Below are 287403 nucleotides of genomic sequence, written 5' to 3'. Positions count from 1 at the left end.
GAACTGGGTATAAGGGGACTGGCTGGGGAAGGGGCCAGGGGGGCTGGTGGGGCTCCCCTGGGGAAGGGGGAGCGCAGGGCTGAGCCTCTCCTCCTGTCCCTGGCCCAGACTGCCCTGTGGACCTATTCTTTGTGCTGGACACCTCCGAGAGCGTGCCTTGAGGCTGAAGCCCTATGGGCCCTGGTGGACAAGGTCAAGTCCTTCACCAAGCGCTTCATTGACACACCTGAAGGACAGGTAGGACCTTGTCCTCTTCCTCCCGTCCACCATCCTCTTGGAGGGCGGGGAGACAGGCTGGTGTCTCCCCTGCCGCAGCCAGTGGGCAGGGCTGGGCCTCAGTGTCCCCATCTGAGAAGGGCAGTGTTGGCCAGGCCACTCGAGTCCCTTCCCCTGGGGCTGTGTGGTTCAGATGGGCTAGAAAAAGACTGAGTTGAGATGGAGCCGGCTGTTTAGCCAGGAGGGCCAAGGGGGACAGTGCTACAGCCTGGGCTCCCAAACGCAGTGTCGAACAGCTCCCCTCCCCCACCCTGAGCCGGCTTGGGAAGCTGGCCTGAGGCCTGTGGGTCTGCCTGGTACCTAGAGGGGCGCCCCTCACCAAGACCACCTGGACACTGACGGCTGCCCAAGTAGACGGTCACAGCCCAAGTCCCAGACCCGAGGTCTCAGTGTCCCCCGTGTCCAGTGTCCTGGTCAGAGGGCCCCAGCCTGGAGGTTGGCTTTGGGGGCAACACGCTCCATCCATCCATCCATCCATCCATCCACTCACTCACACATGGGGAAGCCCTGGCAGCGGTGTGTGGCGGAGGACGGGACACGCCTGCAAGGAGGCGGGGCCGGGCCAGGGGCGGGCTAAGCTCAGAACCAGGCTCCACCCCATCTCCCTCACCCTCACAGGCCCCGCCCTCCTCCCACTCTGACCCACTGACCGGCTGACACAGCCCCCAGCCCCACCCACCAGAAGAGGCTGCAGGGAAGGAGGAACATCTGCCAAACGCAGGGCACGGTGGGACGAAACCCAGACCTCCTGAAATGCCCAGGTTTATGAAGGCCAGGGAAGGCCCAGGTGTGGACAAGTTTCGTAGAGTGGGCACGGGCAGCCAGGTGACCCAGCATCCCACTCTGGGGGCTTTGGCCCTGTACCTCATTCACTCCAATTGTGAACTGGGGCTCTTCCTGCCTTTGGGGCTGTTGGCCCCACGGAGGCCTCTGTCACCTGTCTGCTGATGGGCTGGAGGGCCTGGCTACCCCTGAGATCCTCGGCCAAAGTGACCAGGGCAGAGAGAAGAAGCCACTCAGATCCAGGGGTCCTATCCCCTCCCTCCCTCGTCCCCTGTCACTGGCTCCGCTTCTCTCTATGCAGGGTCTGTCCCCCACTCCATGGCCCTGGATAGGGTCTCGCTCACGGCTCCTCATCTGAGGCCTTGGAGATCAGGGGATGTGGTGGTCACTAGCTAGCTGGGCCCGCCCTTCTGGCCACCGCCATCTATCCGCCATGTGCCCTGGCGCGGGGACCAGTGTCTCAGGGCTGCTTACGGGGCACAGGCTCCTCCCTCTCGGCGTGAGAGGGGACCGGCATCTGTCCACCTGTGACCCTGCTGAGCAGGGGAGGAGAGCGGGCCGGGGGTGTGCGGAGGCCCGCTTACCATCCCGGGCCCGCAGGTACTCCGCTGTGACCGCAACCTGGTGTGGAATGCGGGCGCGCTGCACTACAGCGACGAGGTGGAGATCATCCGCGGGCTCACGCGCATGCCTAGCGGCCGCGACGCGCTCAAGAGCAGCGTGGACGCCGTCAAGTACTTCGGCAAGGGCACCTACACCGACTGCGCCATCAAGAAGGGTCTGGAAGAGCTGCTCGTGGGGTCAGTGCCTGCCTCCCTGTGGCGCCGCCCCCCACCCCCGGATGCCCCGTAGCTCTGCCTGGGGAGTGCCCAGCGCTGCCTTGTCGCTGCCTGCTGGCCGGCGGACTTTGGTGCCTGAGGTTCCCAGAGCAAACCTATGCCCAGGGGGTCATGCTGGTGACCACCGCCCAGCCTGCCCCCTCACTCTCCACCAATCTGTCCCTCCCTCCAGCTATCCGCTGTCTTCTCAACCACTGAAGGCAGAGAGGACCTGAAGTGTGATCCACAGAACTTTATTTTCTGTTTTAATATCCTTTCCTATGTTGTTGAGTCGCTCAGTAGTGCCTCACTCTAGACCCCATGGACTGCAGCCCTGCCAGTCTCCTCTGTCCTTCACACCTCCTGGAGCTTGCTCAAACTCATGTCCATTGAGTCAGTGATGCCATCCAACCATCTCATCCTCTGTCAACCCTTCTACTCCTGCCCTCAACCTTCCCAGGATCAGGGTCTTTCCAGTGAGTCTGCTCTTCGCAGTCAGGTGGCTAAAATATTGGAGCTTCAGCTTCAACTTCAGTCGCTTCGACATAGAGTACTTCAAGACTGATTGGCGCCCTGTCAGAGGTAGACCTTGGTTTGATGCTTGCAAAGTCGCAAGGGACTCGCAAGAGAGGCGTCTGTGGCGCGGGACGCCACAGTTGACAACGAGTGCAGGCCCCAACACTCCTGAAAGAGCAAGGAGACGTTTCTCATTGTGTTTCCAAGTTGAATTTGAAACTACCAGGGAGGGGCTTGACCTTCAGGAGAGGGTGGGTAGGACCAGGTGACCGTGTTTCCTGACTGACCACCAGGAAGGAATCAGAAGGAGCCGATGATGGAGGCAGTGGGGGTGCAGTGCCCGCTGAGGACAGACACTCAGGGGACACAGGGGCTGAGACCTGGTGAGGCCCATCCTCCTCCCCAGGGTCCCCCACCAGCTGGGCCGCATCTAAGCGCTTGAGCATCCTGGCAGGGGCCGGGGTCCCCTGGACCTCACACCGGATGCGTCTGGTCCAGGCCGGCCTCGCCCAACAGACGCGGCAAGTCCACTCACCCTGGAAGGCGATGGCCCTCGAGGCCACGGTGTCGTCCTGCGCGGAGGCCCAGCAGGCCTGCAGCAGCAGGGGCAGCAGAGCGCGGGGCAGCCTCATGTCACCGGCCTTTCGTGCCGACCATGGAGCAAGGGCCCGCCGGCAGGGTGGGCTGCAGTGACCGTGATGCTGGCCGGGCAGAGAGAAGTCCTGTCTGCTCTCGTTCCGGAGTTTCAGCCCAGGAGGGAGGGAGGGGTGGAGGGAGGAGAGGGTGGAGGAGGAGCCTGGTGGGGGGCGTCTCTCCCAGCTCTGGGTGAGTCACTCCCTCTCCCCTCCCACTGGAGCCCTGGCTAGAGGATTTACCTCCCTGGTTTATGAGGACTTTTATTTGCTTACAATTCTCATGTTGAGTTTAAGAAGTCTGAAAAAGAGTGCATAACCCAAGATGAATTTCCCTGAAACATGTTTTGGGCGTTTCCAGTCTTTGCATGGGATCCACCGGCCTCTTCACCTCCCCCTCACTAACCAATTTCTACAAAGTGGTGCTGTTTGTTTAAATGTTTCAGCTCCGTGAATCTGTCTGACTTTCGAGCTGTCGTATAAATACCTCTTCACGATTTAGTCACATACATATTGACAAAAGATCTTCCGCTTTTGCTCTAGGGAAGCACAGAACAATAAGGACACACACATTTGTGTGTGTGCGTGTACTCGGTTGTGTCCGACTCTTTGTGACACCATAGATTGTAGCCCCCCTGGCCCTCTGTCTGTGGGATTTTCCAGGCAAGGATACTAGAGCGAGTTGCCACTTCCTTCTCCAGGGGATCTGCCTGACCCAGGGATCCAACCCACGTCTCCTGAGTCTCCTGCATTGGCAGACAGGTTCTTTACCAGCTGAGCCACTGGAGAAACTGGAGAGCGTGTGTAGACAGAGACACAGGGAGGAGCCGAGGCCCTGCTTCTGGGGACAGGTGTGAAAGCCCCACCCTGGGGCCTGCTGGGGGTGGGCTCTGGGCGAGGCCACACCCACCCCAGCCCCAGAGAACATTCTAGATCTTCCCCAGAGCTGGCGCTGTTAACGCTGGTCTAATACCAGCTGAAATGTTTTATAGTTTAAGACATGCAGAAATCGTGTAACCGTAAGAAGTTTGGGAGAACTTTGGAAACCGTGAGTCTCCGTGGCTGCTGTAGCGTCTCTTCCAGCGTCTCCCCGTACCTACTTTCTGAAACTTGTGGCCTGACTAGGGTGGCTTCTCCTGCCCCGAGCCTCACCAGCCCTGCTGGTAGGCCCTTCTCTCTGTGCCTTGGGGTCTGCCACAGGCGCCCAGCTTCCAAGTCAAACAAAGGGCCTCAGCTCCTCATGCGAGGCTGTTACCTGCCATGGCCTCTCCAAGTCTGAGCTGTTTTACCTGCAGAGATAGCAACTCTTAGGTTCTTGCAGGTTTGGAGAAGAAATCGAACCATATTGTACAAAACCAGGAACCGTGAGTCTGGGCGGTTCTGAACACACGAGGTGGACCGGCCTTGGCAGCGTCAACACCCCCACCCCCAGGGCCCAGCCAGGCCCCTGCCCCATCCCTGCAGGGCTCCCGGGAGCCAGGCAGACAGCACAGCTGCCCTGAGGGACTGTCTGCCAGGGTGTAAGGGAGGAAGTTTGGGGCTCAGGGCTCTGCGGTCCCCCTACTTGTTGAGAGGAGAGAGGACAGGCAGCTGGGTACTGCTGTCTCTTCCTCTCGCTCCCCCAGGGGCCTTGCTGACCCCTCCCCAGGGTTGGGGTGTCATTCATGTGAAGTCTGAGAGGAGCCTTGAGGGCGCAGGCCTTCCCCACAGCACTACGAGGACCACAAGGGAGGCTGCCAGGTGGGAGCACCAGAATCCCCCAACTCCAGGGTCATGAGGGGGGTGCTACAGGGACATACACGGCCCCAAGGATGCAAGCACCGCCCCCCCTCAACCCGCCCTCGAACTGTGCCTGGCATCCAGCATCCGTGAGAGGTGAGCGACAGACAGGTCGAGATCCACTGGGACCAGGGGCGGGGTGGGGCAGGTAGCAGGGCTCCTGCAGGTTTGAAGGGATCCACCCACCACCCCGTGACCCTGTTCAGGCGGCCGAGGTCTCCAAGGGGGACTCAAGGCCCTGGAGAGGGGCTAGGAGGTTTCGGGGCGGAGGCTTGGGGACAGGGCTGTCCCCAGGAAGGGCAGGGTGGCGATAGGAGCTTTGAACCCAGGCTGGGTGGTCGCTTCAGGGAAGCATGGGTCACTAGCCCCAGGGTGCGGCCTGCAGTGTCCTGTGCCCCTTGGTGCCCAGCGGCCGCGCAACTCACTCCCTGGTCTCAGGCCTGGAGCACTGGGTCCCGGGCCCTGACAGGAGCCCTCTGGGAGACCCTCCGAACGGACTCCTGCGCCTCCCCGATCCCTGAGTCACCAGAAGCCTTCAAAAGTAGGTGTGAGGCAAGAGGAAGTCCACCAGGGCGGTCGTTGGGGTTAAAACCCAACGATGGAGTGGGTGGAAGCTGGGAGGAAACGGCTGGCGTCCGCAGCCGCAGTGCAGCCGGGAAGGGCCTGCTGCCCAGGCCGTGCTGATGGGGGTGGTGGGGGGCGGCGGCGCAGCAGACCTCCCCGCCCCCTCCCTCCCCTCCGTGGAGCAACAGCGCCCCCTCCACCCTGCGGACGTCTTCACCACAGCTCAGGGCAGGCCTTTTTCTAGGGAAGTGATTTTGCTCAGTCGTGTCCAACTCTTTGTGACCCCATGGATCACACAGTCCATGGAATTCTCCAGGCCAGAATACTGGAGTGGGTAGCCTTTCCCTTCTCCAGGGGATCTTCCCAGTCTAGGGATCAAACCCAGGTCTCCTGCATTGCAGGCGGATTCTTTACCAGCTGAGCCACCAGGGAAGCCCAAGAATACTGGAGTAGGTAGCCTGTCCTTTCTCCAGATCTTCCCGACCCAGGAATTGAACTGGGGTCTCCTGCATTGCAGGTGGATTCTTTACCATCTGAGCTTAATACTCTTCTTTTCTCCTCAGCTATCTTCCTTCCCCTCTCATTCCACCCTTTCAGGCAGCAAGTATGGAGGTGACCTCCTGCAGCCCCTCCAGCCACAGTCAGGGCCCGGGTCGTGCCAGGATCCCCAGGGCACGTTTCCCCACCTACCCCAGCTGTGGGACCCTCTCCAGGATCTTGTGGGGTGGGGGGAGGCTACCAGCTTGCCCCAGCCAGGGGTCAGGCCCCATAGACACAGAATCACCCCCAGGAAGGACAGCAAAGCAACAGCCCAGGGCCTTTATGAATGGAGGGTGAGAGGGTTACAGGGGCAAGGAGGGGAGAGCAGAGCAGACCACTTCCCACTATGGTCTCCACATGGGTGCATCAGTGGCGATGCCCCGCAGATGGGTGATGCTCCCCATGGGTGACATCCCAGATGGGTGATGCCCCCAGATGGGTGATGGCCCCTAGATGGGTGATGCTCCCCATGGGTGACATCCCAGATGGGTGATGCCCTCCAGATGGGTGATGGCCCTAGATGGGTGATACCCCCAGATGCGTGATGTTCCCAGATGGGTGAAGCACCATCTGGCCTGGGCAGGTGGGGAGTGTGGACATGCTTTGTGGGCTGTGAGGACACCCGTCAGGCCTCAAGGTCTTTGCTCCTCGGCTGTTAGAACAAGTTCACACCTACAGAGGATGAGACAGGCAGCGTGCCTTGCCATGGGCAATGTATCCCCCAGAACCTCCTCTCCACATGCTCACAGCACTGTGTCCACACGGTGAAGGTGGCCAGCGGGTGACCCCATGTTGTGCCCCAAGCCACCAAACAAGTGGTAGTTCTCTGGGAAGACTGTTGGTGTAATGTCCAGAACAGGCAACTGTTTCAGGCCTGGCTCTCACTCTCGGTGCCCAGGACCTTCGTGGGGGCTAGTCCTCCCTGGATGGTCTGTGCAGCTCCAGAGCCCCCACCTGACTCCCTCTTGTCCACCTTCTACCTCCACCTGCCTCTGTGCAGGCCCAGGGTCCAGGCCACGTGCAGTGAGGTTTCTGGTCTGAAGCAATCATACGGATGGAATCCAGAGGGCCTTCCTCTGTCCTATACTGGGGTGAGAGTCCCCACGGCCACGGTCAGCTGATGGGTCGGATGGCACTGCCCTTGGGAGCAAAGTCCACTTTGCTGAATGCTGGTTCTTTGGTCTGAAATGGTGCTTTCTGGGAAAAACTACATTTATAATTGCAAACACTATTTTTCAAGGCAGAAAGGGCTTTTCCCTATGTCTCCTGGTTCAAGGCTTCCTCTGACTCGGGGTAGGTAGGCAGAGATTACCCCCATTGTCCAGGTGGGGAAAGTGAGGAGGGGTGTCTCAGCCATACGGTGGATGAGAAACCCACGGACACAGACCCAGGCCGCTGCCCACTGCTGAGCCCTCACTGATGAATGTACACCGTCCGGCCCCACCCAGGGCCACTTGGACCCACACCAGGGTAAGCCATCCTTCACAGTCTCCAAAAATTCAGATTCTTCCTGCTAGAACTTTCTAGACCAGAAGGGCCCAGAGGATGGGTTGATGGGGGCTCTAGAGTGATGTGAAGAGTGTCCTAGGAGCCTGGCTTCCTGAGCGATGATGGCGGGTGTTTCCAGAATGTCCTGCTCCTTCCTGGGCGTGGGTGATGGAAAGCTGCCTTCATTTATAAACACCAAAGACTCAAACCCTCTTAGCATCTGTTGAACAAAACCCTTTTGATTTCTTTTTAATGCCTCAACTATCGAGTGAATTCCCTCCCAACTTAGAACATGATTCATCAAGGAAAACGTTTTCTGCAGCTACACATGTGGTTTCCATGGTGGTGCGACTGAGCAGAGGTTGGAACTGGGGGCACCAGACTGGCCCGGCTCCTGTCCCCACCCCCAGCATGGAGCAGCCTCTCCCTCCAGGCTCCTGGGGCTCAGAGGTGTGGACCAGTTACGGCCAGGCTGCCTGCCCAGGAGGAAGCGCTGGTAGATGGGGCATTTGAGTCACGCTGCCCTGCAGGCGGAACCCCTCGAGGAGTGACTCACATCCTAACTGACAAGTGGCTTGTGCTAGCCCACTGATGCCGATGCGTGCTGGCCACTCTGGATGACAGGAGGCCCCCAGGGCCTCAGCCTGCAGAGTGGGTGGGGCACACCCGCAAGGGAGTGTGAATTAGAGCCATTTCATTGCCAGGAAGACATCCTACAGACATGTTTGTAAAACCAACAGAAAAACGATGGGTTTTAATTGAAAAAATGTGGCAACATCTCCAGAAAAATCAACAATAGGGATTGTTCAGAAAATTATGGGGCCCTTCACTGTCTGAGGTCCACCAGCTGCAGAGAACGGAACTGGATACTCAGGCCTGGTGTGAGAGGCTCAAGAGGAGGGTGAGCAGTTGGGGGGGTGTTGGGGCACAGGGGTAGGGACAGCAGCCCCTTTGTGCAGATCCAGCAGGGCTCCTCACTTGTCAGGGGAGGCTCTGGACACCCAGCCTCTGGCCAACGGGGCCCTGGGCAGGAGGGGCTCAGCCTCATCTCGCCTGCATTCACGGCCCTCTGTACTGCCCTGTTCATCGTGAGTATGGGGCTGTGTGCTTCCCTGTGAAACCGTGCCGAGGGGCTGTCACCAGGCTGCCCCACCCCTCCCACCCCAGCTGCCCCGAGAAAACCCATGAGTCTGACTGGCCGGCATCCCAGAGACATGCGTTGGCCTGGCCTGATTTACTCTGTCATGTTGCTCAAGAGCCAAGAGTCGGGTCCTCTGGTCGGTTGGAATCAGATAGAGGCTGTGGTTGTGTTTGAAAAAACAGTGAAAAGGCAAGGAAAGAGAGAGAGGGGAAGGGGAGAGGGAGGTTGTGGAAGGGAGAGGGAGGAGAGGGAAGGACCCTCCAGACTGTCTGCGATGGACTCTGTGTGGGGGCTGCCCCCACGTCCTGGGGGGTGGGGCTGGGACCATTGGCCATCTGATGGACCTGTGGCTGAGGGTCACCCCCCTGGGTCGCACTGTGGCACGGCTGTGACAGTGGGGGAGTGGGCTGGCATGGGGGACCACGGGGGACCCCGTCCGAGGCTGGTTGAGCACCCATAGCCGTCTGTTTCATAAAGTTCCCAGGGGCTTCGGCTGGGGTGCTTCTTGTCTTTGGGGAGGGTGCCCCCCGCCCTGCCCTGAGTGGGTTGGGAGGGTAGACATAGGACCTGGAGGACAGGCTGAGACATAGGACCCGGCTGCAGGTCTGGAGGGGTTAATCTTCCCCCGGCTACCTCATGCTGGCCTCTGGTTCTGTGGAAAAAGCAAAACATCTGGCAATAAAATGTCTCTAATGGGCTCTGAGGCTGCGGGAGAAGCTTGGCCGCCTGCCTTGGAGACGGCCAAGGTTTAGACAGAACTTGGGGGCCTGTGGGAGGCCCAGCCAGGACCCAGGGGGAAGGGGCTTCCCAGGCAGCGACGGACCCGGCCGCCCACCACCGTCTCCCACGGGCCCAGAGCCCACCCGCTAGGGCCCCGGCTGCCAGAACATTCCTGCAGACAAAGGTCACTCCTGCCCTGCTGGTATTTGGGCCAGGGGTCCCAAGGCAAAGGCCCTGTGGGGTGGCCAGCCCTGTCCTGGCCTCTTGGAGGTGCAACCAGGCTCCAGAAGGGCGAGGCCGCCATATCCATGGTCCAGTACACAAAAGAGGATCCCAAGGAAGGAGGGAGCCCCCTCCATTGGCCAGGCGCAGAATGACCTCCGCCCTGGGTCACCGTGGCCCCTGGCCAGCAAGCCCCTCTCCTTGCTTCCTGCCCTGATAGTCCCAGGACCAAAGCATCTGCAGAGGGCCACTGAGCCCTTTCGACCCTCAGCCTGACCGAACCACAGCTCTAGGAAGCTGCTGGTGTCCAGCCAGTTTACCCCAAGGTCCAAAACCCCAGGAGCTGGGACAGTCAGACTGGAGAGGTCCAGCCCTGTCCGCTGCTGGACCTCAGGCCAGCCACATCAGCTCCAAAAATTGCCCAGAGAAATCCCGCCTCACTCAGGGTGGGAGCTGGGGGGTGGGGGTGGGGCATGGTGCTGGCCTGGAGTCTGGCTGGCGAGCTCCCCACGAGGCTGGAGAACGTGGACACTGCTCCAGTGGTCTAGTGGGCCGCCATCCTGAGCCTGAGTCCACGTTTCATCTCCATTTTTCCCACATTTGCTTCACCTCTGGGATGAGTGGTGCTGAGCGTGCGTAGGGGGACAGATGTGTGCTTGGGGTGAATAGCTGGGGTTCTCTGGAATACGTGGGGCCTGGTTGGCCTCTGCTCATCCTCTGCTGTCCAGCCAAACCCCAGAGACAGTGTACAGAACAGAACACTGATGTTCCAGGGAAAGGGGCCTCCAGGGGCCATGGCTTTAAATTATTCCAAAGAAGCATCATTAAAGCCTCTACTTCCCACTACGTGTCAGTGGGCCCAGGTGTGGGGCAGACGGGGAGCGCTAGTCTGCCTTGCGCTGGGCAACGGGTGTGTGCAGGGTCTGGGTTCCTCTCCAGGGAGAGGCCGAGGGAGATGAGGCTTTCTGAGCCTCAGCCATGAGGCTGACACCCCCAGGCTTCAGCACCGGGACCGAGGGTCTCTATGGGCCATGGGCTGGCGCCAGTGTCCCCCACACATGCGGAAGCAGGCGCTTACATCTGACACTGGCTGGAGTTGGGGGGTCTCTGTCTGTGGACCCTTCTGCTCCCCCCAGGCCCTCTCCCTGGGCGTGGTAGGAGGGCAGGGGCCAGGACTCCCTCCCTCCCACCAAACCGGCTGGACACTCAGGATGACGCGGGATGCTTGGAGAAATCATACATGGTCACTCGGGACGGGCGAGTGTGCTGGGCCTGGGGCGCCCTCTGCTGCCCACCGGGGACTCATGCAGACGCCCCCCTCCCAGCCTCGTCCAGGGCCTGAGCCTGAGGCCGAGGCCCTGGTTGTGGGGGGGCAGATGGAGCATCTGCATCGAGGTGTGGGGGCCCAGGGGACGACCACAGGCAGAAATGTCAGGGCAGGCATGGGTCTTTTCTCACATGTTCTGGGCAGCCCTTGTTCAGTGTACGCTGATGGGTCTATTGTTTCACTTTATTCTGCTCTGTCTTAGGTTGTTTTACTCTTGCAAGCGGGGTCATCTCCCCCCACACTGAGTTCATAACCTGACACTTGAGAATGATTTTCTGCGGTGGTTTATCCTGTGTCCTGGGGGGTTTCACAGGCGCAGTCCGGTCGGGTGCGGTGCCCTCTTTTCCAGGAGTTGTGTCTCTACAGCTTTTCCCAGCCATCCCGTTGGCCCCCTGCACACGCCAAGTAGTGTCCATGGAGGGCCTGGCAGCGCCCTGCTCGGACCCCGTCAGGGGCCAGCGCGCCATCCCCAGCACTGGAGGCTCACGTCTGCACCTACTTGGGAGGACGCCCTGACCACTGAAGTAGCCTTTATGGACACCTGGGAGGCGAGGTCCACCCCGTGGGGCAGCCGCAGCCCCCACGGATGGATGGGCCCAGGAGCCACAATGGCAAATGCTGTTGCCTCCAAGAGACACTCACCCTCAGGGCTCTGTAGGGTCAGGTCAGTCAGTCTTGCCTGCATGTTCCTGATAATCGAGGGCAAGCAAGTATCATAATTAGCATCAGAAACTTAACATTGGCCAGATAACACTGCCTAATCTACAGAGCGTATTCAAGTGCTTTTAATCATCATGGTAGCATGCTTTACAGCAAAGAGGAAAATTTTATATTTACACACACACACCTACTGCCTGGGTCAGCCCGGGATGACATCTTAGGTCTGGCTGTCAGACCTCTTCAACCTCTTCTTTGCCTTTCCTGAGTTGACTTTTTTGAGGAATCAGGACACTTAGTTTGTAAAATGCATCTCACTTTGGGTTTGCCTGATGTTCCCTCCTGGTCAGCTTCAAGCTGTATGTTTCTGGCAGGAATTCTGAGCCCTTCTTAGGACATGGGGTCAGGAGCCTCCTGAGGTCCACGTGTCCCGCTGGGAACATCACGGCTGATCAGCTCCCAGGTGAAGGGACATCAACCAAGATTTCCACTGAGAGGTTACCATCTTCTGGGCATGTTCTTGGAAAACATGCTTTTCTTATTTCTAAGAAATTAAATTTCTTATTTCTCATTAAACCCTCACCTACAAGTGTTTAACATCCTTTGATGATTCTTGGCAAAAACAACTCTGACTCTGACTTCTGTAATGGTGGTTTTTGTAATTTCCTTGTTCCATCTCCAGTTGTTTGCTTTCTGCTCTAAGGGAGAGTTTCCTCCTGCACCCCTTGACTTTTCCTGCATTTATTGCTGTGGGTACTCACAGATTCTCCTCTTGTCCTGTAGCTCGTGGCCTGTGACTGCTGAGACTTTATTTGCTCACGCTGGCCTCCTGACTGCCAGCAGGACTCGGTGGAACCAGCCCTGTGTCTGTGCTTCTCTGAGCACCAGGCTCCAGCTCACCCTCTCTGTGCTCTGCCCTGGACTAGCCACGTCCCCAGGGAGCCGGATTCCTTCTGAAACCTGCAGAGATGGTTCTAGAACCAAGGTCTGGAGGGATGTGCATTGTGCTCATCTAGATGCCTGTGCCTGACCAGGGCCAGCAGCCGTGTCCCTGGGGCTCCAGCAGTGCTGCCCAGGGACTTGGCCCGACAGCTGCGGCTCCTTTCCCCGGGGTCTGGTTTGAGTCCATCAGGGCCTTTGGCTGTAAATTCGGCTCCATTTTCTCCTGTGTGATTACATTACCTAGGATTGCTATAACGAAGTACACACACTGGGCGGCCTAAAGCTGTAGAAGTTCATTTTCTCATAGCCTAGAGGTGAGTGCCCTCTGGAGCTCTGGGGGAGGATCCTCCAGCCTCACTGGCTCCTGGTCTCCCAGTCCACGTGCCGCACCCTGGAGGGTCTCCCAGTTAGTGTACAGGTCCTTGGAGGGTCTCACATCAGCACTGAGACAGTCAATTCCTAGGCAGGTTGATAAGAAGTCCAGGGTCCCTGAGAAGGAGAAAGGGGTCTGGGGCTCTCAAGGAGGAGAGAGGGATCTGGAATTCTCAAGGAGGAGGAAAGCACAAACTTTTTTTTTCTACATTCCTTAGTAAGGATTGTATAACAATAATGTATCCTGCTTAAGGACATGTTTCTCCTTCCTGAAAACCTCTTGACTAATCCTGTTATCTTAAAATGTATATTATGGGAGTAGGTCTAGTAAGATCCTTATAATCTTGAGACATTCTTTTGATTTATTGTAACAATCAATTAAAAAGTATATAATTCCCTTGCTAAGACTAGGGATGGGGCATTCTCTGTCCCCCTTCTGATATCTATGTCAGAAGCTCTCTCACTTTAATAAAACTTTGCTACACAAAAGCTCTTGAGTGATCAAGCCTGGCCCCTGGTCTCGAAGCTAAATCTTCTTCAGAGATCACGAAGCGGACACCGTTCACCATAGGCTATAAGCATGCAGTGCCCTGGAGGGTCTCCCAGTCAGCGTGCAGATCCTAGTGGCAGATGTACCCTGATGGGGCTTCCCTTGGGCAGCCCAGTGGGGCTGCAGTGACCTCCGCCAAGGCCTGCTGCCTCTACCATGAGTGTCCTCACTTGCCGTGCATGGGGGCTGTCCAAATCCTAGTGTTTCCTGTGAAATACAAATACTTGTGTGAGGAGACCCCAGAAGAATGTTTACAGCAGTGACCTTTATAACAGCAGTGACCTTTATAACAGTAAAAAGCAAACAGAACTGCAAATAACCCCAATTCCACTTGCAATGAGCAGACACATGTGACCAGAATGCTGTTTGACCCTAAAAATGTTTGGGTCACAGAGTCAGTGGCCACACAAAAACCACATGACAGAAACGCTTGTAATAGAAAATGCACTTAGCACGATTAAACTTATCAGCATTAAAAACTGTGCAAAATGAAACACTGTGCAAGGAGGTAAAATATATAGGGCAGGCGATAAAACAGTCAAAGTCCAGGTGTGGCTTCCAGCGGGTAGAGAAGGGGGGCTGGGAGGAGGACCCCCACCTTCAGAAGACATGTAGGAAGCAGATATGTTTATTGACTTTTATATTAACCCATGTATTTATTATTTTTAAGTTTCATTTCCCCCTGTGGATCTGAGGTTTCATCTGCTGTTGTTTCCAACATAGCATCAGTCTTACCCCCTCCTTGTGACAAAAGTCAGGTGTATTATAGGCCCCATGATACAATTTTATAGATACTATTTTCTACAATTGTTTTTTAAGTCAGGAAAAAAAAAAAGAAATATGTAATTGTGCTGCCTCTATAGTTAGTAAATACTAACTTTACTGGTGCTTTTGGTTCATGAGTTTGTGTGGACTTGAATTGCTGTCTGAGGTCTTGTGCTTCTAGCTCAAAGAAATTCCTGTAATATGTCTTATTCAGGAGGCCCACTAACAACAAACCTTCTCCGTTTTTGTTTACCTGAAAGTTTCTTCATTTTACCTTCATTTCTGAAGGCTGCTGCTGCTGCTGCTAAGTTGCTTCAGTCGTGTCTGACTCTGTGCGACCCCATAGCTGGCAGCCCACTAGGCTCTGCCGTCCCTGGGATTCTCCAGGCAAGAACACTAGAGTGGATTGCCATTTCCTTTTCCAGTGCATGAAAGTGAAAGGTGAAAGTGAAGTCGCTCAGTCGTGTCCAACTCTTCACGACCCCATGGACTGCAGCCTACCAGGCTCCTCCATCCATGGGATTTTCCAGACAAGAGTGCTGGAGTGAGTTGCCATTGCCTTCTCCATTCTGAAGGATAGTTGTGCTAGATATAAGAGCCTCAGTTGACAGCTTTTTGCTTTGAGTACTTGAACATGTCATCTGCCTATCTTTGATTATGATGAGAGGTCAGCTGTTACTATGCTTGGAGTTCCCTGTGTGTGGCAGGTCACTTTTCTCTTACTGCTCAAATCTTTCTGTCTTTGAACTCACCTCAACCCAGTCCAGCCATGACCATGGCACTTGGACAACCTTCTCTTTCCTAGAATCTACTTGTGTCATCATCTTATGACATTCTAGCCCTGTCTGGGTACATGGCCTGCAGATGGCTATGGCCTGCAGCAGCACTAGGGACAGAACCTTTGCTCTAAGGTCAGGTTCCTGCCCCTTTGACATAGCCTCCCCTTCTCTCAAGTTAGGTTTACAATTAAAGCATTTTCTTTTTAAAAAAAAATTGAGAGGGCTTCCCTGGTGGCTCAGCGGTAAAGAATCTGCCCACCAGCACAGGCATGGGTTTGATCCCTGATCCCGGAAGATCCCATAGGCCTCGGAGCAACTGAGCCCATGAGCCACAACTACTGAGCCTGTGCTCTAGAGCCCATAACTACTGAAGCCCAGTGCCCTAGAGCTCACGCTGCACAACAATAGAAGCCGCGGCATTAAGAAGCCCGCACGCCACAACTAGAGAGTAGCCCCCACTCTCCACAACCAGAGAAAAGCCACTGAACAGCCAAAAATAAGTAAATAAATAAAATTATTTTTAAAACTGAGGTCCAAAATATTGGACTTCAATATTTTGACTGTGATGTGTCTGGGTGTGCATCTCTCTGTTTTTATCCTATTAGAGATTGTGAAGTTTCCAGGATACATAGATTGTTGTTTTTCATTAAATTTGAGAAGCTTTCAGCCATTATTCTGGTGGATTTTTTTTTTCCCCACTGTCTTTCCTTCTGGCATCTCATTATGCACACGTAGGTGTATGAACAATGCCCCACAATTCCTGGAGGCTCTGGTCATTCTTCTCTCCCCTTTTTTTCTTTAAATCATGAAGTTAAACCATCTCTTTTGATCTACCTTCAAGTTCACTGATTTTTTTTTTCTTCTGTCAGCTCAGATCTACTATTGAGTCCCTCTAGTCAATTTTTCAGTTCTGTTATTACACTTTCCAATTCCAGACTTTCCATTTGGTTTTTTTTCAATCATGGACTTCCCCAGCTGCCAGGACGCTCCCTGCGGAGTAGGGCCTGTGGAGGTGGAGTTAGGGTGGGAGTGTGGGGTGCCCCTTTTGGCTGCCACCCTCCACATGGTAGGTTCTTCCGTGGTGCATGGCGGGGACACAGGACCTGCTGCCTTTTACCAGCTGCCACGCTGCCTCATCCACCCAGAGCCTGGGGAGACAGGCTTGGCTTCTCCATGCCCCACGCCTGTGCGGCTGTGCCCCGACCTTGAGAACCATGGCCTCTGCTGTCTCCCTGAGTCTCCACGGGTTTTGTGGAATGAATGTTTCTTCCAGTGGCTCCTTTGCAGATTCTGGCTGATGCTCTGACTGCCTCCTTGGGGGAGAGGTTCTGCCGAGCTCCTCATATTTGACTATTAAAGTGAGCATATGCTTCAGTTTAGTTCAGTTCAGTAGCTCAGTTGTGTCTGACCCTTTGTGACCCCGTGGACTGAAGCACGCCAGGCTTCCCTGTCCATCACCAACTCCTGGAGCTTACTCAAGCTCATGTCCATCACGTCAGTGATGTAATCCAACTATCTCATCCTCTGCCGTCCCCTTCTCCTCCTGCCTTCAATCTTTCCCAGCATCAGGGTCTTTTCCAATGAGTCAGTTCTTCTCATCAGGTGCCCAAAGTATTGGACCATAAGCGTCAGCTTCAGCATCAGTCCTTCTAATGAATATTCAGGACTGATTCCATTTAGAATTGAATAGTTTGATGTCCTTGCAGTCCAAGCGACTCTCAAGAGTCTTCTCCAACATCACAGTTCAAAAGCATCAATTCTTTGGCATTCAACTTTCTTTATGGTCCAACTCTCATCCATACATGACTACTGGAAAAACCACAGCTTTGACTAGATGGATCTTTGCCAGCAAAGTAATGTCTCTGCTTTTTAATATTCTGTCTAGGTTGGTCAGAGCTTTTCTTCCAAGGAGCAAGCAACCCCATGGACAATACAGTCCATGGAATTTTCCAGGCCAGAATACTGGAGTGGGAAGTCTTTCCCTTTTCCAGGGAATCTTCCCAACCCAGGGATCAAACCCAGGTCTCCCACATTGCAGGTGGATTCCTTACCAGCTGAACCAGAAGGGAAGCCCAAGATTACTGGAGTTGGTAGCCTATCCCTTCTCCAGCAGATCTTCCTGACCCAGGAATTGAATTGAGGTCTCCTGCATTGCAGGCAGATTCTTTACCAACTGAGCTATCAGGGAATCCCGAGCATATGCTTAGACAATAGGAAATAAACAATAAATCTCACTTATGTGAGAACATGTGATGCAGAACAGCCAGCTCTGGACCCACCATCCCCACTGTGGAACTTGGGATTCCACACCTGACATCTGTTCCCACTCCAGACCCATTGACTGTGAGACTAGGAAACTCTCCTTGTAATTCCTTCCCCACCAAGTCCTGTTTTCCTTGGGGGTCTTTGTGTCAGAAGGTGGGCCTCTCAACACCCTCCTCCTCCCTGGTGGACCTGAGGCCAGGGTGACTGTCTCTACAGCTTGAGGTGTGATTGGTGCTGAAACATGAGGTGCATGCAGGAAGCACCCCCTTTCTGGGCGCCACCATGCACCAGGGCAGGTCTCTCGGGCTGGAGCATCTGTCTTTCTATGTGTGCAGCCCCTTTCCCCATCTCTTGTTACCCAGGAGAACAGGGGGTCTCCAGGTTCTCAGTTAACTGGCTGCCGGGCTTAGAACTTGTCAAACTAGCCCTCAGCCTCTGTGGGAGAGAAAGCTGCTGGAAGCTGGCTCTGAGACCTGTCTAGCAGCCGAGGCTGGTGGGCATCTCAACCATCCAAGGAGAGGCCCTGGAACAGCCTGGCTGCCCCCTCTAATCTGTCTTCAGTCTGCTTCTCACTGGATTATTTGTAAAGTGATGTTTTTTCCACATGCTCTTCAGCCCTTGTTTAAATGAAGATCAGAAGCACACACAGGAGACGGGGCTGGGGAGCCGCCCTTCCTGGGGTCAGCACCCACGCTCCTCTCTGAGCTGCACAGCTGAAAGGGGATGAGGGTGGGGGGTTGCCAGATTTTCAGACAAAGTCAGGCCCGGTTTTACATGCTGGCTGGATCTTGCTTTAAATAAATAGAATAGATCTTGTTTAGGGCATAAATAGAAACTAACAGAGCCGAGAAGGCTTGTGGAAAAGGAATACAAATGATCCAGGGATTAAACAACTTATAAAATTCTCTGTTCATGGTCTCCCTGAGTTAACTAGAAACACAAGGGGAGTCACATATCCGGTCAGGAGCTGAACAGCACCTCCTGGATACTGGTGACCTAACTGGAAGCCAGAAGCAGGCTGGATGCTGGAGGGGCCAGCACGCGCTAGCCCTGCCCCATGCCATGAGCAGACTCCTCTGGGCGGAACCCATCCTGGGCTGACCCTGAGCAGAGAATGTTCCACCCACATGGGGAGCAAGCTTGTCCTCCTCAGGGGGAGAGCAGAAACCACGTCCACCTACCTAGCTGCCCTCCCACGAGTGGGCTGGGGGGGGTGTGTGGGGGGGTCCTTGTCCTGCTTGTTCACTGGGACCATGGGGTCCCTGTCTTCTGGCAGCAGAGAGAGTTCAGAAGTCTCGGTGATGGGATACGGCTTGACCCTATGTGGGGCCACTGGCTCAGCCCAAGCTCAGGGTGAGAGCGGCAGATGCCATCAGGCTGATACCCACCCACCTGGTATCAGAGCCCACCTGGGCCTGGTGGTCCTGCCGGGGGGCTGGGTGGCCCCCTCGGTAAAGTTGGTGGGTGGGCTCTTGTTTCTGGGCTTGTCTGGCCTCAGTATATGGTTCATCTGTGTCTGAAAGGAGGTCAACTTGCTCTGAGCCAGGATAGGTGGACATAGGGTCTGCTCTGAGGGCTCAGCCAGCTGGTTCCCACACAAGGCCTATGGCTGATGGTGCAGAGGTCCCCAGCGTCCACCCCCTTGTGCAGCAGGAGGAGCTCTGTGTGTGTTAAAGACCAGACCCCAAGGTCACAGGGAAGCAGGAAGTAGCTGGAGGTGGGCTGACGGCTGTGGCTGATCCTGGAGGCAGCGAGACCACAGCATTGGCCTGACTCAGCAGGTTTGCTGAGAATCCCATCTCAGGCCCCCGCTGCCCCAGATTTTCCCTCAGAACCCCCAAGCTGGGGCTTCTCCTTAGCAGCTGGGGGTTCGGCAGGCCTGGGCACCCGGCCTGCCCAGATGCGGGTGGGGCCATGTCCCAGTGCCTCTGCCCCTCCCGGGCCAGCCTCCCAGCCACGGCACCAGCCCCGCCCACCACTGCTGTTTGGGAACTGGCCTTGTCAGCTGCTCGGCCTCCACTGCCCCCTCCCTCCCTGGAGCCCTGGCCAAACTGCCCAACTGGTCATTTCCAGAGTCGAACATGGGCTGGATCCCGGTGCTTCTCCAGAGGCCCTGCTGGGTGGGGGACTGGTTGAGACTCACAGGCTCCTCCACGGACAAAGTCCCTTCATGGCAAACCCCAAGGGACACTGAGGCCTGTGGGGAGACTCCATGTGGACATGGGTCCGGTCTCACCTCATGTCAAGTGAGTTCCTGAGAGGCCCACACATCTCCAGCCCTGGTCTTGAGGAGGGTGTGGAGCCTTTAGAACAGATGTGGCCCCTAGGTGGTACCAATGTCAGTTTTCACATTAAAGTCCAGTCTCCAGGAAGAGACTGTGTGGCCTCTGCCCAGGGTGCACGTGTGCTCTGCGCATTGAAAACATGTGTTCTGCTCAGTAAACACTTGTGTCCTGACACCCGGGTCCCACCTGCTGCCACACCTGAGCTGAGCCTCCTCAGGCCAGGACAGCTGAGTGGGCCTCACATCACAGCACGGGCTCCCCCTGCCGTCGACTTTGTCCCCAGGGGAAAAACAACCAAGTCATCTGTAATAGTAATAAAAAGAGAGTTTTATTTGAGCCAAACTGAGAATGATAGCCTGGACGACAGCCTCTCAGATAACTCTGAGGAACGGCTCCAAGGAGCACGGGTTTCAGCAGTTTTACATCTTTCAGAACAAAGAGCATTAATAGGTCAGGGTTACCTTCCTTCAAGCTTTCAAAAAAAGACTAGCAAGTACCTAGCAAGTCAGTTTACATCTTGGAAGAAAAGCTATGAAAAACCTAGACAGCATATTAAAAAGCAGGGACATCTCTTTATCACCAAAAGTCCATATAGTCAAAATTATGGTTTTTCCAGTCATGTACAGATGTGAGAGTTGGACCATTAAGAAGGCTAAAGAATTGATGCTTTTGAACTGTGGTGTTGGAGAAGACTCTTGAGAGTCCCTTGGAGTGCAAGGAGATCAAACCAGTCAATTCTAAAGGAAATCAACCTTGAATATTCATTGGAAGGACTGATGTTGAAACTGAAGCTCCAATAGTTGGGCCACCTGATGTGAAGAGCCAACTTATTGGAAAAGACCCTGATGCTGGGAAAGATTGAAGGCTGGAGGAGAAGGGGGTGATAGAGGATGAGATGGTTGGATGGCATCACCGACACAATGGACATGAGTTTGAGCAAACTCTGGGAGATAGTGAAAGACAGGGAAGCCTGGCGTACAGCAGATACAGCATGAGGTTGCAAAGAGTTGGACATGACCTAGTGATTGAACAACAACAACAAGCGAGTCAGCATAGCCTTGGCACCTGGGAGGGAGTCTTATCATCAAAGACCAGCACTGACATCCCAGGAAAGGAGGCATTTCATCTTTATTTTTAACATGAACACTCTTTACTTCTAGACCATGCACCCTTTTCCATTAATAATTAAAGTAGATGTACAGTATAAATTTGACAGGCCACAAACAGGCTGTTTCACTGGCGTAAAATTCAAGTGAACTCCTGCATGAGCCAGAAGACCTTCCCTGCTCCTCAGTGTGAACTTTCCTTGCATGAGTGGCCTCAGGCCAAAGTTGAAGGCTCAGGGCTTGGGAACCATCACCCAAATCCCCACAAAGCCCTGTCCTCAGGGCGTCCATTGGTCTGCAGCAGGGGGTTGTGAGAACAGACAGGCATAGGCCTGGGACTGTTGGGGGCCAGGTGGGAATAGGTGAGGCCAGATGGGATCAGATAAGGCCAGGTGGGGACAGTTGGGGCCAAGTGGGGACAGGTGAGGCCAGGTAAGGTCAGGTGAGACCCAGTGGGGCCAGCAGGCTAGCGCTTAGACACAAAGGCAGGAGGTTCTCCTTCCCAGGCAGGGAACTAAGCTGACTTTCTTCCCAGATGGCTGCTTCTCTCTCTCAGGCACCCCCAGGAGTGAATATAATTCTCATGGGGCTGGAGGGGTCTCCAGAACTGCTTTCAGGCACTGGCCCATGATGGGGATTGAGAGTGTGCTAACCTGGATGCTCAGATGTGCCAGGTTGGGTGGGGCTGAGGCCCTGGGTTGAGATCTGGGTTTCAGGTGCCCCAGCTGTCCCTGTGGATCCTTCTCAGGCTGTGGGCCCTGTCCCTGCTGACTTTCCTCATCCTGTTCACCTCTCGATAGAGAAGAACATTCCTCAGGGTGTATGGGGGACATCTTTCTACAGGGAGCACAGCTGCCGGTACAGGTGGAGGTTGGACCTGCCATGACGACAGATGCAAGAGGAAGAGCAGGTGACGGTAGCCGGGTCCCGTCAGGGAGACTGGGGGCCGCCCACAGGTTGGGGAACCTCCCGCTGGTCAGGGAGCTGCCCACCTGGTGAGAGCGCCCCCAGGGGGAGATGCAGGGCCGGAACAGGCCAAAATGCAGAAAACAAAAGCAGCAGGTGCAGAGGAGACACAGAAGTAACAGAAGACTCAGGTCCCTCCTCTTGGTTGGGGCAAGTGGTGAAAACCAGCAAAGTCTAAGCCATGACCCAGTGGGTCCCTCTGGTGTCGTTACCAAGGGCAACAGGACACTGTGCTCTTACCTGAGTGGGCCCACAAGGCCTTTGTGCTTAATGGCTTCATCTGAAAATTTCTCACCCTGACACAGAGGGGACGTTTTCCCCTTCAGGTGTTCAAGGAGACAAAGGAAACCTCAGTATATTGAGAGATCACACTCTCTAGTTGAAGTGCAAAAAATTTTTTAGACATTAATAATGGAAATAGGAAAAAAATACTACCAGGAAAACCCCCCCAAACTCTCCAATAGCCACTGGTTCTAAAATGAAAGAAAGCCTCAAAGATAGGCTATTTAGAAAACAATATATAAGTAATAACACTAGAACCTATGGGATATGGTTAAAATATAAAATACAGTTAAAAATAAAATATAAATTTAAAAAGCATATTTAAAAATATCTATATTTAAGTGAAAACAAATGGACATACAATTGGTTTTTAATGTGATATGCAAGAAAACAAATTTTAAAACGAAAGAAGACCAGAAGAAAAGAATTACTAAAAGTAAACATGGAGTAATTGAAATAGAAAAGTAATAGAATCATAAACCCACAAGCAGATCTTTGAGGGAAAAAAAAAAACCCTATAAAATAGATAAAAACACTAGATAATTCCATCAAGAATAATAGAAAGAGAAACAAACACAGAATTTTAAGAAGAGAACAGGAAATAAGCAGAGCAGCAGAGGAAATGAAAGGATCCTCTCAATCCAAGACAAACAAAGGGTGAAGCAGATAATCCTCCAGGAAGCACCGGCTGCCAAAGCTGGCCCGGAGAGCAGCATCTGAACGGGCCGCGTCCCCGGGAGCCCTCCAGTGCCCGCCCCTGCCCACTCGGAGCTTCTCCTCTGGGGGGCCACAGTCCTGAGTCTTCAGCCTGTCGGGGGACCAGCATCCCTGCTAGGTCAGCCATGTCAGCACAGGGACCTGGACATAGACCTCGGTGAGTCCGCAAGGGACGCGGGTTGGGCCTTTATGGCCATGGAGAGGAGCTGGGAGGACAGGACACGCGAGCCAGTTTCCGCCTGAGTCTTAGTCTTGCTCTGAGGGTTGGAGGGCCGCCAAGTGGGAAGACTGTCTTTCATTCTATGTCTTTTGGTCCACCTGAACATTTGAAACCCTAAGTACCTGTGTTACTTTACCAAGAAAAGATGGTGTAATGTAAACTGACAAGTGCTCACTGGTGGATGATGGATGGATAGAGCGTGAGCCACACAATGGAGTCCTCAGGAAGGAGGGACGCCGACAGGTGCTGCCACCGGGTGAACCTTGAGGATGCTGTGCTCAGTGACACAAGCCAAATGCAAAAGGACAAACACTGGGCAATTCCCTTACCTGAGGTCCCTGGAGGCGTCAGATCCATAGCGACAGAAGGTGGGGTCAGGGGCCAGGGGCTGGGGAGGGGCCAGGGAGTCAGTGTCTTGTGGGCAGAGCTTCAGTTCAGGAGATGAGAAGGCTCTGGAGGTGGTCCACAGCTGGGTGAACGTGCTTCATGCAGCTGAGCTGTGCTCTTAAAAATGGCCAGGATGGCAAGTTTTATGCTATATATGAAAGTGAAAGTGTTAGCTACTCGGTCGTATCCAACTCTTTGTGACTCCATGGACTGTAGCCTGCAGCCCGCCAGGCTCCTCTGTCCATGGGATCCTCCAGGCAAGAATATTGGAGTGGATTGCCATTCTTGTCTCCAGGGATCTCTCAACGCAGGGATCAAACCCGGGTCTCCTGCATTGCAGGTAGATTCTCTACCATCTGAGTCACCAGGGAAGCCCTACATTTTGCCATAAAAAGGGCACATAAAAACTTTTTATGTGGATGACACCACATTTATGGCAGAAAGCGAAGAAGAACTAAAGAGCCTCTTGATGAAAGTCAAAGAGGAGAGTGAAAAAGTTGACTTAAAATTCAACATCCAGAAAACTAAGATTATGGCATCCAGTTCCATCACTTCATGGCAAATAGATGGGGAAACGATGGAAACAGAGAGACACTTTATTTTGGGGGGCTCCAAAATCACTGCAGATGGTGACTGCAGCCATGAAATTAAAAGACACTTGCTCCTTGAAAGAAAAGCTATGACCAACCTAGATAGCATATTAGGAAACAGAGACATTACTTTGCCAACAAAGGTCTGTCTAGTCAAAGCTATGGTTTTTCCAGTAGTTATGTATGGATGTGAAATTTGGATTATAAAGAAAGATGAGCGCCAAAGGATTGATGCTTTTTAACTGTGCTATTGGAGAAGACTCTTGAAAGTCCCCTGAACTGCAAGGAGACCCAACCAGTCCATCCTAAAGGAAATCAATCCTGAATATTCGTTGGAAGGATTGATGCTGAAGCTGAAACTCCAACACTTTGGGCACCTGATGCGAAGAACTGACTCATGATGCTGGGAAAGATTGAAGACAGGGGGAGAAGGGGACGGCAGAGGATGAGATGGTTGAATTGCATCACTGACTCAATGGACATGAGTTTGAGTAAGCTCTGGGAGTTGGTGATGGACAGGGAAGACTGGTGTGCTGCAGTCCATGGGGTGGCAAAGAGTTGGACACGACTGAGTGACTGAACTGAACTGAAAAACTTTTTGCATGAAAAGTAAACTACTGCCAGGGCAGCCTGGACAGTGACTCTCCCAGGAGCCTTGCTGGGTGCCCCCTGGTGGCCAGGGCACTGTGGCCTGGCAACCTCCCCTGGCGTGACTGGATGCCCAAGGTGAGGGCCTGTGTGGCCCAGGGGGACAATCATGGTAGTGGTACACAGGTCCCTGCTTGACAATCTGTTCTCTGGGGGACAAGCTTGAAGGGGGCATTTCCCTGATTCTGTGATGTAAACGCTGCATGGTAGAATGTCAGACTAATCACGTGCGTTCTCAGGGTGTGGGACTGGGGAGGGTCACCGAGCTGCACTGACCGCCCTGCTGCCCAGCATCCATCTGCCCCCGGTTGCACCACCCACTCCGGAAGTAGCTCCCAACCCAGCTCGCTCCCCTCCCCTGTCCTCTTGAGCTACCATCCCCACTGCATCAGGGACCAAAACACACAATAAGTTTTGAATGTGAGTTCTTTTTGTCATCTTTGGCTTCAATGTCTGCATTTTAACCATATGGAACAATCAGGTTGCGAAAAGAAAAGCAAAATGGAGTCAGTGATGCTCCAAGAGTTTCTCAGATGGAGACAGAGGCCTCTGAGGATGGGAATTATGTAGTTCCAGCCTGGATGGACTCTGAACCCATTACTCAGTAAAGTCACCCAGAACATCTCCAGAACCTGGTGACAGTCTCTCTACTTACCGGGCCCCGGCCCTAAAATGACTCATGGTCCCTTTCAGTTCAGTTCAGTCGCTCAGTCGTGTCCGACTCTTTGCGACCCCGTGAATCGCATCCCGCCAGGCCTCCCTGTCCATCACCAACTCCTGGAGTTCACTCAGACTCATGTCCATCGAGTCGGTGATGCCATTCAGCCATCTCATCCTCTGTCGTCCCCTTCTCCTCCTGCCCCCAATCCCTCCCAGCATCAGGGTCTTTTCCAATGAGTCAACTCTTTGCATGAGGTGGCCAAAGTACTGGAGTTTCACCTTTAGCATCATTCCTTCCAAAGAACACCCAGGGCTGATCTCCTTTAGAATGGACTGGTTGGATCTCTTTGCAGTCCAAGGGACTCTCAGGAGTCTTCTCCAACACCACAGTTCAAAAGCATCAATTCTTTGGTGCTCAGCTTTCTTCACAGTCCAACTCTCACATCCATACATGATCACTGGAAAAACCATAGCCTTGACTAGACGGACCTTTGTTGGCAAAGTGATGTCTCTGCTTTTGAATATGTTATGTTGGTCATAATTTTCCTTCCAAGGAGTAAGCATCTTTTAATTTCATGGCTGCAATCACCATCTGCAGTGATTTTGGACCCCCCAAAAATAAAGTCTGACACTGTTTCCACCGTTTCCCCATCTATTTCCCATGAAGTGGTGGGACCAGATGCCATGATCTTCATTTTCTGAATGTTGAGCTTTAAGCCAACTTTTTCATTCTCCTCTTTCACTTTCATCAAGAGGCTTTTTAGCTCCTCTTCACTTTCTGCCATAAGGGTGGTGTCGTGGTCCCTTTAGGACAAGTGTATTCCATCTCCCATCAGTGTCAGGCCAGGCAAGTTTGAACAAAAAGGCCTCATGGCTTTTTGTCTTCAGCGGTCCCTGACTCTCTTCCCTGAACACCCTTCCCAGGTCACCTGAATCTGGGTCTCCTAGACTGCAGTTTTTAAGACCCCAAGTAAACTCCTTTCTTTTGTGCTGCCACTCGATTATTTTGGTTGATAAGATCTGGGATATGGACTATTCCACAAGATACTTGTCCTGGAGTCAAAGTTACAGAATTCCACACGAACCACCAAAAAGGATGAATTCTGCATGAACTACTACCCCAGCCTGACACCAGCCCCAGAGTTGCAGCCTTGCTGTGGAGACTCAAACAGAAGAGCAAAAGCTCTGGAAGCTGAGCCGGCACTGGATTCACCACACAGCAGGGGGATCGGGACTCCAGCAGGTCTTGGGGCAGAGTGCGTCCATCCCCGCTGGACAAGTGCAAGCCCCCAGTGGGTGCTGGCTCCACTTGAGAGACTCTTGGAGCATCGCTGATTACTTCTTTCTTCCATCAAAATCGAACACTTGAAATGAATGGAATGAAATGAATGGAAAGACAGAAGTTCTTAGCAGAGAAAGACAAATTATAAAAAGAAACTAATGGAAATTCTAAAATTCGAAAATACAATGTCTGAAAAAGATTTCACACTCAACAATAAGAAAACAAACAGCCCAGTGAAAAATGATCATCAAAGAAGATGTATGGATGACAAGTGAGCACAGGAAAAGATGCTCATCAATAGTCAATAGGGGTTTGCAATTTAAACCTTAAGCTATGCTAGGAATCTTCTAGAATGCTGCACACAAAGTCTGTAGCTGCTGACCAGGGTGCTCGGTCCCCTGCAGTGTCGCGAGAACCCGTACAGCCACTCCAGACATCCGCCCATAATTTTTTTAAAAATTGAACCTATACCTACCATATGCCCCAAATCGTGTCCTGGGCATTTCCCCTAAAAGAGTGAAAACTTAACTGCACACAAAACCCACACGTGGATACCTGTAGCATCTTCATTTATATGACCAAAGGCTAGAAACAACCCACTGTCCTTCAGGGGGTGAATGTTGGAACAGACTGGTCCGAATCAAAAGATCAAACTGTGAACAAGTGCAGCAGCTCTGATGGACCTCAGTGGTTTCAAGCTGAGAAGGAAACCTTTCGAGGTCACATGTTGTTTGGCTCCACACCTCCCTTCACTGTACTTGTCTTCACCCCACTTCCCAGACACCGCTTTAAAAAAAAATTGTGCCGTCAGATAATGGTTTGCATTTTTAGCAATAAAGTATTTATTTCATACAGATTGTGGACTTCCCTGGTGTCTCAGACGGTAAATAATCTGTCTGCAATGCAGGAGATCTGGGTTTGATCTCTGGGTCAGGAAGATCTCCTGGAGAAGAAAATGGCAACCTGCTCCAGTATTCTTGCCTGGAGAATTTCATAAACAGAGGGGAGCTACAATCCAAGGGACTGTTAATACATAGTGATGAATACTATGTACAGTATGTAGGCTGCTTTTTAGAGATCATGTCATTGAACCAAACTCAGGTCTGCTCACCAGCTGCTCGACGAGGCCCACTTACGGCCCCTGGGTGGTGGTGCGGAAGAGGAGAACATTAAGTGTGAGGTGCCTGGTATGGGGTCAGGCACCGAGGACAGGCAGCTCAGTCTCTAAAGACCCAAACTCCCTGATGGCTCCTGGGGAAGCTTTTAAAGGCCCTATGAGGAGAGGGTCTTGGGGTGTGTGATCAGCTTGTGGTTGTTCCTCTGATTGGCTGGTTGTGAAGTAAGGGGGAGTAAACATCATCGGCCTTCTGGTTCCAGCCATCTGAAGGCTGCAGGCTGGTGGGCAGCACACAGTTAAATTCTTCCACCTGTGGTGAGGGGGTCTCAATATCTGCAAAACAGTTCAAGAATATGGCTGAGAATATTATCTATATTCTATATCCCAAAGGAATCAACTCTGAATACTCATTGGAGGGACTGATGTTGAAGATGAAGCTCTGATACTGATGCGAACAGCCAACTGACTCATTGGAAAAGACCCTGGTGCTGGGAAAGATGGAAGGCAAAAGGAGAAGGGGGCAATAGAGGATTAGATGGTTGGAAGGCATCACTGACTCAGTGGACATGAACTTGGGCAAACTCCAGGAGACAGTGAGCGACAGGGAAGCCTGGCATGCTGCAATCCACACGGTCACATAGAACCAGACGTGACTAGCAACTGAACAACAATAACAACGATTATCTACAATCCTTGAGGAGGAGCTAAAGGCCCTTGACTTAGTTTAATGATTACTTTTTTTTTTTTTTTTGGTCTAGCTTGACTGTTTTCCTTTGTTTCTGCATATTCTCACTTCTGATTAAATTTGCTCTTCGGAACTCAAGGAGAGTCTAGGAGGCTAAGTCTTTTCTAAACAAGAAGCAAGGGATATGGTGAGGGGCCTGTTCCTACAAAAGGCCTTTAGGGTCCTGTTGGGTTTAATTGCACAAGTAATAGACTACAGTATGGTATAAATCTAACTTTATATGCACCAAGAAACCAAAGAGTTGCCGTCTCACTTCACCGTGAATTTTGCTTTATTGCTGGAACCAAACCCAGGGCTTCCCAGATGGCTCAGTGGGTAAAAAATCCTGCCGTGTAGGAGACCCCGGTTTGATTCCTGGGTCAGGAAGATTCCCTGGAGGAAGGCATGGCAATATTCTTGCTTGGAGAATCCCATGGATGGAGGAGCCTGGAGGGCTACAGTCCTTGGGGTCACAAAGAGTCAGACACGACTGAAGCTACTGAGCATGCAAGTAAGCGTGGAACCAAACCCACAGTATCTCTGAGGTCTGCCTGCAGATGGCCTTCTTTTTTCCTATTGCAGTATAGTTGATTTACAGTGTGGTTTTAGTTTCAGGTGTACAGCAAACTGAATCAGTTATCCATATACATATATCCACTCTTTTTTAGATTCTTTTCCCATATAGGTCATTACAGAATACTGAGTTGAGTTCCTTGTGCTATACAGTAGGTTCTTACTAGTTATCTATTTTATATAAAGTAGTATGTATATGTCAATCCCAATCTCCCAATGTATCCCACCCCCTCCATCCCCTGGTAACCATGTTTGTTTTCTACATCTGTAATTCTATTTCTCTTTTGTAAATAAGTCCATTTGTACCCTTTTTTTTTTAAAGATTCCATGTATAAGGGACGTCATATGTATTTGTCTGTCTCTGCCTGACTTACTTCACTCAGTATGACAATCTCTAGGTCCATCCATGTTGCTGCAAATGGCACAGTTTCACTCCTTTTAGTGCCTGAGTAATATTCCATTGCATATATACATCACATCTTCATCCATTCTTCTGTTGATGGACCATTAAGTTGCTTCCATGTCCTGGCTTTATTGTAAATATTGGTGCAATGAACACTGGGGTGCAAGCATCTTTTCAAATTAGAATTTCCTCTGGGTATATGCCCAGGAGTGGGATTGCCAGATCATATGGTAGCTCAATCTTTAGCTTTCTGAGGAAACTCCATATCATCCTCCATAGTGCCTGTACCAACATGCATTCCCACCTTCAGCATAAGAGGGTTCTCTTTTCTCTACACACTCTTCAGCATGTATAGTCTGTAGATTTTTTTGATGACGGCCATTCTGACTGGTGTGAGGTGATATGTCATTGTAGTTTTGGTTTGCCTTTGCATTTCTCTAATAATTAGCTATGTTCAACACCTTTTCATGTGTTTATTGGCCATCTGAATGTCTTCTGTGGAGAAATGTCTGGTCTTTCTGCACACTTTTTAATTTTTTTTTTTTTTATATTGAGCTACATGAGCTGTTTGTATATTTTGGAGATTAATCCCTTGTTGGTTGCTTCATTTGCAAATATTTTCTCCCAAACTATGGGTTGTCTTTTTGTTTTGTTTGTGGTTTCCTTTGCTGTGCAAAAGTTTTTAAGTTTAATTAGGTCCCATTTGTTTATTTTTGTTTTTATTTTCTTTACTGTAGGCAGTGGATTAAAAAAGATTTTGCTGTGATTTATGTCAAAGAGTGTTCTGCCTACATTTTCCTCTAAGAGTTTTATAATATCAGGTTCTACATTTAGGTCTTTATTTTATTTTTGTGTGTGGCATTAAGGAGTGTTCCAGCTTCATTTGTTTGCATGTAGCTGTCATTTTCCCAGCACCACTTATTAAAAAGAGACTATCTTTTCTCCATCATATATTTTGGCCTTCTTTGTCATAGATTATGTGACCCTAGGTGCATGGATTTATCTCTGGACTTCCTATCCTGTTCTGTTGATCTTTATTTCTGTTTTTGTGCCAGTACCATACAGTTTTGATGAATGTAGCTTTCTAGTATAGTCTGAAGTCAGGGAGCCTGATTTCTCCAGCTCCATTTCTCTTTCTCAAGATTGCTTTGGCTATTTGGGGTCTTTTGTGTTTCTGTAGATGACTTTCTGGCAAAGACAGAACCATAAGGTAGAGCAGATTCATAGGTTCTGTGCACTGAGAGCAAGGGAGGAGCTGGACTGGAAGAGGCAGCAGGAAGGACTTTTCAGGAGTGATGTTCTGGTTTGAATCTTGCACAATGATGCATTTGTCAAAACTCAGAATTGAACATCACAAAGAGTAGATTTTAAAGAATAGAAACTAAAAATAAAAAATTAGAGAGCCACTGCTCTGGAGGAAACATCAAGAGAGCTGCTCCAAACTGAAGGAGACGAGGAAACATGAGACTATGTGATAAGTGGACCCAGAAACGTGGCTACACATGATATGCTCAGGGTAACCCTGGAAGGGGAATGTGGAGCAAGGGCTGCACAAGCTTATATGCTTCTGAGCTGTGATGACCCTCTTGCGGTTTTGTAACAGGATGCCCTTGTGCTTAGGAGAAAAGGAAATTGATAGTGACACATTTGGGGAGCAGGGTTGACGTGTTGCAAATCCCTTTCAAATATTGGGAGAGAGACATTTGGCTGGCATGATGGTACCTGGATTTTCACTGCTTAATTTTTCAAAATTTCTGTGCATTTTCAATTTTGTAATAGAAAGCACATATATATTTTTTTTAATGTCATGGGGAAAATAACTCTAGACATGTCTTAACATCTGGGACTGAAATTAAATTCTAAATTTCTAAGCCAAAATAATTCTACAGCATTTTCCAGTCACGCCTTCCAAACTAGATGGATGTGTTTATTGTTAATAGACTCAGCATCTGCTTGGAAAGTTCTAGAAACCAAACCAAGAATGTATTTTGCTCACAGACTTGCTTCCGTCCTTTGAAGGGGCTGCAAGGCACTGAGCAGGGAGCTCCCTGCTACAGGGCCTGGTTGCTAGGCTCGCTGGGGGAGGACCCACCAGGCCAGTGCCCCTAACCAGGAAGCAGGGGTGCTCCCCTCTCTCCCATGGAATGGATCCTGGGGGGCTGCAGGAAGTGGGCAAGGTGGGAGCTGTTGTTTTCATCTACTAGGTTAATCACTAGACGCTAGCCTTCCACTTGGATTCACCTTCACTTGGTGCTTCCAAATTTATAATGATTTTCTTTCTGAACTTTAAATGCCTGGAAAGAGCAATGATTTTACCATTTTATTTAAATTTCACCAGTGATTCCAAAGCCAGGAACACATAAACTACTGTCATCTCAAGTGAGCAATTTGCAAATTTCTTTTTCTTGCAAACCATGATTATCCATCAGAAAATATGGGGACTTTTCTCTAAATGACCTCCTTTAAACCTTACACACACACACACACACACACACACACACACACACACACACACACACACACACAGAGAGGTCTTTTGGAGGCATATTTATCAATAAACAGACACTACTTGAGCATCAGGGTTTGAATAATTTGAGCTGCACCCTCAGAGTCCTGGAGGCCCTGCCCAGATGGCTGAGAACCTGCTTTCTGGACCGAATGGACCCTGGCATATCTTTTCTTGGCTCCCAGAGTAAACGTCATGGGGTGAAATAAATTCACTTTCACTGACTCTCCTCTTTGGATTCTCTGTCACTGTTTTTGCTTTTGGTTCTTGGCCAGGTTGGTTGGTGTGGGTGCCAGCTGGGCTCAGCTGAAACACCGAGTGGCAGCTCAGGACCCTTAGGTGGTGGGGGTGTGAGGGCGGGGAGGGGGGGAGGAGCGGGAGGAGGTAGACGGTGGGGGGAGATGGTGCAGGTGGGGGACGGGGGGAGACGGTGCAGAGGTAGATGGTAGGGGGAGACGGTGCGGGCGGGGGGCGGGGGGCGGGGGGCGGGGGGAGATGGTGAGGGGTAGATGGTGGGGGGAGACGGTGCAGGTGGGGGGCGGGGGGCGGGGGGAGACGGTGAGGAGGTAGATGGTGGGGGGAGACGGTGAGGAGGTAGATGGTAGGGGGAGACGGTGCAGGTGGGGGACGGGGGGGAGGCAGTGTGGGTGGGGGGCGGGGGGAGACGGTGTGGGCGGGGGGGGCGGGGGGAGACGGTGCAGGTGGGGGACGGGGGGGAGACAGTGTGGGTGGGGGGCGGGGGGCGGGGGGCGGGGGGCGGGGGGAGACGGTGTGGGCGGGGGGGGCGGGGGGAGACGGTGCAGGTGGGGGGGCCGGGGGAGACGGTGCGGGCGGGGGGGCGGGGGGAGACAGTGAGGAGGTAGATGGTAGCGGGAGACAGTGCAGGCGGGGGGAGACGGTGAGGAGGTAGTTGGTCGGGGGAGACGGTGCAGGCAGGGGATGGGGGGAGATGGTGAGGGGTAAATGGTGGGGGGGAGGAGCAGGGAGGGAGGCAGCCGGGGGAGGAGGTACTGGTGGGGAGGTACTAGGGTGCCTGTGAGAAAGGGATGGGGAGAATTTTAAACAAATGGGTGAGGGACGGAGCCCAGCTGAGACTGTCCAGACACCAGGGCTCCTGCCCCTCTGACCAGTTGGGGCCTCTCTAGTGGCTGGTGGCCTGTGGTGCCTTCTCAGGGCTGCTCTGGGAGAGGGACTGGCTAGAGAAACCCTCCCTGCTGCTGCTGCTGCCTGAGGGGCCAGTCAGGGGGTGAACTTCCTCCTCCAGGGTGGCCCCCCAAATCCTCTGGGAACAACAGTTCCTCCAAGGCTGAAGTGCGTCATCCCCCCAGGCCATAGTCCCTGGAGCACCACAGCTGGATCACCAGCAACATCAGAACATTGGGCCCTCTCCCTTCCTCCACTGCCTCTGTCCCCTGGTGCTCCCAGCAGAGCAGCCAGGCCACTCCGTCCAGCCATGAGGACATGAGGCCACTCTGTCCAGCTGTGAGGACGTTTGGTCACTCCGTCCAGCGGTGAGGACATGAGGCCACTCCGTCCAGCCGTGAGGACATGAGGCCACTCCGTCCAGCTGTGGGGAGGTGCGGCCACTCCGTCCAGCCGTGGGGATGTGTGGTCTCTCTGTCTAGCTGTGAGGACATGTCCCTCTTGGGGCCTCACCCAGTGCCAGGTGCCTCCCTCTCTCCCCAGAACTACCCCCACCTGAGAGCCTCCTATTCCACTGACTTGCCCTGTGAGGGGTGTGAGGCTCCTCACCCTGGGTGGAGACACTTGCTTGCTTTCAGAACAAATCCAGGCAATTTTGGGAGTTCAGAAGAAGGTGTGAAGTGTGATGTGAGTAATGTAAGTGCATTAACACATTTCCAGTTTGATATGGAATTATTTCTCTGATACGTAACAACAAGCCAATAGGACCAAGACTCATTGGCTGCGGGCCCAGTTTGTGTTCACAGCTTACAAAAACGCTTGCTTTCCTTTAACACCCAACAGCGTCTCCTGTGTTTGAATTCATTACTTTCATAGGAAAATTGGGCCACAGCCCAGCTCCGCAGCAGACTTCTAGGGAGTACTTCACACTCTGTTCTCCTAAAGCAGCTGGATTCAGCCACTAAACTCGAGTCCCAGGAAGGAGCGCCATGCAGAGATGAGTGCTGACCTCATGAGCAATTCCAGGTCCATTCAAGGGGAGGTTTACTCACTCCTCACACTGAAGACCCGACACAGCAGCCCGTGGTCTTCTTGTTGGTCTCCTGCTTTGTTGAGTTTTCTGACGCAACAGCAAGTCTGGACCAGGGGGCATCAAGCCCCTTTCTGTGACCCAGCCCAGGCTCCGCTGCAGCCAGGAGTGGGTGTCGCCCTGGGAGAGGCCTGACACTTCTGTTTCCTGGAACTGAACTGTCGCCCACACTCAGCCCACTCCCTTTCCAGCTCTTCCCCTCTGTTCTGCCTCCAAGTGCCCCTGTGTGATCCCCCAGTGCTCCAATCAATTCTTCAGCCAACACCATCCTGTTTTGGGGCCTGTTCACTCTCGCTGGCTAATATCCAGCTACTTCTCATGGTTTCTTGCTCTTATTCCACACTGTGAAGGACCACCCGTGAGTTTTCAAGTATATTTCCTTCCTCAGACTTATATGACCTTGAGATCCAGGAGGGTAGAAGAATAACAGAACTATCTGAGGAAATAAGGAAAACACACTTGCTCAGTTCAGTTCAGTCGCTCAGTCGTGTCTGACTCTTTGCGACCCCATGAATCACAGCATGCCAGGCCTCCCTGTCCATCACCAACTCCCGGAGTTCACTCAGATTCACGTCCATCGAGTCCGTGATGCCATCCAGCCATCTCATCCTCTGTCATCCCCTTCTCCTCCTGCCCCTAATCCCTCCCAGCATCAGAGTCTTTTCCAATGAGTCAGCTCTTCACATGAGGTGGCCAAAGTACTGGAGTTTGAGCTTTAGCGTCATTCCTTCCAAAGAAATCCCAGGGCTGATCTCCTTTAGAATGGACTTGTTGGATCTCCTTGAAGTCCAAGGGACTCTCAAGAGTCTTCTCTAACACCTTGCTAGAACTACAGAAAGGTGAACGTCCTGCCCTCACAGTGTGCGTAGAAGAGCCAGTGGCATGTAGAATGACGTGGTCATGAGGGTGCTTGGGCCTGGATATTTTGGGGTGATGTGTGGACATTCCAGAGGGAGAGAGCAGATTCTCCGAACAAACAAGAGCCAGGTTCACAGCATGGTCTGGCTTATGACCATGGTCAGATCAGTGCAGCGGACTGATCTGACTTCTATGACCATGAAATGATCATCACAGTAAGTTTAGTGACCACCGTCATCTCATGCGTGTGTGCGTGCTCGTCACTCAGTCGTGTCTGACTCTTTGCAATCCTGTGGACTGTAGCCCGCCAGGCTCCTCTGTCTATGGGATTCTCCAGGCAAGAATACTGGAGTGAGTTGCCATGCCTTCCTCCAGGGGATCTTCCCCACCGAGGAATCAAACCCACATCTCTTATGTCTCATACAGACACAATTAAAGAAATGGAAAAAAGGCCCAGCCGCAGGCTGTCTCCAGCAATGCGGGATGTAGCGCTGGGTGCACAGCCCCCAGTAAAACCCTCTGCCCACCTGTCTCCCACCACAGGGAGCTCTCTGCCCCTTGGGGCTGAGAGACTCCACCCTTTCCCCAAGCTGAAGCCGGAGGGCTCTGAGGCACCAGCCAGATGTCGTCTCACAAGGGATCCTTGGTGGCCCAGGGCAACAGGGCTCCTGCTGGCAACAGGGCAGCTGACTCAGTGGAGCTGGCGGAGCTGGGAGCCCGGGGAGAGAAGACGGGCAAGCGGGCAATCAGAACCCAACCAAAGCTGAAGAGGAGCAGGCATACCCAGGGCCTCAGGAGGCGGGGGAGGAGGTGTGGGCCCCTGCAGGCCCCCCATGCCATGGAGAAGGAGGAGGAGCTTGTGCACGAGGTCTGCGAGGGGTGCTGGAGGGCCATCCCATACGACGCGCTCCGGACTGGCTGAAGGACAACAACTACCCGCTGCACGGCCGCTGGCCGCCCATGCCCTCCTCCTGGGCCTGCTTCAAGAGCATCTTCTGCATCTACACGGAGACTGGCAACATCTGGACCCTCCTGCTTGGTTTTGTGCTGTTTCTCTTTCTGGGAATCCTGACCACACTCAGACCAAACATGTACTTCATGGCTCCCCCTTCAGGAGAAGGTGGTGTTTGGGATGTTCCTCCTGGGAGCGGTGCTCTGCCTCAGCTTCTCCTGGCTCTTTCACACCATCTGCTGTCATTCAGGGACAGTCTCTCGGACTTTCTCAGAACTGGATTATGCAGGGATTGCCGTACTGATTATGGGGAGCTTTGGACCCTGGCTCTGCTACTCCCACCGTTGCTCCCCACAGCCACAGCTCATCTGCATCCGTCGTCTGTGTTCTGGGCATCTCTGCCATCATCGTGGCACAGTGGGACCGGTTCACCACTCCCAAGCACCGACAGACAAGAGCAGGAGTGTTCCCGGGGCTTAGCTTGAGTGGCATCATGCCTACCACGCAGTTCACAATCACAGAGGACTTCATCAAGGCCACCATGGTGGGCCAGACGGCTGGTTCCTCCGCATGGCTCTGATGTACATCACCAGAGTCGGCTTCTATGCCGCACGCGTTCCCGAGCACTTCTTCCCCAGAAAATTCGACATATGCTTCCAGTCTCATCAGATCCTCCATGTCCTGGTAGCGGAAGCTGCCTTCACCCTCTTCTATGGTGTCTCCAACCTTCAGGAGTTCCGATACAGCTTGGAAGGGGGCTGTACTGATGACTCTCTCCTCTGAACCGCCCCCCAAGGGTGCAAGAGAACTTCCCAAGCACTTTTAAAATAACTTCTTTGCTTAAGTGAGAGGAAGAGTCTGAGTTGTCTGTTTCTTAGAGAATTCTGTACCAACCAAGCTTCAGCCCACTTCACACTCACTGGGCAATAAACTCTCCATTTCCTCCCTGAGAAAGGTGGGGGAGAGCAGGCGTGGCCAACCTCCCCCCGGCCGCCCCCTTGGCCAGGCACCTGCTGTCCCCTCCCAGAGACCGGGCTGTGAAGCTCACCGTGAGCTCTGACGCCTCCTCCCACCATTCTGGGGAAAAGCGATGGACTGGGACTCTTCAGAAATTCTGTTTCTGGAAGAAACTGTCCCTCCCTCACCTCTGACCTGATGTTGTAACCTGGTTTATAACAGGCCATCCATTTTTGCAGCATACTTTTCAAAAACAGTTATAACCTGGTCCCATCTTTCTAGGGCCTGGGCCTGCTCACAAAGCAGGAAGGACAAAGCCACCAACTTTGACACTGCCTGGCTAATCATGGAAGTGTGTCCAGGCTTCAGATAACTTGAGTTTTAATTTCTTTTTCTTGGCAGAGTAGTGTAAAATTAAAGTGGGGAAAGATACTTAATATTTAATACTAAGCTTTAAAAAGAAACCTACTATCATTGCTATGCAACTTGATGCAAAGAGTACGATGATAATAAAAGTACAGAAGGCAAAAAAAAAAAAAAGGAACAGAAAACAAGTTTCCTTGTGATAAGAACTCTTAGGATTTATTCTTAAAGAACTTCCATTATATAATGTACAGTAGGGTTAACATGCTTCTCATGTTGTCCATTACATCTCTAGTACTTATTTGTCTTATAACTGGAAGTTTGTACCTTTAGACCACCTTCATCCAATCCCCCTTCCCCGCCCACCTTGGGTAACCACCAACCTGATCACTTATCCTTGAGCCTGTTTGTTTTTGAAATACAACTGACCTACAGCACTATGTTAATTCCTGTTAACATAAAAATAGTGATCGATGTTTCTATATTTCAAACTGATCACCATGATAAGTCTAGTAACAATCTGTCACCATACAAAGATACTACATAGTTATCGACTATATTCCCAACACCCTACATTTCGTTGTTGTTATTTAGTCACTAAGTCATGTCCAACTCTTTGCAACCTCATGGACTGTAGCCCACCAGGCTCCTCTGTCTGTGGGATTTTCCAGGCAAGAGTACTGGAGTGGGTTGCCATTTCCTTCTCCAGGGGATCTTTCTGATCCAGGGATCAAACCTGGGTCTCCTGCACTGGCAGACAGATTGCTTACTGCTGAGCCACCTGGGAAACCCCTACATTTCATACTGCAACCCATTTATTTTGCAACCAGAAATTTGTACCTCTTAATCTCCCTCAACTCTTTCTCTCCTCTGCCCACCTCCCCAGCCCTGGCAACCACTTGCTTGTTCGTTGTGTCTATAACTCTGCTTCGCTTTTGTTACGTTTGGTCATTTGTTTTTTAGATTTCACATATAAGCAAAATCACATGATATTTGTTTTTCTCTGTCTGCCTTCTTTTACTTAGCAAAATATCCCCAAGGTCCTTCCATACTGTGGCCAATGGCAAGTTTTCATTCTTTTTTGTGGCTGAGGAATATTCCATCACACACACACACACATACACACCACACATTCTTTATCCATTCATCTGTTGGTGACCACTTGAGTTGCTTCCATAACTTGACTATTGTAAATAACGCTGCAATAAACACAAGGGTGCATGTGCCTTTTCGAATTAAGTGTTCTTTTTCTTTAGATAAATACGGAGGAGTAGAATTCCTGGATCATATTCTAATTTTTAAAGGACCTTCCCTGCACTTCTCTGTGGCATTTGCACAAACTGACACCCCCATCAACATGTAGGAGGGTCCCTTTTCTTCACATTCTCACCCACACTGATATTTGTTGTCTTTTTTATGATAGGCATTCTGACAAGTGTGAGGTGGTGTCTGGTTGTGCTTTTGATCTGCGTGTCTCTGATGATCAGAGATGAGCATCTTTTCCTGTGTCTCTTGTCCATTTGCATGTCCTCACTGGAAAAATGTCTATTCAGATCCTCTGCCTGCTTCTCAACTGCGCTACTTGCTTTTTTGCTATTCAGAGGTATAAAGTCTTTGTATATTTTGGAATATTAACCCCTTATTGGATATATTGTTTGCAAATATCTTCTCCCAGTCAGTAGGCAGCCTTTTCATTTTGTTGATAAGTTTCCATCATTGTGCAAAAATTTTTTAGTTTGATGTGACCTCATTTGGTTCTTTTTGCTTTTGTTACCCTTGCCTGAGGAGACATATCAAAAAAAATTTTTTTCTGCTAAAGACCTATGTCAAGGAACATTCTGACTATGTATTCTTGTAGAAGTTTTCCGTTTTCAGGTCTTACACTTCAGTCTTTAATCCATGGAATTTACACAGTCCATGGAATTCTCCAGGCCAGAATACTGGAGTGGGTAGCCTTTCCCTTCTCCAGGGGGTCTTTCCAACCCAGGGATCAAACTCAGGTCTCCAGCATTACAGGTGGATTCTTTATCAGCTGAGCCACAAGGGAAGCCCAAGTATACTGGAGTGGGTAGTCTATCCCTTCTCCTGCAGATCTTCCCGACCCAAGAATCAAACTGGGGTCTCCTGCATTGCAGGCAGATTCTTTACCAACTGAGCCATCAGAGAAGCCCCTTAATCCATTTGGGGTTTATTTTTTTTAATATGTAGTGTAGGAAAAGGTGCTTCAATTTGATTCTTTTGCATGTAACTATCCAGTTTTCCCAACACCATTTATAGGAGAGGCTATCTTTTCTTCACTGCATACTCTTGCCTCCCCTGTCAAAGCCTAACTGCCCATAAAAGCATGAGTTTGTTTCTGGGCTCTCTATTCTGTTGCACTGATCTATGTGTCTCTTTTTGTGCTGGTATCAAACTTTTTTGGTTACTGTAGCTTTGTAGTATAGTTTGAAATCAGGGTGCCTGGTTCCTCCAGCTTTGTTCTTTCTCAAGATTGTTTTGGCTGTTTGGGGTCTTTCATGTTTCCAAACAAATTTTAGGGTAATTTTAGTTCTGTGAAAATTGCCATTGGCGTTTTGCTAGGTGTTGCACTGAATCTGTAGATTGCTCGGTAGAATGGGCATCTTAACCATATTAATCCCTCCAATCCATGAACACAGTGTGCCTCTCCATCCGTTTGTGCTGTCTTCCAAGTTTCTTTCACTAGTGTCTTTTAGTTTCCTAAATATAAGTGTTTTATCTCCTTAGATTTATTCCTATGCTTTTTATTCCTTTTGATGTAAATTGTAAATAGGATTGCTTTCTTAATTTCTCTTTCTGATAGTTTGCTGTTAGAATATAAAGTATAACTGATTCTTATATATTAATTTTGTATCCTGAAACTTTACTGATTTCACTGATGACCTCTAGTAGTTTTTTGGTGGCATCTTTAAGATTTTCCATATATAGTGTCATTTCATCTGCAAGGAGTAATAGTTTTACTTCTTTATTTCCAATTTGGATTCATTTTCTTTCTTTTTCTCATCTGATTGCTGTGGCTAAGACTTTCAACTTTATGTTGAAGAAAAGTAATGAGACTGGGCATCCTTGTCTTGTTCCTGATCTTAGAGGAAGTGCTTGCATCTGAGTATGATGGTAGCTGTGGGTTTGACATATATGGCTTTTATTATGTTGAGATATGTTCTCTCTATACCCACTGTGCTGAGGGTTTGTTAAATCATAAATCATTGTTGAATTTTGTCAAAACCTTTTTCTGGATCTACTGAGAGGATCATATGATTTTTATTCTTTAGTTTGCTAATGTGGCATATCATATTAATTGTTAGTAGATATAAAGACATCCCTGCATCCCTGGGATAAAGTACCCTTGATCACTGTGTATGATTCTTCTCATGTATTTTTGAATTTAGTTTGCTAGTGTTTTGTTGAGGATTTCGGCATCTATGTTCATCAGTGAGATTGGGCTGTAATTTTCTTTTTTGGTGATATCTTTGTCTAGTTTTGGTATCAGTACAACATTGGCCTTGTAGAATGAGCTCAGAAGCATTCCTTCCTATGCAATTTTTTTGGAAATAACTTGAGAAGGAGAGATACTTTCTAATGTGTAGAGGACCACCTGTGAAGCTATCTGGCCCTGGACTTCTGTTTGCCGGTTGTTTGTTTGTTTTCCTGATTCTATTTCATTATTGTGGGACTTACCTGGTAGTCCAGTGGCTAAGAATCTGCCTTGCAGTGCAGGGGACACTAGTCAGGGAACTAAGATCCCACATACTGCAGAGCAACTAAGCCCCCATGCCACAAATAAGCCCCCACAAAAAATAATTAAATACTCAAATAAGTAAATAAATATTAAAAATTTCATTATTGGTTATTTGTGTGATCATATTTTCTCTTTCTCCTAGTTCAGTCTTGGGAGGTTGTGTATTTTTAGAAATTTGTTTATTTCTTCTAAGTTGTCCATTTTATTGACATATAATTTTATCACAGTAATCCAATACCCCAACCACTAAGGCCAAAGAAGCTGAAGTTGAATGGTTCTATGAAGACCTACTAGAACTAACGCTAAAACAGATGTCCTTTTCATCATAGGGGACTGGAACGCAAAAGTAGGGTCAAGAGATCCCTCCAAGTTTTGGCCTTGGAGTACAAAATGAAGCAGGGGAAAGGCTAACAGAGTTTTGCCAAGAGAATGCACTGGTCATAGCAAATACCCTCTTCCAACAACACAAGAGATGACTCTACACATGGACACCACCAGATGGTCAATACTGAAATCAGATTGATTATATTCTTTGCAGCCAAAGATGGAGAAGCTCTATACAATCAGCAAAAACAAGACCAGGAGCTGACTGTGGCTCAGATCATGAACTCCTTATTGCTAAATTCAGACTTAAATTGAAGAAAGTAGGGAAAACCACTAGACCATTCAGGTATGACCTAAATCAAATCCCTAATGATTATACAGTGGAAGTGACAAATAGATTCAAGGGATTAGATCTGATGGATTGCCTGAAGAAATATGGATGGAGGTTTGTAACATTGTATAGGAGGCCGTGATCAAAATCTTCCCCAAGAAAAAGAAATGCAAAGAGGCAAAATGGTTGCCTGAGGAGACCTTACAAATAGCTGAGAAAGAAGAGAAGTGAAAGGCAAAGGAGAAAAGGAAATCTATATCTATCTGAATGCAGAGTTCCAAAGAATAGCAAGGAGAGATAAGAAAGCCTTCCTCAGTGATCAATGCAAAGAAATAGAGGAAAACAATAGAATGGGAAAGACTAGAGATCTCTTCAAGAAAATTAGAGATACCAAGGGAACATTTCATGCAAAGATGGGCTCGATAAAGGACAGAAATGGTATGGACCTAACAGAAGCAGAAGATATTAAGAAGAGGTGGCAAGAATACACAGAGTTCAGTTCAGTCGCTCATTCGTGTCCGACTCTTTGCGACCCCATGAATCGCAGCACGCCAGGCCTCCCTGTCCATCACCAACTCCCAGAGTTCACTCAAACTCACGTCCATCGAGTCGGTGATGCCATTCAGCCATCTCATCCTCTGTCATCCCCTTTTCCTCCTGCCCCCAATCCCTTCCAACATCAGAGTCTTTTCCAAAGAGTCAACTCTTCGCATGTGGTGGCCAGAGTACTGGAGTTTCAGCTATAGCATCATTGCTTCCAAAGAACACCCAGGACTGATCTCCGTTAGGATGGACTGGTTGGATCTCCTTGCAGTCCAAGGGACTTTCAAGAGTCTTCTCCAACACCACAGGTCAAAAGGATCAATTCTTTGGTGCTCAGCTTTCTTCACAGTCCAACTCTCACATCCATACATGACTACTAGAAAAACCATAGCCTTGACTAGACGGACCTTTGTTGGCAAAGTAATGTCTCTGCTTTTGAATATACTATCTAGGTTGGTCAAAGATGGACACAATAAAGGATAGAAATGGTATGGACCTAACAGAAGCAGAAGACATTAAGAAGAGGTGGCAAGAATACACAGAAGAACTGTATAAAAAAGAGCTTCATGACCCAGAAAACCACAATGGTGTGATCACTCACCTAAAGCCAGACATCCTGGAGTGCAAAGATGATGCTGTGAAAATGCTGCACTCAATATGTCAGCAAATTTGGAAAACTCAGCAGTGGCCACAGGACTGGAAAAGATCAGTTTTTTATTCCAATCCCAAAGAAGGGCAATGCCAAAGAATGTGCAAACTAATGCACAATTACACTCGTTTAATATGCTAGCAAAGTAATGCTCAAAATCCTTCAAGCTAGGCTTCAACAGTATGTGAACTGAGAATTTCCAAATGCACAAACTGGATTTAGAAAAGGCAGAGGAACCAGAGATCAAATTGCCAACATCCGTTGGATAATACAAAAAGCAAGAGAATTCCAGAAAAACATCTCCTTCTGCTTCATTGATTACGCTAAAGCCTTTGACCATGTGGATCACAACAAACTGTGAAAAATTCTTTAAGAGATGGGAATACCAGACCACCTTACCTGCCTCCTGGGAAATCTATACAGGTCAAGAAGCAACAGAACTGAACATGAAACAATGTACTGGTTCCAAATTGGGAAAGGAGTACATCAAAGCTGTATAGTGTCACCCTGCTTATTTAACTTCTATGCAGAGTGAAGGGGATGACAGAAGATGAGATGGCATCACCGTCTGGATGGACACAAATTTGAGCAAGCTCTGGGAGTTGGTGATGGACAGGGAAGGTTGGCATGCTGCAGTTCGTGGGGTCTCAAAGAGCAGGACATGACTGAGCTCCTTAGGTCCCCTGCTGGCTCGGACAGTAAAGCATCTGCCTATCAATGTGGGAGACCTGGGTTTGATTCCTGGGTCGGTAAGATTCCCTGGAGAAAGAAATGGCCACCCACTCCAGTGCTCTTGCCTAGAAAATCCTATGGACAGAGGAGCCTGGTGCAGGCCACTGTCCATGGGGTCGCAAAGAGTTGGACACGGCTGAACGATTTCACTTCACTTCAGAGCTCCTTAACTGAACTTATTGTATTAATCCTATGACCTTCTGTATTTCTGTGGTATTGCTTGAAACTTCTCCTTTTGAATTTATGATTTTATTGATTTGGACCCCCCGTCTTTTTCTGGATGAGTTTGGCTAAAGGTTTATCAATTTTCTTTATGTTTTCAAAGAATAAGCTCTTAGCTTCACTGATCTTTTCTACTGTTTGCACAGATTCTAAGAAACTATATATACATATATATATATATATATATATATATACACAGATTCACTGTATTTCTATATACTAGCAATGAAAAATTATAAACTAAAGTTAAATATTTAAAACAGTATGGAAAATATGAAATATTTCAGGGTAAGTCTGACAGAAGTTTGATACACCTGTACACTGAGAACTATGAAACATTTTGAAAGAAATTAAACAACTCATAAATAGATGGAGAGATATACCTTGTTCACAGGTCAAATGACCTGATATTGTTAACCTGTCCATTATGTTCAAATTAAGCAATAGATTCTACACCATCCTAATCAAGCCACAGCACACTTTTGGTGTGTGTAAATTTATCAGCTGACTCTAAAATTCATATAGAAATTGAAAAAGGACTTAAATATTCAAAACAACTTTGAAAAGAAGAACAATGTTGGAGGACCACCACAACTCTAAGACATGATAAGGCTACAGTCATCAAAACAGCATGGCATTGGCATAGAGATAGACAAATAGATTAGCGAACAGACTAGAGAGCCCCCAAATAAAGCTGCACATATAGGGAAAACTAATTTTTGATAAAGGAGCAAAGGCAATTCAGCGAGAAAATAGAAGTACAAAATGTCTAGAAGAAAATACATGAGGAAATCTTTGTGACCTTGGTTTAGTCAAAGATTACTTGATATGACATTAAAAGCTCAATCCGTAAACAAATCAATAACTTGGACTTCATCAAAATTAAAAACTTTTGCTTTTCAAAAGACATTACTGAGAGAATGAAAAGACAAGCCATAAGATGGAGGAAAATATTTACAAAGCATATGATGTATCTCATAAGGTCATAGTAAGAAACAGGCAAAAGATTAGAATAAACACTTCAGGAGAGAAGAGATACTCAACATTGTGCCATAACGGAAATGCTAGAATCACGAAGAAATGCCATTTCACACCCCATAAAACGGCTAATATTAAGAAGCCCGAGCACACCTCACGCTGCTGAGGACACGGAGCAACTGGAGCTTTCATGCAACATGGAGAGAACAAACAACGATCCAACCATGTCAGACGACAGCTCGACAGTTTCTTAGACACACACGGCATGAGCCCCAGTCACTTCACTCCTAGGTATTTACCTCCGACAAAGACTCGTACAGGAACATCCACAGCAGTTGTATCTGTGAGCATGGAGGTGTGAGCCTGCTCTGCAGGCAGGCCTGCCCCTCCAGGTGCCGGGCATCAGCTGGGGTTGGCAACACGCCTGGTACACCGGCATCTCGTTTGGGCCTCACACTGGGTCCCACGCCGGGTGGCACAAGTGAGACCCTGCTTCTTGATGCCCAGGGCGTGTCCTGTGTGGTGCCCCTCAGGGCTCCTCCTGTGGCACCTGGCCTGCCGCTTCCCTGCCTCTCCTGCCTGGACGGTGGGGCTGGCGTATCTCAACCCCGGCATGTCCCCAACCATGCTCCCATCTCCCCCACCCTCAGCTGCAGTCTCTACAGCTACTGCTGTTTGCCTCAGGGTGAGGGGCTCCACGCAAGCAGCCTGGACCCTCTTTCTCCCACAGCACACTCAGGATCCAAAGGGAGGACTGTGTTCCTCCTCCAGAGCCAGTGCCCTGGCCCAGCCCCACCCCATCTTTCCTGTGCCCCCTGCCCCCCTGAACCAGCTCCTGCTGCCCTGGCTGCCCCTCGACTTGCTGTTCTCCTCCATTGAGTTCACTGCAGGGCCACATCTCAGCTCCCCCTCGGCCTGCGGCTTCTCGAGCCCCAGCATTGACACAGCACTTCCTACATTCCCCCCACCCCACGCTTGGCTCTGGCTCTCTAAGGCACTCCTCACCCTGTCCACTGGGCACACACCGCTGACTGAGGTCCCCAGAGGAAGGCTGATGCCCACCTCATCCCTGTCGCCTCCAGGCCCCGAATTGTGGCCTGCACCTGGCCGTGTCCAGTGGGTGAGTGAGCTGCAGCCCTAAACGGCTGGGCTTGCAGTATAGCCGGGCGCCTCTATGCTGTGCACCCAGCCTCCACCAGTGAACTGCAGGGAGGGCGGGGCAGGCTGCCTGTAGGGCCCGAGCACTGGAGGCCTGGCCGGCGTCTGAGGAGCAGGGCAGCCTCCTCACGGGGCAGACACAGAGGGGCTCCTGCCGAGGGGTGGGCACCGAGGAAGAGCCCCATGGGCTGCTCGGACTCTCGGTCATGCTGGTGCCTATGGCAGGGGCTTGGCCTCGCCTCACCTCCAGACCCTCACCTGCCACAGCACCCGTGAGCCCAGATCTGGCCCAAGGAGGCGGTGCCCATGCGGCCCAGGGCCACATAATAAGGCAGCCCTCTGCCTCAGGCCTGGGTCCCCCAGGCTTCAGCACAGAGAGGTATGTGGTGGGCTCTGTGGGTGAGCACAGGTGGGCTAAGCTGGGGTGGGGCAGTGGAGAAGGATGGGCTCCCACTGGGAAGCTCAGGGCCACTGAGTGCACAGTGTGACTAGGGGAAGGACGGGGAGGCCTCACCTGCAGACACTGGATTTGGGGTTACATCTCTGCCATCCAAGCAGCTTTGCAGAAGTAAGATGAGCAAGACTCATACAAGCCAAACCCTGAAGGTGGGAGCAGGTGGAATCTCACTTTGTCTGAGAAGGTGGAGCCGCTCCTTGACATGTTTGGGGTCTGAGCATGGTGGTGGGGGGAGGGGTGGGGAGGTCACAGAGAGGAGTCCAAGATGAGGGGCAGCGCGCATCATTTATTGAACTGGCTCCCAGTGCAGAGGTGCCTCCCAGCTGGTCCACACTCTCAGCCCCAAGGACAGATGCCTGGGGCCCAGCAGCCCGCTCCATCCTCCCCTGTCACGACCCCGAGCCCTCCACTCTCCTGCCCACCGGGAGGGGCGGCTTCCTGCGGCCACAGCTTTGGGGCCTCGGAGACAACGTCCACATGTCAAACCAAGTCTTAAAAAGGTACACGGACACTAAGGAACGACATTTCTAGAGCGTCATGGATGGGAGTGGCCACAAAGCCTTTAACATAATGGACATGGCATGCCAACGCGTGAGTAGCAGGCGTAAATGAACTTGGAGCAGTGTCAGGGTGGAGCCGGGGGGCCCCAGACACACTTGGAGCACTGTGGGCAGAGGTCTAGGGCAGGCACAGATAGCTTCTGTTGGTAAAGAAACCTCTACATCTGCGGGGGGTGGGGGGCAGTCTGCACAGGTGGTGAGCGTAGGGGCGCAGTGGGGTTAGAGAGCGCCCATTCCGGTGACCTCGGATGTCAGCCTGGAAGAGACAAGGGCACAGGTCAGGGGTCACCGTGTTCTCACGGTTGAGGTGTCCTCAGAGTCTTGACCCCTCCTTCACAGCCTGGGGCCTGCATGCCAGTCACCACACGGGGTTGGGGTGAGGGGGATGTGACAGGCCCAGGCTGCCACGGCCATTTCTGCTGCCACTGTGGGAAGGGGTGCAGGAGTCACCGTGCCAGGGAGGCATGGACGTGGGGCTCCCCACAGCGTGCTATGTAGGGTGTCAATGCCCAGCGACTCGTGTGGGGCCATGTGGGCACGGCTGGAGGGTGGAAGTTAAGGGTGAGAGGACAGAGGAGCGTGCGGTCCTGTATCACCTGGAGACTCCCCAAGCACGTCCCACCCCAAGAAGAGAACCCCGGGAGGCAGGCCAGTCCAGGCCCCACCTAGGTCCTCACCTGGCGTTGATGAGGTACTGGGCAAGGCTGATGTTGGCTGGGGTCCCCGTGATGGTGATCTGGCGCTCTGATGACCCCTCCGTGGCATTGGCGATTTTGATCTGTGCTCCAGACATCTGTCGAATTTCATTGATTTTGGTCCCTTGGCGTCCAATTATGCAGCCTATTAGCTGGAAGAAAGGATGCAGGAGCGTCTTGGAGAGAATCCACTGCGGCCTGAGTGCAGCCGAGACGTAAGGGGAGCTGGGGGTCCCGCGGCCTTGGTCCCTTCCCCGGTCCCCCCGAGAGGCACGCCCCCACTCCTGCTGGAGGATGGGAGCTGTGAGGCCTCGACTGTAGGACGTCCCGTCAAATGAAGAGCCTGCAGTCATGGAGACCCCTCACCGGGCTCAGTGTCCTCTGCGGGCCTGAGGCCACAGTGGCCCCTCTAGGCTGCACTCTTGGGCTGGAGGGATGTTTGAGTGGACACAGGAGCTGGAGAGGCATGTCCCTAGCCATCGCCATGCCCCCCAGGCTGCTGTCCCTCCAAGGACACCAGATCCACACCTGCCCTGGTATCTTGGTTTGGGGACTGGAGTCGGCATTCTTAGGACGACTCGAGGGTCCAGAGGATGGCTGGGAGATAACTGAGTGTGTGAAGGAGGGTGTAACAGAGCGTGTGAGGGAGTGTGTAAGGGAGGGTGTGAGGGGAGCGTGTGGCGGAAGTGTGGATAGAGGGGGTGGGAGGAGTGTAAGGGAGACCCTGTGAGGGATTATGTCGGGGGCTGTGTGGTGGAGGGCATGGGGAGAGCATATGGGCGACATGTGTGAAGGGAGTGTGTGAGGCCCTGTGAGGGAGGCATGTCAGGGGAGGGTGTGGGGGAAGTGTGGGAGGCCCTCCAAGGGCCTCAGGGGTGCTCTGCTCCACCTGTCCCCGGGGTGACCCTGAGCCAGGGCAGGCCCTTCGCCGGGCAGCCAGGACCCCCAGGCAGCCAGGCATCTTCAATCTGAGTTCACCCTGATGCCCCCATGGCTCCTCCCCCATGGTAACTTGGGGGTGACGTCATCCACCCCCAAGGGCATTCAGCTGCTTAACGGGGTGGGGGCGCAGGTGGGCTCAGGCGGGTGAGGCTGGACGTACTCACATCATTGGGAATGGTGAGCTCATGAGTGCTGGCCGGGGGGCTGGCGTCCAGACCTGGGCACAGCGAGAGGACAGGGTTAGGCGGGTGAAGGCTGGGGGAAGGCTGTTCCCACCGCGCGGGCACCTGACCCCGCTCCCCACTCGGCCACAGGCAGGCAGGGCTGGGGAATGCCCAGGGCAGGGTCTGCACAGCTGGGGGCTGGGGCCTGTGAGCTCTGGTCCCAACTGCCACCCTTCTCCTGACCCAGCATCTCTCAAACAGGGAGGAGGAACCTGGCAGGAGGCGGCTCCCGTTTTCCTCCTGGGTACAACTTGCATCACTTGTGTGGACAGCCTGAGACATCGCTCAGAGCCTCTGGTGTCTATACCTGGTGTGCAGACCACACTGGTCACACCAGCCCTGGGTGCCCCAGACTTGCCAGCACAGCCACCTCTGCTGCCCCAGCCTCCCCCACTTCCCTTGCAGGCCCCGTGGCTCTTGCCCCCAAACACTTCCAGTGTTGGGGCAGGGAGGCTGGCCCGAGAGCCGAGCTGGGGAAGATGTGCCTTTCCACAGGGTGTCTGGGGGAAGATGAGCGCCCAGGCCCAGCTCCTCACACGTCGCAGCTTCCATCTCTACAAATCCCAGCTCAGGACCCACTAAGTCAGAGCCAGCCTCTCAGGATCAAGGACAAGTCCCACACTTGCTTCAGAAACAGTGACCACAAAACGGGGGCCTTGAGGGGCCCCGAGGGGAGGGAGGCAATCACCGGGCAGAGTGCTCCTTCATACCAGGCACTTCTACCCTGTCAGGAGGCAGCTCAAGCTCCAGCCTGTGGCTGCGACCCAGCGGTCCTGCCTCGGCCCCACCCCTCTCGCCCCTGCAGCCAGGCATTGCAGGCGTCGCTCTCTGGAACATTCGAGTTCAGAACATTCCGGGACCTGAGCCCTTTGCCCACCCCCTGCTCCTCCCTCGCTGGTCCCTGCCCCTCAGCCTGATCCCCACATGCCCAGGGGCTCCTGACAAAAGGGGCCGGCCCAGTCCTTGCCCACATGTCCTCCTCCATGGCAACCACGTCCCTGGAACAAGACGTGCAGGGGCCCCTGGTGTCTCAAGCACAGGGACCTAGCGAGGCGGAGGCTGTTCTGGGGACTGTGGAGCACAGGGCTCAGCTGTGCCGAACAAACCAACTCACCCCAAACCATCCGCCAGTTTCTCTTACGCAGCTAAACCTGGAGCTCCTGTTCTTTATCTCCTTTTATAAAGGTATTTTCAATACAATTACCAGTCCCTCGTCCATCTGTACGCACATTCAATCGACAGTGACATTTAAAACGTCACCTGAGACTTCCTTGGTCCTGAATACCATGCAAGGACTCCTGGTTTGGGGATCACACCTGCTTCCCTGGCTTGTGTTTTCCAAACCAGGGGGCTTCGTTGAAAAGGTGCTAAAGCCATCCCAGGGGTGGGCTTCCTCTCAGGAGTCACAAGCACTGCCTCTCCCACACAAGTCCCAGATGCTGGGGGGCACGTGACACGGCCTCAGGGTGAGACAACCCGTCCAGCCTCCTGACCTGCTGCCATGGCACGTGTGTGTGCATGTGCACTGGTGTGTGTGTGCGCGTGTGCATGGGGGGGGTGCATGTGCATGGGGGGTGTGAGTGCATATGTACATGGGGGTTTGTGTACCTTTGTGCACATGTGTGTGTGTGCATGTACGTGGGGTGTGTGTGTGTGTATGGCGGGTGTATGTGTGCCCATGTGCATGGGGGTGTGTGTGCCCATGTGCATGGGGTATGTGTGTGTGTGTGGGGGGGGTGTGTGTGTATGGGGGGGTGTATGTGTGCCCATGTGCATGGGGGTGTGTGTGCCCATGTGCATGGGGTGTGTGTGTGTGTGTGCATGGGAGGGCATGTATGCATGTGCAAGGGGGCATGGGTGCATATGTACATAGGGGCATGTGCGTGCGTGTGCATGGCGTGTGTGTGCCCATGTGCATAGATGTGTATGTGTGCATATTCATGGTGTATGTGTATGCCCATGTGCATGGGGGGCACGTGTGTGCGTGTGTGCCTGCGTGCATGTGTGCGCGTGTGCATGTGCCTCGTGCGGCGTGTATGCATATGTACATGGGGGGGTGTGTCCATGCACGTGGGGTGTGTGTGTGTGTGCGTGGGGGTGTATGTGCACCTGAGTTCTAAGGGTCCCAGGGGCCCTGAAGAGGGAGATCATCACAGGGATGTGTTAACACAAGTCCCCTGTCTCTGAGGTCGTGCTGGGAGGGCTGTGGTGGGGTCGGGGTGTGATGAGGGAGCGTTCTTCCTGGGAAGGCCAGGCCCTGGGGGCCCCCAGACAGTCTCCCGGAGACCTGGAGGTTACTGAAATCTCACTATAAACAGCAGAGGGCTGCAGAGAGCCCCTGGACACATGTCATCACCCAGATACAGAACTGTGCAGAGGTTGGTGTCCAGCTCCATAATCAAAATTCTTCTGTTTTTCTCTAATTTCCACTCAATAAAATCTCCATTAGCTTAATTAAAAGCCACACCAAGAAGAAACCCACAGCAAGCACACGGAGCATCAGAGCTGGGGTTTCAGCTTGAGAAATAACCCCTGAGCCCCGTGGTCTCAGCCGGGCCCCTGTGGTCCTGAGGGACAGATGACAGGCAGATGCCCTGAGGTCCAGAACAGCAGTGGGGGCGGCGGCTGAGACCCTCCCCAGCTTCCCCATAAGCCGGACCCTCGTTCTTCTGCTCTGATCCAGGCCTGCATAGGCAGTGGGTCAGAGCATGGCGGGAGCCTCTGTCACAGGGCCCTTGCCAAGTCCAGGGCACATACTGTCAGTGGCTTTGCTCCCAAACAGCCTGTAAGGAGCCACGCTCCCTGCTCCAAGCCTGGGTGACGGGATCTGGGAATCCACGCCCACCCTGCCACATCAGGGGGTGTTCAGTGCAGATCCACCCCAGGGTGGTCTCTCCTACGAAAACTCACAGCCTGGTCGGCCCTTCCCTCCAGCCCTCCATACTGTGCCCCTGGGAGGATAAATGACCTTCCACCTGATGGGCCTGCTGTGCGCTGAGCTCTGACAGAGACTTGACCCATCACCGCGATTGCAGAGCCATAGGTGGAAGCCTGGAGCTGCGTGTGCAGACCTGGAGGGGCCGCTCAGGCCGCCCCGGCTGGCGGCAGCCCTCCCCCAGGGCGCTCAGCGAGTGGCCCTCTGGCCCCTTCCACCCGCCAGGTCCCTTCCTGGCTTGCTGGCTCTCCATTTAGCGTGGTTTTATTTTACCTGACGACTGGCCCATCAGATTTTGAGCTTCTTCGGAGGAGTGTAAAGGCAGCTTTTCTCCTGGAGAGCAAAGAAGAAACAGATTTAATGTTTTGCCCTCAAGGAGAGAAGCAAGGTCACTTCAACTAGGGAAGCTCAAAGTCTGACTGGTGCGCCGCCCTGCGCTAAGGGGGCGCCATCCGGGCAGACCGCCCTGCGGGTGTACGGCCTCCTGCAGGAGGACCTCCCCAACAGCCAGCGGGCAGCAGAGCAGGACGAACCCTCGAGGGGGAGGCGTCTCCTTCAGGAAGGCCAGCTGTGGGGTGACTGACCCGCACAGAGACATCAGACAGATCCCTGCCCGCCCGCGGCAGCGTGCCCAGCGCTGTGTCCCAGCACTCAGACAGCCCTACCTGCTCCGCTCGCTGCCCTGAACACAGACGCTCGGAGAGAGAAAGGCCCCGGGTGAGAAGAGAGGTCAGAAAGGGCGGCTGGGTACGTACCGGGGAAAGCGGGGTTGGTCTGTCCGAGGGGAGGAAAGGGGGTTTGCTGCATGGCCAGCTGGTGGAGCTTGGTCAACTGCTGGGGTAGGAGGGACACGAGAGCTAAGAAGGTTATTGTTATCGAGTACAAGTCACACCAAATTAAAAACGCGTAACAGAAGTCTGCACAGATAGATAGAGGGGGGCCATGCGACACATGGCGGACGCGGCAGCACGCAAGGACTTGGCCTGGAATAACCAATGGGCCACGGTCAGTCAGCAGGCACTGAGTCCTTCCCCACCTCAGCCCCGCTCAGACGGGTGCCCGGGCTCACCAGGGAGGTGAGAGCAGGACCCGCAGGGCCCCTAAAAGCCTCAACGCCACACTGTCACTCACAGGACTCGGGCGTGTGGGCGGGACTCCCACGGCCCCTCCCTTCTGCACACCTGGTCCAGATAGCTGCCTGGTCCTCACTCTACCCAGGGGGTGACTCGGCGGGGGCTCCCTGCAAGCCCACAGCCCACAGCCCGCCTCCTGGGCCTCCGGGATCACAGGCAGAGGGCTAGAAGGCTCCACCCGAGGGTGCTACGAAGCCAAGGGTGTTGCAGAGCCTCCAGGAGGGTGCCGGGCTCCCATGGGGCCAGCCACGCCTGCACCCTTCCCTTGTCCCTTGTGACCTGACCTTTGTCCCCCATTGCCTAGACTTTTGTGGGAGGCTTTGAAATGCAGTTTCTTTATTTTATCTGAGCCTCACTTCTTAAATAAGCACTAAAAACAACAGAGAATGGAGGTAACCACGGGAGCCCTGGCCACCTAAGAAGGGCTGTCTAAACCCCACCCCCGGCCTCGGAGACTTCTGGGTGTGTCCTTAGCCCTGGCTCACCCACTGGCCCCACGTCTCCAGCTGAGTGGATGGAGGGCCAGGTCATTCCAGGACATGCTCGCAACTCCCGATCTTCACAAAGGAAGCCTAGCCTGAGTGTTTCCAGGGCCCTGAGGCCTCCACCGAGCCCCGTGGCTGGAAGGTGGGGGCACCCGAGGAGAGTTATGGACATCCCCAGGTGAGACATGGATCTAACCAGTCACCCCATTGGTCCCATCCTGCAGTCTATGGGGGAAAGAGAAGGACAAACACTGGGATTCTGATATCCCAGCCTTGAAGGGTGAGCCCCTGGGTGACAGAGGAGTGGGTTTGCTTCTGGCCTCCTGTGGGCCGGGCATGCTCTGAGAGTCCCTGATGTGATGGGGCGTGGGGAGAACTGGCCACATCTGACTCAGCTGCCACATGTGGCGGTTCCGAGGTGGGGATGGGGTGACCCGGGGTCAGAGTCCACCCTTGAGAGTCCCCAGTGAGGTAGGGCTGGGGTTTACAGCACACTGCTGCCTGGTATGTCAGCCCAGTGACCCGACACCATGGGGCTCAGGGTGTCCTGAGCAGACGTGCATGGAAGCAGCCTGAGAGGTGTCAGGAGAGCACATCCAGGAATCATTGTCATGGGGACACCAGCCCACGCCCGGGGATGAGCGGTGAGCGGCGACTGGCAACTGCTGTGCCATAGGCAAGACAACCCTGTGCAAGAGGCTGATGGGCCAGGGACCCCGCTGCTCAGCTCCTCCTTCCAGAGACATGTCGAAAGAAAGACGGCGAGGACCATGGGGGCCGGGGGCATGAGGATGAGCATGGTGGGAGCACCGACTCTGTCCTGCAAACCACCCCCACCCCAGCGCACAGCAAGCCACTCTGGGTCACTAGGACGCTGGGCAGGTGCTGTGCCCCGAGTCCACCCACACAGAGGGCTAGAAGGGAGCTAAGGAGGGGACAGAGCTCCTAGGATGAGGAGGAAACCCGTGTCCAGAGACAAACATCCAGGTGGCCGTCGATAGTCCTGGTAGTGCAGGCAGGCCACCTGTGCTCACCTCACTGGGGTTTCTTGCAGACACGGCACTGGGGCATGGACAGGGGCCCGGTGGGGCCCGGCCCTTCCCCTGGGGACTCTAGCCCTTTCACTTGGGGGCCGGGGCCAGTGGGAAGCCCCAGGAGCGGGCCTGCGCTCCTGTGCAGGGCCCGGCTGCTCCCTGCTCCGGGTCCATGACTCCACCCCAGCTGGTGTCTGTGCGTCTGGCGGCCGGGCTTGTGCGGTCACCACGTGGGCAGGGCCCTCTCCCTCTGTCCCCGAGTGCCCGGGAGAGCACGGCTATGCACCGGACAGGACTGCAGGGCAGATTGGGGCTCTGGGGGCAGGAGAACTGACCTGAGTCAGCTCCAGCTCCGACCAGCGCTGCAGACATGGGCATAGCTGGGAGTCGGGCCCCACGTGGGCAGCATGCAGGCTGAAGAAGCGCTGCCGTGTGAGCTGGGTGAAGGAACATAGCACACTCACGAGGTTCCCCACTGGGCTGCCCATGGCCCCCACACCTGGGATGATCCTCTGTCTCCCAGTTAGATGGATAAGTCCGCTACCACACGTGTTACAGGCACAGCCGAATGACCCAGGAGGAGGGTTCTGCTCGCACCTGGGAAGTCTGATCCTCAGAAGTTCAGCTGCTCCGACCCTGAGCTGTCCTCTGACACGTGCCTGCTGCCTTTTATGAAACAGTGGCCACAGCACACATAACCCCCTCCGGCACCCACGGATGTAAGGTGACACCCGGATGTAAGGTGACACCCGGGGAAGGACTGGCTGGACGGGGGTGCCCAGGGAAGCCCTCCCCCCGAGTCGGGGACCGCTGCATGTCAGCTGACACCTTCCCGTCTTGGTTTCATCCTTAACGGGGCCTCCTGGGCTCCATTTCTTCATTTTGTGAAGGAAGGCGCAGCACTGGGTGCTGAGGGGACTTCCCACTTTTTGAGGCATTTCTACCACAAATGTGGCCAGGACTGAGGAAGAAAGGAGGGGAGGTGGTGCCACATCACAGACGTTTCTCCACGGCCTGCCCTTCCCACTGAACCGTGTCGGAGTATAAAACACAGACCAGTGCTCAGGAGGGAACTCACAAGCACATAGCTACACGCACATTCAGCGACAGGCTGCGTGGTTCCAGCCGTGAGTCTCCTCTCCTGTGAGGTGCTCGCTGGTGTCCTTAGCCCATCTTTCTACCGGGCTGTTTTCTGCTGATTCATGTAAACTTACGTATTTCAGATTCTCATTCTAGTTCAGCTCCATGTACTAGAAAGATCTTTCCCCCAATCTCCTTATGGAGCCTTGAGAGAAACCACAGTTAAAAATGCTAATGTGGTCAGATTCATCACTGTTTTCCTTAATAGCTTGTGCTTCTGTGAACTGAAAGATATTCTATCTTTTTTTCTAAAAGTGTTACAGCTTTCTCTCTCGTTCTTGAAGTTCTCAGTACAGGCGGAGTGTTTGTTTCCCATCAGATGTTCTCGGTGTGACCAGCTTGCTGGCTCAGGCCTTTGCTCTTTCCCATAAAACGGCAGCAGGGACTTTGTGTCACTTCTGCAGTACCCGCCTCTCAACCTGGGAGGACCCCTGATGTCCCGTCCAGGAGGGTTTTTCCTTTCATTGCGCTCTTCTGGTTGGCTTTAAGTTTCAATAAGGACGAGATTTTTTTTTTAATCACCTTTTAACTGTTGATTTTAACTCACTGTTTCGTGGGAGAGAGCTGTCTCTCTGATTCCAGCTTTTGAGAGATGGTGAGTCTGTGCTACGTGTGTCGTGGAGCTTTGTAAGCGTTCTCGTGGGTCTAGCAGCTGTGCTGGGGCGTGCTCAGGGCACACTGGTTAACTCGGCTCAGGCGGGACCGTCAGAATCTCTTCCTTCTCATCTACATGGCCTTCACGTTCAGGCTCCGCTGCAATGTCTGTCAGATTCCCCTAATGGTTTGTTAATTTTTTCCTTCACGTGTGTGTGAAGCTGTGTTTTAGGTGCATACAAATTTAAATTGCTTTCTTTGAGTGAACTGAACAGTTTATCAATAAAAGTAATGAGTAAGTGATTTGCAATAGTATATTGCTTCGAGTTAGTATTTTCCTATTTTTTTTTTTTAAATTTTGTCTAGGTCCTTCTTCTTTAGGTGTGCCCTTTGAAATAAAACTGAAAACTTTTTTGTTTGCTTGCTTATATTTTTAAAAAATCTGACGGATCTTGTTTTTTAACTGGAAAGTTTCTCTTACTTTGGTCACCGTAGATGTATAGTAATTTCTGTTGTCTTATTTTAATTGCCCTGATCGTCCAGGGTTTCTTTTCTCTTTCCCTTTCTGCTGTGTTGATTAATGATATTTTCCGGTCACCCATGTCCCTCCACCCCACACCTTTAATGAAGTTACAAAAGTGAACAGTTTTCTGTTAGCCACCACTCTGGAACTGTAACACATACACCTGCAGTCCTAATTCAGCATCTTTGTCTCCTCCTGAATGCTACAGTGGCCCCAGGATGTTTTCATCCCGTCGGCCACATCCTAAATCTTAGCTGTGCTCTTGGGGTCCATTTAGTTCTGTATGTTAATCTCAGCAATCAGCATTGATTTTGATTTTACAAAGTGTGTTTTCATTGACCCAGAGGTTTACGTTTTAATAGACAAAAATATCAATGTTTTCTTTCTGATTTGTGTCTCCTTTAAAAGGAAGGAGATGGCAGATTTCTTCACTCACCATTCTTTCTTGTGTTCGTAGCCTTCTTTCTGAGGTCATTTTCCTTTTCCTGAAGGGCGCCCCTTAGAAGGTCACAGCTGTTTGAAAAACACCTGCCCTCGATGATCCTCTGATGGTTGTTTTATCTCATCACCCCCTTCTGGCCCCTGCATTGCTCCTCTGTGACATTCTTTCTCCCTCCATCTTCAGAAGATACGTTTTGGTCTCTGGTGTTATGTGGCTTTGTTTGGACACGTCTAAGAAGGATTTGGGTTGATCTTGTTTGAGATTTGTTGAGATTGCTGAATGTGAGGACTGTTTTGTTACTGATTCTGAGAAATTCTCTGCGATCATCTCTTAGAGTCTTCCCTCCCTCCCGCCTATCCTCTCTTCCTGGGGCTCTGACTGGATCCGGGTTCTTCCTTCTCAGTCCTCCATGCAAACAAGTCATCCAGGGTCTTATGAAAATCCAGTTTCTGATTCTGGGAGGGGCGGGCTGAGAGCCCTGCCACTGAAAAGAAGCTCAGTTCAGCCAGAGAGGGTGTGTTACCTGGAGGAGGGGTGGGGAGGGGAGTTAACCTGCCCTATTAGCTTCTCTGCAGCAGGTGAGGCTGAGGGTGCCTCCCCGCCACCAAAAAGAGCCAGAGGCGTGGGCATCAGCAGGGCAGCCATGCAGATCCCTCTCAGCAGGGCTCTCCCTGGGAGACTGGGGGGACACCGAGGAGGCAGGTGGGGAAGGTGCTCCGTCCTAGCTGCGTCCACTGTGAGGAGGGTCCCAGGGACCACTGTCTGCACTCACTGTAACACACGTGTTTCCATTTCCCCCCTGCTTACTCACTAAGCAATGACCTGGCCAACGCAGCACCCACCCTCCCCCAGGCACTCAATACCTCTGCTGAGACCCAGCGTCATGGGGACCCACAGCTCTGCTGCTCCTGGACCCCAGCTCTGGAGCTCTCTCCGTGAAGCTCCATGTCCTCCCTGTGAACCCCGGGGCACGGCATCCACACAGGTCCCCATTGGTCCAGCCCAGCTTCTGGTCTAAATCCTGCTTGCTTCCAGGCCCCTTTAAGGAGAAGATGCTGAGCAAGGGAGTGACTTGGGAACTCTGAAGACTAGAAATAAGATCCTCACGTGTGGGGTGACTGAGGGTGACTCACTTCTTCCAGAAGAAAACAGTTCCTTCCTGGTATAATCAGCATGGGGACAGGAAGAGTGGAGGTGGGAGAGCGCGGTAATGATGCTCTGCGTCTGCTCCCGCATCCTGAGCTGTGGCTGCCATGGTCCTCCCATGTGTCTGAAACCACGTCTGACCCCTCGAGCAGGACCCGTGGGGGAGTGGGCAGCTGTCCTGGAGCACTGCCGCTGCCAGCCATAATCTAGGCCACCGGCTGTGACCGAGGCCACCGGCCATGACCCAGGCCAGCCACCCAGCAGTCCCTGGCCTCTCTGAATGCCTGAGAGCTGTGAGTCCCAGGAGGATTCTGATGAAACAAGGCCTGAGCCTAGCGAGGACCTGGAGGAAGACTGTTGAAGGCGGGGCCCTGATTCTCAAGTCGGGTAAACCAGAAAGCAGGAGGAACTGCACATGCTTTAATTCTACATGAAGAAACCCTCAGCTTCAGGAAATGTATTTCCTCGTGGTCTACGCCTGATTCAGGAAGATGACTGTGTCAGTCACTGGGGTTGAAATGTTTAAATGGTGTGTTCAGTTATCTTGTAAAATAAATTAGTACTGTCTATAATTATCATATTTGTGCTCTAAGAAAGTGAAAGTGAAGTCGCTCAGTCATGTCTTCACTCTTCACGGCCCTGTGGACTGAAGCCTACCGGGCTCCTCCATCCATGGGATTTTTCCAGGCAAGAATACTGGAGTGGGTTGCCGTTGCCTTCTCCAGGAGATCTTCCTGACCCAGGGTTTGAATCTGGGTCTCCCAAATTGTAGGCAGATGCTTTACCGTCTGAGCCACCAGGGAAGTCCGCTCTAAGAAATGAAGCTTTAAAAAAAATCCTACTGAAAATTAAGCTCAGATGAAACTGACTTCCTGGCCATCGTCACTTGTTACCGTTTGTTTGGAACAGCCTGTCAGTGACGGTTCGAGCTGTCAACTCTCTGCTCTGCAGGAGAAGTGTTTTATCAGAGTCCTGCTCTCTTCCCAACAGCTGCTCCACAGCACACGCAGGTCTGGAGGACACGGGGGCCCCCACAGAAGCCCTCAAGGCAACTATGTAACAGCGGCTATACATCAGTTTAAAAATTAAAAAAAAAAATCTGAAACTACTCATTTTTAAGAGATACTGAGAACATCACATGAAAGAGCAAAACAACCGACTGATATAAAAACCAATCCACCAAACCAGTCGACGTCCCTGGGGCTCACTAGGCGCCTGTGCCCCCTGGTTTTGATGGCCTGTGTGCAAGGCCTCAGTAGGGAGCACAGGCCCCGCTCAGCACTGCACGTCTGAGCCTTGGGTCCGGGTCCAAGCTGCAGTGGGGTAAACTGGCCCCTCTGACCCAGGTTGCTGTGTGCTGAGTTCTGAATGTGCTTTTGTACAGACGCTCTTCTGAAGGCAAGAGACTGCCAGCCATGGGGATCAAAGGCTGTGCCACCCCAGAAGCTGGCTTCCACTCTGACCTCTGCCACCCCTGCGGGTGTTCTATCGGGGCTCATGGACCACCCCCCAGCACTATGAGCACTCACTCTGCATGGAGACACACCCTCCTCCACCCCAGGCTCTTTTGCGCCTTCCCTGGGTCACAGCCAATGATGGTCAGTGGGACGAGGAGGGCAGGCAGCCCCACGTGGTGTGGGGGCGGTCCCCAAGTCCTGCATCCATCAGCTTCTCTGCCATCTGACTTGTTGCTTATGAGGATTTCTTTTCTACTCAATAGCAATTTCCTGCAATGATAATGAATTGAATCTCTGTGCTTTCAACACACACACACGTACTTAGTGTCAGTTAATTCTTAAACCTCCCCCTGCCCTGCTCTGTATCTTAGGCAACTGGCTCTGAACCTGACAATTCAAATCAGTGAGGATCTGCAGAAGACTGGCAGGCATCACGGCCCCTGGTGGCACCTATGCCTGGACAAACCCCCACCCCCGCCCCCCGGCTCTCACGAAGCAGCACGTGGACGCATCCTCCCAGCACAGGGGACGTATCTCAGGTGGGATCTCGCTCGCTGCAGCTGAGGCAGCGGCACATGAGCCCGTTCCCTCTCCTCCTCCCTGCAGCCCACCGCCGGGGACCAGCGGGGCAGACCGCACTGCCCGGCGCATCTACAGCCCTGTGGCCCCGAGGTTCTCCCAGCATGGCTCTCAGGGTGCCCAGCCCTCCAGCAGCAGTGCCACACACAGCCTGGAGCGCAGTCCGGAGCAGCCCTGGGTGTGCAACGTGTCATAACACTAGCACAGAGCCTTGTCTGCTCTGTGGGCTTCTGATGGCTGGGATCTCGTGGGTGCGGGGACTTTGCTCCAACTGGGGCTGAAAGGGAGCGCACAGCGTCACCAAAGGTTCCAAAGCCCGTCCAAGGTGTCCCAACACACCTGCTGATGGCTCGTCACCTGCCTGCACAGGTGCACACAGGGCCTGAGCTGTCCCCACCCACCAGGGTGGGTGCCAGGGACACAGCAGCCAGGGGCCACCGCACAAGGGCCCAGGTGTGGAGGAACAGCCGGGCTGCAGCCACGCTCAGAACAATTTGACACCAGGCCAAGTCCTCCACATGGGAGAATTAGTGCTAAGAGGTTAAAGGTTACTCAGGGCCATATGGATACGACACAGGTCAGGAACACGGAGAATGTATTAATATTATTGTGTAATATTAATATTAGTAGCAACTGACAGCAGCATGCAGGTAGGAGGAAGTGGTGACGAGAGGAGGTGAAGGGGCAGAGTGAAAACTCACATCTGGGTGAGGGATGGCGTACTGTCCCTGGATCGTGTAGGCCTGGAGAGAGAGAGACACCGTCAGCTCACGAAGCAGCGGCCACACATCCCCTCACCGCATGCCCTCACAGAACGAGGGCCTCCTGGGGCGGGCTCCCCTGCCAGCGGGCACCGGCTCTCTGGTTAAGGCTTTCCCCTTCACATAGGACAGGCGATCCCTCCCTCCGGAAGCTGGGGGCGGGGGTCCTGTGTCCCCTGTGGCTGGACCTACAACCAGACATGCGATGGGGTGGGGGCAGGGTGGAGGGACCAGGTGGGATATGTCCAGCTCTCACCCTGTTGTTTCTCAATAGGAAATAGCTACGCGCCATCCAGTCGACCCCTGCTGGGGACTGATGGTTATTAACACTGGAGAGTTTAATCGGCCATCAGAGTACACACTTTCAGGAAACAACTTATCCCAAGATAACCAAACAACAAAACAGAAAACTTTAAAAGGTGACTCAAACCCCACTTTGCAAATGTCAGATTAAGAAATGCGCCCGAATCAGCCGCAGGCTGGCGAGCGTCTTCCGGCCCCAGGGGACTGGGCGCAGCACACGCTTGGTGGTACGGCCCCTAGGGGAGTCTCGTTGGGCTTCATCATGTCACTCGCCTTCAAGACGGTGACACGGAGCAGCCACAGCAAGTGTGTGTGACCCGCAGCCTCTCCCACACCCAGGCCCCTGCCCCACAGTCCCTCAGCGAAGATTCTTCCAGAAACTCATGGCCAATCAACAAACAAACCACACAGAGTCGAGGGAGAGTGAAGACAAAGGCTTTCACCGGGACTTGGGATATGGGAGCGTGTTGCAGAGCCACACTCGCCCGCCGGGGGGGGGTGGGTGCGGAGCCCTGCCAGGGGAGGTCTGGCGCCTCACAGTGCAGGAAAGCAGCCCGGCCAGAAACGGCGAGCATGCGGCAGCCTGTGCGCACCTGGGGCCGAGGGACCAGGAGGCCCATCTGCAGGCGTTGCATAGATGCCACTAGGCACTGTGCCACCGTGTCTCTGGGTAAGACAGGCCCTGGAGGGGTGCTGCCCACACACTCCGGCTTGCGGTTCTTCGCCCCGGAAGCTGTTTCTGACACCTTTTTCTCACTCAGCTGTCAGTGCTATTTGAAGTGCACAGCCACCCACCATCCTCTCAGAACAGAGGTGGAGACGAGCCCAGGCAGTAGGTTCTGTCTGGGCAGACTCTGGGGTCTGAACCTGCTGGGGAGACAGGAGCCGCCTTTCTACAGCAGGGGCCTGGCCAGTTCTTCCCTGGAAAGGTCGGGCTGAGAGGCTCTGAAGCCGGGCGTGCAGCGTTTCCCGCATTCGGGTGTGGGGGCCAGGGCCTGGGACACGGGCTCCTCCACCCAGCTGCCTGCAGCGCTGACGACAAAGACCAGTCACTCACTGGCCACTTGTGCTGTCCCCAGGGCACAGGGGCCGGGTTAAGGTGCTGCCCTCCCGCGGGGGTGGTGACCTTGCTGCCCCACCCAGCCAGGAGGCTGCCCGGGCTCCAGCTCTTGTCAGTCCACCTCCCTTCTGGGTAAAGCCTGTGCTTCACCACCAGGGATAGTCACAGGCTTGCCTGCACGCACGCTGGGGCCGAGGCCTGGCAGCTAACTAATCTGCCCACTCACCTGGATGCAGCGAGGAGAGGAGCTCTGAATAGGGCTGGCCCGCTGTGGCCACCCTGAGCCACGGGCCGTGGGAACTGCTGCTTCCCTGGGGGAAGCAACCCAAAGGCGGCTGCAGGAGCAGAGACCCAGCTGTTGCCGCACAGGGATGGGGGAGAGGGGAGAGGTGAGGGATGGGGGCGGGGTGGGGGGCTGGAGACAGGACCGGGCCATCTGATGAGGCTCCTTCACAGAGCAGGATGGGGCAGCGCAGGAAGCTGCAGACAACTTGCGTTTGCCTCTTTTCCTTCTCAGCCCCTCCCCCACCCTGGGGCACCCAGGACCTCCGTCTTCACTCTCCCTGAACAAACACACAGCACCGCCGCCCGGACGCAGAGCTCCCCCTGGCACTACTGGGCTGCGTGTGCAAAGTCCTTGACCGAGGCTGAGGTGACCCTGCCATGGCAGCCGCCGCCCAAGGGCAGGAGATGCAGCACGGCCCCTCTGTCGGCCCCACTAGGCCAACCACTGGCTGAAGACAAACCGCCACGACCCCTTCCTGGTGGGAGAGAAGGGTCAGGGACTCTTGCCCAAACCCCGGTATGCAGTGCGGCTGTGCCCAGCCTCCTGGGCCTGCGGCCAGTGTGGGGAAGGGGAAGGGGGAGGGTGCAGACCATCCGAGTAACCGGGAGGCCCAGCTGGGCCTCCTTCATCCTCTTGTTCCTCACGTGTTACTGGGAGGGACATGTGTGTGGGAACGCGTGTCTTAGGGGGAAATGGGTCAGTTTTTACAGTCGTAGTCGTCTCAACCCTGAGTCCTAAGACCCCTGGCAATATCCCCGGCCCTCCTTCCCTCTGAGCTTTCTAAAAGCACCAGAGACTAGACTGGGCAAGGCTGCCCAACCGCACAGGCCTGAGCCCAGGCCAGGGTTGTCCTGGGCCCCTTCCGTCCGGGGACACCGCCTGGCAGTCTCACTCGGGGCCCGCGTTCAGCCCCGGCCGGGCCAAGGGTGGGGAGCTCTGCGTCCAGCGCGGGTGGGGAGACGTGCACGTGAGAAGGGAGAAAACCTGAGTGCACTAACGGGCAGCGGCGGGGGCTGCAGTAAAAGGCTGAGGTTGGCAGTGGAGGCCGCGAGCGGGTCGGCTCTTACCTGACCACCTGCAAAAATGACAGGGGTGGAGGCGGGCTTTGGGCGGTAGGGAATGGTGGCACCTTTCGGTGGGGACTAGGAAAAGGGACAGGAGGGAGACAGAGTGTTAGAGCGGCCTCGCAGCCTGACAGTCGTGAGGCCTCCTTCCGAGCCCCACCCACTGCGCCACCCAGCACTCCCCAGGCCCCGGCCCTCCAGGAGCCACCACCCTAGATACAGCCCCCAGCAGGAGGCAGCGGGCGAGGTAGGAGGAGCGACGCTGCCTGCACACAACCCTTCCCTGGAGCCAAGCTTGGAGGGGACGCCTCTGCCTTCAGTCCTCGGGAAGAGCCCTGGGACTCTGTGCCCAGAATGGCGCTCCACTTGGCCTGGGCTGATGTTCAGTTGGCCTCATCTCAGCAAAGTTAGAAACATCCAATTTCACTATTGACAAAAGAGTCATCATTTAATACACCTCAGAGTCCAAATGAAATAGTCCACAGCTGTGATGAGATCTGCTACAACTTCCTTCCACTATTCTGTGTCCAAAACTTTAGGATTCATGTCTTGGGGTGCACGATATTCTCAGGTACCAGAAGTATGCCAGGGTCTGACGATGTCAGCCTAACCCCTGGGTCAGGAGCAGTCATGCCCGCTGCCAGCCACTGCCTGGGCAACTGTCTTCCCTGGGAGCAGAGTCCACGGGGTTGGGCCTGGCTGTTGTTGTAGTCCCAAGTCAGCTGCACCACCAGCCCGGGGCAGAGCTAGGGGACCAGAGCAGTCTGTCCCTGCAGGGAGCTCCTGAGGCCACTGCCCACCCAGGCCCAGTCCATGCCTCCGTCAGGCAGTATGACTTCAGAGTGCTCCCACCCAAGGCATGCGCAGGGATGTGGGGACCGTAGACTGGCTGGTGGCTTCAACTCTGCAGCCCAGGCTGCACCATGTGACCTTGAATACATCGTGTAACCTTGGCCTGCTACTGCAACCTTGAACACAGTATGACCTTGAATGTGTTGTATGACCTTGAACACAGTGGTATGACCTTGGTTGTGCTGTGACCTTGAATGTGCTATGTGACCCTGCATGTACTGTGTGATCCTGAATACATTATGTGACCTTGGAAGTCCATGTGACCTTGAATACACTATATGATCTTGGCTGTGCTATGTGACCTTGGACACACAGTATGACCTTGGATGTGCTGTGTGACCTTAACTGTGATCTGTGACCCTGATTATGCTGTTTGACCTTGGATGTACTACGTGATCCTGAATACACTGTGTGACCTTGGCTGTGCTGTGTGACCTCAGACACACTGTATCACCTTGGACATGCTATGTGACCTTGGACACACTGTGACCTTGAACATGTGCAACCTTGGTTATGCTGTGTGACCTCGAATGCACTGTATGAACTTTGTTATGCTGTGTGACTTTGAATATGCTATGTGACCTTGGATATACTGTGTGATCTTGAATAAATTGTGTGACCTTGGAAGTCCATGTGACCTTGAACATACTGTATGATCTTGGCTATGCTATGTGACCTTGGACACATAGTATGACCTTGGATGTGCTGTGTGACCTTAACTGTGCTCTGTGACCCTGATTATGCTGTTTGACCTTGGATGTACTATGTGATCTTGAATACATTGTGTGACCTTGGATCTCCACGTGACCTTAGCTGTGCTGTGCGACCTTAGACACATTGCATGACCTTGGACGTGCTGTGTGACCTTGTGTGACGCAGAGAGGCTGCTTCAGGGACCTGTGTTTGGGTAAAGGAGGGCTCCTGTCTCTCCATCTCTGGCTCGCCCTTGGTTGTGACCAGGCGCCTCTCAGGGGATTCTCTGCAGTCTCAGGGTGCCTCATGGTCACCAGGCAGGAAGCGTGACTACACTGAAGGACCATTTCCACTGGTGCAAGCTGAGGACTCAGTCCACTGCTACCCCCTCTCTGTCCCAGAGGTGGGGGTGGACTCTGTGCTGCTCAGCCTTAGCCATCGCCCTTGCTCCACGGTGCCCTCTGACCCCACCAACAGCAGCACCCACACTGCACCAGCCCTGATGTCTAGCTCCCATCCCCTCTGACTTCTGATGGAAGAAGGCCTTCTGAGCACACCTCCCCGGGAGCCCTGATACTCACGTTCTCCACCTAACTAGCCATACCTCGAGCAGCCCCGCCCTCCCTCGGTGGGGATTTCTCAGGTGGAGGCCCCATCCCAGAGCTCAAAACTCCATACACTCTTCATTTAACACCAGGCCAGGGGCCTCTGGGTGTGAGAATGCTCCCTCCCCAGTAAGTAGCCTCTCCTGGGAGCCCTGTGACACCAGTGACAGGAGGCCTCGTTCCCCCCACCTCCACAAGGACCCATCACATGCGCCTGTGTTTCAGTCTGCCTCCCACGGCCCCGGGGGCACAAGCAACTATAGCCTACGGGTCAGGCTCTTCTGTGGGGCCACGTCTGACCATAAATGCGGCATAGGCAAGGTCATGTCTGAGGAGTCCTGAGGAGACCACGTGTCCTGCTCAGACCTCATCATCCTAGGGTGGCTCACATCTGCCCTGTACCCCTACATGGCACCTGCCATCCACTAGGCTGGCATGGGCTTCCTCACTTCCTGGGGTGTCTTCCACACTAGGGGTGCCAGGTCCTGCAGGCCACCTGCCCTCTTGGCCACTCGTGGTCCCAGCACCAGGACTGAGGAAGACACTGTTCATAACCAGGACCAGTATAGGGGATGCTGCAGAAAAAAACGTTCAGGAAAATCTGTCCAGGGCACACCTGACTCCAGGGCACACATGACTTCCCAATATCACACTTCAGGAAAATAAAATCAATACCAACTTTTTTTGAAGAAGTTGGACATGGTGCTTTAGCGCCAGGTCAAGTACAGAAGGACTTCCCTGGTGGCTCAGACAGTAAAGCGTCTGCCTACAATGCAGAAGACCCGGGTTCAAGCCCTGGGTTGGGAAGATCCCCTGGAGAAGGCAATGGCACCCCACTCCAGTACCATTGCCTGGAAAATCCCATGGACAGAGGAGCCTGGTAGGCTACAGTCCACGGGGTCACAAAGAGTTGGACAGGACTGAGCGACTTCACTTTCACTTTCAAGTACAGAAAAAGGAGAGCCCCTGCTGCCCCCGAGCTAGCATCCAAGCAGGACTGCAGTCAGCCAGGGTGGGCCCTCCATGGCTTCACTGTGGGGGAGGAGGGCCTGATGGCCAGGCAACCAGCACAACTAGTAAAACCTTCCGTTAGAGGCCTGATGACTTCATTTTAGCTTAAAAAAGACCAGCAACTATTATTGACAACTTTAGTTAATCTTGTAGCAGTTTGCGTATTGACTGAAACTTAAATCTTGGGATTTTCGTCAAAATTTTGAGAGGTTCCTTCCTGCTCAGCTGCACCTTCCTTACTTCTCCCTCTGTTGATCCTTTTCTCCACCCCTTTGTCTTCGCACTGTGGGCATTTTCCTGTGCTTTCATAAGCACAGCCTGCCGTGCCTCAGCAGTGTCTCTGGTGCCTGCACGTAGTCCAGCCAGGGGGCCTGGCGGCGGTGTGGGCCACTGCACTCCACCTGCATCTCCAGCCCTGATGTGCCCCCAGGGCACAGCTGACTCCAGGGCACAGCTGTCTCCAGGGCACAGCTGACTCCAGGGCACAGCTGTCTCCAGGGCACAGCTGTCTCCAGGGTACACCTGACTTCAGGGCACGTGTCTCCATTCCACACCTGCCAACAGTGTACACCTATTTCCAGTTCACGACCACCACCAGTGCACGCCTGTCTTCAGTGCACATCTGTCTCATGTACACACCTGCCACCAATGTACACCTGGTTCCATACACACCTGTTTTCAGTGCACACCTGCCCCCAGTGCACACCTGTTTCCAGCACAAAACTGCCTCCAGTACATAGCTGCCTCTAGGCCACACCTGTTTCTAGTATACACCTACCTCCAGGGCACACATGCCACCACTGTACACCTGCCTTCTCTGCACACTTGCCTCCAGTGTACACCTGCCTCCAGTGTACACCTGCCACAGGTAAACCCCTGCCTCGAGTGCACACCTGACTCCAGTACATATACACACCTACTTCAGTGCAAACCTGCATGCAGTGCAGACCTGTCTCCAGCACACCAGCCGCCAAGGCACACCTGTCTCCATGCACAGCTGCCTCCAGTGCACACCTGCCTCCAGTGCACACCTGGGCCCAGTGCACATCTGTCTCCAGTGCACACCTGTCTTTAGCATAGACCTGTCATCAGGAAACAGGTGCACCATTTTTAAGGCCTGCCCCTTTGCGTGGACTCTTCATTCAACTCCATAGATTTTGGCAGGGCCTGTGCCCCCACCACCTTCTCTTCCCAAATCCCCAGGGAAGATGAGATCCCACCCTGAGGTGGCAGAGCTGGCAGCCCTCCCACAGTGCCCACACACTCTGCACAGCTCTCACTCAAGTTGCCTTGAGCCTGGATCAGGGGCGTGGGCCCATTCCTGAGGCCCAGTCCAGGCAACGCTGACCAAATGAATCCTCAGGGCACCCGAAACCTCCAGCACTCAGAAAAAGGGCTGGGTGTAGTGAGGGGCAGGCGGGCGAGGAGCCCGGACTTGCAGACAGACTGTACCTCCAGCATGACCACACAGATCTGCTTGACACACTGGATGATGGCGTCCGGGGTCCCCGAGATGGTCACTGCCCGCTCTGTGGAGTTGGGCAGCATGTCCCCGGCCACCTGGACCTGGGCACCTGTGGACTGGAGAGACTGGATGTTGGATGGGGCCCTGCTGAGGTGGGCGGCACACACTGGAGCAACATGTCCTGACTGCCCTTGGGATGCCCACGAGGCGCTGCCTCAGGTCACCCCTCCACGCCTGCTACATTGCTCCATCTGGAGCACCCGTGGGCAGCCACATCTGTCTGGCGCAGACCACTGCTGCCAGTATGGACCTGTGTAGGAGGGGTGATGCTGGGCGGAGGGAAGGGCATCTCAGCAGACAGATTTTTTCCCCACATATGTGGAATTCTTCTTCTGTGTGGAGTTTGAGGTCCCAGACAAAGATGGACTCCAGTCTTGGGGCCTGAACTGTATGGCCGTCTTTCCTGGAAGGAGTCAGGCCGGGGGCTGCCCTCCCTTGAGAGAGGAAGGCTTTTCTTGGAGATGAACATATGGGTGTGGGGTCACACCTCAGGCGACCTCCACCCCAGTGGGTGGCTCAGCATTCTCCCAGGCACCTCCCTAGGCAGACAGAGCCCATGCACTGGGGCCCCGTCCTAGAAGTCAGGCCTGGCACCTGTGCCTGACACCCACATTGGAGATCCCCTGGCCTCTCTGCCTTGTGCTCGTCCCTCCCCTGTTCCCAGCTCCGTGCTGCAGGGTCAGCAGGGAGGGGGCCAGTGCTCTGCCCAGGGGTGTCCTGACCCGACTGGCTCACGGCCCTGGGGTGGGGGAGGAGGGCTGTTACCTCCCTGATCTCTTTGATCTTGGAGCCGCCTTTGCCAATCAGGGACCCGCACTGGCTAGCAGGGACCACCAGCCTCAGCGTCACCGGAGGCTTGCTGGTGGCTGGACTGTTGCTCATGGAGTTGATGATGTCCTGGGGAGGGAGAGGCATGCACACCACTGTGAGAGCCCAGACAGGCTTGCCGTGGACTGGGGGAGGGGGCAGGCTGGGCTGGTTGCAGGGCCTGCGAGGCTGGGCCCGGCTCAGGTGACGAGGAGAGGGAGGCTGGAGAACACCAAGAGACCCCCAGACAGGCCTGTTCCAGCGTCACAGTGCTGCTGTGGGGTGGGGCATGGGCCCCCAGGGTGCCCAAACTCAGGGTCTGACCTCTGACCTTCAGGCCTGGTGGGGCAGACATCTGGACAGAGGGTGTTACATTTGACAGAAAGATTGACTCCCCAGCTTGGTTGTCCTCTCAGTAAAGAGATCACATAACTAAGCAATTTCAAAAACATCAGAAACACGTAAACATCTTGAGGTGTAACTCACTGGTAGATGGGCACAGAAGCGCACAGGCACAAAGGTATGTTGGTTCCCATGTCTGGGCTCCCTGTGCCCACATCTGAGCCAATCTGCCCACCCCAGGGGTCAGCCACTGTGGACAGGGCTGAGGCCCCATACCGCTGCCTCACTGCCAGGCTCCAGGCCTTCCCTGAGGACTTGTGCTCTGGGGGCCAGGCCAGAGGAAACCCTCAGTGAGGGAGGTGAGCCTCGGGAGGAGGGGCACTGGTCTGTTATCAGGCGGACTGGTGGGGAGGTTCTGGGGGAGACAGAGGAGCTGAGAGGTCCCCTCGCCCAGAGCAGGGTGGCCCAGGCACCCCTTACCTCTTCAAACTTGTAGGCGATCATGGCAAAAGCCTTGAAGATGGCGTCCGTGGGGCCCGTGATGGTTACGATTCTCTCTGGGCAGTTTCCCTCCGAGATGTTGATTCTTGCCCCGCTCTGGGAGGAAGGTGAGCAAACCTCAGAAACTGGATTCAAGCTACTGGGCTGGCAGCGGGCTGGGTCCTCAGGCCTACTGACCGCGAGAGATGCCTGCAGGCTGGCGGCACCTGGACCTCAGCACTGATGACCAGTCCTATCCTAATGAGTGGGCTGTGACCTGGCCGTGACCCAGCCGTGACCCAGGAGGGTGCCTGAACCACCAGCGTGCACACTGAGGGCTCCCCACGGTCACCCCTCACTCTCATCCCTGGTGTATGGGGTTCCTGATGGGTCCCCGGCCTCCACCCTCCCACCCGCCCAGGAATGGCGCTGGGCTCAGGGGGGCCCACTCACCTCCTCACGCATCTTCTTCACGGTCTCTCCTTTCTGGAACAGAGGTTCAGACAAGGGAGGGGGTCACTTGGGCTTCTGCCACAGGCCCGGGAGGCCGGACACCCCAGTGCTCAAAGCTGGACTCGGTGCCCGACACAGGTGACCCCCCAGCCCTCCCTGCCCCCTTGTCCAGGGCCCAGGCCGCAGGCTGGGTGGGCCTGGCCCCGCAGACCTGATGCACCTCCACGTCTGACCTGGGCACCTGCTCCACCCGGCAGGTCTGCACCCTTCTCCATCTTCACCACAGGCAAAGTGGGGACTAGGCCAATGGACAACCCCTCAAAAAAGAGTGGCTTGTGAAAAAGAGCCTGACTCTGAGCTCTAGCGGTGCCCCCACTGTTCAAGGACCATGTGGGACCAGGGAACCTTAGATGGCCACAGGACTTGGGGAGGGGGTCCTGGCCTGCCTGCCCACAAGCATGGGCTTCCACACCAGTGCTTGCTCTCTCTGGGGGCATTTCTGTGCGAACGGACTCACTACACTCAGGCTGGAGGCAGGACACTGCTCCCAGGAATGATGTGGGGACTCGTATGGGTCAAACTTGGGGAAAAGGACTGGCGGACAGAGCCCTGGGGGATGGGGTGGCCTCAGGGGAGGGCTCCCAGTGCCCGCAGGGCCAGAGAACAGGAGGCGATGGGACAGGCTCGGGGGTGCAGCCTGAAGGCAGGGGGCAGGATTCCCAAGTGACCCTCTGTGCACATGTGGCACACAGGTGCATGCCCACCCCCAGCACGGGCACTCTGGGCCTCACTTCCCCCTAAGATCCCAAGAGAGGCAGAGTTCACTCAATAATTACCTTTCCGATAATGCTGCCAACTTCCTGTAGGAAAGGAAGCAGAGAGAGGTGATGTCAGAGAGCAGAGGGAGCAGGACGCCTGTGACAGGCATGGGAGACCGCCCACTGGCCGGAACTCGAGCGGCAGGGGAGGCCGGCGGCCAGGAGGGGGCAGGCGGCAGGCGGCAGGCTGCCCTGCCTCTGACGGACAGACAAAGAGAATGGCAAGCTGCCTTCTCGACAGACACATTCATTGGCAGGCATAACTTGTGCACTTAGGCCTCAAGGGAGCCTGCAAGAAACAGGTGAAGGTAAAATCTCCCTCGATGTCCTTGTGATGTAAAAGTTTAGTGCTATTGCTATTTGACCTTTTTAAAAAAGGTAGAACATTCCAAGGGGCTTCCCAGGTGACTCAGTGGTTAAAAATAAATAAATAAATAAACCCTCTTGCCAATGCAGGAGATGCAAGAGATAAGGGTTCGAACCCTGGATCGGGAAGATCCCCTGGAGAAGGAAATGGCTAGCCACTCCATTTGCCTGGAGAATTCTTGCTTGGAGAATCCCATGGACAGAGGAGCCTGGCGGACTATGGTCCACAGGGTCGCAAAGAGTCAAACGCAATTGAGCGACTGAGCATGCGCACGCGCACACAGACGCGCACGCGCACGCGCACACAGACGCGCACGCGCACGCAGAGAACATTGAAAGATGTCTGAATACCCTGCCATAGTTTTAAAGCCTGGGGCTCACGATGGTTCAGACATGCTCACAGCTAGGACTGCCCATCATGGCACCTTCTTACCCAGGACAAACCCTCGGGCCCCGCTGGGCAGCCCCGCCCAGGGACGCAGGGCCCACTGGCTTTCAGCTGCAGAGAGCAGCTTCCACAATTAAACTCATCTTCCTTGTTCCAGCGAAGCCCTCAGCAATGACAGTGCCCTGGGGCAGACTCTGGGAGGGTCTGTGTTGTGGGGCTGCCCTGGGGGCTGTGTGCAGCAGTGGTGGCCAGGCGCTGGGTGGGGGCTCCCTTGGTGGTTGGGGTACCTCACCTCCCAGGGGAGGGTTGGGTGCTCACTGTGCCAGCTGCTGCTGGAAGTGGGGTGTGTAACTGACCTCAGACTGCCCTCTGCGGTACACACCCAGCCTCCGAAAACCTTAACCAAATGTCACCCCACTCTGGGAGTGGGCAGGTGGTCACCCTTCCTTCACCTCTACAGAAAGGGGAGTGCCAGGTGTGAGCTCCAGCTTCCAGAGAGCTAGGGAGAGCAGGGCCTCGGGCATGAGGCCAGCCTCTGCAGCCCCAGGTTCCTCCTGCTGCCTACACGGATGGACCACGGAGCTAGGACAAGTCTGTGTTGCTGTACTGGAGTTGGGGGTGTGAGCTCAGGGGCCCAGCACAGAGATAAACATGGAAAGCAGTAGTGTGTAAATGTGCACAGACACACACGCATATATACAAACACACCTTCCCCAGCCCTGCCTGGGACCCACAGAAGCCCGAGAGCCATGAACACCCCCATGCGCCCATACCTGGGCTTCTAAGGCCAGCCCACCAGCCTCACTTAGGGGAGTCGGGGTCTCTGGGCCAGTTCCAGAAGCAGGAGGAAAGCAGGATGAGCGATAGCAGTGTTCTACGCCAGAGGGGCTGCTGTCAGAACGATGCAACCACCATGGCCAAGTCAGGGGCAATGTGATCATCAGAGCCAGTCATGGCAGGACAGGGACAGTGTGGGGTGAGAGGAGCAAACAAGAGCCCCACGTCCAGGAGCTGTGAGTGAAGCAAGGGGCATGCTGGCAGCCACGCAGCCCCTGACAGGCTGCCAGCAAGGACCCCTGATGACCGTGGAGGGGGCAGGGAGGCGCCCGCAGGCACCCCCACCAATGACGCCCTGAAATCTGCACTCTGATGGGAAGGCTTCTGGGTCACTCCTGCCAACGGCGAGGAAACAGCAGAAAAAGCCAACACGAGGGAGTGAGGGACATTGTTTTTACAAAAGAGCTGGATGGGAAGCCGAAGGCAAAAGGCACAGGGAGTGTGGGGAGCGCTGGGTGAAGGGAAGCCCTGGGGTGAGAGGCGGCGGGCACAAGTGGGGGCGTGTCAGTCAGCGTGCTGTCCTGGAGGAGGGCGCCCTGGCGTGAAGGACACGCACGAGGCGGCCGGGCTGGGCAGCAGCGCGGCTCAGGCGCAAGAGGCTCCGGGAGGAGTAGGCGTGGGACGGCGATGCAAGTTCGTGATCACTTGGAATTGTAAGAAGCCTGGTTCGGAACTGAGCCCCTGCATGGGTAGCCTCCACTTCCCCCAGGCCCGTACCTTTCCGTGCATCAGCAGGCGGATGGTCAGCGTCACGTTCAGGCCACCTTCCGAGACCTTGGACTCCATCTTTCTTCCAAAATGCAGCTGGGGGTGGTGGCTCAAGGTGCCGAGGGCGCCGTGAGGAAGGACAGATGGGGCCCAGATGGTGTCACCTGGTGAGGGAGGGCTCACGTCAGGGGTTGGGTCTGCCCACGGGGCCAGGTCAAGGCTGGGCTACGGCCTGCCACACTGTTGGGGTGAAAGGTGGGGCTCTGAGCAGAGGGATCCGGGGCACCCAGCCACACGAGGGAGGGAAGGGCGCCCCAGGACTCGAGCTGTGGGCCCTGCAGGGGCTGCAGGCACGTGGGGGACAGGTCCCAGGGAAAGGCCGCCAGGGACTGACCCGGCCTGCCCGTTAACGCAGGGCCCTGGGCTCAGTGTTGCCTCCGTGACGAGGGCCCGTGAGTGGCTGGAGGGGAAGGGGTGACCCCGTCAGCCTGGGGACCTCCATGTGTGGGGGGTGTCTGCTCTGCTGCCACCTTGGCCCTGTCCACTGCCCAATACACCAGGGCCAGAACCCTCCCTTCAGCCTTAAGAAACGTGGAGACCACAGATCCGTGTCCCTGTAGGTCTAGAGTTGCGACTCCTTAGCTATCCTCATTTCTAAAGTGGATTCGTTTATGTATGGCAAAACCAATACAGTATTGTAAAGTAAAATAAAGTAAAAAATAAAAAAAATAAAAAGAATACCTTAATCACTTCCTCCAATAAAGGATGCTATTAATAAAAAATAAATAAAGTGGATTCGTCTCCACTAACCAAACTGTGAAAGTGCTGAGTGTCCCCACTTTACCAAGTTTTCAGAAAATGCTTTACATCCGGTATCACAGTCCGCTTACTGTATACTTCCTGCAGAGCCTTGGGTCAGCACCTCACCCTCCTGGCAACATTCAGGCTCCGGTACGAGACTACAGACAAGGGGCGGTCACAGGCAGGGGAGCTGGAGGATGGGGACAGCGCACTGTGTGTGCAGGGGACTTGGCTGATGGAACTCGGCCTGACAGAGCTGAGCACCTCCCCCCCAGTCAAGGTGAGCACAGAGTCCAGGTCCAGGGGACAGGCCACCTCCCGCAGGATGTGGAGCGGCCACAGGGGCCAGTGATGAGGACTGGAAGGAGGTCAGGGAGGCAAGGGCAGAATCGGGCGGTCAGTGTGGGGAGGGGACTCCCGGAACAAAGGGATGAGAGGTGGTACGACCGGTGGGGACGGGTCAGGAGGGGCGGGGTGCTGGGGCCTTTCGGGAGCGCCAGCAGGCGTCTCTGTGCCCATGTCTGTGGGGTGAACGGGTGGCGGTTGGCGCAGAGGGAGGGCTTCGGCCAAGCGGCAGATACAGGGTTCTGACAGCACCACTTGGTGGACAGAAGGCGGGGGAAGGGCAGGCAGGGGGCCATGCCAGGTGGCTCACCCGGGACCGGGCCCCAGGCCCACAAAAAGCCCAGGAGAGGGCCAGGAGGAGCCTTGCTCACCAGAGAGGTGGGCAGAGCTGCTCGGTGATGGAGGACAAGCCCCCCTCACTGGGGGACACGCCACCCGCCTGCCCACAGGAGCGGAGGTCCTGAGACAGCTGGTGCACGGTGATGTGATACAGCAGCGTGTAAACACATCACCTTCACACACTCACATGCTCTGTCTCAGCTGACCAGTACGGAAGCCACCGACCACTCAGGGTTACTGACACTGAAATAAAAACCTCACTGGCCATGTCTGAGCAACCAGCCTCACGTGCTGGCACTGTGAGGGCGCTCCATCTCTGCAGAGCTCTGGACAGGGCAGGCAGCAGGGCAGGGGTAAGAAGGACCCAGAAAGGAGGCGATGGTCTCGTTCAGAGGATCACAGTGGTGCCAAATAGACCTACTGCCCACCGGGCAGACACCCCACAGCAACCCCACAAGTGTCCCCGAGCTTGGGGTGTGCATAAGGCACCCACGCACCAGCAGAGGGCAGTCAGGTGGGCACCCAGGCACCCACAAACCAACAGAGGGCAGTCAGGTAGGCACTCAGACACCCACAAACCAGCAGAGGTCAGCCAGGTGGGGACCCAGACACCCATAAGCCAGCACAGGGCGGCCCAGGCACCCACGAACCAGCAGAGGGCAGCCAGGCACCCACAAACCAGCAGAGGGCAGTCAGGTGGGCACCCAGGCACCCACGAACCAGCAAGGGCGGCCAGGCCAGCAATGCGCCTCCGCCTCCTATGTAATTAGAATCACCTCCTCTGGGGGCGGACAGCAGGGCCCTGGGGCCATCTGTTATGTAAATGTTCCAGCCACGGAGGAGAAAGTGGGTCAGCGAGTGCCAGGGGTGCTCCAGGCTGCGGGCTGTCAACCGCCATCCATCACACGCGCCAGTGAGTGCCAGCCTGCCTCACGTGCCAGGAGCAGGCGTCCCAGGCCTCTCCTCCATGGACTGCTGCAGACAGGAGCAGCCCCAGGAGCCGATAAGGCCGCCAGGGGCACCCTTGACCCTGAAGAGCCGGCCCCGCACCACAGGGCAGGCAGGACTCTCTATCCTCGGGCTGCCCCACCAGGCTCGGGACACCTCCCACCTGAGGCCGCCCCACGTGCCAGCCTCGCTCCCACCCCTGTGGCTGCCAGGGGTGCTTGGCAAGAAGCAGCATCTGCACCCCTAGGGGCCCAGCCGGACGCCTGGGTCATCAGAGAGGTCCCCCTGCGCTGGGCGCTCAGAAACTGGTAGATCCTGACAAGAACCCCTCCTTCCGTCCTCCCCACACTGGGGATTTAATGCATTTAATTCCATTTGATGAGAGGAAGAGGAGAAGCAGATATGGCCCCCATCAGGCCTGGCAGGGCCCTCTTCTCGCCCCGCCGGAAGCCTGTCCAGCAGTGGTCTAAGTGCTGCTTTGTGCTGACACCACCCATGACGCCTGAGTCCAGGTCTCACGCTGCACCCCCGCCCAGGGCACCCGATTTCTGACGGACACCCTCATCCTGGCTCTCTCTTCGAGTTCTGCTTGGGCCTGAGGTTGGGCACACGGTGGGCAGGGTTCCATTTACTCCTCTTTTCTAGTGTCCTGGTGCGTGTACTCACTTGCTCAGTCGTGTCTGACTCTGCACCAGCATGGATGGTAGCCCACCAGGCTCCTCCGTCAGTGGGATTTTCCAGGCAAGAATACTGGAGTGGGTTGCCATTTCCTCCTCCAGGGGATCTTCCTGGCCCAGGGATCAAACCCGTCTCTCCTGCAACTCCTGCACTGGCAAGCGGATTCTTCACCACTGAGCCACCTGGGAAGCCCTTTCTTGTATCTTTAGAAAGAAGGTAATGGCATGGACTCAAAGTCTGACTTTTTCCCTAAAGGTTTAGTTCTATAAACGGCTCTCTGCGTGTGGCTTTAGCTGCCTCCCCCAAATTCTTATATTTATGCTTTTTGTCCACTCATGGGAACATACTTTCAAATTTCTCTTATGATTTCTTTTTTTGATTCATGAGATATTTTGAAATGTGTTCCTGAATTTTCAAATATTTGGAGATTTTCTAGATGGTGTTCTATTGATTTCGAATTTAATTCTGTTATTGTTGGAGAACATATCTTGTAATACTTGAGATATTCTAAGTTTATCGAGGACTTGCTTATGGACCAGAATGTGGTCTATCTCTGGTCTGTGTGCCTGGGTGGGCAGTTCCACAGAAAGCCAGTATGACTGCAACACTCTTCTGTCCATTACCGAACAGCAATCTTGACCTGGGTGGAGTGTTCCACAGACTTGATTAGAGCATGGACAGCTGTGACGCTCTTCTGTCCATCGCCGAGCAGGAATCTTGACCTGCAGGGGGTGTTCCACAGACTGGATTAGAGCAGGGACGGCTGTGATGCTCTTCTGTCCATCGCTGAGCAGGAATCTTGACCTGCAGGGGATGTTCCACAGACTCGATCAGAGCAAGGACGACTGCGATGTTCTGTCCATTGCCAAGCAGGAATCTTGACCTGCAGGGGGTGTTCCACAGACTGGATTAGAGCAGGGACGGCTGTGATGTTCTTCCTGTGATGTTCTTCTGTCCATCGCCGAGCAGGGATCTTGACATCTCTGACTGTGAGCACGGGTTCGTCTGTTTCTCCTGCAGTTCTAGCTTTTTTTGCTTCGTGTATTTTAGGCTCCATCATTAGCATTGTAACCTTTAGTACTGTTACGTTCTGTGGACGAAGTGACCCCTGGATCATGATGAGAGATCCTCCCTTATCTCTGGTAATATTCTTGACTCCAAAACTTACTTTGTTATTAACATAGACACCTGACCTTACTAATTACTAGTGTTAGCATGGAGTCTCTTCTTCCATCTCTTATTTTCCATTTGTGTCTTTATATTCAAAGTGAGTTTCTTGTGGGCAGCATATAGTTGGTCCTTATTTTTTATCTTTTTTGATGATGTGTCTTTTAACTGGGGGTGTTGAGACCGTTCGCGTGACTGTTGCTGCGGGGGAATTTAGTCTATCACCGCATCTGTCCTTTGTTCCCTGGGTCCACTTTTCCTCTGCCACGCTTTGGATTAATGGCACACCCGTTATGATTCCACCTCATCTCCTTTATTCTCTTACCAGTCCCCACTCTGGGTCTTTTCATCCAGGGGGCGGCTTCAGGGCCTGTGCACAGATGCTGGATTTGACTCAGTCCGTGGGCTGCGGCCTCACCGCCAGACAGGCGCAGCACAACCCCACAGCACGGTGCCTGCCTCTTTAGGCCTCTGCACTGTTACTGCCACACGTCTGTTATAGATCCCACAACACTTTAACTGCAAGCAGTCAACTCCCTTTTAAAGGGATTTGGATAATAATAAAAATGTCTCTCATGCTCACCCGCGTGGCCATGCTATCATTTTCCTTCTGCCGTAAGAATCCCCCCTTGTATCTGGTCGGGCAGGTCTGCTGGGGATGTGTTCTCAGCTCTGGAGCCTCTGGACAGCTTTACGCCACCATCTCTGGAAGCCTGTTTCATCTGGCGCAGTATCCCAGGTGGACAGGGCTCTCTGCCACCCGACCTGCACACTGTCCGAGGGGAGGGTCTGTTGCAGTATACCCTTGTCCTTTGAAAGGAAAGCCCTCCTCTCGAGCATATTTAAAGGCGCTTCTCTTCGTCACTGGTTTTGATTATGATGTGTTTTGTGTTTTGGGTTCTTGGGGCCTCACTGAACTTCTTGGATCTGCGGTCTTAGAATGTCCATCAAATTGGGAAAACTGCAGCTGCGTTTTGCAAGCACAGTTTCTGCCCCGCGCGGTGCAGGACCCCTGCAGGCATGCCAGGCCGCAGCCTGGTCCCTAGGCTCATCTCCGAGGCTCTGCTCCTGCCTCGGACTCGCTTGCCTGCCGCCCTGCACGCCCCCAGGACATCCAACGCATGTGTCCTCTCGACTCCCCTGTGTCACCTCCAGAAACGCAGCCTGGGTGCTCTTCCCTGCCCCCAACGTCTCCACCGCACGCACTCAACTTCCCAAACACAGGCTGCAGTCACAGGGACGTCAGTGCCCATGCCTGGGTTGTGTAACCGTCGTCCTTTCTGGGTCGAGGGCTGGGCAGGAAAGGTCACCCTGACTCCATATGATGGTAACAAGAGCTCTGGCCATGTGGTCATAGGGTGAGTACCCAGAGGCGCCTGGTCACTCCTGGGGGCAGCACAGCCCACACCCCGCCACACAGGGTGAAGGAGACCCCAGTGCTGCCTTGGATGAGCCTGAGGCCCGACCCTGTCTCCAAACCATGTGGCTCCTCCCAACCCGGGATGTGGACCTTCAGCGTGGCCGGGGCACCTCCTCAGGTCAGTGCCAATGGTAAGGAAATTGTCCAAATCGACCCCACCCAGTGCTCAGGAGACACAAATCCACTTTGATCGCTTTGCTTTTGCTCCTCTGCTCGGGGACAGGTGTCACCTTGCTCCCTGAGGCAAAGCGTGAGCCAGAGTTTAAGGAAAGGGTGACTCCAGGGACAAGGCTGGCTGGCGACTGGAACCCACTGCATGCCCCCCCTCAACCAGTCTCACGTTTGCTCCGGCCCCTTCAGTACAGAAAGCCTGTGGCACCCAGCACAGCCCCCAGCATCACCGTCGGGGTCGCCCAGCATGGGGCAGGGACACTCCATGTCTGTGGCATCCGAGGGAGGGCTTGGGCTGCCCTGCTGTGGGCCCTGCACCCAGGTCACTGGGGTGCTCCATCCGCCTGTGAGAGCTCCCCTGGTCTTTCTTGATGCCAGGCTGGGAGAACTGGGGGGGAGGGTGGGGCAGGTTTCCTGGGACTGTGATCCCGTGCCCACAGGACATCTCACGCACTCATGTGTCCTTCTCTCGAGGACGCCGGGGCCACAGCTGGGTGTGTGCCCAGGACCGAGGAGCACATCCAGCAGCCATTTCCAAGTCCTGTGCTCGCACTGCGAGGGGAGACAGACCGGGGAACAGAGAGGGAGGAGTCCCCAGCACTGACTGTCTCCCAGAGCAGGATTTGGGGGCTGGGAGAGAGGCTGAGGGGACCCTGGGTGGGCAGATGCAGCCCCACTTTCGCCCATGGCTGGTCCAGGCTGCCGAGTCTGTCTGAGAGAAAGGCCGCCTGAGGCTGAGGAGCCCGCTGAGCCCAGCACATTCCCACACTCAGGACTGGGCAGGTCAGGGCAGAGGGCAGAGACCCAGCAGTTTCCAAGCAGACCCCAGGCTTTTGTGTGACTGGACTCCTCTCCCATCACAGGACACACATGGGGAGCAGGGGGCTTGCAGCTGACCCCTACGTTCCTCTCTCCCCTCCGCTGGCCCCGGCTGCCCCGCGAAGCTTTCCAGCCTGCACTCGCCCACGCCGACTGCTCCACGTCTAAGGAGGAAGCAGGCCAGAGAGGCACATTCAGGAAGCGAGCACGTAAGGGTTCCATTCACTGGAACTCTGTCATCACTGCAGTACTGTTCTGTTTCCGCGTGTAAAATGCATTCACTTACATTTCACTTAAAACTGGTGGATTTCAGAAGTCGGCGTCAGGGGGTGGCTCTGGGTGAACGCCTGAAGCTGCCTTTAGGAGGCCAGCAGGAGGGTGAAGTTACACGTGAGGCCACACAGCTGGTCACCGCAGAGGATGATCCTGTCGCTGAGCAGCCACCCCCAACGGGAAGGTACCCGAGAAAGCCTGCTGATGGCCCCTCCAGGGACACCGCCCGGCGGAGCCACTGTGGCCTCTCCTTGCTGGATACCTCTGGGTATGACAGAGGACGTGTGTCAAAGGCTAGTGCCCGGACCAGTGCCAGCTGCTCTCGCCCCTGCTCTCTCCTTCACGAATGCATTCATGCAAGATGCAGATTGAAATTCGCCTTGTAGGAAACTGGTAATTAATAACTTTGTTAATTCAACACATATTCCCTGGCCATGACTAAGCTCCAGGCATTGTGCTGTCCTAAAAAGGGGAGTAAACAGGGAGGAAGAGCCTGTCAGGAAACCCTTATCATGACACAGGAGCCAAGGAACTGGAGGAGGGCTGGGCCCACAGAACAGGGCCCACCAGAGAAATCCCCTCCCCCAGTGTGGGGCCCCCTGAGAGCCAGTCCCCGGTCAGCATGAGACCCCAGGCAGCAACTGGGGCTGGGCGCACTCCTGGGGAAGCACTAAGAAGGACTGTTGACCGGAATCCCGGAATGCCCTCGAGGCAGCGGGTACACAGGCCGTCCCATCCCAGGAAGGGGGCGGAGCTATGAGGTTCACAGCTGGGAAAGGAGATCCCCCCACCGGCATCCCAGGGCTCCCTGCTGGCCCAGGGCTCACCTGGCCTCCTATGGTGACGGCACCTACGCTAACAGAGCATCTGCGGTGGCAGAACAAGGAGGCCTCGGCACTGACCAAGGTGCGTGTGCCGCCCCGCGGGGCCTGACTCAGGAAACCCAGGTAGTTCCAGAGGCTGCAGTTACGGTTCTCCGGATTCCTCTCGAGCAAAGCCGTGTTCGGGAGCCACTGGTCCTAATTCCCACCCAACTCTCCCCTCCTTCCATCTGCCAGGAATTCTGGGAAGCTTCCAGCAATAGGAACCAACTAGCCACAGAACCCAGGGCCTGCTCTCCTTTGTGAAAGAAATCACCAGGGGCAGTGAGTTGGGAGTTAAGTGATGGGTGGTGGGTGAGGAAGTGGGGGCAATGCCTCCTTCCATGAGCAGAACCTATTAATTATACACATATAATGCAATACCTAGGCAATCACTGAAGAGCTGCAAAGGGGATACTCATGAACACTATCAATAAATCAAAATAGAATCAATAAAAATGTTGCGTTACCCACAGGAAAGCAGGAGATAAGGAAACAGAGAAACAAACAGGGAGAACAAACAGAAAGCAAAAAATAAAATAGCTAACTTAAGTTCTAACCTCTCAATAACTACATTAAATGTAAATAGTCCAAAGTGAAAGTGAAAGTGAAGTCGCTCAGTCGTGTTCAACTCTTTGCGACCCCATGGACGGTAACCTATCAGGCTCCTCTGTCCATGGGATTTTCCAGGCAATAGCACTGGAGTGGATTGCCATTTCCTTCTCCAGCGGATCTTCCCGACCCAGGGATCGAACCCAGGTCTCCAGCATTGTAGATGGACGCTTTACCGTCTGGGCCACCAGGGAAGGTGGAGAGAGGCACTATATAATGATGAGTCCATCCATGAAGAAGCACAGCAAGCAGTCCTGACAGCATATGGATCACACGCTAGGACGGTAAAATATGTGAGGCACAAACTGACAGAACTGACAGGAAAAAGGTAGAAATTCACAGTTACAGCTGAAGACTTCAGTACCATCTCGACAGCTGAAAGAACAGCTGGGTGGAAATCAGTAGGGACATGGAACTCACAACACCATCAATCAACCGGACCTAGTCAACATCCACAGCACGCCTGGGACCAGCAGGACACACAGGACACACACCAGTGCAGAACAGACCCTTGGCCATAAAACAAACCTCAGCTCATCTAAAAGAATCAAAATCATATGGTATGTTCTCAGATCACAAAGGAATCCAGTGAGACATCAATCACAGAAATAACAGAAAAGTCTCCAAGCACACGAAAACTAAAACAATACCCACTGAAGTAATCCTTGGGTCAAAGAGGCAGTCTCAAGGACTATAAAAACATGTCGACCTGAATGTATCATGTCTGTGTGTGTGTGTGTTAGTCACTCAGTTGTGTCTGACTCTTTGCAACCCTGTGGACCGTAGGCCACCAGGCTCCTCTGCCCATGGAATTCTCTAGGCAATACTGGAGTGGCTAGCCATTCCCTTCTCCAGGGGACCTTCCTGACGGGGATTGAACCCAGGTCTCCTGCATTACAGGCAGATTCTTTACTGTCTGAACTATCAGGGAAGCCCATATCGTGTATGCCTGAATAAAATACATATACCTGAAAAAATACAATATACCAAAATTTGTAAAACACAAAGCAGTGCCCAGAGGGAAATTTATGGCACTAAATACATTTCAGAAAAAAAGAAAAAGTCTTAAATAAATAATCTAAGCTTTCATTTTAAGAATCTAGAATAAGAACAAAATAAATCCAAGTAAACAGAAGGAAGGAAATAATGCAGAAATAATTAAAATTGGAAACAGGGAAACTAAAGAAAATCAATAAAATAAAGAGCTGATTCTTTTAAAAGGTTAATAAAATTGACAGACTTCTAGGGTGACTGAGGAAAAAAGAAGACGAAACACCATTATAAGGAGTGAAACAGAAGCTATAGCTAAGAACCCCGCATACATCAAAGGGCTAACAAAGCGCTAGGAACAAGGCCACACGAACAAACTGACCCAGGTTAACTGGCTTGCTCTTTGAGAAAGGCAGACTGGCGCAACTCACCTAACATGAAATAGATCATCTGAATAGCTCTACCTAGCAGCTGAGGAAACTGGCTTTATAATCTTGAAAGCCTCCGGAAAGAAATCTCCAAATTCAAAGCATTTCACTGGAGATTTTACCAACGGTTTCAAGAGTTAATCCCAGTTCTACAAAATCTACTTCAGAAAACAGAGGAGAAGAGAAACATTTCCCAATCCACTTGATGAAGCTAGCATGAGCCTGGCACAAAAGTCAGTAGAAAAGATGGTACAAGGGACAGTAGAAAAGGAGAAAACTGCCCTCAAATATACTGGTGTAAAAATCCTATAAAGACCATGGTAAACAGAATTCATCAATATGCAGAAAGAAATATACATTACCATTCTTCCAGTGACTCAAGGCTGGTAGAGTATTCAAAAATCAACTTGTGAAATTAATCATATCAACAAACTAGAGAAGAAATATCACTTGATCAATATGCAGAAAGGCACTTGACAAAATTCAACACCCACTCATGATAAAAACTCTCAGTAAAAAATACAGGAATAGAAGGGAACTTCCTCAACTCGATAAACAGCATCTCCAAAGACCTGTGTCCAACATCACACCTGGGGTTGAATTTTTTCACTTAGAACAGGGCACGGATGTCTCCTCTCCTCTCCCCACTGTGACTTACACAGTCTAAGGGGTTTAGCCAGCACCACAAGGCAGAAAAGGTGACGAGAGGAGCCTGATCAGAAGGAAAAAAATAAAGCCGTTCCGATGCCTGGTGGCTCAGACGGTAAAGAATCAGCCTGCAAATGCGGGAAACCTGGGTTCAATCCCTGGGTCGGGAAGATCCCTTGGAGAAGGGAACGGCAACCCACTTCAGTATTCTTGCCTGGAGAATTCCGTGGACAGAGGAGCCTGGAGGGCTATAGTCCATTATGTCGCAAAAGAGTCAGACACAACTGAGCAAATAACACACACACACACACACACACACAGGTGTTAATCTAGCAAAACATGTGTAGGACTTATATGCTAAGAACTACAAAATGCTGATGAAAGAAATTAAAGATCTAAATACATGGAGATACAGAATGTGTTTACAGATCACAAGACTCATCACAGTAAAGATGTCAGTTCTCTCTGAGATGATGTACGACTTTAACATAATTCCTAAAAAATCCAGCAAGAATTCCATAGATACAGACAAGCCACTGTAAAATTTATATGGAAAGGTAAAGGAGCTAGAATAGTTAAAACAATTTCCTGACAAAGGAAAAGAAAGTAGGAGGAGTCGGTTTCCTCAACAGCTGCCATGATCAAGGCTGCGGTATCAGCAGAGGGAATCAAGGGAGCAGGGACAGAGCACAGAATCCAGAAACAGGCCCACACGGATGTGCCCGGCTGATGTCTAATGAAGATGTGAATGGAGTTCAGTGGAGGAAAGACAGCTCTTCAACATGCAGGGCTGGAGCAACTGAACACTGGAGGCAAAAATGGACTCTGACCTAGAAGTCATCCCTTGCATAAAAATCAACTCAAAATAGAAACCAGATTTACATGAAAAATATAAAGCTATAAAACTTTTAGAAAAAAAAAGAAAAAACCCTCGGGGTCCAGGGTAAGGCAGAATTCTTAGACTTGACACTAACAGCATGATATACGAAAGGGAAACCTGATAAATGAGATGTGTCAAAAGTAAAGACCTTTGTTTGCCAAAGAATATGTTAGGAGGATGAAGACACAAGCTACAGACGGGGAGAGAATATCTTCAAGCTTCATGTCTGACACGAAACTAGTTTAAAGCATACGCAGGGATCAGACTCGACAGTGGAAAACAAACAGTCCAATTAGAAAATGGGCAAAAGGCACGGACATTTCACCAAAGAGGACAGATGTTCGTGTCATGAGCTACCAGGGAGATGCAAGTTACTGCCCAGGAGGAACCACCATTCACCCGTCACCGTGGCTAAACGGCAGTGGCCACACCAGCCCCGCCGGCGAGGGTGTGGAGCCACCGGCAGGCCACGCAGGTGCTGCAGGGAGTGGCCTGGTCACCTGGAACAGTGAACACGCATCTACCATTCGAGCTGGGATTCAGTGCAGAGCAGGGAAGACTGGTGTCCTCACAAAAGCCTGAATGTGAGCTCATGGTATTAGTAATTGCCCAAAGCAGGACCCAGCACCTAATCCAGTGGTTGGTGCAACAGTCGAGGGGCATCCCTGCAGTGGACCGAGACCGCACACAGAACCTGCTCCTCCAGGAGGTGGCACCAACTGCCCCATGCGCTCAGCAACCGGGGGCGGGGGGCTGGGAGAATTATGCTGTGTGAAAAAGGCCAGTCCCCAAGGTCACACACTGTGCAATTCCACTGACTCAACATGGTTGAAATGATAAAATTAGAAAAATGAGCAGATCACGGCCCGCCTTGGTCCCTGCTCTGCCATCCTTCCCTAGCCTCAGGGTCTCCCTTCCTACAACAGGCTGACCCTTGCCAGCCCGGCCAGGGCCTTCCCCCAAGGGTGCTCCCTACAGGCCCTCACCTGAACCCCTGACTGCCAGCACCTGCCTCCCGTGCCTCGGCCCCCACAGCCCTGGCCTGCTGGTGGAGGACACGCTTCTCTCTGCCATTCAACACAGAACCCCCTGTTCCCAGCTCCAGTCCAAGCTGCCGTGAGCAGGAGCCCATCCAGTGCTCACTCAAAGACGGATGATGCAGACGGTGGATGCTGAGTCCAGCCCATTTCTAGGCCTCACAGGATGTTCTGGAACAGAACTTGGCGATTTCTGAACTCTGAACTGGTGCGTGTGGGCGTCCAAGACGGTTTTCCTTCCCTCCCGTCTGCTCCCTCATTCATTCACAGACCCACTCGCCAGGGGTCTGTTGGGTAATGGGTGGGAGCTTCCTGGGGACACAGGTGGGGATGGCAGGACAAGGCCCTGCCTCCAGGCAGAGTCAGGACAGGACAGGGGACTCTGCCTACGCAGCCAGAGGGGGACCTGTTCCCTCCTCCTTCCCAGGCTCCGGTTGGTTTGCAAGCCCCCCAGTCCCCAGAAGAGGGCAGAGGAAGCACTCCTGTAGGAGCCAACAGAAGGCTGCACAAAAGTTCAGGAAGCAGAGCTGCCCCAGGTCCCTGGCCCAAGGGGAGCACCACCCGCCTCCACATTCTCCCTTCTTCTGAGTGGCTCCAATGAGGAGACCTGAGTTTGTTTTCAGTTTCATGGGTTTCTGGTCTTGCTTTTATCATTTCCTCCCTCCTGCTTGCCTCTTCTTTCCTTAGTTTCTTAAGGTAAAAGCTTGGATAACTGTCTGTAAACGCTTCCCATGTTAGCATTTCATGCTTAGGTTTCTGGAGGTGCTGACTCCCTTGATTCCTAAGAATTTAGAGACGTGCGTGTATTGTATACATTATCTCCCAAGTATTTCCTACATTCTTCTGCTGCCTCCTCTTTGACCAGCACATCATTTACAGCAGTGTGCTTTGATTTTCAAGTATTTGGGAAATTTTGTTTCTTTGGTTATTGATTTCTAGTTCAATTGCAGTCTGGTCAGAACATATATTTCTTGTGATTTCAACTGTTTTAAATTTGTTGGGCTTTTATTTTCATACATAGCATAGTCTACCTCGGGAACACCTTGTATGCCCATGAGCCATGTCCCTTGGTGGCCAGGTATACTGTCCTGCAAGGCCACTGCCCTGTCGGTCACTGAGAGGGGACCTGGATCTCCAACTACAGCTGTGACCGTGCCCCCGCTTGTCCTACCAGGTTTTGTTCTGTGTTTTGAGGCTCCGCAAGCAGTGTATGTACATTTGGGGCAGACGTGAGGCTCTGTTAAGCAGTGTATGTACATTTGGGCCGGACGTGTCTTCCTAGAGAACTGACCGTTTCATATTCATGCAACATCCCTCTAACCCTGGCTGCCACCTCGTCCAGAAGGCTGCTTCATCTCACATTAGTGCAGCCACCACAGGCTGGTCTTGATCAGTGTTCACATGACGTATCTTTCAGCCAGCCTGCCAGGAGCTTTATGTATTCTACGTTGGTGTCTTGCTGGCTGCACATAGACTGATGGTGCTTTTCTCTCCACTCTGATCGTCTCTTACTTTGAATCAATCTGTTCGCAGAATTTACTTTTTATGTTTAGGTGTAATAACTGTGGACTCTCATGTCTGTGTATGTGTATTACACATGTGTGTTGGGTACTTCTGAAATAATTTTAGATCCATGAGTAGCTGCAAAAATAATACAGAGTTTCCATGGCCCATTCACCCAGCTTCTGTCTGATATAACTGCAGTACATTATCAAAACCAGTAATGGACCTTGGTCAGACATTAGTAATGAAACAGCATGGGCTCCTACACACCTTTGTTGGTGTGTGGCTCTCTGAAATCTTGTCACACATACAGATTTCCCTAACTGCCCACATGAGCAGGGTCATGTGGAGAGTCCGGTGGGCAGTTTGCAACCACTTACTCTCCTCAGTCCCAGCCCTGGGAAAGCCCAGTCTGCTCTACATTGCTACAACTTTATCATCTCCAGAACTTCCTGGAAATCCAACCAGACCAAGGCACTCAGCATAACGATGTTGCTTCAGGTAACGGAGGCCCGATGGTCATGGTGACCGGGCAGCACCCACTGCACATTGCACACGACTGTGTCCAGCTCCCCCAGGAAGGACATCGGGTGGACTCCAGCTTAGGTGGATCACAAATAAAGCAGCACATGCTTGTCGTTACATGAACACAAGGTTGCATTTTTCTGTGATAGATACCCAGGGCTGTGATTACTGAACGGTACAGTAAGCGTACATTTAACTTCGGCCCAGAGAATTCCATGGACTGTATAGTCCACAGGGTCGCAAAGAGTCAGACATGACTGAGTGACTTTCACTTCTTTTCACTTTGTAGGAAGCCAGCAAACTGTTTTCCATCCCCACCCCACCTGCCCCGAGGGTGAGACAGATCTGGTTCTGGGCGACCATGCCAGCACTTAGGGGTGTCAGCGTGTTACTCTGGCCATCTGCAGAGACGGTGGTGATGTCTCCTTGTGGCTGACTCTGTTTGCTCCTAGACACCCGCCCAGGTGCATGCCTCTTACCTCACCAGCCTGCTGGGAGAAGTGCTTGCCAGTCTGCTGTCTGTCCTGCAGCTGCCCTGTCCTCCTTTCCTTCTCTGGAGACTAAAAGAGCTGCTCCGACGGCCCAGGACACTGCCCTTCACCGGACGTGATTGACAACGATCGTCTCAGAGGCTTTGCTTTGTCTTTTCATATCTTAACAGGATCTTCCAGGCAGCAAATACTTCTAACTGTGATGAAGCACAAGTTCTCAATATTATCTTTTATGACTTTTAACACTTTTATATTTTATGAATGAGTGCTTTTCTCTTGTATTTTCTTCTAAATAGGTTATAGTTTTAGATTTTGCATTTAGAGATTTGATCCATTTTGAGTTAATTTTATGTAAGATGTGAAGTTTGCCGAGGTTTTTTTTTTCTTTGTTTTATGCATCGCCCGTTTGCTTCTACACCACTTTTTGAAAAGACCGTCCTTTCTGTAATAAACTGCTTTATTATCTTTGTCAAAATCAGTTGTCCACATGTGTGTGGTGTATTCCGGGCCGTATCCTGTTTATGTAAATGCCGACCTACCCACCAGCACCACCGTGTCTGGATAACTAGCATTATGGCAACTTAAAGTTACTCCAATTTCAATCTTTTTCAAAACTTTCTTGGTTCCATGAGTTCATTAGTGTTTTCACAAATTTAAAAATCGTCTTGCGTGCATCTACACACATCCCACTGGGTATCTGACCGGAGAGGCATCACACCCTCAGACCCCCTGGGAGGCCCGAGCTCGTTGAGAGTCCCTGCTGTGAACATGGAGGGCTCTGCCTCAGGTCTTTGATTCCTCTCGTCAGTATTTTCTAGTTTTCAGCATACAAATCCTGTGCATGTTTTTAAGACATATAGCAAGTATCTAACTTTTTGGAGTTCTTGTAAATGGTGCCTCTTGAACTCTGGTTTCTGATTGTTCTCTGGTGGTCTATAGAATAGAACTGACTTCTGTATGTAGGTCCTGCATTCTTAACAAGTGAACTTACTCATTACCATTAGTTTCCAGAGTTTTATTGGTAGCAAAATGGAATTTACAAGATAGACAACAGTGTTACTTACAAACAGGGACTGCTTCTTCCTTTCCAATCTGTATGCCTTTTCTTTTCTTGTCACGTTGAATGGGCTAGAACTTGCGTCCTCTGTTCACAGGTGTGGTGAGAGCAGACATCCTGTCTTCGTGATTTTAGGGGAAGCACCAGTCTTTCACCACTAACTCTGAAGTGAGTTGGTATTGATAGTCGTTTCTTACTCCAGCACTCCAGAACCCAAACTTCTTCAGATCTTTTATATTGACTCAGTGGGCAAAATCTGTTTATAACCAGTAGTATATAGTAACAATGGCACCCCACTCCAGTACTCTTGCCTGGAAAATCCCACGGACGGAGGAGCCTGGTGGGGTGCCGTCCATGGGGTTGTGAAGAGTCGGATACAACTTCAGTTTCACTTTTCACTTTCATGCATTGGAGAAGGAAATGGCAACCTGCTCCAGTGTTCTTGCCTGGAGAATCCCAGGAACGGTGGAGCCTGGTGGGCTGCCGTCTATGGAGTCGCACAGAGTCAGACACGACTGGAGCGACTTAGCAGCAGCAGCAGCAGCAGTATATAGTGAAATTCTGAAGAAACAAATTTTCCAGTTCTTCTTTTCTAGAAGAATATTTGAAGCTAAAGAATCCTAGCACCGTAACGCCATCCTCAGGCGATGTGTAGCAGCGACAGCAGAAGCAGCAGCCAGTGTGTCCCATCCTAACATGTCCTAACACGGGGCCAGTCCGGCCCTGTCTCAAGTATGAGCCCCACAAAACGGGGTGGCCACAAACTGGTCCAGAGTTCAGGCTCCACAACACCAGCCTGGGGCCCTACTGACGCTCATCAGACATAAACCGAGTCCGTTTCAGATATGAGGGGAAGAGGTCGAGTTGCAAAGTGGGGGGTGAATTCTGAGTCCTGAGGCATGCTCTGGGGGTGGAGGGTCGGAGATTTGGATGTTAAAGCAGAGGCCGTTCACGGCAGCCCACAGTCCCCAATAGGGGAATTCCCACCCAGAGAGGGAGCTGCCAGAGTCCCGCCTGCCAGGCGCCAGCTGAGGCTGCGTGGGTGCCGTGAGCGCTCGGTGCTCTGCCGGTCCAGTGAGCTATGCTCCGTCTCGGGCTGTGTGCAGAGCCTCAGCTGTACTGGGGAGACCGTGGAGGGAACTCGGTGGGGGTGGGCGCAGATCTGATTTATCCTGTTTAACAGCTCACTGCCCCGTCAAGCTGCTCGAGGCCGGGATAGCACAGACCCATAGAGCTTCTTGGCTGCTCTCTGTCCCTGGAGGCTCACAGCGCAGAGCTCATCCTTGAGGCCGCAGAGGAGGGAGGTTTCTGCAGGAAAATGTTCTTTCTGGTCTCAGTTAATGTTAGAAAGATGTTCAGGCCAACGCAACCTGACTGTACACAGTCTGCCAGCTCATCACTCAAGTGTCCAGAGAGACAAAGGCACCGCATGCTCACTGCTGTCCCTGCTTTAGAGGCCATGGAGCAGGGTCTCTCCTCTTCTAGGAAGATGTGGACCTCACCCACAATGCCTACACTCCTGTCCCACATCTGGGGAAGTGCCCAGGGTCCAGGGTGTCACCTACATCAGGTCGCATGGCTCACACACATTCAAATCACATCAGATGCTGATCACATCTGCCCCGGGGAGAGCAGACTCCCTGGGCCCTGCTTCTGGTCCTGTGGTAAGGCCTGCATCTGGACTTGACTCTCCTGAGGCCATGGCTGTAGGAGCCCAGAGTCTCCGTGTGCCTGGCACCGTACACAGCAGGTGCTTGGTCTGTCCCCACACTTTACCTGCCCCCCAACTCTCCGGCCACAGCTGGAGGCCGACCACGGCAGGGTCTTCAGTCTAACGCTCAGTGTCCAGCTGGAGCCTGCGCTGGGGATGCAGAATCAGGAGGCAGCCACTACCTTCGAGGGGTCAGTCTAGGGAGAAACGGCCTGCAGGCTGGACAGCTGGCTGTCCCAAAGGCTGAGTCCATGTTCGGTCCCCATCCCGCCCCTCGGCTATCCGTTCCAATCGGTCAGAGAGCAGAAAGGACCTCTTCTGGAACGATGAGCAGGAGGGTTGTCGTGGGCTCTGGGCCAGGAGATGTGAGGGTCGAGAAGCTGGGGCAGGTTCCCATGTTCTTCTGCACTGGGGGGCCTGGGGGGCCTGGGGAGCCTCCTTCCTATCTGTACCCTGGACAGGGCTGTCTGAGACCCCGGAGCCAGGGGTGGGCAGGCTGAGCTGGGAGAAGTAGCCGACGAGGGCAGGAGCATGCAAAGCCCAGGCTGTGCGTCTGCTGGACTTGGTGCTCCGCAGGCCTGGGTCCACCCTCAGCTTGAGTTTTCTGATGTCCTATGACCTGGCTCAGCACATCAGATGGAGGCCGGTGGGAGAGGACTGGACGGGGGGTGGGGGGAAGGGGACAGAGCCATGCTTATTGACCCCACCGTCCAGCAACAGGTCCCTGCATGTGTGTGTGTGTGTCCACCCAGGACCTCCCAAACAGTTGGGCACAGAGCACAGCACCTAGAGGGGCAGGCAAGGTGGAGCCCTTGGAGCCTCAGAGGGGTGCACAGCCACGGTCACCCAGGCCGCCGGGTCCTGGCTGGGGAGCCAGTCCTGCCATGGGCTGGCCACATGTGTGCTGCAAGCCAGCAGTTCCAGCCTCTGCTCAGCTAGAGACTCTGAGTCAAAGAAGAGTGAACCGGTTGTAACACGGGACAACTACCGATCGCGATGCTGCACCTCGGCGAGGTCCTCTCCTGGGACAGATGGGGACTCACTGTGGGGACTCACTGTGGGGAGCTGGGTCACAGGATCAACACATCAAACAATCAAACGAACACTAACCAGCGATACCTAAAGCTGATACTGTGTTTACCGTGTGCCAGGCAGAGTCCTTCCGCAGCCCCACCGGGAGGGGCCCCTCCCTCCATTTCACAGACCGGCTAAGAGGGCGGGGCTGGGGGCAGGGGGCCAGGATGAGCTGGGCAGTGAAGAACTGGGACTCAGCCCCCAGGCAGGTGCTGGGAGGCGCCGGCGGCACAGGGACAGGAGAAGACGTCCTCAGGACGTTGGGGGCATCTACCCAAACAAGGAAAGCCCTGGTCTTGAGCTTGTGCCCTGGGGCACAGAGCTCTTAATTCCAGCTTTCATTACAACGCAGGGACACTGATGGTCATTTATATCAATAAAAATGTGGGAATCGTGGAATCATTTTAGATAAACATAACAAAAGAAAGGACGTAGCTCTGTTAGTGTGAAACACAAAGGAGGCCAAGGTCAGCTGAGCTTTTGAGATTTTTAAGAATGAAACCCAACAGTTATGAAGGAAAAAGCTGGGTGCAGGGCAGGCTGGTCGACATCACAAGGTGAGACCAAGGCATGGCCTCATTCCTGCGAGGAACAGCCTCCTCCACTTAGGAACCAGGGGCTCAAAGAGAGCCCCTGACCCCTCCCCAGGGTTGCTCTCTGGGCAGAAGGTGGGCTTACCAGCCCATGACTTGCCCAGAAAGCATCCCCAGAACCCTGTCTCCTCTCCAGGCTCCGAGAAGGCGGGGCATGTCCTGAGGGGCCTGCCTCCCCACTAGTCACACAAGGAGGTCGGCCTCCCTGGGCTGCCGGATCCCGTCAGGACCCTGGGGAGCAGGCAGGGAGGGTGGGAGCAAACCTTGCTTCCTCGGAGCAGGGAGCCCGCAGGCCCTGCTGAGAGGCAGGGGTCCCTGGGGGAGAAGGAGGGACCAGAAGTGTGAGGACTCGGCCCCCACCCACCCCCTGCCCTGGGAGCTGGGCCCTCTCCTGGGTGAGGGAGCCTTAGGTGCTAACTGGGATCCCCCAATTGAAAGGCTGGCTTCTGTTTCCTAAAAAGACCCAGGGTCACCCAGGCTTCAGATGAGAGCTGTGCATGGGCAGAATCGCCAACTGTGAGTCCCTGCCCCCAACACTGATGCTCCGGCTGGGATTAATCCCGACTTTAATCCTCGGATGCCCGTTAATCCTGCATCTCTGCACAGCCCGCATGGTCCTTTCCCTGCAACGGCCGGCTTGTTCTCCTCTGAGCTGAGCAGGGGACGCAATGGCAGGCGCGTGCACTGGGAGGGGGGGCTCTGTTCCGGCCTCCCAAACACAAAGGCAGATCTGTAAAGCCAAGTCCGCACACGGCATGGGCAACCCCAGAGAGCCCCCGACACGGGATGCACATCGGGCTCCGCTCTGCTGGGAGGAAGTGGGTCACACAAGCTTCGGGAGACAAGGGCCCCTGAGCAACAGGACCTGAGGCTGAACAGCATGGAGGGAGGGACTCAGTGCTGCCCGAGCAGACCCCACCCCTATCCACCTGGGTGCTGACAGGACGCGGCCCCCTGGTTCTGGCATCGCTCACCCATTTCCTCAGCTCCTGGCTGGGTCCGTGTGTCTGGGGGCTGCACTCGGGGAACAGGCAGGTGATGAGGATGGGGTGATGTTCTGGGCCCAGGTGGTCAGCTGGCCGGGCTTCTGGAGGCAGCCCCATGGACACGGCCAGGGGACAGGGCCTGGCCCCCTCCCTCCCCACCAGGGCTCAGGCAGAGAGTCCCCGAACCCATGGCATTGCCCACAGGCCCCAGGACAGTGCCCCGGAGACTGTGTGGTGTTTAAACCTCAAAAAGTGGAAGAAACATGTTTCTCAGTCACCAGAACCCGATTGTAACAAGAGTGAATCCTTTCAAAACCAAGTACAAAGAACGGAATCAAAAGTCCGACCGCAGGGCAGGGCACTACCCCTGCTGAGGTGCAAGCGTGGCAGGGTGGCTGTGGGTGGCCCCTCGCGTGGGGACACAGGACTGGGGGCTTGGAAAGCCCTGCCTCAGAGCAGCACTGAGCCCCTCCCCGGGGGTCACTGTGTGCGTACCCTGAGCAGTCCCCAGGGACATACAGGACCTTCTGCATACATCTCTCAGACAGCATGTGCCCTCCTGCCTTGAGGTTAAAAGCAGGGTGGTTTAAAGGCTATAGAACATGCAAACCTCAAATCACAGCTGGATTTCAGACCCACCAGCCCTGGAGAAATGGAAACCCACTCCAGTATTCTTGCCTGGAGAATCCCATGGACAGAGGAGCCTAGCAGGCTACAGTCCAGGGGGTCGCAAGTGTCGGACACAACTTAGCGACTAAACCACCACCACCAACCCAGACAAGGAACAGCTCTGCCTCAGGGCTCAGCCCCAGCGCCCAGCGAGCACTGTGGGGGCACCCCCATCCCCAAGGGCTCTGCCGGGGTCTGAGTGCTGAGTGCTCTGTGGCTCCTCCTGCTGAACGGGGCTCCAGGCCACGAGAGTGGCCACAGGAGGTCGACCCTGCCATCCCTGGGCAGTGGCCTCCTGCTTGGGGTGAGGACCGTGCTCGTCCGCATGGGGATGTGGCCCTGCCAGGCTGCCCTTCTGACCCACCCACTCCTGGAACGTTGCTCAGCGTGTGCCACCCTGGTCCCTGATACCTGCAAGCTTGTGGAAACTGGGCCCTGGGCTGTTTCTGAGCTGCAGCTACAGCCTGGCCGCCAGGCTTGCAGGCTGAGCCCCTCAGTGCCTTCTGGGCCACATGCCCACAGGGGCCATCCCCAGACAAGACCCTTCCAAGCCGTCACACATCTCTGAACCTTTCAGCCCATTGCCTCGGTGCAGACATCAGCATTTGGTCTGGATGCCTGGTGGACCCATGCCTGTTACTGAGCAGTGTGTCTGCTCCTACTGACCAAAATGCCACCGTTCCTACAGGCCTATCTCTCCCAGGCCTGCCTGCCCCTCCGCTCCCGTCACAGGTTCACACTCCGCCTGGAGGTGTGCTTCCACACAGGCTTCTTTCCCTTTCCTCTCCTGCCTTCTTCTGGATCATTCGGAACAATACCCCCAGCCCGCACCTCAGGCTGAGGAAAGCGAGCCCAGCCTCAGCCCTGCCGCTGGTCCCCCTGGCCCTGGCTCCTGATCGGGTTTCCAGGGTCACCCTCTGCAGCCTGGGCTCAGCCTGGGCGGCGGGCCGGCCGCCCTCCTCCACAGGGTCTCCTCTGGCTCTACACTGTGGGAGCGGGGTCTCTATGCAGGAAGGGCACAGAGGGAGCAGATCCCATGTCACTCCAAGGTGAGAGGGACCCCGCTGCCAGGTCACACTTGGGAGCAGGACACACGCAGGTGCAGGACACACTCGGGGAGCAGGACACACACGGGGAGCAGGACACACTCGAAAGCAGGACACACGCGGCAGCAGGACACACTTGGGAGCAGGACACACTCAGGGAACATGACACACTCGAAAGCAGGACATATGCAGCAGCAGGACACACTTGGGAGCAGGACACACGTGGGTGCAGGACACACGTGGGAGCAGGACACACGCAGGTGCAGGACACACGTGGGAGCAGGACACACGCAGGTGCAGGACACACGTGGGAGCAGAACACATGCGGGTGCAGGACACACGTGGGAGTAGGACACACACAGGAACAGGACACACTCGGGGAACAGGACACACGCGGAAGCAGGACATACACATGAATAGGACTCACACGGAGCAGGACACACACGGGGAGCAGGACACACAGGGGGAGCAGGACACAGTCAGGAGGAGGACACACATGTGAACAGGACACACACAGGGAGCAGGACACACATGGGAGCAGGACACACACGGGAGCAGGACACACTCGGGAGCAGGACACACTCGGGAGCAGGACACACGCGGGAGCAGGACATACACGTGAACAGGACACATACAGGGAGCAGGACACACTCGGGAGCAGGACACACACAGGGAGCAGGACACACGCGGGAGCAGGACACACACGGGAGCAGGACACAGTCAGGAGCAGGACACACATGTGAACAGGACACACACAGGGAGCAGGACGCACATGGGAGCAGGACATACATGGGAGCAGGACACACACGGGAGCAGGATGCACACTGGAGCAGGACACACACGGGGAGCAGGACATACACGTGAACAGAACATACGCAGGAGCAGGACACACTTGGGAGCAGGACACACGTGGGAGCAGGACACACGTGGGGAACATGACACATGTGGGAGCAGGACATACACGTGAATAGGACACAGGGAGCAGGACACACGGGGAGCAGGACACACGGGGAGCAGGACACACACGGGGAACATGACACATTCAGGAGCAGGACACACATGTGAACAGGACACACACAGGGAGCAGGACACACGCGGGAGCAGGACATACACATGAATAGAACACACACAGGGAGCAGGACACATGGGGAGCAGGACACACACGGGGAGCAGGACACGCACGGGGAGCAGGACATGCATGTGAACAGAACATATGCAGGAGCAGGACACATGAAGTTGCAGGACACACTTGGGAGCAGGACACATGGGGAGCAGGACACATGGGGAGCAGGACACACACGGGGAGCGGGACACACGTGGGGAACATGACACGTGGGGAACTGGACACACGTGGGAGGTTCCTGCGGCTGGGCTCTGCATCTGACCCGCAGGGTCCTCAGCTGGGTTCACGAGTACATTGGCTCGGCTGTGACCCACCTGGCCGTGGCTGCCAGCAATGCCAAGTCTGCCCTTCAGCACCCTTGGCTCTCATACTCACGTGGGCACCAATGTCCCCTGAAAGGCTCCGTGGATCACAGACACAGCTTGGTGTTCCTCACTCAGGTGGTGGGGTGGGGGGAGATGAGACTCTGCCTTTCCAGGTTCTTGGGGGTTGTCCAGGGTCCAGGAACCTCCCGGAAAAGCACTGGTGGGCACCATCCACTAGAATAGTGTGGTCATGCTCCGAAGAAGGAGCTGGTCCTTACTGCGGGACTGCCTGGCACACCAGCTTTGCCTCTGCCCGTCCTCAGACCCTGACTTCTGAAGCCCCCCTTGCCAGAGTGAAGATGGCTCTTCAGAGGCTCCACCCCGGCGTGCGGGGCCCCATACCTTCCCAAGGCTGCCAGGCTAGCACACGCCTTAAAGGCTGTGCATTTCTGTAACCCCTCCTATTGAGCGGGGGCCTCCCTGAGACCAGGACACAGATGGGCGGCCCGGGGTGCATGCAGAAGGCGACCTGACTCCTTAAGCGGCCCTTTCAGTCCCTGATGAGGCCAGACTGAAAGTAATGAGTGGTCGTCAGAGACCAGACCAGGCCAGAGTGAAGGACGAAGGTGAGGCACTGGCTGTCAGGAGCACACGAGGGGCGCCGCAGACAGAGATGGGTCCTTTGCTTAGGGGAGCTCCCTCTGAGATTGTGTGATTTCTGCAGAAACAATCTTCTCTTCCGCTGGTAAACAAGGGACAGCCAACGCCCCTAACACCAGCCCAACTGCAGGTTTTACCCCCGAGTCTCGTTTCCCCTAGAGCCAATTACGGGGTGCAACTTACACTCTCATTAACATGAACACACATGAACTTGCTCCCCACATGATGACCAAGCCCCATCCTCCCAGCTGCTGGGAGGTAGGTCGGGTGGGACAGGAAAAGGAGACAGTGTTGAAACTGCACTGAAATTCTGGGCACTCTCCCAGGCACAATGGAAGTATTAGAATCATTAACACACACAAAGAAGATGAAATTTCCTGCTCTGTAAAAAATTTCTTTTCTTCAAGATTGCAAAAGGATAAGAACCCTTTAGAAAGAGTTCACGAGACTCATTGAAAGGCTGCAGCCGAAAGGGACTAGGTATCACCCTGGCCGCCTCACATTTCTGCAAGGAGAGAAAATCTTATTTTGTTATCAAGGGTGCAGCTATTGTTTTACATCTCACCATGGAAGAATTTATCACTGAAAGTGTCCACATTCACTTCAGTGGACTTGGCTATAGACTCATGTTTCCTGGAAAGCCAGTTAAGATGCAAATTTTAAATATTTTATTTCTGAAAAGCAAAATCATTTTCTCCAGGAGAACACACTCAAATCAAATACCATACAACCTGACTTCTGGGAAAGCATTTCTGGAAACATCTTTCCCCCAAATCCAAACAAGAATGTAAAACTGTCTAAACGTGCCAGCGGTCAGCCCACTACACAGACACAGCAAACGTTCTGTGCTCCACTCACTACCCGCAAAACGCCTTCAGCAGACATCCTCGGCTAGGGAATGCTTCGATTCACTCACAGGACAGGTTAAAAAAATGATATTTTGTTATCTGTAAACCACAGAACTCAAGCACGTTTTACACACACTTGCAAAGTACTGGACCTGCCCCCCCGCACCCCCGACTTCCTTACGAGGAATTGTACTCACTGGCCTCCCAGGGATGACAGGGGGTCATTTCTCATCTAAGCATCAGGCTCCAGAAGTGCATGTGCTCCACATGCTGTAACACACACGCACAGACTTTATTCTGACATGTGCTTTGCACTCACGTGGGTGCCGGCGGCTCACCTGGTCACTACAGGCTGGGTGGATGCCTCCCAGCAAAGATGCTGGTCCACGGAGGGTGTGGATCCCTGGGCCCTGGGGACATCCAGCCTCTCGGGGTGGGGGTCGTATTCCCACATGTGCCCCAGGAGCACAGACAACTGAAAAAATGACCTATGAACTCCGTACATCACGGCTCACTAAGGTGGCGTGTTAACAGTGACCCTGACTCTCAGAGAGGGGCCCTGCTGTCAGACCAGGGGAACATCCCAAACTCTCGGCGAGGACCCCGAGCTCCCACTCCGTCAGCACCCGGCATGGCCCACTGGATGGCCCTGGATGCCGCTGTCTGGGCTCCGCGTGGCCTTGGCCAGGCCCACAGCCCCTTACCTCAGAACAAAGCCACACTGTGCGGTCGGCAGGGCCGGATGGACGTGGCTCTGGGACAGATGGTCACTCTCCCCGTTTAGAGAAGATAAAAAGGCTAAAGGAGGAACATCAGAGTGGGGTTTTGTTCTAAACCAGAGGAGGCTACGGCTCCCATTGGTCTCAGGTTGGAGACCTCGTGACATGGGATCAGGCACATGTGACCTACTTTTTGCCCGCTCCCCTCGTTCCGCAGGAGGGTGCGCCTGGCGGATGGGCTGTCATTCCAATGACTCCGTCCCCCGACAGGGGCCACCGCACAGACTGCCGTGCCTGCAGGACATCGCGTGGCCGCTCACCCTGGAGAGGAGGGGGGCAGAGGCCTCAGGCCCCCGTCAACTGAAATGCAGCGCTGCAGACCCAAGCAGCCTCCTCTCAGCTGTGGCTGTGCTCGGGCTGGGTCCCTCCAGGACCGTCCGGAAGGTATGGCCCGCGAATCCTCTTCTCTTCCCTGTTTCCTCTCTGTGGTCAGGAGCTTCCAGATGCTGCCCCAGGAGTCAGTTGCACAGGAGCTGAGCCTCGACAGCCCCGTGCTGCCCAAGAGGAGCGAGCCTGACAGTGGGCCTCTCACCTGGGCAGTGAGATGAATGGAATGACCCAGACCTTGAGACTACGTAGAGGATGCAGCTGGTCCCTCATCAGAGTGGGCACCTACCACCATGCACGAGAGGTGACTTATTACCTCTCTCTCTCGACAGCTCACCCCAAATCAGGTGCAGATAAATGAAAAGACCAAGCTCCTAACCAACTGGCTGTGGGGAACTTCACCCAGAAGACTCGCTGGCTCGGAGGATGGGCCTCACCCTGCCAGGTGCTGTCAGGCCCTGCAGGGAGAGCCCGCAGGGCATGGGGGCGCCTCCTGAGAGAGCCCGCAGGGTGCTGGAGCACTGTGCAATGCCAGCAGAGGTGCACCCACAGGTGGTAGCATGACAGTTTGCTGCCAAATCAGCCTGATTGTTCGTTACAGGAAAAAATGGAAAATGTGTGTAATGCAAACCACCAGTAACATCATCCCCAGAAAGACCACCGAAGAGAGTGGGGTGTTCTGAAGTCGACCTACTCAGACATCTTTCCAGTAGGCATGTATCATTATATTTTTAACAAAAATAGGACCAAGCCACCCATGATTGTTCTTTTTCCCCACTTAACATTATACATGAAATATTTTTCTATGTTGCTGTATGTAAATCTGCACAGTAGTCAAATTTCCTATGGTATCAAACTGTAAGCATAAGATTTTGTGCATTTAATTTTATGCATTTTCATGCATAAGGATATAGTCAGCTGCAAGGACTCTATGCTCTGCGTCCCTGAATCATTATCTTAAACAATGCTTTCATAGTACTCCTTGGGCGGACCTGTCTCTGCCATCTTTTATCAACTTGGAACGTTTCTTTATAGAAGGAAGGTTAAAGGACACGTGCTTGAGGCTCTGGTGTGGGTGACAAACGGGCCTACCAGCAGCACTCCCAAGATGAAGGGCCTTCCCTGTGCTTCGGCCCACCCTGGGGAGCCTGTTAGCAGTGCCATTGAGCTCTGAGACCTGGGGATGCCAGTGCCAGAGGCTGGGCAGAGGTGGAGACTAGGAGCCCTGTGGTGTGCCGTTCGTTGTTGGCTCACCCAGTGCCAGCAGCTCTGTGAGGGGCAGACAGAGCAGTCCTGTCACTCAGTTCGCTCGCGGTCAGAGGGCACGGGCCACCGAGGGCCCCTCTTGGTCACTGGGAAGGCATGGAGAGGACTGGGCACTGGCTTTTGGGTCTGGAGGGAGTGCAAGGTGAGCGAGTGGCCACAGTGAGGCTTGCAGGGTCGGGGGTCACAGCAAGTGGAGGAGCTGCCAAGGAGCTTGCCTGCCTTTGTGCAGGGGGGCAGGGGCTGGCCGGTGCAGAGTCTTTGAAGATGTGACATGGAAACGAACAGTGAGCAGAGGTCATGAAGAACCAGAGTTGAACAGGCGGTGAGGGCTCGGGGACACAAAGGAGGCCAGAGGCCCAGCCAGGATGTCGGGGAGCTGGGGATGGTGGCACCCAGGGCGTGCGGCTGGATGCAGCTGGGCAGACATGGTCAGGACAGGATGGCCCTGCCAGCTGTGCCTGCCTTGCCCATGGGAGCAGCTGGCAAACATTGGGGGAGGCAGAGAGGCCAGTGGGGGCCCCTTGATTCCTGCAGTTGCCAAATGACCACAGCCCGGGATGTGCCAGCTGTGTGGAAGCAGCCTTCCATCCAGCTCCTGTCCAGACCCAGAGCTGCCTCCCAGTAATTGGTCCCTGACTCTCCTGCAAACAGGTACCTGGAGGCTGAAATGTTTACACCTTCCTTGGTACAAAGCAAAGATCAAAACAACTCTGTGCAGGCACCACAGAATTAAACATGCTGAGCTGCAAGTAAAAAAGCAAAACAAACCCAGGCAGACAAGATCTGGGCAGCAGGAGAGAAGCTGGAGGGGACAACAATGAAGGAAAATTTCACAAAGTCAGGCCCAAGTTTTGCGACATTTTAAAGACACAGGTGTTTTTCTGACTGGAGGCAGGCTGACTCGGAACCTATATGACGTGTTATGTCATGAATTTGGGTTAACAAATCACAGCTGAAAACAGGTCCTCAGTGGCCGCCTTGTGACCCTGGGTAAACCAGGTGCCCAGCCTGGAATGTACTCTTCAGGCTTCAGCAATGCCTTTGCAAACTTAAGCACGTGGGTGAATAAACCAGAACTGGCTCAGAGAGGACCACGCCTTACTGCTGAGCAAGAAACCTCAAAGGCTTTCCCTACAGGTGACACACTGAGGTCAGAGATGGTCAGTGCTGCAGGCCTGGGACCTGTGAGGCCCTGGGAGAACTCAGGCCTCAGGGTGCAGGGTGGACGGCAAGGTGGCACACGGAACACACAGGCTCCAGCACACGAGCGTACGGGCTCTTGTGTCCACCCCCACCCCCACGAGGCAGGACGGTCAGCAGCGCCGGGCCGCCTGCAGCGCGAGCACAGAGCCCTACATGCGGCTGGTGTCCCTCAGCGCCAGTAACAGAGCTGGCTCTTAGACTCCCTACTTGGTGGGTGAGGCCACTGAAGCCCGGCAATGGGGCACACATAGGGGAAGGTGTCCCGCGTCTCAGAAATTCCAGGGAAGAAGCTATGGAGAACCCTGTCTGCCTCAGCCGAGACTGGCTTCTTCAAGCTCTGTGTCACCTGGATGCAACCCTTCAAGAGTCAGTGGGCATGCTGGTCCTGCCCGGTCACGTGCAGCACCTCGCTTCTCTGCTCAAGCTTCCTGCTCAGGGCGTGTGCTCTCTCCCTGGCACGGCCCCTGGCTGATGCCGCATCAGGGACTAAAGAGAGCGACACCAGCCTGGCACCACACACGCACACTCCCTGGTTCCAGGGGTGAGTCTGACCCTGTGCACTCCTGGTGACTGGACACACAGACACGTGCTGCGTCCTGGCCACTCACCTTCCCCCATAAGCAGGCTAGACGCGTCAGAGCAGATCCATAGACAGCGTGGGCTCACCCTCGGGACCTAGAGCATCAGAGCTGGTTCTGGCGACTCGCGGGAGGGCTGATGGGTCGTGGGGCCCCGTGACCTGGAACACAAGAACACGGGGTGCGTGAGCTGACTGGTGAGCACCTCGTTTCGGACTGAGCCTCCACAGAACGGCAATGTTTCTTAAGACTTGGCTGTGAGACACGTGGGATGTGACGAAGTGCCTGTGAGGGCTCATCCTGGGACCAGTCCTCTGCCCTGAAGGAGGCAGCTCCACAGACTGGGGGGCTTCCATCTCATAGACAAACAGGACAGAAGCAGAACTTGGCCACACTGTGCACACTTCTGAGACTATAAGTGAAACAGCCAACCTTCTACTTATTTAGCATATATATACATACTGATTTTTTTTTCTAAAATTATGAAATTATATATTAATTTAAGTACATTTCTGGTTTCCCACTTTTTACAGCTGGTATAATAATTTCATTGAAACCCTTCCCTCTCAGCAGGCAATCTGTCCATCTAGTCTTTCCCAGAGTGCACCATTTTCTCCTTGATCTAAGTTTCTTGATTTCTCACTTTTTGAATCCACATTTGTTGCACAAACAGGAAATTTCATACCCAGGCACAAGAACCCATGCTCATGACGTCATCCTCTTTGCTGCATGTCAAGAACAAGAGTATGTTTAGATCTCTGCGCCCTCTTGTCAGATCTCTGCACCTTAGAAGGCTTCTTTACAACAGCGTCCACCCTTTGGAATTGTGAGGTCAGAGCACCAGAAACAATGAGAAGGCCATGTTAAACTTCTCTGCCTTTCTCATGTCAATCTGGTAACCATTTTAGGTAATAAACAACATCACTGAGTCTGTTTCAAGCTCAAAGATTCTTATCTGCATAATGCCAAGGTTTGAAATGAAATAAATGAAAAAACGTGACATGTAAGGAAACGCCATGAAAGATGACATGGAATAAAACCTCCCTCTTTCACAGAGGCTGATGGTGTCCCCGCTGGTGCAGTAAAAGAATCCACGTGTTACTGACTGGAGGGTCAGAGAGGCCTGAAGCTCACGAGTGGGAACTCCTGAGGAAGCAGTGGAAGAATTCTCAGCAAGGAGCCAAAACAACCCCTGAGAAAGGAACAGGCTTTTCACATGGTGCTGGGAAAACTGATATCACACAAGCCAAAGAGTGAATTTGGAGCCTTACCTCACACCATATGCAGAAATTAACTGAAAATGGGTCAGAGATCTAGGCTTAGGAGCTAAAACTGTAAACATCTTGAAAATACTGGAAGAAAAATCTTCATGATACTGGATTTGGAATGCTTTTGTGGATATGACACCAAAAAGCACAGACAGCAACAAACAAGTAGACGAGCTGGACTTCATCAAAATCAAGCTCTTCTGTGCATTAAAGGGCACAGACAGGAAAGCGAAAACACAACCCACACAACAGGAGAGAATATCCGCAAATCAGACCCCTGAGCAGGGTTAATACTCAGACTGCATGTGGAGCTTCCACAACTCAATAATAAAGAACCTAAAAATATACAAAGGACTTGAGGATATATTTCTCTAAGGAAGATAAAGAAATGGCCAGTAAGCATGGGAAAAATAACTCAACATCATTGGGTATTAGAGAAATGTAAGTCAAAACCACAGTGAGGTACTTGAAGAGAAGCTGCTCAGTCATGTCTGACTCTTTACGACCCCATGGACTGTATCCTGCCAGGCTCCTCTGTACATGGAATTTTCCAGGCAACAATACTGGAGTAAGTTGCCATTTTCTTCTCCGGGGATCTTCCCAATCCAGGGATTGAACCCAGGTCTCCTGCACTGCAGGCAGACTCTTTACCATATGAGTCACTTGGAAAAGCCCGTGAGCTACTTAGGGTGGCTGTAATAGCAACAACAGTAACAATAATGAAAATGATAATAAGAAAAAACAGAAAATAACAAATATCAGCAAGGACACGGAAAACTGGAGTCTTCATCTATTGCTGGTAGAAATATAAACTGGTGTGACCACTTGGGAAATCAGTCTGGCAGCTCCTCAAAGAGTAAAACCTAGAATTACCATATGACCTAGCAACCCCACTCTGAGGCTTGTACCCAAGGGAGTGAAGACGTATATCCGCACAAAACCTTGCACTTGGGCGTTCACAGCAGTGCTGCTCAAGACAGTCAAAAAAGTGGAAAGAACCCAACGTGCATCAACTGATGATGGTGGATCAACAAACAGTTGCCTATCCTTACAGCAGGACGTTACTCAGTTGCAAAAAGGGGTGAGGAACTGACATGCGCTACAATGGGGATGAAGCCTGAAGACATAACACAAAGGGCAAGAAGCTAGATGCAGAAAGCCGTGTCTGTGATCCTATTTACAGTAAACATCCAGAACCAGGACAGAAAGTGACCCACGGTCCTAGGGCTGAGGAGAGAGGGCAGTGTGATGAGCGTGGGCTTCCTTTTGGGGCAATGAGAATGTTCTGGATTAGACAGTGGTGATGGCTGCACACCTTTGTGAGATGCTAAAAACAACTAAATGTACACTTGTAAAGTATGAATTGTATGGCATGTGAATTACACTCAATTAAAAAAACAAAGGTAATTAATAAATGCCAGCAATGTAAGAGGCCCCAGGTTCAATCCCTGGGTGGGGAAGATCCCCTGGAGAAGAGAATGGCAACCCACTCCAGTATTCTTGCCTGGAAAATCCCTTGGAAAGAGGGACTCGGGGAGCTACAGTTCATGGGGTCACAAAGGGAATGGAAGAGACCTTGTATTAAACATCACAGAGTTAACCTGTGTCTGCTGCTGCTGCTGCTGCTAAGTCGCTTCAGCCGTGTCCAACTCTGTGTGACCCTATAGACAGCAGCCCACCAGGCTCCACCGTCCCTGGGATTCTCCAGGCAGGAACACTGGAGTGGGTTGCCATTTCCTTCTCCAGTGCATGAAAGTGAAAAGTGAAAGTGAAGTCGCTCAGTCGTGTCCAACTCTTAGCGACCCCATGGACTGCAGCCTACCAGGCTCCTCCGTCCATGGGATTTTCCAGGCAAGAGTGCTGGAGTGGGGTGCCGTGTCTACCCCACTCTTAAAGGAACTGCACTGGAATGACGCTCACAAACGGCACAGACACACAAGCACTGAGAAGTCAGGAGGAGAGAGGAGAACCGACAAAGAGCTGTCAGTGCACCCCTGCGAACTGGGACGTGGGTGAACACAAGGTAAATGAGGAGCAAAGCAAAGACAGGGAAACCGCAGCCTCTAACAGCACTGAACAGGGGAGCCGGCTGTTCACCCTGCATTCCAGAAAGAGCAGGGCCGCGCAGAGTGGCTCCATGGGCCGGGGGTGCATGTCGGGTGAGAACAACTGTGCCGATGAGAATGGTCTGTGAGGAAGCTTCGGGGTCATGAGTGCCACGGTGGCCACCATCCAGCACTCCTGGACAACCAGAGGTTTCCTCTTGGGAGTGGGTGACTCTGCAGGGTAGAAATGCCGATGTGGATCTGGGAGTGTCACGGGGAAGAGAACGGGAGGAACACGAGATCCTGCGCCTCTCCCAGGGCTGCCAGTGCCCCAGCAGACAGGGCCCCCCTCGCTGCGAGCCACACAGAGCAGAAAGACTGTGACAGTCGTTTCCGATGAAAATGTAAGAAAGCCAGAAATTAATGAGCTGAAGGACATTCCATTTGAAATTGACATCCTCTGAGAACTCGTTTACTAGACACGTAGCTCCAACAAGGCATCACGTCTGGTAAGGGCACCAGGAGACCAGTAGTCCGGAAAGTGACGTGACAGACCCGTGTGCGTGGTGACCCACTTTCTTCAACATCAGCAGCACACTTCAGAGGGTGGGGGCACCGAGCTCCCTGCAGAGTGAGGTGTGATCGCTGGGGACAGTCTCAGAGCAAAGCCTCCATTGTTCTGCCTTCAAAACTTAACTGGTGCTGGGAAGGGGGCAACAGAGGAGATAACGTGGGGTCCGTGACCCCCTCCTCACCTCTACCGCCATCCCTCACTGCACAATCCACTCAGAGACAGCAGGAGCGATGGTTTTCAGCATCTTGCTGAACAGACCGCCACAACAAATCAGTTTCAAAGGACCAGAGCCCAAGGACAGCTTGTGCCCTCACAAGCACAGTCCAGACAAAGCGGCCTGCTGAGCCGTAAATGACACACACACACACACAGGCAGACACATGTGCGCGCCTGGGGGGGCATGAGCGGCTCCTGCTGGCATCTATGCCTTCATGTGGGGCCTGACTTCTATGGATATCTGAGAAGTTAGATGCCCAGGGGCAGTGCTGTCCTCTGCCCTCCTGGGCATCCTCCCAGGAAGGCTGGGTGACAGGAGGGGAGTGGACCAGGAGAGGAGAAGGGACAAGGGAGGAGAGGGGACAAAGGAGGAGAGGGGACAAGAGAGGAGAGGGGACAGGAGAAGAATGGGGCTGGAGAGGAGGGTGACAGGAGAGGAGGAGGGACAGGAGAGGAGGGGGACAGGAGAGGAGGGGATAGGAGAGGAGGAGGGACAGGAGAGGAGGGGACAGGAGAGGAGGGGACAGGAGAGGAGGAGGGAGGGGAGAGGAGGAGGGGGGAGAGGAGAGGAGGAGGGACAGGAGAGGAGGGAGACAGGAGAGGAGGAGGGACAGGAGACGAGGGGACAGGAGAGAAGGGGACAGGAGAGGAGGGGACAGGAGAGGAGGGGACAGGAGAGGAGGAGGGAGGGGAGAGGAGGAGGGAGGGGAGAGGAGGAGGGGGAGAGGAGAGGAGGAGGGACAGGAGAGGAGGGAGACAGGAGAGGAGGGGACAGGAGAGGAGGGGACAGGAGAGGAGGGGGGACAGGAGAGGAGGGGACAGGAGAGGAGGGGACAGGAGGAGGAGGCAGGGGAGGGAGAGGAGGAGGGGACAGGAGAGAGGAGGGACAGGAGAGGAGGGGGACAGGAGAGGAGGGGGACAGGAGAGGAGAGGGACAGGAGAGGAGGAGGGACAGGAGAGGAGGAGGGACAGGAGAGGAGGGGGGACAGGAGAGGAGGGGACAGGAGAGGAGGGGACAGGAGAGGAGGAGGGGCAGGAGAGGAGGGGAGACAGAGGAGGAGAGACAGAAGTGGAGGGGACAGGAGAAGAGGAGGGACAGGAGAGGAGGGGGATAGGAGAGGAGGGGGGACAGGAGAGGAGGGGGGACAGGAGAGGAGGAGGGACAGGAGAGGAGGGGGACAGGAGGAGGAGGGAGGGACAGGAGAGGAGGAGGGGACAGGAGAGGAGGGGACAGGAGAGGAGGGGACAGGAGAGGAGGGGGACAGGAGGGAGGGGGACAGGAGAGGAGGGGACAGGAGAGGAGGGGGACAGGAGAGGAGGGGGACAGGAGAGGAGGGGGACAGGAGAGGAGGGGGACAGGAGAGGAGGGGACAGGAGAGGAGGAGGGGCAGGAGAGGAGGAGAGACAGAAGAGGAGGGGACAGGAGAGGAGGAGGGACAGGAGAGGAGGGGGACAGGAGAGGAGGGGGACAGGAGAGGAGGGGACAGGAGAGGAGGGGGACAGGAGAGGAGGGGGGACAGGAGAGGAGGAGGGACAGGAGAGGAGGGGGGACAGGAGAGGAGGGGACAGGAGAGGAGGGAAGGAGAGGAGGGGGGACAGGAGAGGAGGGGACAGGAGAGGAGGGGACAGGAGAGGAGGGGGGACAGGAGAGGAGGAGGGACAGGAGAGGAGGGGGGACAGGAGAGAGGAAGGAGGAGGGGACAGGAGAGGAGGGGGACAGGAGAGGAGGGGGACAGGAGAGGAGGGGACAGGAGAGGAGAGGGGATAGGGAGAGGAGGAGGGACAGGAGAGGAGGGGGACAGGAGAGGAGGGACAGGAGAAGGGACAGAGGGAGAGATAGGAGAAGAATGGGGCTGGAGAGGAGGGGGGAGAGGAGAGGAGGGGGGATGGAAGAGGAGGGGGACAGGAGAGGAGGGGGACTGGATGGGGAGGGGACAGGAGAGGAGGGGACAGGGGAGGAGGGGGCAGCCGAGGACAGATAGGGGTGGGGAGGAGAGGAGCGTAACAGGAGAGGTGGGGAACAGTAGAGGAGGGGGGTAGGAGAGGAGGGGAGTCTGGATGAGGGCAGGCCGGCAGGTGCCCTTGAAGGAGGGAGCACGTAGAACATGTGGAAAACAGGGCTGAAAGGGATTTTGATGAACCACGCTGTCTTAACACCAGTCATCTGGCTGCTGAAGGTGACAGGGCAGGAGAGAAAAAAGGAGAGAATCACATGCTGATCCAGCCAAGACATGATGCTGACAAGGCACCTCGAAGCCCCCAGATCCTATGGGAGGTTAATCCGAGCAATGACCCTGGGGCCAGAGCAACATACTGCCCATCTGGCAGAGGCGCCGTGGCACCCTCTCACGTGTCACACAAGGACAGTGAACACGGAGAGAGAGGTGGAATAGTGTGTGTGTGTCAAGCTGCACCTGACCTTTAGAAGTTGTGCATTCTCCTAAAGCTCTGAGAGGACAAAACCAAAGTGTTCTAACTCTCAAGGCAAGTCTCCACCAATTCTGAAGACAGGGATTGACAGATCACGCTTTCCACCCAGGGGGCAATTAAATTAGAAACCATTAGCAAAGAGATAACTCTGTAATGCTCCTGGATGTAACACTTTTAGTTCAGTTCAGTTCAGTCGCTCAGTCGCGTCCGACTCTTTGCGACCCCATGAATCGCAGCACGCAAGGCCTCCCTGTCCATCACCAACTCCTGGAGTTCACTCAGACTTGGATCCATCGAGTCAGTGATGCCATCCAGCCATCGTGTCCTCTGTCGTCCCCTTCTCCTCCTGCCCCCAATCCCTCCCAGCATCAGGGTCTTTTCCAATGAGTCAACTCTTTGCATGAGGTGGCCAAAGTACAGGAGTTTCAGCTTTAGCATCATTCCTTCCAAAGAAATCCCAGGGTTGATCTCCTTCAGAATGGACTAGTTGGATCTCCTGGCAGTCCAAGGGACTCTCAAGAGCCTTCTCCAACACCACAGTTCAAATGCATCAATTCTTCGGTGCTCAACCTTCTTCACAGTCCAACTCTCACATCCATACATGACTACTGGAAAAACCATAGCCTTGACTACACAGACCTTAGTCGGCAAAATAATGTCTCTGCTTTCGAATATGCTATCTAGGTTGGTCATAACTTTTCTTCCAAGGAGTAAGCATCTTTTAATTTCATGGCTGCAGTCACTATCTGCAGTGATTTTTGGAGCCCCCAAAATAAAGTCTGACACTGTTTCCACTGTTTCCCCATCTATTTCCCATGAAGTGATGGGACCGGAGGCCATGATCTTCGTTTTCTGAATGTTGAGCTTTAAGCCAACTTTTTCACTCTCCACTTTCACTTTCATCAAGAGGCTTTTTAGCTCCTCTTCACTTTCTGACATAAGGGTGGTGTCATCTGCATATCTGAGGTTATTGATATTTCTCCCGGCTCTCTTGATTCCAGCCTGTGCTTCTTCCAGCCCAGTGTTTCTCATGACGTACTCTGCATATGAGTTAAATAAGCAGGGTGACAATATACAGCCTTGATGTACTCCTTTTCCTATTTGGAACCAGTCTGTTGTTCCATTGTCCAGTTCTAACTGTTGCTTCCTGACCTGCATACAGATTTCTCAAGAGGCAGGTCAGGTGGTCTTGTATTCCCATCTCTCTTAGAATTTTCCACAGCTTATTGTGATCCACACAGTCAAAGGCTTTGGCATAGTCAATAAAGCAGAAATAGATGTTTTCCTGGAACTCTCTTGCTTTTTCCATGATCCAGTGGATGTTGGCAATTTGATCTCTGGATACTCTGCCTTTTCTAAAACCAGCTTGAACATCAGGAAGTTCACGGTTCCCGTATTGCTGAAGCCTGGCTTGGAGAATTTTGAGTCTTACTTTACTAGTGTGTGAGATGAGTGCAATTGTGCGGTAGTTTGAGCATTCTTTGGCATTGTCTTTCTTTGGGATTGGAATGAAAACTGACCTTTTCCAGTCCTGTGGCCATTGCTGAGTTTTCCAAATTTGCTGGCATATTGAGTGCAGCACTTTCACAGCATCATCTTTCAGGATTTGAACTAACTCTACTGGAAGTCCATCACCTCCACTAGCTTTGTTCGTAGTGATGCTTTCTAAGGCCCACTTGACTTTACATTCCAGGATGTCTGGCTCTAGATGAGTGATCACACCATTGTGATTATTCGGGTCATGAAGATCTTTTTTGTACAGTTCTTCTGTGTATTCTTGCCACCTTTTCTTAATATCTTCTGCTTCTGTTAAATGGTAACACTTTTAAAATGAGTCTAAATAAGAAATGATGGGACTTGATGAAATCAGAAGGTCATAAAACCCAATGATAATGAAAGTACTGTATGCCAAAATTCATACCATTCACCTACAACAGAACTTAAAGAAAGGTTTACAGCTTTTAATAGCCTACACTAGTGATAAAGAAGGTCAGAAAACTAGTAAATAGAAAATCCAATGTTAGAAGTTAGAAAAAAAAGAGGAAGTATTCACAGAAAATAAAAAGAACTTAATTATAATAAATATAATATAAATAAAATATTGCATATAAACCTGGAATGTTGGGTCCATGAATCAAGGCAAACTGGAAGTGATCAAACAGGAGATAGCAAGAGTGAATGTCAACATTTTAGGAATCAGTGAACTAAAATGGACTGAAATAGGTGAATTTAACTCAGATTATCATTATATCTATTACTGTGGGCAACAATCCTTTAGAAGAAATGGAGTAGCCATCGTAGTCAACAAAAGAGTTTGAAATGCAGTACTTGGATGCAGTTTCAAAAATGACAGAATGATCTTTGTTCATTTCCAAGGCAAACCATTCAATATCATGGTAATCCAAGTCTATGCCCCTGCCAATAATGCTGAAGAAGCTGAAGTTGAATGGTTCTATGAAGACCTACAAGATCTTCTAGAATTAACACCCAAAAAGGATGTCCTTTTCATTATAGGGGACAGGAATGCAAACCTAGGAAGTCAAGAAACACCTGGAGTAATAGGCAAATTTGGCCTTGGAGTACAGAATGAAGCAGAGCAAAGGTTAATAGAGTTCTGCCAAGAGAATGCACTGGTCATAGCAAACACCCTCTTCCAACAACACAAAAGACTCTACACATGGACATCACCAGATGGTCAACACCAAAATCAGACTGATTATATTCTTTGCAGCTGAAGATGGAGAAGCTCTATACAGACAGCAAAAACAAGACTGGGAGCTCAGATCAAGAACCCCTTATTGCCAAATTCACACTTAAATTGAAGAAAGTAGGGAAAACCAGTAGACCATTCAGGTATGACCTAAATTAAATCCCTAATGATTACATAGTGGAAGTGAGAAATAGATTTAAGAGACTAGATCTGATAGACAAGAGTTTTGGATGAATTATGGACAGAGGTTCATGACACTGTACAGGAGACGAGGAGCAAGACCATACCCATGGAAAAGAAATGCAAAAAAGCAAAATGGCTGTCTGAGGAGGCCTTACAAATAGCTGTGAAAAGAGAAGCCAAAGCAAAGAGGAAAAGAAAAGCTATATCTACCTGAATGCAGAGTTCCAGAGAATAGCAAGGACAGATAAGAAAGCCTTCCTCAGGGATCAATGCAAAGAAATAAAGGAAAACAACACAATGGGAAAGACTAGAGATCTCTTCAAGAAAATTAGAGATACCAAGGGAACATTTCATGCAAAGATGGGCTTGAAAAAGGACAGAAATGGTATGGACCTAACAGAAGCAGAAGATACTAAGAAAAGGTGGCAAGAATACACAGAAGAACTGTACAAAAAAGATCTTCACGACCCAGATAATCATGATGGTGTGATCACTCATCTAGAGCCAGACATCCTGGAATGTGAAGTCAAGTGGGCCTTACGAAGCATCACTACGAACAAAGCTAGTGGAGGTGATGGAATTCCAGTGGAGCTGTTTCAAATCCTGAAAGATGATGCTGTGAAAGTGCTGCACTCAATATGCCAGCAAATTTGGAAAACTCAGCAATGGCCACAGGACTGGAAAAGGTCAGTTTTCATTCCAATCCCTAAGAAAGGCAATGCCAAAGAATGTTCAAACTACTGCACAATTGCACTCATCTCACACACTAGTAAAGTAAGACTCAAAATTCTCCAAGCCAGGGTTCAACAATACGTGAACCTCCAGATGTTCAAGCTCAAGGCAGAGGAACCAGAGATCAAATTGCCAACATCCACTGGATCATCAACAGAGTTCCAGGAAAACATCTATTTCTGCTTTATTGACTATGCCAAAGCCTTTGACTGTATGGATCACAATAAGCTGTGGAAAATTCTAAGAGAGATGGGAATATAAGACCACCTGACCTGCCTCTTGAGAAATCTGTATGCAGGTCAGGAAGCAGCAGTTAGAACTGGACATGGAACAACAGACTGGTTCCAAATAGGAAAAGGAGTACATCAAGGCTGTATATTGTCACCCTGCTTATTTAACTCATACGCAGAGTACGTCATGAGAAACGCTGGGCTGGAAGAAGCACAGGCTGGAATCAAGATTTCCAGGAGAAATATCAATAACCTCAGATATGCAGATGACACCACCCTTATGGCAGAAAGTGAAGAAGAACTAAAGAGCCTCTTGATGAAAGTGAAAGAGGAGAGTGAAAATGTTGGCTTAAAGCTCAACATTCAGAAATCATGGCCTCCAGTCCCATCACTTCATGGCAAATAGATGGGAAAACAGTGGGAAAACAGTGGAAACAGTGTCAGACTTTATTTTTGGGGGCTCCAAAATCACTGCAGATGGTAACTGCAGATGGTAACTGCAGCTGTGAAATAGAAATATGCTTACTCCTTGGAAGAAAAGTTATGACCAACCTAGATAGCATATTAAAAAGGAGAGACGTTGCTTTGACAACAAAGGTCCATCTAGTCAAGGCTATCGTTTTTTCAACAGTCATGTATGGATGTGAGAATTGGAGTATAAAGAAAGCTGAGCACTGAAGAATTGATGCATTTGAACTGTGGTGTTGGAGGAGACTCTTGAGAGTCCCTTTGACTGCCAGGAGATCCAACCAGTCCATCCTAAAGGAAATCAGTCCTGAATATTCATCGGAAGGATTGATGTTGAAGCTGAAACTCCAATACTTTGGCCATCTGATGCAAAGAGCTGACCATTTGAAAAGACCTTGATGCTGGGAAAGATTGAAGGCAAAGGCAGTCCTGGTGGAGGAATAGGACGGGGAGACCACTTTCTCCCCCACAAATTCATCAAAAGAACATTTGAATGCTGAGCAAATTCCACAAAACAACTTCTGAACGCTGGTAGAGGACATCAGGCACCCAGAAAGGCAGCCTATTGTCTCTGAAAGGAGGTAGGACAAACTATAAAAGATAAAAAGAGAGACAAAAGAGGTAGAGATGGAGATTCCTCCCAAGAAGGGAGTCTTAAAAAAGAGAGAAGTTTCCAAACACCAGGAAACACTCTCTCTGGCGGGTCTGTGGCGAGCCTTCAGATCTCAGAGGGCAAAATAACGGGGAGGAAAAAAAAAATTAAAACCCACAGATTGTATGCCTAATAGCAACTCCCAGTGGAGGAGCAGCCCAGATGCTCACATCCCCCACTAGCAAGCGGGGGCTGGACAGGGAGGCGTGGGCTGCATTGCTTAGGGTAAGGACCGGGCCTGAATGCCCCAAGGGCAATCTGAGGGAATTAGCTTGAGATAGCACCCCAGACTGTGGGATAGCTATCCAGTGAAAAGCCCTAACCTAAGACACTGCCAGGCCCGCTCAGAGAACAATGGGCTGAGCAGAGCTAGCCGGCTGTAGACTGGCCCATCCACCACTGGAGACAGGCAGGCGAGGGCAGCCAGAGCCAGAAGGGGGCAATTGTGGCCCCAGAGAGGCATCCTATACCAAACTGCAATGAGACTTCGTTGCTAACCAAGACTTCTTGGGATTCTGGACAGTCGACATCCGCTGGGAGGGTCACAGCCAGAGATCAGCTCCCCAGAAGAGACACATGGCACACCTGAGAAGGCGCGCCCATTGTACACCCAGAAAACCAAGTGGCTGGGACGGGAGAGGTAATAAGTTGCAGCCTTCAACTGGGGGCAACTGTGCTCACCAAGCACCTGGTCACCTGAGCTGCTCAGACCTGGGATGGGCACAAATGCAGGCCCAACCAAGTCTGCACCTTTGTGGAGTACCTGAGAACCTGAACTTGAGTGGCTTAGACCTGGGGAGTGCATGCAACCCAGTGCCTGCCTCAGACAGTTCCCAGCAGAGCAATCTAGAGCCTGAGCAGTGTAGACTGGGAAAGCACACACACCGTGAGCGAGGGCAAACCCAGTGTGGCTGAATCACTGTGAGCACACACCAGTGATATTTGTTTGCAGTGTTCCTCCCTCCCCACAACACGACTGAACAAGTGAGCCTAAAAAAAGTGATCACCACCACCCCGCTGGTGTCAGGGCAGAAATTAGACACTGAAGAGACCAGCAAACAGGAGAAGCTAAAATAAACAGAGGGAACCACTTTGGAAGTGACAGGTGCAATAGATTGAAACCCTGTAGTTAGCACCGACTACATAGGAAGGGGCCTATAGATCTTGAGAAGTATAAGTTGGATCAAGGAACTATCTGAAAATGAACTGACCCCACACTGTCTGCAACAGCTCCAGAGAAAGTCCTAGATATATTTTTACTATTATCATTTTTTAAATTAAAAAATTAAAAAAATTTTTAAAGTCTATTACTCCTTTAATTTTCATTTTTATAACCTACTTCACCTTGCAAAAAAAAGACCCTATTTTTAAACCAAACTTCACATATATATATATATATATATATTTTATAATTTTGTGACTTTTTTAATATTGTATTTTTGAGAATCTAACCTCTACTCTAGATTTTTAATCTTTGCTTTTTGGTATTTGTTATCAACTTTGTACCTTTAAGAACCCAATCTTCAGTACCCATTTTTACTTGGGAGCGAGATCACTGGCCTGATTGCTCTCTCCCCCTTTTGACTCTCCTTTTTCTCCACCAAGTTGCCTCTATCTCCCCCCTCCACCTTTTCTTCTCTACCCAACTCTGTGAATCTCTTTGTGTGTTCCAGGTTGTGAAGAACACTTATGGAACTGATTACTGGCTGCATCTGTCTCTCTCCTTTTGATTCCCCCTTTTATCCTCCTGGCCACCTCTGTCTCCTTCCTCCCTCTTCTCATCTCTGTGGAACTCCATGAACATCTCTGAGGGGTCCAGACTGTGGAAAGAACATAGGGAAGTGATTATTGGCTAGCTTGCTCTCTCCCCTTTTGATTCCCCCTCTTCTCCTCCTGGTCACCTGTATCTCCCTCCTCCCTCTTCTCTTCCCCATGTAACTCTGTGTACCTCTCTGGGTGTCCCTCACTTTCACCATTAACCTAAATGTTTTATCACTGGTGCTGTATAGATGGAGAAGTCTTGAGGCTACCATAAGAATAAGACTGAAAACCAGAGGCAGGAGGCTTCAGTCCAAATCCTGAGAACACCTGAGAACTTCTGAATCTAGGGAACATTAATCGATAGGAGCTCATCAAATGCCTCCGTACATACACTGAAACTAAGCAGCACCCAAGGGCCAATGAGTTTCAGAGCAAGACATACCATGCAAATTCTCCAGCAACACAGGAACATAGCCCTGAGCTTCAATATACAGGCTGCCCAAAGTCACACCAAACCCACTGACATCTCAAAACTCATTACTGGACACTTCATTGCACTCCAGAGAGAGAAGAAATCCAGCTCCACCCACCAGAACACTGACACAAGCTTCCCTAACCAGGAAATCTTGACAAACCACCCGTCCAACCCCATCCACAGTGAGGAACCTCCACAATAAACAGGAACCATAAACTGCCAGAATACAGAAAGGCCACCCCAAACACACCAATATAAACAAGAGATGAAAAGGCAGAGAAATACCCAGCAGGTAAAGGAATAGGAAAAATGCCCACCAAACCAAACAAAAGAGGAAGAGATAGGGAATCTACCTGATAAAGAATTCTGAATAATGATAGTGAAAGTGATCCAAAACCTTGAAAACAATTGGAGTTACAGATAAACAGCCTGGAGACAAGGATTGAGAAGATGCAAGAAAGGTTTAACAAGGACCTGGAAGAAATAAAAATGAGTCAAAATATAATGAATAATGCAATAAATGAGATAAAAAACACTCTGGAGGGAACCAACAGTAGAATAATGGAGGCAGAAGATAGGATAAGTGAGGCAGAAGATAAATTGGTAGAAATAAATGAAAGAGAGAGGAAAAAAGAAAAAAGAATTAAAAGAAATGAGGACAACCTCAGAGACCTCTGGGACAATGTTAAATGCCCTAACATTCGAATCATAGGAGTCCCAGAAGAAGACAAAAAGAAAGACCATGAGAAAATACTTGAGGAGATAATAGTTGATGGGGAAGGAAATAATCACCCAAGTCTAGGAAACCCAGAGAGTCCCAAACAGGATAAATCCAAGGTGAAACACCCCAAGACACATATTAATCAAATTAACAAAGATCAAACACAAAGAACAAATATTAAAAGCAGCAAGGGAAAAACCACAAATAACACACAAGGGGATTCCCATAAGGATAACAGCTGATCTTTCAATAGAAACTCTTCAGGCCAGGAGGGAATGGCAGGACATACTTAAAGTGATGAAAGAAAATAACCCACAGACCAGATTACTGTACCTAGCAAGGATCTCATTCAAATATGAAGGAGAAATCAAAAGCTTTACAGACAAGCAAAAGCTGAGAGAATTCAGCACCACCAAACCAGCTCTCCAACAAATGCTAAAGAATCTTCTCCAGACAGGAAACACAGAAAGGGTTTATAAACTTGAACTCAAAACAATAAAGTAAATGGCAATGGAATCATACTTATCAATAATTACCTTAAATGTAAATGGGTTGAATGCCCAAACCAAAAGACAAAGACTGGCTGAATGGATACAAAAAAGCCGCTATATATGTTGTCTACAAGAGACCCACCTCAAAACAAGGAGCACATACAGACTGAAAGTGAAGGGCTGGAAAAAGATATTTCATGCAAATAGAGACCAAAAGAAAGCAGGAGTAGCAATACTCATATCAGATAAAATAGACTTTAAAACAAAGGCTGTGAAAAGAGACAAAGATGGACACTACATAATGATCAAAGGATCAATCCAAGAAGAAGATATAACAATTATAAATATATATGCACCCAACATAGGAGCATGACAATATGTAAGACAAATGCTAACAAGTATGAAAGGGGAAATGAACAATAACCCAATAATAGTGGGAGACTTTAATACCCCACTCATACCTATAGACAGATCAACTAAGCAGAAAATTAACAAGGAAACACAAACTTTAAATAATACAATAGACCAGTTAGACCTAATTGATATTTCTAGGACATTTCACCCCAAAACAATGAATTTCACCTTTTTCTCAAGTGCACACGGAACCTTCTCCAGGATAGAGCACATCCTGGGCCATAAATCTAGCCTTGGTAAATTCAAAAAAACTGAAATCATTCCAAGCTTCTTTTCTGACCACAATGCAGTAAGATTAGATGTCAATTACAGGAGAAAAACTATTAAAAATTCCAACATATGGACGCTGAACAACATGCAGCTGAATAACCAACAAACCACAGAAGAAATCAAAAAAGAAATTAAAATATGCATAGAAACAAATGAAAATGAAAACACAACAACCCAAAACCTATGGACACTGTAAAAGCAGTGCTAAGGGGAAGGGTTCATAGCAATACAGGCTTACCTCAAGAAACAAAAAAAAGTCAAATAAATAACCTAACTCTACACCTAAAGCAACTTGAAAAGGAAGAAATGAAGAAACCCAGGGTTAGTGGAAGGAAAGAAATCTTCAAAAACTAGGGCAGAAATAAATGCAAAAGAAACAAAAGAGACCACAGCAAAAATCAACAAAGCTAAAAGCTGGTTCTTTGAAAGGGTAAATAAAATTGACAAACCATTAGCCAGACTCATCAAGAAACAAAGGGAGAAAAATCAAATCAACAAAATTAGAAATGAAAATGGAGAGATCACAACAGACAATATAGAAATACAAAGGATCATAAGAGACTATTATCAGCAACTACATGCAAATAAAATGGACAACGTGGAAGAAATGGACAAATTCTTAGAAAAGTACAACTTTCCAAAACTGAACCAGGGAGAAATAGAAAATCTTAACAGACCCATCACAAGCACAGAAATTGGAACTGTTATCAGAAATCTTCCACCAAACAAAAGCCAAGGACCAGATGGCTTCACAGCTGAATTCTACCAAAAATTTAGAGAAGAGCTAACACCTATCCTACTCAAACTCTTCTAGAAAATTGCAGAGGAAGGTAAACTTCCAAACTCATTCTATGAGGCCACCATCACCTTAATACCAAAACCTGACAAAGACGCCACAAAAAAAGAAAACCACAGGCCAATATCACTGATGAACATAGATGCAAAAATCCTTAACAAAATTCTAGCAAACAAAATCCAACAACATATTAAAAAGATCATACATCATGACCAAATGGGCTTTATCCCAGGGATGCAAGGATTCTTCAATATCTGCAAATCAATCAATGTAATATACCACATTAACAAATTGAAAAATAAAAACCATATGATTATCTCAATAGATGCAGAGAAAGCCTTTGACAAAATTCAACATCCTTTTATGATAAAAACCCTCCAGAAAGCAGGAATAGAAGGAACATACCTCAACATAATAAAAGCTATATATGACAAACCCACAGCAAACATTATCCTCAGTGGTGAAAAATTGAAAGCATTTCCCCTAGAGTCAGGAACAAGACAAGGGTGCCCACTCTCACCACTACTATTCAACATAGTTTTGGAAGTTTTGGCCACAGCAATCAGAGCAGAAAAAGAAATAAAAGGAATCCAGATTGGAAAACAAGAAGTAAAACTCTCACTGTTTGCAGATGACATGATCCTCTACATAGAAAACCCTAAAGACTCCACCAGAAAATTACTAGAGCTATGAATGAATATTGTAAAGTTGCAGGATATAAAATCAACACACAGAAATTCCTTGCATTCCTATACACTAACAATGAGAAAACAGAAAGAGAAATTAAGGAAACAATTCCATTCACCATAGCAACAAAAAGAATAAAATACTTAGGAACATATCTACCTAAAGAAACAAAAGACCTATATATAGAAAACTATAAAACACTGGTGAAAGAAATCAAAGAGGACACAAATAGATGGAGAAATATACTGTGTTCATGGATCAGAAGAATCAATATAGTGAAAATGAGTATACTCCTCAAAGCAATTTATAGATTCAATGCAATCCCTATCAAGCTACCAACGGTATTTTTCAGAGAACTAGAACAAATAATTTCACAATTTGTATGGAAATACAAAAAACCTCAAATAGCCAAAGCAATCTTGAGAAAGAAGAATGGAACTGGAGGAATCAACCTGCCTGACTTCAGGCTCTACTACAAAGCCACAGTCATCAAGACAGTATAGTACTGGCACAAAGACAGAAATATAGACCAATGGAACAAAATAGAAAGTCTAGAGATAAACCCATGCACCTATGGACACCTTATCTTCGACAAAGGAGGCAAGAATATACAATGGAGAAAAGACAATCTCTTTAACAAGTGGTGCTGGGAAAACTGGTCAACCACTTGTAAAAGAATGAAATGAGAACACTTTCTAACACCATACACAAAAATAATCTCAGAATGGATTAAAGATCTAAACGTAAGACCAGAAACTATAAAACTCCTAGAGGAAAACATAGGCAAAACACTCTCCGACATAAACCACAGCAGGATCCTCTATGACCCACCTCCCAGAATATTGGACAAAAAAGCTAAAATAAACAAATGGGACCTAATTAAAATTAAAAGCTTCTGCACAACAAGGGAAACTATAAGCAAGGTGAAAAGACAGCCTTCAGAATGGGAGAAAATAATAGCAAATGAAGCAATGGACAAAGAATTAATCTCAAAAAATATACAAGCAACTCATGCAGCTCAATTCCAGAAAAATAAACGACCCAATCAAATAGTGGGCCAAAGAACTAAACAGACATTTCTCTAAAGAAGACAAACAGATGGCTAACAAAAAAATGAAAAGATGCTCAACACCACTCATTATCAGAGAAATGCAAATCAAAACCACAATGAGGTACCATTTCACGTCAGTCAGAATAGCTGCTGTCCAAAAGTCTACAAGCAATAAATGCTGGAGAGGGTGTGGACAAAAGGGAATCCTCTTACACTGTTTGTGGGAATGCAAACTAGTACAGCCACTATGGAGAACAGTGTGGAGATTCCTTAAAAAAAATGGAAATAGAACTGCCATATGACCCAGCAGTCCCACTGCTGGGCACACACACTGAGGAAACCAGAATTGAAAGAGACACGTGTACCCCAATGTTCATCGCAGCACTGTTTATAATAGCTAGGACATGAAAGCAACCTAGATGTCCATCAGCAGAGGAATGGATAAGAAAGCTGTGGTACATATACATGATGGAATATTACTCAGCCATTAAAAAGGACACATTTGAATCAGTTCTAACGAGGTGGATGAAACTGGAGCCTATTATACAGAGTGAAGCAAGCCAGAAATAAAAACACCAATACAGTATACTAACGCATATATATGGAATTTAGAAAGATGGTAACAATAACCCTGTATGTGTATGTGAGACAGCAAAAGAGACACAGATGTATAGAACAGTCTTTTGGACTCTGTGGGAGAGGGCAAGGGTGGGATGATATGGGAAAATGGCATTGAAACATGCAAATTGTCACATGTGAAATGAATCGCCAGTCCAGGTTCGACATGATACAGGGTGCTCGGGGCTGGTGCACTGGGATGACCTAGAGGGATGGGATGTGGAGGGAGGTAGGAGGGGGGTTCAGGATTGGGAACATATGTACACCCACGGCGGATTCATGTCAATGTATGGTAAAACCAATAGAATATTGTAAAGTAAAATAAATAAATAAAACTGAGATTAAAATAAAAAAGATTGAAGGTGAGAGAAGAAGGGGACGACAGAGGATGAGATGGTTGAATGGCATCACCGACTCAATGGACATGAGTTTGAGTAAACTCTACGAGTTGGTGATGGATAGGGAGGCCTGGCGTGCTGCAGTCCATGGGGTCACAAAGAGTCGGACACGACTGAGCGACTGAAATGAACTGAACTGAGTTATAATAAAGAATAGAATAGAAATTATGAGATAAGAATCAATTGTGAAAATGAACAAATATAAAATTTGGTTCTTCAAAACAGTCCCCAAAATACGCAAGCCTCTGATGACACACACCTGAGCACACACACACATCATGCATACACCTTTGCACACACCCGAGCATGCCCATGCACACACACGCACACACACGTTTGTGCACTGTCAGAGGAGATCCCACTCTGCAGTAAGAGGCTCTGCTCCTTGCCCCTGGCATCAGTGAGACCAAGGGGGCACCTAGGCCTCCCCCCAGTCCCCTGTGAACAAGGTCCCCCACCCATGTCAGCAGAGACCTGCTAAGACAGATCTTTATAAGGTCCAACATATCATCATAAGAATCAAAATTCCCAAGATGCAAACAAAAGCTGCCTGCTATAACAAAAACTAGGAGCATCTCAACATTAAAGAGAAAAGAAAATCAATAAATGCTAACACTGAGACGATAGAGATATTAGAAATTTCCAACAAGGATTTCAGAGCATCCATCACAAAACTGCTGCAGTGAGCACAAGTGAACAGGCTAAAGTAAGTCTCTAAAAGCCTCAGCAAAGAAGTGGGAAGCCTGAAGAACAACCACAAATTACCAAACACCAGTCAAAATGAAATAACCTTAGTATATCCACAGCCATTAAAGATATGATGGAAACCTGTAATAAACACTCCAGAAAAAAGAGATCTCCAGGTCCAGATGGCTTCACTGGGGGATTTTACCAAACATTTAAGAAAGAATGAACATGAGCTTTAGGCACCCCTGTCTACAAAAACTGAATACTTCCCAGTACATTTTGTGAGGGTGCTGTTACCTTGATACCAAAACTGGAGATAAGACAGCTCAGGAAAAGAAAAATGTAGCCCAATCTCTCTCATGAACATCAACGCAAATAGATTAAATGTTCTTTTAAATTAACAAATGAATCCAGCAAAGTGAAAACAGTTAACGCACCATGGCCAAGTAGGATTTATCCAGATGTGCAATGCTGGCTCCATATTAAAATAATCAGTCAATATATTCTACCATATCAACAAGCAAAAGCATAAAAACCATATGACAATATAAACTCATGGATTAAAATGCATTTGACAAAATTCAATACTTAATTCATGATAAAAATAAAAGCAAGTTAAGAATAAAGGGAAATTATGTCAACTTGACAAACAGCATCTATAAAAAAAACTACAGTTATCATCACACATATGGTGATAGACTGAATGCTTCCCACTGAAGTAGGGACAAGCAGGCTGTGCCTGTTACCTTGTATCCACCATAACACTGCGAGTTCAGCCACTGCAACAAGCAAGGAAAAAAACACAGGCACACAGGCTGAAAAAAGGAAGAAAAACTATCATTGCTGTTTGCAGGTGACACAATTTCCTACCTAGAAAATCTTAAGGAATCTACAAAACAAAACAAAACAAAATTCCTAAAAATAACAAGTGAGTTCAGAATGGTGTGGAATATGAGTCAGATGGTGACTGTAGCCATGAAATTAAAAGACGCTTGCTCCTTGGAAGAAAAGTTATGACCAATCTAGACAGCATATTATGGAGAAGGAAATGGCAACCCACTCCAGTACTCTTGCCTAGAGAATTCCGTGGACAGACGAGCCTGGTAGGCTGCTGTCCATGGGGTCACTCAGAGTCGAACACGACTGAAGTGACTTAGCATGCATGCATGCACTGGAGAAGGAAACGGCAACCCACTCCAGCATTCTTGCCTGGAGAATCCCAGGGACAGAGGAGCCTGTGGGCTGCCATCTATGGGGTGGCACAGAGTCGGACATGACTGAAGCGACTTAGAAGCAGCAGCAGACAGCATATTAAAAAGCAGAGACATTACTTTGCCAACAAAGGTTCAGTTCAGTTCAGTTCAGTTCAGTTCCTTCTGACTCTTTGCGACCCCATGAATCGCAGCACGCCAGGCCTCCCTGTCCATCACCAACTCCTGGAGTTCACTCAGTTTCATGTCCATCGAGTCGGTGATGCCATTCAGCCATCTCATCCTCTGTCGTCCCCTTCTCCTCCTGCCCCCAATCCCTCCCAGCATCAGGGTCTTTTCCAGTGAGTCAACTCTTCACATGAGGTGGCCAAAGTACTGGAGTTTCAGCTTCAGCATCAGTCCTCCCAATGAACATCCAGGACTGATTTCTTTTAGAATGGACTGGTTGGATCTCCTTGCAATCCAAGGGGCTCTTAAGGGTCTTCTCCAATACCACAGTTTAAAAGCATCAATTCTTCGGTGCTCAGCTTTCTTCACAGTCCAACTCTCACATCCATACATGACTACTGGAAAAACCATAGCCTCAACTAGACAGACCTTTGTTGGGAAAGTAATGTCTCTGCTTTTGAATATGCTGTCTAGGTTGGCCATAACTTTCCTTCCAAGGAGTAAGTGTCTTTTAATTTCATGGCTGCAATCACCATCTGCAGTGATTTTGGAGCCCAAAAAAATAAAGTCTGACACTGTTTCCACTGTTTCTCCATCTATTTCCCATGAAGTGATGGGGCCAGATGCCATGATCTTAGTTTTCTGAGCGTTGAGCTTTAAGCCAACCTTTTCACTCTCCTCTTTCACTTTCATCAAGAGGCTCTTTAGTTCCTCTTCACTTTCTGACATAAGGGTGGTGTCATCTGCATATCTGAGGTTATTGATATTTCTCCTGGCAATCTTGATTCCAGCTTGTGCTTCTTCCAGCCCAGCGTTTCTCATGATGTACTCTGCATATGAGTTAAATAAGCAGGGTGATAATATACAGCCTTGATGTACTCCTTTTCCTATTTGGAACCAGTCTGTTGTTCCATGTCCAGTTCTAACTGTTGCTTCCTGACCTGCATACAGGTTTCTCAAGAGGCAGGTCAGGTGGTCTGGTATTCCCATCTCTTTCAGAATTTTCCACAGTTTCTTGTGATCCACACAGTCAAAGGCTTTGGCATAGTCAATAAAGTAGAAATAGATGTTTTTCTGGAACTCTCTTGCTTTTTTGATGATCCAGCCATCAAAGCCAACAAAGGTCCATCTAGTCAAAGCTATGGTTTTTCCAGCAGTCATGTATGATGTGAGAGTTGGACCATAAAGAAAGCTGAGTGCAGAAGAATTGATGCTTTTGAACTGTGGTGTTGAGGACTGCAAGGAGATCCAACCAGTCCATCCTAAAGGAAATAAGTCCTGAATATTCATTGGAAGGACTGATGCTGAAGCTGAAACTCCAATACTTTGGCCACCTGATGCAAAGAACTGACTTATTTGAAAAGACCCTGATGCTGGGAAAGACTGAAGGCAGGAGAAGAGGATGACAGAGGATGTGATGGTTAGATGGCATCACCTATTCAATGGACATGAGTTTGAGTAAACTCTGGGAGTTGGTGATGGACAGGGAGGCCTGGTGTGCTGCAGTCCATGGGGTTGCAAAGAGCTGGACACAAGTGAGTGACTGAACTGAACTGATGAGTCAGACACAAAAATTAACTGCATTTCTGTACATAAACCAAGGACTTCCCAGGTGGTACCAGTGGTGAAGAACTCTCCTGCCAGTGCAGGAGGCATAAGAGAACTGGGTTCTATCCCTGGTCAGGAAGATCCCCTGGAGGAGGGCAAGGCAATCCACTCCAGTATTCTTGCTTGGAAAATCCCATGGACAGAGGAGCCTGGCAAGCTAAAGTCCATAGGGTCTCAAAGAGACTGAAGTGACTTAGCATGCAAAACAAATATTTAAAATCACTGAAAAATAAAGTGAAATCCTTATGTACATACTTAATGAAACATATGCAGGATCTGTATGCTGAAAAATGCAAAATGCTGATGAAATAAATCAAAGAAACCTAAACAAGTGGAGAGACACTCCATGTCCATGGACTGGAAGACTCAACACGGTAAAGATATCAGCTCTCTTCAAACCAATCTGTAGGTTCAAGGTAGTTCTTATCAAAGTCCCAGCAAGGTTTCGTGGAGATGAGCTGTGTGTGTGCCCAGCCACTCAGTCATGTCTGACTCTGCGACCCCATGGACCGCAGCCCACCAGGCTGCTCTGTCCATGGGATTCTTCAGGCAAGAATACGTGAGAGGCTTGCCATTTTCTCTTCCAGGGTATCTCCTGCCTCTTCTGTATTGGTAGGCAGACTCTTTACCACTGAGCCACCTGGGAAGCCCTCTGTAGACACAGACAAGCTTATTCTAAAATTTATATGGAAAGAGATGAATAAAAGGGGAAAAATCCCTCAGTTTGATAACAAGGCTTACTTTGCATCTACAGCATTCAAAAGAGCATTGTGCTGACATCGAGGACTTAATAAGTCAGTGGATGAGAAGAGAGCCTAGGAGCAGACCCAGCACAGTTCTGGCTCCTCTCAGACAGAACAAAAGTAGTCTGGCTCAGGGGGCTGGTCCCCCAATGAAAGGTGCTGGGACACGGTGCTCACCCAAGCCTCACACCTCACACAAATACCATATCAAAATGGGTCTCAGACACAGAGGTAAAGCAAGAAACTACAAAACTTTCAGAAAAACAGGAGAAAAAGCTTCAGGACCCTGGGGCCTGGCAAAGAGTCCTTAGACTTGACACAGAAAGCATGATTCATCAAAGGTAAACTGATAAACAGGACTTAATCAAAATCAACAACTTTTGCTCTGCCAAAGACCCTGTTAAGAGAATGAAAAGACAGCCTACAGATTGGGAGCAAATATTTACAAGCCACACATCCTACAAATGGCTAGTGCTCCTTGGAAGAAAAGCTATGACAAACTTATACAGGGTATTAAAAAGCAGAGACATCACTTTGCTGACAAAGGTCCATATAGTCAAAGCTATGATTTTTCCAGGAGTCATGCATAGATGTGATAGTTGGACCATAAAGAAGGCTGAGTGCTAAAGAATTTTGAACTGTGGTGTTGAAGAAGACTCTTGAGAGTCCACTGGACAGTAAGGAGATCAATCCAGTCAGTCCTAAAGGAAATTAACACTGAATGTCCATTGGAAGGACCGGTGCTGAAGCTGAAGCTTCCATACTTTAGCCACCTAATGTGAAGAGCTGACTCATTGGAGAAGACCCTGATATTGGGAAAGATTGAGAGCAAGAGGAGAAGGGGGTGACAGAGCACGAGGTGGTTGGCTGGCATCATGGAAAATAAGTACGTGGAAAGATGTTCAGTAAGATTTCTTCAGGGGATCTTCCTGAACCAGGGATTGAACCAGGGGGCTGTCTGGGCTGGCTTCTGTAGTCCGCAGACTCGCCTAGAGGTGCCTGTTTTGGGGCCAGATGGGTGGCCCAGCCTGCGCCTGCTCCTCCCACAACCCCTCAGCCAGGGCAGTGCCCGTAGAACGTCACAAGGCAGAGCGCTGGTGGCTGCACCCCTGGTGCTTCCTGAGCAGCCCCCTCCAGACAGAGCTGCTGCAAGCTGGGGTCTGGAAAGCTCCAGAAGGCTCCAGTCAGGCTTCCCCTTCCCACCTGACAGTGTCACTCAGCAGTGGGGATAGAGTGTGCTGTGGACTGACTGTGTCCCCAAAATCCGCAAGGTGAATCTCCACCCTCCAGCTTGACTGTGTTTGGAGGCAGGGCTTTAAGGAGAGTCAGTGGTGTCAGAGGGTGGGATCCTACCCAACAGCATCATTTTAAGAGGAAGAAGGGACAGGGGAGAAAGCCCTCAAGAGAAAAGGCCACGGGAGGACCAGGGAGAGGACCGCCACCTGCAAGGTGAACAAAGGCTGCAGGAGGGCCCATCCCCACCACACTGGACCTCAACCCCAGCCTCCCGCACCCTCCGACATGTGCTCCCACAACTGACCTCAACTCCAGCCTCCCGCGCCCTCCGACATGTGCTCCCACAACTGACCTCAACCCCAGCCTCCCGCGCCCTCCAAGGTGTGCTCCCACACCTGACCTTGACCCCCAGCCTCCTGGGCCCTCCAAGGTGTGCTCCCACACCTGACCTTGACCCCCAGCCTCCTGGGCCCTCCAAGGTGTGCTCCCACACCTGACCTTGACCCCCAGCCTCCTGGGCCCTCCCAGGTATGCTCCCACACCCGACCTCAACCCCCAGCATCCCGCGCCTTCCAAGGTGTGCTCCCACCCCTGACCTTTACCCCCAGCCTCCTGCACCCTCCGAGGTGTGCTGCCATACCCTGGTTTCCTGAAGAAAGCTCACTCATGCCCAGCCAAGCTCCCAAGTGTGCAGGCCACGCAGGGCTCTTTCTCCCTGTGATGGACACAGACCTCGAGGCACCCTCAGTGCCCAGGTATTAGTCCTCTGGTCTGACACAGAAATCCAGATGCCCAGAAGACAGAGGTCTAGGGAGGTGCAGAGAGAACTCAAGACAGTGGGCGGGGAGGAACCCCAGGGCCAGAACCAAGGCCTGTTGAGAAGGTCACTGCTGGGGCTCTCAGCCCTGTGGAGTGTGGGCACCTCCTGCTCTTGCTTACCGAGAGGGCCTAGTCTGAGTTGCTGCATGCTGCCCCTACCCATGGACATGGGGGGCGGTGAGCAACCCCTCTGGTCTTCAGGTGCCCAGAGCAAGAGGGGGAAGTCCGGAGCCAAAAAGACGAGAGCCCAACCAGGAAGTTTGCACTGGGGCAGGGGACAGGAGGGAGCGGATGTCTGCGTGCCATTCATTCCCTGGACACTCCCGCCTGCCCCAGCACTGAGGTCAGCCTGGTCGTCAGGCGCCCCTCAGGAAGAAGCTGCATGACCAAACACAGTTCTCCGAGTTCTCTCCTCCTGCCACAGTCCCGGGTGTTCCAGGGAGAGTTTGAGCCATTAGCCTGGGAAGGGAGTGAAGTCAACACTGGAAGAGCCACAGTAGACCTGAGCGTGCAAAACAAACTGCGTGTTTACAAGCCACTCAGGCTTGAGGATTGTTTGTTCATGCAGCTCAACCCAGACCCTGAGCAACCCCTGCGGGACCCGGAAAGGAGCAGAGGCCCGCGGATAGGCTTTCTGTCCCCACACCTGGCCCACCGGGCTAGGCCACTGAGGAAGAAACGCGCGGAGCACAGGTTCCTGCTGGGCATCTTGCCTGTGACCCAGCTGCCCTGTGAACCTGTCCCCGTGGGCTTGACTCTTACGAGCCAAGCGCGTCCACCCGTGTCTACTGCTATGACCCGTGCTGCCTGGGCTTGTCTCTCCCTCGCTGCTGCTTCTTTTTCTCCCTCTGCCACACACTCTCTGTTAACAGGTCCTGCTCTGTTTCCCCGGGGCACCTGCTGCACACACAGGGACCCGTGCTCCTGCAGATGTGGGAGACAGAGCAGAGAAGGTGGACGTGTGAGCACAAGGCAGGGGCCCAGCTGTGGCCGGATGCTGGGGTCTTCCCAGGGGATGTCCCTGCCCTGGATGCCCGCGCGGGGTCTCCTTGCCCTGCCGGGGCCTTGACGCTAAGCCGGGACTAAGGGCCCTGCAAGCAGCGTTCTCCCGCACTTCCTCTGGGAGCCAGCAACCCTGACTTGGAAATCATCAGAGGGCATTTGGCCGAGACGCCGGGCGACCCTCTGTCTCCACGATGGAGTTGAGGGGCTGGACGAGCCTTGGAGGCCGTTCTTTCTGATGGGATTTGGCTTGGTGCCCTCCCGCCCTCTTAGAGGATGGGAAGCCCATATGAGAACAAAAGAACAAGATTAAAGACATGCAGCAACAATCAGAACGTTGTAAGCACCCCACGCTCTGCAAACTCATTTTCAATCCAGTTCGGTGACCCTCGTGTGCGTGTGCGTTCTGTCGTGTCCGATTCTGCATGTGTGCATGCGCGTGTGCTCCGTCACTTCAGTCGTGTCCAACTCTGTGGGACCCTATGAACTGTACCCGCTGGGCTCCTCTGTCCTTGGGATTCTCTGGCAAGAATACTGGAACAGGTTGCCATGCCCTCCTCCAGAGGATCTTCCTGACCCAGGGATCAAACCCGCGGCGTCTCCCACATCTGCATTGCAGCCAGATCATTTACCGCTGAGCCACTCAAGAAGCCTGCGATGATCCTTAGAACCGTCTAAAGTGTTCTAGAGAGATAAGGAGTAGGGTGGGCTTCTGGAAGGTGGCATGAGAGGCTCGGTGAATGCTGTCCCCAAATACAATGACAAAACTAGACCAAACTTTTCAAACAATAGGCATTAAGATGCCAGAAATTAACCACAAAGCACATGACAAGTCAAGGGGCATTCACACTAGGAAGTCGGCTGAGCCCAGGGAGCATGGCAACAGTGCAGAAACGGGCGCCAGGCCGGGGGGCAGGCACAGCTCTCCAGGCAGCAGCAAACTCAAAACTGTGTGGCTGCTACACAACAGCTGTTGCAGCTCAGTTGTTCCTGACACATCCCCACTGCTCGCTGACGTGGACAGATGTCACCAGAGATGCTGGAGCACACGCACATGCTGACCTGCTCTGGTCTGCTCATGCACACACATGTGCACGCAGGTGTGTGTACACACAGGTGCCTGCCACCTGTGCGCACCATCACAGCCTAGCTTCCTACAATGAGACTAGGGAGAAACCAGGGGCCGAGAGGGTTGACCAGTGAGCCTTGGCTGCTCACAGGGACCATACCTCCCACCACCTCCTCCCAGGCCTCAGGTCACAGAGCTCCCAGGCCGTGTTGCCACAAAAGTGGTCCTTTTTTGTGGAAAAGAAATTTCGATCTGCAAGCAGGATTCTCACTGAGGAAAAACGTAGGATGAAGCAGTATTCTTAGATAGGAACTGACCACACATTTACTTGCATGCCATCCACTCCTGGGCCCAGTGCCCCTGAGGCTGGAGGGTCGACTAGCCGCCTCAACCTGAGCAGAGCTTCACCTCAAAGACACATCACTGACAGGAGCTAGAAAGGACATCTGCTCTGCCTCGAACCCCATACTCCTCTTATCAGCCCCTTCCTGTGCTAGATGTGGGAGACAGGTCTGTCATGGGGGATTCAAAGTTGAGATGTTAAAAGTTACACAGCTATTGAGCTTCAAAGAAACAAATAAAGAAAACCTCATATGTGTTTGCATTTATCCAAGAACAAAAATACTGTGGACTCCTTTGAGAAAACCCATGCCAAGAGGTCCGGACACCTGTGGTGAGGACACCCAGCGCCTGCCAGCAGTGGGTTTAGACAATGCTTCCAGCCCATTCCTGCCGAGCAGCCAGACTCCCACCCCCAGGCCTCCCAGGACTCCAACCACACCCAGCCTAGGCCACAGGCAGGCAGGCGGGCGAAACTTCTTCAGGGAGGTCTACAGATAGCAGGAGGGGGCCCAAGCCCCTGGGTGCAGTGGAGGAAGGCAGAGAAGCTTCTTGGAGGCAGGCTAGGTGTCTGGAGATAACGGCCAACTTTCCACCATGGAAATCCATCATAATCTCAACCCAAACCCAAAGCCAGCTGGACCTGCAAGAACCTTGCAGAATGGGGTGAAAGGTCACCGCAAAGAACAAAGAGCCAATTTAAAGACACTCACTGAGACTCCGTGCTCCTGGCTCAGCCACATGGTGAGCTCAATGGACCCATCAGAGGATGGGCACATCAGATACAAGAAGCACCATGACCCCAGGACTCCTGGGGAACAGAGGCGTGGTGTAACCATGAGTGGCACAGTTAGTATAAAAGTAGAAGACCTGGGTGGTCTGACCTTACACACCACACCACCGTAGACTCTTAGCAGAACTTCAAGAGTTAAACTCTCCTTACTCCACCCCTGGGGTGTGGGCTGCACTTGGCAATTTCCCACCACAGAGGACAGCGTGGGGAGGGGGCCAGAGAGTGACATCACAGTGGACAGACTGACAGATACACCTGCGCCAGGTGACCGAGGTCGGCGTTCATGGTGTAGGTCACCAGACAGCACGAACCCTGGACCCCTGGACAGGATGTGGTGAGAGGGGCCCTGAGTTTCTGGCCTTCCTCCCAACAACCTACAATGCCCATCCAGTCATGAGGAAAACATCAGACGAGTCCCAGCAGAGGGACGTTCTATAAATTCCCTGACCCACTCTCCTCAAAACTGCCAAGGTCATCAAAACAAGGAAAGTCTAAATCTATCACAGCCCAGAAGAGCCTAAAGAGACATGACAGTGAACTCTGGGATAGAAAAAGGCCACTGGGGAAAACTGAGGAATCCTGAAAACAGAATGGTCTGTAGTTGGTGACGACGTATCAATAGTGGTGAACCACACGTCAGAGGTGTTAGCATCAGGGAAACCTCTGTGTGGTCTTTTTTTCTGTTTTTTGAATAGGTAATTATTTAATGACACAGGAAACTAATGAAAATAATGTTATGAAACAAGATGGTTACAAATAGTGGGAAGAGGATGACTTATTTCACTTTTGATAAAAAATCTAAAAGTATGTGTACAAAACACTGGAAGATAGTGTACTAAATTATTGACAGTGTTTATTTCTGTTCAGTGATTAGATATTCTCCTTGCTTATGTGTATTTTTTCAAACACGGTTATTTCTGAAACAAAAAAAGTAAAGTTACTATAAAGAGAAACAGTTATTAAATGCGGGAGTCCAGGGGTCAAGTTCTGAAATCAGGAAGTGTCCAGCAAGGGGGTCGGTGGTCAAGCCCAGCTGTGGTACAGTATTCTTTTCTTCTCCTACTGGAATGTTGTTTATCAGATTGTTTCTTCTACATTGAATATTCTTCTGTGCTCTCTTTTTAACATTTCTGTAAAGCTAAAATCATTCTAAAGCCTTTTTTGAAAAGCTACTATCAACAAAACAGAAGAGCAAAACATTTGTATAATATACTTCAGAAAGAACATGTAGAGGACTCATAGATATAAATCAGACACTGGAAGCGTGTGACTAAGCTGTGTGCCAGCTCTGTGACAACCAGAGATGCTGGAACCCGTGTCTGCAGCCAGCGAGATGGGCAGGGGCTGAGGCGCCCTGTCGTGGAAGCCTGGCCCAGCCAGGGGCCCCCACCCTCACAGGACACAGCCTTTTGAGAAAGCAGTTGGACCAAAAGCACTTTATATGCTGAACATTTTCCCATGTTCTTAAATGTTCTTCTCCAAAACCCTTCTAACAGCATCAGAGGAACCTCGCACATTTCACCAATCCTCCCACAGTTTGGCCACTGATGTCAATTAGGATATTTTAAACTCATTACTTTGAGAAACATCAACACCACACATTGTGACTTGCCAGACAGGTAACTCAGTGAGTGCAAACTTCCAGCCCCAGCAGTGTGGGCCGAGGACACCAGCTTTCCTTATGATACTACTGGCTGCGCACAGCAACCCCCCTCCCCACCGCACCAGGCACTGGTCAGGGATCCCAGCTCCCACAGCAAGGCCTGCAGGCTGCAGAGAGAGTTCCATGGCTGGATGGGGCTGTGCTAGTGGGGTCGGCCCCTGCCTGCTCCCCTGCCAGGAGGGGAGTGCCCAAATGCTCATGAATACTGCCCCCCACCCCAGCCCAGGCAAGCTCAGCTGGGGGCCAGCCTGGTGTGGGGAACCCCTACCTGGCTTCAGGCATTTGGTCCTCAAGCCCACTGGGGATGGGGAAGACTGGCCACCACCCTCAGCAAAGGTCATCTGCCTGCCTCCCAGCTGAAAGGCCCTCCTCCAGGTTCGTGCCGCCTTGGGTGAGGAGCCCTCACATACCTTCTCCACTGGACCTCACTGGGTCTAATACCTGACCTTGGCCTGAAGACCTACAGGCGGCATGAGAGGAACGGACAGGCCCTCTGCTCCTGCCCGTCCCTGGGCACTGTCCACCCAGGACAGTCTTTCTGCAATAGGGGTCTGGTGTCAGGTCCACATCTCTAGGGGATTTCTCTGGGAGGTGCAGGCTGGGGGCTGAGGCGGATAGTGGTCTCCACCCCTTCTGTGAGGTGGCCTCACTGCCCACTGCCCTGCTGAAGGCACAGCCCCTTGAGTCACAGGCAGCCCCCCGCCCCACCCTTTTCAGTGGCCTGAAGCTCCATCTCCTGCTGATGTCAGCCCAAGTTCCCTGGACGGTAAGTCCAAGGTCACAGAGTGGGCCAGACCCCTGAACCTGAGCACAGGCTGGCCTCCCCTCCTGATCTCCCACCTTCCCTCTGCCGGAAGCCCCACAGGTTCCCTGCAGTTCCCCCAATCCTGGGGTCAGGGGGTGGGTGTTGGTCCTTCACTCCTGAGCAGCCCCGGGGGGCTAAGGAGCTCTGGAGGACAGAGGTCAGGGCAGTTCTGGACACTGGGATCCCCTCCAGGGCCACTCCCTGCCCTGCCGCCTGTGGTGTCAGGCTCACGGCCCTCCTTGGAGGGGCCTGAGACCTAAACCACGGAGGGGATGGCGCCACTGGCAGGCGGGGAGGATACAGGTGGAAGGAGGACAGGCAGCCCCACCCCTCCGCGGGCAACCGCGCTGGCAGACGCTCAGCCCCGCCCCGCAGTCGGTGCCGAGGCACCTCCACGGGCCTCACCACAGAGGCCAGAGCCCCCTGAACGCCACTGGGTGGGAAAATCGCTTCCCACAGGGGTATTGTAGGAGCCCCAGTCTCCCCTGCACACAGGAGGCCCTGGAGACGAAAGGATGTGACTGGATCCTGCAGAAGTAAATGGCAACCCACTCCAGTATTTTTGCCTGGAGAATCCCACAGACAGTGGGGCCTGGGGGCCACCATGAGGTCACAGAGTCCCACAGGACTGAGCGTCTGAGCACGCACGTGACTGGATGCAGCAACACTAGCCACTAGGGGGCAGCAGAGCTCCACTGGCCAAAGCCTAGTTCCTCAAAGAAAACAATTCGAGAGGATTTGCAAAAACAGACGGGGGTGGAGCGTGGGGGACAACAAGTCGCCCTCTACCCCCGCCCTCAGGCTTCTGGTTCGCAGCCATGCCCACTACGATGGCAGCCTTAGGTGAATGGTAGATTGCGCCGGTGGTGGGTTGCGGGGGGGGGGTGCCCTCAAAACTGGAACCGTCTCCCACCCACCCTTCCAGAATCGTAGGCCGACCTGCTCTAACTCCGGTCACAGGGCCTCCCCAAGAGTCCGTCTGACAGTAAGCAGCGTCCCTCAGTCCTGAATATAGGCCTGGGTATGAGCAGAGAGGCCGGTCCGCACGTGCACCTCTGCCAGGGGCAGAGGGCTCAGGGGGACGGCAGGGAAGCCCTGAGAAGCCCCAGCTCTTCACTCCTTTCAGAGAACAGAGTCCCTGGTCACTGGGAGTCTCACCTGAGTTGACACCCCCTCCCCCAGCCCTGGCCTCAGTGCCATTTGGGGGGCCTGAGAAACAGTGCTGCATGGAACAAACACCCACCTCAGGGAGGCTGCGCTTGAGTGGACGAGATGGAGGACATGCAAGACAAAAGCAGGCCCAACAGGGTGCTGAGCAGGGAGAGCAGTCAGGACAGTGCTCAGGACAGGTTGTGGGTGGCCTCACCGAGGGGCAGGGAAGGCCCACCAAGGTCCTTGGAATAAAGACCTGAAACAAGTGAGGGAGCCAATCAGGGAGCAGAGCACCCAGCAGGCAGGCTGGTGCAAAGGCCCTGGGGTGGGGGTAGGGGTAGTGTGAAACGGGTGAGGCAGTGAGAGGTCACCCCAAGGTTCCATCTGCTGCAAGAACTGACTCCACTTTGGCACAGCCTGTCCCTGCAGGAGCAAGGATGTCAGAAGTTTCTTAGTTTGGGAGCCTTGGCTAACCATGTCTCGCTCCATCTCTGGTGGAGAACTGGAGGTTAGCTGGTTAACAGGTGGTTCTTCCCCGCTGTGCGCTCCTGGCAGGTGGCAACCACCCCTGATGCTTCTCAGCCCAGCAGCATGTGGGGACCTCTGAGAACCGAGTGCCCAGCCGGGATGCTCACTGGGCAGGCCTTACCCTTGGCTTCAAGGGCACCCCTTCCCCACTCAGCTACAATGCCCCAAAATAAGAATTTCAACTTATTTTAGCACGATGCACAGGCCTCCGCAGTGTGCGGCTCTAGAGGGTGCCAGGAGCTTCTAGGATGTGGCTCCCAGCAGCCGCCTGCACCTCCTGGTCTCCTGGCTGGACTCCCCTCACCTCCACCGCTGGTTTTTTCTACCTCACACTTTACATCCTGACTGAAGGGCTCCTGAGGTCGGGTCAGGGTGCCACCTCTGACTCACTGATGGTCAGCTGACCAGGAACCTGATCGGCATCCACAAAACCCCTTTGCCAGGCAACGTGACACAGTCCAGGGACCACGGCCTGAATCCCACCCACTCTCGAGGGGCAAAGCTCAGCACAGCTGCTAGACCAGGGTGAAAAGCCCACCACACCTCGTCCTGGGCTGACTTCTGGTAGGTTCCACCTAGGGAAGTGCTGGAGGGAGGTCCAGGCAGCCTGCCAGTGCGGTGGTGGGGGTGGGGCAGAGAGCCCCAGGCAGCGAGGCGGCCCTGCAGCAGGACTCGGAGCCTGTGCAGCTGTACCTTGACCAGGCTTCAGCTCCTCTGACCCCAGAGGACGCTCTCTGGGGCCTGTGACTCCTGGCCTGTGACACAGCCCCTGGGGGCTTGCTCTGAGGGGACCCACATCTCAACCCCAGGCTAATGCCCACAACTCGGCTGCTCTCGACTCAGCTCCATGTTACAAATATGAAAAAGAAAACACCCACCTTTCAGCGATGTGGAAGGTATTCTGTAATTGCAAAGTGCTCTACAAATGAGGGACTTGAAGCCCATTTTGCCAGGATAATTCTACAGTGAGAGTGGAGACGAGAGACAAAGCCGAGGGAGGAGCGCATGCACTGACTATTCCTTCTGAGAGCGACCAGGTCCAGACAGCACCAGAGCCAAGTATCTGCTGGGGCTGGAGCTGGGAAGACAGGAGGTCTGTGCTCTCGGGGGACCCGGCCAGGAACCTGCGGGTGCGGGGAGGGGGAGAGGGGCCAAGAGCTAGGCCTCCCGCTGAACATCTCCTCCAGCAGATGAGAGGGAGGCGGACAGTGCTGTCTCCCAGGCCCAGCTCAGCTTTAGCTGCCTCTGGGCGCCCCTCTCGCTGCTGCCCGGAGGCCACAGGTGGCCCCAAGTCTCTGTGGATGGACAGTGGGCACCACAGGACAACAGACCAGCTCAGTCAGTGTCACAAAGAGACGCAGGAGGGGCGTGCACCACAGTTACAGACGTGACTAGTTTCTGTAACATGATTGTGCTGAACTCTGCTGGACCGCAGGGCATGATGGTGTGGGTGTGACTCACGCAACTGTGTCTCCCTGCCAGGCCACTTTACCTCTCGCTGCACCAGCCAGATACCAGCTAGGGCCGCAGAGCTGCGGCTGTCTTGACACCAGGAGAACCCCCAGCCCAGAAGCCCCCAGGAGAAAACGCCAGCCCAGGGCACAGAAGGAGCCAGAAGCCCACAGTGGGGTGCGCCTGCAAGAGTCCCTAGCCACCAGCCACGTGGAAGAGGTGTGCATCCATGGAGGGAGATAGAGTGACCACGAGCAGCCAGAAACCAGCCGGGAGCCTTGGAGAGGGGCACACAGGGGCGTGGCTGGGGGGTCATCTGTGATCCCACCCAGACACCCAGAGGGGCGGGGCGGGGGGAGGGCCACAGAGCAGAGCACGAGGGTTGGGGGCGGCCAGGACCGGCCGTGAGGCTGGCGTAGAGGGTCACCGCAGAGCCTGCGGACGTGCCTCCTGAGCACAGAGTAGGCGCCACTGCGTCTGGCGAGCTGCCGCCTCCCTTTCCCCCCGCACAGGACCGCAACCTTCTCGGCCACATTCTCCTCTTCACACGGGCTCATGTGGTCTGCAGGGTTCAGAGCCTGCGGGTGGCTTCCGCATCCTACTCTCCACTGCCACGAGGTGGGGGAAGTGGCCCCCAACCCCACCATGCACCCCCCTCCCTGAGTTCAGAGACTCTCCAGGCACTTCCTGAGTCTGCGGAGAAGTGCACAGAGCCTGGTCCAGTGGGCTTGGTGACCAGGGACCCTGGGACGGTGGGAGATGCTCTCACCAGCCTCCCTCTGGGCCTCCTGGGTTGCGAAATCCCAGGTCACTTCAAGAGGGTGCTTGTCCTCTTCTCCGTAGATTTTATATTCTGAGGCATTGCTTTTAATTAAAATTCCAGTTAGAGGAAAGTGTTGAGAAGCTGGAACAGTGGCTCTGGCAGCAGCCCAGAGCTCAGCAACCCTTTGGCTCACCCAGGACCCCATCTGCCACCTCCCAGGAGACCCATTCGGAAGAGAAGGGCCTCTGTGTTTTCCGCTGAAGAATTCATTTTACTTGCTTATTTGACAACTTCTTACTGGGTTGTAATGTGGAATCTGGATTAAAGTTGTGTGATCGTTACAATGCGCTTCGCGTGTCCTGTAACTGTCTCCTGCCACCCCCCATTGCTCATGGTCAGGCTGGCTCGCCTGTCACACACCAGTTCATTCCCCATTGTGCACACCGGCTGAGAGTGACTGTGGAGCTCTATACCAAGGTCACAGGTGTGGAGCCCTGTACCAAGGTCATCTCTGGAACTGACAGAGCCCCATAGCAACCATTGCCATGGGCCTCCCTTACCTCAACTGGCCATCCCCCAACTCCTTATTAGGTAAAACACCCACCCTATAGCACCCTAACCAATCACCTAATGCCACTCTTCTGGCAGGGAGTTTCTTTGTTTTGAGGCTATAAAAATTGAGGGCTGGCCCACAAAAGGGGGGCCTCTGCCTGGTCTTTCAGGAGGCCGGCCCACTGTGCTGCCGCGCCCACGTTATCTCTGCTCTCTGTTCTTGATAAACTCACTCCCTTCTGCACTGCTCTGCTTCTGGAAATTCTTTCCCAACCTGCGCACAGACCACGACAGTGACTACAGACAGCACCTGCCTTGACTCCAAATACTCTCGAGCGTATTTTCTGAAGATGAGGGCGTCTGGGTAGACCAAGTGCAGTTATGAGAACCAGAGCACTTAACAGCAACACCAGGTCTTTACCCAGCACCCCCAGCCCGCAGCAGACACACTCTGACCTCAGGTTCTCATACTTCACCTTCTTAAAATGAACAGAAGAGGGCATTCTAGAGCCATGAAATCAGCAAAGCTATCCTAAACAGTATTTTCTTAAAAGTTCAGGAAAACAAATTTCATGTGCTGTCAAGTATCATACAAAGAGTTTCTTTTCAAAATAAGAAACAGAATAACATTCCTACTGACAATAAACACAAACCATAAAGCCACGCTGACCGAAACAGAAAAACTATAATCTAATATCTTTAAGTTGATTAAGAGACATTAAGATAATGATGCAAGCAATTAAAAAAACGTAAACCAGAATTAGAAAAACACAAAAATTATGTCATAGAACTCAGGAAAGAATTGGCAGTAAAAGAAAAAAAATGTTTCAAAAATCCAGATGAAATCAGAAGACATGCAATTTAATAAATACAGCAGAGGAAAACAGAAGAAAGAGAACATTTTTTAAAAAAATCAAAAACAAAGCAGTGAGACGAATTCAAGAAGAAGGATATGCAGAGAAGGCAAGCCAAGAAGGCCAGACAGACAGGAACAGGGCAGAGAGGACAAAGGAAGGGGACCAGGCACTTCTCCAAGCCAGGACTCCTGTTAAATTAAAGATGTACCTAAAACAAAATGCACTGCTGGATTTGATCTGCTAACACTTTTTTTTTTAGGGCTTGCATACCTGTCTCAGAAGGCAGAGTTATCTATTGATTATTTTAGTATTACTCACATGATTTTTCCATTATAGTATGGCTGATCTCATAAAACGGTTAGGGAAACTTCTGACTTTTTCCATTCTCTAAAACAGTTTGCATACCTAATAAGGATTGTGTTTCCTCTCGGATATGTGAGGACATGCCAAGGAGCAGGATGCCCAGCCACACCTGAGTGCAGACTGAGTGCCGTTTCAGTCATTCCCATAGTTACCCAGACTTTCCACATCATATGTGGCAAATTTCTTGATTTACATTTTTCTAGAAAAGTATCCATCTCATGTAAATTTTCCAATTCTGTTGCATAAAGTTGTAAACATCTCAGAGGTGTTCTTTACTGCATTAACATTGTTTTGAAGTTTTATTGATGTATTTTTCTAACTTTTTATTTTGTATTAGAGTCTAACAACAATGTTGTGATAGTTGCAGGTGCACAGCAAAGGGGCTCGTCCATGCACACACAGGTGTCCAATATCCTCAAAGCTCCCCTCCCATCCAGGCTGCCAGGTAACACTGAGCAGAGTTCCCTGTGCTGTATGCAGAAGGATCTTGTTGGTTTTCCAGTTTAAATATAGCAGTGCATACATGCTGACTGAAAGTTTTAAGAGCCTCCACATCTTATATCTACTCCCTGGTCACCCAAGTTTTAAAGTTTTGTCTTCCCCCCACCCCCACACCCTGGACCAGCGTTGCTAAGTATTTTAAGTATTTCATATTTCTTTACCAGCATTTATTACACTCAGCACCTTGTTTTCACATTCTGCTGTGTTCACCTCTACCTTTAACTTCGTTTATTTGTCCTACTTCGTCCTGAATTATTTTTTAATTCTTTCTCTAACATTTAGAGTCATGGGATTGTTTTATTTAAATATCTCTGGTTTTCCAAAGTTTTCTCCTAAGAATTGCTCTGACAGCATCCTTTGTGTTTTGATGTTCAGTATTACCTCATTTTCCTTACTTTTTATACAGTTTATGCTTTTATTTAGAAGCATCCTCAAATCTCCAGACTCCAAATAACAGAGTCTGGGCTGCTTTTGGTTGTCATTTTGTGGTTAATTTCCATTTTTATTGTACTTAATGATTTCTGCTGTTGAAAAATATGATATTCTTTAAAATAAAATACATGGTGAATATATTTGTGAATGGTCTTGGTGTGTTTGAAAAATTGGAAGAAAGGAGGGAGGGAAGGAAGCAAGAGAGGGAGGGAGGAAAGAAGGAAAGTATGTCTTGTATCTGGGGCAGAGTTTGTCAGGAATGCTACTGAGGTTCATCGTGACCATATGCACTTTTTGTCTTCCCAAGTTTTCAATTAAAGTTTCCCATTATGGTACTAGATTTGTCCATTTCCTATTCTTAGAGGCTCTTCCTTCCTAAAATTTACATCTATGTAATTATGTACATAATTAGGGATACATAAAAGTTCATGAATATCATATCTTCTTAGGGGATTACAACTTATCAAAATGATGTATCTTTGTCTCATTTAATGCTTTTCATCTTTTTCTTGAAAATAACATCGCTTGGCCTGCTTTCCAGCGATTAGCATTTGCTTAGGACCCTCCCAATACATTTTCTGTTTCGGTGTCATTTTAAAGACAATCTGAGCTTAGCTTTTTAATACAGAAATTTCACATATACTTGAACTAATGCCTACAAGATGTCTGGCTTTAACACTTTGATTTCTAATTTGCTCCTTCTTCTCTACATTTTGGTTGTTTCAGAGTTCTTCCTCCACAAGAGCCAAAGTTGCACCATCTGTGCCTATGCCTGGTGGCTCCTGGTAGACTGTTAGTGTGTTCAAATGCACATTCATACACTATAGGCTTGAGCAGTGTCTACATCTTAACCCAGAAGAACCACCGAAGTCTAGGAAACCTTCACTCTTCTCCTTCTCATCACCATAGGAAAGTGGAAAGCGAAAGTCACTTAGTTGTGTCCGACTCTTTGCAACCCCATGGACTATACAGTCCATGGAATTCTCCAGGCCAGAATACTGGAGTGGGTAGCCTTTCTCTTCTCCAGACCTTCCCAACCCAGAGATCAAACCCAGGTCTTCCGCATTGCAGGCAGATTCTTTACCAGCTGAGCCACAAGGGAAGCCCAAGAATACTGGGGTGGGTAGCCTATCCCTTCTCCAGAGGATCTTCCTGACCCAGGAATCAAACTGGGGTATCCTGCATTGCAGGTAGATTCTTTATCAATGGAGCTATCACTATATAAATACATATACGTAAGATTTTTTTTTGGCTTGTAGTATGGAGACAAGACGGTGGAGTAGAGAGACATGAGTTCACTTCTTAGGAGAACACCAAATCACAAGTAACTGCTGAACAACCAGGGACAATAAACACTGGAAGCTACCAAGATTTTTCAACTATCACTTTAATTTGCAAACCAACAGGCGTCGATGATTATACAGAGTAGCTGCCTACTGCCCAGGATTCCTTCCCGCCATTGTCAGTGGGACCAAACGCCACCCTCTCTGTGGATGGCTGTCTCCCTCGTTTTGTCAGTCTTAGGGTGAGCCTGGAAACCTCTGAGTCCTTGACTGTCTGACAGCACCCTTCCTTTGTCCTTCAACATGGATTATGGCTGTGTCTCAAATTCCAGGTTTGGAATCTTTTCTCCCCAAGTACTTTGAAGATATTGATCCAATTAATTCTAAAATACTCATGTGTTATACAGAATTTTATGTCAATTGATAGTGAGAGCTTTGCTCCTCTTGCTGACCACTTTGGGGTTTCTCTTCGGTCCTATCCTAAACTTCCATCCCACTGCCTCCCAGTCCTTATGGTTTCTCTGCCCACCCCATCTCGCCCAACATTTCATCCCTGACATGCTCTGTGCCCTGACAGGCCTCTTCCGAGACGCGTTCGTCACCCTCTTTCAATCTTCTCCACTCTCCTTTTCAGAATATTCCTGATAACCATCGAGCTTCTCAAACTCCCCATGGGCTGCTCCTCTTCTCTTACACTCTCCACCTCTCAGTCCTTGAGACCTGCATCTGAGACAGCTCTGGGTGCTTTAGGCCTGCCTTCTAGAACCATCCTTGGTTCATTTGTCCAGTTACTAACTTCTTCTTCATTTCTGTCTGTTCTGCAATTTTAACCATCAAGATTTTTTCATTTTCATAACTTTTCTTTCCAAAATCTTTGCCTGTCTCTTTTGAAGGAGCTGTTTCTTTTATGAACACTCTTGTCCTCATGCCATTAGGTCCTCCCTGGAACATGTTCTTTCATTGCACTTGGTACTTCTCTCCCCTGCTCTGTGGTTCTCAAGTGGGTGACAGTTCTCGGCTCTGCCCACAGTCTGCTTTTGAGAGACCTGACTTGCCTGCAAGGATACTGGTTCTGTGAGTGTCCGCATTCGAATACTTACCTGCAGTAGGCTCGCCACACATCTCCTGTAATGTTTTCATTCGCAAATGTTATTTGCTTCTGTCTCTTGGTAATTAACCTGAAGTCTGAGCTTCTGACTCTGTGCCCCCTGTTTCTGGGACAGCATGGACTCTGCAATCTTAAACTCTCTGTCTTTGGAGGATCCTGATGGGGGGACAGTAGATGAGTGTTCTGACCATACTGTTCCAATCTGTGAGAGATGGATTTGTGCTCTGATTTTTCTGTCTTTTTACCCTATTTAGGGGTTGTTTCATAGTCAATTGATTAAAAAAAAAAAAAAGCCCAGAAACACCCTTCTTAAGTTCTGGTTGATACGTTAATGTCAATGGCCACAGCCTCGAGCCAATGTACGGCTTCCATCTGCCTCCAGCCTGACCTGGGGAAAGCCTCACAGAGGCACAGGTCAAGTGGGCCTGGGGATGACCTGCCTGAGGTCCCAGTGTGGAGCAGGGAGGACAGTGGGACTCACACGCAATAGGCTGAACAGAGAGAGGCCCTGCCCCAAGGTGACCGCCCAGCCCGAGGGCAGGCTCTGGAGCAGACAGACAGCCAGAAACGGCCACAGCCTCACTTCAGCAGCAGAAGCTAACCATGCAGCCACTCTGTATTTATGTAAGTCTTACCCTGCAATTTCCCTGTTGTCTGTAATTACCCCATGTCACCACGTAACACTTGCCCTAGTTAAATGGTTGGCAGTTACCATAGAAACCAAGTACTGTTCTCTAACTGGAAAAGGCGGTTGTATTTTTTAAATATTTCTAAGTTATATTCTACTTTGATGGAGATCAATTTACAACTGCCACCAACTTGAAGAGAAAGTCAACCACGGTCACCGCCCACCTTTGCTGTCCCAGCCCTCCCTTCAGGAAGGCCCCTCCCGGCCCACCTGTGGAGCAGCCACTTCGGCTGGCTCTGCACGCCTGTGCTCGGCTCCTTCTGTCCTCACTTGCTTCCTCCTCCCGCCTGGCGAGAGCCACAGCCCAGAGCCCCACAGTGCCATGCCTCTCCCCAGGTTGCCGCTTCTTCTCACACCACAGATGGCACGGAGCCTAGGGCCCCCCACCCTGCCCTCCCCTGGCCCAGAAAGGCCCCCAGAACGTCCCTGCACCGTGCCCATAGGCCGGAAGAAGTTCAACCGTAAGCTGGCCCACATGAGGGCGTCCTGTCCTGTGCGTCACCAGTGGGCGACCACTGGCAGTTCACGAGGACCACACGCATCTCACAGGACTTCCCCATCTTCTCAGCTCCCGGGTACCCCCTCAGCTTCCTGGGACAGACCTGCTGTCCAGCACATCTATGGCTGCTTCATGACTGCGTGGCCCCTCAGCCCACCTGCCGCCCTCACAGAACCAGTCCTGTTTTCGCTCATCGACAACACTCCCCTGGGCTCCCCCTTGCTCCCCCTCTGCCCACTGCAGCCAGTCATCAAAGCCCCTGTTCTCCTGCCTGGCTCTTCCCCTCTCTTCTCCTGCACGTGCACCCGCTTTCCACCTGTGTCTGTCCAGACCACCTGGGTGAAGCCCAGTTCTCCTTCCCCACCCACAGGAAGGCTGGAGTCTGCTTGGCTCTAAAGGTTTACCTGGGACCCCACCCCGAGTGGAAGCTGCTATCTGGCCCCAGTGCCCCACCTTCCCACCACTCCGGCCACACGGGCCTCCAGCTGCTCTCCAGCCTCCTCGCCTACAACCTTCGCACTGGCTGTTCCCTCTGCCTTTCCATCCATGACTCACCCCCTCACCCTTTCTTAAATGTCACCTCAGTGAGGCAACCCCGACACTCCTGTGGGTCCCTGGTGGGCCCTGCTGGGGAGCACGCGCACTTGCTTGTCCCTCGCCCTCCCCTTCCCTAGGCATGGAGCACGTCACCTCCGGACTGCTTAGGCGGCATCTACCTCTGACGCTGTCTCTAGGGACAGAGCCCATCAGTGTGTCTGCTGATGGATGCAACCCCTCCCAGAGCCAGACCGGGTGCAGACAGCAGATCTGAGCTGTCTGCCCAGCAACTCTGCAGACTCCGGGACAGCAGCCCTACCCTCCCAGCCTCATCTAAAATTGTTCCTGAAATCAGTTCCGATTCTGAAGCATCTTATCTCCTTCACTCTGCTCCTAGGCCAGTGACAGAGTGGCCATTCTGTGTGGCTCAGGAGGGGCAGCAGCACGCAGCCCGACCGCATCGCTGCAGGAACCAGGGTTCCTTCTCAGTTCTCTACAAACCACCCTGTTGAAGGAAACGGACACACAAAAAGCACATCTGAGAGGCTGTGAGCACCAGCAGGTGGGAGCCCACCCCCAACAGGGGCCTCTCCACATGCCTGGTGGCCAAGCCGGGTTATTGGGAGTCACAGAATGACTGAGAGTTAAGAACCTGGAGAGAAGTGGTCAAGCAAAGGGTCAACCAGAAGTGAGGACCAGGCCCGGCGTTGGGATGGGAGGGGAAGGTCAGATCCGGGCTGAGGTGGGTCAACCAACAGGCACTGAGGTTGGGCGCAGGCAGGGCACAGGTGGCAGAGCAGGCCGGGGGGAGGCGGGGGTCACAGGCGTCACTGGCTGGAACGGGGGGGCCGGGCGAGCAGGTCACCAGCGGGGGTAGATGAGAGTACCTGCGAGCGGCTCCTCCTCCCGGCCTGGGGACGCCTGTCCTGCCAGCCCGCCTGCTTCCCCGTGGGCAAGGACACTGTCCATCTACCAAAAAGCAAGGGAAAAATGTCACGTCACTCGATGAGCTTGGCACGCCCGAGATCCCGCTCAGCCCCGCTTGTTCCCGGTCATCCTCACGTGTGGAGGCTCATAACACCTTTATACGTGAAATTTGTTTTGCATCTGTTAGCAACTGTTATAACAGAAATACATTTAAAAGCTGGCAACACACTTGAAGAGGTGTCCGGGTGCTCTGGGCCCAGCCAAGCGCTGCATTCCCTTAATGGAGTAAAGTGTGGAGGAGGGGGCCCTGCCCTGGATGGGGTTACCCTCCTGAGGCTCCTCAGCGGATGCCAGCAGCAGGAGAACGCTTCCAAAACGCTCTGAAACCGCAAGGTCCAGTCATTATTCTAATCCTACCTAATGAAGAATGTTCCAGAAATATAGGCTGGGTTATGAAAATGCAAAAAAATCTTTACAAGGAAGAGACACTAACAATTTCTAAGCACTTGTTACTTCCAGCGCTCTCACGCCTGTTCTCTCACACACTCTGGCGGGGTGAGGAAGCAGTCATCATCACCACTTCACAGAGGAGCCTCGGGCTCGGAGGAGAGCAGTCGTCAGGGTTGCAGGGCTGGCGATGCCCACCGGAAGATTCTCACTGACCTGGCCGGAGACCCTGCAAGGGCGCTGGCCGCTCTGGGATGTGTGCACTCTCTTGGCGGGGGTGGGATGCTCCCTCGGAGGGCACGGGCAAGGGTGGGGCTCCTGGCCTTCACAGCACTTCAAGTGACTGCGTTCCGTGTCCCGTCTCCCTAGGGACAACAATGATGCCAGAATACTCTCCACTTGTTGCATTCCCCAGTGATGGCTGACTTACTTCATGGTTCACGTTTCAATTATTAAATAATATTAACACATCATGAATTTGACATGACCTTGGCAATGCATATAGATTCCTTTATTAATGTAACTATTAAAACTTTTCATGGTCTTGGGCGGTTTTCATAACTCTTCAAAACTATAGATACTTAAATATAAAGAGTAAACATTTAAACAATGGAAAATAAGACTCTCTGGTAGCATTTCTGAGCTCAGTCACTGTTAACACCGCCTGGTGGATCCATCCATTACGTTCCATGCACATGGAAGGAACATGAGTGTCCATTATGCACCTGGCATGTGATTCTTTACCATCAATGCATCTTAGAACTTTTTGACTCAGTACAATCAGAGGTACCTTGGCATGAGATGTGAAATACTGTACACTTAATTTCAGAGAAATTAACCAAAATCATCTCCATATGGGTCTCTGCAAATTACATCCCCATCAAATTCCTGAGTGCTGTTTCTCTAGCCACTGCCAATGCAATTCACTCTCACTCTTAACTTTGACAAAGTGAAGGACGAAAACTGTTACCACAGTTTAATTGTTGACACTTGAAAGCTGTAAACATCTTGAATGAGGCTGAGCTCTTCCTCATATTTACCAAGTATCTGTACTGTGTGTGGGGCCTCATCCACTAAGCAGGACAGGTGATGACTCACAAGGATGAGTCAGGAGTGACCATAGTTACAACCCCCCACTGCCCAGTGTGAGTCCTCATCGAGCTATTTTTGGCTCTTTTGCTAGTAACTCTGGATGATGCTCTTAAATCCCTGTGCACTGATTAGTTGGCCCGAAGAGCATGAAACGCATGACTGGCGCCCCTGTCCCCTCTGCACACCCTGCCCCCACCTCCCTCCCGTCACTGCTGTGGACACTGCTGCTGCCACCTAATGAACAAGGTCTGCAATACCAGATCCCCGACCTCGACAGCCCCTCATTCCTGGAACCCTGCTCCTGGGTCCCCACCAGCCTGTCTGTGGCCCTTCTCCCTGACTCTACTGCACTGTCTGGAGTCTGGCTCCATTTTCAAGGAGACCTGCCAGTGAGGGTGCATACACATCACTTCTCCCCAGGACCTCACATGTCTGAAAATGGATTATTGAGAAAATTCTCTTCCCTAAAGATTTTGTATACTTTCTCTGGTGAAAATTGCCATGGAAACATCCAGGGCTAGCCTAATTGCTCTCCCTTATACATGATATAAACATAAATAGCAAAATGGGTAGGAACTGAGAAAAATACTTCATAAAGGAAGAGGTCTAAATGGCCAATAAGTAAGTAAGTAAGTAAGTAAGTAAGTGTTAGTCGCTCAGTCGTGCCCGACTCTGCGACCCCATGGATTGCCGCCCACCAGGCTCCTGCGTCCATGAGATTTTCCAAGGAAGAATACTGGAGTGAGTTGCCATTTCTTTCTCCAGGGGATCTTCCCTGACTAGGGATTGAAACCGGGTCTGCTGCACTGCAGGCAGATTCTTAACCAACGGAGCTACGAGGGAAGCCCCTATAAGCACGAGAAAACGTGCTCAGTCTCATATTGGTCAAAGGTGTGCAAACTAAAACTAGAAAGAGATGCAAATACATGGACCTCCCTGGTGGCTCAGCTGGTAAAGAATCCGCCTGCAGTGCAGGAGACCTGGGTTCGACCCCTGGGTTGGGAAGATTCCCCGAGGGAAGGGAAAGGCAACACACTCCAGTACTCTTGGGCTTCCCTGATGGCTCAGTTGGTAAACGATTCTCCTGCAATGCGGGATACCTGGGTTCGATCCCTGGGTTGGGAAAATTCCCCTGGAGAAGGGAAAGGCAACCCACTCCAGTATTCTGGCCTGGAGAATTCCACAGACTGTATAGCCCATGGGGCATGGGGTCGCAAAGAGTCGGCCACAGCTGAATGTCTTTCACTTTCACTTCACACACCCACTGAAGGTGAAGGTGAAGGTGAAGTCGCTCAGTCGTGTCCGACTCTTTGCGACCCCGTGGACTGTAACCTACTAGGCTTCTCCGTCCATGGGGTTCTCCAGGCAAGAATACTGGAGTGGATTGCCATTTCCTTCTCCAGGGGATCTTCCTGACCCAGGGATTGAACCCGGGTCTCCCGCGTTGGAGGCAGACACTTTAACCTCTGAGCCACCAGGGAAGCCCTCTGCCTTAATATGATAGTCTGGCAACACCCTGCCATGTGCTGGAGAGGGCGAGGTGCACTGGGACTCCTAAACACCAGTCACTTAGGCTACTATTTTCTTCTGAAAAATCCCTCTACTATACAGGAAAAAACCATGTATCCACTAATTATAAAAATTATGATGCATTCAATCCCAACCAAAGATAACCAAACCATTTTTACAGGTAGAAAAGTATTTAAATTAACAGTGAAAACAAATTTATAAAAGTAATAAGCAGATGAGAAGTAAATAAGCAGATTGTGCACTTGCACGAATGGGATGTAAGCAAGACTGATGGTCTGAGCTGGGGAGGCAGGGCTTCCCAGGGAACCCTGTTGCAGGACAGTCCCTGGGGGTACCCTTTGGGAGGCACATCATCATTTCTGCACTGTTTTCTTCACCGACTTACAAACATTTCTGAGGGTCACAGTTGTTTTGCACTCTGAGTGCATTTACAAGTAGAGTTCCAGCACAGCCAAGCACATTAGGATCTAAGGATGGGTCCCAGGCTGGGGAAAACCCAGACACACAGAACCAGACCCGGAACCATGAGCTGGGGAGGTCTGTCTACATCCTTTCACAGAATGGACACACACAGGGTGCTGCTACTCATCTAGACACGTGCACGAGGACACTCCTGCCATGTCTTCTGTTGTTGTTCAGTCCATCAGTCGTGTCTGACTCTACAACCCCATGGACTGCAGCATGCCAGGCTTCCTTGTCCTTCACCGTCTCCTGGAGCTTGCTCAAACTTATGTCCATCGAGTCAGTGATGCCATCCAACCATCTCATCCTCTGCTACCACCTTCTTTTCCTGCCGTCAATATTTCTCAGCATCAAGGTCTTTCCCAATGAGTTGGCTTTTTGCATCAGGTAGCCAAAGTATTGGAGTGTCAGTTCCAGCACCAGTCCTTCCAATGAATATTCAGGGTTGATTCCCTTTAGGATTGACTGGTTTGATCTCCTTGCTGTAAAGGGACTCTTAAGACTCTTCTCCAGATCCATAATTCCAAAGTATCAGTTTTCCAGCGCACAGCCTTCTTTATGGTGCAACTCTCACATTCATATGGAACTACTGGAAAAATCATAGCTTTGACTATATAGACCTTTGTTGGTAAAGTGATGTCTCTGCTTTTCAATATGCTGTCTAGGTTTGTCACAGCTTTTCTTCCAAGAAGCAAGCATCTTTTAATTTTGTGGCTGCAGTCACTGTCCACAGTGATTCTGAAGCCCAAGAAAATAAAACCTGTCACTGTTTTCACTTTTTCCCCTTCTATTTGTCATGAAATGATGGGACCAGATGCCATGATCTTAGTTTTTTGAATGCTGAGTTTTAAGCCAGCTTTTTTCACTCTCCTCTTTTACTTTCATTAAGAGGCTGTTTAGTTCTTTGCTTTCTGGCTCTAAAGTGGTATTATCTGCACATCTGAAGTTTTGGTGATATTTCCCCTCCCAGCAATCTTGATTCCAGCTTATGTTTCATCCAGCCTGGCATTTTGCGTGATGTACTCTGCATATAAGTTAAATAAGCAAGGTGACAATACACAGCCTTGACGTACTCCTCTCCCAGTTTTGAACCAATCCATTGTTCTATGCCTGGTTCTAACTGCTGCTTCTTGATCTGCATACAGGTTTCTCAGGAGACAGATAAGGTAGTCTGGTAGTCTCATCTATTTAAGAATTTTCCAGTTTGTTGTAATCTACAAAATCAAAGGCTTTAATATGAAATAGAGGTAGATTTTAAATGAAACAGAAGCAGATTATTTTTTGGAATTCCCTTGCTTTTTCTATGATCCAACAGATGTTGGCAATTTGATCTCTGGGTCCTCTGCCTCTTCTAAATCCAGCTTGTACATCTGGTAGTTCTCAGTTCACATATTGTTGGAGCCTAGCTTGAAGGATTTTTCTGGTGGAAATGGTTACATCAAGGAATTGGTGAATGTCCCTTTTTTGGAGCCATAGTGCTGTAACACCACTCCTAATAGTTTATTTACTTAATTTGGGGGGTAAAAAAGTCATCGTAGCGGGGGGGAAAGGATGCTGCTCTCTAAAATCTGGTATAGTTTTGAGAAGCAGTGGGAAGAGGTGATTGCTTGAAACGTCATATTGTGGTAGAGTCTGCATTTTACTGCTATGAGTACAGACTTTGGGGCCTAAGCCAGCAAAGTAGAATGAGTGTATAAGCCAGGATATGGCGACTCCACTCAGGACACACACCCAGAGTGGTGTGTGCATGCACCAGCCACGAGACACGCCAGATACAGCTCTGAGAGCAGTGTGTGTGTGTGTGCGTGTGTGTGTGTGTGTGTGTGTGTGTGTGTGTGTGTGTGTTAGTCACTCAGTCATGTCTAGGCCACCAGACATCCCAGGCCTCTGTCCATGGGATTCTCCAGGTAAGAATTCTGGAGTGGGTTGCCATACTCTTCTCCAGGGGATCTTCCCGACCCAGGGATTGAACCTGGGTCTCCTGCATGCAAGCAGATTCTTTACCATCTGAGCCACCAGGGAAGCCCCCTGAGAGCAATGGGCCATCTTTAATTCTGGTTGCTCTGAAGGTTTTCTTTGCTGTAGTTTTTAGGAGTCAAGCAATGATGCCCATACATGAAAAATTACTTTTGTTTGCTTGTTTGCTTGCTTCTTTATTTATTCATTTCAGGGTCAGCTGTTTCAGAATCGAGCATATCTTCCAATACTTTAGAAAACTCCATGGCTTTTATATCTTCAAATATTTTTCTGAAATCTCCCCTCTTCCTGGGCTACTCATTACACGCATGAGATCTTCTGACTCCATCCCACAGGTCTCTCACATTGTATTATTCTAGTCTCTTTTCCCTTGTGCTTCAACACTTCACTGAACCACTGCCCACTTCACGAAGCCCGAGTCCAGTGTTCTGTTACAGACATCCAGTGAAATTATTCATTTCATATCCTTTATTTTTTTTAATTCATAGGATTTTGAAATCATAGATTATTATTTCACTGGAAATTTTCTATTTTCAATATATTCTTTTTTTTGAATTAATAATCTTCATTGTTTTAAAAGTTTTTGTCTGGTAGAGGAATTATATAAGTCCTCTGTGGTTTTAGTTCTCAGATCTTGTTTTTTGCTCACTGGTCCACTTTTAAAGTTTCACTTAATATTGAACATTGTGGTTGAAAATAATTTGGGCTCTAGACAATGTTATCTTGCTCCAGAAAAAGGGTCCTGCTTTCTTCTTGGCAAAAAAAAATCAGTCAGTCAGTCAGTCAGCTTTGAGATATAATGGACACATACAAAGATGTGCATATATTGTGTACACACTGAAAAGTTTCATCACATGTGTACATCCATGAAGTCATCACCTGTCAGGATAAGGAACGGGCACATATTGGTGTTCTCTGCGGCCATCTGCAATCCCTTCCTCTCTGCTTTGCAACAACCATCATGTCCCAAGCAACCTCTGACTTGCTCTCTGACACTACAGAACTCACTTTCTCTAAAAGTTTATATAAATAAAAGCATACTGGATGCACACTTCTGGTCTGCCTACTTTTATTCAGCTTAATTGAGATTCCCCAATGTCATTGTGTGACCGTACACCACAATTTGTGTAGTCATTCATTTATGGATAGACATTTGAGATGTTTCCAGTATTTCAGTTTATTAAAAAAGAAATTTCTGCAAGCATTCTTGCTCAAGTTCAGTTCCGTTCAGTCACTCAGTCGTGTCCGACTCTTTATGACCGCATTAACTGCAGCATGCCAGGCCTCCCTGTCTATCACCAACTCCCAGAGTCTACCCAAACCCATGTCCATTGAGTCGGTGATGCCATCCAACCATCTCATCCTCTGTTGTCCCCTTCTCCTCCTGCCCTCAATCTTTCCCAGCATCAGGGTCTTTTCAAATGAGTCAGCTCTTCACATCAGGTGGCCACAGTATTGGAGTTTCAGCTTCAACATCAGTCCTTTCAATGAACACCCAGGACTGATCTCCTTTAGGATGGACTGGTTGGATCTCCTTGCAGTCCAAGGGACTCTCAAGAGTCTTCCCCAACACCACGGTTCAAAAGCATCAACTCTTCTGTGCTCAGCTTTCTTTATAGTCCAACTCTCACATCCATACATAACTACTGGAAAAACCATAGCCTTGACTAGACGGACCTTTGTTGACAAAGTAATGTCTCTGCTTTTTAATATTCTGTCTAGGTTGGTCATAACTTTCCTTCCAAGGAGTAAGCATCTTTTAATTCCATGGCTGCAATCCACCATCTGCAGTGATTTTGGAGCCCCCCAAAATAATTCTTGCTCAAAGCTTTGTATGAATATATGCTTTCATTAAGACTGGGTAACACCTGATAGTGGAATGACTGGTGGGGTGTATATTTAACTAGCTTTTTGGCTTAACTGCCAAAATGATTCCAAAGCAAAGATACCATTTTACATTCTCACAAGCAGTATGGGATGGTCTCCATCTTTGCCAGTGCTTGGCAGATGGGTCACACCAAGGAATATCTCACTGTGAATTTAATTTTGCATTTAGCTAATGACTAGTGATATTTAACTTCTATTCATGTACGTATTTGCCATCCACACATTTTCTTTGGTGAGGTGGATGGTCAAACCTTTTGGTCATTTTTAATTATGTTGTTTGTTTCCTTAGTATTGCATTTTAAGAGTCAGTTATACATTCCAGATAAATTCGATTTGCAAATATTTTCTCTCAGTGTGTGGTTTGTCTTGTCATTTTCTTAACACTGTCTTTTGGAAAGTAGAAAATTCTAATTTTTTTAATTTAATGAGGTCCAATTTATAAACTTGTTTCTTTGATGGATAATGCTTTTAATGTATTAACTTAATAAACTTTGCCTAATGCAAGGTCACAAAAAAAAAACATCATTTTGTTCTTGGTGTATAAAATTTTAGCTTTCTGATCTGATTCAAATTAATTTTTATACATGATGGGAGATGTGGATGAAAGGTCTTTTTTTTTTTTTTTGCATCTGAATGTGTAATGGTGTTCCAGCACCATTTTTTGACAAAACTAGCCCTTTCCATTAAACTGCCTTGGCACTGTTGTTGAAAACTAACTGCCCATCTATGTGCAAGTCTGTTTCTGACCCACTGGTCGATTTGTCTCTCTTAACACCAACATCACACTGTCTTCATTACAGTATTTTAAAAATTAATCATGGAACCAAGTAGTGTTAGTTGTCCCATTTCTATCAAAAACCCCTTGTTTTGGGGGGGTTTTTTTTGGAATTCTCCTTGGGAGTCCACTGAACTCACAGGCCAGTTTGAGGAGACTTAGTATCTTAACAACACTGAGTCTTTGTGCAATGTATAGTTCTCCATTGATCTGTCTTCAATAATTCCATTCAGCAATGTTTTGCTATTAGATGTACTGTTTTCCCATTTCTAATTATTTGTTGATAGTATAGAGAAATACACTTGATTTTTTTGTATCTTGTATACAGTAGCCTTGCTAAACCCAGTTATTCTTGCAGCCTCCTTTTGATGCTATAGGATATTTTACATAGACAAACATGCTGACTGAGAATAAAGACAGTTTTAAATCTTTCCTTCCAATTTCAATGTCTATTATTTCCTATTGAACTTGATAGAACCTCCTGGAAAATATGTAATAGAAGAGGTGAGAACATGTGTCCTTGCCTTACTCTCAGCTGCAGGGGAATGACTCACTGTTTCCACCTTGACAGCATCAGCTGTGAACCTATCACTGCTGCCATTCACTGGAAGCCGCCTTCTATTCCTAGTTTCCTGAAAGCTTTTACCTGGAGTGGATGCTGTGTGTGTTAGTTATTTAGTCATGTCCGACTCTTTGCAACTCCATGAACTGTGTAGCTCACCAGGCTCTTCTGCGCAAGGGATTTCCGAGGCAAGAATACTGGAGTGGGTTGCCATTCCCTTTTTCAGGGGATCTTCCTGATCCACGGATTGAACCCGGGTCTCTCCCATTGCAGGTAGAGTTTTTACTGTCTGAGCCACCAGGGAAGCCCCTGAAGCAGGTGTTACATTGTATCAAATACTTTCACTGCAGGTACTGAGATGATACAGTTTTTTGGTTTTGGTCTGTTAATAGGGTGAATTATATTGATGAAATTAAAAGATGCTTGTTCTTTGGAACAAAAGATAGGACAAACCTAGACATTGTATTAAAAAGCACAGACATTGGTCCATATAGTCAAAGCTAAGGTTTTTCCAGTAGTCATGTATGCATGCGAGAGTTGAACCATAAACAAGGCTGAGCATCGCAGAATTAATGCTTTTGAACTGTGGTGTTGGAGAAGACTCTTGAGGGTCCCTTGGACTGCAGGAAGATCAAATCAGTCAATCCTAAAGGAAATCAATCCTGAATAATCATTGGAAGGACTGAGGCTGAATCTGAAGCTCCAATACTTTGGCCACCTGATGCAAAAAGCCAACTCATTGGAAAAGACCCTGATGCTGGGAAAGATTGAAGGCAGGAGGAGAAGGGGGTGATAGAGGATGAGATGGTTGGGTGACATCACCGACACAATGGACATGAGTTTGAGTAAACTCCAGGAGATGGGGAAGGACAGGGAGGTCTGGTTTGCTGCAGGCCATGCGGTCGCAAAGAGTTGGATACAACGGAGTGGCTGAACAACAACCAAACAACATATTGATTAATTTTAGAATGTAGATGATACTTTGAATTTCTGGGATAAAGTTCAATTAGTTATTCTATTTGACTGGCTAAAATTTTGTTGAGTTTTCATATGTTCATGAGAGGTACTCATCCATTGTCTTCTCTTCTTCTATCTTTGCCTGGCTTTATTATTAGGGTAATATTGGACTCAGAATAATTTTGGAAGTATTCCCTCCTTTTCAATCTTCTGGAAGAGTTTATATAGAACTGGCAATATTTCTTCTTTAAATATTTAATAATATTCCCTATTAAAGCCATTTGGTCCTGGAGGTTTTTCCTGGGCCAGAAGAAGTGGTTTACAACAAAATTCACTTTTAAATCTATTTTGGAGAATCAGGAGAATCAACCTGTACTTGAGTTAGCTTTGGTATTGATACTTTCTTTCAAAAAACAATATGCATTTCATCTAAAGTAATATAATGTGTTGGCATAAGGCTGATCATAGTATATCCATTTTTCTGGTCTGACTACAGGTTGATCAATTTCATCGATTTTTCTCAAAGAACTACCATTTGCTTTCACTGATATTCTCTATCATTGTTTCTAGTTTGTATTTCATTAATTCCTGTTTTGATTCATATGATTTCCTTTATTCTGCTTACTTTAAAGTGATCTTTTCCTGGTTCCTTGAGGTAGAAGCTGAAGACATTTCTTCTTTACTAATGAGGTGTTTAATACCCTAAGTTTCCTTCAAGTGCTACATTAGTTACATGGCAAATACTGTGATGTGATGTGTTTTCATTTTCATTCATTTCAAAATAAGCACTTTTCATTTCTTTTTGGGTTCCTTCTTGGTCCATAGGTTATTTAGAAGTTTGACACTTAATTTCAAGTATTTGAGGATTTTTCAGATACCTTTCTATAACTGATTTCTAGTTTGATTCCATCATGGTCAGAGAATGTAGTTGGTGTAATGTGAAATCATTTAAACTTATTTTATGGCTCAGATCAGTTCTATCACACTTCAAACATGAATTACTCAAGATTAAACCCTCTTTCAAATGCAGCCCACCCCCGGTGCTCTTCTCCTGGCACAAGTGGCCCTGGACAAGAAGTAGAGGGAGGGGAGGCGTCTTGTAGGCTCCCGGGAGGCGCGTCTCTATGGTGGTGATGGCAGCGGATGACTACAGCCACTGCGCTCCTGCTCTGTCTGTCTCAAGCTGCAACTTCAGGAAAGCCAAAGTGAAGAAGGGTGTTCACCACATTTTCAGGGGATGGGTGATAGGTGAACAGTGCAGCAATTCATTGAGAAAACTGTGCATCCCAAAGGCAAGGGAGGGAAACTATGGCCTCAGCAGAAAATTTAGACTTTCAGGGAAAATATGAGAAGTAGGTCATTTTGACTGGAGAAGGCTTGGTTGTTCCAACATCTAGGGTTTGCACCTTTCTGGACTTAGCTAATATTTGGGAAGTAATGCAAATCTTAAAAGGAAAACTGTTCCTTAACCTAAAGAGTCCAAGCCTGCTATGAAGCCAAGTGGAGGGAAGGGAGGGGGTTCTCTGAGCAGCCCACCAGACACATCAAACACACCGAACTCCCCCTGCACTACAGGGGGCTGCCAGTCCTGAACCAAATTGTCCTATTTTCCTCAAATATAACAACTAAACTCAGATATGCTTTACCAGAGGAAATGCATATAGCTGAATTTGCCATCTAAAATAGTTCAGGTGATGACATGACCTAAGAACTGAATGGCCATCCTAAGAGTTATCTGGGTTCACCCCACACTTGACCACATCCCTCTGGCTTCTCTGACTGTGGACCATGGACATGGCCCCCCAGTGCCTCAAACCTTCATGATTTGTCTCTGAAATCCTTCCAATGTCTCCTTACCCTGAGCCTGCTCTGGACCCCTGGGTTCCTACCATGGGTTCTAGTTACACTGTATTCAGTCCCAGAGGCCATAAGTGGGCTAGCCCCGCTGCCTCTCTGCCGCCCCCTCACAGCCCCAGGAACCTGGACAAGGACACTTCATGGGACCTAATGCACTGGCTGCCCCCAGTTCTCCCTCCTCTGCTCCAGTCTGGCATGGGGGTGGAACTGCACAACAGTGGCTGGCCTTGTGGCCACGGTCTTCAGTGACGTTGCCTGGCCCCCACCCCACTAATATTGTTTGGGACAACACGCTGCTCTGAAAGGGCTTAAAACTGATGTTTACTCTTTAGAAAGGGCAGTAGCATGTGAGATGACTGGATGGCATCACCGACTCAACAGAGAAGAATCTGAGCAAAGTTCTGGAGATGGTGAACAGGGGAGCCTGGTGTGCTGCAATCCAAGGGGTCACAAAGAGTCAGACACAACTGAGTAGCTGAACAACAACAACTCTTTAGCCACCCGCCATAGTACACGGCTGAGTTTACCATCATCTCAGATTTCTCTGTGCCATCACCAAATACCCACCAAGTGCTCCAAATGTAACTGTAGTGCATTCACTGAACACGCCACCTGTGGAGCCCTGTGTGGAGTCATTACTTAGCCCAGCATCCTGGCCTCAAAATATACCATCTGTTGATGCGGACATGGGAAAGCTTAATGTCACAAAATCCAAAGACTGGTCCTATGTGACGAAAGCTGCAGTGTCATGAGGAAGGTGTCGCTCCACGGACAGTGATACAGACTCCAGGCTACACAGGAGCAGAGAACAAACCCTCTGAGTGGTGCCAGAGGGCAGTGAAGGCACCTTTATGCCCCACCACCCCAGTTTCTAATCAGTCAAGCAAAGAAATCAAGACAACAAAGACTCACACCACACGCATGGAGGTGACAGCACCGGTGGCTGGGAGGCCCCTCTGCAGTCCCTCCAGAGAAGGAGTGTGTGTGGAGGCTGGGGGTGGGGAGACCAGGGTCCCAGCCAAACCGGGTGCCAGGAGGAGTCAGAGGCCACAGAGCCTCCTCTCAGCACCCTACGGGCTGCTGGTCCCCACAGCGATGTGAGGCCCAGCCCAAGTGAACTGTTGCCCAGCTCAAAGTCCACAGACCCGGGACAGGACTCAGGTGGCCAATGCAGGATACATCCCCCACCTTGGGAGACAAGGCTGACTTCTGCTTCCGGGAGGAGAAACAGAAAAACACTGAAGCCATGAAAAAAAACTTATGCCACACAAAGAAAACACCAAAACACAGCAGGAGATAGAAGAAGAACATATGTTCAGAAATATGTACAGAAAGAAACATAAGTGATTTTAGTCTGCAGCCTGCCATGTGCTTTCAGAGAAAGAAAACAAAAACTCATGAAACGGGAGATCAAAAAAATTATAAGATGGCATTCAAAAAGCAAGAGCAATTAGTACATCAAGAAACAAAGTTATAATAGAATTTAAAATTGCTTTAGACAAAATCAAGTCTAGACAAGCTGTAAAGAAATGTAGGGCTCTGGGACCTGATGGAGAACTTCCAGCAGGGGAGAACGGGGCAGGGGAAGCAGAGCCAGGCCACACATTCCCTGGCCGCCTGCATTTTCTAGCCCTTCCAAGAAGTTACCGAAATCACCCAAATGGTGAGTTCCCTCTCTGTGGACACAATTGGAACAACTGTCTGGGTGGTGGTTATGGGGTCAGATGCTCCATGGAGGATTGACAACGAGCCCCACACACGGGGAACTCGCTACCAGGGAGGGGGTACACACACACACGGGGAGCCCTCCTGTCGGGGAGGGGACACACACAGAGCCCTGCACCCCAGGCGCAAGCTCGGGAGGACAGGGAGGCACTGGTCACAGACTGCAGGAGAGCAGCACGGGGAAGGCCCTGCATCCCCGGCACCTCGCAGGGCCGAGCGAAGCGGCAGGAGACGCGGGATCTGCAGGGCATCATCCCGAGCTCCAGGAACAGCCCAGCCTGCCGCCTCCCACGGGTTCGCACTCATACATCCGGGCTGCCACTGGCAGAACAGGGCACGTCTGCCTGTCCCCTCCACTGGGCAGTTTAGGTAGAACTGAACCAGCTGCTCAGGCTGAGGGCACATGAAATGGGCACATGAATCTGCTAAACAGATTTAAATCTCAGCAACTTACAAGGAAAAGTGGAGCTGATATATTTTACTAAATCAAGTTGAATTATCGGGAAACTATCACACAAGAATGTGATAATGATATACTGGAAAATCTGAATAAATCTCCCTTCAAATGTATCTGCTTTGCGACCCATCAGAAAGCACAATTATACCCCACAGCCTGATGCTAAACAACAAGAATTCTGCTAATGATTTTCACTGTGCAACTGAAAAGCCCTCAGCAATATACTGTAAGTAAAAGCAAAGTCATTATTCTAAAGGAGAACATCTCCACCTGCAGGAGCAGTGGGGGTGGGCGTGACAGGGAGTCCCCTGAGCCAGCAGCTCATCACAGCCTCTGGCGGGGACACAGTTGCTGACTTGAGATTCACCAAGCACTTTCCCTGTTCACGTGTGCTGTCCTCCTATTTTCAGCTGTTGTTTCTACCAACTTCTTCATTTCAGGAAAATAATTTTTCTAAAGCAAAACATCTGATCACATCACTCCTTGTTTCACACCAACCAAAGGCTCCCCCGCCCCACCCCCACAGCACCCAGCAGCCCCAAAGCAGTCACCGCTGTGCAGTAATCTGGCCCATGAGGGCCGCTAGCTCCCACAGCTCTGTCCACCTGGAGCAGGCACTCCACTTCGCACCACCCTAAACAGCTGTACCTCCAAATGGGCACCTCCAGTGCCACCCACCATCCCAGCCCCCAGTAAAACCACGTGGCCACAGATTGAGCCCTAAAGACAGAGGAGTACTTAAGACAGCCCCTCCAATCCAAGCAGGCACAGGCCACACCCAGGGGGTGTGGCTCCCAGGCAGGGTGGTTCTAGATCAGGCTGGGTGTGGGCTGGATGTGCAATAGCAGGGGGTGTGCATGCGCCCGTGCCAGAGACACAGGGAGATTGCCACACTCATCTCTGTCTTATTATACATACCAGATACTAACTCACACACTTATTTCCACTTGGCATCTGGAAGCCTGTCTAGGTCTCTAGAGGCCTGCTGTGCCCATGTGCCTCTAGTTCCCTGGACCAGGCCCTCCTCGCAGCTCCCTGTGTGCAGGGCACACGCATGTGCAGGGAGGAGGTCTTCCAGGCTGTGCCCATGGGGAGGGGAGAGGGCGTCGACGCCCTGCCCAGGACCACCCTGGGCCTGCATCAGCTACCCTGACTGTATAGAGCACGTTTCTGGGGCCCTGGCCATAGCCCTCCTTCCCCAGGGAACAGCATCTCTGGCCCGGCTCTAGCCTGCGCCCAGGAAGCTCACATTTGTCTCCTGCTGGCAATGATCACTTAGCAAACACAGACTGATGGCACTGCTCCCCGTCGCCAGAATGTGGCAAAGAGAAACAAACGTTTTAAAGCTGACTTTTATGTTCTATGACTTCATTTACATTAAAAGTGTGAAAATACTCTCAGGGTGGCTGACTCCATACCCTGGTCCCCAGGCACTAACCACATCTGCCTTCCCTCCCAGGAAACTCTCTGAGGGCAACATCCACCCCCAACAGAAGCTGCCCCATGAGGGCCCTGCCCCCTCCCCCCACCCGCCACTGAAGCCAAGCTTCTGAGAGGGGCTTCAGCAGTGAGATGAATGGGGACAGAAGTCGGGTCAGGACACCCCGCAGCCTACGCACAGTGGGTGATGAGGGCACAAGCTGCTTTTGCTCAGCTCAGTTGTCTTTGTGAAAGTGTATCACAGAAACAATGATTTCAAGAAGAATAAGAGAGGGGAGGAGGGCTTAGAGCTAGTTTCGCAATAGTAAAGCTATCTTTCTGCAGGGTTCTTAGTGGTGAAAGCCACATGCGGCAGTAGACGCATCATATGATCAGAAGCTAAGATAGCTGCTTGTTTGGTAAAGATGGAATCAAGCCCCATGAGTCCTGAGCGAGGCCAGACTGGACCCCAGAACCAGTGACCAGACGAAGGCTTCCGGGAGCAGACACGTGGGGCAGAGGCCTTGAGAGAAGAACAAAGTGGCTGTGTAGGATGCTGTGTGGAGCTTGTGACCCACTGCAGCCCAGGAAAAGCAAACCGCTCCCACAGGGCTGACACCACTGAGAGGGTCTGAGGTCAAGTGCCCACGTGGGAAGCTGTGAACGCACCTGAGCCCAGGTCACCAGGGCCACCACGGCTACACCATCCACATCTGGGAGACCTCTTCTCCTGACCCTCGGCTCTGCCAGGCACTCAAGCGGTTAATCCTGCCCCTCTACCTTCTCAACTGCTGAGTACTCTGCAGAATTCAGGGGAAAGAGGGGAAGGAGAGCAGAAATGAAATCTGTGTGCAGACAGCCCTGCAGCGCAAGTCCCCTTGTGACCATGGGCACCACTGTGCCAGCACTGAGGGGCCGGGGTCCACCTCACTTGGAGCCTCAGCAGGTGGGGAGCTGTGGCCAGAAAACTGTGCCCAGAGTGCCACACAGGGCCCGGGCATGACCAGAGCACGGTGAGAACTGAATGGATGTTGAATAAATAAATCATCATCCAATATGTCATCCAAGCCAGAAATAGGGAACTGCAAAATGTGTCCTGAATAATAGAAATGCCCTGGCCATTTGTACTTCATCTCTGGCTAAACTGTGGGTAAGAGGGACGGCAGGGCAGGCCTGGTTGCAGCACTGGCTGCCCAAGAGTGAGCTGCCTGGAAACTCCTGGAAACAGTGTGTCTGGCTCAACAATGAGCAAGAAAGCAAGTCAGACACGTTTAAAATTAGGTTACATAGACAAAAGCCTATAACCAAAGACAAGATAATGACGATAACCACAACTGTAAGACATGGAAAAGCCCAGCTCATCCACTGAGCTGAAGGTGAGTGATGGTCCAGGAAGAGAGACACCCTCTGCCCCTGAGGACACTGGAGAAGCTCCTCAGCCAGAGGGCAAGGTGCAGATACACCCAGGGCTTCTCCCTGAACAGAGCAAAGCACAGCGCCGTCCCCTTGGTAACACACTTGTAAAGGTCACGGTGGGGCACGAGGGAACCGAGTGCCATCACCACCCAGGGCGAGGACGTGGCTTCCTCCTCTCTCCCGCTCTGGGATCTCTCGCTTCAGGGGGTGGAGCCGCCTTTGGGGGCCAAGGCCTCTGGCCTAGCTGACCTGCGGGTGACAGAGCGCAGCCACACCTGCACCCTCATGACAGACTCAGAGCCAGAGCCACGAGCGAAGCCACCCCCCACTGCTTACCCACCAAAACCCCAGGATAATACATATGTGTTGTTTTAAGCCACCCAGTCGTGGGCGACTTGTTACACAGCAACAGAAAACAACACTGAAAGGAAGCAGGGGAGGGGAAGTCTATGGAGAAATGACTGTGAAGAAAAGCAGAGTACAGAATACCAGCCTGAGTCGGGAAGGTGAGAGAACTGTGTGGAGAAGTCAGAGGAGTGGAGAGAACTGAGAGCAGGGGGCCAGAGAGGCTTGCAGAATGCTGCCCAAGTGGCAACTTCCCACCAGGGCGGCAGCCGTGTCCCCGCTCCTGAGAGGCGGGGCACCTGCTCCTGAGAGGGTGCAAGGAGAGAGGCAGGGCGCCTGGGACAAGCCATCCCGGCCACACACCTGGCAAGCTCCTACTGGAGACAGGCGTTCTCACAATGCAAACCTCATCAGCCAACTAAGAGATAGCATTTGAAGAAAACCAATGTGATAAAGGGCTTTCCCAGTGGTTCAGACAGTAAAGAATCCACCTGCAATGAGGGAGACCTGGGTTTGATCCCTGGGTTGGGAAGATCCCCTAGAGGAGGGCATGGCACCCCACTCCAGTGTTCTTGACTGGAGAATCCCATGGACAGAGGAGTCTGGTGGGCTACAGTCCATGGAGTTGCAAAGAGTCGGACATGCCTGAGCGGCTAAGCACAGCACAATGTGATGAAAGAGACACACCAAGCTCTAAATAATGGTGGTCTCTCAGAATCACAGGGCAAATAAGCTTGCAACTTCTATGTTCAAAGCAATGGACACGATTTTCCACACAGGAGGGGGAAACAAGTAGACAACTTGAGAGGGAAAGATATTGTCAAAAACCGAAGAAACTATGGACATGGATTGTGTAATTGGACATGGCTTCAGAGTGAAGCAGAAAGAAGATGAAGCTAAGGAACTTTCCAGAATGCAGAGTGAAAGGAAAAAGAGAAAGCAGGTATAAAAGACATGAGGAAGAGATCCTTAAATCCCGGAAGGAAAGAACACAGAGGACCCATAGAACAATATTCTGATTAAACCAAGAAAATCCAAGGATGAGGAGGGAATCTCAAGCTTGCCGATGGCATCACCAAGGGGTTGTGAAGATAGGAGTTCTGAGTGGCGGTCTCTCAGTGCAGCTCCATAAAGCATGGAGGCCACTGATAGTACAGAAGCTTTGATGCATCTGGATTTATATACCATTGTATGCTGTGCTTTCTACATTTCTTAAGTTTCTTATGTCTCCTTTATTGCCTTCTTGAAGATATTTTGTATACTTTATACATTTTGCCATCTTGTAGATATTTCCCTCTACCACTTTATACAGTTTTTTTCTTTTTTACTTCTTACCCTAAAAATGATCACATGAGTTCCTAACTATCAAACTCTGATATCTTCTCTCTCCACCAAAACAAGCCCTGGGTCTTAAGACCCTGTAACTCCACTCCCTCGTCCCTCATATGGCCCTAGTCATGCATTTTAGTTCTTCTCTTTGTTGTTAAGCCCAGTAAACATTTGCCTCATTGCTTTAAGCATTTAATGTATGTTTGGATTCATTGAAATCCACTCAACCTTCTCTGTTTTTAATTTCTTCTAAAATCTCAGAGCTTCTGTACAGGAAACATTCTTTCCTCTTGAAGTATATCCTATAGAAATGCTTTTAATAAAGGCCTACACCCCCAAGGTATCTCGGGTTTTATTTCTACGAAATGTGTTTACTGTGTCCTTATTCCTGAACAATTTATTCATGAAGTACAGAAAAACCCAAACAAACTTTCTGGCTAACCAAAAGATATCTGACAAGATAAATCACATGAAATGTTAAAGGAGATTGCTCCAATAGAAGGAGCATCAAATAGAAACTTTTGTTTCATGGATCCACACAAAAAAGTGACGAGTATCACAACAAAGAAATTGAATTCATAGTTTAAAACTTTCTGACAAAGAAAACACCACACTCGAATGGCTTTAATGGAAAAATTCTAGTAAACAATTAGGAAATAGAGTACACCAATTCTACACAAGCTCCTCCAGAAAATAAAAAAATAAAAAAGTTGCTTCTCAACTCATTTTCTGAGGTCAAAATTACATCAACAACAAAACCGCAAAAACCAATTTCAAGGAAAGAAACTTACACCCCCAAATCCTTCATGAGCATACATGCAAAAATACTTAAACAAATCCCTTTTATATAATACATCATAACTAAGTAGGATTTGACCCAGTAATGTAAGTTCAACATTTGACAGTCAAGCAATGTAATCTACCATTTTACAGACTAAAAATTAAAAAACATTTTTTAAATAGATGTAGAAAAAGCATTTGACAAAATTCAACAAGCATTCATGATACAAATTCTTAAATTCCTATACTTGATAAAAGGGCTTCCTAGGTGGTGCTAATGAAAAAGTATCTGCCTGCCAATGCAGGAGATGCAAGAATTGCCGGTTTGATCCCTGGGTCTGGAAGATCCACTGGAGTAGGAAATGGCAATCCATTCCAGTGTTCTTGCCTGAAAAATTCCATGGACAGAGGAGCCTGGTGGGCTATAATCCATGGGGTCATAAAGAGTAGGACATGACTGAGTAACTGAGCACAAACCTGATAAAGACGTCTATGGAAAATCTACAGCTATTGTCATAGTTGATGGTGAGAAAGTGAATGCTATCTGCTCCAGATGAGAAACAAGGCAAGGATGTCTATTCTCACGATCTCTAACCAACATCACACTGGAGATCCCAAGCACAATAAAGGGAGTAAAAGAAATAAAGAGTATATGGATTGGAACCTGTAAAAGAAATAGACACAAGATCAGTATACAAAAATCAGCTGTATTTATCTACATGACCAAGAAAAATTCAAAATAAAATAAAGAAAACAATTACATTTGCAAAGGCATGGAAAATAATAAAACATTTAGGAATAAGTTTAACTAAAATGTAAGACTTGTATTGTGAAAACTATTAAAAATAAAAAGGAATGGCTGTATATTGTCACCCTGCTTATTTAACTTCTATGCAGAGTATATCACGTGAAATGTCAGGCTCGATGAAGCAGAAGCTGGAATCAAGATTGCCAGAAGAAATATCAACAGCCTCAGATATGTAGATGATACACCCTAATGGCAGAAACTGAAGAGGAACTAAAGAGCCTCTTAATGAAGGTGAAAGAGGAAAGTGAAAAAACTGGCTCAAAACTCAACATTCAAAAAATGAAGATCATGGCATCTGGTCCCATCACTTCATGGCAAATAGATGGGGAAACAGTGGAAACAGTGGCAGATTTTCTTTTCTTGGGCTCCAAAATCACTGTGAACAGTGACTGCAGCCATGAAATTAAAAGATGCTTGACCCTTGAAAGAAAAGCTATGACAAACCTAGACAGCATATTAAAAAGCAGACATTACTTTGCTGACAAAGGACCTAGTCCAAGCTATGGTTTTTCCAGTAGTCATGTAAGGATGTAAAAGTTGTACCATACAGAAGGCTGAGTGCTGAAGAATTGATGCTTTTAACTGTGGTGTTGGAGAAGACTCTTGAGAGTCCTTTGGACAGCAAAGAGATTAAACCAATCAATCCTAAAGCAAATCAACCCTGAATATTATTGGAAGGGCTGATGCTGAAGCTCCAATACTTTGGCTACCTGATGTGAAGAGTCAACTCATTGGAAAAGACCCTGATGCTGGGAAAGTTTGAAGGCAAAAGGAGAAGGGGGTGGCAGAGGATAAGATGGTTGGATGGCATCACCGATTCAATGGACATGAGTTTGAGCAAACTCTGGGAGATAGTGAAGGACAGGGAAGCCTGGCATGCTACAGTCCATGGTCGCAAAGAGTTGGACATAACTTAGCAACTGAACAAAAACAACAGACTTGTATCATGATAACTAAAAATATCACCGAAATAAATCACAGAAGACCTAAATAAAGATATCTTCTGTTCCTGGATTGAAGGACTTCCTATTTTTAACAAGGCAATACTCTGAAATTTATCTACAGATTCAAGATAATCATTGTCAAATGTCCATCTATCCTTTTTTACATATATGGGCAAGCTGATCCTATCACCCATATGGAACTGCAAAACAAACAACAACAACAACAACAAAAGAATATCCAAATACTCCAAAGAGTCTTGAAAAGAATAAAGTCAAAAGACTCACCCTTGCCAATTTCAAAACCTACTACAATTCTATGGAATTTGAGACTGCATAGTACTGGTTGGCCAAAAAGTTTTAACATCTTACAGAAAAAAATGAATGAACTTTTTGGCCAACCCAATACTAGCATAACAGTATACATATAGATAATGGCTTAGAACTGAGAGTCTAGAAATAAACCCATACGTCTATGATCAAGTGAATTTCAACTAGGATGCTGAGACCATTCAATGGAGGAAGGAATAGTTTTTTCACCAAATGGTGCTGGGACAATTGGATATCCACATGCACGAGAATGAATTTGGACTCTTGATCTATATCATATGGAAAAATTAACTCATAATGGATCATAAACCTAAATATAAGAACTAAATTATAAAGCACTTAGAAGAAAATAGGGCAAGAGCTTCACAACACTGGATTTGGAAGTAATCAAAGAAAAAAATAGATAATTGGACTTCATAAAAATTTAAAACTTTTGTATATCATTACCAAAGGCACAAGTAACCAAAGAAAAAATAAATAATGGAATGTCACAAAAATTTAAAACTTTTGTGTATTAAAGCATACTACCAAGAAAGTGAAAGGATAATACAAAGAATGGGAGAAAAATTATATCAATTATATATCTAAGGGTCTAGTATTCAGAGTTTATAAATTCAACAATAAAAAAAGACATACCAATTAAAAATTGAGAAAGGAATTTGAATAGACATTTCTCCAAAGAAGATATACAAATGGCCAACAAACACACGAAAAGATGCTTAACATCACTAGTCACTAGAAACATGTTAATCAATACCACAGTGGGATACCACTTCTCACCATCTAAGATGGCTACAACCCCAAAACTGGATGATACAGAGAAACTGGAACACTGAAACATTGCTGGTAGGAATTAAATGGTATAGCCACACTGGAAAACATTTTGGCATTTCTTCAAATAGTAATCATTTGGTCCCACAATTCCACTCCTAGTTATAAACCCAATAAATTAAAACATGTATTCATACAAAAATATTTGTAAATAATTATAACAGCTAAAAGGTGGAAATAACTTAAATATGCATCAATTGATGAATAGATAAAGAAAGTGTGCCATATCCCTAGGACAGATTATTATTTAGGCCCCAAAGGCATATAGTGCTAAAAGATGCCATACTATACACAGACCTTGAAACGATTATGCTAAGTGAAAAAGCCAGTCACAAAAGGTGACACATGCTTCCACTTACATAAAGTATCCAGAATAAGCAAATTCATAGAGACAGAAAGTAGATCAGTGGTTGCTAGGGACTGGGAGAAAGGAACGAGTAGGGGATGACTGTTAATGGGTGTGTCTCCCCTTCCCTTTAAGGCTGATGACAACGTTCTGGAATTAGACTGTGGTGATGGATGCACAAGTTAGTGAACATACTGAAAACCACTGACCTTTATACTTTAAAATGGTGACAGCCATGATCTATGAATTTTATCCCCAAAATAAAAAAAAAGAAGATGCTGATTACCCTCAAATGAATCTGTAGATCCAACACAATTTCAATCAGTCTTTTGTGTAGAAATTGACTAATACTAAAATTTCTATGGAAAAGCCAAGGACTTAGAATAGGAAAACAAATGACATGCTACTATACATACAAAATCCTGAAAACTCTACCAGAAAACTACTAGAGCTCATCAGTGAATCAGTAAAGTTGCAGGATACAAAATTAGAAATCTGTTGCATTTCTACACATTAACAATGAAAGATCAGAAAGAGAAATTAAAGAAACAATCTCATCTACCACTGCAACAAAAAGAATAACATACCTAGGAATAAACCTACCTAAGAAGGCATAGAAAAGAAAGAATGAAAGCCACTTGCAGCAACTTGGATGAACCTAGAGATCATCATGCTAAGTGAAGTAAGCCAGAGAGAGACGAATATCATATGATCTCTCTTATATGTGGAATTTAAAAAATGACACAAATGAACTTACATGCAAAATAGAAATAGACACGCAAACATAAAACACAAATTTATGGCTATCAAAGGGAAAGGGGGCAGGGAAGGATAAATTAGGAGCTTGGGATTAACAAATACACAAAATAGATAACTGACAAGGACCTACTATATAACACAGAGAACTATACTCAAGATTTTGCAATAACATATAGCAGAAAAGAATCTAGGAAAAATAGATATATTTGTATGCATACTTGAATCACTTTGCTGTATACTTGAAATTAACACAACATTGTAAATCAACTATCAGTTCAGTTCAGTACAGTTCAGTCGCTCAGTCGTGTCTGACTCTTTGTGACCCCATGAATTGCAGCACGCCAGGCCTCCCTGTCCATCACCAACTCCCGGAGTTCACTCAGACTCACGTCCATCGAGTCCGTGATGCCATCCAGCCATCTCATCCTCTGTCGTCCCTTTCTCCTCCTGCCCCCAATCCCTCCCAGCATCAGAGTCTTTTCCAATGAGTCAACTCTTTGCATAAGGTGGCCAAAGTACTGGAGTTTCAGCTTTAGCATCATTCCTTCCAAAGAAATCCCAGGGCTGATCTCCTTCAGAATGGACTGGTTGGATCTCCTCGCAGTCCAAGGGACTCTCAAGAGTCTTCTCCAACACCACAGTTCAAAAGCATCAGTTCTTCGGTGCTCGGCCTTCTTCACAGTCCAACTCTCACATCCATACATGACTACTGGAGAAACCATAGCCTTGACTAGACAGATCTTAGTCAGCAAAGTAATGTCTCTGCTTTTCAATATGCTATCCAGGTTGGTCATAACTTTTCTTCCAAGGAGTAAGCGTCTTTTAATTTCATGGCTGCAGTCACCATCTGCAGTGATTTTGGAGCCCCCCAAAATAAAGTCTGACACTGTTTTCACTGTTTCCCCATTTATTTCCCATGATGTGATGGGACCGGATGCCATGATCTTAGTTTTCTGAATGTTGAGCTTTAAGCCTATTTTTTCACTCTCCTCTTTCACTTTTGTCAAGAGGCTTTTTAGTTTCTCTTCACTTTCTGCCATAAGGGTGGTGTCATCTGCATATCTGAGGTTATTGATATTTCTCCCGGCTCTCTTGATTCCAGCTTGTCCTTGTTCCAGCCCGGCGTTTCTCATGATGTACTCTGCATATAAGTTAAATAAGCAGGGTGACAATATACAGCCTTGATGTACTCCTTTTCCTATTTGGAACCAGTCTGTTGTTCCATGTCCAGTTCTAACTGTTGCTTCCTGACCTGCATACAGATTTCTCAAGAGGCAGGTCAGGTGGTCTGGTATGCCCATCTGTTTCAGAATTTTCCACAGTTTATTGTGATCCACACAGTCAAAGGCTTTGGCATAGTCAATAAAGCAGAAATAGAAGTTTTTCTGGGACTCTCTTGCTTTTTCCATGATCCAGCGGATGTTGGCAATTTCTATACTCCAATTTAAAAAAAAAAGTAAAAACACCCAATTTTGAAGAAGAAGACTAACGTTGGAGGGTTCATCCTACTTGATTTCAAGGCTTACTCTAATACTACAGTAACTAAAATACTGCATTGTTGGTGAAAGGACAAGTGTATAAAGCAATTAAACAGAATACAGACTCCAGAAATAGATCCACCCATTTATGGCCAACTGATGAAGAAAAGACAATTAACAGAGAAAACAATTGTACTTAATAAACTATGCTGAAAGAAATGTACATCCACAGGGGAAAAAAGAAACTATAACTGTAGCTTGCACCATATTAAAAACAAAAGAAAAGAAAAATACAAAATGGATCAGGGGGGAGAATGTAAAACCCAATACTATACAATTTCCAGAAAAAAAAAAAAAGGAAATAATCTTTGTGACCTTGAGGAAGGCATAGAATTTTTGGCTAGGATGTAGGGCATTAACTATAAAAGAAAAACTAAACAAATTTTACTTTATCAAGACTAAACACTGCTGTTCGAAAGGCATTATTGAGAAAATAAACACTCAAGCCACACTCTGGGAGAAAATATTTGGAAAATAAGGGTCTGATAAATGACTGTTACCCAGAGTATACAACAAATCCTCACAACTCAGTGATAATAACACAATTACTATGGATTTTTAACAGGCAAAATATTTGAACAGACATTTCACCAAAGATGACACACAGATGGCAAATAAACATAGGAAAAACATTCAATATCATCAGTCATCAGAAAGATGCAATTGAAAACTGAGAAATACCACTATACACCCACTAGAAAGAATAAAATTTTAAAAACTGACGTCAAGAGCTAACATTTCAAGAGCAAGTGCTGTGGGGATAATAGTGCAGTAACTTAGGAGAACAACTCGGGTGTTTCTTAACAGAGTTAAACACACACACTTACTATATGACATAGAAAAGCCCACTCCTAGGATTTACCTATGACAAATGAGGACATACATCCACATAAAGGCCTACATGAGAAAGTTTATAGCAGGTTTATTTAAGATCTCTGAAACTGTAAACCCCCAAACATCCATCAATCAGTGGATGGACTCAACAACAATATGGACACATCTCAAAGGCATTATGGATAAACGGAAAAAGCAGACTTGAAAGCTACATACTGCAATTCCATTTACACAATATTCTATGTAAGAAAAATTGCAGATACTATAAACAGATCAGCATTTGGGGCTGGAGGTGAAGGGAGTAGGGGTAGGAAGGAATTTGAGGGTAAGGAAAATATTCTATCACTATACGATGATTGTGTTGATAACTAATATTTGCATAACTTGTCAAAACTCATAAAACTATATTCCTAAAAAAGTGAATTTTATACTACATAAATTATACTTCAATAATCTTGATGTGGGGGTAGAAAAATACGATGACTCCCATCGGGATAAGCATAAAGAAATCTAGATGACTCCAATAAGATGACTCCCATCGGGATAAGCATAAAGAAATCTAGATGACTCCTACACGAGATAAACATACAGAAATCTATACCTAAACAAACCATGGTGAAACTATATAACACCAAAGACAAAGAAGATTTTAAAAGTCACCAATTTCAAAAATTCCTTAAAATGAGTATCACTTAGATTAAGACATAGCTTCTCAACAAGGGAAGCCAAAGACAGCAGAATACAATCTTTGCCAACTCCAAGAAAGTAACTTTCCACCTAGAATGTTAAGAAATACCTTTCTTACACATCTTTTAAGAATAAAGTGAAAGATAATTTTAGTGTTATTTCGAGACATTTTTGTTGTAATTGCTTTTGGCTAGGGGTAGGAACTGCTACTAACTGGTCTATTACTGAATCTTCAGCCTCTACTAAAGCCTGAACTAGGATCAGTCAATCCTAAAGGAAATCAACCCTGAATATTCATTGGAAGGACTGATACTGAAGCTGAAGCTTCAATACTTTGGCCACCTGATGTGAAAAGCCAACTCATTGGAAAAGACCCTGATGCTGGGAAAGACTGAGGACAGGAGGAGAAGGGGACGACAGAGGATGAGATGGTTGGATGGCATCACCAATTCAAAGAACATGAACTTGGGCAAACTCTGGGGGATGGTGAGGGAAAAGGAGGTCTGGTGTGCTTCCATCCATGGGGTCACAAAGAGTTGGACACAACTTGGCGACTGAACAACAACGGGATCATGGGAAGTTCCATCTATGTCTTTAGGGTACTGTGAGAAGATCCTACGCTCAAGGAAAACTTGAGAGGATTTTCAAGCTGTACCAAGAGCAAAAATGAAAATTAAAAAATGCTGCTGAAACTTAAAATAATTTCTAGGAGTCATAAATAGAGACATAGACAGATTTTGGTAGATTAACACCAAAATTAAACGACCGCAGAGAAGGAAATGAGTCAGTGAAGAAATAATCACCAAAACAAATAAAAAAATAAACCCACTGGCAAGATGCCAACAAGTAAGTCAACACACTAGACTTCCAGAATTCAATGGAAAAGGTTTCTTGGTCTGATATTAATTTTTTACTGGATACCTGAATATTTCTCTGATACCCCCTCTTCACTAAAGCAATATCTTATATATATCTACAAAGCAAAGATGTATCACTATTCCTGAACTTGTAAATAAAGTTTTTCCTAAAGAAGAGTACAGTGCATGCCAGTTTTTCCCATTAGAACTGATTTTCATTTTTGAAAGCAATCTTAGGTAAAACACCTCAGCATGACTTATTAAATATGTTTTGAACATTAAAATAAAACATATGATAAAAGGAAAATAAAGAAGAATGCAGTTTAAATTGTTTTCTGCTAACATTCTACCATGACACAGAAGCAGCAGCACATATAGAAGAAAAGAAGAGCCAAGACGGAGAAGGGGCATGGGCGCATCTAAACGGGCAGCACTGGTGGGAAATGAAACAGAGCAGGGTGCCATCAGTTCAGTTCAGCCACTCAGTTTTGTTCGAGTCTTTGCGACCCCAGGAATCGCAGCACGCCAGGCCTCCCTGTCCATCACCAACTCCCAGCGTTCACTCAAACTCATATGCATCAAGTCAGTGATGCCATCCAGTCATCTCATCCTCTGTCGTCCCCTTCTCCTCCTGACCCCAATCCCTCCCAGCATCAGGGTCTTTTCTAATGAGTCAACTCTTCACATCAGGTGGCCAAAGTATTGGAGTTTCAGCTTCAGCATCAGTCCTTCCAATGAACACCCAGGGCTGATCTCCTTTAGGGTGGACTGGTTGGATCTCCTTGCAGTCCAAGGGACTCTCAAGAGTCTTCTCCAATACCACAGTTCAAAAGCATCAGTTCTTGGGTGCTCAGCTTTCTTCACAGTCCAACTCTCACATCCATACATGACTACTGGAAAAACCATAGCCTTGACTAGACGGACCTTTGTTGGCAAAGTAATGTCTCTGTTTTTCAACATGTTATCTAGGTTGGTCATAACTTTCCTTCCAAGGAGTAAGCGTCTTTTAATTTCGTGGCTGCAGTCACCATCTGCAGTGATTTTGGAGCCCAAAATAATAAAGTCTGACACTGTTTCCACTGTTTTCCCATCTATTTCCCACAAAGTGATGGGACCAGATGCCATGATCTTCATTTTCTGAATGTTGAGCTTTAAGCCAACTTTTTCACTCTCCTCTTTCACTTTCACCAGAGGCTTTTGAGTTCTTTTTCACTTTCTGCCACAACGGTGGTGTCATCTGCATATCTGAGGTTATTGATATTTCTCCCGGCAATCTTGATTCCAGCTTGTGCTTTTTCCAGCCCAGAATTTCTCATGATGTACTCTGCATAAAATAAGCAGGGTGATAATATACAGCCTTGACGTACTCCTTTTCCTATTTGGAACCAGTCTGTTGTTTCATGTCCAGTTCTAACTGTTGCTTCCTGACCTACGTAGAGGAAAACAACAGAATGGGAGAGACTAGAGATCTCTTCAAGAAAATTAGAGATACCAAGGGAACATTTCATGCAAAGATGGGCTTGTTAAAGACAGAAATGGTATGGACCTAACAGAAGCAGAAGATACTAAGAAGAGGTGGCAAGAATACACAGAAGAACTGTACAAAAAAGAGATTCACTACCCAGATAATCACGATGGTGTGATCACTCACCTAGAGCCAGACATCCTGGAATGTGAAGTCAAGCGGGCCTTAGAAAGCATCACTATGAACAAAGCTAGTGGAGGTGATGGAATTCAATATGCCAGCAAATTTGGAAAACTCAGCAGCGGCCACAGGACTGGAAAAGGTCAGTTTTCATTCCAATCCCAAAGAAGGCAATGCCAAAGAATGCTCAAACTACCGCACAATTGCGCTCATCTCACACACTAGTAGAGTAATGCTCAAAATTCTCCAAGCCAGGCTTCAGCAGTACGTGAACCGTGAACTTCCAGATGTTCAAGCTGGTTTTAAAAAAGGCAGAGGAACCAGCGATCAAATTGCCAACATCTGCTGGATCATGGAAAAAGCAAGAGAGTTCCAGGAAAACATCTATTTCTGCTTTATTGACTATGCCAAAGCCTTTGACTGTATGGATCACAATAAACTGTGGAAAATTCTTCAAGAGATGGGAATACCAGACCACCTGACCTGCCTCTTGAGAAACCTATATGCAGGCCAGGAAGCAACAGTTAGAACTGGACATGGAGGGTGCCATTAGATATATGCAACAACAGGGAATGATAATAACAGCTGAGGCAGGAGAGGATAACCACAGATAAGGCATTTTAAGAGTCTTGTATCATTTGGGATGTTTAAAGATTAACTTGAAACACTGATAAATCAAGTACACATGGAGGACAAACACGAAAATAAGAGAAACCAAAATTATATAAGTGAAGGAGAAAACTGATGAGGAAAAAATATACAAAAGGACAGAAAAAATTTAAACAAGATTTCCAAGTTACGTCCACTGGACATACACAGAGCTTACACTCAAAACAGCAAAATAGGTCTACTTTGAAGCACAGAATATTGCTGATGCTTGCCCACATGAGCCATCTCCCACGCATGTGAAAGCTGATGAACACAGAGACCACCTTGCCAACAATGCAGTGAACCAAGAAATTAAAATATTCTAAAATATTCCATATATAAACACTGACGTATATTTTAATGTAATATACTTTCAAACTCCATGTGTTCAGAATTGAGAAATATTTCTTAATAACTTATAAGTTAAGAAAGAAGCCATAGTAGAAACATAACATCTATAAGTTAAGGATTATAAAAGTTGTATATATCTTAATTTGTACACTACAACAAGCTGTACTTTGAAAGAAATACTTAACTTTAAACTAAATTTAATAAATTTATAAATTATCTGTATGAAAAGAATGCCAAATATCAATGAACAAAAATCCAATATAAATTAGAAGAAGAACAGCAAAATGAACCACAAAAAGCAAAAGGAAGAAAATAAAAACTGAAATTAATGAAATAAAAAATAAATCTCCCATAAAAAAAATCAACTTACTGAAATGCTTGAAAAAATAAAAAATTAAACTATACAAGTACTAAGATAAAATGAGTGACTTTCTCTTTAGTCTGAGCTTGGGAAAAGGCTCTCTAGCTATGACTAAAAACACTGGGTATAATAAAGAAAAGATAGATAAACTGAACTTTATAAAAAATAAAAACATTTGGCATAGCAAATGGAAAAAATATCTCAACATATATCACCATATTCTTCACAATATGGTGTCATAAAAGTGACAGAAAGGCTGTGAAAATGTTCTAGATTAAAGGAGACTAAAGTCCCCAGACAATGAAGTGTGACACAAACTGGAGACCAGACCCTGGACCTGATGGGGACCTGATCTGGACTTGAGGGAAGCTCTACTGCAGACAGCACTGAACCAATGGAAAATACTGGATCGCAGTCTGTGGGTCAAAGCCTGGTACCTGACTGCGTAAGAGAACATCCCACTCCTGGCAAACAGCAGCCCCTGTGCCCTAAACCCAAATGCCGCAGCCAGACTCCTTGGAGACCAGCATTTTAGTAGCATTCCAGGTTTGCTGTATATCCTCAAGCTTCAAACTTTGTTTCTTTACTAACTCCTTTTCAGGTTTTACATGCATTCAAATAGTTCCTATTAAAAAACAAGCAGACAACTCTCCTCTAGAGCCATGCTTTCAGGGTCAGACATTTAAACAGCCATCCATCTGTTCTCTCTCCATCACTTGAAGCCAGTGACCACGGCATGCTCTGGCATCAGTGAGATGATGTTCCCACTCCCTCCCTGTGTTGCTGAGTCACAACACACCCGATAGACATCTTCTATCCTTATCTTACCACACTTTCCTCCCTCTCGACATGGAAAAAAGAAACAAGTTTTGCCATGCTCTGACATAAATCCTACCAATTTTTTCATAGGTCAGTCTCCCAAGGCAATAGAAATGAAAATAAACAAATGGAAACAAAAATTTTAAAAATAAACTAATCAAACTTATAAGCTTTTTAAAATTTTAATTTTATTGAAGGATAATTGCTTTATAGAATTTTGTTGTTTTCTGTCAAACTTCAACATGAACCAGTCATAGGTATACATATAACCCCTCCCTTTTGAACCTCTCTCCCATCTCCCTCCCCATCCTACCTTTCTAGGTTGATACAGAGCCCCTGTTTGAGTTTCTTGAGCCTTACAGCAAATTCCCATTGGCTATCTAATTTACATATGCTAATGTAAGCTTATGCCAAAGAATGCTCAAACTACCGCACAATTGCACTCATCTCACATGCTAGTAATGCTCAAAATTCTCCAAGCCAGGCTTCAGCAATACGTGAACCATGAACTTCCAGATGTTCAAGTTGGTTTTAGAAAAGGCAGAGGAACCAGAGATCAAATTGCCAACATCCACTGGATCATCGAAAAAGCACGAGAGTTCCAGAAAAACATCTATTTCTGCTTTCTTGACTATGCCAAAGCCTTTGACTGTGTGGATCACAATAAACTGTGGAAAATTCTTCAAGAGATGGGAATACCAGATCACCTGACCTGCCTCTTGAGAAATCGGTATGCAGGTCAGGAAGCAACAGTTAGAACTGGACATGGAACAACAGACTGGTTCCAAATAGGAAAAGGAGTACGTCAAAGCTGTATATTGTCACCCTGCTTATTTAACTTATATGCAGAGTACATCATGAGAAACGCTGGACTGGAAGAAGCACAAGCTGGAATCAGGATTGCTGGGAGAAATATCAGTAACCTCAGATATGCAGATGACACCACCCTTATGGCAGAAAGTGAAGAGGAACTCAAAAGCCTCTTGATGAAAGTGAAAGAGGAGAGTAAAAGATGTCGATGGACATCTAGGTTGCTTCCATGTTCTAGCTATTGTAAATAGCTGCAATGGACAATGCGATACATGGTCTTTTTCAACCCTGGTTTCCTCAGGGTATATGCCTAGGAGTGGGATTGCTGGGTCATACGGTGGTTTCATTCCTAGTTTCTTTTTTTTTTTTTTTTTAAGAAATCTCCATACTGTCTTCCATAGTGGCTGTATCAATTTACATTCCCATCAACAGTGCAAGAGCGTTCCCTTTTCTCCACACCCTCTCCAGCATTTATTGTTTGCAGACTTTTTGATTAGGGCCATTCTGACCGTTGTGAGGTGATATCTCATTGTGGTTTTGATTTGCATTTCTCTAACAATGAGTGATGTTGAGCATCTTTTCATGTATTTGTTAGCCATCCATATGCCTTCTTTGGAGAAATGTCTGTTTAGGTCTTCTTCCCACTTTTTGATTGGGTTGTTTGTTTTCCTGGCATTGAGTTGTATGAGCTGCTTGTATTTTGGAAATTAATCCTTTGTCAGTTGTTTCATTTGCTATTATTTTCTCCCATTCTGAGGGTTGTCTTTTCACCTTGCTTATAGTTTCCTTTGCTGTGCAAAAGCTTTTAAGTTTAATCAGGTCCCACTCGTTTACTTTTGTTTTAATTCTGTTACTCTAGGAGGTAGGTCATAGAGGATCTTGCTTTGATTTATGTCATCGAGTGTTCTGCCTATGTTTTCCTCTAAGAGTTTTATAGTATTTGGTCTTACATTGAGGTCTTTAATCCATTTTGAGTTTATCTTTGTGTATGGTGTTAGGAAGTGTTCTAATTTCATTCCTTTACACGTAGCTGCCCAGTTTTCCCAGCACCATTTATTGAAGAGCCTGTCTTTGCCCCATTGTATATTCTTGCCTCCTTTGTCAAAAAAAAGGTACCCATAGGTGCATGGGTTTATTTCTGGGCTTTCTATCTTGCTCCATTGGTCTATATTCTGTTTTTGTGCCAGTACCATACTGTCTTGATGACTGTAGCTTTGTAGTATAATCTGAAGTCAGGAAGGTTGATTCTTCCAGCTCCATTCTTCTTTCTCAAGACTGCTTTGGCTATTCGGGGTCTTTTGTGTTTCCATATGAACTGTGATGGAGAAGGAAATGGCAACTCACTCCAGTTTTCTTGCCTAGAGAATCCCATGGACCGAGGAGCCTGGTGGGCTGCCATCTACGGGGTCACACAGAGCCGGACATGACTGAAGGGACTTAGCATGCATGCATGCATGCATTGGAGAAGAAAACGGCAACCCACTCCAGTATTCTTGCCCGGAGAATCCCTGGGGCAGAGGAGCCTGGTGGGCTGCCGTCTATGGGGTCGCACAGAGTCGGACATGACTGAAGTGACTTAGCAGCAGCAGCAGCAGTGTGAATTATGAAATTTTTTGTTCTAGTTCTGTGAAAAATGCCATTGGTAGTTTGATAGGGATCACATTGAATCTGTAGATTTCGTTTGGCAGTATAGTCATTTTCACAATATTGATTCTTCCTACCCAGGAACATGGAATCTCTCTCCATCTGTTTATATCATCTTTGATTTCTTTCATTAGTGTCTTATAATTTTCTGTGTACGGTTATTTTGTCTCCTTAGGTAAATTTATTCCTAGATATTTAATTCTTTTTGTTGCAATAGTGAATGGGCTTGATTCCTTAATTTCTCTTTCTGATTTTTCATTGTTAGTATATAGAAATGCAAGTGATTTCTGTGTATTGATTTTGTATCCTGCAACTTTGCTAAATTCATCGCTTAGCTCTAGTAATTTTCTGATACTATCTTTAGGGTTTTCTATGTACAGTGTCATGTCATCTGCAAACAGTGAGAGCTTTACTTCTTTTCCAGTCTGGATTCCTTTTATTTCTTTTTATTCGCTGATTGCTGTAGCTAGGAGTTCCTGAACTATGTTGAATAATAAAGGTGAAAGTGGACACCCTTGTCTTGTTCCTGATCTTAGGGGGAATGCTTTCAGTCTTTCACCATTCAGAGTAATGTTTGCTGTAGGCTTATCATAAATGGCCTTTACTGTGTTGAGGTAGGTTCCTTCTATGCCCATTTTTTGATGAGTTTTAATCATAAATGGGTGCTGAATTTTGTCAAAGGCTTTTCTGCATCTATTGAGATTATCATATGGTTTTAATCTTTCAATTTGTTAATATGGTGTATCACATTGATTGATTTGTGAAAACTGAAGAATCCTTGCATCCCTGGAATAAACCCAACTTGATCATGGTGTATGAGCTTTTTGATGTGTTGCTGAATTCTGTTTGCTAAAATTGTGTTGAGGATTTTTGCATGCATGTTCATCAGTGATATTGGCCTGTCAGTCAGTTCAGTTGCTCAGTTGTGTCTGACTCTTTGCCACCCCATGAACTGCAGCATGCCAGGCCTCCCTGTCCATCACCAGCTGCTGGAGTCCACCCAAACCCATATCCATCAAGTTGGTGATGCCATCCAACCATCTCATCCTCTGTCATCCCCTTCTCCTCCTGCCCTCACTCTTTCCCAGCATCAGGGTCTTTTCAAATGAGTCAGCTCTTCGCATCAGGTGGCCAAAGTATTGGAGTTTCAGCTTCAACATCAGTCCTTCCAATGAACACCCAGGACTGATCTCCTTTAGGATGGACTGGTTGGATCTCCTTGCAGTCCAAGGGACTCTCAAGAGTCTTCTCCAACACCACGGTTCAAAAGCATCAATTCTTCTGTGCTCAGTTTTCTTTATAGTCCAACTCTCATATCCATACATGACTACTGGAAAAACCATAGCCTTGACTAGACGGACCTTTGTTGGCAAAGTAATGTCTCTGCTTTTGAATATGCTGTCTAGGTTGGTCATAACTTTCCTTCCAAGGAGTAAGCGTCTAATTTCATGGCTGCAATCACCATCTGCAGTGATTTTGGAGCCCAGAAAAATAAAGTCAGCCACTGTTTCCACTGTTTCACCATCTATTTGCCATGAAGTGATGGGACTGGATGCCATGATCTTAGCTTTCTGAAATATTGGCCTGTAGTTTTCTTTTTCATGTTGTCTTTGTCTGATTTTGACATCAGGGTGATGGTGGCCTCATAGAATGAGTTTGGAAGTGTTCCTTCCTCTGCAATTTTTAAAGAGTTTTAGAAGGGTAAAAATTAGCTCTTCTCTAAATGTTTGATAGAATTCTCCTGTGAAGCCATCTAGTCCTGGGCTTTTGATTTTGGGAGATTTTTGATCATAGCTTCAATTTCAGTGCTTGTAATTGGGTTGTTCATAATTTCTATTTCTTCCTGTTTCAGTCTTGGAAGACTGAACTTTTCTAAGAATCTGTCCATTTCTTCCAGGTTATCCATTTTATTGCCATACAGTTGCTCCTAATAGTCTTTTACAATCTTTTGTGTTTCTGTGTTGCCTGTTGTAACCTCTCCTTTTTAATTTCTAATTTTGTTGATTTGATTCTTCTCTTTTTTTCTTGATGAGTCTGGCTAAAGGTTTGTCGATTTTGTTTATCTTCTCAAAGAACCAGCTTTTAGTTTTATTAATCTTTACTATTGTTTCTTTCATTTCTTTTTCATTTATTTCTGCTTGAATCTTTATGATTTCTTTCCATCTACTAATTTTGGGGTTTTATTGTTCTTTTTCCAGTTGTATTAGGTGTAAAGTTAGGTTGTCTATTCGATGTTTTTCTTGTTTCTTGAGGTAGGATTGTATTGCTATAAACTTCCCTCTTAGGACTGCTTTTGCTGCATCCCATAGGTTTTGATTTGTCATGTTTTCATTGACATTTGTTTCTAGAAATTTTTTTATTTCTCTTTTGATTTCTTCAGTAAACTGTTGGTTACTTAGAAACGTGTTGTTTAATCTCTATGTGTTTCTGTTTCTTACCGTTTTTTCCTTGTAATTGATATCTAGTCTCATATCACTGTGATTGGAGAAGATGCTTGATATGATTTCAATTTTCTTAAATTTCCTGAGGTTTGATTTGTGACCCAAGATGTGGTCTATCCTGGAGAATGTTCCATGTGCACTTGAGAAGAAGGTATATTCTTCTGCATTTGGATGGAAAGTCTTGAAGATATCAATGAGATCCATCTCGTCTAATGTATCATTTAAGACTTGTGTTTCCTTATTAATTTTCTGGTTTGATGATCTGTCCATTGGTGTGAGAGGGGTGTTAAAGTCTCCTACTATTATTGTGTTACTGTCAATTTCTCCTTTTATGTCTGTTAGTTTTTGTCTTATGTATTGAGGTGCTCCTATGTTGGTTGCATAGACATTTATAACTGTTATGTCATCCTCTTGGATTGATCCCTTGACCACTATGTAGTATCCTTCCTTATCTCTTGTAATTTTCTTTATTTTAAGATCTATGTTGTCTGATATGAGGATTGCTACTCCAGCTTTCTTTTGCTTCCCATTTGCATGGAATATATTTTTCCATCCTCTCACTTTCAGTCTATATGTGTCTTGAGGTCTGAATGGGTTTCTTGTAGACAGCATATATATAGCTCTTGTTTTTGTATCCATTCAGCCAGTCTGTGTCTTTTGGTTGGAGCATTTAATCCATTTACATTTAAGGTAATTATTGATATATATGTTCTTATTGCCATTTTCTTAATTGTTTGGGTTGATTTTGTAGATCTTTTTTCTTCCCTTGTATTTCTCGACTATATAAGTCCTTTTAACATTTGTTGTAAAGCTGGTTTGGTGGTATTGAATTCTCTTACCTTTTGCTTGTCTGAAAACTTTTAATTTCCATCAATTTTGAATGAGATCCTTGCTGGGTACAGTAATCTTGGTTGTAGATTTTTCCCATTCAGTACTTCAAATATATCCTGCCATTCCCTTCTGGCCTGCAGAATTTCTACTGAAAGATCAGCTGTTAAGCATATGGGGTTTCCCTTGTATGTTACTTGTTGCCTCTCCCTTGCTGCTTTTAATATTCTTTGTCTTTAGTCTTTGTTAGTTTGATTAGCATGTGCCTTGGCAAGTTTCTCCTTGGGTTTATCCTGTATGAGACTCTTTGTGCCTCTTGGACTTGATTAAAGAATTCCTTTTCCATGTTGGGGAAATTTTCAACCATAATCTCTTCAAAAATTTTCTCATACCCTTTCTTTTTCTCTTCTTCTTCTGGGATCCCTATAATTCGAATGTTAGTGCATTTGATATTGTCCCAGTGTTCTCTTAGACTATCCTCAGTTCTTTTTATTCTTTTTATTTTATTATGCTCTTCAGAAGTTATTTCCACCACTTTATCTTCCAGCTCACTGATTTTGCTGTTCTTCTGCTTCAGATATTCTGCTACTGATTCCTTCTAGAGTATTTTTAATTCCAGTAGTTGTGTTGTTTGTCTCTGCATATTTATTATTTAATTCTTCTAGGTCTTTATTAATTGATTCTTGCATTTTTTCCATTTTGCTTTCAAGGTTTTTGATCATCTTTACTATCATTATTCTGAATTCTTTTTTAGGCAGTTTGCCTATTTCCTCTTCACTTATTTGGACTTCTGTGTTTCTAGTTTGGCCCTTCATTTATATAGTGTTTCTCTGCCTTTTCATTATTTTTTTTTAACTTATTGTGTTTGAGGTCTCCTTTACCCAGACTTCAAGGTTGAATTCTTTTTTCCTTTTGGTTTCTGCCCTCTAAGGTTGGTCCAGTGGTTTGTGTAAGCTTCTTATAGGGTGAGATCTGTGCTGAGTTTTTATTTGTTTGTTTCTCCTCTGATAAGCAAGGCTGAGTGAGGTTGCAATCCTGTCTGCTGATGACTGGGTTTGTATTTTTGTTTTGTTTGTTGTTTAGATGAGGCATCCTGCACAGGGTGCTGTTGGTGGTTGGGTGATGCTGGGTCTTGTATTCCAGTGGTTTCCTTTGCATGAGTTCTCACTATTTGATACCCCCTAGGGTTAGCTCTCTGGTATTTTAGGGTCTTGGTGTCAGTGCTCCCACTCCAAAGTCTCAGGGCTTGATCTCAAGTTTTATGTGGGTCTGTATATTCTTTTCTGCTGGTCAGGTACTCCTGTCTGCTCTCAGCTGGTATTTTGCATGCACTTCTGTGTCTGAGGGTGTATTCCTGATGGAGAGAGATGTACTCCACATCCACCTACTCCTCTGCCATCTTGTTCTCCCCCTGAATTAAACAATTTTTTTCACAGAGAATAGAGAAAACGTTTGTAGGAAGATTTAGTAGTTCCAAATTTTTCCAAGTGGAACTGATAGAGAAAGTTTTTTCTTCTTATAAACCATGGACTCCACTACATGGAAGAGCCTTGCTGGCATGGGCAAGCAGCTAGGCCTGCAGCTCCTTCAGCTCCCACCATATCTTACTTCAGCCTCTCCAAGTGCTGGGCCTCTCTGTATATTTTACTTGATGAGCTCAGATACAAAAATGATCAGATAGCTAATGAAGTGTTATGAGCAAAGTGACACAAGAAAAAAATCATTTAAAGTATTTAAATGATGATCCAAATTTAAAGTGATCTTAGGATGCACTAAGATCACTTCGTGGTGTCCATACGTTCTGTTCCTTGCTGAGGACCAAAAGCAACCACCATCTGCTCCACCAGCTAAAGCAAGTCTGTGATGCGAACAGTGGCCCCACCCTCCTCCAGACTTATAAGCTTTTGCACACCAAAGGGAATCAAAAATAAAACGAAAAGACAACCTATGGACTGGGAGCAAATATTTGCAAACATGCAAACATCAAGGGCTTAAATTCTAATATACAAACAGCTCATACAACTCAATAACAAAAAAACAAATGAACCAATCAAAAAATGAGCAGAAGACTTAGAGACAATTTTCCAAAGAACAAATAAAAGTGGGCAATAGGCACATAAAAAGATGCTGAATACCTCTAATTATTAGAGAAATGCAAATCAAAACTACGAGGTATCACCTTACACCAGTCAAAATGGCCATCATTAAAAACTCTACAAATAACAAATGCTGGAGAGGATGTGGAGGAAACAGAATGCTCCTACACTGTTGGTGGAAATTTAAGTTGGTACAGTGTACCAACTATGGAAAACAGTGTGGAGGTTCCTCAGAAATTAAAAATAGAGCTACCATATGATACAGCAATCCCACTCCTGGGCATATATCCAGACAAAACTCTGATTCAAAAAGATACATGCACCCCTATGTTCACAGCAGTACTATTTCACAATAGCAAAGACCTGGATGTCCATCAACAGAAAAACAGATAAAGAAGATGTGGCGCATGTATACAATGGAATATTACTCAGCCATAAAAAGAACAAAATTCTGTCATTTGCAGCAACCTGAATGCAACTACAGATTTTATACTGACTGAATTAAGTCAGAAAGAAAAAGACAAATACCATATGATATCATTTATATGTGGAATCTAAAACATGACACAAATGAACCTACCTACAAAACAGAAAGATTTGTGGACATGGAGAAAAGACTTGTGGCTGTCAAGGGAGGTGAGGGAGGGATGAAGTGCGAGGTGGGGTTAGCAGATTAAAGCTATTGTATATATAGGATGGTTAAACAACCAGATCCTACTGTATAGCATGGAGAACTGTACTCAATATCTTGTGATAAACCACAATGGAAAAGAATATTTTAAATGTATATGTATAACTGAATCACGTTGCTGTACAGCAGAAATGAACACAAATTTTAAATCAACTATAATTTTTAAATAACTTCAACTTCACTGATAGAAGAAAACACAAAAAAGAAACATGTTTTGTGTCAGTGTACAGTGTTACCTTGGGCTCTAACAGGCACTCTAAAACTACTGGTGAAAATGGAAAATGGCCCAGTTTCCTGGAAGGTAACTTGGCCGTAAGACTTGATGTCTGAATTCCTAGGACTTAATAGTGGTGAAGTGAAGGGTTCCAGGGGTTCTGAAAAGAGAGCTCTGGCCTCTGCTCTGGTGTTGATGTCAGTGTCCTCACTGGAAATAGGATACTCACAGGCCTTGGAGAACTGTGGAGACCCGGTGAGACGCTTCTCCTGGAACACAGCAAGCACTGGGACTAGCTTCTCATGTGGTCATATGCGTACCCCTGGAAAGACCCCAACGCCCCTGCCCTCTCTGTGGAAGCCTGAACAGCTGAGTCTCCTTCTCTGGGACTGGGCAGGACAGATAAGGAGATCCCGTCTCACAGATGGAGAAACAGCTTAGATGGACAAAGACCTGGCAAGGTGCCAAGGTCACGGGGTGATCCAGGAGAAGGGCTGGAAGAAAACCAGATCCCCAGGCTGACTCCACCAGCCCAGGCAGGCTCCTAGTGGAAGGTTCTCTTTCCATAATTTACACCCCACTCTGCCAAATGAATACCAGGGATGATGAGAGGAACTGACTGCCGGGCACCCTGGAACAGCTGTGCTCTGGCCAGCCAGTCTGGCCTGAGGCCCTGGCTCTGCACAGACAGACGGCCCACGGGGGCCCGGGGATGCTGAGGCCTCTCATGACTGGCGTGCTGTGTGCAGAGCCAGAGACAGGAGGGCAAACTCTAGCATGTGGACCCACCTATGGGTGAACAAAGCTGCCCAGTGATAGGTTTAGGCCCCAAAGGACTGAAACGACCAGAGCTCTTGGAAAATGTGAAAGTCCTCACTGAAAACCTCTTTCCAGCTCGGTATAACTGGAGCTCACCAATGCTCACCCCTCATGTCCAAAGAGAAGACAAAGTGCCTGGGAGTGTGAAGGGCATACCTAGTGGTATAACACTTAAGTGCCACGGGAATTTCAGAGGAAGAATACAGGGGCCTGAGTAAGCAGAGTGAGTGTGTTTAACCAGAGAGCTAGAAGCACCCTTGGCCGCTATGACTGTGCAGGGCACTCCCCAGGGCAGAAAACACCAGGCCACCCAAGCAAGGGCTAAAGTGGGGCACAGCCCTCCATATCTAGGCACAACAGACCCACTCTCGCCAGAGCGTGGGTGAAGCTGCTGCTGCGCACGGCATGCGCAGGATGCCGAGAGGCTGGCTCCCACTCATCTGAGGTGTACCTGCGGGCGACTAATCCTGCAGCCACGCACGCCATCCCTGGCCAGCCACACAGCTCCAGATCCATCGCTGTCTCTACGGGGCCACCAGACGGCCCAGCCATGAGGCAGGCAGTAGGGGAAGAAGGAGTGAGTCCTCTCCTGAAAAGGCATTAGCCCCTTCATGCCAGGCTGCTCTGGGGCGACAGCACTCGCCAGAGGAGCCCAGAGTGAACACAGGCCAAGGAAAGAGAAAGGAAAGCCAAGAACAGGAAGGAGGGAGGGAAAGGGTGCCTTGAGGCCTCCGCAGGACCAGAGGGTAGCACCGAGGCCCTTTGTTTCCATCCGTGCTCAAGAGAGTGGCCAGGCCTGTGAGGAATCCAAGGGATGAAAGGTGAGTCAAAACCTCAGGAGGCGGGGGAGTGGGGCCAGGCCCATACGGTCTGCACTCTTTCCTGCCCTCTCAGAGCAGGAGCCATGACTGCTCGGGGCTGGCCCAGCTTCGGGGGCTGCGGGTCCTGCGCCACACCCTAGCACACACCTGCCCAGGTACCGCCACTGCTACACAGCCATCCTCACACCACTGCAGGAATGCACTTGGTTCTATGAACACTGCTGGTGTTCAGAGGTCCTGTGGACTGTGACAGTGGGTGTAACTCGGGCTTCTGGTCCCTAAAAGTAGTTGCCCGCCCTCCATCTCAACACTTCTCCTTCCCATCAGCTGACTCAGTGCAGCTAGAGGTCAAGACAACAGATCCAGGTAGGAGCGCACAGAGTGACAGGCCACCCAGAGTGTGGAGTGGGCATGGTCTCTGGGCAGGGGGCCTCGTGGAGCCTAGCCCACCCATCCCAGACCTGTTACAGCCAAGGGAATTGACTTTGACTAAATCTGATCAAAGCCATCATGTTTGGGAAAGGGGTGGCAGAGGATGAGATGGTTGGATGGCATCACTGACTCAATGGGCATGAACCTGGGCAAATTGTAGGAGATTGTGAAGGACAGGGAGGCCTGGCATGTTGCAGTCTGTGAAGTGGCCAAGAGTTGGACACAACTTAGCGACTGAACAACAATTCCGTGTTTGGGGTGCTCTGTGTTCCAGCAGAGTCCTGTCCCCATGGGCTCGGCTGCTGCTCTCTGTAATCACTGCTCTGCATGGACCCTTTCAGGATGGCACCTGTATTCCTAACGCCCGAGGCCTTTCTCCCTGGGGTCCAACACAGAAAATTACAGAGCACGACACTCTGGCTCTGGCCCTGATCCTAACCCTCACACTCACCTCTACAGTGACTACTGCTCACACAACCCAATCCTTTAACCTTAGCTCCAGCCCTAACCTTATTGTGTGTGTTAGTTGTTCGGTCGTGTCTGACTCTTTGCAACCCCTCGGACTGTAGCCCGCCAGGCTTCTCTGTCCATGGAATTCTCCAGGCAAGAACACTGGAGTGGATTGTCATTCCCTTCTCCAGAGGAACTTCCCAACCCAGGGATCAAACCCTGGTCTCCTGCATCACAGGTAGGTTCTTTACCATTTGAGCTACAGGAAAGTCCTAACCTTATTACTAACCCTCATTCTTGCCCAAATAAGATACTGAAAAGGTATTACAACTGGGAAGAGATCTAAAAGTATCAGTAAGACCTAACAGGATTTATTCCAACAATCAACACTTGGAATTTTGTTGATATGATTCTCTTTGTTAAGAGATAAAAGGAGACAATCCTGTGACTCTCTTAATGGCAGCAATGAACATTCAGTAAAACGCAAATTTTATTTTTTATTTCAAAAAAAATTTAATAGAAGAGCAACAGAAGGAAATGTGTGTAACTTGATGAACACCATGTACCGGACAGCCAGCTGCCACAAGCACACTTCACGGTGAAGGAGCATTCGGGTCAATGAGTCAAAACTCAGCTGAGAAACCCACTGCAAGTAAAAGCATGGCTGTGTGCAAATACAGAAAAACTGATAGCTTTCCTATACATTATTAAATATTAGAGGAATGTAATAGGAAAATTCCAATTTCAATAAGTAGATAATATAAGTCAGGAAAGAGCTCAAAAGAGAAAACATACAGCAAAAAAGCTATAAAATATAACGGAAGGCTAATTAGGGAATCAATGAAGAAACAGAATATCTTCCTCTTTTAGAAGCTGAATATTGCTAAAATACCAGCTGTCTATCATTTAAATTATAGGTTTGATCCATTTGAAATGAAACCCCAATCTGATTAGCTTGGGGTTTAAAAATCATCCTAAAGTTCATCTAGAAATTGAGTAGCCAAGAATAACCAAAATAAATATACCATGAAACTAAATTAAACCAGCGTACTGGCTTCCCTGGTGGCTCAGCAGTAAAGAATCCACCTGTCAATGCAGGTGATGTGGGTTCTATCCCTGGGTCAGGAAGATGCCCTGGTAAAGGAAATGGCCAGCCATTCCAGTATTCCTGCCTAGGAAATCCCATGGACAGAGGAGCCTGGCAGGCTACAGTCCATGGGGTCACAAAAGAATCAGACATGACTTAGCAATTAAACAACTGGCACAAGAACAAACAGATCAATCAGAGAATTCTGAAATAGATATTAGTATATGCAATATTTTCAAATAGGACAAAAGTAGCAAAACAAACCACTGGGAAAATGACGTAGTTTTCAACATTTGCAAGCAACTTAATTGTTCACTATTTGTAAGCAAATTATATATTCACCTAATAACATAACTTTGGCCACCTGATACAAAGAGCCAACTCATTGGAAATGATCCTGATGCTGGGAAAGATTGAGGGCAGGAGGAGGGACAACAGAGGACAAGATGGTTGGATGGCATCACCAACTCAATGGACATGAGTTTGAGCAAACTCTGGGAGATGGTGAAGGACAGGGAAGCCTGCCACACTGCAGTCCATGGGGTTGCAAAGAGTCAGACATGACTTAGCAACTGAACAACAAATACCATATATCAAATTAAATCCCAAGTGGACTGCACATGTCAAAGCAAAAAGTAAAAGCAGAAAGTTAAACACAAGTGACTACCTACATTTCAGGCTGGGAAAGGATTTTCCTAATGCAAAAACCATAGAAGATGACATCACAGAGTAGCATATTGATAGACGGCACCAAATGGCCAACGTCAGATTAAAGGTGAATGGCTTCAGGGAAAACAAAAGCCTGGAACATGGAAGCTGAATGTCTTCAGTGCACAAGGATGCTCACACTTGAGGAGGGCCACGTGCTCCAGAGGACAGGAGAGGCCGCTTGTACCGAGTATGTTTCTGCTTTTGGAGATGCATAAACCCCAGGGTTTTCAGGGGCTGGGAGCCCAGGCACTCAGGCTGCTGTAATTCACCCACTGAGAGCAACTGGGCAGTAGCACGTCACACCCCTTCTAAAAGGTTTGTCTCCTCTGACCCGGGTTGCACAAAGATGAACACCGCCATACTGCCTTGGGAAGGGGGGCTGACTGATGCACAGGATGTCCGCCTCATGACTACTAGCTCTAGCGATGGATCCGCAAACAGTCCAAACACACTGAACAGAAAGGGAGTGATTTAACAGAATAATACCTATATCCCTACAGTGGAAACTGCACAACTTTTTAAAAATAACATTTTCAAATGGTAACTTGGAACATTTTGTGGTACACCACTCCGATTGAAAGCAGGGCACAGAAATGTGCATGCCACTTAATCCCAGAGGCGAAGCCTGTAGTGAAATAGAGCAGACTGTCTCAGTAGAGGCTCAGCCCCCGCAGTCCCGGAGCACCGCCACCAGCAGGGTCCCCTCTGAGCACCAAGATGCTGTGACAGTCATGCATGGGGGGAGGAGGCAGCGACACCCAACAAACATGCAAGACCGAGAGGGCACAGGGTCCTGGAGCCTGTGAAAGAATACAACGTAAGAAGCCGCAGTGCTCAGCTCAGCTCCCCGAGGAGAAAGACTTTCCACCAGACTCAGCGAGGCAGAGGCCACGTGATGGAGCAGAGACGCAGTCCTGCTGGGAGGGCCAGATGGCCGTGGCGCTTGGCCCCAGCAGAAGCAGAGGCTGATCCGGGTAGAAGGCTGCTTTTGTTGTGTGTGTGTGTGTGTGTGTGTGTGTGTGTGTGTGTGTGTGTGTATGTGTGTGAAACAGTATTTGCTGTACAACCCTTTATGTTTTATTTTTAACAAAATTACAAATGTACCTAGTTTCGAAAGGTAGAGCTCCACAGAGCTGTAGGTTGAGTGTTGCCTGCCGTCTCCCCACCTTGGCCCCATAGGTTCCTGCTCCTTTATCTTTTACCCTCTTGCTATTTCTCTCCCCAGTTCTTACGATCAGTTTGTATGGCTCTTCTTGACTCCAGGATCTTGTGTGTCATCCACTAGCTGCCTCCACCCCTCCCTCTCCCCTATCCCTCTAAGTGTTACACCTCCGTCCACCACCCAGCAGGGACCACAGCAGTTCACTCCTCCCACTGCACCTCCCTCCTGGACATGCGAGTCCTGGAGTAAAGGATGGCCTCCCATAATTTTCTGTGTACTTATTGTTGACTCACCTCCAGACTTGCCAGGGATCTGTGGCCATCCGACCCCTCAAATACAGCAGGGAACAGCCCGCCAGCTCCTTCAGGAGTCCCATCTTTCTGCTCCTCCATCCGAACGGCAGAGCCCTAAGGTGTCCCCTTACATACACACATACATATAGTCGCTAGCTGCTGCTGCTAAGTCGCTTCAGTCGAGTCCAACTCTGTGTGACCCCATAGACGGGAGCCCACCAGGCTCCCCTGTCCCTGGGATTCTCAAGGCAAGAACACTAGAGTGGGTTGCCATTTCCTTCTCCAATGCATGAAAGTGAAAAGTGAAAGTGAAGTCGCTCAGTCATGTCTGACTCTTAGCAACCCCATGGACTGTAGCCCACCAGGCTCCTCTGTCCATCAGATTCTCCAGGCAAGAATACTGGAGTGGGTTGCCATTTCCTTCTCCAGGGGATCTTCCCTACCCAGGGATCAAACCCAAGTCTCCTGCATTGCAGGCAGGTTCTTTACCTCTTTACCAACTGAGCTAGAGGAAAAGCCCTGCCTGCTCCCAAAAGCCCACCCCAGGTTCCCACTGTTCTAGGGGCCAACAGAGCAGGGACTGGGGTCACTGGCTCCATAACCCACTTAAGTGTGACCATACGTCCCGCTTAGGACCGTCTGTTCTGCATGCCCCTGGCCACTGCTTCACCCTCCAGCCTTCAGCCAGGGTGGGGAAGGGGTGTGTCCCGTCGTGGGAGGGGCTGAGTCTTAAACAGGCTTTCCACCGCCTTCTTACATCTGCTTTTCTTCCTGAGGCTGCAAGCTGATGACAGGAGAAAGCCGAAGAAGAAAGGTTGGAAGCACAATAAGGGCCACAGATGAAAGCAAACCTCGTAGGGGTCGGAGCGGGGTGAGGTCCTTGATTGGTCTTAGGGCCGTTTGGTCCCCGGCAGCAGCAGGACAGAGGATGACAAGGACTGGGTGTCTGTGTACAGGGCTGCCCCGTTAACCACAGGCTGAAGGAGGAGGGGTCACCAAGAAGGACATGGAGTGGGGGGAGGCCCTGATGGAGGAGTCCCGTGGCAGGGCTCTGTCTGCATTCACTGTTTGTGAGTTTTAAAGTTCTTTTCCATATTTTCCAACTGTGTAGTGAAGGTAGTCAATTTAATGCGGGGAGAGGGGCGCAGACGAGTTTGACAGCAAATAATCATTCTCAGTATCATGAAGAATAAAAGACTAGAGTGAATAAAACGTCACCAAACATTCGTGATCATGATTCCTTAATTCCTGTTAAGGAATTTTTGGAATTAAAAGGAATTTAAGAAATTCCTTTTGCCTGGAAAATCCCATGGACGGAGGAGCCTGGTAGGCTGCAGTCCATGGGGTCGCTACAGTCGGACATGACTGAGTGACTTCACTTTCACTTTTCACTTTCATGCATTGGAGAAGGAAATGGCAACCCACTCCAGTGTTCTTGCCTGGAGAATCCCAGGGACGGGGAAGCCTGGTGGGCTGCCGTCTATGGGGTCGCACAGAGTCGGACACGACTGAAGCGACTTAGCAGCAGCAGCCGTTCAATGGCAGTCTCCAGCCCGGCAGGGAGCCAAGTGCCTGTGGAACAAAGCGGGTCAGGGGCCCAGCGGGGTCTGAGCGCAAGCGCACGGAGATGGGGAAAGGCCCATCCGCAGCTGCTCCATGGCACCAAGTTCTCGGAAGACGTGCAAATGGAACACTGCATTCTTCCTGGACCACCGTCCCCTGGGAAACATCCGGGGCAGATGAGCTCCGTTCTGGCTCGTCAGCCCCCTGGATCCCACAGGAAGACGCAGGCGGCTTCACCAGAGATAGACGTACCTGTTCCAACTAGCTCAGAGCTCCTAACGGCTCCCTCCCTACCCGCAGAAGAGGGACAGGTGCCCTATGAAAAGCCTGCGCCTTGCCTTAGCCAAGCCTCAGGGGAGCCCCCAAATAAGCCACAGTCCCTGGAGCCACCGTCCTGCCGGGGTGCTGGCGTCCTCAGCGCCCACACTCAGCCCACGGGCTGTGCACACGCGGACAGGGAGGTGCCTGGCCAGCTCGCCCCACCCAAGCGTGCTGCTGTGTCCAGAACTGGTGGCCGGGTCTGAACCCACGTTTCCTGCATGCCGGGGTAGATATGTGGGCAACAGCAAAGTCCAGGGGAGAGAGGCCGGCCACACACAGGGTGCTGTTTATATGCCTGAGTTCCATAAGCCTTTCCTTGGAGATTTCTGTGAAAATTAGATCCAGATTTGCACAATTACAAAGTTGGTCCCATGCCAGCAGGGATCTGGATGTCCTCTAAGAACCAGGTATTATAACAGCTTTAGTCTGAAACAATTCAACACACAGAGGAAAAAAGACCACCCAGCTCCCTGCTCCCACGCTCAGCAGCACAGCTGTCAAGGACAGAGATGTGTCTGCCCCGCCCCCCTCCCTGGCCCTGCCCCTTCATGCTCCCTTAGGCCTGGAGCCCTTCCCCTTCCACCACCCACAGGGCCGGCTCTGACGCCTCCTCCAAGGCTCTGCTCAGATGCTTCTTCCCAGGGCTATACTGACCACCCATCAGTGCCTCCAGACCCCAGTTCTTTCTTCTCTGTTCATTCCCAGCAAGCGTCACCACCCGGCACGCTTCTTACTCGTATGTTTTATAGGCCCCACGAGAATGTAATAAGGAAGGCTGTGATTCCAGAAGCATGCCCAGCCCATCACAAGCATTCTGTCAATATTTGCTGAACAAATGCATCAAGGTCTTTGCTCAAGCAATCTGTAACCTAAGAACTTTTCTCCTCAAATATTGCTCATCTGGTTACCCACCAGCCCAAAGCCCCCGTGTGCACGAGCTCTCTGACTCCTTGCCCGTGTCTCTCACGTCTCCCAAGGGGGCTGCTGGCGACAGGCCCCGGAAGGTCACAGTGACCCTCTAGCGCTCTCTGATCCGGATCGGGTGAGCTCAGGACCACTCGGAGCTATGGTGAAGGTCACCGGAAAAGGCAGATAACAAGTTTGGAGCCCACATTCTGTCATCAAAGCAGCTCCCAGTTATCCTGCCATCGCTGGATACAAGTGGATGTGAGCTCATGAGGTCAAAGGCTTCACCTCAGAGCCCCATCTCACCACCGACAAGCACAGTGACCAGTGATGTTGCCTCCCAAGCCTTGGAAAGTGAACAGAAGGACAGCACCACCCCACAGGGCAGGGCAAGGGGCTCAGAGGAGCAGAACAGGCACAGAGCAGCCGCCAGCACGACCACAGCAGCCTTCCCAGCAAGGCCACTGAAAACTTTTAGAAAAATGAAGGCATCTTAAGGATATATCTGAAAGGAATCCTTTCAAGGTAGTTTTGCAAAACTGGAGTCACAGCCACAAAGAGGTGTCCTTGGGGCCTGGACGTGACACCACGACAGCCACAGTGCACACTGGTCACTGCTGGAACCTGGGACGAAGGCGCTGTCTGCTTGGCCCAGGCTAACAACTGGTTCTCAGGCCCCTGCTGGACAGTGTAGTCAGGGTGACTCTGAAGAAGGTTTTTAGGAAAGGAGGAAACTACCTCTTTTTACATACTGGTTCTCCAGAAACCAGAGGGAAATGAAACACCGCTGACAGGGCACTGTGCCTGACCTGTGATGGGGCCCTCGTGTGACTTGAGGCCAGGCCACAAGGAGAGTCAGCAAGACACATGGCTTCATATGTAAGCAAGACTTCACAACTCAACTGATGTGGAAAGAATCACTCAGTTTAAAGACATACCTCTCCAAAGGCATCACAAGAAGCGCTACTTACATGGAACCATGTGAGGAGCTTCCCTCTGTAGGCAGCCCTGTAAACAGGTTAAAAAAATTATTATAACTGGAAATCATGGTAGAAAATAACCCAAAGACTGTTCCATCATCTTAGATATCAAATTTTATCAAACTAAATAAATGTTTTAAAAGAAGGTAGCTATGAGTCAGTTATTTAGAAGGCCAAAGATAGTCTCCAGGAAAAAGAATTCCGTGAAAGATGGTTGGATTCTAAACTGAGTCTGGAACTTGAAAGATACCAGTAACCACTCAGAGCGTGGTCTCCCCTGAACCCTAGCCCACAGTCCTAACCCTGGTGGAAGTCTGGGTGGCACTGACTCCTACAGCCCTTGCGGTCTGTGGTGAGCAGCAAGGAGAAGAGCACAGTGAGGTGTAGACAGGACCCCCGACAGCAACCCCCACCCACATGGTTTCAGCTCCAAGTTGAAGAACGCTGTGCCTTGGAGCAGGACCTTGGAGCCCAGCCTGTGCAGACTCCCCGGCAGGTAAACAGCTCTGCCCGGGCCTCTCTAGGAGCCCTAGGACATTGATCCAGGGAGGACTGAAGGCCAGGGGAACTCAGGAGACATCCACTTCTGGCATGACAGAGAGGAGGAACCAGGTGGACTCTCCAGCCTCAAACAATGAAGAAACAGAAGACATGAGACAAAGGTGCTCAGCGGTGGGACAACAGGCAGCACAGAACAAGGAGCCTGAGGGGGAAACACATGGGAGGCGTGCTGGCTGCGCAGATGACAGTAGGGAAGGTTTCAAGGCCACGGCGCCAGAAGGGGGACCCAGGCAGAGTCAGGGGAGTCTTGAGGTGAGGAAACAGCTGAGGCGCAAGGAGGCGACCGCAGCGAGAACCAGCAGGGTGGAAGACCAGAAAGGAGAGAGCTAAGACGTGCGCTGGAGACCAGTGGGGGTGCACCTGACTTTTCGCCAGGACACTAGTCAACCCGTGTGACTGAGGCCAGGGAACGTGTGACAGCAAGAAGCAGGACAAAGTGTTGCCATCACTGGCGCAGCCTCAGGAGTGGACCTCACTCCCACCAACTGGACCAGGGAACCTACGACACAGGGACCACAGGGCCGGGCACTTGGGAGAGCACAGACAACTAGGTGCTGCCTGCTGCTGCTGCTAAGTCGCTTCAGTCGTGTCTGTGCGATCCCATAGATGGGGGCTAAACTTTCCAAGCAAAGAGTCCATTTCAAGAGGAAAATCTAAAGTAATTAAAAGAATGCATAACCCAACAATATACAATCATGATGTCTTTTGTTCATTTAAAAAATACCAGGGATGCAAAGAAGCATGAGAATATATCTCCTATGGAGGATAGTTGATCAATAAGAAAAGGAACCAGAAATTACCCAGGAAATAATTAGCACATGCAGTCCCTAAAACAGCTACTACAAACACATTGTACATGTTCAAGAAGATAGAGGAAAGCATAGCGTGTAGGAGAGACATGAAAAGCATTTTTTAAAAGACCCAAATTAAACACATAGAGATGAAAAATACGTCTGAAATGAAAAATACACTAGATGGCATTAACATCACATTAGACACTAGGAAAGGAAAGATTAGTCAGTGAGCAGACAAAACAATCTGTGAAGACAGAAATGATCTAAAATGAAACACAGGGGAAGATTCCCTCTTCCCTAAAAACACAGAAATATTTGTGTAATTGAACACTTGGGACGGGGGTGGAGAACAGGATGGAACAAAATGTATTTAAAGATATAATGACTTTTTTTCAAAAATTGATGAAAATTATGAATCCATAAATTCAAGGTCAACAATCCCCAAGCAGAAGACAACATGAAGGGAATAAAATCAAGGTTCAAGGTATATTGTAATTGACTTACCCAAAGAGAAAATCTTCAAAGTAACCAGAGGAAAAAAAAAACGTATGTTCAGAGGAACACAGACATGGTGGACAAGGACTTCCCAGAAACAATGCAAGCCAGAAGCCAATGAAATAACATCTCAAAGTAATGAAGGAAAAAGCTACCAACTTGAAAAACTATAAACAATGAAAATAACTTTCAAATATAAAAGCAAAAGGAAGATTTTTTTTCCCAATAAACAAAAGCTAAAATAATTCATCACCAACACTTCTGGACTACAAGTAATATTAAAGTAAGTCCATCATACAAAAGAAAAATTATATCAGAAGAAAATCTAGATCTATAAAAAGAAATGCAAAGCACTGGGAACAAAATTCATGAATAAATATAAGAGGCTTTCTTCTTAATTTATAAGATTGTTTTAAAAGATAATGGATTATATAAAGCAAAAATAATGACAATGTATTGTGTGGTTTAGAGCAGTGTAGAAGTAAAAGTATCATGACACAGTAACATAAAGGTCAGGAGAAGTGAGAAGGAAGTACATAGCTGTTGGGTTTTATACTACAAGTGAACTAGTGTATTATTTGAAGACAGACAGTGATAAGTTAAGGATATACACAATGAACCCCCAAGAAACTGATAAAAATGAAGTAGTGATATAGCTAATAAGCTAGTAAAGATGATACAATTCATAATAAATAGTACTTGACACAAAATGAGTCAAAAAAAAAGAGGACAAGAGGACCTAATGGTACATGGGACCAATAGAAAACCAATGGCAAAATTATAAATTTAAGTTCAATCATATCAATAGTCATATAAAGTATGTGCTAAGTCATTTCAGCCATGTCCAATTCTTTGTGACCCTATGGACTATAGCCCACCAGGCTCCTCTGTCAATGGGATTCTCCTGGCAAGAATACTGGAGTGGGTTGCCGTGACCTCCTCCAGGGATCTTCCTGACCCAAGGATCGAACCTGCATCTCTTATATCTCCTGCACTGGCAGGCGGGTTCCTTACCACTAGCGCTACCTGGGAAGGCCCTTGTTATGTATAAATGGTCTAAAACAACCTAGTTAAAATACAGAAATTATTAAGATTGGATTAAAAAAAACAGGACCTCACTACAATATTTATAAGAAACCCACTTTAAAAATAAATATACAAATAGATTAAAATAAAAGGGATGGAAAAAGATGTACGGCTCTAATCCTAATCAAAAGGAAGTTGGAATGGCTATATCAACATCAGAAAAATGAGGTTTCAGTGCAAAGAATATTGTCAGAAGTGAAAAAAAAGGCATTACATAATAATAAAGGGATCAAAACAACTAGACAGAAGATTAGTAAGAGATATAGGAACAACAACACTATCAAACAACACTATCGCCCAACATCACATAACTGGCATTTATAGAGCACTCTATGCAATAACAAACCAGTATACATCCAAGTGTTGGGGAGGACCTAGAGAAACAACCACCTTCATATATCACTGGTGAGAATGTAAAATTGTGCAGCCTATATGGAAAACAGTTTACCAGTTCCTCAAAAAGTAAAACACAGAATTATCATATGACTTGGCCATTCTATTCTTAGGTATATATCCAAAAGAACTAAAAGAGAGAATCAAACAGACGCTTGTTCAAAGCATCATTATTCACAATAGTCAAAATGTCCATCAACACATGAATAAACTAATATTAATATGTCCAAACAATGGAATATTCTGTGGCCATAAAAAGCAGTGAAGTGCTGATACATGCTACAACTCAGATGAACTTTGAAAACATTATGCTCAATCACAGACGTCACATACTGTATAATTCCATTTATAGGAAATACAATAGGTATTGTATTGAATAGGTAAATCCATAGAGATAGAAAGAGAATTAGCAGTTTCCAGGTTATGGGGAACAAGGAATATGGAGAGTAATTACTTAATGGGGATGTGATATTCCTCTGGGGTGGTGAAAAAGTCTGACTTTGAAAAGTCTAAGATTGGGTGGTGGCTGCTCGACACTGCTGAATTCACTGAACTGCACACTTTCTAATGATCAATTATGCATGACACGAATTTCACTTCAGTGAAAAGAAAATAAATAAAATAAGGGAATGTGAGAAATTATTGCATGCCAATACATTTAACAGCTTAAATGGAATTCTTAGAAAAATAAAGCTATCAAAACTCACTCAAGAAAAATCAGATAACTCTATAAGTATTCCAGGTAAAAATCTTCCTACCAATAAAAGAACCAATCCAGATGGCTTCAATGGAAGAAATACTCAAGGAAGAAATAATAGAAGTTTCTTACTAACTTGTCCTGAAGATGGAAGGTAAGGAACCACTAGACAAATCCTTCTGTTAGGCAAGAGTTAACTTGATACCAAAATCAAAAAAAAAAAGACACTATGAGTAAACCAGTATTCCTCGTATATATAGATGCAAAACTCTTACATTTAACATATGTAATCATACAATATAAAAAATATATCATAAGAAAGTGGATTTCTTCTAGAAAAGCAACTGATTCTATACCAAAAAAAAAAAAAAAACCCACAAAAACACAAAAAAAACAATGTACAGGCAACCTCATTTTATTGCACTTCATTTTACTGTGCTTCAGATATTGGTTTGGCTCTGTTTTTTCTTAACTAATTGAAAGCTTGTGCAACCCTGCATCGAGTAAGCCTATCAGCGGCATTTTTTCTGGCAGTGTTTGCTCACTTCGTGTATCGGTGTTGCATTCTGGTAACTCAGGCAAGATTTCAAACCCTCCACCAGGACAAAGGTAACCACTTGCTAAAGGCTCAGATGATGATTAGCATTTTTGAGCAATAAAATATTTTCAAATTAAGGTGCACACTGTTTTCTAGACATGATGCTATTGCACACATAATAGACTAGAGCACAGTGTAAACATTCAGCAAGCTGAAGCTCCAGTATTTTGGTCATCTGATGCGAACAGCTCACTCATTGGAAAAGTCCCTGATGCTGGGAAAGATTGAGGGCAGAAGGAGAAGGGGACATCAGAGGATGAGATGGCTGGATGGCATCACTGATGCAATGGACATGAACTTGGGCAAACTTCGGGAGATGGTGAGAGACAGGGAGGCCTGGCATGCTGCAGTCCATGGGGTCACAAAGAGGCAGACATGACTAGGCAACTGAACAACAACAACATACTGTAAACATAACATATATACACAGGGAAACAAAAAAATTCATGCAACTCTTTATTTCAATATTTACTTTATTGCTCTGGTCTGAAATCAAACTCACAGTATCTCAGAGGTATGCCTGAAATTGTTTATGGACCATATAAACAGAAAAAAAGAAAAACTATACATGACTTCAAAGATGCAGACAGAAAAAGCATTTGACAAAATTCAATACCACTCATGAAAAAAAATCCTCAGCAAATTTGGAATAAGAGCACTTTATGAACCTGATAAAGGACCTCCAATAAAAACCTACACATAACATCACACATATGGGTAAAAGACTGAACTCTTTCCTCTAAGATCAAGGACAAAGCAAGTATGTCCCCTCTCAACACTTCTATCCCACAGGATGTCAACTGCACCAAACTCATCTATCAATTCAACGTGATTTCAATCAAAGTGAAAGCAGGCTAAACCGGCAGATAAGGTCATCTGGTATTCCCATCTCTTAAAGCAGTTTGTTGTGATCCACACAGTCAAAGGCTTTAGTGTAGTCAATGAAGCAGAAGTAGATGTTTTTCTGGAATTCCCTTGCTTTCTCTATGATCAAACAATTTGATCTCTGGGTCCTCTACTTTTTCTAAATCCAGTTTGTACATCTGGAAGTTCTCAGTTCATGTACTGTTGAAGCCTCACTTGGTGAATTTTGAGCATTACTTTGCTAGCGTGTGAGATGAGTGCAATTGTGTGGCAGTTTGAACATTCTTTGGCATTGCCCTTCTTTGGGACTGGAATGAAAACTGACCTTTTCCAGTCCTATGGATATAAAATTAATTCAAAATATATCATAGACTTAGATATAATAGCCACAATATAAAGCTAAGAAAAGCCAAAGGAAAGAATAAGAGAAATAAGAATAAAAACAGATCTCCAGTTTTACAAAGAATTCATGAGTATGATACAAAAAACATGTTGTCTTTTATAAAAAGAAAAAAACTGATCAGTGGGATGTCATGGAAATGTCAAACCTTTGATTTTCAAAATACACATAAAAATGAGAAGTCAAGCTACAAACTAGGAGAAAATATTTGCAAAACATGTACTCCATTAGGGACTGTACCCAGAACATACAAAGAACTCTCAAACTCAATAAGAAAACAACCTAATTTTTTAAATGGGCAAAATATTTGATCTATTCCTTCACCAGAGAAAGTATGTGGATGGCAAATAAGGAGACAGAAAGATGGGCTGGTGAGAAAAGAGGAAAGCACACCAGCCAGACCAGCCAGAACGCAGCATGGGGGCAGAGCATGCATGCAGGTCACATGGAGACACTCTTCCAAATCCCGAATGCCAAAGTGAAAGAAGTGGAACAGAGACCAGCCTCCCAGAGGGAGACAGTGCACCAGGGACAGGCAGCCCAGCGTGGACAAGGGGCTCCCAGCAGCTTGTGAAACACAGGACGGGGAAGCACGGGGCCCTGTGGGGGTGCGTAGGGTGGGCACACAGCAGGGGCCTGGGTCAAGAGCACTGCATTCAGGCAGCTCTGGCCACACATTCCCCCCGAGGAGGACTACACTGCCCCAAGTGAGCCCACCCGGTCTATAGCCACAAAGACTTTCTCCACTGATGATGACTCTGGTAATGCTGGTGGTTTCACAGTGGGACGCTCTTGGAACTGCAGATCCTAGGAATCTGTTCATGGTTCCCATTTTTGCTAAATGGGAACTCACACCAAGAGAGATCTCAATAAAGGAAGAAGAGCAAATGCACTGCTTTTGCCCAAAACTAAATCGGCCGTAGCAAAGATATGACTTCTAGTGGACTGAATTCTCCCAGTTTGGGGGATGGAGTGTCTCCTTAACTCACCCCCTCCAACAGAGCACATTCAGAACTCTGCAGTGCCAACATGAAGACAGGGTAACTAGAGTTTAAAAGAGCTTCTAGGGGGAGGACGGGCAAGGATGACTCAGCGCCATTTCTATCATAGAATCCACCAGTGCAATTACTGTGTCCAAGTAATTACACTCCTGGTGATGGTCTCAGCAGAAAAGAGAAGGAGGCGGCAGGGGGGTGAACTTCTTTACTCCTCCACCTCGAAAAATAGCATCTCGAGGCCAATGCATGCTGGTGACATGATCACCAAGGAACCAGAAGCCAAGACCCCAAAAGGCCCTCACCTGACCTCTAGCCCAGCATTGTCCTGCATGCCATGCCAGGCACACTCCCTTGCCTGGGAGAGCATGTTTTCACCTTGTCCACATACCCTTGATTGCAAATTTCCTCTGCTTAGAAGGTCAGTGTTATGCTCACAGCACCCATGCAGGTCCCGAGATAATTTTTGTTTTATTTTTCTATTTACGATAGATCACACTCAATGTATGTAAATATAGATGTGCACAACCACATTTCAGTCTTTTTAAGTTATCTTGATGGACTTCACTCACTACCAACAAGCAAGAATTTATAAAAGGATTTTGTTTCACTCTCAGCACATGGACTTATTAAATTAAATTTTAAACTGCAATTTTTACTATCTCATTTTTTTGAGTGGGTCACTCTCACTACCAGAGTCAGACCCAAGAAACCTGCTTGGCCTCTCACCAAGGTATTGAAGTTGCCTAAAACACATCCACTAGACTTTCTAGACAACTCCCCAGATATAAGCACTTCAATCAGTGGTAGAAAGTTCGTTCTGCAGGCCCCTACCCTGGACCTCCCAGGAGAGCATGTGCCAGGCAACAGCAAGTCCTGGTGGGGACAGAAGCCGTATGCTCCGCCCTGCTCTTTATAACAGTGACTGCAGATCCTTGCAGGACACATGCTTGCTCTCTGTGTAGAAAACTTAGGAAGTGCAGAAAAGCACAAGAAATACATTGGGTTGGCCAAAAGGTTCGTTCAGGTTTTTCCATAACATCCTGAATGAACATTTGGCCAACCCAACATTTAAAAGCATCTCCAATTTCCAAACATAAGCAATGACAGCAGTAGAGGGTATTTTCTTCTGGTAGTTTCTCACTGTAACATTCATGTATTTTTAAATGAGGCAGAATATATATGCTTTCAGAACAATATAATACATGTGTCTGTAATAGTTGCAGAAAATGTTCACAACAGCTTGTTTTAGCTTTTAAACTGTTTATTGAGGGGCTTCCTAGTGGCTCGGCAATAAGAATCCTCTTGTTAGTGCAGGAGACGTGGGTTCAATCCCTGCATCTGGAAGATTCCCTGGAGAAGGAAATGGCAACTCACTCCAGCAGTCTTGCCTGTGAAATCCCATGGACATAGGATCCTGGCACACTGCAGTTCATGGGGTCACAAAAGAGTTGGACATGACTGAGTGACTAAACAACAGCTGTTTATTGAAATTCAAAGAAATATGTCTATGAAAATCAAACATCTATTATTTGAAATTACTTGTGCTGCTTTTATGCCTAGAACAATGCTTCTGTATATCAAAGGTCAGGCTAATTTTCACATAATTCTTCTCTAATTTAAAAAAAAAAAAAAGGACTTCCCTGGTGGTCCAATGTCCCCAGTGCAGGGGATATGGGTTGGATCCCTGGCTGGGGAACTAAGATCCCATATGCCATGGGGAAACAGCCTCATGCCACAACTAGAGAGCCTGCACACTGCAATGAAGACCTAGCACAGCCAAAAACAAAAGGATTATATATATACAGTTTCTCCTATGAGTATAAAAGCAATGTATGTTCACTTCAGAAAATTCAGAAATGTATGAAAACAGGTTTTAGCAATGATCCCAGTTCTCAGAAACAGACAATATAACCCTTTGGTTGTACCTCCTTGAGGCCTTTAAAATACGCACACACACACACATACACCTTTATTTTTTGTCAAATATTTTGTTTTAACCTGTGTTTTGACTTCATATTCTGGGCTCATTTTTCCATGTTATGAATCATTCCTATAAACACTAATTGCTGCCTAATAGTCCATTGTGTGTATAAGTCCAATAACTGATTTACTAAATCATCTATTATTGGGCATTTGGGGTGCTTCCAATTTGTTATTTATGTAAATTAATGATGTAATAAACATCCTCTGTACATAAATGTAATGCTTATCTGACTGTTGAAGATAAGTTCTTAAGAGTAGAATTTTAAGACAAGTGCCTGATGTTTTTAAAGCTTGTGATACACAAGGACAAAGAGCTCTCCAGAAACTTGTCTCCCTTCAGTCACTCTCTGAGACACAAAACAGTGATGTCCCAGAGTCTGGTCTCTGTGATTCCTTGCCTTCTCAACATATATGCCAGCAAGAGGGTCAGAGGATGAGGTGCATGCATTTGTTCACTAATACGGAGGCCTGGCACCTTTTCATGGTTGTTGGTATCTGCGCTCCTTTTGTAAACCACCTGCTCAATAATCACCAGCAAAGCAACTAGATGAGAGTTGATGAAATTCGTGAGGATTATAAAAAGGACACATACTAATTTATGGCCAAAGATTCAACAAGTTTAAGTAAATCTACTGTAGAAAATATGAAAATCATGTTTTTAATATTAGAATTAAACATTTTTAATAACCTAGTAATAACTGAATTGAACTGGGATGGAATAAATGTGAACTGAGGGCTACCACAAACACCCATGTGTGGCTCCAGAGTCAAGATTTTAGCTTCTAACACTACTTTCCACAAAAGGAAAAAGCATCCTTTGCTGTTTCTTTTTGTTTCTATGACTGAGCCAGGAGGTAGCATAGAGCCTGAAATTGACAAGTGACTCAAGGAAAAAAAATACAAAATCTGAATAGAGATAGACATAGATGATATAGTATATAGAAATATATCTATCTCATCTATAGAGATAGATATAGATAATAACTATCTTTGAATAAAGACAGATATAGATGATATACTATACTATACTATAGATATACTATACTACATACTATAGTGTATACTATATACTATATCATCTCTATCTATATATATAGATGATATACAGACATTTCAGTGGAAGAATCTAGAAGACAGACATTTTTAGCAATACAAATTTACCCCAAGAAGCAAGAAAAATCTGAAATAAACAACCTAATCTTATACCTAAAGGAAGCAGAAAAAGAATACATATAATTCAAAGCTATTAGAAGGAAAGAAATAATAAAGCTTGGGGCAGACATAAATGAAGTAGAGACTAAAAAAAAAAAAAACAGAAAAGATGAAGGATAAATGAAACTAAGAGCTGGTGCTTTGAAAAGGTAAACATAACTGATAAACCTTTAGACAGACTCATCAAGGAAAAAAAAAGAGAAAAGCCCAAACATGTAAGATCAGAAATGAAACTAGAGAAGTTACATATAACTAACACCACCGAAATAAAAAAGATCACAAGAGACTGCTATGGTAAACTAAGTGCCAATAAAATGGAAAACCTAGAAGAAATGGACAAATTCCTAGAAATGTATGATCTCCCAAGGCTGAACCAAGAAGAAATAAAAAGTATGAACAGATCAATTACCAGTAATGAAATTGAATCAGTAATTTAGAAACTCTCAACAAAAAAAGTCTCGGCTAGTCAGCTTCACAGGTGAGTTTACCAAACATTTAGAGAAGAGTTAACACCTATCCTTCTCAATTGATTCCAAAAAAACTGCAAAGGGAGGAACACTTCCAAACTCATTCAGTGAGGCCATTATCACCCTGACACCAAAACCAGAAAAAGATATCACCAAAAAAAGAAAATCACAGGCCAATATCACTGATGAATACAGATAAAAAATCCTCAACAAAATACTAGCAAACCAAATTCAACAATGCATTAAATGGATCATACACCAAGATCAAGTGGTTTGATACACCCCAGGGATAGACGGGTTAATATCCACAGCCAATTAACGTGATACAACACATTACTAAATTGAAGAATAAGAATCACATGATCATCTCAATAGATGCAGGAAAAGCTTTTGACAGATCTCAATATCCAATTATGATAAAAGCTCTCTACAAAGTAGAGAGGGGACACCTCAAAACAATAAAAGTCCTATATGACAAACCCACAACTAACATCATATTCAACAATGAAAAGCTAAAAACATTTCCTCTAAGATTAGGAACAAGACAAGATTCCCATTCTCACCACTTTTATTCAACATAGCATTGGAAGTCGTAGCCACAGTCAGACAAGAAAAAGAAATCAAAGGAATCTGAATTGGAACGCTGAGTGCCGAAGAACTGATGCTTTTGAACTGTGCTTTGGCATTAGTTTGAACATAGTTTGTACATGCTTTGGCATTGCCCTTCTTTGGGATTAGAATAAAAAGTGACCTTTTCCAATCCTGTGGCCACTGCTGAGTTTTCCAAATTTGCTCACATATTGAGTGCAGCACTTTCACAGCATCATCTTTTAGGATTTGAAATAGTGCAGTTGGAATTCCATCACTTCCACTAGGTTTGTTGGTAGTGATGCTTCCTAAGGCCCACCTGACTTTGCATTCCAGGATGTCTGGCTCTAGGTGAGTGAACACACCATTGTGGTTATCTGGATCATGAAGATCTTTTTGGTATAGTTCTTCTGTGCATTCTTGCCACCTCTTCTTAATATCTTCTGCTTCTGTTAGGTCCAGACCATTTCTGTCCTTTATCGAGCCCATCTTTGCATGAAATGTTCCCTTGGTATCTCTAATTTTCTTGAAGAGATCTCTAGTCTTTCCCATTCTATTGTTTTCCTCTATTTCTTTGCACTGATCACTGAGGAAGGCTTTCTTATCTCTTCTTGCTATTCTTTGGATGTCAAGTTAGTATATCTTTCCTTTTCTCTTTTGACTTTTGCTTGTCTTCTTTTCTCACCTATTTTTAAGCCCTCCTCAGACAACCATTTTCCCTTTTTGCATTTATTTTTCTTGTGGATGGTCTTGATGGTCCTGTGCAATGTCACAAACCGCCATCCACAGTTCTTCAGGCACTCTATCAGATCTCATCCCTTGAATCTATTTGTCGTTCATTATACAATCATAAGGGATTTGATTTAGGTCAGAATGGTCTAGTGATTTTCCCTACTTTCTTCAATTTAAGTCTGAATTTGGCAATAAGGAGTTCATGATCTGAGCCACAGTCAGCTCCTGGTCTTGTTTTTACTGACTGTATAGAGCTTCTCCATCTTTGACTGCAAAGACTATAATCAATTTGACAGCAATAACCAGCAATATAATCAACCTGACCAACCTAGACAGCATATTAAAAAGCAGAGACAATACTTTACTGACAAAGGTCCATATAGTCAAACGATGGTTTTTCCAATAGTCATGTATGGATGTGAGAGTTGGACTGTAAAGAAAGCTGAGCACCAAAGATTTGATGCTTTTGAACTGTGGTGCTGGAGAAGACTCTCGAGAGCCTCTTGGACAGAAAAGAGATCAAACCAGTCAATCATAAAGGCAATCAGTCCTGAATATTCATTGGAAGGACTGATGTTGAAGCTGAAGCTTCAATACTTTGGCCACCTGATGTGAAGAGCTGACTCATTGAAAAAGACCCTAATGCTGGGAAAGTTTGAAGGCAGGAGGATAAGGGGATGACAGAGGATGAGATGGTTGGAAGGCATCACTGACTCAACAGACATGAATCTGAGCAAGCTCAGAGCTGATAATGGACAGGGAGGCCTGGCATGCTGCAGCACATGGGGTTGCAAAGAGTTGGACACAACTGAGCAACTGAACTGAACTGAACCATATGATTCAACAATTCCACTTCTGGGCACTATCTAAAGAAAACAAAACCACTAATTAGAAAAGATATATGCATTCCGTGTTCACTACAGTATTATTTACAATGGACAAGATATGGAAGAAGCCTAAGTATACACCAATAGATGAATGGATAAAGAAGATATCATATATAAATACAAAGGAAGGGACTTCCCTGGTGGTCCAGTGGCTAAGACTCAATGTTCCCAATGCAGGGATCCAGGTTCAATCCCTGGTTGGGGAATTAGACCCCACATGCCACAATTAAAGATTCTACATGTCCTATTGAAGACTGAAGATCCTATGTGCTGCAACTAAGACCTGACACAGCCAAATAAATAAAAATAAATATATTTTTGAAAATAACATATATTTTAAAAATAAATAAATGGAATATTATTTGTGACAGCACTGACAGGACCTGGAGAGAATTAAGTAAAAAACATCAGACATAAAAAGACAAATATAGTATGATTTCATTTATATGTAGAATCTCAAAAAACAAAATGATTAAACATATAGAAACAAAATCATAGATATAGAGGACAAATGGGTGGTTGCCAGAAGGGAGGAAGGAAAGGGAAGAAGAGAAACAGGTGAGAAAGATTAAGCAGAACAAACTTCCAGTTGCAAAATCAATGAATCACAGATGCAAAATGTACAGTGTGCAGAGAATAGTCAATACTTATGTATATATTTGTATGGTAACATATCATAACTAGACTTACGGTGATCATTTTGAAATATACAGAAATATAGAATCACTGTGTTGTGTCACAGAAACTAACATGGTACTGGAGGACAATTATATTTCAAAAACAAACAAAAGCAGAGAAAAAGAAATCAGATTTGTGATTACCAGAGGCAGGGGTTTGGGAGGGAGAGCTGTATGATGGGAGTCAAAAGACATGAACTTCGAATTATGAGATAAATAAGTACGAGAGGTACAATGTACAACATAACACTGATGTAGGTTATATGTGAAAGTTGTTAAAAGATTAAATCCTAAAAGTTTTAATCACAAGGAAAACAATTTTTTTTTCAATTTTGTATCTATATGACATGATGGATGCTCACTAAACATACTGTGATAATCATTTCATGATTAAGTCAAATCATTATGCTAGATACCTTAACTTGCACAGAGCTGTATATAAATTTTGTCCAAATAAAACTGGAAGAAAAATAACCCCAAAAATGTAATAAAATAAAAAATACAAAAATTGCAAATCACACACAAAAAAATAAAAATAAATTGGACTTGATCAAAACTGAAAAGTGTTGTGCCTCAAAGGAAACTGTAAATAAAGAAAGGGAGAATACAAGCTACAAAATGGGAGAAAACTTCTATAAATCTGATAGGTATCCAGAATATATAAAGAATTACAATTCAGCAACAAAAAAGACAACTCAATTAAACAACGGGCAAAACATTTGAATATACTTTTCCCCAGAGAATCTATATAAATGGCCAGTAAGCAAGTGAGAAGATTTGAAACATCATTAGTCATTAGGTGTATATATGTGCTCAGTCACTCAGTCATTTCTGACTCTTTGTGACCCCATGGACTGTAATCCACCAGGCTCCTCTGTCCATGGGATGTTTTCAGGCAAGAGTACTGGAGTGGGGTACCATTGCCTTCTTCATCATTAGTCATTAGGGTGTATATATGTGCTCAGTCACTCAGTCATTTCTGACTCTTTGTGACCCCATGGACTGTAACCCACCAGGCTCCTCTGTCCATGGGATGTTTTCAAGCAAGAATACTGGAGTAGGTTGCTGTTTTCCTCCTTCAGAGGATCTTCCTGACCCAGGGACTGGACCTGTGTCTTCTGTGTCTCCTGCATTGCAGGCAGATTCTCTTACTGCTGAGCCATCAGGGAAACCATAGTCATCAGGCTAATGAAAATCAAAACTCACAATGACAGACTATGTCACACCCACCAGAATGGCTATAATCAAAAAGACTGACAATAACAAGTGTTAGTGAGGATATTCAGAAATTAGAACCCTCATATAATATTGGTGGGAAATATTTTTCCTGCCATTTTGGAAAACACTCTGGCAGTCTGTCAAAAAGTTAAATATATTATTGCCCCGTGACTCAGCAATTTCACTCCTATATACTTAAGAGAATGAAAAATACACATTCATACAAAAACCTGTACATCAAGTTCATAACAGCATTAATCACAATAGCTAAAAAACAGAAACAACCCAACGATCCATTAAAAGATGAAAGGATAAACAAAATGCTATGTTCGTAGGATGGAATATAATTCAGCCATAAAAAGGAATAAAGTACTAATACATGCTACAACATAGGCGAAACTTGAAAACATTATGTTAAGTGAAGAAGTCCACGTACCACATTCTATATGATTCCAGTTATACAAAATGTCCAGAATGGGTAAATCCACAGAGATAGAGAGTAGATTAATGGTGGGAAGGGACTGGAGAAGGGGAGAATGGGAGGTGACTGCCAATGGGTATGAGCTATCTTTCTGGGTTGCAGAAAATGTTCTGGAATTAGATGGTGATAGCTCTGTAAATATGCCAAAAATCGCTCAATGATAAACTCTAATCAGGCAAATTTTACAGCATGTGAAATTTATATCTCAAATCAAAAAATAAACATAGTAGATATCTACGTACTTACAATGAAGAATAAAGAGTTGTCAACATTTTGCTTTATTTGCTTCAGATCTCTATTTAAAATGCTTTCAGATGCCACTGAAGCCCTACACCCTACTGATAACCTCTCCTTCTCTGTAGGAAAATAATGACATAATCTAAACACATCACTCACATTCAGGTGTTTATACCTCTACTGGCTGTGTAAATATGCAAAAGCAAAGACACCATACAGCACCCATACTTTCATAACTTGATTTTTCACAGTTAGCATTGTACTGAGATTTATGCATCTTGATATGCAGAGATCTAATTCATTCTTTTTAACACAGAAAAATTTTTGACAGTGTGAAGAAAACAATGTTTGGATCCACTTATTGAGGATAGTTGGGTAGTTTCCAGGGTCTTGTTACTATAAACACTGTAGGACCATGTCCTCAAGTACTCATGGGACCTTCTAGAACAAATGCTGAAAATGGCATTGGTGGGTCCTACCAGGTGCACATTGCCAACTTCACTGATGTAACCAAATCAGCCTCCAAAGTGGTTATACCAACCTGTACTCTTAACAGCAGGGGGTAAGAGTTCCCATTTACCCACACCTCACCGATACTTATTAACTGGCATCACGCTTATCAGTCTGAGGAGCAGAAGTGGTCTCTCACTGTTTTCCTTCACATTTCATAGATTAATTGAAAAATCATACAATTTTCATGCATTTATAACCTTTATGATTTCCTCATTTGGGATTTTTTCTATAGCCTTTATCCACTGTAAGCTTATTCTTTCTAGATCTTTGATGTCAATCCTTTTCAAGTTATATGACTTTAAAATGTATCTGCCTGTCTGTAGTCTGTCTTTTAATTCTATAAATATCTTCCGCCACACAGATGACTTTTCTACTTCATATAGACAAATAAACCAGTCTTTTTCCTTACAGTTGGTGCTTGGTTTAAGAAATTCATCTTCAACCAGATGTCAAAGACAGTCTTCTGTCTTCTGTAAATTTCAGTTTTGCTTTTCACACTCAGGATTTGATTCCATCTAGAATTCAGTCTCATATATGAAGCCTTTTGTATGGATCTAATTCTAATTTTTACCATAGGAGTAGAAGATTATCCCCACAGTATTGACTAAAAGATCCCTCCTCTGCCCATGGACTTGTAGTGTAACCTTGTAAAGTATGAATTCCTTTGGGGGTAGGGTGTGGGGGAGTATGGACATGGTTGGGTGCGGGCATATCTGAGTGTGTGAGTATGTGCGTATGTGTAGGTAGGTGGGTCGATGTGGGTGCATGTGAGTGTGTATGGGGGTATACGGCTGTGTGTGATATGAGGGTATGTGAATATGTTCCCTACTCTGTTGCACTGACATATTTGTCTGTGCCTGGTCTAATAATGCAGATATCAAATATTATACTTTTATAATAAGCTTTAACATTCGTATGGGTAAATCCCTCTTATTTTCCTTCAAAAGTAATTAGTATTTTGATCCCTGACTCTTCTACCTGGATTTTAGAATCAGCACTTCCATACCCATGAGAAGACCTGTCAGGATTTGATTTTGCAGTTAACTGACAAATGTCATTTTAAAATACTAATTATTCACACTATTAACAAGACCCTGATGCTGGAAAAGATTGAAGGCAGGAGGAGAAGGGGACAACAGAGGATGAGATGGTTGGATGGCATCTGACCCAATGGACATGAATCTGAGCAAGCTTCGGGAGTTAGTGATGGACAGGGAAGCCTGGCATGCTGTAGTCCATGGGATCGCAGAGTTGGACACAACTGAGCGACTGAACAACAACAACAAGATACATACAGGTAATATTGTTTATCTATGCCTACTATTTTCATTTTTTGATCAATCCTATCAAAGATTTGAAAATTTGATTTTCTTGACAAAGGCCCAGCTTTTTATTACTCGTACTTTTCTCTGTCTTACAAATTTCTGTTCTTATGTTATAATTTCCTTCCTTCTACTTTCTTTTGCTCTCTTACCTTAAGGCAAACACTTACTAGATCAATTCTGAGTCTTTATTCTTTTCAAGCACTTAACTCTCAAGACATACATTTCCCTCTAAGTACTGCTGGTCCCACAAGCCTTCGTTTACATCTCTGGAGTCAGCCAATCTAAATACTCCCATTGTCACTTCCACTTTAACTTGAAAGATTTTTAATGTTTCTTAATGGCTACCCACTCCAGTATTCCTGCCTGGAGAATCCACGGACAAGGGAGCCTGGCGAGACAAGGGAGCCTGGCGAGACAAGGGAGCCTGGCGAGACAAGGGACAAGGACCCCTGCAGTCCATGGTGTCACAAAGAGTCAAACACAACTAAGCGACTAACACAAATGCCAAATACATAAACTTTCTTTCTTTACGCTTTTATAACTGAACTCTGACTTAGCTTCATTTGGTCAGAGAATATACCCTGAAAGAATGTGAGTTTACATTGTGACCAAATACAAAGTCAGATTTTGAAACTATTTCACATGCATTTAGAACTTCAGTTCAGTTCAGTTCAGTCGCTCAGTTGTGTCCGACTCTTTGAGACCCCATGAATCGCAGCATGCCAGGCCTCCCTGTCCATCATCAACTCCCAGAGTTCACTCAGACTCACGTCCATCGAGTCAGTGATGCCATCCAGCCATCTCATCCTCTGTCGTCCCCTTCTCCTCCTGCCCCCAATCCCTCCCAGCATCAGAGTCTTTTCCAGTGAGTCAACTCTTCGCATGAGGTGGCCAAAGTACTGGAGTTTATGTATTCCTTAATGGCTGCATTTTTTTTATATGACCAAGAGATAGAGTTGTTCAAATCTTGAACACTTTACTCATGTGTATATTGGATCTATCAATTCCTGAGAAAGCAACATTAACACAGTCCATATGATGGCAGATTTATCAATTTCACCTTAGAAATCAGCCAATTTTCCTATATAATGTTTTAGTTATTACAAATATATAAATTCAGAATCAATCTGTCTTTATCATAACTATTTTCTTTTATCATTATAAACTACATCTTATATTAAAAAGCCTTCTATCTTTATATGTGTTCATCTGACACTAACAGACGACCCCAGTTTTAAGTGCCTAGTACATTTTCTTTATATAAATTATCAAACTCTCTCCCAGATAATTTTATTAAAAGCATTTGAATGGATTTGGTATTGTGTTATTCAAATCCGGCCTTAAGAGCCACATGTCCTCATCAGCTCGTTGGGCACCCTGAAACACAGGATTTCCCAGAGGACTGGATGTAGGTTTGAGATAAGCAGTGATGTCAGGGAGGCTCCAAGGCCTCGGCTCCATCAGGTGAGACGTGAGGGCTGCAATGGGAGTTCAAGAGTTCAGCTCTGGACCTGTGAAGTCTGAGACATGCTTATGAGCCTTGTGAGTGGAGACGTCAAAGAGGCAGACAAACAGTCCAAGGTGATGGGGAAACTCCGGTGGGACTTGTCAGAGAGTGGGTCAGACCCCAAAGGAGTGAGGGAAGTTGGGGCACCAGCAGCCACACTGGAGAGACATAGGAGTGAGGGCAGAATGGTCTCCACTGGCTGTGGAGGCCACCAGCCCTCCAGGGGAAAGACAAAGCAAGAACGGGAAATGTGAAACATCCATATCCTCCCAACCACAAACTGAGACACTACAAACGCAATGAGAGTTTAACACATGACTCTGGGCAAGCCCCACTGGCAGCTGACCTGGCAACAGCCCCCGTCCCCAAGCCAACAAGGAGCATTCAACAGACAAAGGAAGAAAAGAGAAATCTGGGCGGAGCTGGGACAGCAGGCTTGGGAGGAGTGACCCTTGGGAAGAGTGACTGAAGCAGATACAGAAGCAGCTGGTGAGGAAAGGCATCTGCATGTGACTACAGGGCACGTAGGCGACCCGGAGCTCGAGGGCTTCTGCTGCCCCTGGCCAGGTCCGTGTGGATCATAAGTCACACGGCCCTCCATCTTTAGAGTCGTCCTCACTGCCACTGTCATCTCTGAGCCCACCGGCTAGGTGCTGCATACCCTCAGCCCGCAGGCCCCTCGTGAGAGGGCAGGATGGCAGCAGCCGAGAGTGGTCCTGCTGCGCTGGGCTCCAGGGAGGCGACTCGGGGGCCGGGCAGGGGGCACGGGCTGGAGGAGCCCACTGTGCAGGGGAGAGGCCATGCAGCGCCCTCATGAGAGGAGCGGATGTGGGGGCACAGCAGCCGTGATGCAAGGCAGGCACGTCTCCCTGCCCGGCTGAGGTAACAAGCAGGGAACCGCAGTGTTCATGATAGGCTGCTTCCTTCTGGGCAGGCCAGGAGAGCTGCGTGGATGGACAAGAGCGCTCTGCCAGGCCCGGGGGCAACACTGACACACACAGCTCAGAGGGCAGTCCCAACAGATGGAAAGCAAGAATAAGGTGAGAGCTCTGCCCAGTTTGGCTGGAACACAGATGAAGCGAAGGGGTGAAGTGGGGGTTCCACTGGAAGCACAGCCTGCAGCCAAAGCCAGAGGCCCCAGAGTGTGTGGAGCAGGAGCTCACGAGCCTGGATTTTTCCTGAAAGATTCAGGATGCCAAGGACAACTTCTGATCAGAAATCAGGAGTTTCAGTTTCCAGACATCTGGAATTATGTTACCATTGGAGTGATTTCCTAAAGTCCAGATGATACATTTGTCCCCAGACTCCATCCAGACGTCTGGAATTATATTACCATCAGAGTAATTATAACACATTTGTCCCCAAACCCCACACAGTGCCAGAAGATAACCTGTGTATTTCACTGCAAAGGCACCAATATTTCAATGCAAATGATAGAGAAGCAACTCTCCCTAAAATGGATCCTTATAATCAGTATATGAATGTAGATTCTGAAAGTAGCTCAAGCTAGAAAGATGCTGACCACAAACCAACATTCACATTGCCAATAGAAGACATGGAAACAGCTTGCTTGGAAAAGAAAGAGTTCACAGTTGTCCTGCTTATCTGCACTGGCTATGTTCCAAGACCCCCGGGGGATGCCTGAAATCATGAGAGGAGTGAGTCCTTTGTATAGTATGCTTTTTCCTAAACACACAAACCTATGATCAAATTTAAGCGATAGTTTGGGCATAGTAAGAGATTAATAATATCTAATAGCTTCTCCAGTAATTTTTATATTTTTTCAGCCCAAACCTAGTCCTGAATCTGAGTACCCAGTCCTATGTGCAGTAACTGGCTGGGGCCACTCGTTTAGGGCCTCCCTTGCTGAAGACTTCTTACAAATCATGCCTTCTGTCCCAACACATTGCCAACAATCGGAACACACCTTCTATTTTTGTCTTTCCCCCAACCTGGTGCTGTTTCCATGCTAACCTCAGCACTTACCACACAGCACGCCGCAACTTGTGCAGTTTGAGGTGTGACAGCAAAACTAGCACAACTTTCTTTTTCCTTCTTCACAATTTCACGCAGACAAGATTCCTTCTTACTGTAGGCCCCAGCAACCTCAGCATACAATTTTTTCTGTCCTTAGTAAGATCAGAATTTTCACCTTTTCACTTAAAGGAAATACTTGACAGCTTCTCACTGGCATGTTTGAATTGCTAGCATCACTACTCTACAGTCTGGGGCCAGTATTAAGTCAAATAAGGGTAACTCGACCATAAGCACTGCAATACTGCGACAGCCATCTGATCACAGAGAGGACTGCTAAGTGACTGAAGGGCAGGACACACAGGCAAAGGGGTGATCCATGGCCCAGGCAGGACAAAGCAGGACAGTGCAAGATTTCATCATGCTCCTCAGATTCATGAAAAGATGAATTGTTTATTTTTGGACCTCAGGTAAATGAAACTGTGAAAAGCAAAACGGCAGATAGGGGAGGCTACTGTATCTGCAAGTAGCAGAAGAGAGTCAGTCTTCAAGATTGACTCACCAAATGAAAAACAGAGCAAAACTGCAAATTTGGGGAATTTAGGAAATTGCAAATTAAAAGAATGAGATACAACTATACACCTTTTAGGATTATTAAAGTCTAAAAAATCCTGACATTACCAAAAGCTGACAAGGAAGCAGAAAAGCAGGAGGTCACTCTCATTCATTCCTAAAGGGACTAAACACAGTCTTACGATGTGATGTGCTCCCCGATATTTGCCCAAATGAATTGAAAACTTCATGTCCAAAAGAACCTGCACACAACGGTTTATAGAAGCTTTACTTATAACCAGCAAAAGCTAGAAGCAACAGAAACATCTTTCAATAGGTAAACAGATAAACAAGTCACAGTATGTTACTATAATAGAATATTATTCAGCAATAAAAAAGAAATGACATATCAAACCACATATATACACAAAATAAATGAATCTTTAAATACACACTGCTAAGTGAAAGAGGTTTGTCTGGGTAAGCTACATACTGTATGAGTCTAACTATATAACATTCTGGAAAAGATACACTTGCAGAGATGGTAAACAGATGAGTGATTATCTAGGGCTCGGGGTAGGGGCTGAACAGGGGAAGCACGGGAGATTTTTTAGAGCAGTGAAACTATTATGTTGCAATGGTGACTACAAAACAGTAAGCATTTGTCAAAAGCTACAGAACTTTACAGCACAAAAAATAAACCTTAATGTATGCAATTCTGAAAGCATTTAGGATATCAGGAGACTCCTGAGATGGAATGTGAAATGTGACAAAAGGCTTCAACTGCACTTCAAATGTCTGCATCAGCCTCCCTGGAGACGGTGGGCCATAGGAGTTGGGGTGAGGAACTCTGGAAACGAGTAGAGGCCATAAGAGTAAAAGCAAAGGAACTGTGCTCAGCGCTGTGCTCTAGTTGATAAGGCTGTTTCCCAGGAGATGTAAGCTGATGAACGATCCTGGTCTTGCTGAGCATGTGTGCTGGAATTAAGTCATTAAGTAAAAGTAGACCCAGTGGTAGGAGCCAGGTGTCCCATTGTTTGAGGGGAGGTTATACACAGGAAGGGAAGAGGCTGGGTGAACTGGCGCTGCAAATGTCAGCATGAACTCATGTTCAGCTTTATACCAATACAGGTGGTTACACACAGAAATATTGATAGCTATGTCTGGACACACAGGTTAGTATGTACATACATCTACCCTGCGCTGTCAGCCAGGAATGCCTAGAAGTAACCACACCTCAGTAACAACATCAACACCAGCCTCCGGACACTGGTTTCTTATGCCATTTTCTGATCAAAGGAACCAGGCTCCTGCTTTTTAGGACAGGGGCAGGATACACAGAAAATGGGCCTGGAGTATCTTATAGCACAAGAAAAGAAAGATACGCTTAAAAAACAAAACAGAGCAAACACACACACAATGATGGGGGCACATCAAAGGGACACAGGAGCCAATGAATAAATTCCCATCCGTCAAAACCAGAGCAATCTGAGCAACTGAATAAAGAAAGCAGCACAGGGCTCTACACCAAAGGATAAATAAATTCCCACGGATCCAAACTGACACAAGTGAGTGTCGGTGAATAAGGGGAGAATAAGGGGAGAAGAGGGAAACTGCTCTGTGGGAAAATCCATGGGTTCTCAGTTGCTCCATCCTGGGGAGGGGAGGGAGCAGCCCCTCCTCAGCTACAGGGTGGGCACGGCAACCTCCTTCCAGAGAATGGTGGAGGGGTAACAGCTATGCAGTGGAGAGACCAGACAGACACACAGGAGCCAGGTGACCCTGGTCAGTGTCCACCATGTAGGTCACATGAGGGCACCCACCCTGGAAGGACATGGTGAGAAGGGCCCTTTGCCTCTGTGGACTTTCTTCCAAAAACCTACACCCTCAATCTGATCATGGGACAACATCAAATTTCAGTAGAGGAACATTCTACAAGATATTTGCCCAGTCCTACCCAAAACTCCATCAAGAACAAGGAAAGCCTAAGAAAGTATCATAGTCAAGAAGAGCCTAAAGAAACATGACAAATGTATCCTGGGACAGAAAAAGGACGCTAGGGAAAAACTAAGAAAATGGAAAGGATAGATTTTCATGACTAATAATGTATCAACATCAGTCCATTAATTATGACAAATGGACCTGACTAATGTAAACCATTAAACTGGCTGTGAGAATTCTCTGTACTATCTTTATAATAAATCTGTAATTCTAAAACTGTTTTAAAGAAAAGTTTGGGGTTTTCTAAATATAAAAACAGTATAAGGAAGAAAAAAAACCAAGGTCGCCAAGTTTTCAGTAGTCTGGTCATGGTATTTCATTAGTCATCTTCAATAGCAACTTCCTCAAGTTCAGAGAGCGTGTCATGGACTTGGAGACATGGACACTGTGAAGCCAGAAGGTCCACGTTTATAGGAACCACTTCAGACTTCACCATCTGCAGGCCTTGTAACCAGCAGCGTACCTGAGATGCAAAGTGTCTCTCCTCCCGCTAAGGTAGGTGATCTGCTCAGTTGTAACGGAAGCAGAACAAAGTGTCTGCTTTGTAAGATTATTTCAAATTCTTACACTGAATATAAAGCATGGGATGCTGACTATCCTAGAAGGCAGGCCATCAATTCTGGACACTGTTAAATTCTCCTTGCACTTGCTGGCCACTGCCTTAATAGCAGCCCCCTTTCGCTGAGCACTCTCAGCTGGCAGGCCCCTCCTCACACCAACTCATCGAGACAGTGACTATACTTCCATTTTCTAGATGCAGAGCCTGAGCCCAGAAAGGCTGAATGGTTTGTCCAACAGCTCCACAGCCAGCAAGCAAGGGAACCAGTCTTTGAACTCCATGCTGCCAGGAACTACAGCCAGGCCAGACTCTGTTCGAGGGCCCAGGAACATGGCAAAGTGGCTGCCACCCAGGGCCTGGCCTGGCTGTGGGGAGAGCTCCTGTCAGATCGACATTTTTATGAAAAGTGTGGATGCTCCTGGGGGAACAAAGGACTCTTCCTACATGGAGAAAGATCGGGAGTCATCTTAAATCTATGCCCTTGAAACAGAGCCAGAGTCTAAAAGCTTTTACGGAACCACATGCATCACAGTCATCAATATGCCATTAGATCCTGGACATTAATTCCCTAAAAGTATTTCTGAACCTCTGAAAGGATTAACCCTTTGCAGCAGTAAATCCACCCCTCCTCCCGCACGCTCCAGCTGCTGGCTCTTCTGTTTCTACTTCAGTGGGGCACTGATCTCCTTCTGTCGCATTAAGGTTACCTGGATACAGCTCTGTTTCACAGAGCTTTCACTCTGCCTCCCGTATGTCAGGAGGACTCCCTTCAGCTGCCAAAAGTTCTGTGGTTCCTCAACGTCATGCAGCAAAGACCGTGGTTCCCTCCTGGCTGCTGGACCCACGTGCGGTGCTGTGAGGGCTCAGGGAGTCACAGACCACAGGGGCATACGGGATTCCTAAAGTCTCCCAACAGAACCATTCAGGGTTTTTAGATATCACCTAACCCTCTGCCCCAGCACGGGGCTCCTGGTGCCATCTCCCACTGCCACCTCCCTCCCCAAGGTGGCCAGACGCCCCCCAACCCGAGCTCGCCCACAGGGTAAGCTGGCCATCACTGCGAGTCTAAGTGCTGATGCTTCTCTCACACTGAACTCTCTCAGCCTATCTCCAAACCCAAGTCTTTCCAGTCTGCCACCTTCCTATCGCTCAGGAGGAGGGGCCGGGGAGGGCCGGGTCTTCTGGGGCAGCTTTTTCTGAGTCATGCCAACCGGCCCCAGTCCCTGGTGGTCACCCAGGGTGCAGCAGGACCAGGCTTTGTGCTCAGAGAGGCCTGGGCTGCACCCTGACATATTTCCTAGCAGAACAACCTTCTAAACCTTCTCGACTCTTCTAAACCGCAGTGTCCTCCCCTGGGCAGCCAGTTCTTGGACAACACAGGGGAGCACACAGCACCCACACAGCACCACTCAGATGCCTGGCTCCTGGCCTGCGCACCCCTCCCCACCCGCTCCAGGAGCCCGATGGCGGACAGACAGAACACAGTGAAGCCAGAGGCCATCTCCATCATTCAGGGGCCTCGATCTGATACCACAACCTGTACTTTCCCCCAGACACCAAGCTGGTGACAGACACCCGGAAACAGACCATGTGGGCTGACAAGAGTCTCTCCAAGGGGGGCCAGGGGAGCTCACTGGAAATGAAGAGTCCCAGGCCTGCCTTGAACCTACTGGATCATAATTGGCATTTGAAGACTCCCAGTGATTCACGCACAGGGTAAAGTCTGAGAAGCACTGGCCTAGATCCCTAGGGACAAATAGGATTTCAAGTCCAAAGTCAGGGAGTCTTCCAGAATAGAAAGCACTCTTTCTTTCCCACACCTGCTATTAATAACGTGTGTGCACATTCAGTCTACAAGGAGAGTAAATGGAGACTGCCTCAAGGCCCTGGAAATAAAAGTTGTAAAAAGGGAAAAAATAGGTGTGCTGACAATGACGAGTCTCATAACCATGAGAATTTGTCATCTTTTTTAACCAACCTCCCTCTAAGCACTTTCTCCTCTATTTGATCCAAGTTTGCAAAGCTAAGATTTTTCAAAATAAACAAGTACCCTATGCCTAGAATTAAGCCCCCCTGGGAACTGGAACAGTCTCAAACTGGAGAAGAAAAGGCACAGGAATCCATTGGCTTTTCTGAGCTCATCCCTACATGTTCATGTGGACCAGCACTGCCTCTGCCAACAGGCCAGAGCTTCTTACTCTAAGCTGTTAAAAGGCCCTCCTGTGCCTTTGGGATTTGTGCTAACTGAACAGCATTTGCTGATTAAGCTAAAACCTCTTCTTATTCAAGAGTATTTTCTGCATATGGGGAGAGGGAGGGGGTGGGGTGAGAGGAAGATGGGGGCGGGGTGGAAACCAGCACCAACGGGACTGATAAACTCAGCACACACCATCCTGTTAGGCCCTGACTACAAGAAACAACAGCCAAAGGAAAGCGCCAAGACTCCCTCCCAGGACTAAGTGCCAACAACAACGTCCCTGCTCAGCCTTGGGACCAACACAGCTGAGCTCCCCCTTGGCACTGGCTGACGGTGGGGAAGAATGTCAGAACGCAGAGCACACGAGAGTGTTCACACTCAGGAACCTTGCCACACAGACAGCTGCAAAGCACTGAAGAGAAGAGCCAGCAGAGACATTCCTGCTGGGCCAGAGCCCCTGTCCACAGCTGCCTGAAGACCCTCTGGCAGATTCTGCAACCAACTCAGCAAACCAGAACAAGTAGCACCGCTTCCCAGACCGGCCTCTGGAGATGGCGAGAGCCGCAGCCAGGCTCCCGGACCCAGACCCGGACCGAAGGAAAGCAGCCTTCGAGAGTCTCCAGAACCAGTTGTCCTAATGCATTCAGCAGACAGGAGTGCTCGGCCGCACACTCGCACTACATCACATCCCTCTGTAGGTCATTTGGCTCACAAAATTGATTTAGGAGAGATTATTCAATTCCATTTTACATTTTCATGTTTTGGAACTCTGCCAGCAGCAACTTCTGTTCTTCCAGAGGTCAGGAAGCTATGGACAAGGCAATCTCCTGCTGCTGTAAATGGAACTCCATATTCCCTTTATGAATTTCCTGTCAATCTTCAAATTACTTCAAATACGATTGCCCTTCATTCAGACAGTGTTTTACGTCTCCATGTCTACCTTCCTCCCATATCCGATTACCTCCCAGCTGCAGCCAGCTCCCCCTGGAGCCCCTCTGGGCACCCACGTGGGTGGGAGCCCATGAGGACGGGCATGGGGGCCCCTTCAGCTGCAGGTTTGCAGCAAGCCCGCTGAACCACCAAGAGAAGACAGAAAGTCTTGCATTTACAAAACCCCTGTTCCTGGCCCCGCTCCCCTACCCCCACCGCCATATGCCTTATTCTTTTTGGAAGGAAAACATGGGCACAACCCTGGCTATCTCCTCTTCTCACCTCACCGGCTTTGCCTGCCCTTCCCCCAGCCCCAGCCACTCCACACCGCAGGGTCCTGCTGCCAGTGCCCACGAGCACCCCCCGACCTCTGACACCGGCCACCCACCTACTCCTGCTCCCTGGGCTCTTCTGCACCTGACCTGCTGCTTTCAGCAGGTCTCCTTGACCTTTCAGCACCGGAGGGCCCAGTCTCAGTCCAAGGCTCTGGACCCTCTCTGTTTCCCTTTCAGAAGCCCCATCCATCCACTGAATGCGCACCAGCCCACACCTCTGTCTCTGAGGCCTACTCCACTCTCCCAAACCCCATTCACCTGCAGCAATTAGCCTGTTCCCACCTCCAGTGTGACTCATCCACACAGGGACCTGGACCGCCCACCACTCCCCACCAGGGGTCCTGAGGGCTTCCCCACAATGACCATCGAGCGCCTGCTTCCCAGACTAGCAGGCCAAAATTCACTCCTTTCCACATCTCCTGTCTGATTGTGTGCTACCGTGATCGCTACCATCCAACAGGCTCCCCACCAGGGGTCCTGAGGGCTTCCCCACAATAACCATCGAGCGCCTGCTTCCCAGACTAGCAGGCCAAAATTCACTCCTTTCCACATCTCCTGTCTGATTGTGTGCTACCGTGATCGCTACCATCCAACAGGACCCAGAATCAAAACGTCATTTCCACACGACCCTGATGGGAACCGCCGTCTCCCTTCCCCTGGGTTAACGGGATGGGTTCCCCATCCTGTCCTCACCATCCTGTCCTCACCATCCTGTCCTCACCCCCCACAGGGCAGGCAGAGTCAGCCCATTACAGCCTACGTCCATTCATGCCACTGCTCTGCTCAAAACCCAGCAATGGCACGCCCTTTCCCGAAGTTTGTCGTCCTTCAGTCGTTAAATCATGTCTGACGCCTTTGTGACCCCATAGACACGCTCCTCTGTCCATGGTATTTCCCAGGCAAGAATACTGCAGAGGGTTGCCATTTCCTCCTCTAGGGAATCTTCCCTCTCCCTTGACTGAACCCACACCTCCTGCCTGGCAAGTGGATTCTTTACCACTAGCCGCCAGGGAAGCCCCATTTCCCCAAGAGTAAAAGCCAAATCCTCCAATTACGCGAAGGCCCCTAACAAGCTCTGCTCGCCCTGATCCCGCCCATTATGGTTCAGCCCCGCCCACCATGGCCTCGGCCCAGCCCACAGGCTCTCAGTCACCACCACCATCACACCTACCTCACCTGTCCTCTGGCCTCTGAAAGTGCTCTTCCCTCCAGCCACCTGTCTAACTCCCTCACCTGCCCCCAGCCTGTCTTCGGGTGTCACCTGCTCCACCAGGGCAGCCCTGCACGCCAACCTGCCCCACCCCATCCCTGCACTGCCCTCCAGAACAACAAGGCAGTGGTTCCTTTATTACAGTCTCTCTACTGGACTTCTATCTCTCCTGACAACCGGGCTCCTTTGGTTGGGGGCGGGGGGCGGGGCTCCATCCAGTCCATTCACGGAGAGTGCCCAAGTGCCTATAGGGCCTGGCACTTGGTAAACAGTCCATAAATTTGAATTTAAAAATTGTTGGTTTGGGGCTCAGTGGTAAAGAACCCGCTTGCCAATGCAGATTACACGAGTTGGATCCCTGATCTGGGAAGGTCCCACATGCCACAGAGCAGCCATATACCACGGAGCAGCCATATACCACAGAGCAGCCATATACAATGGAGCAGCCATATACCACGGAGCATGCCATATGCCACAACTAGTGCTCTAGAGCCTGGGAACCACAGCTACCGAAGCTGGCGTGCCCTAGAGCCCATGCTCCATGAGAGAAGCCACCACATACTGCTGTGGTTTTCTACATTCTTTTCTATATTGGGTTCCCTACACTGTTCCACTTACCTCTGTGTTTATCCTTCCAACAATACCACATAATTTTGACTATTATGGCTAGAAAATAAGTCTTGAAACAGGCAGAATGGTTCCTCTCACTTTACTCTTTTATTTCAAAATTGTTTTAGCTATCTTGGTTCTTTTGTTTTCCATATTTACTTTGGAATCAACATGTCTATATCTATAAAAATTTTGGCTGTAATTTTAGTAGAAACTGCATTAAGCCTGTATGATAATTTGAGAAGAACTGATATCATAACTGTGTTGGAGTTTCCAATCCATGAACATGGTATGTCTCTCCATTTATTTAGATACACTTCGATTTCTTTCACCAGGATTTTGCATTTTTCAGCATAAAGTCCTATAACTGTCTTGTTAGATTTATACCTACACTTGTTTATTTTTCAGGAAGTATAATGAATTTTTAATTTTAGTGTCCACATGTTCATTAACAGTATGTGAAATCAATTTTTGTGTGTTTATTTTGTATTGTGCAATCTTGCTGAACTCGCTTAATAGTTCTAGATTTGGGGGAACTGTTTTGCTTTTGTAGATTCTTTGGGATTTTCTACATAGATAAACATGTCATCTGCAGATGTAAACAACTTTGCTGCTGCTGCTGCTAAGTCGCTTCAGTCGCGTCCGACTCTGTGTGACCTCGTGGACGGCAGCCCACCAGGCTCCCCCGTCCCTGGGATTCTCCAGGCAAGAACACTGGAGTGGGTTGCCATTTTCTTCTCCAATGCATAAAAGTGAAAAGTGAAAGTGAAGTCGCTCAGTCGTGTACGACTCAGCGATCCCATGGACTGCAGCCCACCAGGCTCCTCCGTCCATGGGACTTTCCAGGCAAGAGTACTGGAGTGGGGTGCCATTGCCTTCTCCAGCAAACAACTTTATTTCATGTTTTCTGATCTGTAAGCCTTTTATTTTATTTTCTTGTCTTACTGTATAAGCTATAACTTCCAGAACCATGTGGAATAGAAATATACATCTTTGCTTATTCCTAATCTTTGGGAAAAATCATTTAGTCAGCCATTATTAAGTATAATATTAGCTGTATGTTTGTGTAGATACTGTTTAGTTAAATAAGTGTTACTTTATTCTTCATTTTCTGAGAGCTTTTAATTAGATGTTGGATTTTGCTACATGCTTCATTACATCAAGTGATACAATCATTTGATTTTTCTTTATTTATTCTGCTAATATGGTATATCACATTAATTGATTTTCAAATATTGAACCAGGCTTGCATCCCTGGTACAAACTCCACTTGGTCATAGTGTACAATTCTATATATGTATTGCCGAATTCTGTATGCTAATATTTTGCCAAGGATTTTTGCATCTATATTCACAAATGATGTTAGTCTGTATTTTTTAATGTCTTTTTCTGCCTTTAATACCAGAATAATTCTAGCTTTATAAAATGAATTGGGAAGTATTCACTCCTTTTATATCTTTTGGAAAACACAGTAACCAAAATTTAAAAACTCAATGGATGGGCTCAGTAGCAAAAAAAGGAGGAGTCAGAAAAAGGAATCAGTGAAATGGAAGATAGAATTTTAAAAATTACCCACTCTGAAGAACAAAGAGATACACTGAAAGTAAATAAATAGAAGCTTAGAGACCTGTGGCACCATGACAAAAGAACTAACAATCATGCCATCACAGTCACAAAAGAAGTAGAGAAAAATAGCAGAGCTAAAAAAAGTACTTGAAGAAATAATGGCTAAAGATTTCTGTGCTGTTTGTCTGGAGAACAGCAGTTATTATCTAACAACTTTCTGTCTTGCTAAGCTGTCTCTTTCTTGGTCCTTTGGCTAGAGAGAGCAGGCTTCTGTTGCACTAGTATTTATGGGTTGCCAGCATCTCAGATTGAAGCCTGTGATATATATGGCAAAAAGAATACTCAAGGAATCCACTGTCATGTCATTCCCTGGGTCCTGGGGTTGCTGGCTGGACTACCTTCTTCTCAGCATCATCCAGAGTCCATGTTTGTTTAATATATAATGTCTAGGATCTTTAGCTGTACTTAGAAGGAGGAATAGGAAAAAGTACATCAACTCCTTCTTCCCAGGGAAAGAAGTTAACCAACTATTTTTAGAAAGATTGTTCAGACTATTATGGGAATAATCACCTGTAACTGGGAAAAAACTGAAGCCAGAAGACCTGTTAAAAAGTTAGAGATTATCTAGGTGAAAGAAAAGTGTGGCTTGGAGCCACAGTTATAGCAGTGAAGGTGGTAAGAACCAGTTAGATCCTGAATGTATTGTGAAGAAAGTACAGACAAAAATTGCAGGTATATCAAACTTGGGAGTGAAAGAAGTAAAGCTGAGTCCCAGGGTTTTAGCCTGACCAGTGGAAGAATGAAGTTGCCATCAACCAATCTAAAGCAAGCTGAGGAAAAAGCGGGCTAAGGGGAAAGAATGATGATTGAGTTGTTTTTCAAACATGACATAAGAGATATCCATCATAAAGCCAAATGGCAGTACTATATATATAGGCTTATGCATATGAGCCTGGAGTTTAGGGGCTAGGGTTCAAGTTAGAAAGATATAGTTAAGATTCATCAGGGCACAGTTGTATTTAGGGCCATGAAATCAGGTGAGACCACTGAGGGAAAGAGGTTAAAAGAAAAGAGTACCAAGGATGTAGCCCTGGACTCTCCACTGAAGACTGAGATATGAGAAGGAACCAGCAAAAAGACTGAGAAGAAGCAATCAGAGATTTAAGAGAAAAGCTAGGAGAAAGGAGTGTCCCAGAAGTCAATCAAAAAAAGTATTCTAAGGAAGTGGGAACAATGACCTGGATTCAGATGCTACTGATGGGTCAATGAAGACTGATAATTGACAACTGAATTAAGCAAAGTCAAAGAGGTCTTTGGGGAATTCTGACAAAGATGTTTCTGTGGAGAAACAGGGGAAATCCAGATGCAGTGGGTTCAAGAAAGAACAGGAAGAAATCAGAGGCAATAAATCAAGTCTGAGACAAATGAGTCACTAGCTTCATCCATGATTGCAGATAGAGATGCCTTTTCTTCCTTAAATTAATCTTTAGTGAGTATCTACTTTGGGTTAAATACAGCAAAGTAAGGAAATATAAGGAGAACAGGACTTGCAGGGAGAGTTGCCGTTTAGTCGCTAAATCATGTCCAACTCTAGGCGACCCCATGGACTGGAGCCTACCACGCTCCTCTGTCCATGAGATTTCTCAGGCGAGAATACTACAGTGGGTTGCCCTTTCCTTCATCAAAGGATCCTCCTGACCCAGGGATCAAACCCGTATCTCTTGCATCTCCTACATCGGATGCTTTACCATTGCACAACCAGGGAAGCCCTTGCAGGGAGAGACATAAACATAATAACCATATTGGATCCTGAAAGGAGGTTTGTTGTCGCTCAGTCATGTCTGACTCTTTGCAGCCCCATGGACTGCAGCATGCCAGGCTTCCCTGCCCTTCACTATTTCCTAGAGTATGGTCAAACTTATGTCCATTGAGTTGATGATGCCATCCAATCATCTCATCCTTTGTCATTCCATTCTCCTCCTGCTTTCTATCTTTCCCAGCATCGGGGTCTTTTCCAGTGAGTCAGCTCTTTGCATTAGGTGGCCACTTAGCATTAGCTATACTTAAAAATGATTAAAATACTAAATTTTATGCTATGTGTATTTTACCACAAAATAATAATAACACAAAGAGAGGAGACTTTTGCTTCTGCACATGATGAAGTAACCATGGTAGGACTTATCCTCTTGTGTGAATCAGAACACTGAAAAAACATATATTTGAAACAACTAATTTTGGGCATTAAACAAAGCTACACAAAACTGTGATAAAAATAATCCCTAGAATTGCCTTTCTTAGTGCAAGCACTTGCATCATAAGGAGGAGAACCCAAGAAGAGAACCACAGCCTGCTAAGTTGGTGAAACATATGAGAGAGAGCTCAGTTAGAGATTGAGCTCAGTTAACATATGAGGCAGTGAAGAGGAGATATGAGGGGAGGCTCTGAAGAGAAGAGAGCCACATTAAAAGAGCTCCAATAATCTGCAAAGGGGGGAGGTTCCCGTCATCTGTTGCCTAATTCTAAGCAACACATGAAACTCAATGAGGCAAAGCAAAAACTGAACAATTTCCATTGTTCAATAGATAGTTGGGAGACATTTAGAATTCTGACCAGCAAGAGCAGAGTTCCAGTTGAATGGCCAAGGCAATAAGTTAGAGACAGCAGAGAAATGCACCTAAATAATGAGGCTAAATTACCGCTAGAGGAAAAGATACCCCAGGGGCTTCCCAAGTAGTGCAGAAGTAAAGAATCTGCCTGCCAATGCAGGAGACAAAGGAGATGCCAGTTCAATCCCTGGGTCAAGAAGATCCCCAGAAGAAGGAAATGGCAATCCACTCCAGTATTCTTGCCTGAGAAATCCAACAGGGGTCGCAAAAGAGTCAGACATGTAAACAACAAAAGATACTCCACATTCATCTAAAAAACTTGAAGTAAAACTTTAAAAAATATAAAACTGATTCACAAATACCTCACTTACCTCAAAGTATAAAATTCAATCAGAGAAGGCAATGGCACCCCACTCCAGTACTCTTGCCTGGAAAATCCCATGGATGGAGGAGCCTGATAGGCTGCAGTCCATGGGGTCGCTAGAGTCAGACACGACTGAGCGACTTTACTTTCACTTTTCACTTTCATGCATTGGAGAAGGAAATGGCAACCCACTCCAGTGTTCTTGCCTGGAGAATCCCAGGGACGGGGGAGCCTGGTGGCCTGCCGTCTATGAAGTCACGCAGAGTCGGACACAACTGAAGCGACTTAGCAGCAGCAGCAGCAGCCCCATAAAGTTTAATAGTCTAAAAAAACAACAAAATCCAGACACTAATATTCACAATGTCTACCATCCAACTCAAAGTTACTGAACCTACAATGAAGCAAGAAAATGTAACCAAAAAACAAAGGGAAAAGCAGTCAGTATGAATAAATCCTGAAATGGAGGGATGTCCGAACAAGAATTTTAAGACAACTATCATAAATATGTATAGGTATTTAAAAGACAACATGAACGTGGTAGGAGATAAATGGAAGATATAAAAAAGAAACAGATGGAACTTTTAGAAGTAAAGAAATATATATATATACACACACATATATGGAATATATAAATATATGAAAATATATGTGATGCATATATATGAAATATAATGAAATATATATAATGAAAAATTCAATAAATGAGACTGCTAATTAGGCTAATCCCCAAAGGCCGTATACTACATAATTCCATTCATATAACATTATCAAAATGACAAAACTATAGAGATGGGGGGCAGATGAGCTGTTTCCAAGGGTCGGGCAGTGGGTGGCATGGAGGATGGATGAGAATACAGAAGTAACATAGGGAGGTCTTTTGTGGTAATACAACACTTCTGCATCTTAACTATGGTGTTGATTATACAAATCTAAACTGAATAAACTGCATAGAACTCTACATACACACAGCAAGAAAGACATACAGCTTAAAAACACAATGAAAGCTGAATAACATCTGTGTTCTGGTTAACAGTATGTCAATGTCAATATATCAATGTCAATGCCTTGCATTTGATATGATATTATACGTGTGCAAAATGTCACCACTGAAAGAAAGTGGGTGAACAATACACAGAACTCTTCATGTTATTTTTACAATTTCCTGTGAGTCTACAATTATTTCCAAATGAAACATTTAAAAAAATATGTGAAATACAGCTCAGAGTTTTGAGGGAAATTTATAGGTCTAAATGCTACTATAAGAGGAGAAAAAAAATCCAAAATCACTTATCTTAGCTTCCACCTTAAGAAGCTAGAAAAAGAACAGTAAAGTATATCCAAATAAGCAGGAAGAAAAGAATAAAATCAAGAATAAAAATCAATAAAAGGAAAGTCAGATAAAAAAGAGAAAATCAATGAAAGCAAAATCTATATATTTGAAAAATAAATAAAGTTGACGAACCACTAGCTAGATTTATTTTAAAGAGAGAGAAAATACAAGACACAAATCTCAGTGAAAAACGTAACATCATTTCAGATCTTATCATAATTAAAAGGATAATGAAGCAACATAAAGAGAAAGTTGACATCACTGAATTTAATAACTAGAAAAATAAGTACTTCACAAATCACAAATTACTAATGCTGACTCAGGACACAAAAATCTGAAAGGCGCTAAAATCAATTCCATTAAAAATCTTTTCACAAAGGGAATTTGAGGACTGAATGAATTCTATTGAAAATTAAAGGAAAAAAAAATATAACCCAACACAAACTCTTTTAAAAAACAGAGGAAGGAACCCTACCTAATACATTTAATGAGGCTAGCTTTATCCTGTCACAAAACCAGACAGAGTCTACAAGAAAAGAAAACGACTGGCCAATTTCCCTGATGACCACAGACATAAAATTTCTTTTAAAAGTATCAGCATATCAAAATCAGGAAAAAAATTAGATATATTTTTCTTTAAAAAAAGATAATCCATCAGGACCAAGTTGAGTTCAACCTATGAACATAAAGTTGGTTTCACATTCAAAATTTAAATGATGCAACTCAAGTAATAACAGAACAAAGGAAAAATAACCTGTAATTATTTTAATAAATGCAAAAAACACTTGAAAAATTCAACAAACATTTATGATAAACAATTTTTAATTTAGAAAACATGAAAGCAAAAAATTGCCTCAAGCTGATAAACGAATATTTGGAAAAACCTGTTAACATTATATTTAATGGTGAATGACTAAATGTGTTCCTCTTAAGATGAAAAAGAAAACAAAAACATCCTCTCTTACCACTTCTATTTAATATTATACTAGAGGACAATATAGTGGGAAAGATAAATAAAAGGCATGCATATTTAGAAAGGAGCAAGTAAGGCTATCTTTACTTGCAGATGACAACATCATGGAGTAAAAGGTTATTAAAATTAATAAGTGACTTTAGCTAAGTAGTGGATATAAATTCAGAATACAAAAACAAACTATATTTCTATATACTAGCTAATGATTAGAAATGAATATCTTATAAAACTACCAATTAATTCAGTTCAGTTCACTTCAGTCACTCAGTCATGTACAACTCTTTGTGACTCCATGGACTGCAGCACGCCAGGCTTCCCTGTCCATCACCAACTCCCAGAGCTTGCTCAAAGTCATGTCCATCAAGTTGGCGATGCCATCCAACCATCTCATCCTCTGTCATCCCCTTCTCCTGCCTTTACTCTTTCCCAATATCAGGGTCTTTTCTAATGAGTCAGCTCTTCACAACAGGTGGCCAAAGTATTGGAGCTTCAGCTTCAGCATCAGTCCTTCCAATGAATGTTCAGGACTCATTTCCTAGGATTGACTGGTTGGATCTCCTTGCAGTCCAATAGACTCTCAAGAGTCTTCTCCAACGCCACAGTTCAAAAGGATCAATTCTTCTGCACTCAGCTTTCTTTATAGTCCAACTCTCATATCCATATATGACTACTGGAAAAAACCATAGCTTGGACTAGATGGACCTTTGTTGGCAAAGTAATGTCTCTGCTTTCTAATATTCTGTCTAGGTTGGTCATAGCTTTTCGTCCAAGGAGCAAGCATTTTTTAGTTTCATGGCTACAGTCACCATCTGCAGTGATTTTGGAGCCCCCCAAATAAAAGTCTGTCATTGTTTCCATTGTTTCCCCATCTATTTTCCATGAAGTGATGGGACCAGATGCCATGATCTTAGTTTTCTGAATGTTGAGTTTTAAGCTAGCTTTTTCACTCTCCTCTTTCACTTTCATCAAGAGGCTCTTTAGTTCCTCTTCACTTTCTGCCATAGGGTGGTATCATCTGTGTATCTGAGGTTACTGATATTTCTCCCGGCAATCTTAATTCCAGCTTGTGCTTTGTCCAGCCCTGCATTTCGTATGATGTACTCTGCATATAAGTTAAATAAGCAGGGTGACAATATACGGCCTTGACATACTCCTATAGCTCAGCTGGTAAAGAATCTGCCTGTAATGCAGGAGACCCTGGTTCGATTCCTGGGTCAGGAAGATCTGCTGGAGAAGGGATGGGCTACCTACTCCAGTATTCTTGGGCTTCCCTTGAGGCTCAGCTGGTAAAGAATCTGCCCACAATGCGGGAGACCTAGGTTCTATCCCTGGGTTGGGAAGATCCCCTGGAGACGGGAAAGGCTACCCACTCCAGTACTCCGGCCTGGAGAATTCCAGGGACTATACAATCCATTGGGTCGCAAAGAGTCGGACACTACTGAGTGACTTTCACTTTCACAATTTGGAACCAGTCCGTTGTTCAATGTCTGGTTCTAACTGTTGCTTCTTTACCTACATACAGATTTCTCAGGAGGGAGGTAAGGTGGTTTGGTATTCCCATCTCTTGAAGAATTTTCCACAGTTTGTTGTGATCTACACAGTCAAAGGCTTTGGCATAATCAATAAAGCAGAAGGTGTTTTTCTGGAATTCTCTTGCTTTTTCTATGATCCAACGGATGTTGGCAATTTGATCTCTGGTTCCTCTCTAAATTCATCTTGAACATCTGGGAAGTTCACGGTTCACATACTGTTGAAGCCTGGCTTGAAGATTTTTGAGGATTACTTTGCTAGCATGAGAGATGAGTGCAAATGCGCAATAGTTGGAACATTCTTTGGCACTGCCCTTCCTTGGGATTGGAATGGAAACTGACCTTTTCCAGTCCTGTGCCACTGCTGAGTTTTCCAAATTTGCTCACATATTGAGTATAGCACTTTAACAGCATCGTCTTTTAGGATTCGAAATAGTTCAATTGGAATTCCATCACCTCCACTAGCTTTGTTCATAGTGATGCTTTCTAAGGCCCACTTGACTTCATATTCCAGGATATCTGGCTCTAGGTGAGGGATCACACCATTGTGGTTTTCTGGGTCATGAAAATCTTTTTTGTATAGTTCTTCTGTGTATTCTTGCCACCTCTTCTTAATATCTTCTGCTTCTGTTAGGTCCATACCATTTCTGTCCTTTATTGTGCCCATATTTGCATGAAATGTTCCCTTGGTATCTCTAATTTTCTTGATGAGATCTCTAGTCTTTCCCATTCTATTGTTTTTCTCTTTTATAACAATACCCAAAAGCACAAAATATTTGAGGGGATAAATTTAACAAAATATATGCAAGCATTGCAAAAGGAAAACTTTAGGATTCTGCTAAGAGAAATCAAAGATTTAATAAGTAGAGAGATTACAATATTGATTGGAAGATTCAGTATTATTAAGATGTGATTCTGTGTGAACCGACCTATAGATTCAAAGTGATCTCAATCAAAACCCTAGAAGTTAAGAAGCTGATTAAAAAAATAAAAATAATAAAAAATAAAAAGAAGCTGATTAAGAAGGTGACTCTAAATTAAAAAAAAAAAAAAAGCAAAGGCCTAGAATTGTCACAACTATTTGGAAAAATAAGAACAAAATTAGAGGATTTAGTTTATCTGATTTCAGATATCCAGTCATCAGTACAGTGTCATATTATTATAAAGATAGACATAAAAATGAAATAGGATACAGACTCTCAAAATAGGCCCAGGATTTATGAAGTTATGATCAATTGATTTTTGATAAAGGTGCAAAGACATTTCAATGGGGAAAGTATTTCCAACAAACTGTGTCAGAAGAACTGGGTGTGTATATATATATATATATATACATATATACATATATATATATATAAATATACATATACAGAGAGAGAGAGAGAGACATCCCTAATGGCAAAAGAATCCACCTGCCAATGCAGGAGATGCGGATTCTACCCTTGGGTGGGGAAGATCCCTTGGAGAAGGAAATGGCAACCCACTCCAGTATTCTTGTCTGGAAAATCCCGTGGACAGGGGAGCTTGGTGGGCTACAGTCAATGGGGTCACAAAGAGCTGGACACGACTGAGCAATTAAACAATAACAACAATATGTGAATGAAGCTCAATCTTTAGCTAACAATATACATAAAGTTAACCCACAGTTTAAAGCCAAATTTGTGAAACTTTTGGAAGAAAATTAAGAAAAAAATCTTCTTGGACTTTGGACTAGAATTTCTTAGAAACATCAATAGAAAGCAATTCATTGAAGAAAAATGATAATTTATATTTCATCAAGATTCTAAAATTCTGCTCTTTGAAAGACACTATTTACAAAATGAAAAGGCAAATAGATGGAAAAATTCTCATACATATATCTGAAAAAGAACTAGTATTCAGAATATACAAAGAACTTTTTGTAACTCGATAATAAAGAAACAACAACCGGATTTTAAAAATAGCAAAACATTTCAATAGACACGTCATGAAAGACATACAGCTAAGCAGCATACGAATACACAGTGAAGTAAGCTAGAAAGAAAAACACCAATACAGTATACTAACACATATATATGGAATTCAGAAAGATGGCAATGACGACCCTGTATGCAAGACAACAAAAAAGACACAGATGTGTATAATGGACTTTTGGACTCAGAGGGAGAGGGAGAGGGTGGGATGATTTGGGAGAATGGCATTGAAACATGTATACTATCATGTAAGAATCGAATCGCCAGTCTATGTCCGACGCAGGACACAGTATGCTTGGGGCTGGTGCGTGGTGATGACCCAGAGAGATGTTATGGGGAAGGAGGTGGGAAGGGGGTTCATGTTTGGGAACGCATGTACACCCGTGGTGGATTCAAGTCAATGTATGGCAAAACCAATACAGTATTGTAAAGTAAAATAAAGTAAAAATAAAAAGTAAAACAACAACAACAACAAGCTTGTCATCAGTCCTCACGAAAATAACTAGGACCACAGTGAGATACTAGTACCTATCATTAGTCTTTAGGAAAATAAAAACAGAGTCATGATGAGATAACCAGTACATATTTAGTAAAATGGCTAAAACAGAATGACTGGCAGTAACAAGTATTGCTAGAAATGGCAGTTAACTGGAACAATCAGGTGTGGCTCCAAGGAATGTAGATTCACCTAACACCTTTGGAAAACAGGTAGATTCTTGTGAAAGCATTTCCATAGCACTTACCATTCCATCCAGTCACTCCACTCCCAGATACTTACACAAAAGAAATGATAACAAATTTTCACACAAAGATAGCCACACAAATACACATAACAACTCTGCCAAAAGCTGTAAACAATCCAAATGTCTGTCCATATGCAAAAAATCAAAGATGTCATACAATGGAATAGTACTCAGCAACAACAGGAATAAAACAGATTCACACAGCATGGATTAATCTCAAATGCACAGATACTGAAAGAAAGAAAACAGACAAAAAAGAAGCCAGTACCTACTGTATGATTCCATTCACAGGAAATTCTGGAAATAGTGAATCGCATAAGCAGTAAGATCTGAATGGAAAGGGGCACCAGAATCTTTGGGGATGATGTTCTTCACTGTGGTGGTAGTTACAAGGAATATACATATGTCAAAATTTATTCATCTGTACATTTAAATAGATGCATTTGATTATATGTAAATTATTCAGAGGGGATGGAGAATTCTGCCTTCTATCACAGAGTTGTGGTCAGAGCAGGCCAACACTACCAATGGAACAAGATTTTTTTTTTAGAGATAAGTTTCAACGACTGTATTTCTAAAACCATCAAAGCAATGAAGACTATTTGAATTAAAATTCCTCACAAGGAAGAGTCCTTATAGATATGCTAAAAATAAGCTGCTAATTCTGAACACTGGCTAAGAATCAGGCTTGGTCCAAGCAAGGGATTCTACAGGAGGAAAGAAAAATCGGCCTTGCTTTTCTGCAGCCTCAAGGCTTGCAACAGACTGGAAACTAAAGGAGTGTCCAACACAAGATCTGTTCTCCCCACTGGACAACTGCTGAGGCTAAGACTAAGCAAAATGCCAGGGAGCTGGGCCAGCAAGACTGACATTTCTCCCCTCGTTTAGGGCCAGGAAAGGGGCCTGCAGTCCATATACAACCCACCTCCCACCAAGTCATCTGCCAGACTTTGCACCCATCAGTGTGTGGCAGCAGCTCAAAATCGTCCAACTGGAACGTTCAGGGCTGAGGAGACAGGGGCCTGTAAGCATTTTGGTCAAGAACCCAGGAAAGCTATTCTCAAAATCGGGGACAAACTAGAGGTTTTTAAACAATGGTCTTAGAGTCCATCTCAAGGAGCTGAAAAAAAAAAGAGAGAGAGAGCAAAGTAAACCCAACCTAAGCTGAAAGAAATAACGAGCAGAAATTAACAGTGTTTTTAAAAGGTAGGGAGAAAAGTAAGCTAAAAGCTGGTTCTTTAGGTAGATCAACAAAATGTATAAATGTGCAGAAACTCACAGAACAATAAAGATAAAAATAATAATAAAGAGTATAAATCATCAATACCACACGTAACAGAGGAACCATCTCTACAGATCCTTTAGACAATAAAAGAATAATAAGAGACCATCCTGAACTACTTTAGGCAACAAATTCAACTTAAAAGAATTGGTAAAATTCCTTGAAAGATAACAACTACCAAAGCGCATTCAAATAGAAACAGATAACCTGTGCAGGGCACACTGATGACATAAACCGAATTCCTAGTTAAAAACTCTAAGATTAGAGGGCCACACTAGTAAAGTCTACCAAACATTTATGAAGGAAATAGTATTAATTATACACAAACTCTTCCAGAAAACAGGAGAGAATACTCCGAATTCATTTTATAGGCCAATTTTATCTTGATACCAAAACCAGACATTATAAGAAAAAACGTATAAGATACATTTTTTCTATCCCTCACGTAACTGGACACTAAAATCTTTAAAACATTCTCAAATCAAATCCAGAAATATTTTAAAAGGAAAAAAAATCACAACCGAATGAGGTTTATCCCAAGAATGCAAAGTTTGCTTAACATTTATCATTTAATATAATTCACCATATTGACAGAATAAAGGAGAAAAACCAAATGATCATCTCAACAAATGCAAAAACACCTTTGACAAAATTCAGGACCCAGTGATGAGGAAAATTCTAAACAAACCAGGGACCGGAAATCTCTCAGCCTACTAAGAAATGAAAGTCACTCAGTCGTGTCTGACTCTTTGTGACCCCATGGACTATACAGTCCAGGGAATTCTCCAGGCCAGAATACTGGAGTGGGTAGCCTTTCCCTTCTCCAGGGGATCTTTCCATCCCAGGGATCTAACCCAGGTCTCCTGCATTGCAGGTAGATTCTTTACCAGCTGAGCCACAAGGGAAGCCTACCTATTAAAAGCCTACAGCTAACTTCAGATCTAAAGGTAAAATACTAAATACTTTCCTCCTAAGACCAGCAATGAACTAAGGCTGTCCACTCTCACCATTCTATTCAGTACTGTGCTGATATCCACAACACAAATGAACCTCAGAATTATCATGCCAAGTCAAAGAAGCCAGACAGAAAAGAGTACATAGTGTATGATTACATTAATAAAGAATACAAACTACTCTAAAATGACAAAAAGTATCTCTGTGCTTTCCCGCAATCCAGAGGAAGAGCAGGGAATGGACAGTACATGGACAGAAGGAATCTTCTGGGGTGATGGAAAATTCCTGTCTCACAGTTGTACACAGCTGTCAAAAGTCACCCAGCTGTACACTTTAAATGGATGTAGTGTATTTTATGTGCATCATTTCTCAATAAATTTTATAAGAAAAAACTGATTAAAATGTTAATAGATAAACTGAACTTCATCAATAAGAATTTATATTTCTCAAAAGACATCACGCATCACTGACTCGATGGACATTAGTTTGAATGAACTCTGGGAGATGGTGATGGACAGGGAGGCCTGGCGTGCTGCAATTCATGGGGTCGCAAAGAGTCCGACATGACTGAGCGACTAGACTGAACTGAAGAGAGTGAAATACACGCTACCCGAATGGTAAGATGTCTGCACTGTATATTTTAAACAAAGAATTTGTCTCCAGGATGTACAAAAACTACTACAACTTAAAAAAAGAGAGAGAAAACAAATCAAAACTGGACAGGAGACTTGAGCAAGCACTTTGCAAAGAGGACCTTCCCGTGAACAACAGTGACAAGGAGGTGTCAGTGTTCTCAGCTGCAATACTATGATTTACAAGAAAGATATATTTGGTCTTCATCCCTGTTCCTGGCAAAGAACTCCTACAGCCCTGGGAATTTCCTGAAGTGAAAGAAGGACAAGGGCATCTTTTACTATGTAATGAAATGACTTTGAGAAGTCCCTAGATAATCCAGGGATGGGAGCTGATGGCCTGGGGAACCACCCACATGGTTAGGGAGCCAGACCCTTCTGGGGAGGGGAGAGGGGCTGGACACTAAGTTCAATCAGTCACCAGTGGCTGATGATTCATTGAGCTGTGCCTAGGTAACGAAGCCTCCCCAGAAATCCAAAAGGCTGGGCTTTTGGCTTTGGAGAGCATCCGGGTGGGTGAGCAGGTGGCACTGAGGGGAACGTGGTAGACCAGAGAGCAGGGGCGCTTCAAGGCCCTCTGCACACTACAGATCTTCTACTGACAGCTCATTTGTAGCCTTGACAACAACTGGCAGTGTGAGTAGATGTTTCTCTGAGTTCTGTGAGTCACTCTAGCAAATTAATCAGGCCCAAGGAGGGGGTCATGGGCACCTCCAGTTTGTAGCCAGTCAGTCAGAAGCACAGGTGATAAACTGGACTTGTGATTGGCATCTGAAAGGGGACAGGGAGAGCCTGCTGACACTGAGCCCTGAGCCTGTGGAATCGGATGCCGTCTCCAAGTAGATGCTGTCATAATTGAGCTGAACTGTAGGACACACAGCTGCCGTTGCAGAACTGTTTGTTGGTGTGGGGAAAAAGCACACGTTATCAGCAATCAGGAAAATACAGATTAAAACCACAACAAGGTACCACCAAACAACTCCAGAAAGGCCAACATTAAAGAGACAGAGACCTGCAAGTGTTGTTGAGGGTGCAGAGCAACTGAATTCTCAGACATGATCGGATAGCTTGCAAACCAGCTCAACCACTTTGAAAAACTGGCAATTATCTACTAAAAATAAACAGACACAACAATTCCACTTCTGGGTACATATGCAAGAAAATGCATGTCTATGTTGGCCCGCAGAAACCTGTAAGAATAGTCGGAGGAAGCTTTATTCTTAATAGCCCCAAACTGGGAATACCCAAATGTCCATCAGAGGAAGAGGAGGATGTGTGGCTGCATGGACACTGGAAGACCAAAGAGCCACAAACAATCCTCTACACATCTTTCTGAATTCCTGCTCCGGCACAGACTTTTCGAGAATACCCTCTCTGTTGATCTCATTGTTGTCACTTTTTCCCCTTATAATACTAAAGGCTTTTCAAAAATCACAGAGATTGTTTCCCCACTGACAGTATCTTATGAGAAAGACCAAGAAAGAGCCGGTCTCTGTGGCTTTATTGGACAAGCAGCATGTGTTCACCTCCACACCCTGCAGAGGGCCCCTTCCCGTCCGCCCGGTGGCTGCAGAAGTGGCTGAGGGTGGACAACACCCTCACTCTCGCCTCGATCCTGTGCACCAGGGGCCCACCCTGCCTAGGAGCCCTCCCTGGGGGCTCCGTGTCATCTCACAAGCTCCACCCCAGCAGATGTGGAGACACTTTTTTCTGTCATACTAGTTAGAACACAGAAGTGTAGGAGTGAAGCAGGACAGAGGTCACCCACTGCCCACCCACCACACCTGCCCACATCCTGCCGTCTTCAGGATGCAGCTGAGATGCCTGTCCTCCCCCAGGCCTTCTTCCATCCCCCTGAAGTGCCTGCCTCCCCAGAGCCCCACATCCTTCTCCTGCTCTTCTCCAATGCCATGTGGCTGACACCCCTACGGTCATGAGGACACATGAGTTTGTGCGCCCTGCCCCAGCCCAAGTGGATCATGGGCTCCCTGGATTAAAGCAAGACGCACCCCTGTGTTTTCAGTAAACAATCTGTTGGGCTGAATTCCTAGCAGCACATCTCAGAGCCTCAGCCTGGAAAGGCCTTCTGAAGGAGAAGGGGCTTAGGGCTCACGTGATGAAAGCACATGCCAGCATATGACATGAGGAAAGAAAGAGCAACCTTTGTGAGGACTCTGGTTTGCTGCAGTGACAGTATTAATTCCAGTGGAGCGCTTGGCTAGGAATGTGGGAGTGATTAGCTTATTGCTGAAACGCTGGCGAGCGTGCTGGTTCCTGGCCCGGCCCCAGCAGAGTGTGATGTGAACATTACACGCCATCAAGCTGACTCAGAGAACAAATGACTAAGTTTCCGATAATCAAGGAGATTCTGGCTTGGCCGTTCTTCATCCTGATGCAACCTGAGTGTAATGCATCGTGAGGGATGATCCGGCCGGGCCTAGAGGAAATGTCTCTGGTGCGGCGTGTGTGTCCGCAGCCGGTCTGGCCTCACAGTAGGGGTGGAGTGAGGACCACTTTACTGTCTTTCTGATGCTCAAGCAGCCATTCAGAATCCTCTCTGAACAATCGTCTTCAAACCCAGGCTGTAAAACAGGTGATTCTGTTTCTAGGAGCTGTGCTATTTAAAGCCCAGCCAGCTCATTAACATCAAGTGCCACAGCCCTGCGCTCCACGGAGCAACTCAGATATGGCCCACAAATGGAGGAAAATCTCCAGGCACCAAGGAAATGAAAAATGTCAGAGGGAGCTAAGACGGGCACCGATCACCTCATCTACGTCTCTGAGGAATTCGACACTACGTCTCTGGGCAGGGGTGGCCAGGGCTCTTCCAAATGACCTGAAGGCCAGCAATTTCAGGTCGTTTCCCACACTGTCATTACTCCTTATTCCTTCATTCTGGAGACCATGCCTCTGTGTGTGTGTGTGTGTGTGTGTGTGTGTGTGTGTGTGTGTGTGTCCGCATGCGCACATGTGCATGCGCTAGGGGAAGGGCAGGTGGACAAGGGGGCTGAGACTCCTGCAAGTGACTTTAAACCAGCGAGAGGTGATGACAGCATTCAGAAAGTGAGCCAAAGTTCAAGGTGCCCTCCCTCCACTCAACTCCGGCAGAGACCTTGACCACACACCCATCTTCCTATTGGTCACTAAACACCCACCTCAGTGACACTCAGTTTCCAGAACAAGACACAGGCATTAAGAGAGCTTAAGGGCACATGCAGCGTATCATATGGAGGACAGGAGGCCCGGTTTCGGACTTCATTTCTCCAGCAAGGATCTGGGGGCAGGAGCCACTTGGAACAGTGACAGTACCCCCTGCAGGCACTTCTGCTCTGAGATGAGGAAGCTGAGCCAGGCAAGATTTCTCAGGAACCTGGGAATAGTATGAAATCTATGGTCAATGATGCCCTGAAGCCCTGCAAAATCCTGTCTTTTTAGAAAGATTCAATCATGTTTAACATATTCTAGATAATATATTAGAAACTTAATCTTAGGGTTTAAAATTTTTTTCTGATGGTCTGGGAACTGAAAGAGAAATGCAATTAATCAGAATTCCCTACTCCCCAATTTTTATTAGAAGAAGCTTTACTGTTCTTTCCACTAAGAGCAGCCCAGAGTCATGACTCAGGGAGAGGTGTCGAGGCAGAGCCAGGGCGAGCACAGGACACCTCCACACCCCAGGCACTGCCCCCAGCAATGATGACCGCCCTGTGACTGGGTGGCACGCTTCTCCACCTTTGTTGCACTACTGGTACCCAGGAACCACAAGGGAGCCAGCCAACAGCTTCCTTCCTAACACCAGGCAGTGAGATGTATACTTCTGTCCAGGGGACCTAAGCCACCAGACCCAGGGTCATTCCCTCTTCCTCAGTCACCCAGACCCTTTGCAGAGCAGTGGCTGCAGCCAGGCACGACTTTCCTGCCTCCTTTGTCCTGGATCTTCTCACACAGCTTTCAGCTGAGAACTTGCCCTACCCACCCTCTCTCCCTCATAAATTACTGGAGAAATAAGTCCTTTAGCATCAGAAAAAAACCATCTATAATATCTTTGGTCTCCCTCCTAGCATGCAGCACAGAGGTATATACCCCACTAGTAATGCTGGTGCTAATAAATGCTGTGTGTTTCCCCTGGGGAGACAGATTTCCCATCACAGAGCAGAAGCGCCTGTAGGGCTTTTTTCTTTTTCCTGTTAGAGAAGAAAGCCTTTATTTCCTTATTTTACAAATAAAGCTGGCTCAGTTGGTTGCTTTTGTCGGGCTTTTGTCTTGAAAATCAAATTCTGATGTCAATTTCTGAAATTATTTATAAAATGAAAGTTGAATCTCTCAGTTTCTTTCCAGTGTCAATCTTCCAGTTGAACCCCACTTTCCTATTAGCATTTACTTAAAAACAAACAGAGGAACTCTGCTTTCTCTCTCTGACTCGGTGTTTGGTAACAGCTATCATCTCCACGGTCCCCTGACGTTCTTCACCAAACACAGCCGCGTGTCCATGCAGGCACCACAGTTCCCGACAATACCACACCGGCGGTTCTCAAGCTTTTGGGACTCAGGACCCCTTATAGGCTGCCAGGCTCCTCTGTCCATGGGACTCTCCAGGCAAGAATACTGGAGTCAGTAGCCATGCCCTTCTCCAAGGGATCTTCCCAACCCAGGGATCAAACCTGGGTATCCTGCATTGCAGGCATATTCTTTACCATCTGAGCCACCAGGAAGGCTCTATTTTTTAAATGGATTCTATTTATTGATATTTCCTTGAAATTAACACAGAGATTTGAAAATTATTTATTAGGTAATTCATTTACAATGAATAATAAGCCCATTACATAATAACAAAAACAACACTTTTTAATAAAAATAACTATATTTTCCAAACCAAAATAAATTAGTGAGAAGCATTTCTGGAACTATTTGTCAGGATTAATAGAAGACAGTTGGATTGCCACACCTGCTTCTGTATTCAATCTGTTGTGAAATGCTGTGTTGATTAAAGTATGTGAAAAAAGCCCATCCTCACCCAGACATGTGGTTGAAAACAGGAGTATTTACATAGGCTTATCAGATCATCACAGATATCCTTCAATATGACATCAAAACTTGGCAAGTGGTCATTTCTTAAAGGCTACTTTGCAACACAGAATTTGAAACCCCATCAATAAACATTACTTACAGTAAAACTCACTCCTTATTGCTCTTGCGCCCTAAACATCTATTTCATCCATGCATGGCTGGCACGGCATCACGCATTAGGCATTTTGGCAAATACTGGCTCTCTGAGTTACAGGATCTTCATTAATACATTTCATTATAAAATGTCAAACAATTCACATTTGTTAACATCACCACTGAGTTCATCAGAAACATCTTTAAGTATTGGGGAGCTGTCAAGCTCACCAAATCAGACACAAGTTTTCAAAATTCTAATTTTTGCCTGAAAACTCAAATTTTGTCAGTTGCGACAAATACCGGCAGTTTTTTCCTTTGAAGTCACAGTCTCACTTAGTTAAATTTTCAGACATTGTCTGCCAAAAACACAAATCTGCATAACCATGGTTTGTCTGTCAGTTATTCTTTAGAGCAAAAACAGTATTCCATGAGCAGTTCAGCTATCCACCCAAAAAAAGCACCAGTGCTTTTCCTCGAAACAGTTGTTGTGATTCCATTTGCAGACACACGTTATGCAAACCCCCAGTCTGTCTCTCCAAACATGTAAAAGACGTGAGCTCAAGAGTCAAGACTTCGTTAGATTAATAATTCTTACTGCTTCATTAAGGACAGCGGCTCTCCGGAGGCGGCGGCGGTGCTGAAGGACTCGGGCGGTGAGAGCCCAAGGCCCGGCCGTAAGGCTGCTCAGGCACCAGCAGTGTGCCTGCCCTCCCTTTTCTGCCATCAGCTCAGATGTCAACACGGTGAGAAAGGAACTCCCCTTATGAACACAGTTTTGACCTCACGGACCCCTGAAAGGGTCTCTGAGAGCCCTGAACGTACATAGACACAGGTTCCGTTGTCATCCTGTAGGTGCTGGGGGCCCAACAAAGGCCTTGGGGTCTCAGGTTGGCTGGCCTTCATGGGCAAAGCGACAGGCCTATGGTGATAGTCCTGAGCCTGAGCCTTATGGGAGGTGGGGGTAACTGAGAGCCCTGCAACCACTCACCAGAGAGCCCTTGCCTCAGTGTGAAATTTAATCCTCCGTTCAGTACGGGCTCGAGACCCACTTCCAGCTCAGCATTCCCCTTGGTGCTTTGCCTAACACATGCTGCGGATGACAGTGCAGGGCCTCGCCCTCGGTGGAGCCCAGCCTGCTTGGAGAGTGCGCCCACCTGACTCAGATCTGACCGCAGGCAGACAGTCTCGGCCAAGGACCCTGGCCTCACCAAACCAACCCTACAACCCCAGCTCCAGGTGTTTCCTCCTGGGTCTGAAGGACGGGGCTGACAGCCAGGCTCCTCTTACAAGTCTGAGAGAACACGGCCTCGGCCCTGCCAGATGGGAGAGACCCTGGAGGCCTGGCCACAGAGCACTTGGCAGTGGAGATACTCCTCCAGTTCTCAGGCTGTCCCATCCACCCAGGAGAAGCTGTGCCCAGAAGCTGCAGTGGTGCCCAGAACAAGAAAAAGAGAAATGACCAGCACCGTGTGGGGTGTATCTAAGAGCAAGAAGCCCCTCAGAGCCAAGCGTGCCAGGGAGAGAGTGTTGTGTCCCCAGGGGCCAGAGTCCAGCTTCAGGAACTCCAAGAAGTAGGGAAGCGAGGTGGCAGGAACCAAGGTCACAGCACCTGTGTGGACCAGTGGTCCACATGCCACCCCAGTGCCCTGAGATAAAATAACTACTACGCCTCTGTTAGGCTTCCATGATGGCTCAGACAGTAAACAATCTGCCTGCAGTGCAGAAGACCAGGGTTCGATCCCTGGTCGGGAAAATCCCCTGGGGAAGGGAATGCAACACACTCCAGTATTCTTGACTGGAGAATTCCATGGACAGAAGAGCCTGGTGGGCTACAGTCCACAGGTTCACAAAAAGTTGGACACAACTGAGCAACAAACACACACCTCTGTCAATGTCGCTCTCCATGCTTATCACATGGTAATACATGAATTTGAAAAGACCATTAAATGAAAAATCTCAGTTTTCTAAATGGACCTAGACAAGCAGAGCTACCTCATGGTTAACAATTTCTCAGTAAGCAACATAACCTATTTCACTATTTGTCTGTTTAATTAATGAGGTAATCTATCAAGTCTAGGAAATTCAGCAACAGCTTAATCATAAGGGGTTATGGAAGACGTCAGTAAGAAACATGGCTCTGTTACAAAATCTCATCTGTTTAAAATTCCAAGAAAACTCAAACTACCAATCCAGGACACAAAGTCTCGTCAGCGATTAACTGTGTCGTACCGCAGATACCTGAAAGCTGCACTCTGAATGAAGCGTCATTACTTTGGACTATTTCTTATTTGCTTAAGGACAATTGTGAATGGAGCTCAGAAATCCCTGGAAAAGCACCCAATTCAATAAAAGTCACAGAAGGACAGGCCCGCTGCCCTCCTCACTCTGAGGTGCTGTAAATTTCCAAGGCTGGATTGGGTACATTCTGGTAGGAGCGCTTGGCCTCAGAGGATGAACTTTGTTTGCCAATAAATTATTTACCCCCAAAAGTACTTCAGGATGAAATAATAATGCCTTTTCCACCCAGAGAGTTTCACTATTGAACATGCATGCACGTCAGTCATCTCATTTCGCTTCCACAAGAGAAGCTCCCAAGAGAACACAGGCCAGGTACTCACATGCCCCTTTCTGCAAAACAGAAACAGACTCAGAGCAGGGGCGAGGGGTGGGGGTGGGGGGTAGTAGGCTTCAGCCACCAGAGAGAAGGGGGAGGGTGCTCTGTGTGTCTCCGACACCACTGCTACTTGGTCTCAAAGTGGTTTTCTTCACTGATTTTATTTATCTTATTTATATCCCAATTTAGTCCCCAAACTGAAGCATCTAATTTTTTCTTCTTATAAGAAATCAGAAATGTCTTGATTTCCCAATGTGAATACAGCTAAAAACAAGAAAAAGATGAAATACCAACAGTGTGCCCTTATAATGTCTGCCTAGAAAATCGCCATGAACATATGGCTTCACACCCAGGCAGTGCAGAAGCAGAGAACAGAAAATGGCTCAAATAATCCCCAAAGAAAGAGTTTAAATCTGAGATCTTCCTCTTTTAAAGTCTCTCTCATTAAATACATATTTCAACAGAGATGAATTAGGATGCAACTGGCTTCTTTGAAAAGGGGTGATACAGTAATAAAATGGGGGTCAGGCAGCTGGAGATGAGGAAGCCCTATTTTACATACTGCAGAGCGGTAACCATCTGAAGGCAGACCACGCTCACACGCAGCCTCCACTCAGGAACAGAGGGAAAAGGACTGCCAGCAGGTTGGGTGACCGTCACCCACTCTGCCAAAACAGGCATCACAGAAGAGAAGAGCTCAGGAAAACTGGCTGACTTGTGAGAGAGACAGGAAAGTACTCCGAGACAGTTGGGAAACCTGGGCCTCAACCTTGTGGGAAAAGCCTCCCTCTCTGCACCCCAAGAGTAAGACGTAAGACTGAAACTGTTTTGAGTCCTCGTTGGTCAATCAGAGGGCTCCACGGTACACACAGATCAGACAGGAGGGGTCCTCTCCCACCCACAGTAATAGCAGAAAGACATGGCACAAGAAAGCAAAGACAATAACCAGGCCAGAGGGGTGCAGCTAAGAAAGAATTCAGGGTGTAGGGACTGGCACACAGAAGGCATTCAGATCAGAAGCTACAGAACTGGGGGAATTCTGCCAAAAAAGCATGAGCCAAAGAAAGTCAGTGACTGTCAAAACCATCCCCAGCTCCCAAATTCCGCAGGTGGAAGCAAGCTCTGAACCCTGGGCAGATCCCACCCCTTAAGGAAGAGATCTTCCCCAAAGCTCCAGGTACTGTACCTACAGAGGACAAGGATAAGAAAAAGCCCCCCGGGGTCAGGGCAAGCATGTGGGAGGACACTCCTGGGAGAGGGAAGAGAATCAGATGAGGCCACAGCAGAACCAGAATGGATCAGGACAAGAGAACGCCATCATCACATCAGAGCACACCCCAAACAGGAACCTCGGCCATGCCCCAAAACACCACCCATGGCCTCTCACAGCCAACACTGGGGAGGGAGGGCTGCTTCCTGAGCCTCGCCCTAGGTCACCCTGCCTTAGATTTGTTAAGACATTCACGGATAAAATGTCCCTGCTTACTGACAGCACCCTCCTCTCCTGGACTCTCCCCAAAGCACCCAAAGCCCAGATCCTGTAACAGATTCTTTCTGCCACCCTCACTTTGATACCCCACAGTACCCCGTGGTTCATGGTCCCAACCATTCCATCGCAGGTGCCAGGTGAGTTCCTGGTGGCCTCTGCCTCATAGTCATTGACAGACACCTTCATGATACTTGCTATCAGGGGGTCACTCTTGCACTGGACCAAGGACTAATATTTATCTTCCAGTTCCCCCCTTTCAAATGGAAGGTTTTTTCCACAGTAATTGTCAATGGTTTGGCTCCATTATTGTACAGTGTGAGCGGCAGATAACCTGTATGTTAGCTCAGTTACTGAACCTCAAGAGCTGTATCTGGCTTTGATTATCTCCCTGGAGAAGACGAGTGTAATACAGCTGGGAAAGAAGAATATGCACAGATGCTTCAGGGCCAAGCGGAAGGACTGAAGCAGGAGTGAGTGTCCACCAATCAGACATGCAGCTGCTAACCATGGACAATACTTCCCCCACCTCGATACCTGCACTGAGGCAGACCACGTGACTAGTTCTCCCCAGTGAAATATCTACAGTTACCGTCCATGTAACGTCCGGGCCAACATGGGTGAGAAGCACACGTGTGTCCTCCACACCGTGCTCCCCATCTGCCAGTCAGACAAAAAGAAAGTTCAGGCCCTAGACGGTGCTATCAACCTAGCAGAAGCAGAACCAGAGCAGCCAGAGCCGGGCCCCAGTCACCATGTGGAGGAAAGCTGATCCCTGGCAAGGAACACCCACAGTGGACAGTTACACGAAGGAGAAGAGACATTCTGTGTAAGGTTCTGATACTTGGAAGGGATTATTTTTTTTGGGGGGGGAGGGGTTAACATGTCTTTTTATGGGCGGATAATTGCTTTACAGTGTTGTGGTGGTCTCTGCCATGCATCAATACAAATCAGTCATAATTATATTTACATCCCCTCCCTCTTGAGCCTCCCTCCTCACTGGGAGTTTTACTATGGATGCTGAAGTTACCTGAAATAACCCAGAAATCAGGGGCTGCAGACTAAAAGCATGACCCAGACTCTGAGAAACCAGCCTTCAACTTGTGCTGGAAGCACAAAGGGATAAACCCTAAGGCGGAAAAGTCCTGAAAAGCAAGCCATCCCTCTCATGTACTGGTACCTTGTTTTGCTTACCTGGTTGGCTTCAGGCCTGCACTGGGATTAGGGTGACGTCTTTAAGAGTAAGGTGACCTGGGGACTCCCCTGGTGGTTCCATGCTTAAGACTCCATACCTCCAATGCAGTGGGGAGTGGTTGGGGAACTAGAACACACATGCCATGTGGTGTGGCCAAAAAAAAAAAAATAAGTTACTAAAAAAAAAGTATAAGAACCTTAGCAAAGATAAAAGAAAGCCTGTCCAAAAATAATACAATCATCCTAGGTCTCAAAATAATTCTGCAAATACAATGTCTAGCACATGCAAAGAAATTAGACACCATGAGCAAGAACAACATAAATCACAGAAAACAAAAACAGACCCACAAAGACATGAGAAGTCAGAATTATCCAATACAGATTCTAAAAAACTACTCTTGCAATAACACAAAAACAAACAGCCTAGTTAAAAAATGGGCAAAAGACTTGAATAGACAATTCTCTAAAGAAGATATATCAAGGGCCAATAAGCACACAAGAAGACGTACAACACTACTAATCATAAGAGAAATGCTGATCAAAGCCACAGTGAGATGTCACTGCATGCCCACTAGGATAATCAAAGAACCAGAAAATAATGAGATGGTGAGGATGTGGAGACACCGGAACCCTATACACTGTTGATGGGAATGTAAACTGCTACCACTGCAGTGGAAAATGCTATAACAGTTCCTCAAAAAATTCAACACATAATTATCATATGATCCAACAACTCCATTTCTGGAAATACGGCAATATGCCCAAAGAAGTGAAGAAAAGAAAAAAAAAAGTGTGAAGTCGCTCAGTTGTGTCCAACTCTTTGAGACCCCTTGACTATAGCCTACCAGGCTCCTCCATCCATGGGATTTTCCAGGCAAGAATACTGGAGTGGGTTGCCATTTCCTTCTCCAAAAGAAGCGAAAGCAGGGACTTAAACAGATACTTTACAAGCATGGTTAATGGCATTATTCACTATAGTCAAAAGGCAGAAGCAATCCAGGTGTCTGCTGACAAAGGAATGGATAAACAAATGGTAGTTTACCCATAAAATGGAATATTATTCAGCCTTAAAAAGGAAGGGAAATCTGACATATGCTACAAAATGTTTGAACTTTGAAGACATTCACTGGCTAAGTGAAATAAGCCAGTCACAAAAGGACAAAACTCTGATTCCACTTTTGTGAGGTACCTAAACAAGTCAAATTCATAGAGACAGAAAGTAGGATGGTAGTTTCCAGGGGACTGGAAGAGGAGATTACTGTTTAATAGGGACAGAGGGCTTCCCTGCTGGCTCATCTGCCTGCAGTGAGGGAGACCTGGGATCGATCCCTGGGTCGGGAAGATACCCTGGAGGAGGAAATGGCAAACCACTCCAATACTCTTGCCTGGAAAATTCTATGGATGGAGGAGCCTGGTAGGCTACAATCCATGGGGTCACAAAGAGTTGAACATGACTAAGCAACTTCACTTTCTTTCTTTCCAATTTTGCAAGACGAAAAATGTTCTAGAGATGGATGGTGGCAATAGCTGCATAACAACGTGAATGTACTTAAATCACAGAACTATACATTTCAAATGTAAATTTTATATATGTTTTTACTACAACAAAGAAACACTACATTCTGTAGAAAAGAGTGCCAGTTTCTCAAAAATGTAATTGTAAAATTACCGTTTGCCTGGAGAAGGAAATGGCAACCCACTCCAGTATTCTTACCTGGAGAATTCCATGGACAGAGGAGCCTGCAGGGCTACAATCCATGGGGTCACAAAGTATTGGACACAACTGAGCATGAGCCTCTCTCCTCTATTAAGAAAGAGACAACCACACTACAGTGGAACCTCGTCAAAAGAAAAAGACTTCATGCTTTGTCTTCTACAGGATTATAACATTTTGAAGTTGTGATATTCAAGGGGAAAACTGTTTTCTTACATCAAATCCAAGATTATCAGCCTGATCTTTTTTAAAGTTATCCATCTGTTGTCATTTTATTGTTCTTTTTTGACATTTTTCAGAACATAAAGAAGGGTAGGAAGTTCTGAAAGTCTACTCCATCAAATTGTGAATTTTGTTGACTTCTCCCAAATGTTTGGATATAAGGAGGAAGGTAGGTGGGGGATAGAAACTGGACAAGATGAGGGTTAGAGGGGTTATCATTATATTAAAAGTTAACATTTATAGAGTGAAAAAAAGTCATCTGATGTATGAATGCGAATGATACCACTATATTATAAGATATTCAGATTCTATTACAATGGAACAACATAAATGGAGTTGAATGATTAATAGAAATGCCTTTATATGTTTGTATCTATACTGTATATGTATTTATATGCCACCATGTGAAAGAGCAATGCTGAGATAATTTCCTTCCATTTCAAATAATGGCTAATACTTGTTTTGATAACGCTAGTGTTCTGTGAAGTACCATAAAAAAAATAAATAAAATAAAATTACCATTTGATCCAGCAATTTCACTTCTGGATATATATCCCAAATAATTGAAAATAGGTCTTGAAGAGATATCTGTACACTTATATTCATAGCAGTATTATTCACAAAGGATAAAATGTAGAAGCAACCCAAGTGTTCATTGACAGTTTAAACAGATAAGCAAATATGGTATATACATACAATGGAATATTATTCACTCTTAAAAAAGAAGGAATTTCTGGCACATGCTACATGGATGAACCTTGAAGGCATTATGCTAAGCAAAACAATTCAGTCACAAAAAGATAAATACTATACGATTCTACTTACCTGAGGTACCTTGAAGTATCTCATAAATTAGAGAGACAGAAAGTAGAACCAATCAAAGGTGGTTGCAAGGGCTGAGAGAGAAGGGGGATGGGAATTCTTATTTATTAGGTACAGACTTTCAGTTTTACAAGATGAAAAACGCTATGAAGATGGATGGAGGTGATGGTCCCACAACATGATGAGTGTATATAAATAATAGCGCTAGACTGTGTATTTTACTACACTTGAAAAATTGGTAAAAAAAAAACAAGCAAAAAAACACTACACTTGCTATGGTCAAAAACACAAATGAGAGATGAGGAGCTATAAAAAGTAACTCAGTTTCTATCTTTTTTTTAAAATCTAGAACTGAAAAGTTTTTAAATCATGAATGGGATTTAATGTAGATTAGGTGCTACTGAAGGGAGAACTGGTAACTATATCAGAAGAAAATATTCAAATTAAAGCATGAGCAGACCAGAACCTGAGAAATATAAAAGACAGGGCCTGAGAATACATGGCGAAAAACATGATTCGAGTCCCAGAAAGACAAGAGAGAGAAGATAAAACAGAAACAAAATCTAGATAACAGCAGTGAACATTCCAGACTTATGAAGACATCATGCCATAACAGATACAAGAAGGCAACACGGTTGCAAGGTGGGGGGAGGGGGGCGGCCAGGGTGGCATGCATGGAACTTAGTCAAACTATGTAAACCTAAGGCCAATGAGAAAATCCTTTAAAAGCAGTGGGAAATGTGCATATTACATCCAGAGAAATAGCAGCTACATTGACTACTGACTTCTGAACAACAAAAATACAGACTCAGTGGAAAGAAATTTCTAATGTGCTGAAAGAAAATAATGCCAACATAAAATTCAATATACAGGAAAAGATTCTTTAGAGGATAAAGGTGAAAGAGTGATGTTCATGAAAATAGGAAAGGAAAGACCTCAAAAAAAAAAAATAACTCTTCAGTACATGCAATGAGAGTACAAAAAAAAAAAAAAAAAAACACCTGTCAGATTCAACTTTTTCAGAAATCTGGGAGTTTAATTAACCTGAGGTTTTGGAGGAGAAATGGCAATCCACTCCAGTATTCTTGCCTAGAGAATCCTGTGGACAGAGCAGCCTGATGGGCTGCCGTCTATGGAGTTGCACAGTCGGAGACGACTGAAGCAACTTAGCAGCAGCAACCTGAGGTTTGCCACAACTGGGGAGCATGTGTTAAAGAAAAATGGTTGATTCTCAAGAATACCAAGTTTGGCATTCTAGCTTGCCCTATTCTCACCATTTCCCCTAACCTCCACTTCAACTCCATAGTAGTCTTGAGACCCAACAGCCTACAATCACAGTGAAAACCAGCAGCCTGTCAGCCACAGAAGAGGACAGAACAGGGCTGGAACTCCTTCAAAGCCTTGTTCCCAGAGAACTGTCATTATTGGACATAGCTAATGGGCTCCACGTGCAAGGCTCTCTTTGACCTAAGTCAGAGCTTGCCCAGTAAGAAAAGCATTTTCCTCAGAGATATATGTCAAAACAATTAGAGGCAATTGTTTAATCCTGTAACTACCTGAGACACTGTACAACTGCTGGGGCAACAATTAACCCAAAAGGCTTAAGAAGAAAAGCTGGGGAGTAGGCCTTCTATATGGGATTTGAAAAGCTCCAATATATTCCTGAAGATGTAGAGGTGACATTGTATACAGAGGGCAGTGCTCATATCCAGCCTGTGTGAACTAACCCAAAACAGCCGCAAGTGCTCACATTTGGCTGACTCTGAGGCTCTGCACTAGCAGAAGGTACAGGCTAACACAGAGCTTTAAACTGTCTGATTACATCTTGAAGCATGCCCCTGATACAGATACACACAGAGCCCTTCAGGAAAGAATAGGACACTTGCTGGTTCCCAGCATCTAAGGAAGTCTCTGCCCAAGTGTGAGCTGACCACTAGCCAAACCAAGACTTCATGTAAATACGTGACAAACAACATGGACTTTACAGAGTTAGTTCAGGAAAGTCACCAAACAAACAAACAAAAACTGCCATGAAAAGCAGCACCACCAAATATCCCAGACTTGAACCTTCAGAGCAGCTTGTGTCACCTGACATACATATATATACTGTGAAAGTGAAAGTCCCTCAGTCGTGCCCAGCTCTTTGCAACCAACCGCAAGGACTGTAGCCCACCAGGCTCCTCTGTCCATGGGATTCTCCAGGCAAGAATACCGGAATGGGTAGCCATTCCCTTCTCTAGAGGGTCTTCCCAATCCAGGGATTAAACCCATGTCTCCCACATTACAGGCAGATTCTTTACCATCTGGAGCCACCAGGAAAGCCCACTTAAATGTTCAGTTTTCAACAAATCATTATAAGACACAAAAAACAAAAACAAACAAAAACAAGAGAATAGGCCTACACACAGGGAAAAGAGCAGTCAACAAAAACTACCCCTGAGCAAGCCCTAATGTTGGGTACATAAGACAAAGACTATATACGATCTATTTTAAAATGTTAGAGAAACAAAGGAAACTAGGTATAAGGGACTTAACGAAAGTATGACAATGATGTCTGATTAAGGACAGACTACTAACAAAGACGCAAAAATTACAAACAGGAATTATATAAAAATTCTGGAGCTGAAAAGTATAATAACTGAAAATGATCTATCCATTAGAAGGATTCAATAACATATTTGAGCAGGCAAGAAATAATTGGCAAACCTGAAGACAGGTCAACTGAAATTTTCCAGTCTAAGGAATGGAGGAATAAAAATGAAGAGAGGAGCTGAAGACAATCTCTCTCCCACTGCAAAACCCCAATGTAGTAGTCCCTTTGAACAAAGTCTTCCTCACACAAAAAAGAATCATCTCATGAACACTATCAACCACACCAATATGGGCATAATAAAATTCTCAGAATGAGAGAAGAGAAAGGGGTACAATGAATATTTGAAGAGATAATGGTGAAAAACATGCCATATTTGATTTAAATATAACAAATCCAAGAAGTTCAATAAACTCTAAGGACAAATTCCAAGATAGCCACACCTATACAAATCATAATCACACTATCAAAATACAAAGACAATCTGCAAAGCAGGAAGAGAAGCAACTTACCATGCAAAAGGTGTCCTCAATAAAATAACAGCCCATTTCTCATCAGAAACCTTTCAGGCTAGAAAGTTGTGAGATGACAAATTCAAAATTATAAAAGAAAAAGACTGCAAAACAAGAATTCTATTTCCAGTAAAATTATCCTTCAAACGGAAATAAAAAATTAAGACGTTCTCAGATAACAAAATTGAAAGACTATGTCACTAGAAAACTTGCTCTATAAAAAATACTAAAAGGAGTCCTTCAGGCTAAAATGAAATGATATTCACTAGATAGTACTTCAAATTCAGATGAATAAATAAAGAACACTGGAAAAGGTAATATAGAAGTAAAAAAGATAATATAAATGTAATCTTTGTTTATAACTTTTTCTCCTATCTGAAATAAAAGATAACTGCAAAAGGCAATAATTATATCTGTGCTGATCTGCACAAAATGTATAAAGATGTACTTTATAAGACAATAACAGTATGAAGTAGAAGGGGAGAAATGGAAATATACTAAAGCAAAATTTTTATATACTGCTGAAATTAAATTGGTATAATCCAAGCTAAATTGTTATAAACTATTATGGTAAGAAGCTCCAGGCAACCCCTAAGAATATGACTAGCAAAAAATAGTAAAAGAAATGACAAGGAAAATAAAAGAGCACACTAGAAAATACCTATTTAACACAAAAGAAGACAATAACAGTAGATAGAATACCAAAAAAAAAAAAAAAGACAGACATTAAGGAAACAATTAACAAAATGGCAGGAATAAATATCACCTTCACTGCAGATGGTGACTACAGACATGAAATTAAAAAATGCTTGCTCCTTGGAAGAAAAGTTATGACCAACCTAGACAGTTTATTAAAAAGCAGAGATGTTACTCTGCCAACATAGGACCACCTAGTCAAAGCTATGGTTTTTCCAGTAGTCATGTATGGATGTGAGAGTTGGACTATAAAGAAGACTGAGCATCGAAGAATTGATGCTTTTGAACTGTGGTGTTGGAGAAGACTCTTGAGAGTCCCTTGGACTGCAAGGAGATCCAACCAGTCCATCCTAAAGGACATCAGTCCTGAATATTCATTGGAAGGACTGATGCTGAAGCTGAAACTCCAATACTTCGGCCATCAGATGCAAAGAACTGACTCACTGGAGAAGAAGACCCTGATGCTGGGAAAGATTGAAGGTGGGAGGAGAAGGGGACGATGGGGGATGAGATGGTTGGATGGCATCATCGACTCAATGGACATGAGTTTGAGTAAACTCCAGGAGTTGGTGATGGACAGGAAGGCCTGGTGTGCTGCAGTCCATGGGGTTGCAAAGAGTTGGACATGACTGAGTGAATGAACTGAACTGAACTGAACTGAACTCAAAACTGCACTAAATGTAAATACATTACACATCACAATTTAAAGGTAGAAATTGTGTTAATGGAATTTTTATGTATCATATGCAATATACAAGGGGCATTCTTAAATTCAAAGGGACAAACAGACTAAAAGTGAAAAGTCGAAAAAATATTTACCTGGTAAATAGTAGCCAAACAAGAACTGGAATGGCTTTACCAATATCAGACAAAATGGTCTTCAACACAAAAATTGTTACTAGAGACAAAGAAAGGATATTTTATATTGATAAAAGAGTCAATTCATTGATAAGATATAACAATTATATACATATGTACCTAACAACTGATCCTGAGAATACATGAAACAAAATTAAAAGACATGAATGAGCAATTAGACAATTCAATAATAACAGTTAGAAACATCAATATTCCATTTTCAATACAGGATGGAATAAAGACAAGATCTGCAAGGAAACAGATTTCAACAATACTATATAACAATTACATCTTATAGATATCTATAGAACAATCCATTCAAAAAGCACATTATTTTATTGTTTAGTTATAAACAGAAATGTACTACATACACTTCTAGAGGCTGAAAATTCCAAGATCAAGGTGCCAGCACAGTTCAGTTGTGGTGAGGGCCTTCCTGGTTCACAGCCAGTGCCTTCCTGCCCATCCTCATAGGGTGGAAGAGTCTCTGGATCTCTCTGGAGCCGCTCTTAAAGGGCACTAACCCCATTTGTGAAGGTTCCAAGAGCATGGCCTAAGCACCTCCCAAAACCTCACCTCCTAATACTACCATTTGAGGGATTTGAATTTCTATCATTCACCTTAACTTTCTATATTATTTTTAATTGAAATTTGATTTAAAATATATTCATTTCAGATGTACAATATAGTGATTCATAACTTTTATAGATTATACTCCATTAAAGTTATTATAAAATATTGGCTCTCTTCCCCGTGTTATACAATATATCCTTGTAGTTTACTTAGTTTATGCATAGCAGCTTATACCTCTTAATCCCCTTTTGCTTACTTTGCTTTTGTCTCCTTTGCTTTAGGAGACAGGTCCAAAAAATAAATATTGTTGCATTTTATGTCAAAGGGTGTTCTGCCTATTTTTCTTCTAGAAGCTTCATAGTTTTAGGTCTTACATTTAGGTCTTTCATTCACTTTGAGTTTATTTTTGTATATGGTATGAGAAAAATGTTTATTTCATTTTTTTACATGCAGCTGTCCAGTTTTCCCAACATCACTTATTGAAGAGACTATCCTTTCTTCATAGCATATTCTTGCCTCCTTTGCCATGTATTAATTGACCATAAGTGCATGTGTTTATCTCTAGGCTTTGTAATCTATTCCACTGATTTATGTGTCTGTTCCTGTGTCAGTTCCATACTGTTTTGATTACTGTAGCTCTGTAGTATAACCTGAAGTTAGGGAGAGTGATATATCCAGCTCTGTTCTTTTTTCCTCAAGCTTCTTTTGATAATTCCAAGTTTTCTGTGTTTCCAAACAAATTTTAAAATTAGTTTTTCTCGCTCTGTGAAAAATTCCATGGGTATTTTGATAGGGATTACACTGAATTTGTAGATTGTCTTGTGCAATATGGTCATTTTACCAGTTTTAATTCTTCCAATCCATGAACACAGTATATCTCTCCATCTGTCTATCATCTTCAATTTCTTTCATCAGTGTGTTATAATTTTCTGAGTATAGGTTTTTACCTCCTTAATTAGATTTATTTTTAGGCGTTTTATTCTTTTTGATGAGACTGCAAATGGGGTTATTTCCTTAATTTCTCTGATAGTTCACTGTATTGCATAGAAATGCAACATACTCTTCTGTTGATGTTCAGTCACTAGTTGTCTCCAACTCTTTTTGACTCCATGAACTGCAGCACGTCAGGTTTCTCTGTCCATCACTATCTCCCTGAGTTTGCTCAAATTCATATCCAATGAGTCAGTGATGCCATCCAGCCATCTCACCCTCTGTCACCCCCTTCTCCCTCTTGCCCTCAATTTTTCCCAGCATCAGTGAGTGAGCTTTTCCCATCAAGTGGCCAAAGTACTAGAGCTTCTGCTTCAGCATCTGTCCTTTCAGTGAATATTCAGGATTGATTTCCTTTAGAAATGACTGATTTGATCTCCTTGCTGTTCAAGGGACTCTCAAGAGTCTTCTCCAGCACCACAGTTCAAAAACATCCATTCTTCATATACAGCACAAATCTTTTTTTGTGTGTTTCGGTTGTGTTTTACCTTCTTGAAATAATAACATATAACAGGCTGAAAATGTTCCTTTTTTTCTTCCAACTTCAATATTAAAATGGCTACACAAAAATTCACCAATTTTAATGTTTTTTTTAATGTATGCTGATATGTCAGCTGTCACAATACAATCTAACAAAATTCTTTTGAATGAAGTTAAAGACAACTAAGAACTAGTATAGCCATCTTACAGAAGAAAATGCACAAAACTATGGCCAACTCAACATTATTTTTATTCTTAAATTTGTTAATAGGGTGTATCACACTTATTAAACTGCAGATGTTAAACTATCCTTGCTTCCCAGGCATAAATTCCTCTCAATCACAGCATATCATCCTTTTAATATATTGTTGGATTCATCTTGCTAATATTATGATGAGGATTTTTGCATCTATGTTCATCAGTGATAATGGACTATGACTTTCTATTTTTGCATGACATCTCTCTCTGGTTTTAGAATCAGGGTAATGCTGGCCTCATCCAGTGAGTCTGGAAGCATTTCTTCCTCTGATTTTTTTTTTAATAGTTTGAGAATGATAGGTGTTAGCTCTTCTCTAAATGTTTGATAGAATTCACCTGCAAAGCCATATGGCCCTGGAATTTTGTTTGCTGGGAATTTTTAAATTACTAATTCAATTTCATTAGTGGTAATTTGTTTCTACATATTTTCTGTTTCTTTCTGGTTCCTTCTTGGGAGATTATACATTTCTAGAGATTTTTCCATTTCTTCTACATTATGCATTTTATTACCATATAGTTTTTTAAAGTAATCCCTTATAATTTTTTCTTATTTCCATGATACCAGTTGTAACCTCATTTTTGCTTCTGGTTTTATTTCAACCTTCTCTTTTTATTCTTGATGAGTTTGGTTAAAGGTTTATCAATTTTCTTTATCTTGTCAAAGAACCAGCTCTTAATTTCATTGATTTTTTCTATTCTTTTTCAAGTCTCTATTAAATTTATTTCTCCTCTGATTTTTAATGATTGCTTTCCTTCTACTTTGTACTTTGTTAGTTTTTTCTAGTTCCTTTAGGTGTAAGTTAGTTTGCTTATTTGAGAATTTTCATGTTTCCTGAGGTAGACCTGTACTGCTATATACTTCCCTCTAAGAATTGCTTTGGATGCATCCCATAGATCTTGGATCATTATGTTTTCATTTTCACTTGTCTCCCTGTATTTCCCGACTTCTTCCTTGACTTCGTAAGTGATTCATTATTTCAGTTCAGTTCAGTTGCTCAGTCATGTCCGACTCTTTGCGACCCCATGAACTGCAGCACACCAGGCCTCCCCATCTATCACCAACTCCCGGAGTCTACCCAAACCCATGTCCATCAAGTCGGTGATGCCATCCAACCATCTCAACCTCTGTCATCCCCTTCTCCTCCTGCCCTCAATCTTTCCCAGCATCAGGGTCTTTTCCAGTGAGTCAGCTCTTCACATGAGGTGGCCAAAGTATTGGAGTTTCAGCTTCAGCATCAGTCCTTCCAATGAATATTCAGGACTGATTTTCTTTAGGATGGACTGAATCTCTTTGCAGTCCAAGGGACTCTCAAGAGTCTTCTCCAATACCACAGTTCAAAAGCATCAATTCTTCGATGCTCAGTCTTCTTTATAGTCCAACTCTCACATCCATACATGACTACTGGAAAAATCATAGCCTTGACTAGACAGACCTTGGTTGGCAAAGTAATGTCTCTGCTTTTTAATATGCTGCCTAGGTTGGTCATAACTTTCCTTCCAAGGAGTAAGCGTCTTTTAATTTCATGGCTTCAGTCACCATCTGCAGGGATTTTGGAGCCCAGAAAAATAAAGGCAGCCACTGTTTCCACTGTTTCCCCATCTATTTCCCATGAAGTGATGGGACCGGATGCCATGATCTTCGTTTTCTGAATGTTGAGCTTTAAGCCAACTTTTTCACTCTCCTCTTTCACTTTCATCAAGAGGCTCTTTAGTTCTTCTTCACTTTCTGACATAAGGGTGGTGTCATCTGCATATCTGAGGTGATTGATATTTCTCCCAGCAATCTTGATTCCAGCTTGTGCTTCCTCCAGCCCAGCGTTTCTCATGATGTACTTTGCATGGAAGTTAAATAAGCAGGGTGACAATATACTGCCTTGATGTACTCCTTTTCCTATTTGGAACCAGTCTGTGGTTCCATGTTCAGTGCTAACTGTTGCTTCCTGACCTGCATACAGGTTTCTCAAGAGGCAGGTCAGGTGGTCTGGTATGCCCATCTGTTTCAGAATTTTCCACAGTTTATTGTGATCCACACAGTCAAAGGCTTTGGCATAGTCAATAAAGCAGAAATAGATGTTTTTCTGGAACTCTCTTGCTTTTTCCATGATCCAACGGATGTTGGCAATTTGATCTCTGGTTCCTCTGCCTTTTCTAAAACCAGCTTGAACGTCTGGAAGTTCATGGTTCACGTATTGCTGAAGCCTGGCTTGGAGTTAAGCATTACTTTACTAGTACGTGAGATGAGTGCAATTGTGCAGTAGTTTGAGCATTCTTTGACATTGCCTTTCTTTGGAATTGGAATGAAAACTGACCTTTTCCAGTCCTGTGGCCACTGCTGAGTTTTCCTAGTAGCATATTGTTTAACCTCCACATGTTTATGGGGTTTTTTTTGAAGCTTTTTGCCTTGTAGTTGATTTCTACTCTGATAGCTTTGTGATGGAAAAACATGCTTGATATGATTTCAGCTTTCTTAAACTTAATGAAACTTGTATTATGGCCTAGAATGTAATCTATCCTGGAGAATGTTCCATGTGCACTTGAAAAGAATATGTATTCTTCTAGGTGGATTGTTCTATGCATATATATTTATTAATTCCATTTAATCTAATGTCATTTAAGGCCTGTGTTTCTTTAGTAATTTTCTGTCTGGACAGTCTATCCATTGACACAAGTGGGGTGTTGAAGTTCCCTACTATTATTGTGTTACTGTTAATTTGTCCCTTTATGTCTCTCAGTATTTGCTTTATGTGTTTAGGTGCTCCTATTTTGAGTGCATATATATTTATAATTGTTATACCTTCTTTTTGGATTGATCCCATGGTTACTACATAATATCCTTCTTTGTCTCTTGTTACAGACTTTGTTTTAAAGTCCAATTTTTGTCTGATATAAATATTGCTACCCCAGCTTCCTTCTCATTTCCATTTCCATGGAATAGCTTTTACCATCCCCTCATTTTCAGTCTGTCTGTCTTTAGATCTGAAATGAGTCTCTCATAAGCAGCCTATGGATGGGTCTTGTTTCTATATCCATTCAGCCACCCTAAGTCTTCTGATTAGAACATTTAGATTACTTACACACAAAGTAATTATTGATAGGTATGTCCTTATTGCCATTTTGTTAGTTGTTCTGAGGTTGTTTTTCTAGTTCCTTTTTCTTCCTTTCTTCTTTTGCTCTCTTTCCTTGTGATTTGGTGAATATTTTCAGTGTTACCTTTGGATTCCTTTCTCTTTATGGATTATAAACTTATTAAAGATAATAATAATAGGTAATAGATAATTATAGATTATTATTTATTATAGATTTTTGTGGTTACTAGGAAGTTTATATTTACCTATACATATATGACTATTTTAAGTGACTTATCTCTTAAGTTCAAAGATACTTTAATAACCCTGTATTTTTACTCTTCTCTCTCTATGATTGCTGGATTTGATATAATATTTTACATCTTTTTGTTCTGTGTATCCCTTAAGTATTAATACTTATTTCATATATAGCCTATTTTGTTACTTTTGTCTTTTAATCTTCCTACCAGTTTTGTACATAGTAGATTTACAACCTTCACTGTGCTTTTGCCATTGCCAGTGAGACTTTTCCTTTTGTAATTTTCGTGTTTCTAGTTGTGGACTTTTCTTTTTCACTTAAAGAAGTCCTTTTAACATTTCTTGTTAAGCTGGTTTGAACTTGTTAAGATGGTGATGAACTCTGAGATTTTTGCTTGTCTATAACTTTTTTTTTAACCTCTCCGTGAAAATGAATGAAAGCCTTGTTAGGAAAAGTACTCTTAGTTGTAGGTTTTTCCCTTCCCCACTTGCTTCTGGCTTTAAGTTTCTACTGAAAAGTCAGCTGATAGACATATGGGCATTCCCTTGTACTTAACTTGTCACTTTTCCCTTGTTTCTTTTAATATTCTCTCTTTATCTTTAATTTCTGCCAATTACAATGTGTCTTGCTGTTATCCTTGCTTGGCTGATCCTGCCTGGGACTCTCTTTATTTCCTGGACCTGGATGCCTGGATGTCTGTTCTTTTTTTTCCCAAGTCAAGGAACTTTTAAGCTATTTTGTCTCTAAATAGGTTCTCTGCCTCTTTCTCTCTTCTCCTTCAGGGACTCCTAAAATGCGAATGTTACTATGTTTGATGCTGTCCCAGAAGTCTCTTAAACTGTCCTCACTTCTTTTTATTCCTTTTTCCATTAAGCATCAGTGATTTTCAATACTGTCTTCCAGGTTGCTCATCTATTCCTTTACATCATTTAATCAGCTGTTGATTCCTTCTAATGTATTTTTAATTTCTGTTATTGTAGTCCTCTGTTTGGTTGTTCCTTATATTTTCTAACTCTTTGCTAGAAACTTCTAACTTCTCACTCTGTTCATCCATTCTTCTCCCAAGTCCTTTGATTATCTTTATGATCATTATTTGAACTCTTTATTGGGTAGACTGCCTATCTCCATTTCACTTAGTTCTCCTTCTAGGGCTTTATCTTGGTCCTTCATTTGTAACATGTTCCTCTGTCTCCTCATTCTGCCTAATTCACTGTTTTTACATTTCCCAGCCTTGGAGATGTTTCCTTTTTAAGGAGACATCCTATGTGTCACAGAAGAAGACTCACTGTTGGTTACCAGAGCTATATGATCTAAGTTTGCCCACTATGTCCATTATACAGTCCTTCTGTTGTGGTGGATTGACTATTATGAGTGGTCTAGTAGGCATGGTGACCCACACAGTGGTTGGTTCCAGGCCCTGCCTAATGCAGAGGCTGTCAGTCACTGGTTGGTGGGGCCAGGTCACAAGGTAGCTGGCTGCAGATATCTGGTGGTTTCCAGGGCTAGTGCTGGCTCACTGGTGGACAGGGCCAGGTTCTGGGGTGTGTCTTATGAGGCAGGTGTTCCTAGATCTAGTGCCCATCTGCTGATGGATGGGTAAGGTAAGAATCCGGAAGTTCCTGGGGCTGGTGCCTGACCACTGGTGGGTGAAGCCAGGTCCTGGGGCTAGTGCTGGCCTTCTGACAGATAGTTCTGGGTCCTAGGATTTAGCTGCATGACCCAGGGGTCTCAGGGCAATTTTGGACCACTAGTTGGTGGGGTCAGTTCCTGACGCTGCTGGCTGCAGAGTACACAGTATCCTGAAGTTTGTGTAGGCCCTCTGGTGCCAAGGGCCAGATTCTAGGGCCAGATCCTAGGGCAGGTGGCTGAGAGCCTAAAGTGTCTGAGGTGGGTTCTGGCATGGGCAGTGGCCCAGTGGGTCCCAAGGCTGGTGCCAGCCTATTTGTGGGAGGGCTGAACCCTGCCATGGCAGTTGCAGGGCTGTGGTACTCCTGATGCTAGTGTCTGCCCTAAGACCCCTTGGAGGTGGTGCCTGCTGACTGGTGGGCAGAGCTGGGTCCAAGGTTCTCTGGTTATAGGGCCGGAGTCTAGTGCCAAACACTAGTGTGCCAGGCTGGGTCCTGGGTCCTCTGGTGGACATATTCAGGTATGACTGTGAGCTCAAGGGGTTTTAAGGCAGTCTGCTGCAATTGGGATGAGGCTATGTCCTCATCCAGCTATTTGCTTGACCTGAGGTATCTCCTGGTATCTAGAGGCTGGTGGGCATAGGCAGAGCTGGGCCCCAAGGCTAATAAGCTAGAGAAAGGATTCCAAAATGGTACTTGCCAGCACCAGTGTCTATGTGATAGAAGGTCCCCAAAATGGCTATCCCCTGTCTATGTCTCCAAGATGAGCTCCAGTTGCTTCCTGCCTCTCTGGGAGGCTCTCCAAGATAAGTCAGTCAGCTTGACCCAGGCTCCTCTCAAATTACTGCTTCTGTCCTGGGTCCCAGATCATATGAGATTTTGTGTGCACATTTTAAGAGCAGAGTGTCTATTTCCTACAGCCCTCTGGCTCTCCCAAAAGTTAGCTCCCTGACCTTCAAAAAGCCACACATTCTACAGGTTTATCTTCCTGATATAGGACCCCCAGGATGGAGAGCCCCACATGGCATTTGGACCTCTCATGCCTTGGAGAAAACCTCTGAAATTATTATTATTCTCCCATTTATGGGTCGCCCATCCAGGTGTATGGGTCTTGACTATAATGCAATAGTCCATCTAATTTCTTCTCTATATCTCTAGTAGTAGAAGATCTTTTCCAGTAGATTCCAGTCTTTCTCATAAATAGTTGCTTTGTAAGTAGTTGTAATTTTGGTGTGCCCATGAGGATTTGAGCTCAGGGTCTTCCTACCCCACCATCTTGGCTAAGTTTTCAAAACACATTATTTTAAAGTACACATGGAACATGATCCAGGAGAGACTAAATGTTACACTCAAAAAACAAATGTCAAAGTCATTTAAAGGAAAGAAATCAAAGTATGTTTTCTGATGGCAAGGGAAAGAAATTCAGACATCAAGAACACAAATATAAACATTCACAACTTTGTAATAATTAAACAACATATTTCTAAAGAAACATGGAATCAAAGAAGAAAGCACAGAGAAAATTAGAAAATATTTTGAGATAACTGAAAATGAAATCACAACATACGAAAACATTGATAGGCAGCAATTTATCTCGTCACTGATGAGATAAATCTGTAGCTGTGAATACCTATATTATAAAAGAATAAATATCTCAAATCAATAACCTTACCATTCATTCACCTTAAGAAATTAGAAAAGAACAAACTAAATACAAAGAAAGCAGAAGAAAGGAAAAAACAAGCATTAGCACAAAAATAAATGAAGAAATAGAAAACAATAGAGAACAAAAAACAATGAAACCAGAAGTTGATTCTATGAAAAGATCCAAAAAAACTTTATCCATATCCACATCCACAAGAAAAAGAGAAGGAACACTTAAATTACTAAAATCAAAAATGAAATTAAGAACTTTACGGAAATAAAAAGGATCATCAAGAAATACAATGAGCAATTGTTTGCCTAGATAACCTAGGTATAATGCCTGAATTCCTAGAAAGACAAAAATTACCAAAATTGATTCAACAAGAAATAACAAATCTGAATAGACCTAAGACAGGTAATGACTTTGATTTAGTAACTGAAAAACTTCCCACAAGGAAAAGTTCAGGACCAACTGCTGAAGAATTGATGCTTTTGAACTAAGGTGCTGGAGAAGACTCTTGAAGAGTCCCTTGGACAGCAAGGAAATCAAGCCAGTCAATCCTAAAGGAAATCAAACCTGAATATTCATTGGAAGGACTGACGCTGAAGATCCAATACTTTGGCCATGTGATGCAAAGAGTCGAGTCATTGGAAAAGACCCTGATGCTGGGAAAGACTGAGAGCAGGAGAAGGGGGTAACAAAGGATGAGATAGCTGACTTAATGGACATGAGTTTGAGCAAACTCCAGGAGGAAAATAGTGAAGGACAGGGAAGCCTGGCATGCTGCAGTCCATGGGATCGGAAAGAGTTGGACATGAATTAGCAACTGAACAATAACAAACTGACTTCAATAGTGAATTCTGCCAAACATTTAAGGAATTAACATCAGTCCTTCAAAGACTCTTCCAAAAAGTACAAAAGGACACTTCCCAATTCGTTCTATGAGACCAATATAATCCCAATATCAAAACCAAAGATATCACCAAGAAAAAAGAAAACTATGGGCCAATATGCCTAATGAATACAAATCCAGAAATCCTCCATAAAACACTAACAATCTAAATCTAGCAACATATAACAGGATTATCCACCATGACTAACTGGAATTTATCTAAGGAATGCAGGGTTCCTTCAACATGTGAACATCGGTCAATATAATGCACAACATTAAGAGGGACAAAACCACATGATCATCTCAATAGATTAGAGGAAGCATCTGACAGTAATAATCTTTTATGATTAAAAAAACAAAATAAAACTAGATGGAAACTTCCTCAACCTAAAAAAGGGCATTTACAAAAATCTTAAGCTAACAATATAATTAGTGGTGAAAGGCTGAAAGCTCTCCCCCTAAGATCAGGAAGAAGACAAGGGTTTCTGCCAAGACAATTCAACATTATACTAGGAGTTATAAGTAGGGCAATCACACAAGAAATAAAAATTCAGGGACTTTCCTGGTGATCCAGTAGCTAAGCTCCCAGTGCAGGGGGCCCAGGCTCGATCCCTGGTCAGGGAACAAGATCCCACATGCCACAACCAAGAGTTGATATGGCACAACCAAAGATCACACATGCTGCAACAAAGACGGAAGTTCCCAGGCACCTATGACTACGACCTAGCGCGGCCAAATAAATAAGCTACAGGGCATCCAAATTAGAAAGGAAGGCATAAAGTTAACTATATACACACAGAAAATGTTCAGAATCCACTAAAAAAAAAAAAAAACTATTACAGCTAATAAATTCCATGCTCGTGGATTAGAAGACTTACTACAGTCAAAATAGCAGTATTCCCAGACTGATCTACACATTCAGTGCAATCCCTACCAAAATTCCAGCTGCCTTTTATGCAAAAATTGACAAGCTAATCCTAAAAATCATGGAAATGCAAGGGATCAGGAATAACCAAAACAATCTTAAATAAGAACAACAAAGTTGGAGGACTCACACTTCCCAATTTCAAAACTTACCACAAAGTTCCAGTAATCGTGACTGTGTGGTTTTGGCATAAAGATAGATATACAGATGGATGGACTCAGACTGAGAGTCCAGAAATAAATCCATGTTCTATGGTCAACTGATTTTCGACAAAGCTGTTAAAAGACCATTCACTGAGGAAATAGTCTTTTCAACAAATGGTGCTCAGACAACTGGATAGACAGATACATACGCTACTCCCTCACATCATACATAAAAATTAACTCAAAATGTATCAAAAGTCTGAATTTAAGAGCTAACACTTTAGAATAAAACACAGGTGTAAATTTTTATAATCTGGGATTAGGCAATGCTGTCTTAAATATAACGCCTAAAGCACAAGCAACAAAAGAAAAAATAGCTAAATTAGACTTCATGAAAATGTGCATCAAAGGACACTATCATGAAAGTGAAAAGGCAACTCACAGTTGGAAATATTTACAAATCATGTATTTGATAAGGAATTGGTAAACAATATAGAAAGAATTTTTGTGCTAGCGCTAAGTCACTTCAGTTACGTCCAACTCTGTGCAACCCTATGGACTATAGCCCACCAGGCTCCTCTGTCCATGGGATTCTCCAGACAAGAATATTAGAGTGGGTTGCTATGCCCTCCCCCAGGGATCGAACCCACATCTCTTATGTCTCCTGCATTGGCAGGCAGGTTCTTTACAGCCCAGCAATAAAAAGACAATCCAACTTTAAAATGGCCAAAGGATCTAAACAGGAATTTCTCCAAAGATATACAAATGGCTGCTGCCACTGCTGCTGCTGTTGCTGCTGCTAAGTCGCTTTTGTCATGTGCGACTCTGTGCGACCCCATAGACTGCAACCCACCAGGCTCTGCCATTCCTGGGATTCTCCAGGCAAGAACACTGGGGTGGGTTCCCATTTCCTTCTCCAATGCATGAAAGTAAAGTGAAAGTGAAGTCGCTCAGTCGTGTCCGACTTTTCGCGACCCCATGGACTGCAGCCTACCAGGCTCCTCCGTCCATGGGATTTTCCAGGCAAGAGTACTGGAGTGGGGTGCCATTGCCTTCTCCCATACAAATGGCTATGAGCACACAAAAAAGAGCTCAAAAGCATCAGTTATCAGGGAAATACTAATCAATACCACAGTTAGACACCACTTCGTACCCACTAGGATGGCAATAATCAAAAAATTGAAAATAACCAGTGTTGGTGAAGATGTGGAAAAACTGGAACCATTATGCATGGCTGGTAGGATAAAATGGTACAGCGGCTTTGGAAAACAGTCTGGCAGTTACTGAAAAAGTTAAGAGTTATTATTTGACCCAGCAATTTCACTCCTAAGTATATAGTCAGAAGAAATGAAAACATGTTTTCATATAAAAATTTGTACACACAAAAAAATCTGCACATGACTGTCGACAGCACGTTATTCATAATAGACAAAAAATGCAAAAAAGCCAAATGTCTGCCTACTGATGAATGGATAAGCAAAATGCAATCTATCCATACGTACTAATCAGCCATGCTACAGTGGATCATGGAAGGACCTTGATATTATTCTAGTAAATGAAAGCAACTAGATACCAGAGGTCACATATTTATGACTCCACCCATATGAAAAGTACATATTAAGCAAAACCTTACAGACAGAAAGTAGATTAATGGTTGCCAAGTTCTGGGGGAAGGGAGGGATGGGGAGTGACTGTTAAGAGGTATGAGGGTTTGTTTTTTTCTTTAAGGTGATAAAAATGCTCTGAAATTAGGTATTGATGAAAGTTGTACAACTTTGTAAATACCAAAAACCACTGAATCTAAACTTTAAAAAGCTGAATTTTACACATGTAAAACATACCCCCCAAAAAAATTTAAAGTAAAGGAATTTTTTAAATAATAAAAGTGAAATCTAAGTACTTTTAGAAAAATCGGGAGTGTCTACTATCACATCTATTTCTGCTTTATTGACTATGCCAAAGCCTTTGACTGTGTAGATCACAATAAACTGGAAAATTCTTCAAGAGATGGGAATACCAGACAACCTGACCTGCCTCTTGAGAAACCTGTATGCAGGTCAGGAAGCAACAGTTAGAACTGGACATGGAACAACAGACTGGTTCCAAATAGGAAAAGGAGTACGTCAAGGCTGTATACTGTCACCCTGCTTATTTAACTTATATGCAGAGTACATCATGAGAAACACTGGGCTGGAAGAAGCACAGGCTGGAATCAAGATTGCCAGGAGAAATCTCAATAACCTCAGATATGCAGACGACACCACCCTTATGGCAGAAAGTGAAGAAGAACTAAAAAGCCTCTTGATGAAAGTGAAAGAGGAGAGTGAAAAGTTTGGCTTAAAGCTCAATGCTCAGAAAACTAAGATCATGGCATCTGGTCCCATCACTTCATGGGAAATAGATGGGGAAACAGTAGAAACAGTGTCAGACTTTATTTTGGGGGGCTCCAAAATCACTGCAGATGGTGACTGAAGCCATGAGATTAAAAGACGCTTACTCCTTGGAAGGAAAGTTATGACCAACCTAGATAATATATTCAAAAGCAGAGATATTACTTTGCCAACAAAGGTCCGTCTAGTCAAGGCTATGGTTTTTCCAATGGTCATGTACAGAAGTGAGAGTTGGACTGTGAAGAAAGCTGAGCGCCAAAGAATTGATGCTTTTGACTGTGGTGTTGGAGAAGACTCTTGAGAGTCCCTTGGACTGCAAGGAGATCCAACCAGCCCATCCTAAAGGAGATCAGCCCTGGGTGTTCTTTGGAAGGACTGATGCTAAAGCTAGAATGATGCTAAAGCTGAAACTCCAGTACTTTGGCCACCTCATGCGAAGAGTTGACTCATTGGAAAAGACTCTGATGCTGGGAGGGATTGGGGGCAGGAGGAAAAGGGGACAACAGAGGATGAGATGGCTGAATGGTATCACCGACTCCATGGACATAAGTTTGAGTGAACTCCGGGAATTGGTGATGGACAGGGAGGCCTGGCGTGCTGTGATTCATGGGGTTGCAAAGAGTCGGACACGGCTGAGCAACTGAACTGACTGACTGACTGACTGACTATCAGTTGATAAGCAAAAAGAATTCCACTTTTCTAAAGAAGGCTATTCAAGCAGAAGGGAAATGACCCCAAAATAAAGGTCAGAAATGTAAGAGAGCAATGAAAAGCAAAGAACAGATAAGTGAAAGAGAAAGTTGTTCAGTTGTGTCCAGCTCTTTTCGACCCCATGGACTGTATAGTATAGCAGGCCAGACTACTGGAATGGCTAGCCTTTCCCTTCTCCAGGGGATCTTCCCAACCCAGGGATTGAACCCATGTCTCCCACATTGCAGGCGGATTCTTTACCATCTGAGCCAGAAGGGAAGCCCAAGAATACTGGAATGGGTAGCCTATCCCTTCTCCAGCAGATCTTCCCAACCTACAAATCGAACCGGGGTCTCCTGCATTGCAGGCAGATTCTTTACCAACTGAGCTATCAAGATGAGTAAATCTAAATGAACATAGACAGTATGTTAAATATTAACACTGTTAATGTTACTTTGTTGAGTTTAAAAAGAGCATATAGAATTAAAATATACAGTTACAAGCACACATAAATCTGAAGGGGAGAATGGAGTTTAAGTATTCTAAGAAACTGCAATCTCTGGATGGCCCAAGAGAAAGGTATAAATGAATTATCTGGATGAGTTAATACCACGTTATCTAATTCACATGGTAACCACAAAAAGAAAATAGAATATAACCTCCAATACACTAGAGAGAGTGGAAAAGCAGAATGATTTTTCAAAATCATAATACTAGTTTCAAATAACACAAGAGAGAAAAATAAAAACCTAAAACATGGGACAAGAGTGACATATAATAGACCTGTAGATTTAAACTCAAATAGATTGTAATTACATTCAAAGTAAATCAGTTGAATGCTCCCATTAGAGGACAAAGATAATCAGATTGGATGAAAAAAATCTAACTGTATAACCTTTGCAAGAGATATATCTAAGGTACAAAAACATAGTAAGGCTGAAAATAAAATGATAAAAAACAAAGATTTCATGCAAATATGAGCCTAAAGAAATCTGATATAACCATAATAGTATCAGACACACTACAACAAAAAGGCAAAGATACATTACTAGAGATAAAGAGAACCACTCATAATAATTAAAGTCTGAATTCATCAGGAAGACATAACAATTTTAAATTTGCAGTCTCCTAATAATATGGTTTCAAAGTATATAAATAAAAGTTGACATAACTGCAAGAAGAAATAAGACAAATCCATAATCACAATGAAATTGTGTAATTATCTTAGTAACAGATATAACAACCAGACAAAAAGGCAGTCAGAAAACAGAAGATGTGAGTAATATGCTTATCGAGTTAGCTGAACAGGATATATAGAACACTGAACTGTTTTCAAGCACACAGGAACATTTGAGAAAACATATGGACCATATTCTACTATAAGGCACATCAGAAAATTTCAAAAGATTAAAATAAAGAGCGTGATCTCTGGGCAATGCAATTGTGATGGAAAAGAATAAAATAAGAAAATATGCAAATGTTTGGAAATTTTAAAATATACTTCTAAATGACTTACAAATCAAAGAAAGATATCTTAATGAAAATTATATTGCACTAGCTCAGGCTGCTATAACAAAATACCATAGACTGGGGGCTTAAACATAGACATTTACTTCTCAGTTCTGGAGGCTGGGAAGTCTGAGATCAAGGTGCTGACACGGTCATGTTCTGGTGAAGGCCCACTACCTCGCTTCCAGCTATCTGCTTTCTTGTTGTGACCTCACATGGCAAGGAAAGAGAGAAAGAGGGCAAGCTCTCTGGTCTCTTCCTATAAGGCACTAATCCTTTCATAATGACCTCACACTCATGACCTAATTTAAACCTAATCACCTTCTGAAGGCCCCATCTCCCAGTACCATGAATCTGGGGTTTGAGCTTCAGCAGGGGAATTTGAGGGAGGAACAATTTAGTGCATAGCATTTACTAAACAATGATGAAAATACCCCAAATCAAACTCTGTATGATGCAGCTGAAACATTTATAAGGAAATGTGTCACCTTAAATGTGCGCACTAGTAAAAGATAAAAGCTGCAAATGATAAAGTAAACATTCATCTCAAATTAGACAGTGAACAGCTACAGGAAAAGAAAATTACAGATCAATTTCATTCATAGACATGGACTCAAAATTTTCCCCTAAAACATTAGTAATCAGCATCTAATCAATAGATGATAATAATAGGCTAGTATGAACAAGTTTTGTTTATATTGTAGTCATCTGTGGGTGGTGGAATTAATTAAAGAATTTTATTCTGCTTTTGATGCTAATCACTATTTCATAAAATTTCTAAATAAGCACTCCTTATTTTATGAATTAGGAACAATATTTTTGAATTAATAATTAATACTTTTCTGATCTTTCATCTTTTTGAAGTCAACTAGTTAATGAATGATGAGAAGACAAGAACAAGAGCTCATTCAGAAGAGCCACTTCATCTGAGTAACCATTTCAACTACAAAACCTTCTTTTCAGTGTCTCTATTCGGTTGAAAACAAAGAAAGGGTGGATAGGAGTAGAAAAGGATTTGCAAAGATAGGGATGTGATAATAGCAATTCAAAGGCTTTTTGCCCAGACATTAAGGGAGCAATCTCATACACAAATGTGTCTATAAATAGAATACTGCACTTTAATGAATAATTTAAAAGCACTTTGCAAACAGGGTTAGGAAAACAGGAACCTAAATGCTCAAAAATCAATAGTTCTGTCCTATCCCCACGTGGTGAGTTACAGAAACAGATGCTTGAGTTGTACACTTTTTAAAGAACACTGGAAGCTATATGGTTAATATCGAAAAGCTTAAAAACCTCTACAAGTTTTGACATGAGAATTCTGCCTTTAGAAATCTCTTTCAGAATAATCAAGGATACACACAATGAGTTTTGTAAGGATACTTATCAAAGCATTATTCATTAAGGTAATATTATAAACGGCATCAATGCCCAGCTATATGAAAGTGGTTCAATAAATTGGGACACCCACTGGAATATTATGCAGTCATTCAAAATAATAACTTAGAAAAATATGATATGATGCAAAAAGTGTTCACTATCTACAAAGAAGAAAGTTGTTCATAAAACATATTATGGAATGAATCCCAACTTGAGGAAATGCATATCATATATTATATAAAAGTAGAAAAAATTGGCTATCCTTGCGTGGTAAGATTATAGATGATGTTGATTTTGTGCTTTATACTTTCCGCCTATTTCAATTCTTCTATAAATAGAAAAAGATTTTAATAATTAAAAAATTGTTTATCTCCAATAGATTCAAACAACTTTCATCAGCCTAAACCCACCTCCAGTGAGGTCACTGGGAGGTCAGTACAAATTTGGACCATTAGTCTTCTACAGCTGCATGACAAACTGAAACAAGGCCACAAGTCTGAACAGGCTTGACTGGGTCCTCTGCTTAGGGTCTCATAAGGCTGCAGTCATGATGTTGGCAAGATCATATTCTCATTTGCAGGCTTAACTGGGGAAGAATCTGCTTCCAAGCTCACTCAGGTTGTTGGTGGAAGCTGCTTCCTTGCTGTAAGACTGAGGGTCCCTACTTCCCATTGGTTGTCTCTGGAGGTGGCCCTCAGCTCCTAAAGGCCACCTTGCAGTTCCTGCTGTGTGGGCTTCTCCAACACAGGTGCTTACTCAAGCCAGCAGAGAGACTCTCTAAATCAGTTTCCGGGCTTCCCCGGTGGCTCAGTGGTAAAGAACCCACCTGCCAATGCAAGAGACACAGATTCAATCCCCGGGTTGGGAAGATCCCCTGGAGAAGTTAATGGCAACCCACTCCAGTATTCGTGCTTGGGAAATGAACAGAGGAGCCTGACAGGCTACAGTCCACGGGGTCACAAAGAGTAGGACATGACTTAGTGATTAAGCAACAACAACAGCAAATCAGTTTCTAGCAAGATAGAATTGCATAATGTAACGTAATAATGGAATTTGTGTACCATCACTTTTGCCTTATTCCATTAGTTAGAAGCAAGTCGCAGGTCCCACCTCAATGGGGACAGGGGTATTAAACAAGGTATGAATACTAGAAGGTGAGGACATGGTGAGCTCAGCTTCATTCACATAGTCTGCCCACTCTACCTAGCTTCCCACTGCAGAGCTCAGACAAAGGAGAGAAGCTTGCACTTGGATGTGAAGACTCTCCTGATCAACCAACCACTCATAAACACAACTGAACCCTGCCCTTTGCACCTCTGATGTAGGATAGTACTGTAAAAAGTGATAGGAATGTTCACGATGAGCCAGAGTTCACGTAGAGGATTTCAGCAGGTCCTGTGCCAGCCGTGAAGGATGATTAAGATTTTGATCAGGGGAAAAGGAATGAGAATGAGAGATATTTCCTCTGCAGTGAGGAGAGGTAGAGAGGCAGGAACTCCCAAGATGGGTTCTGGAGAAAGTGAGCAGGATGGTTTGTTCACAAGAAATCTAACTGACCCCTTGATAGACAACATACATGGAAAAACTTCAAACAAGACCTAGAGAGGAACACAGTTTTAATTTTGGCTTATTTGGCAGCACAATTAGCTTCCACAGTGTGGTTAAATATTACTAATATTTACCAGTCTCCAGTTAAAAGCCTCTTGATGAAAGTGAAAGAGGAGAGTGAAAAAGTTGGCTTAAAGCTCAACATTCAGAAAACGAAGATCATGGCATCTGGTCCCATCACTTCATGGGAAATAGATGGGGAAACAGTAGAAACAGTATCAGACTTTATTTTTTGGGCTCCAAAATCACTGCAGATAGTGATTGCAGCCATGAAATTAAAAGACGCTTACTCCTTGAAAGAAAAGTTATGATCAACCTAGATAGCATATTCAAAAGCAGAGACATTACTTTGCCGACTAAGGTCTGTCTAGTCAAGGCTATGGTTTTTCCTGTGGTCATGTATGGATGTGAGAGTTGGACTGTGAAGAAGGCTGAGCACCCAAGAATTGATGCTTTTGAACTGTGCTGTTGGAGAAGACTCTTGAGAGTCCCTTGGACTGCCAGGAGATCCAACCAGTCCATTCTGAAGGAGATCAGCCCTGGGATTTCTTTGGAAGGAATGATGCTAAAGCTGAAACTCCAGTACTTTGGCCACCTCATGCGAAGAGTTGACTCATTGGAAAAGACTCTGATGCTGGGAGGGATTGGGGGCAGGAGGAGAAGGGGACGACCAAGGATGAGATGGCTGGATGGCATCACTGACTCGATGGACGTGAGTCTGAGTGAACTCTGGGAGATGGTGATGAACAGGGAGGCCTGGCGTGCTGCGATTCATGGGGTTGCAAAGAGTCGGACACGACTGAGCGACTGAACTGAACTGAACTGAGTTGTTCTAAACTTCCAGAACATGGAAGACTCCACCTTCCTACTCCATCTGAAACTAGGCATAACCAGAATGACTCCCTCCAGCCAAAAATATGTGAACAGAACGGACCAGCTTCTAAAGTGATTAACTGCAAGTGTCTCCATGTCCTAAAAGGGTCCACATCTAGAACATTTAGGAAGCAGTTCTGCCAAACTTCCAAGGAACAAACATCTCTCCCTTTCAGAAATTATTGCAGAGATGATGAAGCATCATCTTGATACCAAATCTGATTAAGAGCAATATAAGTAAAGATTATTAGTCAATACGTCTTATGAAATATATACCAAAATCAAAAGTGAAAGATTACATACTTGGATCCAATAATAATTTTTAAATGTAGTATATCATGACAAAGTAGAGTTGATCCCAAGAAACCAATGATGCTTTAAAATTTAAAATATTAATGATGATTTAAAATATTAAAATATTTTACCTCAGAGTTCAAGGAAGAAAATACGTAAAATTATAAAATAGGTAAAGACACCATCTGATAAAATTAAAAATCTATAAATGATTTTTTTTAATATTTACTAGGTAAGACCATCCTTACCCTAATAAAAGGAATCTACCAGTACACAACAAACTTCATATTTAACAGTTTGAAAACATTGCCTTTAAAGTGAAAAACAATATTAGGATAGCCTTACCACAATTTCTATGCAACTTTGTTTAGTGGTCCAAACAAAGGGAATAAGACAAAAAAATAAAATAAAATAAAAGATTTAAGGACTAGGAAGGAAGAAATGAAATTACAACTATTTACACAGAGAAATTCGAAACAGATCCACACATTTGTGAGGTCTGGTATGTCTCAAAGATAGTACTGCAAATCACTGGGGAAAGAACAGTACTCAATAAACAGTACTGGCAGAAGGGAAAAAAAATCAAAAATCATATCTCTACCTCCTGCTTCATACAAAAATAAGTTCAAAGTAGAATATAAGGAGGAAATATTTTTTAAAAATCTTTAAGAGGAGGATATCTTATAACCATGAGGTAACAAACAATTTCTTAAATAAGACTTAATAACCACAAACAGTAAGGAAAAGATTAATAAATTTGACAACATCAAAATTAAACATCTGTTCATCAAAACAGCATTTTAAAAAGGATAAAAAATAGGACACAAATAGAATCCAAATATATAAAGAACTTCAAAAAAGCTATAAAAAGGATAACCCAGGCACAGAAACAGACAAGCAATATAAGAATATAATTTATAGACTTGAAAACTCAGGGAGCCAATAAGTGGGTTAAAAAATCCTCAAACTCACTAGTAATCAAGGAAATAGAAATTAAAACAGTGAGATGTTTCATATCTACTCAACTGACAACAATTAAACATCTGAATTACAAAGGATCAGCAAGGAAATAGGAGAAGGCAGTGGCACCCCACTCCAGTACTCTTGCCTGGAAAATCCCATGGGCGGAGGAGCCTGGTGGGCTGCAGTCCACGGGGTCGCTAAGAGTCGGACACAACTGTGTGACTTCACTTTCACTTTTCACTTTCATGCATTGGAGAAGAAAATGGCAACCCACTCCAGTGTTCTTGCCAGGAGAATCCCAGGGACAGGGGAGCCTGGTGGGCTGCCGTCTATGGGGTAGCACAGAGTCGGACATGACTGAAGTGACTTAGCAGTAGCAGCAGCAGCAGCAAGGAAATGAAGAAACAAACCTTTGCGACATTGTTTGCAACAGCTTCACAGTTGGAACTGGGCCTACCCTATGATCCTACAATCCCCACAATATCATGCATAGATAGATGTATACCTGATCCACTCTCCCCTGTGTTCCCAGCACAGGGAAAAGCGGACCAGTGGGACATGGCAACTAGCAGGGGTGGAGGCTGAGCAGGATGCTTGGAGGAAAACTTCAGCTGAGACTCAAGCCAGCTAACGTAATGTCAGAAACCAGTCTTGCCAGGAAATGACACTGGGGACCAGAACCCTGCTAACTTAGAGCAGTATAGTATAGTATAGTGAAGTCGCTCAGTCGTGTCCGACTCTTTGCTACCCCGTGGACTGTAGCCCACCAGGCTCCTCCGTCCATGGAATTCTCCAGGCAAGAATGCTGGAGTGGGTTGCCATTTTCTTCTCCAGGGGATCTTCCTGACCCAGGGATCGAACCCAGGTCTCCCGCATTGCGGGCAGACGCTTTAACCTCTGAGCCACCAGGGAAGCCCTTAGGGCAACTTAGGGCAACCTCCTCCTAAATAGCAACTGGATCTGTTTATCTTCTACAGCCAAACTGACAAGGTTACTTCCTCTTTAAATTTCCCCAGCTGAAACTTTCTAGAGCAGAGTCCCAACTCAGTTTCTTGCAGCCGCTCTAAAAAATTTTCCATTGAATCTAATGGTTTAACATAACACAAATTAATTATCTTATAGTGCAGGAGGTCAGAAGTCAGTCTACAGCTATACCACCCTAAAGGCACCCAATCTCAGCTGATCTCGGAAGTTAAGCAGGGTCAGGCCCGGTTAGTGCTTGGATGGGAGGACGTCAGACACAGGTCTCAATGGGCTAGAATCAAGGTGTCAGCCCAGTTGTGTTCCTTTCTGGAGGTTTGACTGGAGAACCAATTTTCTCAGCTTTTCCAGAGTCTGGAGGCTGCCTGTATTCCTTAGTTCATGATACCTTTCATCTCCAAAACCAGCAGTGAAGGATAGAGTCTTCCTCACTTCACAGCACTCTGACACTGACTTTTCCGCATCTCTCTTCCATATTTAATGACCCTTGTGACAATTTTAGGCCCACTTGGGCAATTCAGGATAATTTCTTTGTTTTAAAGTCAACTGACTAACAACCTTCATTCTAACTGCTACCTTAAATCCTCTTTGACACAACATATTCACAGCTTCTGGAGCTCAGGATGCAAACAGCTTTGGGAGGCCATTATTCTGCATACTATATCTCTCCTCAACTTCTCCTCCCCCTACAATACCTCTAGCAGAGTCCCAACCTTTTCACAACATCCCCCATACCTCCAGCCTCAGCACCACCATACTCCCTGTCCTCCAATGACAACAACTTTCTGGTCTTTTGTAATCAGTGTATACCTATCTATGCCCAAATATTACAACCCAAACTCCAGGGCTCAGCCCAGAAGTCAGCTCCTCTCTGAAGCCTTTGATTCCCAGTGCAAATGAATCACACACCAACCCAGCTTTCTGTGTACCCCAGTTGCAGCACTGAGTGTGTCCCCTGTAATCATCTGTTTTCATGTCCTGTCCTCAGTTCAAAGTGCTGAGTCTTTCACAGAAAACTCTGTCTCATTTTCCTGTGGGTTCCCAGATCATAGCACAGGGCCTGGCAAACAGCAGCCCTCAGAGAGGATTTCTGAAATTTGGAGGAGGCAGAAGGAAGCTGCCTTCAGTCTCCCTCAACAAACCAGATGTCAAAGAGTAACTGGGGTTACATGTACAGCTGACAGGGCCAAAGAACTAGTTCAGATGTTCATAACAAAAAACACCTCAACAATCCACTGCTTTGTTTGATGCACAATTTACTATCATGCGGAAGAATCTCTGTACAAGTGACACTCATTATTTTTTACTGCTAACCTGTTCTAAACAGACAAAATTCACCTCAAGATAAAGGATTTCTCTAAAATTACATACAAAGATGTACTCAAAACTCTAGACAAGAGAGTAGATATTGTTCCAGTACAACAGGAATGCTTGGCAATTGCCCAACAGCCCCACCACATTCTCAGAGGGCTCCAGCCCCTCTCCAGGAAGACTGGGAAGCACGATGCCAATGAGGCTGAAGGATGTTACAGTCAACTCTGTTTGTTGTTGTTTAGTCACTAAGTCATGTCTGACTCTTTTGTTACCCCGTGGACTGTAGCCCACCAGGCTCCTCTGTCCATGGGATTTTCCAGGCAAGAATACTGGAGTGGGTTGCCATTTCCTTCTCCAGGGGATCTTCTAGACCCAGGGACTAAGCCTGCATCTCCTGCATTGCAGAAGGATTCTTTATCATTGAACCACCAGGGAAATCCCAACTCTGTTTAGGGAAAAGCAAAGCACCTCTATGTACAAATATACATGTATATTTTAGTGAAGAGTACATTTTTAAACAGGGTGTTAGTTAAGCAAACAGGGTCTCACTTAATTTCAATGGCTTTTTAGTTGATGTCCATGCTGTAGGAGGAAAATTCTCACCTGGGGTGAAGGGGACTAACCAAAACATAGGTTGAATCAGCACAATTATCAACATTTTAGAAAAAGAGATGTTAATATGCCTTAAGTTTTTAAAAGGCATACTTCCATTCAGGTCCAATAGGATTCCTTTGTTCAACTCTTCTTTAGCAGTGTGAATCCTGAAATTCATTTTAAAACTCCAAAACCACACTCACACTGGAAAGGAAATTTGAGACCAAAAAAAAAAAGAAAACCCAGAAATAAACGGGCTAGTATTCAGCACCATGGACAGTGGGGCTGGGCGCTTTTAAGAGTCTCTGTAGCCAGACGTGACAGCTAACACGAGAGCCCTCCTGAAATCTACAGTATTCATTCTAATGTTTAACTTGGGATTGATTACAATACACGAGCAGGTATTTTTCTTTGTTACGGCCTAAAGGACAGCCTTTTTTTACCAAAGGGGATGCACAACTTTTATCTACCAAAATCTGCTTTGTGACCACGTTTACAATAAAGCCCTGAGATTTCTGTGAACATAGGAATAACCTTGCCATTGACTCATGACTACAGGTCCAGGAAGTGAAACTGCTGGAATAGAAACAGTGTCCAACCTTGAATGGCTAGACTGTTTCAAGGACCTTGGGAGACTTCTGCAAATATAAACACTGCATGCTCTTTTAAACATGGAACAAAATAAATCCATATGGTAAAATTTTCTCATAAATACCTTTAAAATGTAATCATAAATCTGTGTATTTTCTCCAACTCTGAGTATTAATAAAGATATCTGGAAAAGTGATGTTGTAAAGTCCAACATTGCCACTAATTACCACCACCTGTGGCAATATCAGTCACAAAGCCCTGATTTCTACGCAGGATATCTAATCTTTTCAGCTAAAAAACAAAACAAAAACTCCTTTTACCAGCAAACCTTTTTTCAAAACCTTATAATATTGAGTATTAGCTAAGAAAACTCATGCTATGCTTAGTCACTCAGTCGTGTCCGACTCTTTGAGACCCCATGGACTGTAGCCCACCAGGCTCCTCTGTCCATGGGTATTCTCCAGGCAAGAATACTAGGGTGGGTTGCCATGCATAAAGTTATATAAATCCTAACACACTTGTAATGAACTTGCACTGTGTAAATAACAGCATCTACAAACAAGAGAACATTAGTGCTCAGAAGTGACTAATGTCAATCAATGACTGCACTTGTATTTGAAGACCCGTTGATCTGGGTGGATCTCCAGGTCTGAACACACCACTCACAACTACTCCAGTTCCTCTGATGTAAAGATCAATGAGATTTTTTCAGATTCTGCCAGCAACCCCTCCAGAGTGTCACTGTTCTACAGTCTCTGGGCCAAAATGCACATCTCTGAGACATTTTATGATGATATGAGTTGTTCCTGTGTGCAAGAGGACTGGAAGTCAGTTTTCTTCAATAGGAAAGTACCTTTGCACACTTCCTTTGGTTCCCAATTGTAAAGACAAGTTAAAGAACAGAAACGGGGCAACAGCTCACCCCTGATAGCAAATTAAATTCTGGAAGGATGAGGGCAACCTGTGCCAGAGGAATGGTGTGAACTGCATGGTCTGTTTATTACCCAGTCTAGTCTGTAAACGTCTCTCATCAAGGCCTTGCTGCCTTAGGATTCCTTTTGGTCAATTACACATCAGAAATCCTCATCATCCCAGAGTGCCCTTAGCCCACATGCAGAGCCAAAGAGACCCCGAAGTCCGTGTTGCCTCAAAAGAAGGTGGAGAAAGATAATCAACCTCAGGCACAAGGTTTAAGACCCGGCTTTTCTTAACTTTCAAATTTGTTAGGCAAGTGCTTCGGAGTACTAAGCAAAAAAGTAGAAGCAGAGAAACACACACACACACACTCTCAGTAAACAATACTTCCAGAGTGAAACATTTATGGGAACAATAAGAACACTTTTGGACCCACCCCCAAATAAAAGAAGAACATACAGCAACCAGAAGAGGGGGGCCGCATCGCCGTTGGTGCCCTGCTCCAGGCTCTGACACGGGTCACGGAGGGAGGCAGATGCGAGTCGAGGCGGCAGATGCTGGGCGTGTGAGCGAAGGGGACACAAAGGGCACCCGCGGATCCCCTCTCTCGGTCCCGGCGCCGCCCCGAGCTCCCCGCTCCCCTTCCCTCCCCTGGGCCCGCCGCCCCAAGCCCAGCGCCAACCATGCGCTTTCCCTCACATCTTTCCTCGGTCAGACGCGAGGAAACTTATACCGTTTTGAAATCTGAGCCTCCTGAAGTCCAGAGCAGACCTGCGGCGGACACCGGCTGACAGGCCAGCCTGAACCCCGCGATCCTTGTTTACAACTTCTGATCGCGGAAGGCGGCCCAGGCGGGGTCCGCGCTTCGCCGAAGCCGCGCTGTCACTTCACTCAGAAACCCTCCTGACGCCCAGTTTCCGTCCGGATCCGCTATCCCGTGAGCTCGCAGCGCGGCCCGGGCGCCAACTCGAGGAGGGGGCGCCGCCGGGTCCTCTGGGACCGCCCCGCCCCGCCCCGCCTCCGGCCCCGCCCCGCCCGGCCCGCGACCCCGCGGCAGCCCAACTTGGTCCCGGCCCCACGGGGGTCCGCCGAGCTCTCCGCGGAGCTCGGTCTGGTGGAAACCTGCGCCCCCTGCCCGGCCCGAACCCCGAACCCGGTCACGGGTTCCCGACCCCTGGTTCGACCTCGATCTCGGCTCAATCTCGACCCCAGTTAGGGGTCTGGGGCCCCGATTGGAACCACGATCCCCCGCGCTGATCCAGGCCAGGACTCCGACCCCCTACCCCTGATTCTTGTTCCCGATCCCTGGTTACGATCCCGGCTCGACCCTGGCCGGTACCCCTACCCTCGACCCCCGACCCCGGCCCCGGACTTCAGCCGATTCCCCACCCCGGATCCCCCGCCCTGCCCGCTATCACTCACCTGTCCCGCGGCAGAGGGCGTGCCCGCGGGCCGGCCCACGGGAGGGCGGCCGGGGCGGGGCTGGGGGTGAGGACTGAAGATCCCGGTGGTGCCTGAGCCTGAGGCGACCAAGCCTGAAGCGACTGAGGCGACTGAGGCGGCAGTAGCTGCTCCTGGCGCTTCTGGCGAGGCACTGCGCGCGGCGTGGGCCCGCCCCCTCTGAGTCGCTGACCAATCCTGCTCCGCGCGCCGCCGCTGGCCCCGCCCCGTCGAGGAGCAGGTCCTCGAGAAAGCGGGCCCCGCGGACCAATCGAACAGCGGAAAGGCGACGAGTACAGCCAATCGGAGCTCAGGAAGCTCCGCAGAAAGAAACCAATTAGCGTGGCCGGGGCAGGGCGGGGCCATGGGAGGATCACCGTGGGGGCGGGGCCAGATCCGGGCGGAGCCCAATGCGGGGAGGGAGACGTCAATGCCAAGGGGCGGGGCCTAGAGCTGGCAGGTCCACCCACCGGGGCGGTGACGAGGGAGAGGCACGGGGGCGAGTCCACTGATTGGGTGGGGTGGGGAGGGCCCCAGAACCGGGCGAGGAGGAGGGGAGTTGTGCAAGGTAGGTTGAGACCATCAATGGGGAGGAGGCGGACTACTGGGTGGGGGCGTGGCCTGGGGCGGGTCCCGGGACCGTAGAAGTAGGAGCAGGGGGAGGAGTGTACAGGTGGGGGCGGAGGGAAAGGGCGGGTCCCTGCAGGGACAGGGGCGGGGCCTGGACGGTCTGAGATGCCTGTCCCCTGCACCCGCCAGGGCGCGCCTGCCCTCGCTCCGCCCAGGGCGCAGGGTCCTGCGTTGGTGGCGAAAGCGGGACTGCGCCCCGCCATCCCCCCGCCTGACACGAGTCAGACCCCCACTGTCCCGGTGCCCTGCCTGGTGCCCCTTGTCCCGCTCTGCCGAATCCCGAGTCTGGCCGCACATGTCCGCCTACCCGCCTAGCAGACCCAGGACGCGGTGCGCTTGCACATGTATGTTCTCAGGGGCCTGGTCAGCACACCTGTCCGCAGGTGACAGGAGGGGGCTGTGGATGTCTCAGGTGTTTTTGTCCCGTTACCCTTTTTTCTGTCCCTCCTGAACTGCGTTCTGCTTTACTTTGTTTCTATTGCGGTCATTCGAGGCACTGAACCCCAGTGTCCCATCCCTGCTTTACGGCTATTCTTAGCAGAGGATTATTTCTTGCAGCCCACCCACTAAAGACTAGAGCCAGGTCACAGGTACTGTTGCCGGTGATGCCGCCCTTGACGGGGCAGGGGAGCCAGCAGGGTTCTGGGACGTTGCCCTCCCCCAGAACCCCTGTCCAGAGCTGGACCCCCTCCTCGGATCCATGAGGGGATGCCCCTCAGCCCAGCCCAGCCTCCTTAGGCCTTGTAGAAGTGGAGGGGTCAACCAGAAGGCCAGATACCTCCAGGACGGAAGGACTTCTGAACCCAGGTCCCAGCAGCTCAGGCCATCACGCCTGGGCTTGGGGATTAGCCTGGGAACACAGCCTCATCCTCTGCGCAGTCCTGTTCATGGCCCCATCAGTACCGTTTACTCCTGAACAAGAGCAGGAGGCATTTCCCAGGCCTTTCCTCTGTGAACTCCTTCGTCGATCGCAGGAAGCTGACACTCTCAAAGTTACCATTATGACCACTTCTTTCTGAGGAAGCATTAAAAGTGATCCTAGCGCCCAGAACCTCACCACAGTACACAAAGGACCCCACTGACACCCAGAAGAGACAAAGCTGGGCAACGCCCAGAAAGTTGGCACCGTCCACCCCAGACACGGGGCGGCAGTCAGTGAAAGCACAGGGTGGGGGGTGGGGCAGGAAGAGCTGTGTGCTCATTTGTCTTCACATGTCACTTGTGTGATACACAGACAAGCTTTAAGAAAGAAAGAGCCTAGGCTGGAGGGCAGTGGATGGGCCCACAGAAGGGCAGCAGCGCTGGGGGAGGCTGGCATGTGGGGTGTGAGTCCTCCCTAAGAAGAGGATCTCTGTCTCAGCCACGCAGGGGGCACCTGTCACACTTCTCCCAGCAGGAAGACGTGGTTAACTGTGTGCCCTAAAAGGACCGCCGTGGGGGGGAGGAGGAAGGTACAGCAGGAGAAGAAGGTGGTGGAGGCCCTGGCTGGGTGGTCCTGAGGAGACATGAGGCTGGCAGTGAACAAATGGGGCAAGGGCACGCCTCAGCCCCAGAAGAGGGAGTCCAGAGACCAGGGCTGTAAGAATGTGCTATGTCCTGAATGGGGCTTAACCTCACCTTGACTTTGCAGGCAGGGGTCGGGGCAGAGGCACCCTAGGACCTTACTCCAGAGGCCAGAACAGGGCGGGGGTGCAGGCAGAGTACCCTCAGCCCACCCCCTCCCTCCAGATTACAGGCTGCCAGCCTCCCACTTCCCCATCCTCTCCAGGAGCCCTCGGCCTCTCAGCTGCCTTCATCGCCTCCTGAGACACAGTTAGTCATTAGGAAAGTAATGATAGTGTTTTCAGGACAGCATGTTGGACCCTAACAACTCTCAATTATTTCCAGTTCCTGCCAGCCCCAGGAGGAAGAAAGCCGCTCTTCTTGTGCCTCCGCCCTTGACACACAAGACAATCCATGTTGCTGGCATATTATCATAGGTTAGCAGATCTCTGAAAGCCAGGCTGCGCAGGGGAGCAATCCCCACCCCCGTGCCACAGCAGCTGGGGGCCTGGAGTGGGTCTAGGCTCCTCCCCTCTAAGCAGGTTGCCCTGCCTCGAACTCTGCCCTGAGTTCCAGCCGCTTCCCCTCCACAGGCCCTGAGGACGTGTGTATGTGCACCCTTTAGATCACTGTTACCACCACCATCCTTCGCATGAGAAGCACCTCCAGGGGCCCATGTTTATAAATAACTCCCCGGTGTCTTGTTGGGGGCACAGGGAGCTGGGAGAGAAGGGACCGCGTAATTATCATCTGCTTGGAATGATGTCAGATGAAGCCCAGCACTCAGCCTTCCTGACTCTCACACGCACCCCAGCGGCTGGAGAGTGGGGAAGGGTGGGAGGGGGTGAACACATTATCTTGGCTGGAGCCTGGGGCGTGGGCTCCAGATCAGTCAGCTGAAAGGGTGGGAACACAGCTAAGAGCAGAAAGCAGTCCTGGAGTAATCTGTGCCAACATCCTCCCAGATGTGAGGCCCCAAGCCCCGGTGCCCTCATGCACAGCCCCCAGCAGCCCTGCCACACGGAGAGGTCTGGAGCATTTGACCTGAGTCTGCTGGCCTAGGGCGTCACTGGCCTTCCGCAGTGAGAACTCACGTGGTGCTCACGACCACCCCGGTGCTCAGCCTGAACCAAGTGACACAGTTTGCCCATCGCGGACTGAGGTGCTGCTGCTAAAATCCCCTTCACAGAGCCAGAGGCAGAAGGGCCTTCCGAGGCCCACAGCCCAGTTCCTGCTGCCCTGGCTGGCTCACAGGTGACTCTGATTGCCAACTGATGGAGTGAAAGTCAGAAAGCTAGTAAACCAGTCCGTGCCCAAGCTGCCCTGGTTAGGGGAGTACATCGGCTGCACACGGTGCATCTCACGTGACCCAGAGTCCAGGGCACGAACCTGCCCTACCTCACCTTACTGCTATAGCATCTGGCTGTGATTGGATGAGGGGCGATTGAGGGAGCCCTGTCCCCTGGCCCATAACCAGGGGCGGAGGCCGCACCTGCCCAGAGCAGAGCCAAGCCAACCAGGGTCCAAGGTGCCCCAGCTGGGGTGAAGTGACAGTGGACACGTGCACCACAGGCAGGAGAGAGGGGAATGGGGGGCATCCGAGGGAGACACGCAAGAAGGGGGAGAAGGGCTCGTCAGCAGGTGCTGAGGCCGCCAGGACTCCGCCTCGCTGTCTTCACGCCTCCCTGTACCTGAACCACAGGCTGCCCCGTGTCTGTGTGCCCGAGTGACCCTGTCCTCTCAGATTTCTACGACACCCAGCAGACAGTCCTGTGGATCTGAGGGACCAGAGGCCACAAACTGTCCTCGGGGTAGACGTGGAATGTACCTTTGCTGCTGGGAAGCTGGATTCAGATCACGTGTGGAAGCAGGGACTCTGAACCCCGAAGGACGCACACCCTGGGGGTGAACAGGGCTCTTCTTTGCACCTGTGAGAAAAATTCCAGCCCATCGGCTCAGGTGTCAGCCTGGAATGAGCACGTCTGTGCCCCACAGTCTGTTGTGACAGAGGCAGGGGCTCGCCCTGCCCTCCATCACCCCCAGTGCACTGGGCTCAGCCGCCTCTGCACTCTTGGCCCCACACACGAGAGCCCGTGAGTCACGACTGCCCTTGACTGCACCTCCCAGCTCTGAACAGTCAGGCTCCGGGGCCAACAAGCCACTTCCAGCAGGGAGAGACAAAGAGACAGAGAAACAGAGAGACAGACCGAGACAGAGAGAGAACAGAGAGACTGAGACACACACACAAAGAGAAATACTGAGAGCGAGGACAGAGACAGAGAGACACAGAGAGACATGGAGACGGAGAGACGCAGAGAGAGAGAAAGAGACAGAGGTAGAGAGACAGGCAGAGACGGAGGAACAGAGAGACAGAAAGAGTGACAGAGGCAGAGGCAGAGACCGACATAGAGACAGACACAAACAGAGACACAGAGAGAGAGGATGGGAGAGGGGGACTGACCCTGCCCCCAAGCCCCAGACCCTCTGCTGCCTCCCCTCCCCCACTGCAAGCAGAGCAGCCCCGCTTTTGTCTTTCTCCTGAGCAAGATTTCTGATATTTTGCGTAAACAAGAAAGTCTGTGTTGCCTTCTTTTTGCTCAGAAAAGAAACACGCGTCTGCACACACCTCCCCGAGCAGCAGTGACGTCATGGCTCATCCGGACTTTATTTCAGGAAGACTTTCAGCTCTGGGAAAGTGTCAGCCAAAGCCCCGGCCCTTCTCCCTGAGGGCGCCTGGGCTCCGGAGCGACAACTCTGCCTTTGTCTCTGTCTCCGCAGCCCTCCCTCCATGCAGGGCTTCAGGAGGAAGTCGCTGGTCCCCGGGGTTGGGTGGAGTGGGCTCTCGAGCTCCGCACTACAGACACCTAAGGCTCTAAAAAGACTCTTGATCGGCTGCTTTTTTGCTGAAGGTCACGTGAGCCTTTTCTGTTGATATAAATAATCATCTCTCCATTGTGTCCGACTCTTTGCGACCCCATGGACTGTAGCCCACCAGACTCCTCCGTCCATGGGATTCTCCAGGCAAGAACACTGGAGTGGGTAGCCACGCCCTCCTCTAGGGGATCTTCCCAACCCAGGGATGGAACCCAGGTCTCCTGCATTGCAGGCGAATTCTTTACCGTCTGAGCCACCAGAGAATCCCCAAATAACATCAGTGGAGACAAATTTGAATACATAGAACTGCTTATTGAATGTTCTGTCATAGAAAGAGGAGGAGGGGATAGGCTCGACTATGGCCCCCAAGCCTCTCTTTATTTGGAACTCCCAATTTTCTTAGGCTCCAGTTAGTCTTCATTTCTCTGCTGCACTGCCCTCCACTTTACTGAACTGTACTTCTGTCAAAGACCTCTGGTAAGAATGGTAAGGTGAAAGTTCAGAAATGTAAATGTTGAAAAATTACCATTAAAAATTA

General features: G+C 47.6%; 1 protein-coding gene and 1 pseudogene across 8 annotated transcripts; one reads left to right on the top strand and one right to left on the bottom strand.

Moving 5' to 3' along the window:
- Positions 35316-36428, top strand: LOC102190823 (annotated as a pseudogene).
- On the bottom strand, positions 44461-281952 carry PCBP3 (poly(rC) binding protein 3). Of its 8 annotated transcripts, XM_018052257.1 has the most exons (17): positions 281802-281952; positions 194532-194568; positions 145460-145541; positions 102555-102685; positions 73374-73528; positions 71084-71107; positions 70248-70280; positions 69795-69911; positions 68931-69062; positions 68093-68221; positions 63414-63557; positions 60707-60748; positions 52228-52306; positions 51746-51805; positions 48478-48530; positions 47354-47523; positions 44461-46932 (listed from the first exon to the last, which is right to left on the bottom strand). In XM_018052257.1, exons 4-17 carry the CDS (start codon positions 102562-102564, stop codon positions 46896-46898), a joined length of 1185 nt encoding a protein of 394 aa, XP_017907746.1. In that variant the 5' UTR covers positions 102565-102685; positions 145460-145541; positions 194532-194568; positions 281802-281952; the 3' UTR covers positions 44461-46895. The 8 variants fall into 8 exon arrangements, with proteins under 8 accessions (XP_017907746.1, XP_017907741.1, XP_017907754.1 ...); XM_018052252.1 differs by lacking the exon at positions 145460-145541; XM_018052265.1 differs by lacking the exon at positions 145460-145541 and having other exon boundaries at positions 52228-52303.

This window comes from Capra hircus, chromosome 1 (genome assembly GCF_001704415.2).
Source record: "Capra hircus breed San Clemente chromosome 1, ASM170441v1, whole genome shotgun sequence".
Classification (NCBI taxonomy): domain Eukaryota; kingdom Metazoa; phylum Chordata; class Mammalia; order Artiodactyla; family Bovidae; genus Capra; species Capra hircus.
This window is presented reverse-complemented; position numbering and strand designations above follow the sequence as displayed.

Bases quoted from the DNA above. Each gene is read 5' to 3' on its own strand.
- PCBP3 (XM_018052257.1), bottom strand. The intron at 70,281-71,083 runs GTAATTATTGAG...CCTCTGTTCCAG, and splicing joins TTGGCAGCATTATCGGAAAG to AAAGGAGAGACCGTGAAGAA. The intron at 60,749-63,413 runs GTTAGTGCACTC...CTCTCTCTCCAG, and splicing joins TGCAGCCCCCGCCGCTGCCC to GCCTACACGATCCAGGGACA.